We start from the raw sequence: 236,850 nt of genomic DNA, 5'->3' as shown, positions 1-236,850 counted from the left end.
TATATTATGATACGTGAAAGTTGGCAGAGCGGCGTACGTACACACATGCGGACGGAGCGCAATGAGAGAAAGAGAGAGAGAAGAAAATAGCTATGAGAAAGACAAAGAGAGAAGGCGGAGAGACCTGGTGGCAGTGGAAGAGAGATGGAGAACCAGTCTCCGCGCGAAGTGTAGACTATATCGAAGGTCGACGAGTTACCTTTTTATTAGTCGATTTTTGTAAGAATAGAGCAATGGCTTTCCACGCTAACATATGGCGCCGATGCGTCCGCAGACGTCGAAAGTCGAGAGATTCTCACTCACTTCAATTTGACGGCGTTTATGAATCGATACTCCTCCAGAGGTACGACTTATTAGAACCTTCCTATTCTCAACAACCGTTAAAACAGCTGGAAATTTTCTCTGTCAGCAAATCTCTGTAACCCAATGAAGATTCACTTTTGTAAACAATTTTTTTCTGAAACAACAAGCGATTATTTTCTTTGTCAAAAATATTCGATCAAAATTTGCTTTTTTTGCCCAAATTGATTTAGATTCTTACTTAAACATTTCAATTTTGAATAATGACCCTTTATTAAAATGCAGTAATTTATTTTATGAAAAAAAATAAATTAAGATTCGTTACATTCTTGTGTACAATTCTTTTGTATAAATTAGTTTTTTTGTCGTTCTTTTGTTAAATGTTTAAACGCTTGTGTCTCGATCTTTAATTTGTACATATATTTGTACATAGATTATTTTGATCCTATCATGTTTTAATTAAACTTGATTATTTAACAATCAACGTTTGTCGTTTCATAGAATTAAGAATTAGATTAATTATGTATACAAAACCGACTTATCTATTAGTTTTTTAGTATGGATTGCGAAAATATTTATGTTACGAGATTATTCGTAACTCCCCGTTAAGTATATACGAGAAATTACACATACGCTATTACATAATTTCTATTTATAGCGTATCATATGTTTCGTTCAACAGTTTGTTTTTGTTCGCGTTCGATCTCGTCTTACAATCGATCGGGATCGAATATCGCGCTCTTCTCCCACGTGTCAATGTCACGCGAGTATCAGAGAAAGCATTCTCCAAATTAAACATCGGCCTGTTATCTCGATTCACGACGAGCAACAACACAGAATGATATTTCTACGACAAGGGTGCAAAGTAGCCAGTGAAAGATTCCATTGGACCGATTGGGACACAACATATTTACTGCTCTCGAAATTAACACGCGGCTGCGTTTTTATCTTATCTGAAATAATATTATTCGTCTCCACGACGGAGACCAAACGAGTGAAAATCGAAATGCGTTAACGTTTGAAGTTCGTTAACGTCCGGGAGGAAAATATTCTATGCACTTTGGTACAATAAATGATTTTATAGCGATTTTTAATTTACAGCAGCTATATTACATCGTTAACGTCGTACCGATGCGCGATAATATCAACGGAATTCCAAGTAGAAAACGCGACATTAATAGCTGACAGCTAATAGGCTGCTACTCATAGTCACTCATTTAATACGTAAAATACACAAAAACGTGCGAGAGAAAGTTGGTGCAGCAATTTATTAAACGAGAAAAGACTTGTTCCAATAATTTTATTCGCTTCCTTAATTGTCAATAGGAAATTAAATATCCACGTAACTTAATTCTCTTCCCCGTTTTTGTATTAGGGAAAGATATAACGTTACCAGACAATTTTTTGCAGAGTTGTTAAAGAAAAATTTTATGCTTAAACGAGATATAACGTTCATGTATAATTAACATGTGGAATCGCAATATTCATATAATTTCATATAATTTGTGTTATACATAGCATCTCGAATTTGTCTCGCCATTTTTAGTAAAGTATGACATAGTTTCTGTAACACCCTGAGGGCATCTTTCTTATGAGCGCATACACATGACGCGCGAGTGACCGCAATTAACGCGCCTCTCGACCGCTTTAAATGTTTAGTTCATCATAGGTATCACGTTCATCACGTCCAAACTGGCAACCCTAGCAATTGGTAGAAAATGGATGGACACGCGTCCATTCCGAACGCGAGAGATCGTGCGACACATTAAAATGAGGCGAGGTTGCACCAGCGTAATTAATACGGTAAAGAAAGGAAAAATTTAATGATTATGTATGCATAATGGAATCAATTGCGTAAACATTATTAAGTCTATGCGCGGCATAATTTATAATATTATCTGTCGGGTATTTAGTAGTTTTAATACATTTCTTTAGTACGACACAAATTTATTTCCACCAACGCGATGCTACTCCGTTTTAAAATGTTTCTTTTTTTTTCAGATAACTAGCATTGCAATATATTTAAATATCTGAGGGACATTGATGGAACAATGATTTGAATAATTATATTGTACGACAATTCTATACGCGTATATCGTTTCACGGTCGACCACAGTGAATGTGGATCCCTTCGCTTTATTCGCGTGTTTCTTGCAAAAATTAATAGTGATTAGATATGCGCATAAGAAAAACGCTAATAATAATGTGTGCACTGACAAATAAGTCTTATGATAAACTAATCGCTGATCTATATTTACAGTAGCACACATGGCATTACACGCGTAATTATTCGGATTGCGATTCCGTTGCAATAAAATGTTCATAAATTATGCATTTCTTTTTTACGTTACAAACGCATGCTCAAGATAGATTTATTGTAATGTTAATTGAGAAAATTAATAGACAAATAACATTATCTCGATAATTTTGATAGGCCATTAACACAACGTAACTCCTGAGAAGTAAATATCACAGAAACTTGTTGTCATGTTTTGTAATCGTGAGAATGAGTTACATAAATGCAGAGTACAATTCCAATTCATTGCATGCGCATTTCTGTACAATCTTTTGTTTCAAATAATATAAAGGTTGCGAAGTAATACAATCAACCATTCTTCATAATATTTTTATATCCCTTTCTATTATCTATTGCAATATACAAAAATATTTTATAAAATAATATAATACAAATATACTTTTTATTTACTTTTAATTTAATTTTTACTTTTTTAATACTTCTACTAGTTTAATACTTCTTATATTTATGTTTTTATTTTTCACTCCAAATTTATATGTGTTTTAAATTCTTTATGGAAATTAAAAAAGCTTATGCAAATTATAAAACTGTTCCTATACTTTTAATCTACGTTAAAAAATAATAAGCGCTAATATGTACAAAACAGTTACATAAAAACGATGGCATAAAAAGCAATTACTTTTCTCTCTCTCTCTCTCTCTTTAATGTAAATGTATATAATAAGTTGATGCATATCATAAAGTTTCTATAGGTAAACAATCTGCATATATAACTAAACTGTTACATTATTGAAATTTATTAATAAAATAGTAATATACTTTTTTCATGTAGTCTTTATTTTTTTCAGATAGCCAATCAATCATGTCTGTTATAAAAATTATGAAAATAATTGTGTCAATATTAATAAGAATGCATTACCATACATACAAAAAATTAAAAATTTAATTAAAATTAATAACTATTATTCAGGATGAATTGAAATTAATTAAAATTAAAAATAATCTAAAAGTCTCAATTTATTTAATTAAAAAGATATTTCTTTGTAGTAAAAGAATTTCTCAAAGTATTTTATATTGTAGCACGTTTTTAAATTAAATTATACGCTTGCTCAGATTTTAATTAACCATCATGAATGGAAAGCAGAAAGCTTATTGAAAAAGAGGACATACTTAGAATTGAATGCGCATCGGCCGGTATCTCAAGACACGTGAAATCGAGATGAACGTTATGTTTAACATACGTAGTTCATTGGCTATAAGAGTTAAAGGTTGTTGACTCACGCCAGATAGGTAATCACAGGATAGGCAAGCTGTGCAGGCGCGGCTTCCTCGCCAGCTCTCGGTCTCATCTCGATCGACCGCTTTTACTGCAAATTGCTTCCTCGACGAGATGTGAGATGTACATACGTACGTATATACGTATACGTGCATCGAGCGTAACCGGCGCGCGCTCATTAAAGAAAAACGAACGGAAAAAGCGGTCGGTCGACCGTCCGGTCGATGCATGCGATGCGCACGGCAAACACGGTCAATCTGATGCACCCCGTGCACCGCGATGCAATAATTATTGTGCCACACATTCTTCCTTAAGAAAGCGGCAAATTAATTCGCTTTACGTCTATCGGCCGATCTTTGCCAACATCCGCACTGGTTCGCGCGGCTTTCCATTCTCGATCACATAAGCTCGAACGTATTTTTGACACTGCAAAACGCACAAATGCAGTGTCAACATACAAAATGCAAACCGCTGAACGGATTATTACAGGATTACTATCTCATTTGCAGGTATGAATACGTTAATTATACCCCGTCCATTTTGTTGATTGATGAAAATCTGTTTGCTGACATCAGAAATCGTTAAATCCGAGAGATAATTTTATCCGCGGAGAGAATGAAACAAAGCGAATTAACTCGTATGTTTGAAGGATAATTATGAGACACGATACTTTTATCAATGAGAGCTAGTTAATATAAATGATAAACCGCTTTAACGCCGCTATCGATAATATTTCAAGGATCTGATTGCGCGCCGATAAGCTCAATATCTTTTACCTTGTCGAATAGTTAAAAGACGCGATGAGGCAGATACGCGCGAATTCGTTGCATTGTTCGAGTATTGGACTTTAAAAGGTAATTGTCTATAAACGAGCTTTCAGCGAGGCTACCCGCGAGTAATCAAATTTAATGCGATTATTCGTACGTTTGCAAGTTATTATCTCCGACATGACACAATGTATCATAATAGAGTGCAATACCGGTGAGTTGCGTGAAAAAAAGAATCCTGGCGAGTTTCTAGAGCGTGGAAATATTAATTAGGCGACATGAAAAACCAATCTGCTAGGTGCGACAAAGAGTCATTGTCCGTCAGCGTGAGAGAAGAAATAATAACTTTATTTCTGATTACATAAGTGTTTCTATCTTTGGCTGTTTGAAAATTTAAGTATACATAAGTTCTTTGGTTTAAAGTACTTAAAAAAGTGTAAAACTTTTTTATTATTCGAATAAATTTGTAATGTGCTGAAGCGTATGTTTATACTACTTAGATTCTATTTTGTGATTAAGATTAAGTCTGATTTAAGTTGAAGTCAAATCATATTTAAAGTCAAGAGCGACGAAATTTGTTTGTAATTTTATTTTTTTTATTAAAGATACGATATATTATATTATACAAGCACGCATTAGACGGATGATATATTTGAAATCCAATTTATAAGTGATTAGATTAATATTAAAGGAAAGTTTCTAGAATTCTCTCTCACGGCGAGAGTGAGTTCAGTTACGAATAGAAATTTTTCGATACAAATTATTAGAAATCGAAAAATATACATATTCTCTTTGTGTTTTCTCTCATTTCCTTTTCTATTCGCGTGATCTCGTGATAGCTGCTACATATTTTTCTCAACCTGTTCATCAGCCACGTGTAAACAAACATTTTTGTGGCTTCGTCACGGTCACCCCGTGGCTGTTTGTTTCAAGGTGTATGTTTCTTTCATGATGTATTAGGCTGCACGGAATAATTAACGGCAATGCCTACTGAAGCTTCTTAAATATTATTAATTCGACGCGTTACCTTTCGAGAATACATCCTGCGTAGACAATACGACGTCTGTAGAAACACGGATCTTGTTGCAGAAACAGGATAAGATTATCTGCATTTATCTAAGACGTAGATGAAGAAATAAAGCAAAATTCTCATTATACATACTTTCATTAATTCTGGCAAAACGTAGGATGCGTTGTGAAACATGTCCACTTATTTATATTACATATTATTACATCACGTTCAGTTACTTGTAGTTTTCGTTAACAATTGCAAAACATGTTTTCCTCATAAAGTTAATTTGTGAAATTTCTTATAAAATGGGCAAATAATATTCGTTTTTCATTTATGTTAGAATTAAATTATAAAAGATGTTTTTAATAATTGAATAATATGAGATTTCAAGAAAAATATCGGACATTTTCCAAAACTAAATTTATCAGAGAATGCGACATATATGCTGGACTTTTTTCTTATTATTTTTTATATAAAATTTTATGTCAAAATTATACGTATAATATGTGTGTTAAATATATAATTTATAGATATACATATCTACTTTATTACATATATTATTATACATATAATATATTTCATTATACAATTTATTACATAACATAAATTAACTTCAAATTAGTTCTTCAACAGATTTCTAGATACTTGGATTATAAAATCGAGTTGATATTTATTCTAATTTTGAAATCACATGAGTCTCAATAAACTTTAGTTGGTCGCATCAAAAAGCTCAGCGTTAATCATGCGGGATCGCCAGTTACTCCAAAATGGAATGATAAATAAATGTAATGAAAAATATGCGCAGAAAAAAAGTAATATATCCAAAAAGATATGTAGTTGCGGGCTGCCAACTACAGATATACTCAATACAATAATATATGCTATTGCAATATTAACATTGTACTTGCATTAACAGCAAATATTATTGTATTGAGTATTATCTATAGTTGGCAACCTGCAACTACATATCTCATTGGCTATATTACTTTTTTTCTGTATTTTTTTTGTTTAGTTAAAGAACATGAACATCTCTTATGAAGAAACTAATTTTTATAAACACTTTATATATATATATAATCATCTTTAATTAAAGCTCTAATTTATTACAACAGAGATCACTTTTTTTTGTACGATTGCCACATATGGTGCATCAAAGCTTTCTGAGTTTCAATTCCGTGGATAACAATTGAGCTGAAATGAAACACTGCAGCTAGGAAGCTAGCAAAAAACACGGATCCGCAATATTTATAACTTAAAAAAAAAATATTACAAACGACTTAGGGTTGCGGTGACTAAATAAAGATTAATTAGTAAGCCAAAGCTTGTAATCTGAATATATGATCTCTGAATGCTAAACGCGTGAGGATTATAAGAGAGGTTTAATGAGCCGCGAGATGCGCGCTTGTTTGCCAGCATTGGCTAATTGTGATGTGGTTGGCGAGCTAACGTTTTCCTCATCGTTCATCGAGCTTCGGCTCGGCTATCGGGTGTACGGTGACGACGATGAACACCGCGTTGCGATGCGACGCGACGGCGGTGGAAGCTCTCCCGAATGATTTCGGGCCAGACAGACAGGTGCGGGGGTGACGTGGGAAGGGGACGAGGAAGACGCGACGAGAGGCGGGCAGAGGGAGGCTCAACGGCTCGGCACGGGTGGGGCGGCGACGACGACGAGCCGCGAGCTGGCCGAGGCACCGAGGCGACGAGATTCTCGCAGTGCCGAACCCCGTCGTTCGCCTCGCATTGTCAACGTCTCGCCGTCGCTCCGTCGTGCCTTCCGCATCTCGAACGTTCTTCGTGCCCGCAAATAGTAGCGGTAGTCGCGCAGCCAAGTTCACGCTCGATTTTGATATCGGTGTCGCGCGCCGCGCAGTGCCGCCGACCGTGCCTAGCTTCGCGCCGCGTAGTACAGCGTGAAGTTGCCCGCGCTCGCGTGTGTTTGTGCCCTGCTGCTGCTGCTATTGCTGCTGCTCTAGTGTGCTTTCCCGCGCGACGACGTGTCCTTCTCCATCCGAGTCTTTTGCCGATCCTTTGCCCCTTATCAGGCGAATTCGGAGGAATTGACTGGTGCTCTCGCGACTCAGTTTACGGTGCTCGCGTCTCGACCACGTGACACCCGCCGAAAATCGGGGGCCGTCTCTTCGCGCGCCAACGAATTCGGAAGGTCGCCCGCCCTCCCCTCCCGCCGTCGCGCGGCCGCGCACATCGTGATCGTCGCCGTCACCTTCTACGGATATCCCTCTCGCTTCTACGTCGCGCCCGGCAAATTCCGCCGCGTTGAAGTTGTCGTGTCTCGTGCTCCTTGCCCGAGACAGGAAGAGCAATCTGACGGCAGTGAATCGCGTTCTGGAAGCGACGGACATGGAGAACGGAGCCCGCAACGACGCGCCGCCTTCGACGAAGCCGGAAGCCGGCCAGACCGCGATCCCCGTCGTCGTGGGAGACGGAACCTCCAGAAAGCTGTCCGGCAGACCCGTTGATTTCGCCCAAGTGCCTCTGATGCAGGTAAGGTTATGTAACACTTGCAGCTCGAGCCCGTCGCGTACGTATGTACGTACGTACATATGTACACATACATGCATACACGCGAGGCGAATCGCCTTGCCTCTCGACCCATTTGTGGCGCGCCGACGAGCGGGAGGCGGCGACGAAGTCGTTCAACCCTCTCTCGAAGCTGCTGCTGCGGCGGCGGCGGAGGTCGACACCCCGCTGCATCGCCGGCCGGCCGGCCGGCGAACGATCGATCGGCGATCGATTCGCGCTCCCGACGACGACGCGAAACGCGAGATCCGAAAGCGCATCAGCAGCGCGCGAAACGTCAAGGGAGCGAGCGCGCGTCTACCTCCCTTTTTCCGCCCCCCTCGTCGCGCGCACCACGTATGCACACGCTGTTTACCTTGCCACTGTCCTTCGTATGTTTGCTCTCGCGTCCTACATCGACTTTAGCACAAATATTGTTACGCTGCTGTCGCAGACAGCGGTTGCTCCGAATTTGTAACTTGTGTCCTGATGTTTCTTTCCTATTTTTACAATCTGTAAGATTGTAATTCTAATTTTGTGATAGAGTACGTTGCGAATGATGTACCCCATAGGTTTAAATTGGGATTGCCATAACGCAAATGAATTAATGTGATCAGAAAAAGGCTAGTTTTTTTCAATCGAGTTTTTTGTAACGTTTTTTTGTTTTTTACGTATAGCTATTAATCAAAAATAAAAATATCTTGTTTATTTTGGTGTAGGCAGATTGGCATATGTAGAGTATAGCGTGATTTATAAATTTGAATTAAAAAAAGTTGTGCTAATAAAAAACATTTTCAAATTTTATGTAAAAAACAGATTTTTGGTGCAATCATAAATCGAAATATCTGTACTTTTTATTTAAATATAAGAGTACATAAAAAATTAGATTTAACAGGTAATAATAGATAATATAATCTATTTAATAAATTAATATGTATTTAATTTTTGATACATATTATTATAATAAACTGTACATAAAACCCTTTAAAATGTCATAATACACAATTAACGGTTATTTTTAACAAAAAAATATTTTATATTGGTAATAATTGTCTTAAAATATACTCAATCATAAATTTTTGAAAAACTTATCATCATAAAGATATTAAAAGAAACTTATATTCTTTCAAAGAATATTATAAAATTGTATCAAAGAAAAATCAGAGTAATAAGCAAATCAAATTTTTGTTTTATCTTATTTAATATTCTTGATTAAAATATTAAAATATTTGCATTCAGAATTTAAATAAATTTATTATTTGTAAATTTAATTAAATTTGATATACTTGTGGATATATAAACTTGCTAAAATATTTGAAATATTTACTTAATTCAAATATACTATATATTTTTTCTTTTGGTTGATTTATCATAGTTGCACAATATATATTTTATTTTGTAGTTATACAAAAGTTTATTGTAAGTAAATCTTACTTGTTTTATGCAAATAATGAATGCATTTTAAGATTGTCAAGAAATATTTGCAAAGATAACTATTATTTAAAAGAAGAGAAAAAACTAATTTTGAGTAATTGCTCTTCTTATCACAAAAATATTTTTCTGTATGATAGATTTCTTAACAAGTTTACTACTTGATTGTTTATTGTTTAAGAATGCATTTACGACTTTTAGGATCATATTTAACATTTTAATTATTGACAAATTTTAATTCTCACTTTAGTGAAACTTTAGATTAGAATACTATCAAGACATTTAATATTGAAAATTAGTATGCTAAAAAATTAATAAATGAAGTAATTCTCTGTTATTATTAAGTAGAAAGGAATCCTGTTCAAAGTCATAGAATTTGCAGATTACGGGGATGACCTTTTCTCTACATACATCCGCGTTGTCGTTTGTTGCCAGCGTGATTTATTATTCGGAATCGTTCACGCGATACGTCAATCTCTTTAAACAGATTCCCTTTCGTTACTTCCAAGATTAATGCAAGTTTTAAGGAAACACGCTTTTTCCCGCGCGTATCTCGCCGTGTTATTAAATCGGAATTTTTATTGCATGCGTAAAAGAATTCTTGCGTAAAAAAGATAATGGCGATTAGATAAGTGAAATCAGAGACTCTGCCTAGGAATCGTGTGTACTAACAATTGTTGGAAATTGTCGATCTCATTGGTTGGATTAATTCCTCGCGAGTATACGCGATCAAATTGAGTAAGGATCGTCCAGAAATAGAATAAAAGTATTCTCAAACTTTTAAACTGTACCAGAAGTTCCAATAGGAGAAAAGCTTTAGAAGGAGTGCTAAAAAGAACTTTGTTCTTTTGTTCGAGATTAAAGAGAATAAGGAGACTCAATATCACATCTATATCTTCTTCCACATATACTGGAAGTTCCAAGTGGCAATAATCATTTAGCAATCTCGCAACTTGTTGATTTTAAAGCAATGCAATCTTATGATTACAAAATTTAGGTCGATTTATTAGCGGGTTTTTCATGAAATATTCAACTCCAGAACTTGGAATGTTCTGGCGAGAATTCAGTTACTTAATCATTCGCGACGAAATACGTGCCAGACATATCGCGGAGTAATCCGTCAACAGAATTGTTTTCGCGCGATTTGAGTGCTCGCGGGCACAGATAAAAAAAACGTTCTCAATTAAACATTGTTTTTCGTTTAGATACGTGCGTTGCGTATACGCAATTGCGCTCCGATTCGACCCGCGCCGTGGCAGCAAGAAGGCAAACGAATAGAAAGGGCAGAATTTATAAGGAACGACAATTATTAAATTAGCATAACGGGTGTTTGCGGGCGGCCATAATTGATGATGGTGTTGGCCAATCAGTGCCCCGGTATGTGTTAATTTATCGGCTGCAGTTTCAATGAAAGGCGATATTGATCGCCAGGCGGTATTGTCTGCTTTGTCAATTAATGCAAGATATTTTGCATTAATTTGCATACGTTTTTATTATACATATTATACATATTTATTTTATTTTTACATTATATATATCATATTATATAAAAAAATATATAAATATGTCATATTACATATAAATATATATATATAAATATGTTAAATTTATGTTGAATGTAAAATATTTATACATACATCCGACTGGAGAAACGATTTAAATTTCGCTTAAATTTTAAGTTTCACGAGACTTGGGATCCGTATTAATGTCGTCGTGATAAATATTATTATAATAAGCAGCCGTATAAAATTTCAATAATTGAGTTGATGTGAGAAGACTTTAGCATATAAATTTTGTCATTAAATATACGTTACGAAAATTCTTTGTGCTGCTTTCTTTTTTTATGTAGGTGTGAGACGAAAATATCAATGCGTAGAGAATCTTATTTTTCAAAAATTATCTAAGCACAAAGTTGCATGATAGCGCCTTTTTATACATTCCAGTTTCCGTTACTTTCCATAGTGTAGCACAAAGATAACCCCCCAATAAAAATGTTTTCCAACATGTATTATAAACCATCAAAATACGAATGACATTGATATCATGACTTTTAAACACTCCGGAAATTTTATCGTGTGTCGTCAATGCGCATATGGCAGAAATAATTTCCACGGTCAAGAAAGGTCACACGTGATAAGATAATTATTTACTTACGTAGTAAGAAAGAGAGTAATCAATGATATCATCAACATTCTTGAAATTCGCATTGACGACTTAGACGATTCATCGAATTTTAACAATTTAAGCATACAAAGTAGTTTAATAATTATCATGCTGATTTTTGAATGGTTTAATAATTATCAACGTGTTCATCGCGCCAAGCATAAATTCAGAATATTTAAACTATTAAATATCTATCAAAAACTTTTGCAAATTATTTGTCCTGTTAATTAAATAGATAAAGAAGACTGTCACTCATACCTGGGTGACGAGGCCCCTGCGGTAATTTATTCGTCACATATGGGTGACATGACGTTGAACGTGTTAATAAATATTTGGTGAAAAGAAACTTATCACTATGCTCGTTAGATAAGAGATCGTCAAAGGCTTGGTGGGGAATGAAAGCTTGAAAAGTATTTAATTTTTAATAGTAAGAAATTTATAATAATTTTTAATAATAATTTTATAGCTAAAAGAAGATTACATTATAATATCGTATGATAATCTATTTCGTTAAAAGAGTGGACACTCTAAAAAATAATTTTTGATTAAAATTTTGCTTTAAATTGATTAAAAATTAGATTTTATTGTGTCTTGAAAAAATGGTATCAAATATGAAAGAAGAAGGATTCAATAAAGAGTTTTAATGAAGGAGAGGAAAGAAAATTAAACAATACGTATATGTATATCGATATGTGGTGAAAAGATGAGAGATTGAATTTATTGAAAACCCATTTTCAATCAAAGTTCGAATATAAAGTTACACCACAAAACTTCGTAGTCGAAGAAAGCTACGTGAGATTTTCTCCTTCCTCGCGTAAATACTATTCAAACTATTTTACCTCAACTTGTGGTCACACTGTCGCCGTGTCGTGATCTTTTTAATGCTCCCGTATCGTGCGCCCACGCATCACACTCCTTCGTTCTTCAAATGATCATTTGCGTCTGGAGTGACGTCACCTTCGCGCCTTCTGCATCTCCGAACAACGAGATTGCTCCCAGAGCAATGGCACAGTTATCGATTGAACGAACGCCAAGCCAGAGCGTGATAAGCGTAGAGTTGCTTACATAGTATTTTGATTGAAAAATATTATCGATACTGTTCTCGAGATAATCAACAATTTTGTGACCTGAAAAAGACAGCGTTGGGATGATAATGGTGGACAGAATAATGCTACATTATTGTACAGCAGTCTCTGGAAGATCTTAGAATATGTATTTCTACATGAAAATTAGTCGTGTTGCATTTCCATTAATTTATTTTTGCAAACGCTTCTCTCTTTGAGATGATGTCATCTTCGATATTGGAAGTTGTTGGTTTCTTTTTGCGATATTAAATGTGTAAATGATTAAAGCGTCAATGCTTTAATGTGTCCTTAATCGTGCTTAAACATGTCAAACATGTTTACGCGTATTATGCAATACTGAAACTCTCGTGATTCATGCAGATGCAGAATACACACGCGATAAATGAGATTCGCGGGATGCTGCCGGAGAGAAAGAGTGGACGACAACCGACTTCGCAGCGCGACAAATAAGATTATCTCGGCGTCGCCGACGTTGTTAAGACCGTGTGCTTTCGCGAACTTTCTTGAATGGCATATTTTCTTGGCGGACGAGTCAGCTAGCTCGCTATGCACGACCGAATATTTTTTGTGTTTAGATATGAAAGGCAAAGTTTATCTATACAGATGTATGTGAAACGTTATACACTAACGCAAACTAACGATCGATCGATCAGTGACATAGATCTTGAAGAAAGTTTGTACCATTGACTGACGATAAGTAATGCAAATATTGAGGGAAAAAGTATGATTAATTTTAGCACGCGTGGATCTCGTCCAGTGATTTGCACAATCTAAATATACATAATAAGCATAGTCTAAAATAATCGAGCAAGTTTATAGCGTGTCAAATTAAGGCATCGACATTTATAATTGACGTCATAGGGTAAATTAGGGTATGATGGGTATACGGGGAAGATGACCAATGACTATAATTTCTCCAATAATTAATGTGTTCTTGTAATTATTTTCAAAAATAATAGATATTTACTGTAGTTTATGTGCATATACTACTTGAAATAACAATATTTTGAATATTATATCATATTTTTACCTCTGACTGCCTGCAAAGTTTTGCACGTGTTCATTAAAAATTCAAAGATGGCCAATGTTTATGTTTTAATATTTTGGTAATATAGAATTTTTATTAAGTATTTTTTTAAATGTCGATTACATGCTTTAAGCTTCATTAAAGTAATATACTAAATGCTATTTAAAAATTGATAAAAATAAAAGTATGTTTTTTGAATTTTTAAAAACTATAACCACACAGTAAAAAAATTTGTGTTAAATTTAACAAATATCGCCTGTCTTAAACGGTCCACAGAAATTTTTCTGTTAATTTAACATATTAAGCATGTATTAAATAGCAACATAAATATTATGTTATATTTTAACATAAAAATAAATGTAAATTTTATAATTTGACATAATTTGTGTGTAACAATTTAATGAGAAAATTATGTCGAAGTAACACATGTTACTTTAACATTATAATAATGTTACATATATATACAGTTTTAATAACATATTATACATGTTATTTAACATGATCATAATATTACTTTAACACGTTATATATATTCATTTAACATATCATATATGTTAAATCATAATTATTTTAGAAATGCAAAAAAAATTTTTTTAATTGGATATATAGATTGTTCCAGGATCATCGATAAAAATTTCATGTGTGTATATTATTGGACTAATCAGTCCAATATTATAATATATGTGAATGCAATCGTACCTGGTTCTTTGTTCTTGGCGAACTCCTTTTATTTACCCAGTAGGTGAATCTTTTTCACGAGAAATGCACCATCTCGGCCAAATAGATAGTGAAGTCCTCAGAAATAAAGTGGTCTTTGTTAAAACTTGATTATAGAGTAAACTTAATTTTTTTTCTGTCAGTTTTCACAGATAAATCCTATTAATGATAATAATGAACATATTTATTGTGTAAAATTAAAAGTACGCTCACATTGTGTTATTTTTACACTTCTTTCAGTTATTTTAATAATTTATTTAACAGTTTCCGTGAATTAACACAAAAGCAATATGTTAAAGTAATAAGCAAATATGTTAAATTTTAACATAAAAATTTTAATCAGGATATTTTTTTACAAGAAAACACAAAATTTTTTTACTGTGCATCAAATTTATCTTAAATGACATCTCACATATCTTACTGTAAGTGAATTTTCAACTTTATTTTGTCTTATTTTCTTTCATAAAAATAACTTTTGAGAGTGTTCGAGAACATTCGAGTTGTTTCAAAGTTTTCAGTCAGGAAAAAAAAACAGATTTTTTAGCGAAACACAAATAAACAGATATCGAGACAATACATACAGATGGACTTTTAACATTATTAAAAAATTCACCATTAAGTCATATTTATGTGTATCTACCAACAAAACGCGAGGTATTTTTTTCTGATTTGCATTCCGGTCAGTGTATTAAACTACCCAATTACACATTACTGATGAAAAGTTTATCGGGACTACACGTGCTGATGCGTAGCCTATTTTGTGGCCTATTTCGAGGTCTCGGCTAAAGTTATAACGAAGGTTTTCGTAATGTCGGTTGAAGTCGACGTTTGTATTTTTTGCCGGTGTTATTCTCGCGTATGTGGATGTGTGTGTTACAATATTCCGTAGCGGAATATACACACGCACGGTCTTCTCTGGTGTTGCCAACGCGAGTGCGGCATCTCTCATATTTACCCGAAATACCAGAAGAAGGTCGCACGCACGCCCGTGTAACGTTATAGTGTCGCGAAAGTGAAACGAGAGTCGGCTAACGGCATCTTTCTCTTTCCTTCGGCTCTTTTCGTTCTCCTCCGAAAGGTTAACGCGTTTAAAGGATCGTACACACATACGTACATACACCGTAAATCGAAAACGCTCGTCGCGGCGGAGGCGAGATGTGCTTTTAGATCGCCTGTCATAGTAATTAATCCTGCCAGACACACGGCCGAACCGGCTTTGATATATAACGCGCGTAAAAGGTGACTCGCGGATTCGCACATTTAGATTGCAGCCATGACGATGACGTAGGCGCGGAGCGATCAATAGACCGCGAAAGGCACCCGTCAACGCGTTCGGCTACGCGCTTCTCTTATAAAAATATGTAATATTGGGCAGTATTAAATCGGTCAATAATTAATACTTATTTTTAATATTAAAAGTACTCCTGATAATACTTTTAATACTCAAAATAAGTAACGATTACTGGCCAATTTAATACTGCCCAATATTACATTTTTATAAAGATTTCATTCTGGAGCGGTGCATTGACTTTAAAAATTAGCGGGCTCTGATGCCATTCAATGTCATTCGAGTTTTAGAGATTTTTCAATAAATCAGAAGTAATTATTCTGAAGAATTTATAGCGTGATTCTTAAGAATTTATAGTGTGATTTGGAGATTATTCAGCAATTTTTTATTTTTATTTTTTGTATCTTTTTAATTACGTGTACTTCTATAAATATTGAAATATTTATGTTTGACCATATATTATGTTAGTTGGTGAGATATTAAAAATGCCATTAAGATTATACGACGAATTTGAAGATTTTATGAACATGTCTTTTAAGAAATGTAACTCTAGGGAAGTTTAGTATCTATTTCATGATACTGTCTGCATTACTGATTTGATGATTAAATATTTTAATTGCATTTTGATGTATTGAAACTTTCAATTTTGAATTTTAATATGAATGGTTTGATTCTACTATAATTAAATTAACTATAAGCGAATATAAAAGAATAAATTTTAATACTCACAGAAATAGATTCTAAATTTATAAATAATGTTATCTAGAAATAGATAGATACCGAGATAGTATGACTAAAATGGTGAGAGACTTGATATGTTGTTATGAAGACTCAGTTTTTCTTCCTCTTTATCTTTCATTTTTTACCGTTTAAAACTCATTAATAACATCTCCTTGACTTTCAGAGTCAAGTAACAAGGGTGAAGTTTGCAATCCAATACACATAAAATAAAATTACAGAGAAAGTGCATTTGATGCGAAACGATAAAAGTATATTTATGCCCCGTTTTTATTGAAGTTTCCACGTTATTGCAAAAATCAGTTAAAATCATGACGCTTTTTGGCGTGTTTACTTTTGTAGCGATTTCCTAGCGAAATGTAGTAACGGATTATCCTATATGGAAACATAACATTGCGGCGCTTGGAAATTGGAAGCTTATTAAGGTCAGTTTAATTTATCGGAAATGGCATAAGTTTAATCTTTGAATTAACAAATTCACGCGTGTTTTGATGCAGGTATAATTAGGTTTGCAATAATTTCATTGCACAGCGTTGATAACGCAATATTGCTTATCGTTTTGGGCAATTGAATACACATCACACAAGCGTATTATCTTTTCAAAGATAATTAAGCGAACTTGTTGTTTGTTTGATTGAAAGATTCACGCTCGTTTGATGAGCGTTTAAGCTTCTAAATATGCAATGCAGATTTTTTTTATCACGATACAATACGATAATTTGCTTGTATTATAAAACAGCTTATCTCAATATGAGTTATTTTTCAAGAATACTTAAGTTAATATTATACGCACCGACTCTGTTTTTCCATTTGCCGTAACAGCTGGATATATTCGCTCTTTTCAGTAGATGGTTTGCTTTCGAATTGCTTTTATCTGATAAGTTAGGACAATTCGTGGATAAGATATATATATAGAATCCTTTTGTGAGCTTTACATAATTTTATATAAATTTTTTAAATATTATCCGGATTACAAATTTCAAAAAATGAGGAAATGACGGTTATAATGAAACTTAATCCACAAGATTTATCGGGAGATAGTAAAACTGTTCAGCTTACGCAATTGATCGCCAAGATTAATGATTAAATACTAAGTTTTAGATCATATCAGAGAAATACCTTATTTATTTTTATGATCAATTATCATATCTTGTTAACTTGATTATATCGAGCAAATTAAACCATAAAAAAAAACAGTTGAAAGGTTGCATATGTTTTACATGATCTAACTTGAAGAAATTAAACCTCTCCTGAGGCTTCTCTGTACGATACGATTCTTTTCCTGAGCGGTACCTTTGCAACGTGGGCAAAGTATGTAAATGGCTCGAGTAAACCAAGGTGGCACTATCATCTCTACGTGTATCTTAAAATTTTATGTTTCGCCATAGCGAAGATAACGGGCGGAGGAATAAAAATTGTCCGTGCACAAGCACAATAAATTACGCTTATCGCGGGACTCATGCGATGTAACGACAACAATAATGTTTCCCCGATGATAATCCCACGCTTCCGATTTTATTAAAATCAGTCCAGCCTCTCTCGTGTGGTGACGTTCGATTGAAATTCTACGAGGCCTGTTGCGCGCCAGAAATGCTCTCTTTCTCTCACCCTGATATTATCGATTCGAAAGCGCGTCTCCCTCTGGAAAGGCGTCCGCGCGTCATCGGAAGTTCACCGGCACTCTCCCCTAGTGAAAGCTCATTCGCTCCACGACATTCCGACGCGGAATACCATAATCGACTGCGTGCACGCGATAATGAATGATTCTCCTCCGTATGTAACAAAGTGGACGATCTTATCGAGTTTTTTACGCGTGAAAATCCGAAGATTGTGCGCGTCTTACGTCACGAGACCATTACGAGCGATTGTCTTTCTTTTGTATACAAGTGACGAGGTGATTGTTGTCGTTGCGGTCGTTGAGGATCCTCAATTAGAACCGGGTTTCGTCGGAGATTAAAGATCAATAATATATTTTCTACGTCATTTCTCTCACACGTATTTAGTAAATAAGTTTGTTAAATGTGCTATTTCTTTGTAGTTTATATTTCTCTATCTGAAATTTTATTATTCTTATTATTTTTATTAGGTATTATTTTCACATTGGGTAATTAGCCTTTGTTTCAAGAACACTTTAAATTTATGGTATAATTTCGGTAATTAAAAGGAAATAATATAAATAACATAATTTTAAATAAATGGAAAAAATGTACAGGTTAACATTTCTGGCCAAGGCTGTACAATGACGATTGTTTTAATTAAGTAGAATACTTTTTTTACAGATGAACATAAAAGTTCAATATTGCCTTTTTAGGTCTTTGGTTAGGTCTTGGGTTACGTCCATGTTAAACTAATATTTTAATTGAAAAATATTTTTTAATTCCAAAAATATTATTGTATACGTGTGTTGTACAAGTTAATTAGACATTACCAATCGGCTCTAAGATTGAACATTTCTAGATACTCGAGACTGTTCTTTATTTTATAGAGAATAATACGTTAATTAATACGCTTGAAAAATTTATCGTACGATTTATAAAATATTAATTTTTACAACCACGATGCGATTTCTTCCTTTACTACCTTTTAATTGAACTTTCTTATTTTTATGTTATAATATAAAATTATTTTTAATGATATATACTAACTCGGGAAAGCTGCCAATTGTTAGTCGCCAATCTGAAGAGTGATACTGTTATATATAGCTTTTGACATAAGGAATCCGAAAAGGTATAATACTACTCGGAAGTCCAACAGTATCACTCTTATTCAGATCGGCGACTGACAGTTGAGGAATTTCCGAATTTATTGTTAAATTCAATTATTACTTTAAAAGTTAAGATCACAATATTATATTGGTTTACAATAAATTATTTGTAATAAAATATTAAAGTATTTGAGAAATTATTTTATTTTAACAAGAGATATTAAAAACTATATGTATGTATAATAATATATAAGGTTTAATAAAAGCTAATTTTAAAGCTGCGTATAAATTTTCAATAATTTTTAAAATATTATTTTTTAAAGACTCCTTCAGAAGTTTCGGTTTCGATTTTAGCTCAATTTGAGAAAAATTTAAATATTTGTTTGTTTTTTTAGTTTTGGTCAAAACAAAAAAAAAAAAAAGGTTTTGGTTGAACATGATCTGTATTTGATTAACAAAACTGCCAGTATCGTTCATTAATGTTTGATTGCCGATATCGGATCAACATCGGATCGTATTTCTGGTGTTGATAAACCCCTGGGGTTGGATTTTGTTTCACACTGAAAAGACTTCAATAATTTTATTCAACCGCCGCATTAAATGCCTGCGTGTAATTTATTGGCTTTCACGCATTCACGTACATACACGCACACACGTCGCGCACGTTAGCAAGACGGATGCGACTTTGCCGTCGTTTTACTTGCGTTCATCAATCAAACGCGAGCGTTCGTTTCAGGCGCGATACACGTTGGTCGCGCGGTATTTTCCGGCATTCGACGGACGTTTAACATTGACGTACACGACGCGCATGCACACGGCGCGACGTGCGAGCGTCGTCTATTAATACGGCACAGCGCGGCGGTTCATTACGCACGCGTATGGCTCCTCTAGATTCGCTTGACGAGATAATTAAGGCGGGGGTCTCGTTAGCGCGCAAACCTAGACGATTTGATTATCCGACCGCGGAGGTATAGTATTACCGCGGGAATGGCGATCCGCTCTCTAATTACAGCCATTTAAGGGAAAGGACATCGGCGCGATATGTTGAACCGCTCACCTTCCGCATCTCTCTCGCCGAAAACGCAATTATCCCTCACCCCTTTTAACCTAACGTGAAAAATAAAGAATTAAACGACGACGACGCGTCGCCTGTACGTACGTACGCCCGTAATTATAACGCGTGTTGTATCGAGCGGAAGTGCGTGGCGCAGATAGCCAGTAATGCCTGGTGAAAAGCGGGTCTGCGAGATACGAGGTCCTCGGCCTGTTACATTAAATATCCGCGATATATATATACACACACACGTTAACCAACACTACGGTAATCTCTCGCGGCCGGAGCGATAAAACGTATTATGCAGGAAGTACGGAAGGATGTGCCCAATTCGCAGGCAATTCGTAAGCCTGTCGGTGCGGTTCGGTGCCGAGATACAGTTGCAAAACAATGGCAGGGCCGTTGATAATGAAAGATTCAAATTTCGTAACAGCTGTCGTTAAAAATACCATCTTGAAGTTCCGCGCGCGCTGATTCTATTATTAGTCGTGCACTTTAAAGTATTTTATTACGTGCTATTTTAAACTGTCGTAAAACGATAACGAGAAACGACGTAAATGGTGAGGTACTTTATATACGTACGGTTTATATACGTGCGCGAAAGTGATTGTGCAGCCGAATTTTAATACGTTCCACCGTCAGATCGATAAAACGGTGCTTTCTTGATTGAATTTTGGATCGGCTTAGGTTTTGAATTTTATTGGAAGCGTCTCGATTGTTTTGGAACGCACACGTATTATACGCACAAGAAACATTCCTCGGACGTTTATTACAAAAGTTGATGGCGCAACGCGCAAGATATCGGGATGCAATCAATACGGTGGCGAGGGAAGAATATTGAGAGAAGGCGCAACGCGCGGAGATAATGGGCGGGTAGAAGGGGGGAGGGGGGGGGGAATATCGAGATGAGCCTCGATGATGACAGCCACGCGTGGATTCCGAGTTATCGGATATTGCCCGTAGATGAAACCTTATACCTTACGCGCGCGAAGACGAGATCCACGTGACCGCGCGTCTGTGTTTTAGAGAAAGTCTCCGCGGGATATAAAATCCATTTAACCGGGCGATCGTACGGCCGGCGCTTCGGTTTTTTTTTCCTCCCTCCCCCTTTTCCACGGCTCGCATTCCTCAGCCATCATGCCACGGTGCACCCGATGGAATCTTCTCGTAAATTGCCCTCTTCCGTATTGTCAAAGACGGGCTTAAGCCATGCAGGGAAAGTTTTTCCAATCTCCGTTGGCGTCGATGCTCTCGGCGGCTGCTGCCACGTACGCCGAGAGCATGTATAGGATCGCTCGATTCGATCGGCGATATATCTCTCCGCGAAGGCCGCGATAAATATCGTCTTTTCCGAGCGTGAGAGAGCGTGCGAGCGAGAAAGAGAGAGAGAGAGAGAGAGAGAGAGAGAGAGAGAGAGAGAGAGAGAGAGAGAGAGAGAGAGAGAGAGAGAGAGAGAGAGAGAGACGTAACGAAATCGGGAACTCGTAACGGAATTATTATCGTGCCCGATGAAAAAGACGATCGTCCGCAGTGTACTTTCCCTCTTGCCGGGGAATACTCATCTTCGCTCTATGAAAATATTATGATTAAAAACTTCTTAGTAATCTTATGAGATACAGTGATTTCCTCCAAGAAATAAGGTAATCTTTTTTAGGTCGTACCGAGCACGATGAAATTATGGACGAATTAAAGGCTGCAAGAGCGCAAATGTTTTCCCTCTAATAAATTTTTTTTTTAACGAGCAATCTAAAATGTATTTATTTTCATTGAAGTGGAATAAAATACTTTTGCAAATGTCGTGCTCGCGTAGCGACGATTCGGCGAATCAGGGTGGATCGCTAGCTATTTACGCACGTGTCTATTATGCAAGAAACAATAAGGGCGTTGACGTCGTTGTTTCTTGTAAACGCATCTTCGGTCGCTACTCCTGCTGATCACCGCAGGCACGGGAGCAACGACCCATTGATCCCGCGGGAGAATCTGGACCGTGCCGACTGGGGCACAAGGTAAATTCCATTCTATGCCGTGCAATTTCCAGCGAGTTATTGTCTTATTTCTAATCGAAATTTATAGCGTGCCCTTAAGACTTGATTTTAAAAAAAGTTGGAAACGAGAAATCTACTGCACAGAACTTTTCTTAATTAACTCTTAATGACATGCTATAAATTTTAATTTTTTTTTTCTTTATGTGAAATCTCTATCACTTTTTGAGAGTCTTACGTATTTAGTGTATGACGTGTAGAGATAGTGTTAAATTTCTGAAGAATAGTCCAGTTTATTTTATGCATCTTTGTTTTACAATGAAAAATAGCAAGATTGTTCTATTTGATTTTATTTTGATATAAAGATTTATGTTTTTATATAAAGATTAATGCTTTTAAGACTTATAAATGTTGTATTAATGACAGCTATGTAAAGTCGTAAATCATTAAATAAAAGTATATGAAAATTACTTCCGCTATATACAAATGGATTTTAATGTTTTTACAATATGTTCCGTATAAATTATATAAATTATATAAAGCTTGATCTAGCTTTTGATTCTTCACTGCTTGTTATTTGATATTTTTACAGCGTCTTACAATTGAATTCTGATAATAATCGAGAGAAAGCTCGTAATAATAATTACATCAACACGATTTTTAAATGAGGTCAAAGCACGCCTGCGGTTAATTGTTTTTTTATATTATACGCGAGTTAATAAATGCCATTTATTACGTGTATGTCAGCAAAAATTGACCTTCAAATATATTAAAAATAAATGCAAATAGGATTTGATTAAACAAGCTCTTGATTTGTTATCTCCACTTTTAATTTATAAATATAAATATAATTTATATATGAATTATATTTATATTATATTTATATTAAATCTAAAGGTAATATAAATATAATTTATAAATTACGTAAAGTACGTTTTTTATTCATAATTTTCATATTTATCATTTTACTAAAAAAATTAAATAAAGTCAAATAAAGTTTAGAAACATTATATATATTCTAATGAGAACTAATTTTCTTTATTTGTATATGTCAATGCGATTTAATTGAGGAAATCACACTTCGCTAAAATTCTCAATTGTTATACACAATCCGAATTTTATTTCTCACAGTTTAATCGATTTTTATCAAAAGGTTATAAGATTATGTTTATAATTTTTAAATAACTTTTTTTAAATCGAATATATTTGGCGTACATGTTTAGTTTGTAAACAATATTTTGTAGCTTCAATATTTGTTTTCAACAGTTAAACTAATGACAATTAGAACCACTTTGTGTATCATCGTTTTAGTTCCCGAAATGTAGTCGCAATAAATAACAGAAAATAAGAAATAATTTTATCATATCTTACAATTATTAAATTTTATCATATCTTACAATTATTATTAAATAAGCTATTATTAGATTATGTTGTAATAAAAATTCGTAAATATATATCGAAGCAATGATAGCTTATCGCAGATATTTCATATGATTTATTTATCTAGAAGTAGCAGAAATCTTTGAAGTGTGGAGATTATAAATTGTTTTGCAATATTTATGGGCAGTGATGATTTTTTTAGTGTTGTTTAGATTACTTTAGATCATTCGGATATATTTTATATCGTATTTTAAACTTTTAATCTAAGTATAATTTGATTGTTTGAGATTGATTGAGATTGATAACATGAATTAACTCCTTCCCGTGTAAGAATTTGTTCCGGTATACTGAATTTAGCTTGCACCAGATTAGATTCTTAGTGGAATATATTGAATTTAGTAATTATTTGGATTTTTTTGTGTCGAGTAAAACAAAAAATTGAATACTTTTTTATAAAAAATTAAGAAATTAAGTTTTATAAAAATATCAACATAGATATATACATAATGAATATATACATTCTTATATTTTATAAGAAATTATATAATTTTTTTGTTTATATTTGGCACATGGAAAAGGTCTAAATTATTACCCATTGATGTATCAAAACTCTTTCATTTAAAATAATTATAATATGCATGATTTTTTAAATTAAACTTATATAGCAAATTTAATTATTATATTATTGGTTATACCGAGTCCAGTAATTATTTGGTTTTTTGTGTGCCAAATAAAACTTATTTAATAATAATAATCAGATACAGTACATATAATTAATTTTTTTTTTTTTTTAATGCGTTACATCACTAATCACAACACATAAAGTGTCGAATCAGGATTGAACGGTTAATTCGGCATGCCTTATTCTAATGCCTCACGCCTCGGTTCTAATTTCTATCGGACGTAATTTCAACCCATGGGTTGTTTCCATATAATATGTATCGCATACGTCAAAAATGCGTTCCTTTCGATTACTCTAATCAAATGCATACTTTTTTCAAGCACGTGTTATAACGCAAAGCATACATGCAGAAATTAGGGATGACATATACGAGCTGAGATATATTGAACAACAAAATGTCGCGTTGTATTGATCATATATTTGATAACATACTTTAAGTTTACAAAACATTTTTTTATTAACCTCAGAATAAAATTAAGTGTTTCGTGAAATTTTTAGATGCTGAAAACGATCTGACCGTCAAAATATCATGCCAGAATATATTGAACGGTTCTTTATTACCATTTTTTGTTGCTTATTTCGTTATATCTGGACTCTAATACGTTAAATATTTTGTATCGGCAAATCTGGATGGTGTACAGCTTTTATCTTGATTTGCAAAGCCGCTGCACGTGTGTCGTGTTCTCATTTACTTGGCAAGATTCTACACTATACTTTCAAGTCGGTAACGGCGTGTAAAAAACCAACGTCGCTGTTGCTCATTAAAATACTATCGTGTCGAGTACCAGACGACATCAAACGGCATATTATTTCTTATGAACAATTAATTACTATCTACCCGTGCGATTAATGAACTCCCGCGATTAAATGTATTGATTACTTGTCGAAGCAAGTATTTCTTGCAACTTATTCATTACATCACGGACGTGATAGAGAATGGGGATTATAATGTTCTCGTTTTATTATGATATTGTATCGCTGGCAATAATTTTTTTATTAAATTTGAACATCTATTCCACGATGTAACAAGTGTCATATTTTGAATTATTAATCTGAATGTAATTTTATTTGTTCCTTTTTCATGGAATATGTGGGATTAATTTAAATAATGTGGAAAGTACGTGTCGCGCGTGGTACGCGCGCAACGAGATAGACATTTTTCCGAATTTTTTGGCTTGGCTCCGTCTAGAATGAGTGTCGATCGACATTTGGGTGAGGTGGTGCCTTGTAGTATAAATATCGTACCTAATACGTCAGCGCGATTGACGAATAAGGGCTTAATTCCGACTGTATTTGTTAATTAAACAGTCAATAAAATATGCGTATTATCAGTAAGCAATAGTATTTTTTCATAATTTGATGGAAATAGCGCTAGGTGCAGGAATGGCAGAAATATCTCATTCTTTGACATGCTTTTATATATCGTTTATTATTTTATTACTTAATTTGTGAGATTCGCTGCACTATATTGACTTTTACAATAAATTTAATAACAGAAAAGCTTTTTAAATGCATTATTAAAAACGAAATTGAATATTACTGTTGTTATCAAAAATATGCGCGTGAAATGTTTAATTATGTTACGAATTACAATAATTAAACGCAAAACATGCTTGAAAAAATTAAATAATCATAGCAAATTAAATATAATATGATGGTCTTACATTTGATTTAAATATATTTTTAAGTGATAGTTGAAATTTAATTACAATATGTTACTAATTTTAAATTTTCTTGCCTTTATATACAAGACATATGCATTGAATAAATGCAATTAAATTAATAAAGTAATATATTATAAGAACTTTCTCTTTCTCTCGCTCTCTTCTTCATTAAATAAAATTATAATTATTATTTTAAATATAATTTAAAAATTAGAACTTTAGATGGAGAGTTACAGATTTGTAATAAAATATAGAGGACAAATGTACTTTATTAAAACTATATAATTTTTTGTTTTATTTTAAACACTTTAAAAAAATATTTTTTGTATAAAATCTTATAAAAACCTGTACCATACGGAATTAATTTTACATGTCTCGATTTATGAGATAAAGAAACAAACATGTGTGAAACGTATTCAAGAAAACCGGATTTTCAAAGCCGACAAGAAACACGCCGCTGACGGCGGGAACGGTCTTTTACAAGTGAACAAAGACAGAGAGTCTTATTGCTCGTTTTGACGGGCACTCGTAATAAATGTATCAACCTTGTTCGGTCGATGGGACGAAATCTCGTCAGATCCGCGGGCAATCGAATTTTGACGGTTCGCGAAATGTGATTGCGTCCACGGATGCACACGTGCACACGCGTTTCTGTGCGCATGTAAAACACGTTTACACGCGTATATGCTAAATAGTTTCAATTTCGACACACACCTGTTCAACGCGCTATTCCAGTTAACTACTTTTCCTCATTCTAATTTGATCTCGAGCATATGGAACAATTATCAAATGATTTACACTGGCATTAATGTATTTTTGTAAATCGCGTTACAACATATTGATTCACTTTTTCTATTATTTTTAGATATTTTCGTATAATGCAAATTAGGGTATTTATATCTTTATTTGTGCCTGAATTAATAATTGATTTTTAAAGTTTGCGATACTTTGTATTTTATTTTCTTATTACTATTATTGAATTGGAATAACGTTAAATTGTGATTATTATAACGATTAACAATGATAGGATTAGAATTTAATACTAATACTTAGTAAGTAATTAATTAGTAGTAAATAATTAGTAATTTGTGTTTAGATGTATTATATGAATGAATGTTTTAATTCTTTTTTTTTTTATTAAAAGTTTAAGATAGTACGAAAATAGCGTATTTTGTCATTTTCTTGCAATTGATTATACGATTTCCTTCGATCGGAGTCGAAGTGATTTTCATATACTAGATTTAATAACAACGTATCTCACGTGAGATACAGCTACACGAAAATCATCAATGATCGACGCGATTTGTGAGCGAGACCATCGCATCAAATGTTATTGTTCATAAACTCACGTACAGCTTACGGTCCATTGCAATCGATAGAAATTTCTCAACAGCACTATTCATATGTCATATCTCATTATTTCTTTTCATTATTACTTACATGAGACGTCTCGTGATCCGAAGTAATAACAACTAATAAGGTGGCATCCGACATACGCAGCTGTTAAATGCGATCAACAGAAATTTCGTAATAATATCGCGGACGAAGCGTCCATATGTTGTATCTCGTTATTCCTTTTCACTACTTGCGCAAACTGTCTCGGAATTTTAAGTATAATCAGGCATAATCATGCCTGGGTGAAAAGCATAAGCGCTGATCGTATAGTTATCGTTTTTGCCGGAATTTAAGTATAATATATGTGCGCGTTAAGATAAAGACCAACTCAGCGCTGCTACGAGAAGAGAGTTACTTTCATTATGACCGTTACATCGTTCGATATGGGAACATCGCGGAATCTCAGTTACTCGGCGCATGTATCCGAGCTGCGATGGGTACACAGAGAGAGAATTTTCTCTTAAAAATTTACTATACTTCTAACAAAATTTACTAAAACTTTGCCAAATTTTATTAAAATTTTAGTAAATTTTACTAAAAGTATAGTAAAATCCTTCGAGGTTCACATTATCTCACAATTACCACGATTTTCAGGGTAATTTTTAAGAGAAAATCCTCTCCGTGTATCGCCGAGGGTATTCATGGATTGCGTATTTTAACGTGAGCGAAGTATTGCGCCGTTATCGAAAACATATATGTATTTCTCTTTACGCAAACCGAGCGACGCCGCGCGATGATGATGACTTTTGACGCCGCGGCGTTTTCGCGGCACATACGCGAATCGATTTCTCCCGCCCGCGGGCAAAGAAGTGCGATGCCGAGTTATTTTAATTGAGAACTCCTTAATTATATGCATATCGGCACGTGATCTTCGACACGGCGATCGGCGATTCGACATAAGAGTTGGCATGCGTGGAAGCAAGTCGAGAGTAATCGGACAAACACGCAACACGAACGTATACCTCTCGTCCGTTACATAATGACCAACTAATCTACCATCAAAGATAATATCCACTCAATACCCAATTCGTGATGCGTACGCACACACGGATATGTATAACACATGGCCGACGGCCGATCGGACCGTCCGTTCGTGGGTCGGCCGGTTTCTAACTTACCGGATTCATCACTCCCGGCATGCATTCGTGAAAGGTTGCACGATCAGATTGGGTAATAAGAGACGATTTTTTTTGCACGACAGGTTTTGAAATAGCCAACACGATGACGGGACAAACACAAAGAAAGCTGCTGAAAAAGATTGAACCTTCGTTACAATCCTCACATACACACACACACAATCAGATGGGAGATTTGCTTATAATGAGGTTCATCGTTATTCACCAAAATTTTTGTGTAAATCATAAGAGTAAAACAAAATAAATATAAAATCTCGCTGGTAAGAGAGGAATCAATACAAGTAAAAGTTGTAATACGTGCTTCATCAAACATTCTCAGTGGCGAAAGTACTTTAATTTTTTGCAATTGTTTTACATCATGTTTATTAAAGAAAAAAAAAGGAAAGAAAACAAAATATTAAGTATGCATATTAACGTGAGAGACAATAATTTAAATTATACTATTAAATTATTAAAATATTTTTGTTCGCAAATATTTCCACGAAAAAAAAAATCGTAGTATTTGAAATGATATTTAAAACAGTTAAGATTTACAAATAAATTTTACAGACAATATAATTCTCGATACAAGAACGAAGTCGTGGATAGGATAGGCATCCCGCGTTATCTGTTACATTGTACTTAAGTATAATTTAAGTGCAATTTATCATGATTAAATGCAAATTACGTATAGGCCGCAGTAATATGTTGTAATGTACACGTACAAACGTTACATTTAATCTATTAGCAAATTATATTTAATCTTACATTCATTATTTTCTTCGATAATAACAAATTAACGTACATTTACGCTTCTACCGCAGATACATAGGCTACGTAACAATTAATAATAATCTAGATTCATTTAGTATATTATTGATACACATTCTCTCTTTTGACGTACAATTATTGGCAGTAGACGTTAAGCTTTGCTAAATTAAATTTGAAAACATAAAAACCCGTTTTTTTTTACGTTTTTGATATCGTTAATTTATTTTAAATGTTTAATTACGTATCATTTGTCAAAAAGCTTAATTTGGTTAGGAATGACAATGATTAGATTATTTTGCCATTAGATGGAGAATAAGGAGGAGAATAAGGACGAGATTCGCATTAGCATACGAGCCATGTTCGTGATAGACAAGAACTGCAACCGCCGAGTAGTTATGACAAGCAGATTAATTACCGCGCGCAACGATAAACTTGGTATTTCCAACATACGGCTTATCGCGATTATTTTAATGCGGCTCACCTGTTGGTCTTCATAATACACCTTCACTCGACCAGCTCGCTTTATCGTTCGTTTGTGTTTATTAATACAACAACAATAAATAAAAGTTAGAAGGTATGAGGGAGAGAGGGAGTGCCTGACTATCGTTGCATGAAAGGAAACTCTCATTTTTAGCACGTCGTTCGTTAGAACTTGATCGTAAAACATGTAGTATATCGTAATACATGCAGCGTATTTAAAAGAATGATAATAAATAATATAAAATACAATGAATATTTATGCGTTACAAAGTTATTCTCTGTCGTAGATGCATTTCAATGTGCTTTCAGTTAAGTTGAAAATTTCGAATGCCGCTTAAAAAAAGATAGCGTGTAAAATGATACGAGATACTTTCACGATGAAAAACCTATCGGGTTTAACCTCGTAAAGGTACTTTCCCTTTAAATTATGCATCACCGTGAGATATGAATTGAGACGTAAAGCTACTCTCTTATCCCGATACATAGGTCATAAGTCGTAGGAAGCTTAGCCACAGCTGTTGGCGACCAATACCATTCTCTTTCTCAATCCGTATGTTATATCGTGCGTGACAGTTTCTTGCGGGGGAATATTCTATGCCTGATCCCTTTTAGTTTCACGTACAACTAAAAGGGGGACATTTTTTATTTGCATTACGAAGACGAAAAATCCGATGTAAAAATCTGTTATACCGTAACTATTAGATTTATAGCTATAAGATAATTATATTTACAATTATACGGTAGCGTGAGGGAAAGTTATGAAATAAAATCACTGAAACGTGCGCTGCGTAATTTACGCATTCAGAATAGAGTTCACGCATATGGTTGCATAAAAGCCGTAGTCTTATTAACAATAAAAGATATTATAGAAGCGTATAATTAAATCGGTTTCTCTCACATTCGATCATTGTGTGACCATTATTTTCAATATTACAGTTATAACATTTATAACATCATCTTTACGCATGTATTCATAGTAAATGTAGCATAACAAATGACCCTGATTGCAAAACGCCTACAGTCATGGAAATTATCGTTTTAGTCACGTTCGATTAAATGCTGTATACTTTGATATAATCGATCATTTTCTATACTTCGGACAAATTCTTCTAAGACCAGAAATTATTTCATTCAATGTAGAAAGAAGTGCGTGCGCCGTATACTTAATATATTTCTACTTTGTGAATTTATTAGCCTGGCGCGAAACAAGATTATCGACTCGATACTTTAATCAATTAGTGAATGTCCGCGTCTGAAAACACTGAGATTTGAAATTTAAATAGGAGACACGAGATAAATTCTATTTTAAATCTCTGCTTTAAATATACGCACCTCTAAATAAATCTTAAAGAGCGAGAGATGAAGGATGATATTTTAATTTAATTCTGCCACCAATTTCATTACGCACGCTAAGCCGTAATGAAGAATTAATTTGTCATTATTACTTTGCCATTATTTCATATAGCTAAGTTTAAATTGACTCGTTTCTCCACTCGACAGATTAACACGGGAGTGTAAGTCGCTTTATTTGACGTTGAATTTGCATCGGGAATGAGTGGGCGAATACGCAATTTCTTTGTTGCAATTTTCAAATTTTGCCCGGCGACGTGACCACGAGTCTCCGATGCCCTTTAGCTAAACGAGGAGAACGCAGCCTCGACAGTTGAATGAAACTCACCTCGGTCGTCGGCCAGTTGAGGAAATTTCGCCGATCGATCGCGAATCGTATTAGGCGTGCCGCGTGCGTTTCACGGAGACGTACTGCGGTCGGCGCTCCGCGCTGCGCTACGCTCTGCGCTGCGCTACGCTCTGCGTTGCGTGTATGCACGCGCGCTGCGCACCTGTGTACGCAACGTAGGTACGTGTACCGTAGAAAGGCAAGACCTTGATATTTCGTGTAATGAGCTTTGAGAATTATCTCCCCGGGACAGGCCTGGTTTCAACTCCCTGGTTTATCTGCTGCCTATACCCTACCCGTTTCTCCCGTACGCCTCGCTGTTCACCGCTGTGCGCTCGCCGAGAAGGCTTGTCGGACAAAAGTGCACGATAAATGCACACATGTGACAGCAACGTCACGCATACGCGTCTGTCGTGAGGTCACGTTACGCGATGCATGAAACTGGCGGCGCGAAAATGCGCGGGAAAAAAAAAACAATCAAACCCGTTCAACCGCAATTAATTATACAGTATACAGCTCGCAAATCGAACGGAGGAGGGAGTGAAATGCAAGATTTCTCGAGTGGAGCATAATTGCACTCCGCGCGCTAATCTGTGGCAATACGTTGCGAATTTTTACGGGCATAAGGCTAATAGCTAATTAATTTGTCGGCACAAGTCGATACTTGATTTCACGGTGATTAGTCGTCACCGAGAAGCACGCCGTTCGTATTCTCTTCGGCCAGGATGGCAAGAACGAGAGATTTTATGCCGCGTAATACGTACAATTAAATTCTATTTTATTGTCATGTGTGTAGCTTCTAATAAATGATGTGAACGAATATAAAGCTGCAAATGACGACGCATGTGTTTTTTGTCGTAAATACAATATGCATAAACTTTTCTCGAAAAATAAACTCTGATCATCTTTATGAAGTAGCAAGTTGAGGGAAAAAAGAAATTGTGAAGTTAATAAATTAATCATGAACTCTCTGAAATTAAAAACTTTACGAAAATGGAATTGATTAATTTGACTTCTGTCACTAGGCACGTTCTCTCGAGAAGGAAAGTCTACTTTTGAAGTAAATCACGACCCTTTTAAGCGAAATACCATACCCTATAGCTGCTGCAAACAGCGATAGCTAGTGCTGTCGAAAGAAAAGCTAATTGAAATTGATGTTTGGTGATCGGTCGCACTGTGTGTGTTGAACTAGATGTGTCGAAAGAATCACCGTTGTGTCCCGGAACGAGCGAACACGGGGGAAAACAGGAAAATAAACCGACGCGCGGAAAAAGGAATTTCCTTCCAGGACAAACGCCCAGCGGCGAGAAAAGCGCCTGTCACGATGCGCAAAGCATACAACTGTTATACCAGATATCTTTAGTGTCCATTAAATTAATAGCACGTAGACGTAGTCGTTCCGTACACGGTTCGCGGAAAATTGGTGCGATTGAGCGAAAATCATAGGTCCCTCGTCGTTTATCGAGCACCGTTTCGAGATCACTTGCACCCCGTACATGGTTGTAGCCGAGCACTGGAGGGCAGTGCCAGCGTTTACCGTCGCGACAAATTGATCATTGAACGGAATAACTTTGCTTGTCTTAGATCGCTTATGCAATGTTACCCGAGCGTACGCTCGACGAATCGATAAGTCCGAGCGTGCGTTCATAATGACGATCGTTTCTTTTTTTACCTTTTTTTTTTTTTTTCAATGATCGATAACTGGACGAGGACAGTATCGGTGATCGCCGATATTTGCGAGATCGGCGTCTCTGCGAACATTTCCGTGAATTTGTATGCAGCATCTCAATGTATTCCGATTGTTTTTTTTTTATCGTCTAGATATTTTAAATTGACCTTCTTATTATTTCTGTTTTTTCTTAATTGATTTTTTTAAATTTATTAATCTTAAGACCGCGTATCTCTCTTTCTGTCAAGACAAGAGTCACAGATTGCGTAGCGTAGAATGTCAAACGTAATAGCGTTTTATTTAAGACTCTTTGAAAACTCGAGTTAAAAGTTGCGACACCCTCGATACTCCTGCAGACGACTTATATTTAGCGCTCGTATCTGATTTCCAATAAACCAAAGTTACTTCGCTGCTATTTTTAGCCTCTTCTCGCGCACCAGAATTTTCTGTAGCTTACAATCATTAAAGTGAGATATATTGAATAGGAGATACGTATTGATACAATAAATGCCACGCGGCACAGCGTGTCTTTTATAAAAAATTTTAAAGAGATTTTTAAGAGAAAAACATCAACTTTATGGAATTGGAAAAATGAGGATAATACAAGAATACATTATATGTTGTTTTTTACTTTATTATGTTTTATTAACAAAAACACTTCATTTCTATATCATTTGACTCTTGTCATAAATCAATTAGCATAAATTAATCCCGTTACATCTTACGACTGGTTTTTAAATCGTGTTTTGGTTTCAGGTTGATAATTTTTACTAATGACGTATTCTCCTTTTATGCCTTCAAAAAGTCATATATCTTTAAGATAAAAAGTGAAAGAATTGTCGCAGGTCAGTTTCGCGATTTTCCTTGAAAGCAGAGAAACATTAATGGTAATTGCCACTTCGGCGAATATACGCGAATGACAATATGGCGAAGCGACGGTTTGAAAATACGATTGTGGATTTTTAATATCCGAGCACTTCCACAATGACAGTTCGGTCAGTCGGAGAAGTCGGAGCTCCGAGAATCTCGCCTGAGTATAGCGATGTCGCGGTCAGTTCGCTTAATCGCGTTACTTTATCAGGTCCGTTGCGCAAGGTAATCGTAAAAAAAAAAAGCAACCGCCGCTGCCGCGATAATCTTTAATTAATGCACGCATCCTCTCGCGAACGAGTATCAATCCCTGAGCGGCTTGATGGATTTTAATGACCAGGGAATTGCCGCCGCCGCCGGAGAAAAAGCAGAGGACTGATGTCTCAACGTCGTTACTCGCCTATATCGCCGTAGATAATTATCGTTTCTCTCAATTACAGACGGTCGCATCTACGGCGGTTGTCTGCGTTTTTACTTTTGGAATGGATTGCTTGCGATGCACCTGCGGATACGCGAAAGCACTTCGGAATATCGTACTCGCCGTGGTTATCGTAATTTTACGACTGTTACGCTTCATTGGTCTTCGATTTGATTATTGTCCTGCGACGATTACCGTAGCAGTTTTGCATCTAGAAATTATTGCTTGAACTTTCTTCTTGCATAAGCTGCAAAGTGCTTAAATTACGTAGAAAATGTGGAGTGGAGATGTGTGTTTTATTTTATTAGCTCACCGTACAAGTTGTAATATGTTATTTTTAGAGTGATATAAGAAATCATTTTAATTAGAAATACGCGTGTAGTATTATCATTCGTCTCCTTAGTATAACCGGATTATATATAAAAAGATAAACGTTCTACACGCAAACATGTAAACACATAAGAGATATATACTCTACACGTATAGGCTATCGTTGTTTACGGCTCAGCACTGATGTCTACTCGCTTTCCGGCTGAGTTGATTTTGATTGAACGTGCACTTTGTATCTAGTTTTAAACGCACCTTTACGCGCGGTTACGCAAAAGCAGAAGAAAGGCCCCAAACGATTAGATCATATGTCATTTAATCAAATCACGCGAACTTTAATGTATTCGGTTTCACGCGTGGTTTTTAACTTATTTGCATGTTTTAATATCATTACTAAGTTTACAGTGAAATTTGACTTTATTATTAGATTCAACGACAGCTGTTTTTTGACTAATACAAATAGTGTATCATGACTTCTGATAGAACTGGTTTGTAATGCTAAACGTGGTCTGTAACCAGATTATATTAGTCATTCACATTTGTTGTTCCTCATATGCATAATCGAGTCTTGGGATTTACTTAATTTCAAGTTGTGCTTTTAAATCTTAGGAGAAAAAAAATTTTAATCGCAAAGATCTTGGTTAATATAGAAAATTTAAAAAACAATTAAAAACACGAGGAAAGATCATTTTCGGCTTGTGTGTGTATTTTTATTTAAAAAATTATTTTCAAAATTGATTTGCTCGCGCGCGTGTAAACCGATTTAAATTCTTTCGGTTGAAAAAATCTACGAAATGAACGAAATGGAGGAGATTATTATTTTTCGCGATTGGGTAAAATGGACATGTGGAATAATAAATCATAACGTCCTTTGTCTTCAACATACACATGCTTGACAGCGAGTAATCTGCAAGGTTGTGTTAGGAAAAAAAGTTAGTATGAATGACAATGAAAGCGCAGCAACGCGGTTACCAGTGCGAAAAATCCTTCGTTTTATCATTTATATTTTGTTGATTGCATTTTTCATACTTTTCTTTCAATATTTGAAAGATTGCAAGAAGAATTTAGAAAAATAAAAGCGTTTGATGATTGGGCTGAATTTCGTAATGTAAAGGTAGAGAAACTTTCTTTATCTTATACATATATATTTTATATATTTTATATATTTTATATATTTTATATATTTTATATATATATTTTTAACATTTTTGTTTGCATTTAACATTTTGATAAATTATTTTTGTCGAGATTTATTTTAGTAGAGAAAAGTATTATCACTTGGCGTAAGACACACTGCCGTATCTTTTGATAGTAAAAAATATCAGCTTTTAGATTTATTGTCATAATTTTATCAATGCTATCTTTGCTTACTCACTATCCTTCATCAACACATCACTATCCTTACAATAGATAATTATCAGTTTGTAAAAATATAATGAAAGCGTGATTTTCTTTAACACAATATAAAACTATAAGCACACTAAAACTATTATCACGGTATTGATGACTAATAAGATTTGTGTGTTGTGTAAAACTAACGACCAACTAATTATCCATCCGTAATTATAAATGCGTAATTATAGCAATGATATCAGGTATGATTTATCTACTTATCAGTTCGTGCGTTTTTAAATAGGCTTATTTCATTTACATTTGTTTATGTTCTTTTGTGTTATCTCGTAACTTACGGCCTGTAAACATAAAAACATTACTAAAAATTAGAATTCGTCATTTTGTATATATGTACATGATAAAAAAGGATAAAAGGCAACAAGCTCGACAAAATGATTTCTACATATGGTTATCGATGTGGGTATCGGTATATTAAATCAGATAATATCACAAATTAGGTACAACCATCTGTTCCACTGTCATTTTTAATTTATAATTTTGTAATTTTATTTATAACATAACATAACATTGATAAATATTAAAACTTTTTAACAATACGATAATGATCTGTATTCACATCCGATTTCCGTATAGAAATCCTGTTACTAATAACTTATATCTTATTTATCTTTGCTAGCTCGCAGATACTTAAATGAGAAATTCGTTGATAATTTTACTTCTTTTTTGTTTTTTGTTTGTAAGTATACGATAAAAATTTATCATTTTGTTTTTTTTAATCATTTTTTGTAAAAAAATTGAATGTCAATTCCAGATATGCAGAATAAAATGTTTCAATTGCTACGCGCGATGAGATATCTGTCTGGTATATTTAAAATATTTTATTTCCGTTACATTAGTGCACACAAAGGAAGAGATTAGCTTCCTGGAAGTGGCGTGGCAACTTACAATTAGCAAGCCTCACACATGTCAGACTTGATTGGTTAGATACGAGGGAACGCGTATAGCCACAGTGGATGATAAGATTGAGACATTGAGTGTAAAGAAGAAGCTCTCTCTTGAGCCTTCGCTGCCACTTGTTGCTACAACGTTGCAATGACCTTTTGCCTTAACAACTCAGTGTTATCATATGTCGAACGTAAGTGAGGTTGGAAGGATCATTAGACAACTAAAAATAAATTCTTTTATCGCGTATCCGTGCAATTTTTTAAGCCACAATCTAAAATTATAATGCATTATATCAAATGGACTTTAATACATTTCTCATTTTAGTGGTATATAATAATTGTATCTTAAATAATCGTGTGATATTTTTTTCAATTTGCGATAATTGAAAATACGATTTTAAGATATTTTAAATTATATAAATTATATATATCCCGGAAATATCTTCGCAGTCTTCAATTATTAGGCATATTATTGAAAATAAAATTGAACAATAAATTAAAATTAACGGTTTTTCTCAATAGAATTTAGTATGTCAACGATTAAAATACAATTTTTAGCAACTTAAGTTCAAAATATGAACAAATAATGAGATTTTCTGAATTGCTTTCAGGAACATTTTAAGAGAAATTTACACTGAGAGAAAAATATCAAAGTATTAAGAATCAAATCTTTTATGACGTTTTCTTCGATATTTATTTGTTATAAAAAAATTTGTTTGCGAAAACAAAATATATATTTCTATGAAATACATCTAATTTTTCTTATTAATTGGTTTATGTTTTACAAATAAAATTTTTTGAGTAAAATAAATTTTATGTCGCATAAGAAAATTTCAAGTATTTTTCTCTAATTAATGGTTTGTTTAAATAGGCCGAATTAAATGTTTTATTTCTAGCAAATAAATTATTTATTTTTGCGCACGCTGGATGTTAAGCTCTTTAAGTAAGGTATATTACAAAGAAATATATTTTAGAAGTTATTTCACAGAATATTTCACAGAAATGTATATTTCATTTTCACAAATAAATTTTTTTATAACAAATAAATATTGAAGAAAAGGTTACAAGAAATATTTGGTTCTCAATACTTCAACATTTTTCTCTCAGTGTAATGTCAAATTTGTTAATTATAAATTTGTAATTTTTGATTCTTTGAGATTTGGAATTCTAAAAAATCCGATTACAGAAACACTTTCTTATATTATCACGCTAACTTTACGATGCATGAAGCTGATCACATTAGTATATAACAAAACTATGATAAAGCAATAAATTGAAAACATGTAATTAGTAATTAACAATTGTTAACAACTAATTAAGTTTAAAAAATAGGTTTAAAGTTTGTTATACTTAGAGAATAATTATAGCATATTTTTTCTGAGAAACTACTTTGCTTAAAGTAAAAGATTTATGCGCTTATATAAAAAAAAATATGGCACTTTTATGCGCGATAAACGAGATGATAATGTAAAAATATGAAACTTATAGGAATATTTGATTAATAATTGATGAGAGTTATCATACTCATTATTGATTAACAAGTGTATATTGTCAAATCACTGCGCCTTATATTATTATGTTGTGTGCAAATTAATTGTGATGCGTAATGTTACATTATTGTCAATAATCTGCACTAAAATACATAATACCTTGGCCGAGACGTTCGAAAGCGGAGCGCGGATTATAAATAGGCGGAATTTGTTCCATCGTTCTCGTATCGTGTCATTGGTGAAACGTCGGAGAACGTGGAAAAATGGGAAGCACGTTTTTCTCTCATGTAACAGCGTCATAACTTCCAGAAATAAAAGAAGAGGATGAATAAAAGCTGCTTACATTTCGCACGGATAAATATTAGTAAAAAATGAATTTATAAATAAATAAAGTATTTTGTACAGAACTTCTTTTGTTAACAAATAATTTGAACAATATAAAATAAAATCTCTGTAATCGGAAATCTAACACTCCTAAATATTTTATTTTCTTATATCATAATCTCGTTTTTATCGCGTATAAAAGAATACTATATTCTTTTTATACGAGCACATAAATCTTCTAATGAAAAATATTGTTTATATATATTATCTATTTTGCATTTTAAAATGAGTAATAAAATTGGGCAGCCTAATTTTATTACGCGCTAGGTGATTTTTGTCCTGTACTAATCTGGTTGATTTCATGTAAAGTATTTTATATATACACAATAATAGAAAATAATTATAGATATTATTTAATATATTAAATTTATATAAAGTATAGTTTAGTTGCATGCACAAGTGTCTATAAATAAATCATTGATCAATATATTGTGCAAATATTAACAGAGAGGGAATGGAATTACGTGGGGGATGTTACTAGGAAAACTGATACCAGAATCGAACTAATAACTTATATATGTTTACGTTATTATCATTTCGTAAGTCATCGATTACATACCTACGTTGCATTTCATAATGGATTATTGTACAATAGTAAAACAATATTTTACTCAGCTGAACATATCTAGATATGCGACTTTTGTAGTTTTGAAAAATAGCTAGGAAGGAAAAAAGGAGACGAATGAAGTCGTTAAGTTTCATTATTACGCGAATTATAGTTCAATACATATTTTTTACATGCAGAAATGTAATTTGTCAAACGTCAAAGATTATAAAAATTTTACACGTTAAATTATTAATTATTAAATTTAAGATTTTTGTATACAATTCTTTACATTTATCTAATTTAATTAACTTGAACATTTTATTACTTTATTACATAATAATAATATTTTAAGTTATATGTATATTTGAAGTAACGTTTTCATTAGGGAGTCGAACTATATTTGTCTTTGACCTCTTATCTATCACATATCGCACGTGATAGAAATAATGAAATATTTTTTAAGATCGTATATCGATATCATATCTTTCTGATATCGATAATACTACCAAGAAATTTTTAATGTACCAAATATAAGAATTTTTTTTATTTGCAGCAATTATAATTTATTTTTAATTTTTATAATTTATTTCTAATATTTTATTTTCAATACTATCTATGTGTTATCGTGTTTCTATAATACTTATAATCACCTATTTAATCTCCTCCTTCCTCTTCTATCTCTTGTTACACAAATATTTTTTACATAATAAAATACTTGTTTTTCTTTTTTCTTTTATTTTTGCAAAATGCTCGGTTATATTTTCGTTTAATTGAAAATTGCGCAAGTTCTTAATGTACGTAAGTACATCAGAGAAGTAAAGTATTGCAGTAAGTTATTATATAAAATGAAATACTACAATATGGAGAAACATACTGTAAATGTGTATACATATGTTTCCCCGTGAATGCCCGACTACGAGGCAAACAGGAACATTATTCTAACAGTGTGTTCAATGTCAATGCCATACGCCAGCATTATCATCAATTAGCTTGAGTTCTTTCAAACAAGCGAACATTTATCTATATTGCCGACAAGTGCGTTACGGAATATACGATAACGCGATATCCGGCATTACGACTTTGTTATCATATTTCTGCCTTGAATAATAGTTGTCGCAAGATTGCGCGATTCAATAAACCCTCAAGTCTATTTGTTCTATTGTATCTCATTGTACTAATATATGTATATAAAATCTCTATATTTAAATATATGGATATATATATTCTCTGTATTTGAAAAGATTAAGAAAGAGGAAACTAATTTTTCTGTCTAATTTGGAAAGGATCATTATTTTCATGTGATTGTTCTCGAAATGAAAAACCAGAGTATATCATAATATCAGTAATTAAAAGAGTTATTAACGCAAAATGATATTAACATTACTAAATTACTAACATTAAATCTCTTATTTGTATAACAATATTATTATGTGATATACATTTATTATAAATTGAGGGAGAAAGGAAAGGGTATTTAACCCTGGCAAAATTTCGTTTCTCGTCGCAGCTGTCTGGCTGAAAACGTCCGTCGACGTGTGCCGGGACTTTATCTCGATTTCGATGTATTTCGATACATTTTCATTGATGTAGCAGTTCCATTAATGCGGTCGCGTATGCAGAATGCAGCAGCCGCCGTAGTGAATGACGTCAACGTCGAGGCGTTAACCGTGCGGGACAACGCGGCAAGTCGATCGTCTGTCATTTCCATCTCCGTCACTCCCTCGCCCCCACCGTCCACCCTCGCAAAACTCATCCCGGCTATCGGCGCCAAATGATAGCGGGCGATGCCGCGTGTCGCGCCGTAACGAGACATAGTCACCACCAATCTAGTAGATATATCGTCATACATCGTCTGCATTACGCACATTTCGTGCATCTGCCGATGTCTCCCAGTATAATTTTAAACAGACAGGCAGACACAGAGAGAGAGAGAGAGAGAGAGAGGGGAGGACACGTAGGACGAAATGATGTGAACCTCATGCGAGAAATTATTGTGCACCTCGTGTTATTTTCCATTTATAACCTTTCGTTCCTCGATTCGGAGCATCGAGAGATTCTCGAACTTTATTAATTTTATCCGACGTATTATTTAAAAACGGAAGGGACGAAGCAATAAAAGCAATTCGCCCGGCGAATAATCCAGCTCCAATAAACTAATCCAATTACGAAATGCAAATCAACTTGGGATATTACGTAATAGTTGGAAATCGCTCGTGCACATTGGACGCTTGATAAAATTCATCAGACGATAGTGAACTGAACGATCTGACAGCGTGTTGCGCGGGATCGTCGAGCACCTATTTTTACGTTATGGCACCTCGGGTTCGGGGGAGCACTGATTTTTACACGCTCGTGCGCGCGGCGGGTGCGAGTGTGCGTGCCCGCACACGCACGGCGCGATAACCCAACCATCCATTCCGCCCACGCGATTTCGCGTTGCACCCACGCAAAATTCCGTGCGACGTAACAGTCTAGCGTAGCTGAGGCGAGGAGGCAATGGGCGCCGCCGGCGGCGCTCGAAACTCGACGGGGTACAGGAAGTCAAACCCGGCGCCATCGATATGTGCTCACTGTCTCTGAATTACCATGTCTGTATTTGTCGACCGATAGACAGATAGTCTGCAGGGAGAATGATTGAAAATCGGTGCGCAAACATTTGGCATATACTTCATAGTTTAAGTGGTGGCTTCCTCGCCTGTGACTTAATATCGGGAATTAGAACAGATGACGCAAGTACTCGTCAACTTTTCTGTCAGGTAAATTTACATAAGATGTGTTCTTTTTTTTTTTTATATATTTTTATAGAACATGATTAGGTAAGACATTTATCACGCTCGTATAACTATGAGAATTTTAATATGCTCGCCACAGGGGTGTCTAGGGACGCCGGCGTCCATAGCGACACAATGTACAGGTATACGCGTATCTTCTACGCGATAAAAAAAAACGACGTTGCGACCCGGCATTACGTATACTGTAGTTGGCCGGAGATAAAGCGTAGGAAGAGCTTACTGATTCGTTGCCAAGCAACCGATTGACCCAGATAGTTGGGTGTCGGTCGCGAACACGATTGTCCCCCTGCGAACAAACTTACCCTGGGCGTCTCGTTGTCGCACAGGAGGCCTTAAGGCACGAACTGCCAAAGGAAATGATAATTGGCGAATTTAAACGAAAAAGAAACGCCAAGATGCGCAACGAAAAGTCATTAAAGTCATCGATAACTCGGATAAGTTCATTCTTCCATGCTATGGATAAGATGAAACATTCTGTAATTATCGCGAAATATACATAACTTTTGTGTCTGCAAAAAACCTAAATTCGCTGAAAACGTATGTATCGATTTCACTGCTCGATTTTTTTCTTAAATATTTGAGGAAAAGAAAGAGACTAGCAGAAAAATTTAAACAATTTTTATTATTTTATTATATTCTTTAGCTATTGAATTTGATTACAATTTAAAGCCTCAGCGGAATAAAGAGTAAAATAACGAATCGAAAGTGCAATTTAAACGATTACTATCGAATCAATTTTATAGCGTGAGTTTGCAGAAGCGGTATTAGGAAATAATTCAACTTTTTTTAAAATAAATACATCGTTCCATTTATTTATCTTAATACGTTTATCTTTCCCGCGCTTCAGTTTTATTCATTATTCCACTTCTGAATGAAATTGGAGCTCGAATTAACCCTTGAACTTTAATCAGCGCAAGATATTAAGGTTTTGTTTCTTATGTCCTGCATTTGTTTAAATCGATTTCCCGGTATTGTCAAGAAACATTGCGATGAAATATTGCACGAGATAAATCTTTTTACCTCAACTTGTCTTTTCCCACAGGAAGAGAATCAATATTCTATAATAGGATCAACCAGAGTTATTAAAACCATGCTTTATTATGTTCTTCTATATATTTTAATGTTTTAATGATATAATGACGTAATTTTAATTTACTTAATAATTACGTATTAATTTAGATTCTCTAATAATTAAACTCTCATATGTGAAACGTGCAATATATAAAATAATGATTATTAAATATATTTAAATTGCGTAATAGATTATTTGAATAATTTTGTTTAATTTTTGCTCTAATTATTTATTTATTTTAAAGATGAGTTAAGTACAATTTGATATTTTATCGATTGAAGTTACGAAGAATAGATTATTAATATTTTAAACGACTATATTATGCTCCCATCAAATTTTAACTTTTCCAACAAGTTAATTAGCCACACAATCTTCTCTGTATTAGAGATTCAACGTGGATTAATATGTCAAGTCGTTGATGACGTCACCGATTTATAGTTAAATGTTGAGCGTTAATCATTAAATTTTATGATTGAGTTTTGATGTGAAATCACCATAGTTATAATACAGTATTTAACACTTTGAAATATGCTTAGTTGAGAGAAACGATACAAATACTTATAAATTATTTTAAACATAATTTATATATAAATTAGTTTTTTTATATTTATATAATTAGAGGTATAAATTATTGGAAAATTTATTATTATGTTGTGTTGATTATTACGTTAGCTGATATATAAAATAAACATAAAACAACATCGAATATAATCAAATTTTTATAAAAGGAGTAAACTATATTTAATTTACATTTTAGATCACAAAGGCTTAAAATGTTAAAGATGTGCCAAAAATAAAGCAAGCAACATTAATAGCGAAACGAATACGGGAAGCCGATTGTTTTACAATTATTGTAATAAATGTTCCCGCTTTCGCATTCTGCATTGGTCTGCACGGAACGCTGCTTTCCCGGATAATTACTTTAGCTTATTCAGCGCGGAGATAAAGTTGTTTGATAAATGTCTCGTATGCGAATTAACTTTTTTACCTTGTTTTTTTATTAATCGCCATTTGTGAGTAGCCGGTGCTTTTTTAACAACTACGACGGTCGGATTTTGTTAAATAGAGCACGAAATGTCGAACAAGTAAATGCTACGATTTCAAACGAGATGAGTTCATAAAATTTATGTTGCAGTCGTATGCAGATATGTGTAGATATTACGTAAGAACAATATACGATAACTTTCTTCGCGCAGAAGAAGTACATAATTAATCAAAATAAGAATATTTTGGTATTAATATCTATCACATTTCAAGTAAAAAAATGTTTCTTTAATAATGATTTTGAGTGCGGAAAGATGTGAACAATAGAGCTTATAAAAACTGCCGCATGTAATTACGGAGGAAACAATTTTTCAAAAATGTTCATTTATAATAGTTTATTTAGCTTTCTTTTGTAAAAATTTTGCGAAAACTTATTTACTTGATACGATTGAAAAATACATAACATCGAAACACGTCAGATGATTAATTATACGTTCCTTATACAAATCCTTCCTTAGAAAGCACTTTCCTTCGATTCTACTAAGCTTTCGCGGTGAGAGATGAGCGCAATGCTCGCTCTGTATACCCGGCATGAATCATGAAGCGAATCCTTGAAAGGAATTCTATGTTGTAATTGTTACGTTCTCGCAGATATAATCGCCACGCTCTCGCTCTCGATCGATAAAACATCAGACGACATCATTGAAATTCACGCAGTGATAGAAGTTATACGTGGTATCTTCTTTCAGAGTTCAAGAATACTGTCGCTTTCTTGCCCGATAAAATTGACTTCTACGTAACGTTTTTAAACTGCTGGGTAATTTTTATCCAATCATATTGAGGATTGGAACTTTTATGATAACTCGTCGGATTATATATATCTATATCTTCCTCTTTCAGTGAACTTCTGTAATTATTTGACTTCTCGAATCTCACTTTCTGAGAGATCTGTGTCGTGACCTGCGAAAACTCTCTTATGTCAATCTTCTTCTGTTTTCTTTTCATCTTGCGATCCCTACAAAATGATGTCAGTTATGGCTGTGCAACTTAACGTATTGCTTCCGTACATTAATGTATCTTTACGTAACACTCTATGGGATAACGCGTCTCGGTGACGACCATCGGCGCCCGCTAATGTGAAAAGCACGGCGCGTCCTCGGCTACGTCAGGAAGCCACGACAATACCGTCAGGATGTCGTTATATGCCAGAAAATGATAACGTCGTCCACTCCGAATAGAATTAGGTCGGAAATGCCGGTCACGGATGCCGCTTATGCGGCATCGTGAAAAAATGTTCGAAAGTATTTTAGCTAAAACGTGAGGTGAAACGTTCTGAGGTTTAATTATAAAATTTCTGTTGGAGTACGGAACGGAGAAAAAAATCTTATTTCATTTACATTTCAAAGCTTACGTATAAACAAGTTATAAAAGCGCGCGATTGGTTATGAAAAAAAAGATTTGTGTTTTACTATAAATATTCTAATTTCTAAGAATATGCATATTAAAATTGTTTTTTAATAGATAAAATGTTAAATATATTGTTTAGTTACATATTATTACATGTTATTAAAAAACATGAAACAAGATTTTAAGAAAATAATCTAATTGCAATATATAATCGAGCTAAATTTGACAAAGTTTATTAAACTTCATCAAATTTTATAAATAAGGCATCAATATTTACTTAAATCGGTATTCACTTTTTTTAATCGTAATAACAAGCGCGTAATATACGTAGGTTTTACGTTTGAATTGAGCAATATGCATTTCGGAAGATATTTATTTCGATCAGTTGTGCACCGCGTACGCACTCACAGGTGTTATTACAATATGTTCGTTATTGAAAATGGTACTGACGTTGATCTCCGATTTGCTCAATACTCTGTTTGTCCTACTCAATGATTTCTTAGTGCATGACGGTGGAATAATGTGATGTTTACGTCATTTTTTTCGAAATATACGCGCGCAGCTGTCGTGATATTCTTGTTAACAAAACGCTTCATTATCGTAAATTTATTGCCTACAGCCATTTGAATTTAGTAAAAAATGAGAAAATATTTATATTTTTCCAGACATTTTATTATTTTTCTTATACATTCGATTGAACCTGTAATTTATTCTTTATTTATAAAATATAATTGGAGACTAAAATTAAAAGCATTAAAAAACTTTAACAGAAGTTTTTATTACCAGCTCGAATGACTTAAAAGCATTAAATTGAGAGGAGTAAAAATTATTTAATGTTTAGAATATTTGCAGTATATTATTATCACGACGTAATTAAGAAAAAAAGTTTAGATTGAATCAGAATAATAATATATTACAATATTAAGTTGATAATCAATTTAATAATACTATGTAATGCTAACAAGCATTTACAAAATTCCTCTATCACAAAAAATTAGAAATAAACTTTTTTCTTGAAAAAAATTCCAATAGAAATTTGCATAACTTTTGATATGGAATTATAAATATTTTATGTAATGACATATAATTAGATGTAAACTTTTTTTCTGCAGATAATTTCTTTCGTTGCTTCTTTTGTAATTGAAAACCTGTATTTAAATACAGGTTTTTAATGGAAATAATAAGAGAGAAAGAGAGAGAGAGACAGAGAGAGAGAGAGAGAGAGAGAGAGAGAGAGAGATATTGCACAAAACATAATTTTGCAGTGTAAAATTAGCACTCTAATTTAATAATATTAAATTAAAGCAGAGAAGGTTAAATTAAATTTTGAATTTAAACTGTAAGCACATAATTTACTAAAAAAAGTGATATATCAAATTTATTTCGCAATTTATTTACGTACATATGTATTGCATAACGTATTGTAAAGTGAGATAATTATTGTAATTTTTAAATTTATAATATAAGCTAATAATGCTAAGAATGCTATTTTTTGGAGGTTGAAATATTTTTTAAAAATAGGATTTATAAAAGATGTGTATTAAACACTTCTGGTTGTATCAAAACTTAATATCTGTATGTTTTCTCATTTTCTTAACGTTATTACTCCATGCTTTATTCCTTCATTGTACGAGATGTAATCGTAAAAATCAATTTTGCTTATAAAAAATGCGCCAACTAAATGTCAACGTATATCGATATTCTATTGCGTGAGAGAACGGCAAGTACAACGCAGTAGTATTATGCAGCTCACTGATAGGAACAGTTCTTAAGCACTGATCATTAAAGTCGTTAAAGTATATAATTTCATTAGAAGTCGTTATACACGATCTAAACGTATTAATTATGACCAGATTTTAAAGAAATCAATAAATATGTCGATTGAATTTCTAAACAAAATAATAATATATGTAAAAATTTATATACACGTATATACAATTACATATAAATTTTTATAACATTATATATTATATAAACATCTATTTAAAAATTTATAAAAGATATAAAAAATGATAGGTATACATAGGTATATGTGTATATATATATATATATATATATATATATCTTTTTTCTAATATATTCATAAAATATCACATGTGTATCAAGTTGGACGTTAGTTTTACTATAAAAAACGTGTCGTAATCGGATTAATAGCTAGTTCCACTAATTCATTGACAATAAATATTGCAATGCGAATGAATTTAAAACTATAATACTACAAAACTATATACCGTAATACTTCGAAAACAAAGAGATAACGAAATTATATCGACGTGACGGGATGAAAAATAAAAATCGATTTCCCTGTCACTTGCGGCCTTCTAGTGTTTGAAACTGGTGAAAACCGAGCTCTTGGCTTTTGCATCCAGAAAGGGTGTGGTACAAACGCACAAGGTTGACTACATTCACGCTGGCGCCATTATCTACCCGTTCGAACGAATTGTTGAAAGAACAGGTCTTAAAATTGTCTTGCCCGTTCTTATCGAAAGTCGCGCTCTCGATATTTTGTCGTGTATCTCCCACAATTTGTATTACTACTGCTTAGAAGATTATTTTTTAAAATGACTTTTATAATCGATAAATTGATTAATATTAATTATTTTTAAGACATTAATGAAAATTATATTATATAACAATAAGTGTAGCATTTTTTAAGAAAAAAAAAAAAAATAGATTTTGAAAGAGAATTGATTTTTTTATGAAATATTTGTCAAAATGTGATTAAGATAATATATCAACAGCAATAAATCGAATTGTATAATATATAGAAATCTTTATTAATATTAAAATATAAAGAAATGGTAAAAAGTTGTTTTAGTTTAATAAATTCACTCTAAATTTTTTGTCTTATTGGAGTATAAAATTATTTTCTCTTATTTATTATGTGTAATTATTAAAATATTTATTACTTTATGCAGCGTTAAATATTATTTTAAACATTATCAATACTTTCCAAGGTGACTGTGATGTACTGTAACTTCTTGAAAGTAAAGTCTAACTGTCATATACGATCTATCGTGCTATAACTGTCGCAAAACAAAACTCAAGCGTTACTTATAGAAGTTTTGACTGCCTTCCGTTCGATTGGCTTTGTCGTAGATTGCGAAAAATAAAGTGCGTAAGTAAGCCCAATTTCGCAAAAGGTGAGTGGAAGATGCAATCGAATCAAGTAATCGGAGAAGAATGCGGAACGCGATTTTGCAATATCGCGAACCAGGACGGTGACCTTGTCTTACTAGCGTTGAATCGATGGGACTCTTAAAAAATTAAGCGCCGCATCTCGTGGGGATTTATCGTGCGCCGTCACCTGGTGTAATTGCGTTTCTTGAGTATAATAGCGGGTTGAAATAAATATCACGATCGATACCTTCTAAAGAAGCCTGGATAAATGTTTCAAGGAAAAGAAGGAAAAAGCTGTGATCGATTTTTCGTGTATTACACTCGGCGATGCTGCTCGTTAATTACAATACAACCAGAAGAGGACGTATTGCGATTTATATGCATGTACAAGTTGCATTCAGCTTCTCATGGCAAGTTTCTTCTATGAAACACGTTGTAGGCGATCTCTCATATTATGGCTCGACAATGAAAGGAATGCCTGAACCATGACAAGCTTTGTTTCACCGTATCAAGTAGTTTGACAACATAATTACGAGTTGTAATGTCTATTGTACCAAGACTCAATCGCGTTTCTTACATTAAAAATTCTTACATTAATGATCTTATCATAGCTGCATTTAAGTCCAGAATGTAGAAAAAGAAGTTTGTCTTACAATTAATTAGACCTGTCGGATTTTTGAAAAATTCTCGCGAATTACATATTGCTAAACTAACGCAAACTTCTTTTTGTCTTTCGGAAGAAAAGATAAAACGATAAAAACACCTAGTGTTTCGTCACCGTGACGATTGGGATAATTTAACTGGGCGAGCGCCATTCATCAGAATTAGTGTGCATCGGGCATAGTGACGATGAGGTTTCGCCAAATATTACGTTATATGTTAAGCATGTCCATCGGCGTTACGAAAATGCCTCGGGCACCTAATCGCCGAGTCCGCGTGAGAGCCACGCCGAGTGGAGTAGCAAATCGCTGAAGCGCGCGCGGATGATGTTGCTATAATGTCAAGAGCAACCGGTATATCACACTCAGCACACGCGCGTAGCTGCGCGACGGCCGCCTGTTGCTGCTCCTCCGCGTATTTAGGATACGCGTCCGCGACATACGAATGCGGCTTTCTATACGTGCGAGGAATTGTGCGCCTACGCCATTCGCGCGGGTCGCACGTTGCGCGCACGGGGACCCCTGGCTAATTAATCACGTATCCTCATTGACGGGACGTAGGAAAAGCGGAAGAGAAGCGCGACGAAGAAAGATGACGATTACGAACGGCTGGAAGTGGCGGGCAGCAAATTTGTTTTTGTCACGCTGTAGGCAGACGGCACGATGCGACGCGACGCGACGCGCGAGCGATTAATTAATTTGCGCTGATTAAGCGCGCTTACGGAATCGTGAAAAACTTTCGCTGTACTCTCTACGACTAATATGAGCGCTGCATAACACACGCGCTAATTAATGTATCTCAGTAAACACTTTGCCATCTGTACTTTTTTCAGTTAGCCGTTTCCTTTTCTTACGTAAACATGCTATAAAAATGTTAATTCTCTTGATTATGTATATACGGTTTCGGAAAAATTGTGAATAAATTGCGAAGTGTCAACTTCGTGTGTACTTTCGAAGATAGAAAATTATGTGTTTGGAGTTTAAATGCGAAACTTAATTAAAAACCTCATTTGATGTTATTAAAATTAGAATAGTAATTTATAACTGCAAAACTACGTTTTGTGCAATATGTTTTTTTTATATTAAGTAATCGAGCATCGACAATTAGATTTGTATAATCTCAATTCTAGAAAATTACTGTATTATACATATCTTCTAAATTCCCTCAGGAAGTTTTTCTCGCCGACTTGTTTATCGCTTCGGGAAGTCTTCCTTCCTGTCTCAATGTCTGTAATAGCGTTATCAGCACAGTGGCTTGACCGCAATGTTGTTCTGTTTCTTAATCGCACAACTCTCTGTCAGTTTATATAGAAAAAAAACCGCTACTGTATTGCAGCGCAGAAGTTGTTTATTGCCATAAAATGCGGTGGCATAATGTAATGTCTCGCGATAAAACGCGATGACTCTAGCGATAAACACTTAATATTTTTTATTTATTTTATACCGAGAATGGAACATATGAGATAATGTTCTATATGTTCAGCGAAGAAGTCTCACTAGTAAATTCTAAAAGTAAGATTGTTATTATTAATTAAAATACAAATTTAATTGCCGAACGCATCACTTATTGCATTGTACAGTTCTACGTTATGTATCGAATTTTTATATTAAATCTTGTTAATAATTTTACATTGCGATAAATTATAACAAGGGAACAACAAGACTTGCGAAAAACTTAAAGCGAGAAGTTAGAAAATCACCTTGCGTGAAGCAGGAGTCTTGCACTGAGATCATGTAGAACGTCGCAAAAAAATGCTGACCGTAAGATCGAGATACGATCGTAATTCGTAGAATCACGCGTTTCGCAAACAGATTAGGATTGTATCTACTTAGTTTGTTATTGTATGACAAACAACGGGTTGACGCCTGTTCTTGAGAAAGCAGCAACCATAATCAGCAACAGGTGTCGTATGAGAACCCGCGATGCAAGTAAATCGATTGTGGGGATCTTGAAAGCAAGAGCACGTGTAGAATTTCGAAGTATTGTTTGTTGATCTGCGACTTGGCTGCAACATTTTTTCACATTATTCGTTAGAACACGTTCACGATTACACGTCTCTCAGTAGATCGATACGGTTGATAAGCTAAGCTGGTCTTTCGGAGATTACATGAGATGTCGCATTGTCACCGGATTAAATTTCAAAACTAGCGAATCTAGTGTCAGATAAAAGACTTTGCGCGTGCATATCTTTTTTTAAAATTATTTTTAAAACTTTTATTATCTCAACTATTATTGCAAATGCTGATGCATATTCTGCATATTTTATAAAATTTTATTTCCGATAATTTTCTTTGATAGCTATTCTGTTTTATTTAAGATAATACCGGCTAATCTTTTATGATTTATTTATTTTTTTTTTGTAAAACTTATAATTTTTTCATTATTTATTTTTATCATTAAAATTGCATTTTTGTTCTTAGAAAAATTCAAGAATATAATTTTGAAGACAAAATTACTAATATAGAAAACGCGTTGTGGTAAAAATCAATTTAAGAAACGATCATGTTATTCAATTGTTGATAAGTTAATAAGCCGAATAGATTAGGAGCGAGAGATAAGCGAGAAGTTCATGTCGGTAGTAACGTATTTGCCGAGGGTTTCTGCCAATGATATCCTTGAAACACAGAGTCTCGTATTGTATTAGTGCGCTCGAGTTTACTCGAAATCTCTCTAATCTTCACGAGGATCGTTAGCGTATCACAGCGGATTTGAGAATCTCGTGCATATATGAATTGAAACTTAGGATAGAAAGCGAGATCGCGCATTTAATGTTAATGAATTTAATCATAAACTTAATCTCTAATTTGTATGAGATGTAAAAAAAATTGTTAACATACAAAATATAAAATAAAAAAAAAACTATTGCAATTACACTTTTATATATATAGAGCCCGGCAGAAAATTCTGAACGCTTTTATGATGCCTGTCTTTTGGCTAACAATGGCGGACGAATCATACGGCCATTGGTGTTTAAAAACACACATTATTTAAAAAACTGAAAAACCGTGAAAAAACAATTATATAAAACTTTATTTAATTAAATAAAGAAATTAAAGAAATGAAATTTTTTTTATCTGTTAAAGAAGCTATAGAGCGGTGGTAGTTGTCTCTGAGAGAATTTGAGAATAATACAAGACTGTGTTCAAAAACCTGTGCACAACTTATGCAGAATCATAATATCACCTCCTTTATCTTGATATGACGTTATAAATATTGTTTGATATATTTGTGCAATATAAAAATATAATATTAAAATCAATAAATACAGGCTCTGGCAAAAAAATCTGACACTTTTAAAATGGTTGCCGTTTGGTCGACGGTGATGGGCGAATTATGTTTATTGACGTTTGAAAGCATATGCGTTATTTTAAAAATTGTAGAACAAAAGCCTGATATATTAAACTTTTGTAAAGCTTAATTAAATACGTTTTTTATTAAACATGTTCAGAACTTCAAGATAACAATAAGCTACATATATAGAGCAGTGGAATACGCAACATATGCTTTTATAATCGAAACGTTTTTAAAAACTGGTAAAATTCTATTATTCAAACTCAAAAACAAATATTACTATTTCACAGCTTTTTTATGTCGGACAAATATATTTTATTTAAATAAATTTTTAATGTAACGCGCTTTTATACGCTGAAAAAAAATTGTAGTAATAATTAACAAATATTAAGTAAACTAATGCCAATTTAATAAATAATATTAAATAAATTTAATTAATATTAGTATAGTAAGTATAATACTGAAATTATCTTTTATTATTAAAAATAACAAAAAATTTTTAATAATAAAAAAGATTTCAGTATTCCTAAATTTGATTATAGTTATTAAATATTTAAAAAGGAGAAGTTATTTTTGGTTATATTAACCAAATATTTAATCGGCATTATTTCATTTAACATTTGATAGTTATTATTGCTGTTTTTTTCAATGTAGTTTTGTAGATAGTGTCGTGTGTGCACTTTTATTGAATAATGTTGGACGTCCTGTTCTCGAGAATCTGAAAATTCTTTGTCGCATATCTTAACTTTGTAAAAGTCAAACAATACATATTTAATCGATCGCGAGTCACCTTCTGAAGAAAGATTATAATTCTCGTTACTTCACAATAAATAGAATTTGTAAGAGCTTAAATAGAATTTATTGTGCATTATGAACATTTCAATTTAGAAAAAGAAATAAAATAAAGTTTTTTTTTCTCTAAATTAACTTCTAGAAAAATGTTAAATATTATATGATAAATATTAAGCAAAAAAATACTCGGAGAATTAAATAACTTTTCGCAACTATTTTATTTTAAATACGATTTAATGCATTTACCCGTTTCTACCAACGTAGATTAACTTTAATCTTGGTTTAACTTATTCTTTATCTTTTTCTAATTTTTAGCACTAGAGTAAGATAACAAGTAAATTAAACCGAGATTAATGTTAATATACATTGGTAGAAAAACGGACCCAATGTATAGATTAAATATTCTCATTTCTTAATTTATAAATGCTTGTGTCGTAAACTTATATTAAACATTATTTATTTTTTACGTAATGGAATTCACTTATAAGAAATATTGTCTCAAATTTTATAACAAATCTATAAGAAATAAACATTTACGAAATTAACTATGTGCCGTTTCTTTAAATGGCGGAATAAAATTAGGAAATAAAAATATTTGCGGTTCAGGAGGAGCCACTATTTTGCATACTAGGAGGTATTTATTGTTGATTGTATAAAAGTCTAGTTTATATTTAGTTTAATTAGTCTACACTCGTGATTAAAATTAATGATGGTTTTTAGAAAACCGGATTCACACCACTTTCTACAAAATAAACAGCTTACTGTTTATACGAACACTTATTTACTATTCTGAATTTATTTTGTAAACAGTTACCGCAAACACGAAAACACACAGTACATTTTAGTAACATTCTCGATCAGAGAAATTATTCGATGTTTTTGCGCTACGAGAAGTCGTGATTAATGCTGCTTAGACAATGTACTTGGAATGTTCATCCTTAACGAAATAGTTCGAGAATACCCCGCAATTTCGCGATGAGAAAAGCTTTTCAGGTAACAAAGTTGGAATCTCGCATCGCTGACGTAAATCCAATCAATTACTCGTTACGTGCGTACATTTATCGCCCGTATCGTTACTTATTGTAATAACGCAAGTATAAAAGTACGAATATACGTTTCACCGTTTTGCAATAGAATTTTTTAAAAATATTTCTAACGCTTGGCATTATCTATGAAAGTAGCGGCCTAGTCGCTTTAAATGTAGTTGAAATACACACTCGCTTATCATCGATTGCATTCCCGCTAACATTGCTGTTGTGCAAGACTGTCTCACCTACCGTAACGCTCGCGATTTACAGGATTATCTTACGCAAGGTAGCGCATGTTACACGTGTGAAATAGTTTTAGCGAAGGTTGCTGAATTGATTTCGGTATATACGAACATTAATTCAAAATCAAATTGCTGTGCTTAGAAGTTTATGAAGTCAAAGAAATGTACAAGAATGTATTATAATTAACAGTTATTATAAAATTTAAAAAAATTTTTTTATTTTTTTTTAAATCTAAGATATTTAATGATAAAAAAATTTCACTTATTAAAACAAACATTTCGTTATGTTTACGTTTACATAATATAATTGAAATTTAAGTAAAATTTAACGAAACGTTTTTATGGTCATAGTTGAATATCTTAAATTAAAGAGGATAAAAAACATTTTCTGTATTTAAATAGCTATTAGCAAATATAAATTAGTTCAAACATTTACAAAATATTAAATTTCTTTGAATCAAGGAAATGATACTGAAATAAATTTTTTTCAAAGTATGTATATAAGTGTGTATAAACATTGTATAAATATGTATAAATATATTTATACACATAAACATATGCATAAATAAACATCTTATTTACCACTCGTACTCACGATAGTTGAAGTTTTAATGAGTGAGCTAAGTGAGCACATCAAACTTAATGAAGATCTAACTCGGAAATTTATCAAGAGCGTTAGTTTTCCGTCGTCAAATTCTCACGAAGATGCGAACTATTCAAAGGCAGAGGCGTATACGCGATATCTGGAGCGCGTTCAGTGCAAGTTACTCCAACGACATGGCGCAGTTGCTGTAAACGATATAAATTCTGCGGACGATGAAACGTTCGATCAAGCGGCGGCCGCGGGTCATTGATTTAGCTGACGACCGCGCTCGTATACCCGCGAGAAGTAGCACCGGCTGTTATACATTATGCAAAACTTTTTCCCAACCGACTCGCAACCGTTACGTCTGTCCGTTGCCGTTACCGATTGGATAAGCGTTCCTCCGCGTTCCTGCGAAAACCACCGCGATCTCTCTCTCTCTCTCTCTCTCTCTCTCTCTCTCTCTTTCTCCACGTTCTTGGCCGGCACCGTGACAGAACCGCTAAAAATTCCACGCGTTGCCGCAAACGAACAGCTCCGGAACAATGCGGCGCTTCGCTTGCAAAAACGGTAATTACGAGCACGCGGTTGCCACGGGGTTGCCGTCCCCTTGCCTGTCCCGACGTTTATTCCCGGCACAATTCGTTGATTCCGCGCCGCGGATTCGTTTATCAGCCGATATGTATTGTGATACGGTTGAGATCCCGCTGTTATATGAGTCGGCCGCGGCCGACGTGCGTGGATTGGTAATACAATCCCGCGGAAGAGTGCTGCTGCATCGATCATTTTACGGTATACTCGTAACCGATTGACCTATACCGAATGCAAATGCTACAATCGCCCTCCCCCCATATACCTGTAAGCTTATCGAACGACAGTTGGTGTCATAGTCCAGGGTTCGTCCCACCATTCCCGTGCGGATGCGCGGCCGTGCGGACGAAATTGCGCAGTGGATTTACATTGTTATGCCGCACTACGTTATGCAGAACAAAAATAAACCAAGTCTTTAACCCTTGGGAAGGAAGTTTCACAAGTTAACTTTGCGAGACACAAATATTCACACGGTTATAGATATATATCTCGCGGCAATGTTTACCTAAATCTGACTTCCCAATGCGATTTAATATCATGTACCAGTCACAGGGTCGAATTTTGATCAGCTCATTCAAAAAAGATTACTAATTAATGCAAATTCGTGCTGGAACCTTCGTACTGGGATTTGAATTATCGCTCTCACGGGAATCTTCAATAAAGAGAGTTCGCGGGATTTCCAAGGTATCACGAGTATTAAAGTTTTTAATAAGTGATTTCGGGAATCTTTATATTACAAAAAAAAAAAAAGAAAACTACAGGTGAGGACAAGTCTGGATCGGCGACACAAATTGAGTTACAATTTTAATTTGTTTGATGAGGATTATTTTTTTTCGTGTTATTAGAGAAACCCGCACGCAGTTTTGATCGATAAACTTGATGGCCTTGATGTACACGCCAGACTTTTCTAACAAAGTAAAAGTGGGCTGCGTGCCGACGAGAATGCCGGGCAGGAGGCCGCCTTTTGTAGAGGTTTTAAGAAATTATGTGTCGCGCGTTTGTTAGGAAGCTCGCCAAGGAAGATCGCGGTGAATGTAATTTTGTCGCTGTAAGACTGTTTTAACGAGCGAAAACAAACGGCGTTTCTGCGAGCGATCAAGTTTATCTCTCCCGTACCAGAAGTTGCTGCCTTGCAGATGACGAATAATGTTTACCGGAGAAGCGTTCGCGTGTTGCGCATATTTCGATAATACAATAGCGATTGCGTAACGCGCTGTGGGCGGAGAAAGATGGATGAATGATGTAGCGAAAGGCTTAATGGAATGAGAAATGTTATTTTTTATTTAATGCTCACGATATTTTTAAACGTTATTTTTATCGCTCATTGCGAGCTAAAAGTTTAAGTAGAACTTTAATGATTTTAAGATATTTTAATTTTACATGCGACTAAACGTATTAAATTTTATGAATTATTTTAGCTTCTCTCAAATTATAAATTATATAGATGGAATCTTACACGTTATTGGTTTTCACTTGAAGTTTATTTCGAAATACTTTTAAAATTTTTTATCGTTTCCATAATTTGAAAATAATTTACAATATAATAGTGTTGATTTTTCTAATTGTGGAATGTTTTGTATCTACGTTTATGAAAAGAGTAAAAATAGATTTTATTGAATTAATTCGTAATATCCGACAGATCTAATAGATAATGGAATGCAATTCAAAGCTGCCGCAAAATCGTTCTCTTATCCCGTTCAAGTTAAGTCTCTGCGCACGTATTCAATTTGTAATTTACACGATACCGGAGCACACAAGATAGGATTACACACCTACGACGGTAACTTTGCACCACGGTTAATAAAGCTTTCAGAACCAGGTAATGTAATGTCCGAGAAAGTAGCTTCAGTTAAGCCGTAAGCTTTAATTTCTGTATACACATGGTCCTTGTTGATATCAGATGGGTCTGCAATTTTCTCTTCTCTTAAACAAAGAACACCGCTATCATTTTACTCCGTCTTACAGATAATTCAAAACCTAAAAATATATCATCAAAGTAACATTAAATATTATGCATTGTTTTTATTAAATCTTAATATGCGCATTATTACTTTTAATATCATATTATGATTAAATAATTTCTCAACACTTCAATATTATTACGAAATAATATACATATTATAAATCATTATAATATTCTAAACATTTTAAATTATCTTATAAAATTATAATTATATTGAGATTTCGTAAAAGTTTGTACTTAAGATGTCTTCTTGAATTTAACAATAAACAAGCAATTAAAATTAAACAATTTTATAATATAACATAACAATAAAAGTTCGAAAAGTTATATTTATGCGATATTTTAGGCACTGAATAATTGATGATAAATCGCTGGCGCGATTCGCGTTAACTAAAACCGATATTTCAACTGTACGACATTCTTCAAGTATGTTAATTAGCTATCTAATAGAGAAGTTCTCAGAAATGTGCTATCTTACAACTAATCAGTAATTTGATAATTTTATTAATGTCTGATGATCTCATTATACGACACGTATATAATATATTTTTGAAGTTAAATAAAAAAGATTTTTGGAGTGAAATATTAGTGTTGTGACTTGAACAGTTTCTACTTACATATATATAGCTGAAAATTTTTCTCAATTTTGACCGAAACCAAAACAAAACTTTAATTTTTTGCAGTGACTGAAATCAAAACCGAAACTTTGGTCTCTAACGAAGAGACAAATCCAATTGGACTTTTAAAAATTTTGGAGCAACTTTTTAAATTTTTCAACTATGATTTAAACTTTGCAAGGAATCATATGACAACATGACGAGATGTTGAAGTCAGGAAATTCAATTTTGTTCAATGTGTTTTAGTCGTCTTTTTTACGAAAAAATTTAAAAGGTTAAATTAGAGCAACGATCGCAAGACTAACGACGTTAATTCTACGACCCGCGACGTGCGCTGGGACACGAAACGGCAGGCCGAGGGCACGACGAGAGATCGCGTCGTCGCGCTCGGACAGCGCGAGCGAAGTGAAGGTGTTGATGACGTAATGTGCGCACGGCAGCAACCGCGTGCGTGGTGAAGTGGAGAGTTGCTCGTGACTTGCGGTGTGCACTACGAGAGACAGAGAGAGTGAGAGAGAGAGAGAGAGAGAGAGAGAGAGAGAGAGAGAGAGAGAGAGAGAGAGAGAGAGAGAGAGAGAGAGAGAGAGAGAGAGAGAGATATGACAGGGAGCGGGAGAGAGATACGAGGAGAGGAGCGGAGCGGAGTGTGGAAGTTGCGCACAAGCGCAACGACGTGCAACGCTGCGCTGCGCGCTGTCGCCGTCGCTACAGCGACCGTCAAGGACGTTTGCGCTCGGTTTGCCGCGCCGAGAGAAAGAAAATGTTGGGGGGAGACACAGAAAGATGCAGAACGGAGGTAGATCGAGAGAGAGAACGCGACGGAGAGACAAATGAAAGAAAAGGATAGAATTACGAGAGAGGAGGAGAAAGAGGAAGAGACTGGCGAGAGGGGGGAGAGGTGTAGGGAGAGGGAGGGAGGGGGGGGGCTCGGATGCACGTTTCTCGCGAGAGTTCTCTCTATCACGCGCTCGCGAGATCGACGCCTCGCGAATTCGAGCCTCTCGATCCCGGCCTCGAGCGGCCTTGAATACGTCGCTCTGGCGATTCTTGCGTTGCAGGGTGGAGAGTGAGATCGACAAGATCAATCTCCAGTTTTCCGCCGCTGCACAAGCGTCTCGCGACTATCGCCGTTGTTTGCGGTGTTTAATTATCCGTTCTATATATAGGTTAACATATGATTTAAAAGTGACATACTGTATTATTAGAAGGTAGAATTTCACTTTTTTTTAGTAATGTGTAAAAAATCCAGGTTAAAAAATGATTTGATTTATGTAGTTGCTTACAGGTTTTTTATACTGATTCTGATTTTAATCTGTAAGCAATTCCTACGTGTGACACATATTTTTTTCTTCTTTATTACATAATAAATGAAACGAAATGAAAATTTTGTTATATATGATGTACAAGATATGATCTCTATGTGACATTTTCTTTATAAAATGATCAAAAATTAATTAAATTTTTTGCATTTATTTTGAAAACATCTTGTATATCTGAAAATCATACATCGTGATTCACGTTCAAAAATATCGTGTGAGTTAGAAAAAATTAGCATCTCAGTGATCTTATAAATAAATTTATCTGTAAAAGTTTGGAAAAGATAAAATTTGTATCTGTAAAAGTTTAATGGGAATCCCCAGATATATATATATATTTTTTTTTTTATAAATCTCTCCTTCGTGCGAGAAGATGCTGAACCACCATCGGCTTGTGAACATATAAAAAATTTATCATCAGTTCCTTACATTCTTTGCCTAACGATGAATGGCAGGATTGTTACATCGGCGGTATAGCACGTCCGAGAATAGATTAACCGCCGCTTCGATTTAAAAGCACAACCAACACTATGACGTGAAAGTAACGATCTGATGTTGAGTCAATAACCTGCAATAACTGTTTGACCTAAAAATTGTCTTTGAAACTCTGGAAGAGTTTTTCTTTTCCGTAGGCTCAAAACCCGCGTCGTTTGGATTACGCGACGATTAGCTTTCGCGCTTTTAAATTATTCCATTCTGAAATATGTTAATGAGACTAGTCCACTCGCAGACAAAATTTGACGTCGTGTGTTGTGTCATGATAGACCACAATTTGTTTTTGCAGATTCGCGTCCTGATGTTCTATTCGCGCCGTCCTATAAACGCAGTTTCTTTCCTGTGTTCCTTTCCTCGATCATAAATATCCATTCGCACTTATTAGTCTCGACAACACACGGAAGGATTATCTGGCTCGGCACGAATAGCATATGAGTAAAAATGAATACAAGCTTGTGCTCGAGAAATTCAGAATTTTAAATAATGATTTAATACGCGCGATCATGTCAATATTACTTTGACATTAGAGAAAATGCGCTCAAGTATATTTAGTGCACTTATGCAAAATAAATATTTCGTTCCGTAAATTAAAAACGTATATAAAAAACGAATTAATGAAAGAAAGAAAAATGGGGTTACATTCCGTAGATTTTAATCTGCTTCAAACGATGCCTCGAGTTCCATTGTGTTTCTGCATTGAAAATTTCTACTGACGAAAGAGCGATTCTAGAATCTAGACGCGGAAGTATATACTTCCATTGTAAATATATTCCTTTATATTCGTACTGTGCGTTTAATGACGTAATTTTAATATCAAACTTTCACAAGCAGAGTTTAATACCAAACTAAATATTCGCCATTACAAGTATGTACTTTTAAGTTCAGTCTAAGCTTTATTTATATCACTCATTGCCTTACTATGTTAAACTCATTGTGGACTTTTAATAAAATATTAAAACTAGAATTTCTTATCTATTTATCATCCGAGTTTATCTGAATATATTGTTTAGATGATATCTCATGATATTCTCGATATACTAGTCTGTTATTGACAGTATTAATAAGAATAATTTTTTTAACAGAGTCACGTGTGTATAATTTGAAAAAACTATATTGAAAATATGAAATATATATAGTATTACAAAGCACGGCTTTAACTTAAAAATGATACTTTTTATTTCTTGTGTTATTCACCTATCGGTCTAATATTTACATAACTTTTATACTTTTATTGTGTGTAATATATAATATAAAATATGAAATATAATTTTGTATTGAATAGAAAATAGAAAATTGAAATTCTTTTGTATTATTAATTTTAGTATGCCCTATTAAAAAAAGTAGATAACAGTCATGTGTGCAATGTTACAAAGAAATTGTTATCACTGTACGTTGTTTTTCTGTAGCTTGTTACTTTGTCCTTGGGAGTTTTTGTCTATCTTTGAAAAACAATAAATATCTAATCTAAATCTAATGTCTAATCTTGTTTGATGACTTATGTCTGCATATCTCCTACGTCTTTATATCGCTATACAAAAATATTAACCCATTTCTCCTATCATATGAAAAGATCGAAATATTGATTACGTCAAATTGGTCGCTATTATGCGCTTAACTACTTTCTATGTTCTATGACTTCCGCTTGGGTGAAGTCGTTATGATTGAAGAAATGCTCGAATGACGATTCGCGGGGAATCCGGAAAACACGCGATAACGTAAAGTAGGACGGTAACTCTTGATGCGCGGAAGGACGTATTTAGCCTATAGGTTACGAGAAACAGATGGCTATAAGCTTTTATCTGACATCAATGTCTATAGTCTCACCGTTTCTAGAAGTTGCGAGAACCCTCGATCGCGAACCTCCGCGCGCGCGAAGAAGTCGCCGCGGTGGAATGTGGACGGTAGATCCGAGAAGAAAGGACGACGCTGTTTGAGAATTGCAACAATTTCGAAAATAAAGAGCGCAAATAAGGCCGCGTAACGACTTGAACGACTTGTCTCACCTATAGGCAGAAGTAATTGATCCGGTTATTATGTAAGACTCGGGATAGAGAAACGTCGACGACATTGTCTCTTACAGCGCATAATCCTCGTTTCGACTCTCATAATTATTGTAATGTACAGTACGTAGTATTTGATTACCACTTACGAAAGTGTGCGAGAAAAAATTTAAGCATTTCTGCAAGACTCCTCGTTTCTTGTGTATCATTGTATACATTGCAGTTTCACTGTATAATTTCAATTTTAGATCAAATTTGAGGACAATTAATAATCAGAGCTAGATATAAAAATCACTTGGAATGATTTTTACACGCCAGCAGCAAAAAATTAAAAAGCTTGTTACAACAATTTTTCTTACAGATTGAGATTTTATATTAAAAAAAATTCCTTTTTACCTTCTTTTTTTCTCTCTCCTGAGAAAATATAGAGTAAATTTATGTACATAATAATCTCAAATAAACTATAAAGTAATGAATAATACATATACAATATATATTCATGTTATAACAAAGACTTGTAAATGAAGTGTAAAATTATTCCAGGCAGGTTTACGCAGTTTACGCAATAAAAAATTAGGTAACTTTTTAGATTAGATAAAAGTTTTAAGAAATCAAAAACCATTATTTTATCGCACATGTATCTGAGACACATTGTATTGAAATAATCTATCAACGAGCCAATTAATCAAACAGAATTGGTTAATTTATTATATCTCAATGTAATTTTTCTAGTTGCACGAAAATTGTAGAGTGTATTATATGAGAGATAAATAATATTTAATATAAACATACGCGAATAATTTCTGCAGCCTCTAGCGACGCAAATTTTCACAGAAAGAATTTCGCATACGTAACATACGTAATATACGAAAGTTTAGCTGAACTCCTGTCTAATTCTCTACAAGTGCATTTCGTCGAAAACAGTTTCGCAATCTTATAATTCTTAATTGAGACTTAGGGCATAGGGATTAAGAAACTGAAAACACCCCTAAAATCGTCGGGCGTGCAAGATCGTGACAGGCCGCGAAGTTTCGGGAAAAGCTAAAGACCGAAAAATCAGCGAAAAATCAACGCGTCGGTTAATCGCGCGTTAACCTGCTCCCTTTTAGAGGGGAGGAGGCATCATCCCCCGAATAGAGGGAAGCGCCTGCTCGTGCGAAACAGGGGCAAAATCCGACCTTTACACAAATCACGTTGCGAACACGTGCTGCGCACTGCGCGCGCTGCGTGATGCGTTTGGGTGAGGAAAATTGAGGGTTGAGGGAGGAAAATCATAGCAAGCACGCGGTAGTTAGACGCCGACTCGCACGCGTGCCGCGAGGATCCCTAATTTCCACGCGTTCTCCGCTTCTTCGCGCGATTTTATTTATTATTATTATTTTTTTTAAATAATTCACAATTATGTATATTGCTTATTATGTTACTTTAGTTATTATTTTCATTTATGCTTTAACAAAACTGACCGTCACATTCGAGCTCGCGACGCCCGCGCCGCGCAGCGTCGTCGAAATCAGCAGCGCGAGCGCGAGCTGTTGTCAGCGATCGACGTCCTGAGGCGTCGATTGCAACAAGAGCGTCTATAAGCTCGTATTTATAGTGAGATTTTATTTCAAGATCGTTCTTTAAGTAGCGTCTTAACATGTTACGGCTCTCTGTGATCGATCGATGTAACGTCGCGACTTAAGACTATAAAATCTGAACCATAAACCGGCGTCTCTGACGTTCTAGAATTTTCACTTACTCCTTCTCTCCTTCATTCGGGAGTCGCAAAGAAACGGCAACTCCCGAACGAGGATCTCCCGCGAGTAGATAAAGGGGTAGAAGTGTAGAACGCGCGAAGAGCGGGAGAACGCCGCGCCGGCAAGGTGGGAGATCCCCCCGCGGTGGGAGGCGACGCGCGAAGTTGTGCGTTGTGCGCCGCGTACAGTCGGTTCAGTGTCGGTCGATTCACCGCGGCGACTGGTGGTGTTGTGACTTACGTGCTAAAGAAAAAAAAAAAAAAGAAAATCTCTCTCGTTCCTGTGCTCCCTCGCGCGCATCCTGCCCACGGCCGTACGTACGTTTTCGCGGTTGCTCCGGCGAGCGCGCGCGAGAACGGAGCGGCGGTTCGACCGGATAAACCGACGACGACGACGACGACAACGACAGTGACAATAACGACTACGACGATCGAAACGTAAATCTAGCGGAAGTCAGCGAGAAATCTCTCTGCGGTTTTCGCGGAGCGGACGACCAGCCCGTCGACGGGCGGCGAGGGGGATACACGGTTGGATCTCTCGCGTACGGACGCAAAGACGCGCACAGGTTCGTTCGTTGCGTCTCTCGTGCGATTTCTCTCGGAGGTGCCAGATTCGAGACTCCCGAGAGTAACAGATCGAGCTCGATCGAGTTTGGTTGGTTCGTTCGTTCGCAAGCTCGCTACTCTACTTGTACTCGGCCCGAGTCCCCGAGTTGTAAGTAGCAGACGTTAAGGTACGAAATCAAGTGGGGGAGGAGGCCTCCGGTTACGCGCAGTTAGGAGGATCAAGAGAGAGAGAGACGGAGTTCTCTTTTTCTCTCGACACCGCTTCACGACAACGTACTCCGAGAGAGACTACCCAGTGAAACCAGTGCCGCGATCTGACGTCCCGACGACAACAAAGCGGGAGAAGGCCTGTACGCGTCGTAAGTACCGTCGGCTCTCATTAATTCCACTCGCCATATGTTAGCCCTTCGCGCTTGGTTCCCGCGCGGAACTCTGCGACCGAGCGAGAAGATTCGGCGAACGGAGCGCCGATTATCGCCGCCGTCTCGATCGAGCGGCTCGAGAACGGCTCGCGGTTCCTCGACGTTTCGTTGTTTCTTTTTTTTTTTCTTCTTTTTCTTTCTCCTCCGCGGCTCGAGTGTGTCCCGCGAGTGGTGTCCTCCACCGCGAAGCCGTCTGCGCTTAATCCCCGTGAAAACTCCCGAGCCACGCGTGGCTCCGCTCCACCGCGAGTCCCCGGTCCTCGCCGTCCCTCGTTGTATCCGCGTGGAAAAGCGAACTCGCGCCGCGTATATTACGTTATACGTGAGTACGCGTCCATTCCATTCGCGTCCGCGCGCGCGATCGCGCTCTTTCTAGAACGTCGCCGATGCGCGCGTCGCGACCTTTCGCGTGCGCGGATCGCTCCTCCTCTCCTCTCCCGCGCCGCCTCCTCGCTCCCTCGCTCGCGCTCTTTCTCTCGCCGAGAGTTCAACTTTTTGCGCGCCGGGAACTCGCTCCGCGTGCACCCGACGTGCAGCGAGAGGGCACCGAAATACGCGCCCGGTATACGCGAGATCGCCCGAGAAACTCCTTCTCCCCGCGATACGCGGCACTCGGGGTGAAGTAGTGTCTCGCGTTTTGCTTTTCAAAAGTTTTCTCGCCTGCGATTGGCCCGCGCTTTTGAATCGAATGCATCCGCGACGGACGGAGCGAGATATCGAAAGCGATCAGCTCCAATAGGAGCGACTCGACGGCCGGGCGCACGCACTAATCACGCGAGCGTTACGTTGCGGGGACTCCCCCCCCCCCCCTTTTTTTTTTCTTTTCTTCGCGGTAGATTGTATTTACTCGATCTAATCTGAGGCGGACGGTGAAGCGGATTCAATGGCCGTCCGTCGCTGATGGCTATCGATCATCCGCCGGTGCGTCTACTCGAGACATTGTGTGCGAAAACAACCCGCTCTTCCTCGTTCTTTCGGTGTAATTATAGGATAGGATAGTTCATTTTGCGCAGTTCACTTTCACTGTGCAATTTAAATTACTTTACGGCCGGTCTACGTTTCTCAAACGCGGAACGGATTAATTTCTTAAGGACGAGGAGTAGGATAATGCGCGTTCCAACGTGTCGAGTTTCCGTGCGCCGAATTCTGACCTAAGAGCGCAATATAAATATAAAAAATTAATTATACGCTTAATTATAAGTACGAATATGCATTATCGATCTGACGTAAATGTGAAATTTATTTTTTTAGTTTTGGAACGTGTCTCGATGAGATCCGAAATCAATTACGGAAGAGCGTGGCATGTTAATTTTTGTATTTTAATACCTGACCGAGAGCTTTCCGGGGAATACATTTGAGGAGCAACAGTTTGTTAACGTCGAGTCTCGGCAGGAATACGGCGCGGTTAATGATTAATGAACCAATTGGAGTGGATGCTGAGACTCCGGTGCGCCGAGTGATACGCTTGTAATTCGCGGCTCGATTCGTTTCGACGCTACAATGTAGGGTGAGGAAATTGAATTACAAGTGCCGCGCAATTATGTCATTGTGATACACGTGATACTCCGAGGAATCGACTGTTTTGCGGGAATAGATTAGCAGTCAAGGTCGGGAGATATCTTATACTTGTAACAAATCGAGATGTGTACACGCACACACGCATATGTTCACGTGCATGCCGTATACGTATACGCACGCGAAATGTACATCGCCGGCGCAAATGCCTCTCTCAATGTACGTATACGTTAATTCATCCGTTACGTGCAATCGCGCGCTGTACATTAAAAGCCGCCGTCGCCGTCGACTTGTTTATCGTGTTTCTAACGAGCGCTCTCGGCAATATGGTGAAATAATTATTACGTCGCGGCGCGAAAAGAGAGGGAGGGAAGGTGTCGGAATTACGCAAAGCGGATCGGAGGCGTCTAGTCGAATTGTCCGGGGGATGATTTTTCCGGCGGGAAGTGAAGACGATACGTTGACACGTGTAAAAAAAAAAAGAGAAATATACGTATGTTTATGCGTTTCTTCCGCGACACAACTTCCGTTATAATAACGTCGTATTGCGGCGGCGGCGATTTTATCGAAACCATCGCGACGTTCGAGTCGGCGGGCACGATAACGCGCGGGGGAGAAAAAAATATTCCTTGAGAAATTTATAAACGCTGCATGTACGTATATACACACATATCCATCGCGAATCGTATTTTCACGTGTACGGAAAGTTCTATGAACGGTTAATCATTTGAATAAGATGACTAATGACGAGCTGGCAAACAAGCTCCGCCTCGCGGATGTTAGCATTAGCATGGATTAAATTACACTGTGCTGCATTTCCGCTTAGCAGTGCTAAGTCTCCTCAAGACGGAGAAGAAGATAGAAAGAGGAGTGGGAGGGAGGGGAGGGACAGCAGACGTTTCGCTGACGCAAAAGACGATTTTTTTGCGGAGTCGACAATCGTGTCTCATTTCACTTTCGGATCGCGGCGGATGTACGATTATAGACAAACGACGGTCGACGAAAGCGACCGAATGAGAAGGCATTCTCGTACAAAATTGATTTATTCGATATGTCGCGTGCTACGCGAGACAGTCGAGTCCCCAAATACCCGAAATACTACCTGAATACCAAAGCGGTGACATCAGCGATCGCGCTATACGGAGAGACGTCGAGCTAAAGATAGCGACCCGCTCGCGGGGCAGGTCAAGGTGTTTTCCTCTTTTTCTTTTTTTTCCTTCCTTTTTTTCGCCCTCGCGTTTTCTTTGTTTTCGCTTCGAGTTTCGTTTTTGCCGTGTGGAAAAATTTCACGAGTGGAATAATTTCGCTCGGGGGAAATAATCACGCCAGACAACGATTCGCTCGACGTCGAACGGACGGACGGACGGAAGGACGTCGCTCTCGCCCGCGATCCCTCTTTAATCGTTTTAACATTGTTCGCACGAAGATAGATAATTCCCTTCCAGATTTATGTCAGCCGTTTGAGGGAGGTGTCAACGGAATCCTAAGCAGATTTGCCAAGACGATCCAACACGCGACGCGTGTCGCAAATAACGGCGCGCGCGCGCCGTCGTTGATTACGTAGCCAACGGGTTGTTTCTTGCTCGCGCAAGAACAAAAGCTCGTTTAATTCGAGTGACGTTCCCGTTTGTTCGCCGACGAGCACACGACACCTGAAAGAGCCCCGTGCAGCTGCGCTTCGTCTCGAACGGAAAGCGCGCAGCGTCGCGAAAACTTATTTGTCTTAATTACCCATTTGCATGCTACGATCGCAATTAATATTGAAATTAATATTGGAAAAATTTTTTATAGAAATTTAATAGGAAAATATAGTTTTAAAAGAAATTAGAATTTAACGCACAGAGAGAATTTTTTTTTTTTAATTTAATAAACAGTTTTGTTCGACTATTCCGAAGCATATATTAATTTTTTTAAAATAAATTTTATTAAAATTAAAGAAATCTGTATAAAATTTATTGAAACCAAATAAATGAAATCTAAAAAAATGTTTCTCTTTGTGCATATAAATATAACTTTAATGATCATTAATCTAAATTGTATTTTTTCGATATTAAAATGAAATTATCCGGCGATTTTATTTTTCGTGAAATAAATTGTATCGATAATATTAATTCAGCCAACACGCTAACGCGCAAATAAATTCTCTCAATTCTGAGCAAATATATTGAAATGTCTTCATTTAAATGTATGTATTCTATCTCGAATCAACTGTAAACAGAGTACGTTTATCCGCTAAATATTGAAATGTTGAGAGCACGCAAATTTGCAGCCGTGTATCGTTATTATATTATCGTATTCATTGTATTTGTTGCGATATTTGGACGAGCAAACGCGTCCACGGAACCGGCTTTATTCTCTCGCGCCGTATTATGATTCCTATTAAAGAGCCGTGTGTTACGTACGCGTAGCGAAAAGAGAGAAAAATTGCCAGAAAGAGAGAAAGAGAGAGAGAGAGAAAGACGCGACGTGCACGTGCGTCGAGAGATCGTGTTATAATCTCTCCGTTGAATTTTTCGATCCCGCATCCTTTCACTCACCCGGCGGCCACTTCCTCCTTTCTTCGCGAATCTCCTCGCGGGATCGCGGCGCGATGATGCAGCCCCCGACGTTTTCCTGACCCTGCCTCTCACCCGAATTTCCGGTGTACGGAGATATCGACGGCGTCCTCCGCGGTTCATCGCGCACGACACGCGCTGTCCGCTCCTCGTCTCGTGATGCCTCTCGCTCGATCGAATTACACCTCCCAATTTTTTGCCCTTCGCAGCTTCCTCCCGCCGCCGATGCGACGGTAACGACACCCTCGTGCATCGCGCGATCGTAACGCTCGTCGCAATGTCGCGGGCGTTTTTTTTTTTTCTCTCTCGTCGACACAATGGGGAGCGTCGTCGTCTATTTGGAACGTGACGCGAGTTCGCCAGTCGAGCCGGGCATAGTAATCTTCATAGTAATCACTTAAACGACCCAATCCCGCCTTTCACTCCCGCGAGTACTTCCTCCTTTCTTTCGGATTTTTTCACACTCCGCCATTCTCCACCGCGAAAAGTTCTTTTTTTTTTTTTTTTTAGTTTCCGGTGCACGCTGACCGATTAAATTACGGCGCCGCCCATAAATATAAATCGCCGTAAATACAAAAGTTTGCTAAGCTCTTCTGGGTTGGAGTGGTGTTCCAACACGGAAGATTGCTACAGCAGATGGCTTTTAGTCGTAAATATTTCTCGTGCCTATACTTTCTTACGAGATATTGCGTATTTTTTTCCCCTTTCTCGCTAAAATTGATAAATTTATATCCACTCGATTTTAATTTACTCACGCTCGTAACGCAACATTGAAGCAACTTGCCGCACTCACTTTCCCGCATTATACCGATTAACGCCATAAGTTTTAGCGCGACGCGCTCTTTTCGCCGTTATTTTTTTTTTTCCTGAAACGGCAAATTGCGCGTTTCTCGGTATTTGAGCGCTCCTTTTACGGAACCTCATGAATTCCCCCCCGCGTATCGGTTAACGTAAAGTGATCCTAAACACGCCGATATGACAGTAACTAGGAGTTTATTGCGATATTAAACTTTACGTCCCACTTCTTTCTCCTCTCCCTCTCGCCGCCTCGCGCGCTATAATCTCGCGTCTTTATCGCGAGCGAAAGAGGAATGTCGCACGCGACTCGCGTTTCACCGAGACGGAAGGCGGAAGACAGCCGTAAAAATTTCCCTCCCCCGCCCGGGAGGGGAATTCAACGACGCTCTTCTTCTCCGTCTTCCGAAGTTTCGCCCCCCCCTCCCCCCGAAATCACGCGAGACCTGGTATCGCCGGCAATCGTTTCGTTTCGGTGCGCGCAAAAGTCAAGAGGTCCGCCGATATTTTCACAGACCGACAACTTTACGATCGGCGTATCACCGACGGCGCGGCGACGACGACGGTGTGCAGTATTTATTCTCCAAGCTTGTGCCGTAAATTCGCGTAATTCGACGTTACGTTCAGCGGCATGTCGTTTTTATCGGCCCGTCAATTCTCCGCCGTCCGTCTCGCTCACTCGCGCGCGCGTATGTTTAAACGAGCGGAAACTCACTTTTTTATATACGGCGATTTAATCTCGCGAGTTAGCAGCACGCGCCGCAGTGTCACTCGCAGCTTAATCGCTAATCGAACTTCGAACTTTCGAAACGGACTTCGCACTTGAATTATCGCGGCGTTTTTGTAATTAGACGATGTGTGACGATGATGATGCGTAACGGCAACTTCACAGCGCTGACGGTACAAGTTTCTCGTGTAATTTCCGTATCTTTCAATCGTCCGTCTTGCCTTTCTTTTCCTCCTAAATTAATTAATTAATTACGAGCATCGACATTTCATTCATATCGAATGTAAAATCGAATGTTCGAGTCTCGTTCGGAGAAAGAGGGGCGAAAGGGCAGGGAATCTGGGACGCCTTCTTAACGTATCGTCTTTTACATATGTCATTCCGCACGTCTCGGCGCGGCCGAGATTCAGTAGCAACAATATCTCCGTCGCGATTCTCTTATTCATAATTCCAACGTCCGTTATTCATCATTATTAATAGATCAGCCATGCGCCGGCGCGCGTAACCTTTCTCCTGCATATTAAGCTTAATAAATCCGACTCGGCAGGCGACAATGCTCACGGCGAGTGTTCCAGTACGGCCGATTATATTACGCCAAACAATGGTGCGAGACGTCCGTTTGATCAAGCGGGTCATTTGTTCGCGCCGCGCCGCGCGCGGCCGCGTATATTGACGTAGGCGTGATAAGTTATGTTTCTCTCGAAAATATCAGCCGCGATCTGCGGCGATTGTGCAACGGCTCTATTTGCAACACGTGCCGCGCCGCCGATTCCCCGTGACTGGATGTCATCGCTTTTATTATCTCCCGCGAATACCTCTGTCCCATATCCGAGAGTCCGGAGAATCCGCGCGGCTAATACGCACGCTACTGTGACTTGAAAATAAACAAGTACTCCCCCAGCGATCTCCTTCACGGGGACCGTTCCGACAGATCAGAGGGACGTGCGCGAATTGTAACACGTAAAGAGAGAAAAGGGAAAACGTTCGGCAGAGTTGCGCTGCCGATGTATCGAGATGTGTACTGGCTCTAATAAAATGCTATTGTGTTGCGTGTTGGGGGAATTATTAATTGGACAAGTTCCGGGAATTTGCAGTCATTCCAGTCGCGAGTATTAATCTTGATTCGCAATCTGTTGTCTTTGATCGTTCCTCCCGGAGTCTTCCTTATTATGTTTACGCTTATTCCAATAATTCGCTTCGAAGCTATACGTGTACACATGGACGTCGCTCGTCGTTTACTTGTCGAAGGTCAAGTTTCGGAATTCATACGATGTCGAGCGGTTATAGCAGATGTGTGTAGCCGGATGAAAGTTATGGGCAGCCTCTCTGGTTGTATTTGAATTTTGCAAATTTAGTCGGCTATATATGTATATATAGATACACGCCGCGCCGTAAAACCGAATCGGGCACTTCGTGGCCTTAAATTCCAAACGTTAACTCCGGCGGTGTCGAAGCGCGATATTAAAATTGCCGAATGAAATGTAAACTAACCGGAAAGTCTATCGAAAAACACGTAATATCTTCGAAAACGAGAACTCGATTCGCCAGGAATAGAGGTTGCCGTGTTTTAATAATATGCATTAGCGGAAAGTGTTACTCCGTTGCGTTAATTATTACGAAATTTATATGCCGGACATCATAAACGTATTAACGGCGGCGCTGAACCTGCATGAGAGATCGCCGAACCCCTCTCCCGGCTTCGATTAAAGTGGGATGCGGATGATGCCGTGGTTATGAAGAGTTAATTCTTTCTAGGTCGTTCCGGCGTGCGATACGAGTAAGACGTAGTCGCTACTGTGTATTTACCGCGGTAAGCCCACGCTCGCATTGTTGCAAAACGGGCGCGCGTGCGCACGTCTTCCTTGACATTAAAATGTGCACTTACATGCGTTCCATCGTGAAAGCGTAATATCCTCCCGCCCACCGTTCTCTTTCTTCTTCCCCTCGATCATCTTCCCTCGCTGCCTTCTGTCTTTCTCCTTCCTCTTTATCGTTCGTAATCGCCATACAATGTGGGCGAGACGAGCCAAGAGTGCGCCCTTCGGCTTTATGAAAAATTACTCCGTTATTCGCCGTCATTGTCAAATTGCGTGGCAGATAAACGCAATAAGCACAGCAGTTTAAAGCACGCATTTTTATATTTAGTACGCGCAGACATATATTGCCAAGAAAGACGTTTACTCAATTCACTTTGTTCTAGTAAGTAATGATTCTGTTTATTGAAAAAAGTTTTTTTTTATAATTGTCCTAAACCGTACTCGTTGCAAATTTTTGACAAACTTATTTCTCATATATTTGAAAAAAGAATTTATACCTTTTCGAAGAATATAAAATCGGACAAAAATCAGAATGTAAATAAGCAAATGGAATTTTTATTTTGACTTGAAATTTCTTTGAAATATCAAGTTACCAGGATTCAGAATATATTTTGAATAAATTTGATGCTTACGATAAACTTACGACAGATTTGTGGATATATGAAGTTATGAAATATTCGAAATAATAAGTAATATTTACTTAATTTAAGTATCTGTGTGTACACAGGAGTTTATTTTAAGTAAACATTACATTCAAGTGAATGATGAATATTTTAAAACCATTATCAAGAAGATTCTTTGCATAGAAAATCATAAAGAAGAAAATTAAAAATTGAGTAATCGTTTTTTTTTTTTTAGCATGAGAATGAGATTTTTCTGTGTGTATGAATAAGAGAAGAAAATTATAAGCATTGTAAAAATGTAATGTATATGTAACAAATATATGTACAACGGAAAAAAATATGTTGATACAATAAGAAGATAATATTAAAAAATAATTATATTGTCGATATTCGTTTCGGACGCAATCCAACACCGTATGCATTTGCGAATCAAACGCGTCGGCTAATTTTGCATTCTCCTTTCGCCATTCTCGTGGCTCCGAGCGTGCGCTCTTATGTTTCTTTTCCTATGATTTCGCATGACTCCGTATAAACTGGTTCGCGTCTTCTCATTCTCACATACGAGCAGAGCGTTTTATTGGCGCGAGTGCACCGCGCTCAAGTTACGTTGACCGCGTGCGTTTTTCCAACTCTTTTTGCCCCTTCAGGACAACCTAATGTTGATTTATTATTGATTCCCCTTTGAAGTCCTTCGTTCTCACAAAATTTTTAATCTAAACCTTAATTACCGAGGCAATTTACGCTGTAGAGAAATAGTGAAGATGCCAGTTCTTGTTATGGAGGATTATCGATTCGATGTCTCGATGGAAGATCGATTTCTGACGATTGTCCCAGGGCAACCCGCGCATATTTATCATAGCACTTATCGACGTCCATTTTGACGCATTGCTCGCCAATATACGATGTTGTGCATTGCAGCGTTTTCTTTATCTCGCCCGCGATCAAATGTTATTAATGGTACGAAGTGTACACCTTACACGCTTATTGTTTTACGATCACATCGTTTTTCTTTCATTCCCCGCGATGTTGCACGTTTAATGCGTCACATCGACGATCTCCCTTTTATTTTTCATGGTCGAATATCACGCGTTCGCTGTTCCATTAGGTCAAGTGCGGCTACGAGTATCACACGACTTACGCATATGTTTTCGTCAGTATTTATTTTCTTTTGTTATTCGCAAAGTGTGGTATCACCGCACCTTATTTGCTGTCGTTGATTTTCTTTCGTTGGTAAACCACTATTTGATCAACCGTACCTTCTTGTTTTATGTCCGTTTTATATCCGTTGCTCTGCCCGCCGTTCCTTGTTATTTTTTATCACGAAAAACTTTATTTTCTGATCTCTCTCTCCTTACTGCGTCAACGGGGTTGATTGCCTCCACGCGTTACTCGAATAAAACATGGCGTCGTAACCAGTTCGATCGAACGAAATACTTTCATAAATTGTGCTCTAAAACCTTGAATTAATAAAATATGTGGAGATTAATAAAATAATTACAGCGACGCCATGTTATTATTCCTTGCCTTTATCATGTTTGATTGGTGAACTAATTAAATAAATTGATCCAATTAAGTCTCCATCTATGGAAGTCCATTATATCATATTATATAGACATATATAAACACGTACGTCTTATCAGGAAAGATTATAGTTTTTATTCATTTTCAGAACCATTATCCGAGGGACTAACGTCAGATCGTTTGTTACATAATATTAACGCGATATTAAGTGTCTCCTCGCGTAGTTATAAAATTATGATGGATATTACTGTCGACATATATCGAATATATTTTTTGCTGATGAATATTCGCGCGCGCACGTGCGAGTTGTATGAGATTTTTATTGAGAGTTTATAACGAACGATGTTTAACCAATCATTTAATTTTATAATAGAGCTTATTTATCTATTATCATTATTATTTTAACACTTGACATACACTGTAAAAAATTGGTGTAAAATTACACCTATTATTGTGAATAATTTTGAGATCCATTATAATATGTGTTTATAATTTTGTATATAAATTTTGCAATAATTTCTTAATTAATTTTTTACACTTGTGTATACGTGTATCGTAAGCAAATTTATTACAAATAAAATTATTTTTACTTGTGTACTACAAAATTATAAATACGCGAAAATTATACCTACTATATAATAGGTGTAATTTTACACAAATTTTTTACAGTATAGTCTTGGTGTAAGCATTAGATGCTTCTCTATATAAATCTATATTTTACTTAATATTTATAGCTTAAGTTCCTTATCGTCCATACGTCGCATGCGATCCAACTCTACTCAAGACGTAGAAACACGCAAATTGCTTCTCTTCATAATTAATATTTACGCCATGGGATTAATTAATCTTGCAATACGCGATCCTTAGGATTAACATATCGCAATCTTCAACATACATCTTTCAACATATCTTTCAAAAGATGTCTCTTTTACAAGTCTCTTCCGATAAGTTTGATTTGAATCGGTTCTGACGCTTGGCTTTAAATCTTGTCTATTCATTTTACTTAATTAATCTGCTAAGTCAAGATTTTCCGATTTCCTTACCAAGAAGCAATTAATCTTATCGAAAGGGAATTTTTTTAAACGTAATTAGCTTCGCCTTTTAATATAATTCTACTTGTTCGATCAATACGTATATAATTGTAATATATGCTATCGATTATTAGTATCTTTCACGAATTGTTCACATTAATAAAGCTTGAGAGAAAATTAGCTACAGCAATTGTAGTCATGAATCGAGATACATGGCTTTCGCGATCAGTTCCGGCAAGCATTTTCACTTCGGCTGTAGCAAACGTCTCGCGAGATCAATCTTTAGAAATGGTAGAAAGCTAGGACTTTTCGAACAATTGTCTTTAGACATTTCACCTCGTTACACTTGTATGCGCTGAGTGTACAAGATGACTCTACATTACCGTATAATTTTGGCACGATATATTCTTGGGATGATTCCAAAATGTCGAGGTTAAATAATAATTGAAAGTGAAAGGTATTCGAAACTGGTAAATCAAATTAACAAAGATTGTTCGTAGAACATTTTAATATCTCGTATATTACAGATTATATATGACAGTGTGAAAATTTATGAGGACAATTGTGATTCGTTGCCAAAATAAATTTGATTTGAAAAAATAGGACGTTCGCCTAATATATGCGTTAATAAATTCCAGTTCTCTCTTTCTCTTTCTCTTTCAGCTTAATAGAAATTTACGTTATCACTTAAAATTGCAATCGGTGAGTAAGTATTTAGTCTCTTTGTTACTAAATCGGTAAATCTCCAATGCGACGTCCTGTGATCTAGGTTAGTCGGTATATTTGGGGCGCTTGCACCGAAGTAAGACATAAGTCGTGCATGTGCACGGGCGTTCAAAACAGGTGGCAGCCGTCTAAGGTAAAAGTGCATAATTAATGTTCGTCTAAATACGGAGGCCGAATCGTAAGACTTTACCTCGGGCACTCTGACTTCGTCATGCGGCCAATTAGAGGCCGGCGAATGTTGGGCGTGGTGAAAAACGGCCCCGAAAGTGGTCAGGTTGAATTGCGTTACCGCAAATATCTTTTTTCTCCTTTTTTTCCTGTTTTGTCCCTTCTCTCTTTCTCTCTCTCTCTCTCTCTCTCTCTCTCTTCACTCCGCTCCTGTCACATCTCGCCTTCCTGCCTCATATCTTCTTTCTCGATCGACTCTTTATCCGGCCTTGATGCCCGGCACTTATTTTTCTTTACCGTCACGATTTCGCCATTGACCACGATCACGTGTCTTACGCGTGTAAAACATGTCTTCTCTTCTCATTTATGTGTTTCTTCTTTTCTCTCTTTCTCTTTTCTGCCAGAATGCAGAATTGGAGCGTGCAGTGTCGCACGGCCGGTTTCAGAATTATATGGAAAACAGAAGTATGCATTCTTTATGAAACTGAAATCGACTTTGCCTTGGCGTAAACTTAAAACACATGTCAAGTTCTCGAACAATAAGAGTCGTAGGTGGTTATCAAAGTTACATTGTTTAAAATATTGTGTTTCGTCAAGCCAACGAAATTATAAAGGAGCCTTATTGCTGGCGCATAAGTGCCTCACTGACTTTTCTACTAAGTTGACTTCAAAGTTGACTACTCAGTTATACACATTCGGATGTGTAATATTAAATTTATTAATGTGAACACACAATATGCCACTACTCGTAGGATATTATTACAGTATTTGCGTAGAGCGAAATGTTGACGTGCGTTAACAGATGTAATACACAATGTATAATGTATAAACCCCACGAAATCATATGCGTTATAAAACGATGTTGCGTAAGGTATAACACGAAGGCAGAATCTACAGTTACTTGAGATTCACCAATCGATTTACCACGACTTCTAAGGATAACGGCGATTTAAAGTGCAAACGCTAAGTTGAAGACGCAAGACCTTACTACGATTTCCAGGTATATCCGCGTTCAAATGGACCGAGCAATTGAAAAATTGAGAAAGAAATTGGGAGATTGATGAAAATAAATCCATTAAAGAACTTGGTTGTTGAACGTCCGTAGAAATCGCGTCCGTTTAACAGCCTTCTTTTGTACGGCGGTTCGTAGCTTCGCTGTAGGATTCGCAGAGAACTGGAGCGTTGCGAGCTGATCGATAAAACGAATAGGAGATACGCGCGACGACGCCGCCGACCGACCGACCGACGTTTCGCCGATCAGTCCGCTTCGTTCTCGGCTCTACGTCACCGCGGTTTTTAATGCCGAGAAACGCTCTGGTTTAGCCCTGTAGAAGGAATGCGGCTGGTTTTCAAGGTTTGCCGGCACGTATCAGGACGTGGTATGCACGTGGAAACGAGCAGTGAGCAATAACCGATCACGTTATGATTGGCAAATCGGGTGCGTGAGCGTTGCCGCTGCTGCTTCGCACGCCGCGTTTTCTCCTCGGTCGCGCGCGGTTTTTTCTCTTCCTCTTCCCGCTCTGTGCCCACATTATTTTTCTTACATCGTCGTCGTCGCCGTCGTCGTGCAACGTGACTGAAGTTTTATCTATTATTCTCTCGGCTTTAAAAGTCTGAAGATCCATAAAGCGTAAGTGACAGAGATTTCTTGTTGTTACTTTTTTTTCTCCAGTCATCATTATTTGCGTCATCTTTAAATCCTCTTTGTGTTAAACATCTTTTTCACGAAATAAAGTGTAGAGAGACAGTGTAAAACTTGATTTTATAGTACTTTTTATGGGCTCGGCACGTTTCAAAGCATTGAATAATTCCCCTTTAAATTCCCCAGGGAAACGTATTAACATCATGTCGTAGGTCAGTATTCGTGGTCCGTTGTTAAGACCGGTTTCCCTCAAAATCGTCTTAAGACGCGGCTCCGCGATTGGTTTACGGCATCTTAGGATTATACTTACATCCATAAGGCGCTATTAAATATAAATTTAAATTAAACTATGAATACACAGCCCGGGCAAGGAGAGCGGGCGCTCTTTGTACACGCCGAGATGCACAGGAATTCCTCGGCGGATCAGCCGGCGCGCGCGCTCTCACCTGCCTGCTCGGCACGTCGTTAAAGTGTTACTGTCCCTTTCTGCATCTATTTTACGATTATTTCGCAAGCGTCGCGGGTTGCGTCACGGAGTGTGCGCCGCGCACGATTGCGGCGCGTTCCCCTCGCTGTTGAAATCCGCGCGCGAGACCGCTCGAGCGTCTGGGAAATTTCGTTTCGATCGCGCGATCTCACTCTTAACCGCTCGCGGGAGAAGCGGTCTCTCTCTCTCTCTCTCTCTCTCTCTCTCTCTCTCTCTCTCTCTCTTTCTCTCTCTAGCGTCTCTCTGTCAAGGCCCACCGGAGTGTTCTTATCTATCAAGGTGTCCTACATCGGTGGATCCGCGAGGTCGTACGATCCGCGGATGGCGCGGCGCCGACCTATGATCAACGGAACTTTCTGAAAGGAATGCGAGTGTTTCATTAAACAAAGAGACCTATCCCTGAGATGGATGAGTTACTCCGAGAATCCGCCGAGATTGTTAGTCGACTTTCGCGAAGTGGAATCTTGGGAACACGCGTAAAACTTCCGCGCGGCGAGGAGCATAGCTCGGAACGTCTGTATAAAAGTTCGATAGAGCTTTCTTAACTCCTTTATTTTCCACTTTCGTCCGATGTAATTCATGTATTATACATATTGATATCGCATATCGCAAGTTCGTTTATCATAGTTATATTCAGTTTATCAAGTTTGACGTCAGCGGTAACGTAAAACAATGATGTCGTTCTTATCGGTGCTATTTTTACGGCATGCAGATCGGCACACACGACCAATCCTTTTATTGTACGTGTGTAGCGGAGCTCCATTTGTCAGTGTCCCGTTTATCGGCGTGACGTCGAGTCGAGTGCTGAACTTCCTCAACGACGATGTCAGGCACTTGATACCTGTCTCGGTCATCTGTTTCGTATAGATCAAAGGTCGATAACCGCGCACGCGGTCGTTTAAACCTACAGTGATTTAATCTGCGTAGAGTATTGATCGTTATACGATAAATTTATCATTTTTCTTATCTTTACTCACGTTTTTTTTTTATCTGCTAATCCCGCTTACGTTTTTTTTTGCAAGCAGAAAGCTTAAAAATTAACGGACTGATAAAAAAGCAAAGATACAAATCTTTGAATGCATCGTGAAGAAAATTTCAACTGGAAAAAATTGCAGGGGTATTACAAAATTATTCTGTAACACTGACTGGTACCAATGTAATTAAGATTCATTATTCACATTACAGATTAATTAAAGGTTCCGTTAGTTAATCTTTAATCAGTTATTCGCGTCTTGCTAATCGCAGCGGAGCTAAAAGAAGCAAACACTGTAGTACCTTACTTCTATCAAATCTGCAAACATTACGAGCGCTACAACATTTAGAAAGAATCGCTCGTTGTGACAATGTTCCACTTGAGAAGCTTGTGAGAAGGAGAGATCTCGTGCTCTATTTCACATTTTCACCTTGCATTTAGTACCCCGTGTACAGCAAGAATATATATCGTTTTGGAAAAATTTCAAGAACTATACTGGCTCCTTCCTCTACTTACGGATTCAATTCTATTGTACGGATTTCGTGTTTATTCGCTTGTTACGAACGTAGCGATTGAATTCGTATCGCTAAGCGGTGAGAGCGCAATGATTCGTGCGTTCTCAACCGACTCGGACGCTCGGAGAACGTCGAATTACCGAGATACATTTTCACTCTCGCTCGCGTTGCTTAAGCGTGATCAAGCGAGAACTCTAGGAGCAAAGGATATCGACTCTCATCTCGGGTAATCAATTTTTTTTTTTTTTTTTTTTTTTTTTTTTTTTTGAAATGTCGGCATGTCTTTTGTCGCTATCTCCTAAAGTAGATTCTCTGTCTCCAAATGAAGCGCTGCAAATAGAAACAGATCAAGTCCACTTTCGAAGAAGCATGGACCAAGTACACATTTTGTATCTTTAACTACTTGTGTATAATTTTAATTCTCATTTACCGGAAACTACTAAATTGATATGACTTGGTTTACTTGTATCTTCAGTGGTTCAAATAAGATACGTGACAGCGTAAAAAACCGACGAAGATTTTTACAATTTCTTGCAGTAAAATTATCGCCATATTAATTGTCAAATCTGATTTAAGAGCGCATTTTTTTCTCTGCGCAATAATTTATTTGTAAGTACTGGTAGAATGATCGAACGCAAAATAGAATGATCCCGTGTCATATCGGATGACATGGAAGTATGTTTCGACGTCGCAGGTCGAAATAAAATACAAGGAGTATATAAGAACTCAAAGAGTATACAAAGAAATACTTAATACCCCGGATTATTGATCGTCTTTTGATGTGGGTCGAATTCCTTGTATCACATTCCTCACTCTCGTCCCTATATCTCATTGTACACGGAGAGAATTTTCTCTTAAAATTTACCCTCAAAATCTGCTGATTGTGGGACGATGCGTGACCTCGAGGAATTTTACTATACTTTTAGTAAATTTTATTAAAAAGTATAGTAAAATTTCTCGAGGTCACACATTCTCCCACAATTACCAAATTTTGAGGGTAAATTTTAAGAGGACATTCTCTCCGTGTACCTTATACATGAGGAAGTATCGTAGGGCTATATTTAACTGCTCAAATCCTCGTTGGTGCTATAAGCGCCACGTAATCTCGACTCGCGGTGATAATAAATTAATGATAACGGAGATAGAGAGGCATGCGAAAAGAAATGGACCAGAGGACGTGATAAAACTTGCTCTCCGCTCTTTCTCTCTCTATCTGTCTCTGCCGGTATCGTTTTCGAGCGGATTCGTAGGCGGAGCGCGCTCACGCGTGCGTCCGCAAATAAACCGGCGCACTACCTATTATAGATACGCGATTACGTCCATTATGCTGCGAGCCCGTCGCGAAAAGTTCTGCTTCTCGGCGAGTTATATAACGCGTTTATTCGTTTATGCCGATGCTGGTGAATTGACGCTGTAAATGCTGCGTTAACATTGTCTTCGTGTATTATTGAAAGACCTCTGTATCTCGTAGACCGTGGCGATGGGTTAGATTTCGATAACAGCGATCGCGATTAATCGCGACCGCGATAATTCAGTGTTGGCGCGACATCGCGTTGCATAAAATGTTGCGGATCCGCTGATCTGTCCGCGGTAACTTTATCGTGATACTGTTTTTTTTTTCTGTTTTTTTCCCTCCCCCTTTTCATTTCCCGTACCAGAGAGAAGACTACAAGCTTGACGACAAATTCGCGACGACATGAGAAAACACCGTTTCGACAAGACGGATGACATTGTTCTGCACTTCACACTCTCGTTTGCAGGTGAAATGAAGCTACTCATTGAGTGTTGACTCTGCGTGTACGCCACTCATTAACTACTCTTACGAGTCAACGAGTTCCGAGAAGCTATTAACCTCTCGCGGAGATGCAACTTAAATGTCAAATCTCTCGAAAATGATTACGTGACGGTCGTGATAAATATAACGAGTGATCCGATTTGTTTCATTGCTCGATGCCAATTAATTTTTTCCTAGAAAGAATATATCGCACATTTTATTACAATTGAATTTGACAAATTAAATTAGATAAACGCAATACATTAAATTAGACGTATAAATTTTATGAACAATACGTGGACGGAATAATTTCATTCCGGAACAATAATATTGAATTTTCATCGACATGAAATTTACCCCGTGTTTTTGGTCTAAAGTTATGTAACACTTGATTAAAGTGTGCATTTCCAGGAAACGCCGAGACAACCTGGAATTTTCAGTGAATTTCTTTATCCTCGAATATAATGGATTTTTAGAGGATTTTAAAAGGAAATGGAGTTTTACTTCTAAATTTTAATTCTATCTCTTTCTGACGAAATTATTCCTTTTATCGTTTCTTCTCATTTTTGACAATATCAAATGTCGGCAATTAATTAACAATAAATTTGGCATACATATGTGCTTTCACGTACATGTATATATATATTCACGTACATTCTCGTGTGACTCGTGAGTTTTATTAAATAATCGGTGACAATAAAAAACGGTGTAATGTTCTGAATTGGTATTGTGTTTAATCACTTCTCGTATATTCTATACTTTTGGTACGAGCTATATTGCGAATAAATTGTTATATGTCATTTTGTTCGTATTATTCCGTTTTAGTATTTTTTGAAATTTAAATTAAAAATTTGAATAACTTTTCTTTGTATGTGATTATAAGGAACATTATAGATAAAATAAATTTATTTCAAAGGTGCATTAAAAAATCATCTAATCTTATGAAAATTTGAATAAAATTCCTGGTAAAAGTGTGAGATGTCAGGGAATTCTTGTACAAAATTTGAGTACACAACATGATGATGTATATGTATATGTGATGTCTATGTGTGTTGATAAAATGTTGGAATGCTTGCATGCTTAAACAAAACAGCAGTAAGTATTTACGAAATCCTACTCTACGCTGACATTACAACACGTGCGGTACATCCTGTGTTAAACATTTTTGAAAACGTAAAAAAAGGGTATCGTGATATTATTTAACGCTTTCACGCTTGCAACGTATCATTGGTGACAAAAACGATCGTTGTGCAAACGTTAAACGGCAGTGAAAGTATTAAGTAAGTTTGCTGACGTTTCTTAATTTCATTTAATCATAAATAATTGTCGTTTCTCGCTTTTTCAACATCTGCAATTTTACAACCGCGGTTTACGAAACGATTTTATAAAACCAGTCGGGAGGGATCGATTTTATTATATCGGATTATATGGAAATAGTAAACTCGGATCTCGTATGCGAACGTTAGTTTTATGTCCCGTTTGTATCCTTTTCACCGACAGAGCTGGAGATATTTCACGCAGGCACGATCTGCGATTGACCCCACAGAAACATTCACTCGCATTGGATTATTTTTGATGGCAATCAAACATCTCGTAGCATAAAAACAAGTAAAATTAACAAAAATATCGAATCTTTATGAGGGAATGTTATGATAGGGCATGTATTATGGAATTTTTCGAAAAATCACAATAGAAATCTAGAAAATAATTGAATGGCTCCAATCGGAAGCCAATCGGAATTATTCAATTATTTCCTAGATTCCTATTGTGATTTTTTTTATTTTACAGAAAACGCTATAATTTCGATCGGAATCTATTCTGAACAATTTCATAATAACATGTATTAGTCTATGGAGTAGATATAAACTTAAGAGATTATGAGCGCGTTTATTACGTAATTACTCCCCCAAAAAAACTTTCGAAATACCGTTTGCGTGCGGTAAGCATGCGGTAAGTAGTATGAATTATTGAAATTCATATAGTCGATTATAAGCATGCTTTTTTTGCGCCGATAAAATAAACTTGAAATAGAGGACTTGGCCTTCGGGCTGCTGTGCGATCAAAATTAATTATCTACATACATAATTATTAAGTTATTTATTGTCATTTTCATATTACATAGATTTTTATTATTCAAATAATAAATATCTCTCGATAATTTATTAAAGTATTAATTTAAATTACATTTACGATTTTAAAAAGGAGGTCAAGTATGATATATGACATTAAAGAGCGTTGTAAAAAAAAAAAAACAGTTTGAAAAACTTCTCGTCTACGTGTATTCATTATTAATCTTTTGAATTTAATTTTTTGCTTTAATTTTTTAATTTTTAATCTTGCTATTTTTTATTCTACATATTATGTTCACTGTTCCTCTTTCCATGCTTCAATGTGTCGTACAAGATGTCAAAGAATCATACCTTTTTGTAATGACGTATTTTAAATAGCTATGGAAAGAATTGCTTTTTTAAAAGTGTGGAATACGAAAGAGGCAGTCAGTCACAATGTTCCATTGTCGAACGTTCTAGAATGTGACGTTATTCTCTCGTCACAGTTGCATATTCGCAATATTGCCTTTTATTCAAAAACTATCGAATTCACAACATTTTCTCAAAAATCATGTCAACCGTGACAAAGTCATTTATTCTTTTTAATCTTTAAAGAGAAAAATTTTTTTAGAAACGTTCGAGAACTTTTGTCTTCTGTTTCAACATGTATCGATATCGAATCCTAGTAGAGATAAATGATCTATCGCTTACGTTATATAGGTAAATGAATATGAAATGTAATTAAATTCTTTCAAACTAAACTTTCAAACTACGAAGTGATAGTTTCTATTATATAGACTTTGATCTTTGAGATATCGTTAAGAATAAAAAAATCACATCGATTCACAATAATTGCATAATGAGAAATCCTGTCGAGATTAAGGATTAGCACTCGCATCGTATCCCCATGTCCCATAAAATTACAAAAGTCTCTTTCTCTCTTAATATCGAAAGCGAAGCGAGAGGCGGCGTGACGCGAGGCGAAGGGGAGATCCACTTCCTGGTTTGCTATAACGTTCGCTTTCTTTGTTTCGTTTGAGAGCGAGATCTCTGGCGAGGCGGGAAAAAGACCGGCTCGCGCGCGTTCAAGCGCTCATCGCGCGTGAAAGTACGAGCCTAGTTTATCTGACCGACAAATGTTGGAGTATTACGGCTGCGCCAAGCGCCAGAACCCGATGTTTACCGCGAACGTGACCTTTTTCTGGTATTTAGAATAGCCGAGGCATTTGCAGAAGACGCGCGAACCGGCGCGCTCTCTTGCCGCGCGAATCAATCTTCCATGGCATTCTTTTCCAAGACGGCATTAATGACAGCGATGACAGAAGGAGCGACGTGCCGTCGCGCTCGTCCTCTTGAAATTTCCTTACCGCTTGACGCTGTCGAGGGTTCTCTCTCTCTCTCTCTCCTCGATTGCGCTTTTGGCGCACGCTTTGCCTCGTCCGCGAACAAAATCGGGCGTCATTCATCCTGCCGCGAACACCTAACGATTTCAAACGCGGGGAATTAAACTAATATGCACAGTTTACACTGTCCGCTATTAATTTCCAACGTTTGCTCGGCACCTCGCGGAATCGATATTGCAATGAATGGGCGAGTAATCGGGCACGTAACAAAGTCAATATATTACAGTGCAAATAGTGTAAGAGTTTTGTTTGAGATAATTGAATGGCAATTATATTCATATCGGTCTGTACGAGCTATTATCAAGATTCGCGGTCGGTTGCATAAGCGCTCGTAACATTACCGGTGGTTTGTCATGGCTGTCGCGATTTATACCCGATAGTACATTGTCATTCATACAAGCCGCTTGTCATTCATACAAGCCGCATAAAAACTTCGTTCTTTTTGCTGCTTGCTTCCTCGCCTCTCCCTCCCTCTCTTTCAAGGAATTGTACAAATGTGTCGGTAAAACATAGTGCAATGAAAGAATTCTAACTAAGAAAACTATCACTTTTTAAATTAATGTGACACACATTTTGAAGCAAATATATTTTTTTTTACAAAAATATAATACCTAATAAATATATAAAATTGGTAAATTATGAATTTCTTTATTATATAAATGTACTTTTAAAATATTGCGCGCCACACTCCGACAATTTCGCAAATTGCGATTTGCTTTATTTTAAATTTCTGTAACGGGCTGTTTTGATACAATTTAACATTGTAAATAACTAGAAGCAAGGGTTATTACAGAGATAGAGAAAAATATCTCTCTTATATATCGAGCAGGGAGAAGTTTGCGTATTTTGACTGTACAGCAAACAGTGTCGCGAAAGGCTGTATAGAACCTAGGACGTACGACGTAATCATCGATCGAGATAAAAAAAAAAATCACAGCAGAAAAACAATGGCGCGTGCGCGTCGCCGCTCGATTTCGAGTGCCGCACGATCGATCGACAAATTGATAACGACATGAAGCTATGCTAATGGACGAATCGCTGTCGTTCGTGGGATTCCGATGACATCTCGCGCAACTCGTGTGTCGCCGATAAACCGCAGCGAGCTCGCGTGCCGCGCCGAGGACGTGCATTCACGTAAGTCTTTCGATTCGCTTTTGTGCAACGTTATTGCGCCGTAATGATCGCCGGAGCTAATTAGGTTGAGCTCCCGGAGTGTTTTAATTCCGATCGGCATTAGTCGGTTCCATTTTTGGCGATATTACTGTCGTTTGTTCAGCCATTTGGGACTAATGGAGCAGCATGTGCACGGCCCGCGAGTGAGTTACGATCGAACACCGTGAGTTTTTTTTCTTCGCCTTTCTTACGACTCCGATGAGAGAACAACATGTATTTATGATAAATTATTACGGAGCGTTTTGCACGATTAAATCGATTACGTCAATCTTCTATAAGTGTGTATCCATCAATGAAGATCGTGCACATTTATAGGTGCTTTCTAGCGAGACGCTTTCTCGATGGATTCAGTGCACGGTACACTGCAAAACACATCCGCTCTAAATTCCGCGAAACTATAATGGAAAAAAATGACTTTTTTTCCACTTTAGATAAGTGTGAAATTAAAACGGAATTATATATGCAGGACATTGTCTTTAATGTCCTTAATAAATAGAACGGACTAATGTCCGCCCTAACGGCTGCCCTCCTCTCAGTTGCAATAAACATCTCTATTGCTAACCGTTGGTGCCAACACGGGCACTGATCGACGAGGCAACCACCGCGGCAAATGCACGGCATGCGATCGCGACGAATTTGAGTTGTCTCCCGCGGATGACAACGCAAACGTGTGCTTCTTTTCTCACACGCTCATGTAAAGGCGAATAATGCCCGCAAGAGGAGCACACACCCGCGTCACCATCCTCGGGAAGCAACCCAAATTCGCAATCACATGCCGCATACCCACCGCGACGGCCACCGCGCCGATCGACACCCACAACTAGCACCAACAATTAGCAACAAAAACACTCATCACAACTGCGAAGAGAACGGCCGTCAAAGCAGACAAGCTAACAGACTGTTGTAACAGTGAACGACAAAGCTATCGCTACCGCTCGCGCCATATTGCGTTGCCAGAATAGTTTTGTTTATTTCGTCCGCTTTAATATACATGACGGACCACATCCTTTATAATGTTCGGACCACATCCTTTATAATGTCCGGTTTAACGTCTATTCTATAATAATTATTTTCAGTCCTATTTATATAAAAGACATTGTCATACATAGATAAAATGTCACATTAAGAATTGCGCCAGTCACGCTTAAGTAAAATGGACACGTAAGAAATCCGTTCTAATATTGTATATTCCGTTATAAAATATACATGTCCTTTATATATAAAGAGGATATGCTTTGCAGTGTATAAGTGTTTCTAAAATAATATCTACTTCGGAATGTGATATAATCAATTGAAAGAATTTCGAAACTTGTATTTATAAATATTAGTTTCCCGATCGCGCAGTTATTGCTTTCGAAATTACTAAAAAATTTTGCAAATTGTAGCCAATAACTTTTACTCTGCTAACTTCAGTTTTGCCAGTAACGTTTCTATCCGTATAATTATTTCTTATCAGAAATGACAAAAAAAGTCGACTGAAAGCGATATGCTTCGTTAAATGTTTTATGTATAGTTGAAATCCAATGCGTATAAATACAAAATTTTATTGAATATGTTTCATTCAGGTTTGATTTTTTCTACAGTTTTCTTTTGTAAATATATTTTTTTAGAAACGATCATTTAATTTTATGTAAAATTTTGTGTTACACTTTTCATTAATTTTTAAACAACATGAAACATGATTTGTAAAATAATGATACGTATTCTCAAAAATAGCTATTAGTACACATTTATGATCTCAATTACATCAAGAGGATAATATTTTGATTCGAGTATCAATTTGTTACTAAAAATTAACTTGTGAAGCGTTCGACATAATGGAATCGCGTAATCTTTTATTGCACGCATTGTGCTACTTGTTGAAGATCGAGGCTGTTGCACCAGAGGTCGTACACATCGAAATCGTCTCGTCACGTACGATGACAAGCAAAATGAAACTCGAGGAGTCGCCTTTCACGAAGTGTTTACGGTAGTGGAACAAGACGTCGTCTTACTTTGACACGTTGTTTACGGGGCAGGCAATCTGATTCTGTTACAGCTACGCTTCGTAATAGTTTGAATGAAACTTAATCGATTGCTGTACTTTACGTTTTAAGATATATTTCCAATTAGTATATAACGCGTAATATACAATTTATAACTCGATGCAACAACATTAAGAAACGATGAGATAATAATTTAATTTGGATATAGATTACGAATTTTAAGAAATATAACTAAAAATTTGTTCAAAATGCAAAATGAAAATAAAGTGTGTACTTATCTACTTAATAACCAATTATAGATTATGTGCGTTATTGACATGTGATAACAATATTAATTTTGTATATTATTTTATAATATAATATACATTATATTATAAAAAGGATATATAACGTACATAATGTTACATATATTTTTCGCATTTTTTATTTTATAATTTTATTATTATAGTAATGATTTAATTGCCAAGGGGTTGGTCATGAAAAAGTCACTGCTTTTTTGTAGAAAGATTTGACTCGCATTTGCACGTCGTCCGCATAATCAAGATCACATTACGCAACAAAAACAAACGCGATAAACGCGAGCGACGTTCGAAATTTGTGGAGTATGCTGGCGCACAATTCGGGCACAAAGAAAACCAGCAGTTACGACATTAGCCGTATCATATCCTGTATTATTCCTTGTAGTTACGCGCATTTAATATTTCGACATTAACGGGCTAAATTGCGCGGAGTTCACGGGATTCACAAATATGTCATAATTTCGCGCAAGGCCGGAAACCGATGATTTTTGCGCGCGTTTTACGAGACAGTTATGGTGAAGGTTGCACCGTGAAAAATGGTGCTATTCTTCGATTGTTCGTCGGTGTTGTAAAGTCTGTTAATGGCAGACAGTTAACCATCACGGCACCACATACTGTAAGCGAATAGAACGAGAGAGAGAAAGAAAGAGAGGAGAGGGGGGGGGGGGGAAGGCGGAAGCAGCTTGTTTCTGGACCAGCTTTCCTGTCGCGTTTAGAGATTCCCGCGTGTACGCGTGTACCGGGTGCCATTGTTTCACTTCGGGTTGCTTCCCGTTGCCAGAAACACACGGCCTCTGTCTCTCGCCTGGTGCTACAGCGTCACTTTATTGCGACGTTACGTTTCCACCATTAGTCACTACGATCTCCCCACCAGTAAAATTGGGCTATTACCAATTCGCGCATATGTGTGCCTCACGTTTGTTTAAAAGGAAGCAACTGAGGATGTATGTGCGTGATTCTTTCCTTGCACAAATTTGCATCGCGGGCAATTTATTATTCCTGTTATTTCTCGAAGGTTGTAATAACGATATAGTGTAATTGAAATGAGTGGACAACACGTATTTCTGTAAAATAATACATTGTTATTAGAATCGTTTTATCAAGACATGTTATTATTAAAACGGAGATAGCTATTTAACTTTCTTCTTCTCGTCATCGTCATCGAAAATGTACGCGAAGTACTGTAAATGCCTTTGGCAGTCCTGAAGATGGATATTGGAAAGACTTCCAGTGAAAATTACTATGATTAATGCTGCTTGGAGTCGAAGAAACTGAAATGATATTACGTAACTTTGAGGAAAAATATTAGACATCGCCTGGTGGAAAAAAACACCGAGGTACTATATTCAAATGATGAATTTAAATGTAAATTTTATCTTGGAAAAGACCTCAGAGGTAAACAATAATCAGTCCACTTTACAAAGAGATAATTTTCTGCAGAAATTATACGGACAAGAATTCAAATTTCTCTTTCTTTTTATCATTTTGTAGTTGGAAATTATGCTTAATACAATTGTACATACATTGTTTCTTAATGGCATAAATCCTGCTACATTTTATTTTGCGCCACGCTTATTTTGTGCTAACGTCGAAACTTATTGCCCACGACTAGCCGTCGATTTTTTTTTCTCTCTGGATACCGATTGCCAGCTCGCTTGGACGGAAGTCTGATAATCGCATATGCGTCAACAACATTCATGCTTGTGTGCGGCGCTGTTACGCAAGCTGAAGTTTTCAACCGTAAAGACTGGACCCCCGGATAACTACGAGGCTTCGGGCTAAATCGATAATCAAATATACATACTTGCAGCCGTTCTTACATCGCTGATCGGATAAATAGTGACGCACAACGCGAATATTTTCATTGCATATTCTCTCTCCATTGATGCTTTCTCTCTCGTCGAGCCATTTAAAAGTTATTTTTAGAAAAATCCGCACGCGTTACTGCAATCTTATTTGTCAAAAGTATACACTTCATAAAAATTATTATGACATAGCAAAATGACATATAATAATGTAGTAGTAACGAGTTTTATGCGATTAACGACTCGCAACGCGATATTTGCGTTTTTTCCCCGAGATATTTATAACCGCGATTGAGTATCAAGTTGAAGCAAATAATATGGTTAATAAAAGTCTACTGAAATTTTTGCTGCATAAAATATTTCATGATTATGCGGAAATTTCGAATTCATGGAATTAGGTGATAAACTAAGGTGTCATAAACTGTATTATCTCTGTATCGATATTCCTCATATCTCGGCGATATTCTTTTTTCTCAGCGGGACAAACATTTTTGCGAGTTCTGATTATTTAATATGGATTCCTTTGGTGCTTACTCACAGTCTCCTACTCCGGTACTCTTTCTGGTAGCTTTAAGGATCGGAGACACGCTCTAACGCAGACGCGACACCAAGTGACGTAGGAGATTAATGCGAGTCGGAGTGTTCCGACGCGCGACGATGTTCGCCCACTGCGCTTACGATTGGCTCGTGGAACAGATGGAGGACGCGCTACGATAATTTTAGACATTAGCGGCATTTCCGTGTGTCAGTGACCCACTGACACACCTTATCTCGCGAGAACGCATTTTCTCGCGATGTTACACGCGGAACGCGATCTCCGATCTCTGAAAACGCAGGAGGCGTCGACTGTGAAGAAGTACCAGGCTGTGAAAAGAATATCAGACCGTGTTGGCGTATACGGTGAGCGAAAAAGCGGCCGATGTTCCGCAAATCTTTTCACTGCCGCTGCGCCACGAGAAATTCCGTCCGACGCGATAACAAAGTAGAATCAAAGCATCCTCTCGTCTTTTCGAGATTTATGCCAGCTGTCGTTTAGAGTGTACTTAATTCATGAAGTAACACTTCCGAAGAGAAACTTGTTGAAATTTTATTCTTTACTTAATCCTACTACTATATGTACTACTATATTTCGATATTTTACACGTATATCCGTTCAGCAGAATGAGAGAATTTCTAATTTCTCAAAGAAATTTCTTAAAGAAAGAGACAGAAAAGTAGAAGTGCTTAATGTAGTGTTAACCTTTAGGAAGAGAGAGAGCGAAAGAGAGAGAGAGAGAGACAGAGAGAAAGAAAGAAAGACAACAGTACTTAAAAGATCATAGATATCAGTCAAGATAGAATTAATCTACCAATCATAGTCCGGCCTAACTTTATGATTTCGCACTATCGTTAATCACGTAATACGCTACAGTGTAATGAAGTTTTATCTCTCATACGCGATATCGCCACTGTTATCACAGAGACTTATCGTCGAGTTAAAAGCCTTACTCAATACTATTGATTAATTGGTATTTCCATTGGATTCAAAGGTATATCTCACGTTTTAAATAACATTCGATTTTTAAATCTCAGATCAGTACATATCCGATTTTCGATCTGAAATTATTCTAATGATCAGGACAGTTTGAATAATAATTAAAAAAAAAAAAAAAGACTTATCTGTCCATATCGATCGGGCGAGCGGATATTATTCTACAACGCTCGGACTTGATCGTGAAATTAATTTGCGTGTAATGAGCTCGACCGCAAAAAAATTGTGACTTGTTTTATAGTTTGTTTGTCAGACGTCAGTCGTTAGCCAGGCGCTTCGTGAATGTAAATTTATCTGGTTGGGTAATATACGCGCGACTGTTTCTCGCAGAAACGAGAAACGCCACTTGATCCTTCGAATACGGATACCGCTCCTTCTCTCTCGCCGTTTCCTGTCCTTGGCCGTATCTCTCTCTTCGCGCGAGAGTTCGATCATGGGCTTCCCTTTCTTCTGAAAGGTCGCCGATCAACCTCGGTCAAATGCATATATTCCGTCTCGTAAAAGGGATGCTGACGATGAGATTGTACAAGGCTGCCCTGTTATAAACTGGATTCTGTCTCTTTCTCTCTCTCTCTCTCTCTCTCTCTCTTTCTCTCTCTCTCTCTTTGATTTATCCAACATCTTTAATACGGGGAACTCATTAATTGACTGCCGAGTAATTTTCTTACGCTTGGTTAATAGTTCCGAGACGAATCATAAAATCTATAAATCTATATTTTGTTGAGCTAATTTTATTCTTGATTCAAGAAAGATTTTTACACTGAATATTTTTTTCTTAATGTTTTTTTATAATACTCGATTTTCTGCGCTTCTTATTATTTTTTTTTATTTAACTGTGATCTACTTAGAAATACGTAAATATTTTTCTGATTATATATAAAAATGAATTGAGTAATCTTTTGTTTTAAATATATTATAATTGAAATTAATCATAAATTTCGAATAATAATTGTAAGTTTAAAATCTGTAATTTAGCTTTATAATGTATGTTATGTTGTTTTTTATTTTTTTAACCTTTTCCAAAATTTTGTATATATATCACTTGGTTCTTTGAATATTTTTACGCAAATATATTTTTCCTACATATAACCATTATATTAATACTGTTTTGTAAATTAAACAAAAATTAAAAAAGTTTAATCATATAAACGTATTAATCTAAAAATAATAAAAGATGTAGTTGCTCATAAAAACATTTTTAAAGATACTGTATCGTAACGAATATGATTAGACTCAATGAATTTATAAAAAAAAACAAGCAGTAAAAGCCGAGATAATTGCAACGTGTGATAATCATAGTCTGCGCCGATATCATTGCACGCTCGAGTTGCACTCGTCTGATTATGCACAGCGACTATTTTTGAAGAAACGTAATCGCTAAAAAAAGTATATGAGAGATTTAAAGCGAAATATTTATTTTGTTAGCTTTTGACCCTTGGATTGTGTTCACAGGACGCGATTGGAACTTTTCCGTAACTATGTTTAGAAAAAGCTTCACAATGTAGACATTGGTAGATAATGATACGACGTAAACAATTTGTCAATATATACTGATATATATTATCGAGAATATTAAACGCATAAAACATATCATATAAATTAAAAACCTTTTAAATTTTTGAGAATCTTATGCGTGAATCATTATTTTTACTTACAATTTTTTTTGCGTATTTACTGAAGTCCGAAATATTTTAAATACTTTATGTAAAAAAATTTTTTTTGATAGCGCGGCGACAATTTCTGTCAAATTTTTATAAAAAAACTAATTTTATTATGTTAATGTGAGTACACAAATAACATGAGCAATGCATGTAATTTGCTCTTACTATTTATAGAAGTTCAAGAAATTACATGATAAAATATTGAATAACTCAGTATCTTATCATTTCAATTCAACATTTGAATAGTTTTATGAATGCATCAATTATTTTAACATGATCATAATTAGACAATAAGTTATTGTAACTGCATAATAATTTTAATAATGCAATTACTATAATTGCATGTGATGCATAATCGTCTATAAGACCACAAATAGCCTGTATCCACATACGCGACAACCAAAAAGGATCGTGTTCGTAAATATCGTCAATCTTTTAAAATTAATGAATGCTAAAATGTTCGTTAATTACATTGTTGCATCGTATTTGACCTGATATATCGAGAGGTTATACATTTTTGATAAAGAGCAAACAGCTCAAGGTTGTTAATGATATCATAATGTTATTTGTTAACATGAAACAACAACGATAAAGATGTAGATTATCCTTTCTGCGATTACTCTAGCTACTTTCTGAAATATGTGCTATAACAAATACAGCCGTAATTGCACGTATAACTAATGTTTCATGAAACTCGATGTCATTAATATCAACTATATGGATAGTTAAAATACGAAATTAGCACAATCACAAAATTGTTGTATGCTATTTGAAATTGATTATCATTCTGAACGAGGACGATTTTTTGACGTAGACGCTTCCTGCAATCATAAGTCTATTTATATTCCGAATCGTATTTTATAAGGTATCAGGATTGACGTTAGGTAGTAACTGGCTTAGCAAAGGCAAAATATCATGGGTCGCGGTGATGTCATACGTATTTGAAGTAAATTTTACATATGTATTGAACAAATTATGTGATAATATGTAGGTATTACATGATGTAATGAAGAACGACGTGATGACAGATATGAAAATACTTGACAATTAATCTTATATATAATACATATTTTTTTATTATACGTGCAATTTTATTTTAACGAAAAGTTAATTCAAGATATGAATAGCTTATTCGAATAAACGTAAATATTATTTATAATTATTTAGAGATGCGTACAATAGCGAAATAATTTTTTGTTTTCTTACAGATATCTAAAACTATAATGCAGTTATCACCGACAACTATAAATAATATTAATTACTTTTATAGATAAATCAATGCAGAGATTGTGAGATAGATATAACTTTTGAAAAAAATTTGAACTGAAATTCTCTTGCCGCAGAAATATTAGAATTGAACTCCACGTTTAAGTTTTGTTTTTTCTTTAAATTCGATTATTGGCATTGAAAATTGTATTTAATTTCGAAAAGTTGTTTCAAGTTTATATACATATTTATTAATATTATTAATATTATATATTTCATATACATATATACAAAACTAGCTAGTGGACGGCGCTAACTTCTCGTCATATGCCATTCTTTCGCATAGCTTCACGTGCATTCCTACTCACGTGACGGGTTATACGTGCAGACATAGGGAAGAAGAAGACTTGTGAAGGAACGAGAGGTCGAAAGAGCGATCCCGGCAAAGCTCCTTAGTATTACGTATTATTGAACTCGGCTCTCTTAAAGCTGAAGTCTTAGGACGCGCAGCGTCGCTTTTAGCATTTAATGTTCAGCGATTGTAACGCTCGACAAAACAACCCTCCGAGCGGGAAATATGCCATGGAGATGTTTACGGTAAAAGCACATTTGGCGCGTTACATTGCGCGAAGTGTCGATGTTCGCGTGATTTATTCGCACGCGGCGCTTGGTTTAACAAAGAACGTTCAAGTTAAACGTAGCGCTTGTAAATATCATTTTGCTCGGTGATCGAATAATTCGGACAATTTGAATCTGCAGATCTAAAGATATGTCTGACCTGCTTGAATTTACTTCAGATCCTATAAAGTTCGAATTTAAATTTTTTGACGTATTGCCGTATTATAGAAAGAAAGGCTCGTGAAAAACTTCTTTTTCGTTTCTAATGCGTACTGCGTTTCCACACAGAAAAAAATTATTCTCAAATGAAAACTTATGTATTCAAATTAACGCGATCATTGTTTCATATATAAGCAACAATATATAATCTTCTCAGAGGAATTTGAAAATCTTGAATTTCAAAATATTATAGTCTTATTTCAATACTATAAGTGTTATTTCAAGAATATAATATAATTGTTCTGATAATTTTATTCTAAGAAAATTATAATCTTCGATTTGAACATGTAGTATTTTCTATCCAACATTCTTACCTTTCCATTCGAGAAAATTATTCTTAAATAACAAGAATATCATTTTCTTAGTTAAACTATATAAAATTTTAACGTTTATTTAAAAACTTAATTTTAAATTAAAACTATATAAATCTTTATTCAAATAAATTTTTTTTATTTAACGCAATATAATTCAAGATTTTCGTTTTGAAGCTAAAGATATTGTCAAAACAAAATAATATTCTTTTTTCCGTGCAATTTTCTTTGCTGTTCGAACTGCTCGAAATATTTAAACTGGATACTCTCTGAACAAATCGAACATACAATATGTTCGAATCTTTTGTCCGAGTCCTAGTTAAACGCACGTTGCATTGTTATGAAAATAGAATTACTTAATGCCGCGAAAATGGGAGAATTAATAGCGCGACGCGTCATCGTGCTCTCACGCGGTATACGCGGATAAAGCACAGATTTATCCGCGAATTACGCTGCTCGCTCGTCGATGACACGTACAAACGTACTTATCCGCGACACTTTCTCGTAGCGCGAGGCTAACGGGCTCTCGAGATGTCTCGATACTTCATGCTTCGAGCGATCCAATCGTTTCCAATCGTTACGCAATCGCGAAATAAATTATCATTCCACTGTGCGATGTATTTTATATAGTATATCCTATGTTTATCCCGTGCGTGTATGCATGCTGGTCGTTTTATACATTTATATGGTGTCGCAATTATTTGGAGATCGAAACATCATAAAGTACAAATTGTTGTATACAAGATTTATATTTATTCGAAACTGAAAGATTATTGCCTGTTATGTTCAAAAAGTCATTAAAGCTGCAAGTGTGTATTATTTCTGCATTATGCGATTACAATTAATTATTTAACGCACGCAATTTCGCAAAATTGTCCAAAATGTAGGATAATCAGTATCAGCAATAGGATAATCAGAATCAGAAATATTTGCTCTCTCAATAAATGTAATTTAATTGAATGAATTGCGTACATATGTATCTCTAAACCATACTGCAAATTTAATCGTTATAAAGAGATATTTCACATCAGTTAAAAGTTTGCTATAAACGAATGCAGAATTATTTACTTCGTTATATGTGATGTCGTCCATCAACTTGTTGATAAACAGAAATCTACTCAAATTAATTTCAAAGCGGTATGCTCAGCTCACTTTCGAGAGCCTGATAAGAGTTTCTTCACCGTTTCAACGAAACAATAAGGAACGGAAAATTTTTATCATCGTTTAAAAGGATAATGTCCCGCCGTATGATGATCGAAAGAATGCTTCAGTAGTTGAAGTCGTTATGAACTTCGCCAATGAAACCATCAAGGGTTTGCTTAACCTCGGCAAGGTCGCAACGTTTTTTCGAAATCCCTTCGTTTTCCCTCTCTCTCTTTTAATCAAGGCTCCTTTTTCTTGTCCCCCACGCTTTCGTCCATTTTCATGTCCATTTTCGTTTTCTTTCTCCGTGTCACGTTGTTCGTCTGTCCCTCACCAAACTAATCGATATTTCTCCGTCTTTCCTCTTTCCACGTATTCTTCTCTCCCTATCATCGGGTGTGAGTTATACATTTTGCAAAAATAACAGGGTCGACCTCGGTCCAACGTGACGTCAATGATTCGGCAGTTAATTTAACGGCCGTTGGATCCCAACGGGCATGCTTTCTTACGCACATAGGCGCGAATTTGATAGTCTCCCTCTTTCTCTGCTTTCACTTCAAACGTTATATCTTCATTTAGGACCCTACGCACAAAATTTCTTGAAATTCGTGACGACGACAGAAATTTCTTATTTTTTGCTTGAGAAAACATTCATTACATTCTCAAAAGCACTGTAATAAGGTACAGCACGTTTTGTTTACAAATTAACTTGATACTTGTAACAGAAAGGTGATGTAGCACGAAGCAATTAACACTTTAAGTATAACGTTAAAAGATTGATATCGCAATCTATTTTTTTTTTAATTGCAATTGAAATAATGTTGACTATATGTATTTTTTACAGATTTTATTTATTATTAAAAATTTAGTATTAAAAATATTTTTGAAGACACTTTCTTGAAGACTCAAAAAATAATATTTGACATAAAAAATACTGCAAATAAGTAAAGAGAGGATATTATTTTGTCAATGTACTTAAAGAATTGTACTTTTGTACATGTATTATTGTGTTAATTTAACAGAATGACAAAAAGTAAAATTTCGTACGTTATTTATTATTGCAAATTATTAAAGAAAATTCTTTACATATATGTATCTTCAGTCTTGACTGCATATGCACGGTAAAATACTTCGGCATATGTACGGGTTAAAAGTTGTATGCTAATTTATGATAATCGTTATATTTAATGCTATAACCGTTGACGGTTACATTGCGAATCACGTTGCGTCACGAAGGTCTAATAAAGTGAAGTTCAAGGACTTGGATGAATGTCGCAATGTGCAGTGCCTCGCGACTGCGCGACTATCGCGTAATTATGAAACGAGTTTTGCATAAAATTTGCTAAAATAAGGTGTGCGCTCGATGAGCGCACATATGCATAAAACGAAGGCGAAATAAACACAAAAACGATTATATAACATTAGCAGATTCCGTGTTGATTTCTCTCCCTTAAAAATTTCACACGCGGGAGAGCCGCTCGCGTAATTCGCGTGAAATTTTTACGTCGTTTTTTAGCGATTATTCTATTAAAGGAAAAGTAGGCAATGGAGTTGTGTGTATTCACGAGTCCGAGATAGTGAAACGGATGCGCGAGTTTAACTTTTAAAACAACTCCTCGACGAATCAAGACCTGTTTACGACCAGGGAATTATCCGCCGCGGAGAGATAGTTATACGTGGAAAAATTACGGCAAGTTACGCGATAAATTGCCCGCAGGAGCCGGGAGGGGGTTAAAAAAAAAAGGGTACGACACGTGACGCCGGAGTGGGACGTATCAGCGCGGACGCTAGTCAACGCACCGAAGATCAATGACCAATGACGTCACGGTTGGTTCGCATTGCTCGTGTACGTAACCGCTCGCGTTACTGCACGCGCGCGCACTAAGATCATCCACACGCAACCCGCACGTATCACGGTAGTAAAATAGCATACGAGAAGTTCCTCGCGTTTCATCTCTCGATCTCGAGTGCCCTTTTTTCCCTCAAATCCCTCGCGTCAGACGCTGTCATTTCGTTACCGGTAAACTTTTGTTATTTTTTACTCTTTCTGGCTCAACCTCCTCTCTCGCTCGCTGTCTTTTTCTCTCTAATCATCTTTTATTGCGCATAATTTCTTACATCATGTACGAGAAAACAATTTTTATACGAACTATGAAGATACACGATCACGTTCTAGAAGAATCCAGCTTCTAATTGCGAGAAACTTTTGGCCGTCTTTTTACCCACTCAATTTTCGTTTAAATACTTAATTTTTTCACACACGGTGAGGTTGCTTCGTGTTACTTAACACATCTTAAAATGTATTCTACTATTAATTATTACATTTTCCCTTATTTTTAAACTTTTTTGTTCCTTACTCTCTCTCTCTCTCTCTTTCTCTTTAAATTACATAACATACTTGTGAATATAACGCATTTAACAGGTGCTCAGGTATTCTTTTACCTAAGCAATTGTAAAGCATGAAAATTAGCGGTTTGCACTCATTTTCTAGAAACATTCTTCCGTTCCCTCTCCCTTCCCTCTTTCTCTTTCTCTCGCAGTTTACATTTTATATGAGAAAGAACTATGTTGATGATATTCTCATCGTGCGGACGATATTCCCACGCAGAGAAACCATATGAACCATATAGTCTACAGCAATGTTCGTCGTTTACATGTGTAATCTACGCGTAGATTATCTGAACTATTATTTCATACCAGCCTCGGGCATCTCCATGCACAAACAATAAAAGCGTGCGTGGGATATCCAAGGAGAGCTTCAGGCTTGTGTATGAGAGATGTCGCGGAATACTTTTTTTTTTTCACTCGCTTCGAAATTAGTGACGTGACGCCTCGTTATTCCGGTTATCTCGGACTTATCGCGTTTCTCTTTGGTAGATAAAAGTCGCTGCATGCAGTGTACTTTAGTCATCTCGCATAACATTTTCCTGTCGCAACTTCGATGACATATCGGCATGACAATTCTTGTCCGCGTCCCGGGTTATCGATAAGTGAGATACTCGTGAAGTACTCAACAGCATAATCTCGACAGATGCCGTATCGAGAGAAAAGATATCGAGAGAAAGGAGTTCGAAGCTGAAAGATGTTAGAATGGGTCAAGCAGATTGAGCACCACAGTTGGTTTTATTCTGAATGTAGTACTTTGAAAAGATCCTAAGTATCTTTGTAGACATTGTGCCAACTTAAAAAGGATTATTATTATAGTGACGCGATATTGCATCGTGATCATAACAATAGATATATAGATATAACAACAAATGTCTGTGAATAGCGACGAGATAGCGCTTGGACTGACATTTATTTTGTTTTTTTTTTCCTTCGGACGAGTGAACGTTTCAATTACAGACATTTAGATGTGTAAAATTGTATGTTAGAAAATTAAATTGTACTTAAATATCAAAATTATATGAAATCAATTATATTAAATTATACATTAGAAATTTAAATTAAATACAGAAAATTAAATTATACATCCGATGCTTAATTCTGGTAGATATCTGATATATAATTTAATTTTCTGCAAATTCGCGAATTGCGTGCCAGCGCGAGGGAAATTTCGTATCGCATTGTCTTTCTATCATTCAATCTGACGCACTTTACTTAACGTTTTCGACATAATTGCAGTGTTTCGCGCGTTTTCCATTACAACACACGATTACATGAAACATGCCGTGGCGCGATAATAAAAGAATAAAACGTAAAATAAAACAAAAGATAAATCTACACAGTATCTTAGCGCAATACAGTGTTTGCTTTTCTTCAAGTTGGGAGATTTAAATATTTAGAAAACATTTTTTAAGATAAGATAATGTTTTAATGAAGGATTTCATTAGTACACGGAAAAAAATCTGTAAAAAGGGACTTGTTTCAATTACACGGTGTAGTTGCGGGCTGCCAACTACACAAATGATTCATGCAATTTATTTGTTATTGATTGCAATATTTTTATGCATATTAAATGAATTATGTATATAATTAAATCAATGACATATAATATTGTAGTGAATACATATCAGAGTGTAACAAATTTTTAAAGTTGAGAATTAAATACTTTATAATTATGTAATAATCCTAAATATAAAATTACAATTGCATTTCAATATTAATCATGTACAACTTATATTTGATTTGATTAAATATACAGATGAATGTATAAGTTATATATTTGCATAATTTATACATATAATTGAATTAAGCGTTGATTTTTGTTTTAAAAATAAAAAAGTGATTATTTTAAAAACATTTTTACACACATTTAAAAACAGAATTTGCTTTAATTAAAGAATAATATTGCATTAGTTTAATATTAAAGGTACTTGTATTAAATTAATTTTTTCTTTTAATAAGTTTTTGTCTACTTTATCCAAAATAAATTTAATTTAATTTAAACATATTTTATTTTTCTCAAATAAAAGTTTTCACAATTCTGTTCTTCTGAATCTTTTTTATAGACTGACATATTTCAGTCTAGTATTATATGTCGATGGCGAAACTTGCTTCCTTTTGCGAGCTTTTTTTATTCATAAGAAGTGCATTTTGTATATTTTATTCTTCAAGCTACCGTATGTTTCTTTTTGTTACGCGTTTCATTTTCATTTTTCGACGTTGTCCATACGTCGAATGGTGAAAACAATGACGAGTCGCGCGCGGGGATTCCCGGATGCGCGCGCGATCGCGAAATCGAAACCCTCCTTCACTCCTCTCCCCTTCCCCCTTCCTCTATCCCGTTCCTCAGCCGACGTACATAACTGCCGGTGCACCCGATGCGGCACCGACCGACGATAGTCGGGTACAACGACCCCTGCGACACGAAACTGGGACATCCTCGACTCTTCTGCGACGTTGTCTCTACTCGTATATACACGGTGACCTCATTTTCCAGTTACGGCGACGACGATCCTACAACCGTGGCGTGCGTTGCCTTCGTCCAAATGAAGGCCGAATATTCATTTCGATTTTCATTCTCCCCGTCCGCCTCGTGCCGGCGCTCGTAAACGGAAGTCGCGGGGTTCCCCGAGCGATTTGAAGCGTCGCGCGTCGTCGCTCCGTTTCCGTCGGCATATTAACGCGTGCGACAAAGCCAATGTGAATGACGAAAAAGTTTTTCTTATAGAATTACGCTCGATAGTAATGCAATCAATAATGATTAAAACTTCAACTTATTAATAATTAACGCGCATAAGCATTGTGTTTTTATTTCTCAATGTACTTCTCATTTGTCGATTGATCTCGGTATCACATTGAATTAATTATTTCAATGTGTAAAATAAGGCCAATATTTTTTTTTACAATTTTGATATTGCCAACAGCTTCGAAGACATAAAAAATAATCAAGATTTTTTTAAGCGCGCGAGCTACATATTATTCTCTCATGTTTTTATTCTTAAAGCTCCTGATCCGTCAGTCATACTGAATTTGTGACGTCATAGACGAGAAATGATACGTTTAACAACTACATTTTTGTGTCCGTGCTGTATCATCATAATTCTTGGGCTGTAACTTGTGCTTATAAAATTCTCACAGTTATATATTGATCATCAAGGAGAAAGGATAGCATCTGCTATATTTTAAAAGTGTATTAAAATAACTTTATGTACTACTTTATCCAAATTTATTTTTATTTGCATGCAAAAATTGGATTATCAAATATGTTCTTTCTCGTCTTTGACGTGACAAATTCCAATGGCTGCGGCGAGGGGCCAGGAGCCTTAAATATTATTCTCTTACATTTTTATAAATTTAACATTTGTTGTTTGCTCCGTTTGCCCGGCTTTCCTTAAGGCCAATGTGTTTGACATTAAACATCTGGAAGATGTAAGAAAGATGAAATAATCAATTACGTCTTTCCTACGAAGGGTCTCAAATTGTCTAAGTGCATGACAAGTGGCCATTCAGCCGAGAGAAAGTGGGCGAATTACCGCGAGGTACTTGTGTAGGTCGACTCATACTTTCGACGCGGCACGACGGGTCAAGCCAACACAGCTGTCGACGCGACTGTCGGGACGTCCTTCCTTTTCTTGTCGGTTACCACCTGCACACGTCCTTCAATCGCCATCCAGGCTACAAACGCCACGGTGTATCCGGCGTCCACCCTCGCGCTAGCATTTTCGCATTATTATCTGCTGTTTTGCTATATCAAGCTGGCCTTAAAGCGGGACTAAAACGGCAAATGACTCGAATACTAATAGATCGGGGATTCCCTCGGCTTATTAATTTATCCAAAGTTGATTAATAGCGCTCATCAATGCCGTTTCACATTACACGATGGCTAATGGTTTTTTCTGTTATACGAAAAAAACTCGTCGGTGAAGGGTGCGTCAAGCGCACACTTTTTTTTTCTCTTAATTGTAGGTTTCTCGGCGAATTGTAATAAAAAATGAAGCTATGAATATGACACTTCTTGAGAATAAATTTGAATTATCTGTTCATGCTATATTTAAAGTCACTGAAAGATGAGGAAGTTTTATTAAAAACGAGCGCAGTAGTCCCGATTACGTACGTCCTACAGTGTAGAATTTCCGGATCAGATTTTCCAATTAGTACATCAATTGCTTTAGTAGATTTGATACTACCTGGTGAAACGGCGAGAAACGTACGAATATTTCGAGTTGGATTTGATTCACGCGAATGTGTGCAGAAATAGAAAAATCGCTTTCTTTTTAATTACTAGAATTCATTATGGCGATGAATCCAGCTAATCATATTAGAAGTCGAACTATCGTAAACGAAACGTTTACGACAAGCATGAATGAGCGTGTCCTTTTTCCTTTCGTGTACCTATACAAGAGATAGAACGATGTGAATTTGCGGTCGTTCGTACTTACGATGTCAACGCTCAAAGTGAATAGTCCATTGGTTCGCATTCGTTCATTTGATCGCAGAATTCGATCGCAGAGCACGTGCACGGTAGGACTCGGGAAGAACGGATACGCGAGCAACTGGTAGCACGCCGTTTTCGTTTGCACGCGAAAAGGTGCACCTACCATTCTATCGATAGGGCGTTACCGAGATTGGGCGGTTCGAATCGCGTGTCTGGCGAACGTGCGATCCGTCGCCTACGTGCGGTCGTTAAACACACAACGGTAACTGCGCTTCGCGTGTCACCGTAAATCCGTCGAATCCTGTCTCATTAAAAAGAATGATAAACGAAGCAGACGGAAGACGGATGTAGACCGAGAAAAGGGGAGGGGGGGAAGGAGTTGTCCGCTTATTTATCGTCGGTCTCTCTAACTTTGACTTCTTGACTTTTCCCTCAAGCGGCTATATTTCATTGCGGGGTACGTTTACTTCTTATCCCACACAATATCGTGGCGCGGCGACCGGCCTGACGTTACAAATGGGAAAGTTCCGTAAACTACGCCGTCGTTAGTGATACATGAATCACGCACGCTTGTAGTAACATACGCTATAGCACATCATTTAGCTCGTGTACGTCTATAGTAACTATATCTCACAATCTTTGCAATCCTGCTCGCATCTTCCTCTCTCGACCCCCTCGCTTGCATGCTGTTAAGTTTCACGGCGTGCGTGATCCAATTTGTTTTAATCTTTTTTTTTTTTTAGATACAAATTTTTGTTGCGATTATTTTTCGCGTTAATAAAAATTAACATTCGCGTGTTGTGGAAAATTATGCAATTTTTTTAAACGGTCATTACAGAAGCTTATATTGTATAATGTCGCTTGCAGGTTACGTTTTGTAATATTGGTGACTAAAAAAAGTGCTATATTAATATTTTTCACTGCAATAATAACATTTTTATTCAGTTTGTATAAAAATAATGACATTCAGAATTTCTTTTTCACGTAATAAAGTTTGTTTTACATTAAAATATTTGAATGATGACAATTATTCTTTTGTAAAACATGGAATATGACATTTGCAAATAGAATATAATTTTTCTTTTATCGTACATTCTACAGAATGAAAACTTTATTGTAAATTTTTACTACATTTTCTTCGTACATTTTTCTTACATTAAATACATGAACGTTCGTCAGATGATTTAGATGAAGAGTGAAGAAGGGAACTTTTAATAAATGACAAAGGGCGAACTTGTGAAAGAATTTCTGAGCGTATACATGGAGAAATTTTAAGTATTATAAAGTCTCGTAGCTTCGAGGTATTTCATCTCCGAAATATAATCGAATGAAATCAAGAAAAAAGTATATATAAGCAACAAAATAACGCAGCTATTTATATTATCAAATGGACATAAAACGGATAAAAATACAATCAATTTAAAAGCTACCACAAACATTCGACTTGTTAAAATTAAATCGACATTAAAATGAGTATTTTCATTACATATTTAAATACGGCGGCTTGATTTGCATTTTATACAATTAATGCAGTCTCTGCAAATTAATTTGAATATTTATCGATTGTTTTTTATAGGAATACGATGTTTAGTTGTGCAACATAAATGAATGTAAATATTTAATACATCGATCGAGTAACTTTCTTTTTTTAAAAAGCGGTCTCTTTAATTCAGTTCTCCTGAACCTTAATTCAGAAAGTTTTCCTGAAATGTCGCATGCACCTGACTACGCATTCCACTCTTATAATTGTTTCACACAGCAGGCTAAATAAGTCGGAGTAGGGGTTTAATTAATAATACATTTTCATTTAGCGTAACGTAACGATCTTGACATAAGGTAATGAGGCCATCGATCGATAGCACTCTCTGCTTAGACAATAAACTCGTAACTCGTAAATCTTAAAACAATCAAATCATGAAGTTTCGTTTAACGACGAGATCGAGTAGTTACAGTGCTGACATTAAAAATGCTAACAGGCTGTACTTGTCAAAAATAAAATAGCAGATATGTGTGCGGAGAAACAGGTGTAAAAAACAACTATACGTTTTAAATGCGCTTTATATGACTTTCGATTTCTTCATATGTTTAATTCAATTTTATGATTTTTTTTCTATACTGAAAGTTGATATATTTTTTAATAACTTTCTGTAGTTTCAACTTGATGTCGAGTATCGATTCTACTCATTAGAATAATATTTTAGAAGTATGATAAATCTACAATAAAATAAATTTGTACGATAATACATTATCATACATTTATTATTACTTTATTACATTCTATTTGCAAATGCTAAAATAGTATAGTTGTTGTACTCCGTAACAATAAAATCATCACAAGTTTGATTTCAAGTAGGTGTCAATTTCGAAACATCCTGTATAGCTTGTGAATGCAATAATGTAGTAGATGCGCAGTGCTGATTCATGCTTCTCCGGAATATAGTATATTTACTGCTTTCAATGTATCTCGGATATGTCAGAGATATTTTATTAGTAATCGTGATTCCGTTGTGCATGGTAAATTCATAAAGCCATAAAATCGGGGACATTTGAGGATCGAAACGCATTATTTCTAGCGAGTCGTTCGTATGTGTATTATGATCGCGATCGCAATTACGAGTATTACGTGGCGTGTCTGACTCGTCGTGTCGTCGCCACAAAATAACCAATCCTCTCTCCTCCCTGCAATATTCTCTCGCACGTTCCATCGTAACAGCCAGCACTCGCGATGAATACCGCAGCCGTGTTCAGATTAAAATTCTATTAAAATATGCAATTCACTTTGAATAGAATGAGATTAAATAAATTGCGTGCATTAGCTGCTTGTCATTCTGAAGTTCAATTCCTTAAAACTTACAACATTCTTGATCTTTCATAATTGCAGTGTCGTTTTAATATTTTCGTTAGAGATGAATTATTCCAGTAATTTCTCTTACATATTTTTAAAAATTCATCAGGTATATGTATTTATTATATTATATATATTTTACATCATATATGTGTATATGTTTTTACATTATATATATATGTAAAAATTTTTCAGATTTCATATAAACAGATTTCTTGATGTCACAACCAAAATGTATCTCTAATTTTTATTATCTGCTTCAATTTTGGGTGTCGTATATAGAATTTGTACATTCTGCCTGTCAGTTACAATAGATAGATTAAGTGCAATACATATACATATTACAGTATTTGCTAATAATTTATCTACCTCAGCTAATTATTACACGCACATAATTTTTGTTCAAGTTGCAAGATCATTTGTTAAAAGTGTTATTATTATATCGTATTTTGCACAAGAATATTCTTGCGTGTGTACGCGTGCGTATGTTCTTGACTTCTAACTTATGTATTCATACACCGCACAAACTTTCTTTCTGTCTTTCTCTTTCTGTCATTATGTTCCGTCGTGACTCGACTCGCTATGCGACAATGTATATCGACGCGCAGGCAACGACGCGCGAGTACGTACATCACTCGTCTTACCATCGCCGCGATGTATGCGCAACGGTGTTACTTGTTGACAAGGGCGCGATGGCAGTCAGAGGAGAGATACGCTTGTCCGAGAGAGACCCGACATATATCTCCGCTTCGGAGAGACGTCAGAGCGCATCGTTTCCGCGTGATTCAGATTCTGGCAGGCCGTGCCAGGCACTCGTGCATGCACTGTGCTGCGAAGGTTTCCCGGTGTAATAAGACTCGAGACATATTACCACGATGACGAACGGAGGGAGGAGGGGCGGGGGGGAGTATTCGCGGGGCAATTCTCCATCCGAATCTTCCTGCGCGTCGTTACGTCACCGAGCGAGTCACTCCTAATGGAGTTCAATTATGATGGTAAGGACACAAACCGATATAAGAGATACGTTTATAATAAACCGAGGTTATCGACTGTAAAGTTCAATTGATGTTTATATTATACGTTAGCGTTATTTAATATCTCCATACAGGTCACCCGCGTGCGAGCCAATTCTGCTAAACAATCGCGTTTACCAGATATAAATAATTCGAAGAAATCACGCGTTTTCTCTGACCTACGGGTCACGTCGGTCAATCATTATGTCAATCAACGCTTCCCGCATCTTCGAAATTATTGATGGGAAATATCATTATACCATGCACAAGTTTTCCCTCGCTTCGTGTTAAGCTCGACCCTGACCTTTGGGTCGCTCGTGAGATTTTCGCGCGGGAGAGTGGCGCGTTCGTGGTCAGCCAGAGGCAGAGAGAGAGAGAGAGAAAGAGAGAATAAATAGTTTCGGGATAGATCAACGATCGCGCGAGAGCCAACGGCAAGGAGCCAACGGGCTCGCCGGACGGTTCCATCGGCGAGGAGCTTATAGTATTCGCCGCTATCGAATCGCCACCGGCAGATCTATAGACTCGCGCGACGCGGCGAGGCGCTGATAAATAATTGATCGCGCATCGACATGTTAAAGAATTTAAGAGGAGTATTTATCGCGGATATGTGCGCTACGCTGTCAATCCGTTTCGCACGAAACGTCATTCGCTGGCCTACATCGTCCGGGTACGCAAACGCCGCCGCGGCTTGGAAAAATTGCCAGTACGAGTCATCATCCGACACGTGCCCGGGCACACGAGGTCTCTCTTTCTCTCTCTCTCTCTCTCTTCCTCTCTCTCACATGCATGCAGTAAATGCGCGCGTTCACGACGGGTAAGAGAGACGATTTAATGTCGAGTGTGCATCGCGATGTGCTCGCCCACAATCGATCTACGTCCATGTACCTATGTAACAGGAAGAGAAGTTGAACTTTAGTGCGCTGTATTAGGGAGAGAACAAATCGACCAAAACAAAGTTTGAACTTCCTCCTCGACACGGAGGAGACAAACGATTTTGTCGATTGGATTATAAATAGCTGATCAAAGTCAGAATTTTTAGCAAAAAGCTCGAATTATATCTCTAATTTTGGCATCATGGAATTTCGAAGATTTCATTATATCTAAACACGCGCGTATTGTTGGTTTATGAGATTTGCCTCTCGTTAATGAGAAGGAAAAAATATCGAGATACATACGTACAGAATTTCATTCTCTTTAATAAATTGAATTTTCCGCAGGACGTATACGATTGAATATAATTACAGAAAAGAAGAGAACTATTAGAGAAAAATGAACAGCAGCGTGTAAGAAGATGTATGTCGGAAGACGGATTTGCTAATCATGATGTAATTATAGAAAGTCGTAAATACTATAAACATCATCATCCGTGTTCCAGTTTTACGTCGTCGCGATGGAAAATAAACCTTTCATGTAATTCCGCCGATACTTTCTCCGCGCGGTGGATTAGGATTTCAAATTCCCGTTTGACGTTTCGCTGCAACAAAAAAAGAAGAAGCAGCGGATTCCAAAGACACCCGGAGATGTAATCTGTAATCCCGTGTAACGGCCGGCTTGTACAAAGGTGCGATTGCCACGGGAGATATCTCGGCGCGCTAATTCGTTGACCCCGTCGGAACTCGTCGGCATTTCAGCGAATGAATTACGAGCGCGCGTCGTCGCGCAGGCACGCGTTTCCGGATGCGCGCGCGCGCATTTCTTTCCGCGTTTTCACGTTGCGTCGCGATTACTCGGCTCCGCGAGCTAGGACTCCGCGCTGGCGACGAGGAATTGCGAGGAATGCCGACGACGACGACGTTTGCAGCGGGACGGACGCAATTTGCGAACGACTATTTGGATTCCGAGCCGCCATCGCGCCAGTCGATGCTGTCCGCGATTGGCCGCAGTAATCTTCGCATCCGTCACTTTCCAATCGCCTCACGTGGGTAATTTGTCAACGGCTGACCTTTGTAACGTGATTAAACGTGAATTTGTGAAGTTTCACAGCGCCGTGCCGCAGCGCGACGCGCCGCGAACTGCCGTTTCACCGCGTCGCCGTTTTTTTTTTCCCCCTCGCCTCTTTCGTATCGCACAACGCGTAGACCCGGATTAATACCGGGATTAATACGGTATATATACGTAACACGTAATATTGCCGCGATTCTGAAATTTGCAAACCATCGATCAAAATGTTTTTCACGAGTCAAGTAATTCCGCAACTGTTGCCGCGCTCTCTTAGTAAGCAAATTTAATCATTTCAGTCTAAACTGTAATTTTTGCTTTATTTGCGTTTTATTATCGTTAAATAAGCAATTCATCATACGCGGTGAGATGCCCGTTTCCGCTACGAAAAGTTGCAACTGTTCTTGGAAGGTGTACAATATACGGCCGGGCCGGTTACATTGAAAATTTCGCGATCCAAGCTTGTCTATAGTTTATGTAAGGATAGCAAAAAGATGCATGTTGCAATTCCTGCTGTGTTCGTTAAAAAAAAAAACGGGTCGGTTTCAGCATTGTCGGATCTTGGTGCCTCACGGGTGGACGGTAAATGATAACGCGCGAATTCCACGCCGACGGCGCACCGCGGTCTCGGCGAGGTGATGGCGATTCCGCACCGGTGCTGTTATTCCACGATACCGAGGAAAAACGGGAAAGCCGAAAGGAAAAGAAAGCGAGAGAGAATTCCGTCGTAGCGCGACGCAGATTCGTAATGTCACCGAGTCTGCGCACGAGGATACGGCGTTTCAAACGCCGGCACCTGGGACCCGGCGCGGCGGAAAATAACAGCCGGCGAATTTTTCTCTATCTCTCTCCCTCTCTCGTAATAAAATCGAGCGGGGAGGATTAGGGATGTGAGAGGGTCAGGAAAAGAGTACTCTCTCTCTATTTTTCTCTCTCTCTCTCTCTCTCTCCCCCTCTCTCTCTCTCTCTCGTTTTCGTTGTATGTACGAATGAAATAGCGTAATGTAAACGCGACCAGTTTTGACGTGGGTTGACGACTGCGGGGTGTCGGGCAAAATCGATAGTACTTGGCGAGTCGCCGCCTCGTTGGTCCAGGCCATCTCCCCGACGCAAAGCGCGTGGGCGTCCAGAAATATATATCTATCTCCGTGACGTGTGTCTCTGGCCCCTCCTGGCGGCGTTCGTGCGTCGCTTCATGGCGTACACCGGGTGTTCCCGAGTTCACCGCTTGCCCGTGCGGCAACTTGGTGACCGAGGGAATCCCGCTGAGTTCTCTTTCCGAGTCACCGACCAATTCAATCCACTCGTGTACTTTCTATTTATCGTCTGTCGAATGAACAATTGCGTCTTATTTCTAGCCTGTTCTATCCCATAATATCTCGTAAGGGGGGGATTCAATTGTTTCGCGAAGAGTCATCTCGCGAATCTAATAATAACAACGAGGGACGTTAGAAGGAGACAATTTTTTTTTAATTTCGGATATTTTTCCATCGCGCATAAAACTCGTTGCGAAAAGGTCTGTAACTCTCGTGAGAGGGAAATGTTTCTCCGATATTTCGCAAAGAAAGATGAGTTTACTTTTTAATTTAGACAAGTGGCGCGTTTTCTACGAAAGATGTTCTAATATAGTCGGTGGAATTTCAGTTCGAATTAATATCACATATTGCTTCGCATTCCTCCATATACAGTACTTTTCACGTGAAAAAGACAAGTGGCAATTCAATTCTGCATAAAGCACTTTTCGGTATTCCAATTTATGTTTATTGCGACAAGACGTAAGTCGCTTTCTTTTTTTTTTTTCAACATCCAACGAAGTACAACCGAGGATTTACGCGTTTTTGCGAAACGAAATTGATTCGAATTGAGCCGTGAGATAGATATTCGTTAGTCGGCCGAGATTTCGTTATTATGCTTCACCGCTTAAGACAGATAACCGAACTCGACTGATCCTCGATTTCCCACGATTTCCCAGTCATTAATCCCAAATTATCGACACCCTCGATACCTTTGGGACACCCCGTATCCAAGGGCGGAAAGGAAGAGAGAGAGAGAGAGAGAGAGAAAGAGAGAGAACTGAATCGAATCTACCCTTACGAACTACGAGCTTCATTCAGAGCCGCCCCCGCATTCCAAGTGACGTCACGGAGCACTCAGTACCCCCGCGCGCGCGCACGAGATAGATAAAGCTTAAAAGAGTGAGAAAGACGGAGACGAAGCGATTGAGGATGCGCGCACACGATCTACGTCTAAGGTCCAGAATTACGTCTGCTAATGGTAGCAGGTAATGGTGGTGGTAAGAGGGCTTCGTACTGCCTTGCTCTCCTACAGCCCTCGCAAGTAGTATTGCTTCTGCTGCTACGGCCGCGCTGTTGTACCGCTGCTGCCACCACCAGTCCTTAGTCGTTCCTCCGCCTTTCACTCGTGCGGGTCTCAGTTCGCTGGTGTCCCTCATCAGCTGCGGGTCTCTTCGAACAACGCAATCAGCCCGACGTTGCAGTACCTGTTCAGTTTGACGTGTATATTTTTTTTTGTTCCTTTTAGACACACATACCCCGCATCTTTCGTGATTCTCTCGTGATTCTCGGCGCGCCGATTCACGTTTACGCGGTACCCGTTTGTTTTCCGTGCACCTGTGCAGCCATGAGTGCAACCAGTTACTTCGTTGCTATTGCGTCTTACGGAGCCCAGTGAGGAGCGTCGATCTAAACGGAACGCGCATCGCTCGAACTCGCTTCGAGTACGTTTCTCGAAGTTAAAGTACTGGATTTCAAGTGATTTATCACAATTCTCTGATTTACGAAAGAGATTTCTTTTACGAAGTTATCTCCTTTTTACGTTATCGCGCGTCAACGTTAGGAGTCAACGATACTGTTGAGCTACTGGTGACAGCGTGTCTAAATGGTGTGCGTTCCAAATCGCTACGATTTGTGCTTTTTCTTTGTTATCGTTTTAATATTTTAAAAGAAGGTGCTGGGATTGAAGATTCGCTCGTCTCTTCTTTTTTTTTCACTTGTGTGGACTAATCCTGCTGTTTATGATGCACGTCTGACGAGCGTGCGAAGTCGTCTCGTTGAAATTATCTAACAGGTGAGTTAGGACCGCTAAACCATCATTAGCGTAATGAGCTCACTGTTTTTAAAGTAGTACAATACATAAGCAAGAAGGAACTGAGCAAGAAAACCTGATCTATGGATTATTATATTTCAACATTTATTTTTCTAGATTGAAATTGAACATTTTTAGGGAATGTTGATTCTAAAACCGAGGTGAACGACACGGTTTTATGGAAAAAAATAACAAAACAAAACATAATGTACGCTTCGTCGAGAATAGACGAAAATGTCATGGAAACAGATATGTTTGAAAAAATTTGAAAAAGCCCTATTCTTTCGTGTTACAGCTCTCGTTAACAGCTCTCAATAAGCAGTAAAAGCGGGTTACATCCATGATGCATATATTATATCCATGATCTTGATTGTGCGTTAACATTTGACAGAGCAATGGCTCGCTTTGTTTCGAAGCACTATCAATAGCGGGGGCTTAAACAGGGAGCTGAATAAAACTGTAGCTGGGGTAAATTGGCGTTTTCGGATACGTAAAATGGCGGTACAATGACGCACGTTCATTGTACAGCTGTCGGCAAAGAACGGAAGTGTAGTGCGCCGGATATGCATCGTCGCTACTTTATCTAATCAATTCTCTTGAGTTTGTAACACTCGATCAGAACTAATTTCAGCAGTTTAATACAAAACTAAAATTCAGTATGGAGTTCTTAGTTCGCGAGACACGACCTTCGCTAAATCGACGTCAGCTTTCTCAGTATATACAGCGTTTTAGAACTCTCGCGGCGTCTTCTTTTGTTTTCATTGACTCCTTTCGCGATCTTCGATCGGCCGCGAATTTGAATTGTCACTTCTAATAAAGTTTTGACTCTTTTTTTTCACGACGTATTAATATGCAATATTTAATATTTGGGAGATTAAATAATAGCGTATCTAAACTTTATGTTGCGTTTCTAAGAGCTGCTTGAGATTAAAAACTAAAAACACTACATTTCTTTTGTGACGTCTTACTACAAATCTGGTTCGTGACATAATTGCTTTCAAAGAAAAAGAGAGAGAAGTGTACCTATTATCTAGAAACACGTATGATACACACACAATGAGGTCTGATAATAACCGATAGGCTGATTTCTGGCGACAAGTTGGCGCCGTATAAAGCTCTGCGCAGCAATCCGAATTCGAACGCGGGATACGAATTAGAATTTGTTACATTAGAATAGAATTCGTCATTGCGGTAGATACTAATTTTCATTTTTTGTCGAAAGGGAAGATTGGTTTTGATCATTAAAAGATCTCAATTCCTAGATTATGTTCTGATAAATTGCCGGTTAAATTGTTACGTATATTTGCGCTGCGTTTTATAATTTAGAAAAATGCAAAATGTTTGTGAGATTTAAATTCCAGCAACCAAGGGAATATCGCGTTATGCCGGAATACCGCGCTTCGACTTGTTGCGCTTTTCTGAATGGCACCCGCGTACAAAAGCCAATAGCCGAGGGCTTTGAATATACTGCCGCTGACTAGCTCGCTTACGTCGCGTACCCGGACGTAACCCCGTGGCATTTCTCACTGTACACTTTGAACACCATGACATAGAAACTTGTCGAAGGGCGCACTCGATGATGTATTTGTCGGAAATTCGCGCAGTACATACGAGAGAGAGGGGGAGAGACAGACATTTCAAAATGAACTTTTTTCTCACCTTTACTGACCTTTAATTCCGCACGTTCGCACTTGGTAGATCCAAATGTGACATTCTAGTGATATCACGCGAGTTTTGAAAATATCAAAGTTCGCGGTTATCAGAAAATTACATTTTTAATGCTAAATTGAGAAAAAAGTAGTTAATTTGGTTAATTTTTTTTAAAGTTGATTAAATTTTTTTTAGTTCAAATATTCATGTATTTTAGTTAAATATGTAAATACCTTGAATTAAAGTTCAAATATTTTATGTTTGTATTTAAGTTAAATACATAGAGATACTTCAACTGAAGAAATTTAATTAAATTTGAGAAATTAATTACTTTTTCCTCAGTTTACTTATTTATAAATTTATATAAGCATTTTTGTCATACGCACATTTTTGTCATACGCAGATGAATACAATAGTTTAGAAAAAATTTTAGATTTATTACTGTCATTAAAAGACACGATACAATTAATGTGGTAATAAATCCTTTAAGAGGTAGTATCAAAAACTTTACAGAAAAAATAATCAGTTTATAAAAAAAAAAACAGGAAAATTTTAGAATTATTTATTTTTGAAAATTATATCCGCAAGAAAATGCTTTTTGTTTTTTTTTACAAATCTCACGTAAATAAAAAGAATTATGAAATAAAAAGTCTTGGCTACATATTTTCTTATCAAAAGATCTATAATTAATCTAATATACCGATAACATTTATAACTTTTGTTTACGTAATTTAATATTATTTGCAATCTAAAAATATAAAAGTGTAAAGGTCTCGTCTTTTGTGATTGTTGCAGTGTGGCTCCTTGGAGATTGGCGAGGAACGCCAGCGTCGGGTCGCTATGATGGAGTCGCTCTGCCAGGTGAATGGCAGTAAAACCAACGGCGACAATGAAGACAGCAAGAATGAGACCAACAATAATAACACAAACAATAATAACAATACTCACAACAACAACAACAACAATAACAACAACAACAGCAGCAGCAATACCACCGATTGTTCGGATTCTCAACAGAGATTGGCGGTGCTGAGTTTTGAGCAAGTACGTCGATTGAACGATGTGATGAATGAAGTCGTTAGCATTCACGGCCGAGGGAACTTCCCCACCTTGGAGGTCCGACTGAGGGATCTCGTGACGGTAGTGCGCAGCAAGTTAGAGACCGATCCGAGCAACGGGGGCGCCGGCATGAGGGTACGCGACATCCGGTTGAATGGCGGTGCCGCCTCCCACGTGTTGGCCACCGAGTCCCAGCCCTATAACGACCTGGACCTTATCTTCGCGGTTGAACTGTCCAGCGGCCGTAACTACGACAAGGTCAAGGCCGCGGTGCTCGGTTCTCTATTTGATTTGCTGCCGGAGGGCGTGAGTCGCAAGCGTATCACCACCTGCAGTCTGAAAGAGGCCTACGTAAGCAAAATGGTGAAGGTGAACAACGACGGTGACCGATGGTCTCTGATCTCTCTCGGCAATTCTCGAGGTCATCGAAACGTCGAGTTGAAGTTTGTCGATTCGATGAGACGACAATTCGAGTTTTCCGTTGACTCTTTCCAAATCGTTCTTGATTCCCTGTTACTGTTCTACGAGTGCAGCAAGCTGCCGATCGCTGAGAATTTCTACCCGACCGTGGTGGGCGAGTCCGTCTACGGTGATTTCCAAGAAGCGCTTTATCATCTGCATAAAAAACTCATCTCGACGAGGCATCCCGAAGAAATACGCGGCGGCGGCCTGCTCAAATATTGCAACTTGTTAGTGAAGATGTACAAACCGTCTCAACCGGATTACATCAAGACCCTTGAGCGATATATGTGTTCGAGATTCTTCATCGATTTCCCGGACATAGGCCAACAGCGCTCCAAACTTGAGAACTATCTTTGGAATCACTTTGTCGGGCCCGAGGAAGAGGCCCTCAAATATCAGTACCTGATGCTGCTGCATAGCGTCGTTGAAGAGTCTACCGTGTGTCTGATGGGTCACGAGCGACGGCAGACTCTCGCGCTGATTCAAAGCCTTGCCTACCAGGTGCTCTGCCAGGAGCAGCAACAGCGACTGACGAGCCATCAGCAGGCGCCGCAAGGTCCGCCTACCACCTACGTCTACGCCAATGGCTATTACTATGCGCCCGTGATACCCACGGCGGCATGCTACACGTGCACTTGCAACTGGATGGCGTGCTCCTCGTGATGTGACGATATCGGCGATAACGTCGTGTTTGTAGACGTCGCCACCCCCACCACCAACGATACCACCACGGCCACTGATTGTTGCTGCTTTAACCGACTCGATTACATCGATTCTTGCAGCCATTGGTGTCAGAAATACGAGTGCGAATACTTCTGTTACCTTTGTTCTTGCGGCCTTTACTGTCCACTCGAAGATCACGGAGACTTTTGTTGTGCTGTTTGTGGTCCTTGCGAAATATCCAAAAATGTGGAGGCAAACATCAATAACTCCGTGTCCAACGTCAAAAAGTCCAAGTTCCTTAATTGACATTTATCGGGGTGATGCGAGTTTGGGTGCAGGAGTGGTATACGAAAGAAATAATTTTTTTCGGCGTATTCTTCGAAGACAATCATCGGCAAACGCGGTAACAAAATAGAATCGTGAAGGCAGCGTACACGGACGGCAAATGTATGATATCGTTGATAATGTGAGAAGCGATAGGAAAGTATAGGGCGTAGAGCACTTTTTATCGCGAGTTTCCGGCGTTCTGGTTTCTCTGGCGAAGACGATCGCGTGCCGAACAGGGAGAGGGAGACATAGAGACGGAAGAAATGGAAAGGGGTATTTTCGGTGAGGGCTACGGAAAGATATATTTCTATATATCTCTTTTCGTGTTACATATTTCGATATAATAATAATATAAAAAAAAAAAATATATATATATATAAATTTACACACATTTATCTGACATATTTAAATATATGTTATTCAGATATGTAAATTTATTCAGATATATGTATAAATAATTAATGTGTGGCTGTGAACACATTTCATTTAGATTGTGTAGTTAGACTGTGTATAACGTGATAAAATTTAATTCGATAAGATGATGTTGGCGGGGCGACACGGCCGGCGCGCGAATCGAAAGGGAAACATTTCCGAGCCGCATTTCTTTCTTTCATTTCTACGAGAACGTAGCGAGCATAAACATGATATACAAATATACATACACATACATACACACTAAAAAAAAAAAAAAAAACACGCACGCACGTATACACATAAATGTGGTGCATTCATATATCCATATACACCGGATGTATCTGACAGATCATATTTTTCTTGGATAATAAATGCTATATGAGTGTCGAAGCTGTACACGGCGCTAAAAAAGAAATTGTAGCTGCATTCGCTTTTTAATAGGAGATGATTACATCTCTTTCTTCGAGATATGAACTCTGTGAAAAAAAAAAAAACTTTATAGGGATTCAAGTCACGACAGGAGGATATGTCGATGATGAACGAGGAATATTTAAAAGTTGTTTTTTGAAAACGTTGCAGAAGTAATTCGAGAAAAAAAAAACAATATCAAGTAGAATACGTTTCAAATCGTGTTTCAAGATATGCACTATTGGCATTGAATTTACATTACTCTTTTATCATAAATTTTCAATACTGTTAATATATTTCTTTCTTTCTATCTTTAGTATATGCTGTCATGCACTACTGTTATTATCCCGACATTCGCATGTCGTGCTGTAACTCAGCCGAAATTCGCGCCACATTCCCGCGCGCACACCAAGAAAACGAACTTTGATTCACTTTTATTTCAAAACCGCCGCATCTATTGTTTTTTTGTTTATTTACGAATTATTTATTATCGAATATAAAAAACTATAATTATCGGCATGCGGAAAATCTCAAATATTTGTTTTGAAGATGATACGTTTCTAAAATTTCCCGCAAAGGAAATTGAATCGCACAATTAGGATTAGTGAATTGGTGAACTAGAATTTATTACACTGCGGATATTTAACTTTTCGACTGTATACATTTTTTTTCGGTAACTTCCTAATATATACATACATTTGCAGTGAATTTATTATGTCCGACGCTATTTTTTCTTGCTTAAAATATTCAAAAAATGTTGAAAAAATTTATAAAACATCTGTTATTATTGTAGTTGAATATTTTATAATTGCTTTCATAAATACTGTTTACAAAAATATTTTTCATTTTTAGTATACTTTGAGTAACGAACTTTGTGCGGTGTCCAGTAATCTATTTATTGGCAATATAATAACTAAATAAGGAAGTAACAGTTTATCAAAATCTCTTTCAGAGAAAGATTGTTGTTTTGTTATAAGTAATTAACAAAATTATTATTTGTACACGAAGCAAATTTTATAGTAAAAATTACTATGTATTATGGTAGTCACGAATCATAAGAAGAAATTTTAGAAAATTATACCATAAGTATTGTAAATACTATAGTAATTTGTTGAAAAACATAATAAAAATTTTTAGAATCACTTCCTTAATCCTCACTTACTATTTACCATAGTAATTTTTGCTCTAAAATTTTCTCCGTATAGAAAACATACATGGATCTGACGCATCCATACGATACTTAACGTGCTTGGTATTTAATAATATATTGGTCTTTTATAATGATTCTGAAATCTCGAGTCTCTTCTAATTTCCACCTACTTTTTTCTAAAGAGGAACGCCTTAGATCTATGTATACAGTTGGAGAATTAAGCAACACATTATTACAGAATACACGATTACATGTTAAAGGCACTATATACAATTACGATCCATTTTTTATTCCATGGATCGTATTTCTTTTTCGATTTTTGGCACTCATTCGATATACAATACGAACCTTAAGGGGATCCGGGAGTGACAGAGTTACCGACATTTTTTGGGGAACTTGGATTTTCGAATTGGAGTAACAGAATGCAAAATCCTTTTACAGGATTAAAGTACGCACAAAAATGAAGGGGGCGATGTACAATTTGTTCTGATAAATAAAAAAAAATTGTTATTTATTAGTCACTTAACGACAATATTTGCTTCATACAAAAAATCTATAGTTTATATGTATAAAATAATCACGTCGCCCCCTAGAAAAAACTCTCAGGAATAATATCGTGCAATTAGAAATAAGATTAGAATCCTAGAAAAAAAGATTCGCATTCCGCAAATTGGAAAATGAAAAAACGAAAATTTGGGTTATGTACACGTAAAAAGTCGATAAGTAGAGCAATATAAGAAACAATTTTTTTGTTTTCAATATAAAATCCAATTTATAGATTAATATTAATATGTGTACTTTAATTCTGGAAAAGGATTTCTAAATCTATACAAGAATTACATATGAAATCTCATAATGATGTGCACGAATGACTACATTATCGACCTCGATCAAATTTCAAAGGCACTCCTGGATCCCCTTAACATATATTTGTGTCCAATCGATTTCTATTCATGGTCTCGTTTCTTGAAATTTCAAAGGTAATTAAATTAAAATGTAAAAGTGGTCCCAAAAACTAAATACCCATAATGATACCAAGAAAGTATCTTTTTTCACATGATTAAGATTAATGCTAGCAATTGATGAATCAAATTTAATATTGGGACGTTATATTATCATCCCAACGAGACACTGGCCAATACGCATATCAAATGAATGTCAAAAGTCGAAAGAAGAAGAAGCAGCCTGAAACTCGTAGCATGCGAGAAATGAAAAAAAAAAAGGATATTAATTTATAGAGATAGGGATATAAGCAGAGACCGGGCAAAAAAGAAAATGAGATAAAAGTGAGGGTGAAGATGGGGAAGCGTGAAACCAACTCTGCCTTCGTGTACGTTGAACGGAATGCGAACTCGTGTCGAACAAAAGGAATAATATCGCGAATCACGACTGATTTGCGCAACTTAACAAACCCGGTCTCTCTCTCTCTCTCTCTCTCTCTCTCTCTCTCTCTCTCTCTCTCTTTCTCTCTCTCTCTCTCTCTCTCTCTCTCTCTCTCTCTCTTTCTCTTTCTCTTTCTTTTTCGTAGCGGCGACTAACCCGCATTTTCTTTATTAGCACCGTAAACATTCAGTACCGCGTGCGTTCACGTATGTATACTAGGGTTGTGCGTATACATTACATACGCGTATTATACATACGCGGAACGGCGGACGTGGCGTTTGGGGTCTCATACGCATGTAGAGAGGGTGTGTGGTGTGTGTGCGTGTGTGTGTGTGTGTACGCACGCGCGCATATATGCGTACTTTTACGCTTCCCTAAATTTTCCTATAGGTACGACAGATATATAAATATATAAATATATATATATATACAGGGTGAGTTTTAATGGCTGTCTCAACTTTTCACCATAAGAAATGGAATTACCAACTGCAATCTTAGTACATACATGTACGGCATTTGCACATGCATATGTCGTACATGTGTGTACTAAGATTGCAGTTCGGCAATTCCATCTCCCATGATAAAAAGTTGGGACAGCCATTAAAACTCACCCTGTATATATATATATATATATTTATGTGTGTGTACGTGCACATAGACGCGCATTTTGACATGTGCTTTACTATCTTTTCCTCTTTTCCTCTTCTCTTTCTTCGTGTACATCCGCGCGCATCTGCGTGTGTTTGTGCGTGCGTGTATGTATGCGCGTCCATGCGTATCCGTATCGACTGGTGACCCCGTTAGTTAGCTCGCTCGCTAACAGGCCTCGTTTGCTTCGCTCGCTCGTTCACTCTTACTTTCAGTTCGCGAGCGAAAGTAAAGATCTAATAAAAAGCCCGCAAACTGGTTTTTCAGGTATATCGCGTGTTAATGCTAAGGAGATCCAGCCGCTGGCGCGGCTGGAGTGCCTCTATTGCTGGCCTATTGCCTATCGCTCTACTACCATCGCCGTCCCTTCTCCTTCCCAGATACGTCTTTCGCGTATCTCGAATCGCAATAATCTATTCCTTCGCCTCGTTGCACGAATTTCCGCGCGCACGAACTTCTAAGGGCAGCATCCCTCTGTGTAACCGTTGAAAAAAGAAACTATTTATTATCATTATCCTAAGGAAATATCCGCGAAAGAAGCGTCGATCAGCATCATAACGTTCGAAGAATTGAGCAACGTAGATGTGCACGCACGTATCGATAAAGACACACATCTACGTCGGGCCGTCTACGCGTGCCGATGAATTGATGAGACGCGAGACAAGTCTCAAGGAATCGAATTCCTGAGATTCTGATCGACGATTTCAAATATCCTCTCATAATACCTGCTTTTCATCTTTAATCGTTGCAGTACAATGTGAAAAAACGGCACCTTATCGGTACAAAGGTGATTAAGTTATATCACATTTTATTTTTTCAAAATAAAATACATACTAAACCCAACCACTTTTCATACACCTGTTTAAAGTGGTTGAAGATGAACATATTTTGAAGTCCGAGATAACTGATTTTTCAATACATAAATATGTAATATGACATATAAAGAATACTGTTTACTTTTAATAAGACCTACTATGCGTGAACGAGCGAAAAAGATAGAAAAGGGGAAAACGGTTGCAAAATGTCGAGGGAAGCGACATATATCACGTACAGAAATACAGATATATATATATATATATATATATATTTGCATACTATAAAAATAAAGATATATATGTATATTATTTGACCGTTTTCGTTATTTGTTCTGAAACGATCACGTAAAATCTATACATTGTTAAACTCGGTACGTTTGAAAATCTTTCGGTCGAGATCGTCGAATCCTTTCGCCCGATTGAATGTCAATCAATAGCGGAACCTGTCACGAAGAGCAGAAGGAATGATTAAATGAATGAAAGCTCTTTCGCCTTGCATACGGGAAGAGAATCGATATGTCGATCGCGACGAATTAGTTCAAATGTACGGGATAATGAGCGGCTATGAAAATTTGGCTACAACGATATTTCACAATTATCCGCGGCGCGCTAGAAAGAGATCTCGTCCCTTCGACCATCCATTACAATTAAGTTATTACACTGATTAATGGCTATTACTTTCTAGTAGCGGCAAAATTAGTGACCGCGTTATGATCGTGTACATGTGTATGTATGTACAAGTCTCTATATGTGTCTATATTGTATGTGTACGTGTATATTGTATGTATATGTGTATACGTGTAAGCCCGCATTTGTTGCAATATGTAGTGACATAGACAATATCAATATCATAATGGAACGCGCAGAGAGATATAGAGAGAGAAAGAGAAAGAGAGAGAGAGAGGGGGGGGGAGAAAGAAAGAAAGAAAATGTTATATATACATGGTACTGTAACGAGAAAATATCGTTGTAGCCCTTCACCGCCATTCTTCTTTCGACAGCTCGTAAGGAGTGCACACACGGCTCACGTGTGTCACGCCTTCCTTTCAATGCACGATCTTTTCGCCGTTTACGGGTTAAAATACACAAAATGCATAGCACAAGACCGCTGGAGCAATGAGCATCTTGTGGCGAATGTGAGGACTTTATGCTGGATGCTTATTGATTTAGCTTTTATGCTTATGCTATGCATTTTATGTGTTTAGACCCTAATGGCCCTCGTACATTGAACGCGATAACCGACAAGCGATGATATCCAATGAGAGTTCTGCATTTTCGTACATTACATCATATTGGAAGAAGCAGAATTCTCATTGAATATCACTCGTTGGATATCACTCGTTGCTCATCGCACTCATTGTGCGAGGGTCATAAAAGGGCTGTCATACACAAAATGATATAAGCTGCATAACTGCATAAGCATAGCATAAGATCGTTGAACCGATAAGCTCCCAGCATAAAGTCGCCATATTGATTAACATAAGATGTTCATTGGCGTAGCGCTCTTATACTATGCATATGCAGTTTATGCCATTTTGCGTGCGACAGCCTCTAGGGCCATCCAACTTTATGCTGAGAGCTCATTGCTTCAACGATCTTATGCTATGCTTATAGAGCTTATGTCATGTTGTGTGCGATAGCCTTAATCCTTTCGTGCCTGATGGGACATATATGTCTTGATTTTTCAAAAATTAATTTCTTCTGAAATTTGTTGTATTTATATATAAATATACAATGGTTTTCGAGGTCGCTGATAATGAATGTGCAGGTAAAAATCTCAAAATTAAAAACGATGAATCGAATATAGCGGATCAAAATGCTAAATTTTGTGGGATTTGGATTCGCCATATTGGATCCGCCGTTTTAAATGTTGAAATTTTTACATATTTATAAATTATGAATCGTAATCAACGATTCAAAAATCTTTAGTAAAACACGAATTAAATACTAATTATTCCTAAAATAAAGTTCGACACGAAAGGCACACTAATCCGGAAGATCGTTCCTGTGCGGATTCGGATTGGTGCGGATCGAAGATCACTCTCGCGTGATTTCAAGATCGATAATGCCGGAAGTTCCGCTGGTCGCTCTCTTGAATCAAGATTGGGTCGCATCGACTTCCGGCGACCAATTAGAGTGATTGAAGCGAAGCCGCCGTGTCAGAAGAATCGCGCTTTCCTATTCCTTTCTTCCCTTTCCCCCCTTCTTAACTTCGCGCTTTCCTTTTTCCTATCTAGCAGTGTCCTCTTTACTCAAATGTTCCTCTTCGTTTCTCGTTTCAGTCGTTTGACAGTTCTCGCGTCATCTTCCTCTCTTCGGATTGTCCTCGCGATGAGCAGGTCGAAGCTTGATCCTACAATATAAACATTTAATAAGTTTATATACCTATATATATGTATACACATATACACATACACACATACACACATACACATACACATATACATACATACGTACATAATACATGCGTACTTGCGATAGACATGATCGAACGTGTATACAGATAAACGCGTACAATACAATATAAATCGATATTCTCTATACATGTACACGCGAAAAAAAAAACCTAAAAACAACGACGCACGCATGCCGCGCGTACGGAATTTACGATAATTACTGTTAACACGTTCCGTGCCCAACCAATTTTGTTTTGTATTTATTATATTTGTTAAGCAAAATGTATATTTCATAAATTAAGAACCTACAAACATTATTATTATATAAAAAAAGAAGGGACTAATGTACTAATATTACATTATACATCATAATTATGTAGTCACGATATCAGAAATTATTATATTATTACGTTTCTTTTTATAGTCAAATTTATTACGGCCTGAATGGAACGTGCAGCATGAATCCCGAGGGAACGTGGCACGGAATGTCTTGATGATTTATTGATAATAATAATTGTAATATTAAACTTAACATTATCCGTTTTAAGAGGGAGAAGATATATATGTAAAATATGGATGGATGAATGGATGGATGGATGGAGTTAGTGAAATTAAGATAGAGAGGAGGAGAGAGAGAATGCGAACGAAAACAAGTGAAAGAGAGAGAAAGAGAAAAAAAGAGCTATCTACTTCGTGCGATTTCCGAGCGTATAGGTGGGCGCCGATTTGGTAAATTTCTTTTTTTTATTTCTCTGACTTGTCCATTATATATATATATCCCTATATATAATAAAAATGTCAAAATGTTACCTATAAAAAAAAAAATGAAAATAAATGTAAACAGAGAATCGAAGTGATCTGTCGTCATTTGTACCCTTTCTTTTTCCCTACTTTTTGTAGATATCTTTTTTGCACTTTTTTTATCGAGTACGTGTTACCTATTTCTCTTATTTGTGTTTAATTTGTGTTTAATTTATAATAGATTTATTTACGTTGTTTAACATTCTTAAAAATTTTAGCGCTTGAAACATGACAAACGTTCGAGCGTAAAAAAAAAAAAAAATGAGGAGTGCAGAAATACAAGCAATAAGAGAACAGATCTATTAATATTTCATATAAAGAATTCCGCTTATAATAACGGTCTTATAGTTGCGTTAAATTACTACTAGAATGCTACTTTTCTTATCAAAATCACCGAGGAAGCAGAAACTGATTACTACACGCACTTCCATAAAAAAAATCTGCCGATATCACTGCCGATCTCCGATTCTCCAAGTTTTAAAACTTCAGTAAATATAAAATCTCTACGTTCCTCTTGATATTTCTGCTTGATTGATCACGGTCACTTACGATAATATTCGGCATGCGCGTAACGTTTTATACTTTTTAGTCGCGAGCCCGCTGGGCTTTCGCGTATATCGCGTTGCAGTTGCGTGGGGCTAGTGCAGCTCTATGAGGTAAGTCGACTACTAAACCGGTATTCGAAAACGAAATTCCGTTTTATCATAACCCGTTACGGTAGCGTGTAATTAAACTCGTTTCCCATGCGGCGGTGGCAATTATGAATTCAGATCGATCGAAAGTACAATCGTGCCGTGACATTCACTCGCGACAGTTTCGTAATAGCGGCGTTTCGCGGCAATTAATTACAATATGAATTGTCACATCCGCCCGGCAAACGCCTCCTGCGGCCATGCGCGCATACGCGTATACGAGTGTTGTCATGCGTGAGTACACGCTTGTCCTAGAGGCCATCCGATAGAATGAAATCCCCCCAGCGGTCGTGCGCCGTGACGCAACGTCGTCGAATAAATTTCTCCTTTTGCACCCACGATTTCCCGAATGCCGCTGCACCGTGCTGCGCCGCGCTCGTGCCCGGTGGTTGTATTGCGTAAGCGCGCCGCGCAAAATTTCGAATGCAATCGTGTCGAAACGAACGAGACGCTAAGATCGCTTTGCTTGTTTACTTTCGTTTTCTCTTAGAAACGTAAATTCCTCGAAAAACCGCCGCTATTCCAAATCCTTCGGGTGTCCTCGTCGTTGATTACGCACCGCTTTTTATTCGTCCACGGGGAGTCGTTAGGAACGTCTTTTGCTTTCCACACATAACGCTCGCGATTTTTTTTTTTTATTTTTAACCACCAAATCACATTCCGTGCAGCTTTCTTTAATGAATAAATATAGCAATCGTTATGTGTACAATTTTGCGTAATAGATATATAAATATATATAAATATTTGCATATATAAAAATAGAAATCAATATTTCAATCGCAAACTAATTTTTAGGAAGAAATGTATTTTTATGCGTTACAGTCGCAACAATGTTGAATCGTTATCGCTCGTGGAATTTTGCACTCGAACGATCAACGATAGTCTTCGTGAGATTAGAGAATCGGTGGACCAAATAATCGATTAACCGCTCCGACGGATTCATTTACATTGTATTATGCATCTCAGCATTTGAGTTGTATTTTTTAACGTCTATATTACGTCGCATTCTCGGTTTAACCGGATCGTCGGGGAATGCTAATTAATAGCCGGATACATGGACTTTATAAGATGATCACGATCAGGCATGCTAATAGGCCCAGAAATATTTTCAAATTGCGATTAATGTTTATCTCGGTTTAAAGATGTGGATATAAATTTCGCGAATTGGCAGCGTTTAATAGATCGGTAAAGATCTATCGGTGCACGTAGTTCGAAACGCGATCGGCATTCCGCGATGTAAAAACGTTTGACAAGCACTCGTAATTACTGAAATTCTTGTAATTTATGTTCGCGCGTTTCACGAGCTCCTATCCCCAATTTGGTTAATTACTCCGAATTTCTCGTTGCAGATTAACAATCTCGGCAAAAATTTCGCGCATATTTTAATACGCAAATCGATATGCGGTATTTTAAAAGATCTCTCTCGATATATTTCGAAAACAATGTGAAAATATCTGGGGACACGTGTTACAGCAATTTTATAAAGTATTATTGTGTACGTGCAAATATATACACTGAACAAATCCTCCATGGTTAACACAAAACAGTATAAATAAAAAGCGTAGATAAATATTAACGCTGTCGTTCTTCCATCAATCAACTTTGTTTAATTAAATAGAATTGGAAAAATAAAGTTTAAAAAAAAAAGTCAACAAATTTCTAGATAACAGCAGGACGTCGAAACCTGTGATGGTCATTTTGCTTTGATTTAGCTGAAATTCATACGTTTACAATTTTAATTGGCAAATCTTTTGCATCAACAGTCAAATCAGATGATAGAAGACTTGATTTTATTTTCTCTCCAAATTTGCGCGCAGCACATTTTTACGTCGATCCGTTCGATTATCCGCTCGATCGCCGATTTGGTTGCGAGGGGGAACGTACGACCGCGATTACGCAAGGTCGACGAAAAGTTTCAGCTGGCGTTGCGAGATAGACTGAATTCTTCTCGATCGTCGCGGTCAGTTGACCCGCGGAATGCGTCCGCGCGCGATCGCGTGTTCCGCGATCGGGACTCGCGAGATACGTTTTTCACCCGCGTCTATGAATACATTCGCGCAGAACGAAAAACGAGCGACGTCGCCACAGGTGAGTCGCTGGTGCTTGTGGATTTTGCATGATCATCAAGAGGCTATGCGGTGACCGTATTATTCAGAGAGCCTGATAAAAGCGCTATCGATAAAGGCGTCCATTAAAGCAATCCGTTTTTAAAAGTTGTACCTCTTTTACATCTACTGTATTATTATATACAATTTTGTTATATTGTATTTTATTGTGCGTTATATTATATTTAACCTTATTTATATTTAGAAGAAAATCGTCAAGACTTAGGATAGACTAAAGCTAACTGAAAGGACGAAATCGGATCAAAGTAAGATTTGAGATCATATTCGTTATATATTTTGATCAAAACTTGTTATTCTGGAGCATGAATTACTTTGTCTCTCTCTCCCTTCATTTAAAATTATAAACTTAAAACCGTACTAATAAATCAATCCGAAAATTTGATCCGATTCACTCTGTGATTCAATTTGCCTTGACTTATCCCATATAGGTATAGGTTTTCTTAAACAAAAACTAAAAAAAGATATTTTTTTAATTTGTTTACAAATTGAATTAAAAATACATATATATAATTTTTTAAAATATTACAACAAAGAAATAACGTGAAAACATACGATAAAATTATTAATTATCAATTATTTACAAAAAAGATTTACACAATATTATTATATATATAAAGACGCGAAGTATTTTATCTCTTGTATGAGTTTTTTGTAAAGAATAGATATGCGTATTGATCACATAATAAAATTCCATTTAGATCTATTGTTAATAAAGAGATCTGGGAAAACCCGCTTCTGAGTAGATCATGGTTATCATATTCTGATATTAAAAGAATAATACAAAGGATCTCTTAACAAAAGATTAAGAGAGATAATTAATTATCCGAGAAAACGACGTCAATCCAAACTGATTTAATCGTAGCAGACATATTAACATCTTTCATGCCATATTAATGATTGATTAATCAGTGTTAACTTTTGTCAAATTAAAACTCTCGACGTCCGATACGCGCGCGTTTGTTCATTTCTATCCGGATTACGTTCGGTGTCGTATCGATCAGCGCATTTAATTTTTTTCCCCTACAAGATAAGCAGTCTCATCGCACAATTTTTATCTAAAGTCCTTATCCAATCTCCCTATGATTTATGAATCTGAAGGATTTCTTAGACGCTAATGCGCTTGTGCATAAAAACATCTAGAAATTTAATTTAGTGAATATTTTTTGTTTGTGTGAATTAAGGATCGGCGATTTTTTTTTCTGTCTTTATTTCTAAATATATTTTTGTACGATGGATTCAAAGTGATCGAATTAGCTAGGAAGCTCTCACGGAATAATCCAGATTCAAACTTTGACTGAAGTGTTACTTTTTGCAATAAATTATTTATCGTTTTTTCTCGTATTTAAGTAAAGAATACTTCTTATAGATGCTTATCAGCATTAAAAGATATAAAAAAATTGCTTAATTATATATTACATATTACATGTTACAAATTAATTATGGAAAGAATTATGTTTTAAGACTGACGAATTTATTGGAGCGTAGTTTATGCTGGTGATTATAAACTTAAATAATTATTTATACACGCAAACATGTATTGATGACTTGTAGAGACATTATCTACATAAATAAAAATGTAAATGTTTATTCCTCATCTAAGATCTCTGTAAATTGTTCACCAATTGCTTTGAAATTTTGACACAACGTTGCATTCGAAAACGGGAGTGTTCTTATGGGGTTTGATTTTGGATATACCGGTGTTTCAAAAATGATGGCCATAGTTTAAATGTAAAAAATAGTTTTTCATTAATATTATTGAAATTTTGACACATTGAGACGGGGAGAGACCGGGAGAGACGGGAAGAGACCGGGGAGAGACCGGGAGAGATGGGGAGAGACCGGGAGAGACGGGGAGAGAACAGGAGAGACGGAGAGAGACGGGGAGAGACCGAGAGAGACGGGGAGAGACGGGAGAGGCGAAGAATGTTTTTATTGTGTTTAAATTAAGGTAATAAGAAAAATAAAGATGGCTTTTATTTTATTGAAAAAAAGGAACTTATTTAAAACAGTCTTTTGAATGGATTTCTAAATCCCTGGCAGCTTTTAGAAAAAAAAGTTAGAAGTACGTGAATAAATGAATATTAGATTTATTAAAGATAGATAAATGCTTATTCAAAAATAAAATAAAAAGAGCAACAGTAAAGCAAGGCTCTTGAAAGTTAAACAACGAAAGCAAAGAAAATTTGAAAAAAACGTAGCATAAGAATAGAGAGCCACAGCAACGCGTGGCAAGGCATAGCTAGTTAAATATAAATATTTCTGATTTAAAATCATTCGAGACGGTAATAAAAATGTTTGTTAGGTATTTAAGGATTTTCTTTAGATTCTGCTTCGCCTTATAGACGAGCAAAACTACTTTCTGCTATATACATATTTCGTTGCTACTATGCGTTAAGATATTATTACAGTAATTAATTTTGATATCATTTCGTACAACGGAGTACTCATCACAAAAGAGATCGCTTGCATTCTTGCGTTCTTGAATTTGTGCCGAGATAAAAGCGGCTTATGTATATATAGCAAAATCTCCTGTCTCCCATTCCCATCCCGAGAAAATCCTACATACAACCGTGCAATACGCGCTTTAAATAATGCACAAGTGCACGCAATTGATGCTTCGAGAAGGCATTGCTTTTACCGATTACTTTTACTAATTATATCTTTACGCGCTTATAAAAGTAATTATAATAATTACAAAGTAAAACAAAGCAGCTTTTATATATATATATATATATATATATATATATATATATATATATAAAATACCTTCTTAATAAAAATCAATTAAATAAAGAATTAGAATAGGGAGCGTTTTTTAATTAGATAATCAAATCTTATTCTTTTTGAGATTTGTCACCAATACAGACCTAGGTTTTCTAAAGCGATACTTATTTTTACTTTTATTTTTTAGAAACTAAACATTGATTTCATTGATAAAAATATAATTTGCTTAGATAATGTCGCCCATTCGATACTTTCTTCCCGTGATTCTCGATAGTCTTCAAGAACTTCGAAACCGGCCTGCGTCCCTACGCTTCGCGTCCGGTCTCACTCCCGCAATCAAGCGTTTAGGGCCATCACACACACTTTCCGTAAGACGTAACAGCAAGGTTTCGACGCATTGGATTGGGCAACCGTAATCGTAACCGACTGAATACAGTACGTGATTGGTCGAAATCTTATTGTTACGTCTTACGGAAAGTGTGTATGATGGCCTTTATAACGGCCTGAAAGCTCGACATCGGAGCCTCTTGTTGCATGAGTAGCAGCAACTCCGCGAGTCTATCGACAATGTTTCTTCGGCCCTCTTTCATGTTATTCACCTCTAAGATAGTGTTCGAACTTGGAACAGGAATGACAATAGATTCTGATGGACCAGGTAAATAAGTTGAGAAAATTAGTCGGAATCAACAAAATGATATATACAACTTTAAATCTTTGATGTGTATCTTCTCCACGGATGTATCATTTAAATTAGCGAGCACATTAGAGGTTTTACGATGGAATTAAAAAAGAAAAAATTATTCAAATATATATAAAAACCCATAAATATATATATATATATATATATATATTTATGAGTTTTTTCTATAGAAAATTTAAAAACAAATTTTTTGATAGTGAGAATAAAATTGATAATTTTTATTAGTAAGCTGCAAAATTTAAACAATGATGTACAACAAAATATATTAAAGATAAATGATATTAGTTTATTTTGCATAGCGTCTTAAAATTATTTTATTTGTATTTTTCTTATTTTTTTTATATGGTTTAAAACATAAAATAATGATTAAATGGCGCACTGATCAATAAGACAAAGATTGTAAAATTATGTAGGAGCAAACGACACACACACACATACACACAAGGAGACTAATTTGCTTAATAAGTAGGCCCATTCTCATTTTTATAAATTGTTGCATTACATGTTATGGAAATGATATCTTGCGGCATATAAGATATTTGTATAAATTGAAAAGGAAGGTTTCACATTGAAGTAAACGGCTTTTTCTTTTAAAAGATGTAATACTGGGCAGCATTACATTGGCTAGTAATTAATACTAATTTAAATATTAAAAGCACTGATGTTAATACTTTTAATACTCAAATAAATAAATAATAATTACTGGTTAATTTAATACTGTTTAATATTATATTTATGTAAGAGTTAAAAATCTTCATATACTCTAATTTGTAAGTATTTTGTTAAAAAAGATGTTAAGAAAGATGTCAAGAAAGGAAAAGGAAAATGTAGCATTATTATGACTATGTCAATTTTAGGATTTATTTAATTAAATATATTTTTACTTCTTTTACAAAATTATTATTGCAAAATTTGAAACGACATTATAAAAACTATTATATCTTAGAAGACGCTTTCTAATTCATATTTAATATAAAGTTTATATTTCTAAAGTTTATTTTTATCTTTTATTTAAGAAATATAATCTAAATGCAAAGTGGTATACTGGTACTGACGATTTTTCTTTATAATAAGTTTGCAAGACATTTAAACACAAGAAAGCAAATTAATCATGAATTATTTTGCAAACAAAAAAAATTAAATGTATATATTTTCTTACATGCAATCACAGAAAAAAAGAATAACCTTTTTTATATGCCAGATGTAAGAGAATATGTTATTTTATATCTTTTTATAATCTATCCTAAAATTTGTTTTCACATCGCTTTACTTTTTATACTCTATCTTTATAATTTATTTTTACGTTTCTTTTATATATTGTCTATTTTTGATAATTTATTTTTACATTTTTTGTAATCCCTCTATATTTAATTCATTTTTATTCTAAAATTACCTGATCATTTAACGTTTATTTTACATTTAATCTTTTGTCATTAATCTTTGTCATTAATCTTTAGAAAATAAAAGAATAACATATGCTCCCATTTGCAATTTCCATCCTTCTGTGATTACGTTGCCTGCTTACTCTACCCTCTCTCTCTTTTTCTCTCGCTCTTTTTCTTCATGCCATTATTTTTGCACTTCCATAACTCGTCCGGATAATCTCTAGCAGCATTTTCTCTTCTCTTGTAAAGGTCTTGCGTCCGCGGTACATGCACACACCAGCACAAACATATACATTTTGTCGGCGTATCACATCAATAAATCAAGCGGAGAAAATCTCTGATTTTTTTCTGACTAGATTTACAAATCCGATCCTCAAGCAAGAGTGGCTCGCAATTTTCTGGCTTGTGAGTAAAACAGCCAGCCTCATCCTCGTTAACGTAGAGCGCATTATCTGCTGTTTAGATGGATTTGCGTTCTCCTTGGATAACTTTTCTTCTTGTGTGATTTTATTACAAGCTTCGTGGTCAGATGCGTTCGAGGATTTCGAGCGATAAGTATACCCGAGTCTTTACTCTCGTCCCTTTTTTTCTTTTGGCATTCGCATCATTATTCCATGCCGATTCGGCAGTTGTAAGTGCTATCGATCTGATAACTATGGTCTAAACGCTGCTTTCGTATGATTTTTCAACAAGCGATCGAGTTGAATTAGACAATAGACACGAGTAAAGGTGGTCGGTTCACACTATATCGGACCGTCACTCATTATGTATAAAATCTCATGGATTTTAACAGTTTCAATTAATTTTTCTTGATAAATGCGTCTCTGCGTCTGTTTTCTACCTGTACAAATTCATTGACAGACCAGCACCGATACGTATCGCCATGGACCGTCGAAACATTCTTTGAGATAATAATGGTCGGCGTCGATACGTCCCGTTGATGGAACGTCGGTCAGTGTCGGTTAGTGTGAACAGTCGCAATTAAAACACATGTTTCAATATTTTGTCATGTCGGTGCGTACCGTTACCGATACGTGACGGTCAGTGCCATATAGTGTGAACCGATCTTAAGCCGTGTACTTCGCTGTGGTAAGTTTTTTAACTAGTGTTATATAAATGTATCAATGCATAGCGGAAGTCGTAAACTTGCGATGTAGGTAATTGTTTTTACAAAGAAAAAAAATTATCTTTGTTTGTTACTTATTTTAAACTATTAACTATAACTTTTTTACAATTTATTGTAATTGACATAGAATATATGCTTTGCGTGAAGTATTAGTTTGATTGTCATGCAAATTATGAATCTTTCGATATGATTTATAAATAAATTGAGAAGTTAACGAACGGAAAATAGTGCAGAGAATTAAATTTATTGAGCACATAATGGAGATAAATTAGAAGTCCATAGACAAGAGAAGAGAGAAGGGTAAGAGAGAGAGAAGAAGAAGAGAGCGAGAGAGAGAGAGAGAGAGAGAGACAAGGAAAAAGAGAGATATTAATAATAAACTTATTATTAATACCAGTAAATTAAAAACGCACATATTTAAAAATACTTTAATTACGACTCGAATATTAAATTGTGTTTTACAATAACTTGTGAATAATTCAGCTACAATGCGAATAATCGGATGAAGCAGTTTATTAATAGTACATTATGTATCAAGACCGTTACGCCCTTTTTGCTATAATATTTTTTATTACCCGTGCTTCAATGTGCGGTCCCTTGAGTGTCCTGGGTTTTTACAAATTGACAAATTAGTCAAGGTTAGAAACGTGCTGAAATGCGAAATGCTGAAAAAGACGAAAGTTTTTTGTCGATTTACGCCATCTATTAAAGAACAAACTGTGCAATAATGTTAAAGTGCTAAAATCCACGACTATATCTACAAAAAAGGGACACGAAAGAAACCACTTTCGACGCACATATAACAAATATCTATTCCAATTATTTATCAGTTAATTCATTTATTTTTGTTATTTTTGGTTGGAGATTACTATGTAAAATGCGAATTCTTTTTATACTACAGCAATAATTATAATTATCTATACCTGAATAAATTGTATATTTTTACTTTCGAATTCTTCTTTATTTTCGGACCTATTCGACCATGATTGATGCCGAGAGTTCAATAAATTTATGCGGATCGAAGTATCCTGTCGCGTAAACGTTTCTATGCGTTCGCTTCGAGTCGGTCGCCCCGACAATCAATCCGCTGAGGCATAAAAATGCGGATACCCAAGGCGGATGCGAGAGACAATGCGCGTTATAAGTGAGCGCAAGGACGTAGAGTCCAACGTTACGACAGCCATAAGTGTATCGATTATTCAAACGGAGCTCAACTAGCTCTGGGCGGAACGCTGCGAAATTGCACTGGGAAAATCCATCTCGAATCTCGATCCGCGCGAATCTATTAATATTTATACAGGCATCGACTTGATTTTACACTGACGCGGAATTATTCTTATGACCGTCCTTGCCGTACGCGTGCGCGAGAGCGGGGGTTGCATAAAACGCTCGGGTAACTGCACGAGAAAAACTATAATGCCCAGCACGACAGGCGTCTTCAACGAAAATAAAATCTCAATTACATCATAATTAATATATACATTCCTCTTTGCTTTACTTATCCTTGATCGATTGCTTCGTCAAATCGACTACATCACACATATGATATATATGTTTTCTTCTCGAGTTTCCAAATGAAGAATTAATGCTAAGAAACTTTTCTGTATTTGTTGACATTTATATTATTCTTTATTTAAATATTTTTTACATGTTTAAATAATAATATTATCTAAATATTACTACATCTAAATAGTACAAATATATCCTGCAGTTTTAAATAATTTTATAAATATATATGACTTTATCTGGTTCAATCGCCAAGTTATTTGCACTGACCGTGGAAACTCAAATCAAAGCAATAGAAATAAAAATTTTATTCTGTGTATCGATACAATGTGTGTGTGTATGTGTGTACATATAGTACATACAATTATAAGCCATAAAAAATGATATTTTTAAAAATTAGAGTTTCCTTCCAGAAATTGTAAGAATTTTCACGATATACTTTTTGACGTTATCAATTTGAAATAAGTAAAAAGAATTTTTTATTTAATTAATATCTATATTTAAGGATATTTAATAATGCAAATAAGCACTTTTTAGTTATGTTGATATCAATTGTCCACACGTCGAATATCTATCTGTCGAGGACAACTGTATATGTATATGCTGTGATACGTTTTTCAAGATATAACGATAGATTTAAAGTGTATCGCTAAGATTTAAAATGTATCAAATGAAGTTCGATTTGATATAATTTGTTTAACCGACGCGCGTTTTGTAGAAGCGACCGCGAATGTAGTTTCGAACTTCGCGCAAAAGTGAAAGTGCAGTCTCGTCGTAACGCGTGCGCGCCGCGTCCTTGATTAAAAAAATTTAGATTAAAGATTTCTCTAGCCAGAGCTATGTCACATCACTCAAGATTATGTTTAATGGGGCGCCATTAAATTAAGATAACTTGGGGACATATGATAACTTGCATCCGGCATCTTGTATAATTTTACAGTTTCTCCGCGAGAGCAGTGGCACACGTGCAAACCAATCAAATCAAACGCTCTCGTGAATTGGCTCATTTATTATTAAATTATTTTTATATTTACTTTGTCATTAATATATTAAGTATTGTAAGTTCATTATTAATCACGAATTTATTTTGTCACGTTAATTAAATTTGGCAAAATTGAAAGACAAATAATCACGAAGCGTATAACGTTTTATTTCCAAGTGTGCGGATACTTTTGTATTTTTATTTATAATCAACTAAATCATGCAAGATACCTTCTCTCTCCCCCAAAAATGACATTCCACTTTGCTATTATAGAGCAAAGATTGATAAAAAGACGTCATTAAATTATTTTTTTACTGTACTAGAACATTACAGGCGCGCGCTGCACGCGCGCTATTTGACTTTTCACTTTAAAAATAATAATAATTGCAATTTGATTTTCTCTATCTTTTGTTTACATTAATGAAACGTCTTCTGCAATTTTGAATAAAAAAATGTAAAGTTTAATTATATATACATACATACATACATACATACCTACATACATACATACCAACATACATACCTACTTGCATACTTACTGCTACCTAGCTACCTAGCTACCTAGCATATATTTATCCAGTTACGCACGCTCGTTGCTCCTTCCCTCCCTCCCTTTTTCACTCACTCACTCGCTCACTCACTCGCTCACTCACTCGCTCACTCACTCGCTCACTTCTCGCTCACTCCTCGCTCACTCCTCGCTTACTCTTTGCTCACTCCTCGCTCGCTCACTCGCTCACTCCTCGCTCACTCCCGGCTCACTCCTCGCTCACTCCTCGCTCACTCACTCGCTCACTCCTCGCTCACTCCTCGCTCACTCCTCGCTCACTCACTCGCTCACTCCTCGCTCACTCACTCGCTCACTTCTCACTCACTTTTTGCTCACTTCTCGCTCACTCCTCGCTCACTCCCGGCTCACTCCCGGCTCACTCCTCGCTCACTCACTCGCTCACTCCTCGCTCACTCCTCGCTCACTCACTCGCTCACTCCTCGCTCACTCTTCGCTCACTCACTCGCTCACTTCTCACTCACTTTTTGCTCACTTCTCGCTCACTCCTCGCTCACTCCTCGCTCACTCACTTGCTCACTCCTCGCTCACTTCTCGCTCACTCCTCGCTCACTCCTCGCTCACTCACTCGCTCACTCCTCGCTCACTCCTTGCTCACTCCTCGCTCACTCTCATTTACTCTCACTCACTCACTCACTCACGCACGCACGCACCCCATCCAAGTCGCTAACCTATGTACACATTGCAAACAAAGTAAAGTTCACATGTGTTTGCAGGTTTCCAATACAATGTATGGTAACGGTATTAACACTTACTCATTTTACAAGTGCATCCATAAAAAATGTAAACAAAGACATTGCTTCGCTGTGGTTACACACAAACACACACACACACATTTAAATTTTTGTCTACAAATTATGGATTTCCTACTTACCGACATTAAAGAAAAAATTTTTCGAGTTGCCAAAAATCCTTCTTGCATGTTTTTTTTAGCTACCTAGCTACCTAGCTACATATTTATCTAGTTACGTTCGCTCGTTTGCTCCCTTCCTTGCACCCTTTTTCACTCACTCACTCACACACTCAGTCACTCACTGGCTCACTCCTCGCTCACTCCTCGCTCACTCGCTCACTCCTCGCTCACTCTTCGCTCACTCGCCAGCTCGCTCACGCGCTCACTCCTCGCTCACTCCTCGCTCACTCCTCGCTCACTCGCTCACTCCTCGCTCACTCCTCGCTCACTCCCGGCTTACTCCCGGTCACTCCTGGCTCACTCCTCGCTCACTCCCGGCTCACTCCCGGCTCACTCCCGGCTTACTCCCGGTTCACTCCCGGCTCACTCCCGGCTCACTCCCGACTCACTCCCGGCTCACTCCCGGCTTACTCCCGGCTTACTCCCGGTTCACTCCCGGCTCACTCCTCGCTTGCTCCTCGCTCACTCACTCGCTCACTCCTGGTTCACTCCTGGCTCACTCCCGGCCCACTCCCGGCTCACTCCCGGCTCACTCCCGGCTCACTCCTCGCTCACTCCCGGCTCACTCCTCGCTCACTCCCGGCTCACTCTTCGCTCACTCACTCGCTCACTCCCGGCTCACTCCCGGCTCACTCCTTGCTCACTCCCGGCTCACTCCTCGCTCACTCCCGACTCACTCCCAGCTCACTTCCGGCTCACTCTTCGCTCACTTCTGGTTTACTCCTGGCTCACTCCTGGCTCACTCCCGGCTTACTCCCGGTTCACTCCCGACTCACTCCCGGCTCACTCCCGGCTCACTCCCGGCTTACTCCCGGTTCACTCTCGGCTCACTCCTCGCTCACTCCTGGTTCACTCCTGGCTCACTCCTCGCTCACTCCCGGCTTACTCCCGGCTTACTCCCGGCTCACTCCCGGCTCACTCCCGACTCACTCCCGGCTCACTCCCGGCTTACTCCCGGTTCACTCTCGGCTCACTCCTCGCTCACTCCTGGTTCACTCCTGGCTCACTCCTCGCTCACTCCCGGCTTACTCCCGGCTCACTCCCGGCTCACTCCCGACTCACTCCCGGCTCACTCCCGGCTTACTCCCGGTTCACTCTCGGCTCACTCCTCGCTCACTCCCGGCTTACTCCCGGTTCACTCCCGACTCACTCCCGGCTCACTCCCGGCTCACTCCCGGCTTACTCCCGGTTCACTCCCGGCTCACTCCTCGCTCACTTTTCGCTCACTCACTCGCTCACTCCCGGCTCACTCCTCGGTCACTCCCGGCTCACTCCTCGCTCACTCCCGGCTCACTCTTCGCTCACTCACTCGCTCACTCCTGGTTCACTCTTCGCTCACTCCCGGCTCACTCCTCGCTCACTCCCGGCTCACTCCTCGATCACTCCCGGCTCACTCCTCACTCACTCCCGGCTCACTCCTCGCTCACTCCTCGCTCACTCACTCGCTCACTCCCGGCTCACTCCTCGCTCACTCCTCGCTCACTTTTCGCTCACTCACTCACTCACTTCTGGCTCACTCTTGGCTCACTCCCGGCTCACTCCCGGCTCACTCCTCGCTCACTCCCGGCTTACTCTTGGCTCACTCCTGGCTCACTCCTCGCTCACTCCTCGCTCACTTCCGGCTCACTCCCGGCTTACTCCTGGCTCACTCCCGGCTCACTCCCGGCTCACTCCCGGCTCACTCCTCGCTCACTCCCGGCTTACTCCCGGCTCACTCACTTATTTACTCACTCACGCACGCACCCCATCCAAGTCGCTAACCCATGTGCACACTGCAAACGAAGTAAAGTTCACATGTGTTTGCAGGTTTTCAATACAATGTCTGGTAACGGAATTAACACTTACTTATTTTACAAGTACACTTATAAAAAAAGTAAACAAAGACATTGCTTCGCTGTGGTCACACACAAACACACACACACACACACACACACACACATTTAAATTTTTGTCTACAAATTATAGATTTCCTTACCGACATTTAAAAAAATTTTTTTTGAGTCGCCAAAAATCCTTGCATATGTTTTTTTTCACTAAATGAAATTTCCAAAATTTGAACTAAATTGGAGATTGGTCCGTTTCGGAAGCTAAATTATTTGTACATATTTTTATGTCTGAGTTTGTCAGGTATTAAAAAAATTATGATGAACATTTATGAAAATATTTAAAATAAATATTTATACCATTATTATCAAAAAATATAAAAAATATTTCAAGTTTATATACCACTAGACACCACAGACGCGCGCTTCGCGCGCGCTACTTAACTTTTTATGTTTTACTTTTTAAAAATAAATTACAACAATAAATGTATAGATAATATTTATACAAATTTGATAGCTGTCAAAATTGTAATGACAGCTACTCTTGCAACACGAAGTATGCGCAGCGAGAGAACCAATCGGCATCGCGGAAAAGCGACAACAATAAACTTCGAGAAATGCGAGCAATCAACTTTACATGCTTTTTTTTAGATAGGAGAGGAGATAGGAGATAATTATATTTGATTGTTTAATTTTTAAATTTTAGTATAAAATGTCTATTTTGTTATCAATAAAGCTTCCTTGGAAATTTTCTGTGAAACAAAATTGATTGTAAATATATAAGAGTAATGATAATATTTATTTTTGTATAGAGGATACTAAAGCGTCCCCCCCCCCGTCAAACTTGATCGGGTCAATACTGTAGAATCACTCGTTCACATAATTAACAAGATTTCGTATGTATTTCTTTTATAGATTTAGAAATCCTTTTCCAGAATTTATCAGTCTGTGAATTAGACTTTATACCGAGAATAAAAAACTTTTTTTTAGACTGCTCTTTTTATCATTCTGTATCTGGATTTGCAATTATAAAATGTGTTAAAATAGCTAATCTTTTTTCTTTTTAACCTTAATTTGAATTGTACGGTATTGTTTGTATATGTTATTCCCAGAGAAATACGGTTTTATTTTGTAAATATACATCGTAGATTTTGTATATTAAGCAAATATCGTCATCAAGTGGCAGTTCTAGGTACAAAAAAAATTTTTTTTGTTTTTCATATGAACCTACACAGCACATTTTATCTTGGGAAACTCTCAAATTGCCCCAGATAGACAAAGGCAATTCCACGGATATCACAATAAGTAACTTAATCGTTTTCATTTAGATTTATGTACGTACTTTAATTTTATAAAAGACAGTTTTAATTCTATAAATAAGCCAATTTAAAAAATTAATTTATTTAAGAATGTCGGTAACTCATCACTATCAAATTAAATTCGAGGCTCTGAGGGCAAAATGGTAATTGAAGAGCGGTGACATTATCAACTATAAATAGAAATTTAATGATATTTTATTATTATAAATATTTAAATAAAACGTACAAAGTATAAATTCATAATTTTTTATTATGTAAATGATTTATAAACACGTATGCATACTTATAAGACTATAATATCATAAATATTATTGCAAACTTATAATCCTTCTCTATAATAGTTATTATCTCTGTGGATAATCAAACTTGGATGATAACATTCAAATTACAGTTTTAAATAAAAATCGAATATGATTGAATTTTAGATGTATACATAGATATAAAACATAGGGCTAGTAAAATTAATATTATATTATCTCTCTGCAATGTCTTATTCATAATCACTTAAATTTTAATAGAGACACAAACTCTTGTAAGAATATCGGTCTTTAATATTAGTATCACGTTAGTAATAAATATATTATATTAATGTTAAATAATAAATATATCGTATTGTTACATGCACATATCTTGCACTTGACTCGCGCTTCTCTTTTGTTAAATCATTTTTTGCTAAATATTAAATTCCTTTGCATTTTAAATTCCCAAAATGTGTTATAGTAATTAATATAACAACATATTTTAATAACAAATATATTTCTTTATTTTTTCATTTCGCAATATCAAATATAAATATATTTTGAACGTTTAATACTGTATATTCTTGAAACATTTGTATTACGTCTAAGGATATTTAGATAAAATATGAACTAAAATTAGACATTCATTGTGTGTTGTCTGGATATAAATTTGCTTATATCGTTATTCGATACACGTTTATAATCAAATATTGGCTGCGTTAAGCAGAAGTATTGAACTTGCAATTGTTATAAAATTCATGAGAGTAGAAAAAAAAGGAGAGAAAGAAATTGATTTTTAAAAATATACTTTTTCTTTAAAATTTATTCGCAAGCATGTTACGCATATTTCAAGTTGGGAGTAATATAAATATAATAAGTGTGTTTCTCTTTCTCGCCTTTTTGCATAATAAAAGTAACCATTTATTGTAACGCGGAAAATGCGCTTTGCCGGTTGTATAGTAGATCTCCAATCGAAAGATTACGAAATGAGAGAAGCACCAAGTTGTTAAATCAATCACAGGATAATGATAGGTGTAATATTTCAGTGCTCGATATGAATTGTAATTATTGCTCGGCGCTGGAACGATCTTGGGAAAAAGTATCGCATGATCCATAAGAGCATAGTAAAGGAAAAAAAAAGAAGAATTCTCCTTTGAGAAGAACCATCATAAAATCATGGAGTAAAGCATATGGAGTCAAAATCCAATGCTGCGAGCGAGTGAGTGTGCGCACACTTTCTCCGCGTGTTGAACTTCCGTCATTATCAGTTATTATTTGAGAATATTAAAAATTATTTCGCATTATACGCGCGCGACGAGCGTTGTAATACGTTTGTAAGAGTCGATTGTTCCAACTTCTTGGCAAATTTACCTATCAGATAAATATATGTTTGTCTTTATTTATTTAAAAAAAGAAATAAAGATAGACACATGCTTACCTCGTAGGTAAATTTATCAAGAAGTTGGAACAACCGGCCCTAAGCGGACATAATGAGGTATATAATTCCATCTGTGTGCGTGCACGCTCTGGCACGCTGTAATTATAAAAAAACGCATGTGCGTATTCGTATCTGGCCTTTTATCAATCTAATAAAACCGCGTTCGTCGAAGCTATTTGCAACAAATATAGATAATTATTCAACGGTATTAATCATAGTATTTGTAAGTCTGTAATAATCGGTTATTTGTGATTACGATAAACGCGCACCGTTTGGAAAAAGAAACATATGCATATTCCAATTTTTCTTACCGCCATTTAACTTCCCTCTTCAAATGCAATCGTTCATTGCATATGTATAAAGTTGCAACATTTCAATCAGCGAGATATTGATGTAAATAGAAATCGTTAGAAGTTTCTTATTGCCAACAATGGAAAACCGACTTTGTCAATTTGTCACGCTAACTTAAACAACTCTTTGAACATTTCTCGAATATTTTCGAGAGAAATATCAATCTTTCTTACTTGAATATAAAAAAAAATTTATTCTGATAAATTGACCTTTGGCCTTTAGAAGTACTTAAACCGTTCGATCGAACATGTTATTATCGAAATTAGTTTTGCCACAGCAAAGAAATTTTATCCACATTTTGAAAAAAATTTGCAAACGCAAATATTGCATGTTATTCAAATAAATGTAATATAAAAATCTTTATGCGGATACAATAGCATAATTAAATAAATGCTTGCCGTCCAGCACATAAAGACTTTCTATTTCGAACACATATCAATTGCTTCGTTTCTTTTATCATCAAGGCATTCGTAAATAAGGCAAATTTATTATAAAGCTGTAGTTTTAACGAATTAATATTATACACAATTGTAACTGGAGAATGTTATTAGCCCTTTCGGTTTCTCAAAACTTCTTCTGGCTAACGGGCGAAAAAAAGCCTTTTTAACATAAAAAAGTCGAAAGTGAAGGTAATGAAAGCGAAGTTCCACGTGCGCGGTAACGCGAGGAAACAGGTCGGACATCGCATCCGCGCAAAAAGAAGAAAGCCCACGAGGTCAGACACGGGAGGGTTTTCAGAGATCCGGGATTCTTGAAAATCACAAGTCCTCGTCTCGATCCCTGAGATTGATCGTAATCCAACTTGAGCCGCCAGATTGTGACGCGTAGACTGGTTTAACAAGATCCACTACCGAAAAAAAAAACGTGTCGCGAGTGTTTATGTGTGAATTGAAACTTTTTCTCCTTCGACTCTGGAATCTTAGATGACTCTTTTTCCCTTAATAAATAAAGATAAACTCGTAGATAGTTACATTCAGACAAAGAACAAGGTCGTTGACGCTCACTCATTTGACTACCATTGAATATTAAAAGATTTTAATTTGATATTTATAGAAAGTAAATATTATAAAAATTACATAAAGATTTATTTATTTTTTCTTAATTTGTGAAGCATATTTAACATATTGTAGATTTAATAGATTTAATATTTGATAACATTTAAAAGAATTTAACAAACACATGCTGTGACTTGTTAAAGTAAAATATCAATCTTCATAAAAATGTATAAAATTTAACGAACCACTTTAATGATTTTGTATCAGAAAATTAAATTAAGTTATAAATATTGTAGATAATGACTTCGCCCTTTCTCCGCCTACACATACCTTCCACGCAACGCAAGGTCCTCCCCGTAATTCCTTTGGGTCCGATGGGTAGTGCGAAACCAGGTCTATAATTGTTGTTTCTTAGATACAAGAACCATAATATCACAAAAATATCATTTGTAAAATTCAATGACATAATCCTTTCTAAAAAACGGCATGGCATCGATACTCGCGTTAGCATCTCAAAGTTTAGCATCTCATAAAAATACTGCAGAATTACTTGCTTCCAGCATAGTTCTACACTTCTTGATAAGTTTCAACAATAGTTCCGTTGAATTACGTATTTTAAATAAATTTTAATAAATGAGATGCTAACTTCCAAAATCACATAATAGCATCTCATCGTATTTCGAATATACGACCACAATATGTTTAAAAAATGTTTTAATTAATTATATCACCTGAACTCTATAGAAATATATTGTACGCGTCCGGAACAATATGAGAATTACGTTAAAATAAATAGATCTGTCGATATTCGATTAGCACTTTACGTCTAGCGTTCAAAATTCAAGTTTTCCGGGCAAATAATTATTTAAAAAATGTTTTAATTAATTATATCACCTGAACATTATTGAAACATATTGTACGCGTCCCGAACTATATGAGAATTACGTTCAAATAAGTAGATCTGTCGATATTCGATTAGCACTTTACGTCCAGCCTTAAAAATTCAAGTTTTTCGAACAAAATAATAGTTTAAAAAATGTTTTAATTAATTATATCACCTGAACTCTACTGAAACATATTGTACGAGTCCAAAGCTAAATGAGAATTACGTTAAAATAAATAAATCTGTCGATATTCGATTAGCACTTTACGTCTAGCGTTCAAAATTCAAGTTTTCCGGGCAAATAATTATTTAAAAAATGTTTTAATTAATTATATCACCTGAACATTATTGAAACATATTGTACGCGTCCCGAACTATATGAGAATTACGTTCAAATAAGTAGATCTGTCGATATTCGATTAGCACTTTACGTCCAGCCTTAAAAATTCAAGTTTTTCGAACAAAATAATAGTTTAAAAAATGTTTTAATTAATTATATCACCTGAACTCTACTGAAACATATTGTACGAGTCCAAAGCTAAATGAGAATTACGTTAAAATAAATAAATCTGTCGATATTCGATTAGCACTTGACGTGTAGCCTTAAAAATTCAAGTTTTTCGGGGAAAATAATTGTTTAAAAAATGTTTTAGTTAATTATATCATCTGAACTTTATAGAAACATATTGTACGCGTCCCGAACTATATGAAAATTACGTTAAAATAGACAGATCTGTCGATATTCGAATAGCACTTGATGTGTAGCCTTAAAAATTCAAATTTTTCGAACAAAATAATTGTTTAAAAAATGTTTTAATTAATTATATCACCTGATCTCTATAGAAACATATTGTACGCGTCCCGAACTATATGTGTATTACGTTAAAATAAATAGATCTGTCGATATTCGATTAGCACTTGACGTGTAGCCTTAAAAATTCAAGTTTTTTGGGCAAAATAATTGTTTAAAAAATGTTTTAATTAATTATATCACCTGAACTCTACTGAAACATATTGTACGAGTCCGAAGCTAAATGAGAATTACGTTCAAATAAATAAATCTGTCGATATTCGATTAGCACTTGACGTGTAGCCTTAAAAATTCAAGTTTTTTGGGCAAAATAATTGTTTAAAAAACGTTTTAATTAATTATATCACCTAAACTCTATAGAAACATATTGTACACGTCCCAAACTATATGAGAATTACGTTAAAATAAATAAATCTGTCGATATTCGATTAGCACCTGACGTCTAGCCCTAAAATTCAAATTTTTCGGGAAAAATAATTGTTTAAAAAATGTTTTAGTTAATTATATCACCTAAACTCTATAGAAACATATTGTACGCGTCCCAAACTATATGAGAATTACGTTAAAATAAATAGATCTGTCGATATTCGATTAGCACTTGATATGTAGCCTTAAAAATTCAAGTTTTTTGGGCAAAATAATTGTTTAAAAAATGTTTTAATTAATTATATCACCTAAATTCTATAGAAACATATTGTACGCGTCCCAAGCTATATGAGATTTACGTTAAAATGAATAGATCTGTCGATATTCGATTAGCACCTGTTGTCTAGCCCTAAAATTCAAGTTTTTCGGGCAAAATAATTGTTTAAAAAATGTTTTAGTTAATTATATCACCTGAACTTTATAGAAACATATTGTACGTGTCCCGAACTATATGAGAATTACGTTAAAATAAATAAATCTGTCGATATTCGATTAGCACCTAACGTCTAGCCCTAAAATTCAAATTTTTCGGGAAAAATAATTGTTTAAAAAATGTTTTAGTTAATTATATCACCTGAACTTTATAGAAACATATTGTACGCGTCCCGAACTATATGAGAATTACGTTCAAATAAGTAGATCTGTCGATATTCGATTAGCACTTTACGTCCAGCCTTAAAAATTCAAGTTTTTCGAACAAAATAATAGTTTAAAAAATGTTTTAATTAATTATATCACCTGAACTCTACTGAAACATATTGTACGAGTCCAAAGCTAAATGAGAATTACGTTAAAATAAATAAATCTGTCGATATTCGATTAGCACTTTACGTCTAGCGTTCAAAATTCAAGTTTTCCGGGCAAATAATTATTTAAAAAATGTTTTAATTAATTATATCACCTGAACATTATTGAAACATATTGTACGCGTCCCGAACTATATGAGAATTACGTTCAAATAAGTAGATCTGTCGATATTCGATTAGCACTTTACGTCCAGCCTTAAAAATTCAAGTTTTTCGAACAAAATAATAGTTTAAAAAATGTTTTAATTAATTATATCACCTGAACTCTACTGAAACATATTGTACGAGTCCAAAGCTAAATGAGAATTACGTTAAAATAAATAAATCTGTCGATATTCGATTAGCACTTGACGTGTAGCCTTAAAAATTCAAGTTTTTCGGGGAAAATAATTGTTTAAAAAATGTTTTAGTTAATTATATCACCTGAACTTTATAGAAACATATTGTACGCGTCCCGAACTATATGAAAATTACGTTAAAATAGACAGATCTGTCGATATTCGAATAGCACTTGATGTGTAGCCTTAAAAATTCAAATTTTTCGAACAAAATAATAGTTTAAAAAATGTTTTAATTAATTATATCACCTGAACTCTACTGAAACATATTGTACGAGTCCCGAACTATATGAGAATTACGTTAAAATAAATAAATCTGTCGATATTCGATTAGCACCTGACGTCTAGCCTTAAAAATTCAAGTTTTTTGAGCAAAATAATTGTTTAAAAAATGTTTTATTTAATTATATTACCAGAACTCTATAGAAACATATTGTACGCGTCTCAAACTATATGAAAATTACGTTAAAATAAATAGATCTGTCGATATTCGATTAGCACTTGACGTGTAGCCTTAAAAATTCAAGTTTTTTGGGCAAAATAATTGTTTAAAAAATGTTTTAATTAATTATATCACCTGAACTCTACTGAAACATATTGTACGAGTCCGAAGCTAAATGAGAATTACGTTAAAATAAATAAATCTGTCGATATTCGATTAGCACTTGACATGTAGCCTTAAAAATTCAAGTTTTTCGGGCAAAATAATTGTTTAAAAAATGTTTTAGTTAATTATATCACCTGAACTTTATAGAAAAATATTGTACGCGTCCCGAACTATATGAAAATTACGTTAAAATAGACAGATCTGTCGATATTCGAATAGCACTTGATGTGTAGCCGTAAAAATTCAAATTTTTCGAACAAAATAATTGTTTAAAAAATGTTTTAATTAATTATATCATCTGATCTCTATAGAAACATATTGTACGCGTCCCGAACTATATGTGTATTACGTTAAAATAAATAGATCTGTCGATATTCGATTAGCACTTGACGTGTAGCCTTAAAAATTCAAGTTTTTTGGGCAAAATAATTGTTTAAAAAATGTTTTAATTAATTATATCACCTGAACGCTACTGAAACATATTGTACGAGTCCGAAGCTAAATGAGAATTACGTTCAAATAAATTAATCTGTCGATATTCGATTAGCACTTGACGTGTAGCCTTAAAAATTCAAGTTTTTTGGGCAAAATAATTGTTTAAAAAACGTTTTAATTAATTATATCACCTAAACTCTATAGAAACATATTGTACACGTCCCAAACTATATGAGAATTACGTTAAAATAAATAAATCTGTCGATATTCGATTAGCACCTGACGTCTAGCCCTAAAATTCAAATTTTTCGGGAAAAATAATTGTTTAAAAAATGTTTTAGTTAATTATATCACCTAAACTCTATAGAAACATATTGTACGCGTCCCAAACTATATGAGAATTACGTTAAAATAAATAGATCTGTCGATATTCAATTAGCACTTGATGTGTAGCCTTAAAAATTCAAGTTTTTTGGACAAAATAATTGTTTAAAAAATGTTTTAATTAATTATATCACCTAAACTCTATAGAAACATATTCTACGCGTCCCAAACTATATGAGAATTACGTTAAAATAAATAGATCTGTCGATATTCGATTAGCACTTTACGTCTAGCGTTCAAAATTCAAGTTTTCCAGGCAAATAATTATTTAAAAAATGTTTTAATTAATTATATCACCTGAACTTTATTGAAACATATTGTACGCGTCCCGAACTATATGAGAATTACGTTCAAATAAGTAGATCTGTCGATATTCGATTAGCACTTTACGTCCAGCCTTAAAAATTCAAGTTTTTCGGGCAAAATAATTGTTTAAAAAACGTTTTAATTAATTATATCACCTAAACTCTATAGAAACATATTGTACACGTCCCAAACTATATGAGAATTACGTTAAAATAAATAAATTTGTCGATATTTGATTAGCACTTGACGTGTAGCCTTAAAAATTTAAGTTTTTCGGGCAAAATAATTGTTTAAAAAAGGTTTTAGTTAATTATATCACCTGAACTTTATAGAAACTCATTGTACGCGTCCCGAACTATATGAGAATTACGTTAAAATAAATAGATCTGTCGATATTCGATTAGCACTTGATGTGTAGCCTTAAAAATTTAAGTTTTTCGGGCAAAATAATTGTTTAAAAAAGGTTTTAGTTAATTATATCACCTGAACTTTATAGAAACTCATTGTACGCGTCCCGAACTATATGAGAATTACGTTAAAATAAATAGATCTGTCGATATTCGATTAGCACTTGATGTGTAGCCTTAAAAATTCAAGTTTTTTGAACAAAATAATTGTTTAAAAAATGTTTTAATTAATTATATCACCTGAACTTTATAGAAACATATTGTACGCGTCCGTATCTATATGGGAACTGCGTTAAAAGAAATAGAACTGTCGATATTCGACCAGCATCTCATGTCTAGACTTATAAATATAAGTTTTCCATCAAGATAGTTGTTGAAAAATACTTTCTAAATTTTTTAAATTAATTAATTTTATCTATTTAAGATGCCAGTTACACCAAATCTACGTGCGCAGACGTACACGCATATATACGTATGTTTTGTAGCAAAAAATTTTTTTTTCATTAATTAAATCATCTGAACTATTGATAGGACGTCTCTAAACGATAGAACTCTATAGATTTAGTCTTCTCTGGGGTCGTATATTCGAAATACGGTGAAATGCTATTATGTGATTTTGGAAGTTAGCATCTCATTTATAAAAATTTAATCAAAATAGGTAATTCGACGGAACTATTGTTGAAACCTATCAAGAACCGTAGAACTATGCTGGATGCAAGTAATTCTGCAGTATTTTTATAAGATGCTACACTTTAAGATGCTAACTTCACACACGTGCCGATTGGTTCTCTCGTTGCGCTTACTTCGTGTTGCGAGAGTAATTATTGCGATTGAATTTTGACAGCTGTCAAATTTGTATAAAAGGTTATCTATATCGGAAGAGACCGGGAGAGACTGAGAGAGAGAGAGTGAGTGAGGGGGGGGGGAGGGGAAGAAGTGCGTACACTGTGAAGTATTTTACTCAAACAAAAGATTTTCGAAAGTTTTCTGTATTGATTTTTGCAAAAGATGTTGATCTCATTTTATATGAAAAGATACACATATAATGTCAAAGTATTTAATAATTTATTAACAATTGTTATTTTGTTTTTCAAACTATATCGTCAATCTCTAATACTAATTAAGGAAAAAAAAACAAAAAGAAGAAGAAGAGTCAGAGCTGACAACATTTCGTTACATTTCAGTGTCAATATCATATTACTTTAAAGAAGATTTATGTATGTTGTGTATATTGTATTTCTTTTCTCCTTTTTTTATGTGTATAATATTTTTAAAGAAGAAAGAAAATTAGATAATAAATTAATGTATGTAAGTATGCTTTCTCTCTCTCTCTCTCTCTCTCTCTTTATTTCTTTTTCCTTTCTTTTTGTATAAAATTATTTATTTATATAATTATTATTGCAATTGTTATTTTTAAAAAGTAAAAAATTAAATAGCGCGCGCGTAACGCGCGCCTGTGTTGTTCTAGTAATATTGTAAAGATAACTGCCCTTATCGGATCTGCTTTGACGGTCTTCTATTATTCTATTAGTTTCTTATAACCGAGGCTATGTTCAAGCATTTAAGAATCAGCATTTAAATCTTAATTAAAACATCGATTTTATCGACTACGAAGTTTTAAATTTTTATGATATTAGGGACGTGACATGATGACTATCATAAGAGTTAAATATGTTGGTATGAAATCAAAATTATCTTCGTTAAATCAAAATTCGTGAGTTTTAAAAAACTATATGTAATTATAATTACAGAGTATTTGTCAAATGGTGATAGTGTCGAATATTCAGAAGCCATGTCTGTAGACAAAGAGATACTGGTGAACATAAATTGTCCGATTAGAATGGTACTTCATTATATAAGAAAAATTGCACATATGAATGGTACATATAAAAGTCATGTCAAATAAAAACGTTTAAATGTGTTAATTATAAAAATATTTTAAAAAACCATATCAAAGTTGTTTGTACATTTCAAGACTACGTCAACATGAATTATTTACATATTGTTTACACGAATCTGTGGTAAGTATGCAGTATAACGCTTTTCCAATATTTTAACTTACTTTATAAATTTGTGTCTTCATGCGTCTAAAATCTTTCCCGAGAATGAAAATTGTCACTCAAATCCCCATTTTTTAATTTAATTAAAATTTTTTTTATGTCAGTAAGTAAGAATATAATAATTTTTAATTTTGTAAAATTTATGAAAAATGTTATAACACAGAATTGAGTTTGTAAAAATTTACACTTTACTAATTCATATTAATAAATATTCTCTTAGATAATTTTAATTATAGCAAAAAATATTAGTTTTGTGATTGAAGATTTAAACCCTATTAATTTATATATTCTCTACTTCAATGTAAAATAAAAATTATTTCTTATGTAATTTTAATCATAGCAAAGAATAATTTGTGATTGATAGTAATATAAAAATAAGTATGTGTACATATATATGTATATATAAATTTAAGCCCCACAATTTAACGTTATCAACAATATTTTGAACAAGAAACCAAGAATGGCTAAATTGCTTGACTAAATAATTCATTTTACACTTAATTTATAAATTGCTATATTAAAAAATATGCACAGAAAATAAAACATTATGAAATATTTAATTCAACATTATTAAAAACAACATTAAAGAGGATATCTTTATAATTTTATAGTATTTTAATAATCATATATATAACAGTATCTTTATACAATAAATTATCATATTTTTATTTACCAATATTAAAAAAAATTTTTTAATTAAAAAAAGAATTTTAGCGACAATTTTGCTTCTCGAGAAAAAGTCTACGCATGAAAATACACAAATTTACAAACTTACAAAAAAAAGGGGAGATTGTTATATTGCATATTTTATTATGCAGATAATACAAGCAATGTAAAGTATTATTAGTTAAATAACACAATACAAAAAATGAGTATAAGATTACATTAATATATAACTTCAATATAAATAAAATAAAAATATATACTATTACCAAAAAATGGAATATAACTTTCATTATTTCTGATAAAATTTAAATCTTTCATAATCCATAAATTATTGTTCACAATAGTTTACGTGGATGACACGTAAAACATAGTTTATATAGTTTACATTGTATATATCTACTAATGTAGATTAATTTTACACGTATAACTATTATATATATATGTATATAAATCTCTGCTGATTACAGGATTTTAATTTTGAAATTACGTCGCAATCTTTTATAAATAAAAATCGTTATAAAATTAATATCTCATAGAAAATATTGTTTCCCAGGTGAGTTTGATTTGTGCGATGAAGTAAATTGCCAATTGAAGAGTGTATCTACTTATGAACCTTGTACACGTGCATCAGATATTCTTCAATCAAATTTAACATATTTTATCGTCACCTTCGAACGTAAATAATAATATAACGACTATTTTACTTGTTAGAATAATAAGTGATACTTTTTAGGGGACGAAAATGGACAGATAATAAATCTTACACCGCTTCTAACTGGAAAAACAGCCAAAAAATATTGCGATGTTCTGTCAAAGATCCAAAAATTATCGCGAAAAACTGCTATTAAATCTGTACTTAAAAAGAATAATAACACAAAATAAATCTATTAATGTTACCTTACAATTACATCTTGTATTTGATATTCACATAATACTTGTACATAATGTATATTGTTGTGTTCAACGAAGAGGAGATATATAAGAGTGTTAATCTATAGAAAAAAATAAATATGGATCTGGTATATAAATATATTTCTAATATATACAAGTTTATCCGACTTATTTAGAAAGCTACAAAAACTTTGGTACATCATTATATATATACGTACATTATATGTATGTACATGTCAAAAGTTCTTATAATAAATTTTCATCTAGTTCTCGAATGTTGTCATCTTTTGTTGTAATATTATGAAACTTCCCATGCCTTCCAATTCCGTGATAGATGAATTTCTTGGCGCCTGGAACACCTTCTTCTAATATCAAATGCGAAGAATTATCTTTTTCAAATTGTAAGGACTCTTCTATTTGTTTTGGCGAAAATGTGGCAAAATATGCCGACGTGCGATCTGCCAGTAAACTTTTTTGTGGAAATTTTACCAGAGAACTTGCTAAGTTCATTGCTGTACCCAGAGCTGGAAAAAGAGTAGAAGATTGAATTTTAAAGTAAACACTTAGATTATCAATAATTTTATACAATCAAATGGTATGAGAACAAAAGTAAAAGTGAGAGTAAAAGAGGGAAAGTGAGTAAATAAGAGAGAGAGAGAGAGAGAGAGAGAGAGAGAGAGAGAGAGAGAGAGAGAGAGAGAGAGAAGGGGGAGAGGAGAGAGAAACAGACAGGGACAGACACTAATGTATATATAAATATACAAAAAAAAACACTGAATAAATTTTATTTTCTCACTTAAATTATTGTATAAAAGGATTCCATGCATCATATTTTTCTTCAAAAGCTTTAAAACAAATAATCTAAAAATTATCATACCTGCACCACAACATGTATATCTATGTGCAATTCCCCAATTGAATGCTTCCTGTGCAGTAACTTTTCTTCCTGTCAGTATAAGATCCATAGCTCTAGAATATCCAATTATGGCAGGCAAACGAACGGTACCTCCACATGAAATTGGAATACCAAACCGTCGGTTTAAAAAACCTACTGTTGCTGTATCCTCTATGACTCTTAAGTCACATATTAGAGCAAGCTCAAATCCTATTCCAACTGCATATCCACTCAAAGCTGCAACCAATGGCTTCTTGATTAATTCAGTTCTATTTGCCTACCAAAGAACCAAAAAGACTTTAGTATCCTGAACAACAGTGTCATTCCATAATTTTAGATATAATATAAATGTACCAGTGGTCCAAAATGTGGTATGCTCTCCTCATTTTTGCCATCATAGTCCGCAATTTCTTTAAGATCATAACCAGCACAAAAATTGCCTCCTACACCATATAATACTGCCACTAACGATTCATCATTATTTTCAAACTCATCTAGCGTTTCTGATAAGAGACGGGCGGTTGCAACATCCAGGCAATTTCTTTTTTCTGGACGGTTTATACCAATTGCAGTCACCTTACCCATCTGTTTTACTAATATCGTTTTTTCTGAAATAAAACATACTTCACTAAATCTTGTGTTGGCTTACAATGTTTTTTAAATGATATTCAAATACATACCTTTGTTGATATTTGCATTTGCAGCAGGTTGGGAGGTTATGTTTCGTCGTGCATTATTTCTCAGGGTACGACTAAATAAAGCCGATAATTTTCTTAGAGAATGCATTTTATTCTGCGTATCTCACAAGTTTATATTTTCAAGATTATGTAACTTTGATAAATTTTCGTTAAATTCAAGATATAGAATTTTATCAAATTCAGTTACATTACACAGCCTCGTGGAAAGGTAATAGTTCGAAAAATAATATAGCATATTATCTTTTTTTCTTTGTCTGTCTTTTCGTTTTCTTCGATAAGACGCAACACCAATTTGAAGTTTAAGTACACATTCAACAATGTACCATTGAACTTGATTGAACTATTATTGAATAATAATTTATCGACTTTTACAACTACACTATTTAATTGCACTGCTACACTGGTGCAATAAATGTACGTACGCGCGCAAGCGCGCGTGTTTGATTCAATATCACGACAAAACAACGATAAAATATTATAAATATTTGTCCTTATTTTTTCTTATTTAATTAAACTGAACTTTTTCAATTTCTTCTTATTTTTTTTTCTTATAAACAAAAATTATACAAGAGAAATATGTATAGGAAAATGTATACATATATATATTTTATAATTCTATAATTCTAGATATTATATTAATTTATATACATATGATATTGTATTGTACGCATTTCTTTCTGACACGAGTCATACAAATAAATTTCTTTATTATGTATTTCAGGACACACTTCAATCCAATCTTTCATGATCGATTGTTTTTGACAAGAGCAATTGACAAAACCCGATAACGGGATCAACTAAAACGACTAAAGGGGTTTAAACCAACAACAGCCCAGGAGAAATGAAGACGAGCCAAGTTAAAGCCAGGAAATGTGGGATCAGCTACCTGAGCTGATATTGACACAAATATTTGGCCATCTCGATCGTACTGATCGCGCCAGTGTCAGCCAGGTCTGTCGATCATGGAATCACGCGTTGTCCTCACCTGTGCTTTGGCGATCCGTCACAGTCCTCATCGATCGAGATTTGCGCGGCAATTTCCCTCTAGCAGAAGAACTAGCCGTAAGGAAATTTTCTGTTATTCGATGAGATTCTTTCCGGCAAATTTAACTACTACATTTATTTAATTAGATATATTTAATTAATAGATTTTGATTTCACTCGGTTTCAACTTCTAATAGATTAATTCAAAATCGAGTGAAATTTAATATAGTTCGAGATGAGATGAGCTGATCAACATTGAAAAATAAGCCAAAAAAAAAGATGAGAATAAATATTTCAGTAATAATAAATAATAATAAATAAATTTATTATTATTGTAATACTTTTGTGAATTTAAACCCTCTCAAGTTTTATCAAAGAATTTTCGATCTTAATTCGATCTTTAATCATTTTAAAGCGGTCTCGATAATTAAACCTCTGTGTTGTATAGTATTGCCATATTAGCGGATCACGTTATTATAAACGTTGACGATGTAATTTAGCATCAATTTATCGTATTGGCATAGGCAAAATATGGGCAACATATGCGCAGCTTGGAACTTGCCTTTTCACGGCCGTACATCTCGCCGAGGCAGATCAGGATCAGGCGCAATACTCAGGCTGAAGCGGGTGCTGATTTTCTTGCGATTGTGCGCGCCAAAAATGTACAGCTACGGCGACTAATATTGACCAATTGGGTGTTCGGCTACAAATGGGGCAATCGGGGAACACTGCTCTGTGCCCTAGCAAACTTTCTGCGGTGATCAAATCCGTTTTTCCGATTTTAATGGATAGAATTTAAGAACTGAAGATCCCCTTTCCTACTTTTGCAGCGGTCAACGCAGCTTGGAGATTCTGAGTTTATTAAACGCCGACTTTAGCGTGACTGATGTCTTGCGACTGCTAGGAACAGTTGTAAAAGGATCTGGCGAACATCTAGTCTCCCTGGATCTTCGTGGTGCTTTCAGAGAGTGGCAAGCTCCTCACGATAATCCGAGGTATGTAAACGATATACACTTGAAACATATACACACTTTATATACACTTAAACATATAATACAAATGAGAATTAAAAAAACTGCGAAAATTAAACAAAAATCTTAAGTGCTTTCGCAACTTTACGATTTATTCGTAACAGTTTTCTATGAACCGTGATTAATAGAATGGATTTTAATCATTTTCTAGATACTTGCGTCTATTAGGTCGTTTCCACGCGCTAACTCTATTAAAATTGGATTATCCGGCTTTATCAAATCATGCTCTTGACGCTCTTGCGAGCGGAGCGAAAACGCTTAAGTATCTGTACATATCCGTGAGGGATTCGGATTCTAGGCAGCATATAGTAGTGGATGCTGCCTGGCGCAACTTGGTATTAGCTTGCCCCGATTTGACAGTGTCGTATACTATAGGTATAATAGAATATTGCTGTACACATATGTTAAGATTATATTTACTCGATTAGTTCGATTAAATACAATTAAATAAATACTTTTAAAATCTATTTTCATGTTTTATTTATTTTTTTTTATCATGACACGTTCTATATGTGGAAAAATTTAATTTAATAAGAATAGGTTTCATTTTCATCCATATATAATTTACGCTAGACCTATTAAGAATTATTGCACCATTCAGCCTTTCAAGTTTGATTTTCAGTGAACATCTCGCATTACGAAGATATGTATTACTTACTATTACCTAGTGTCCCCCTAGCTAAGTTCCACATGTTCAGCGGGCACGTATGGGATCAGAGCAGATCTCGGAATTTCAGAAACACGATCAGTCTGATAATTGCTCAATACACGAATACGTTAGGTATTTTACAAGTTGTACTTACTAATCAAAGTTTAAGACTTAACAAAATAAAGTAAAACATTTGTTGGTACTGTGTCAAATTGATTATATACATATTATATATACATTTATTTTGGTAAATGACTTTTGTACTTTCGTTATAAATTATCGGAACAGGATAAGAAAAAACATCTTCTCTTACAGTTGAAGTTATGCTGCAGCTTAGAAACAATCGTGAATCACTCGATGATTTGTTGGTATCCATGCTGGTACGCTGCAAACGCTTGACGAGATTGCAGTATGATGGAGTTATAAGGAGCCTCGAAACTTTACGTGACATATGTCAGCTTCAAGCCGAACGTAAAACCCGTAAGTTAGAATATCTCTTACGGCAGTAAAATTGACTAAACAAATGTAATCGCAGATTTCAGGACAATACATGTGAAACCTCGAAATGTCAATATCCAAAATCGTGCTATATTAAACGATATTAATTATCGATATGATCGCAAAATGCACGAACAAGGAGTCGACTTTCGGATTGAAGATCCCAACTCGATTTTATTCTTTTATTGATGATTTATTTTGCTACTGTTAATAATTTTGAATCCTTATAATTTAATCAAAAAACGCTATACCTATTTTTTATATCAATATTTTATGATGTTATAATATATGCCTCGCTTTTTATTAAATATAATATAATATAATGACGATTAAAAGGACAAAATAACAATTTTTAAATAGTCTAAAAATGAAGAAAAAATGTATAAAATTTTTTGTAGATATAATGTATAAAAATATATAAATATTAAAATTGATTAATAATTAATCTAATTTTGATTTTAGTTTTGATTGATATATATGTATGGGTATAATAATACATATATGAGTATTATAAATTTTATTTATTCAATATATAATTATATATATAGTAATGTATTTTTTATAAATTTATATAAAATCATTAAATTGTATTTTTTCTGCATTTTCTTAGATTATCCACAAAAATACGAATAAATATAACAGTAGTGGCAGTATTTATATAAAAAATATATACATCAAAATGATACTAATTATAATATTAATTATGACAATCTGATTGTGTACTTTATAGAACAGAATGCTATCATGTTTGCATTAAAGGATAATATTATATATCACAATCAAAACTATTTTTTTAATATATGTAAAATATCCTAACATATACAAAAAATATTATCTTTTCTTTATTGTCACGGACGATTTCTTTATCTTGTAATTAAAATTACAAAACATATATTTATCTATTATTTTAAGGTAAAGAAAAATTTAATCCTTATTTATATCTTCAGAAATTTAGTTGTGTAAAAAAGAGTAATCCAAACATTCACCTGCTTGAGCGCCTTCGAAATCAAACTTAAATTTAAAGTTAAATATTAGTATGATGAGACATTGAATCTATAAAAGTTTCATGTTGATCCGACTTTTCATCCCTGAGATATAAGAGGTTAAACTTGCTAATTAGTATTTACTGTAAATAGACTACTTTTTATCTTAATATTCAAGAAACGTTCAACTTTATTGCTGCATCAGTGTGAGTTATCTTTTCTAAGGAACTTTTTGATGCCGTGGTACAATACAGTGCTATTCACAGGATGCGGAACAAGTGCGGGAGATCCTATGGTTAAGCACAGACCAGAGTAAAATATGATTTATGAGGTGTTCCAGATCCTGTGAATAATACTGTGTACATCTCATCCAGGTTAAAAACTAACTTAAAATTAAAAATTAAAAGCAGTTAAAAGTTTATCGAATATTGAAATAAATAACAGTTTATCTACTCTTACGGAAAAACACTCTAATTTTGAGAGTTTACACTCAAAATTGAGTATTAATACTTGATTTTGGGAGTTTATTCCCAAATTTAGGTGTATACGCTCAAATCTTGAATATTTACACTAAAGATTGAGTGTATATACTCGAACATTGAGTGTGTACATCCAATGATTGAGTGTTCATACTAAAGTTTGAGTTTAAGTACTGAATATTTAAAAATATACTCTCAACACTTAGGTAACTATAACATTCAATAAATAAGTGTATATTTCAAGTGTACACTTTCAAACATTGGATTAGGAAATATTAAATAAAAACAAAAGCAAAAAAAGCAAGTTCAACCGAGATTAAAGTTAATCTGCATTGGTAGAAATGGACATAAAACAAATATCTAAAATATACATTCAATTAGAGTGTTTAGCTGGTTTTGAGTATTAATTTGAGTATAACTTTCAACTTGGATGTTTGCCATCTAATTGAGTGTTAATTTCAGTGTTATTGTTAAATTTAGGATTAATACTGAAATTAACACTCAATTAGATGGCAAACATCCAAGTTAAGAGTAACACTCTAATTAAAAGTAAATTAAAGAGCAAACACTCAAGTTGAGTGTTTATACTGAATTGGGTATTTACCGCTTGTCCCAAATTATACTCAACTTGAGTATTTTTTCAAGTGTTATTTAGTGTTTTTTCCGTACGAGTAGAATCAGCACGAATTAATTCCTCTCATATCTCAGCGATTAGAAGTTGGATCAATCTAAAACTTTCAGGGAATTCATGTCTTGTCATGAACACAAACTTTTACCATCAAATTGAAATCTAATTTTGGGGGCGCCCATACAGGCGAATTTCGGACTAATTTTTGGGTCACTCTTTATTCAAGATTCATGTTGTCAAAACAAATAACGCAAAGAATTATTTTAGAGATTATAACAATATCAATGTTTCCAAATGTCGAATGTAAAATATTTTAAACTCAAATATTTGTATTGCACTTCTTCGCATTGATTCGATAAATGTCGTGAAAACAAGTTCACCTCATTGACAAGACTTCATATGAGTATTAAGGATAGTTCGTGTGACAAAGCCTTTACCACATCGAGAACAAACATACGGTCGTTCACCTGTGTGGTAACGCTTGTGAACAACTAGGGTAGATCTCTGCGTAAAAGCTTTGCCGCATTGATCGCACGAGTATTTTCGTTCTCCGGTGTGAGTGACATTATGAGTTCTCAGCAGGGTCTCACATGCGAAACACTTGCCGCACACCTCGCAGGTATATGGCTTCTCGCCAGTGTGCGACCTGTTGTGGATTTCGAGGCCCTTCGCGGTCTTTAGCTCCTTGCCGCATAGTGCGCAAAGGTATCTGCATCTCTCGTAGTTCAACGGATTACCGTGAGCCCTGACTTTGTGCTGTTTTAGCATCGACCTGTACTTGTAGACCTTGCCGCAAATGTCGCATTTGTGTTCAGACCCGTTTTCGTTAGATTCCTCAAACTTCTCGTCTGATGTTGAATCGTAGTGATACAAACGATTGTGTTCCTTTAAGCTACACGCAACACGAAAATATTTTGCAATTTACATCAATGTAAACCAATCAGTTAATAATAAAGTTAGTTGAGTTAAAATATTGCAATACTATTCTATTTTGCTGTTCTGTTCAGATATATTTAACTCAAAACGTTAATTTTTTTATTTCATTTAGAAAATTTTCTCATTAGCATTTGATAATTTTGTCTGATAATATATACGATTTCTTTTCTATAGAACTTTTAAATTTTTTTAAAGCTTCTTAATCGTATTGATTCATGACAAATGATATGATAGTATAGAAAATATAGTACAGAAAATTCGAACAAAACAGCAGAATTAATATTAATCTTTATTTCGTTAAAATTTCTCCACTAAAAATAACAAAATCTTCTTTGTTAATTTGATTTGTTTATTGCACGTTAATAAAAGCATATACTCTGTTTACTTTAGAAAATAAATTCTAAAATTTCCTCATTCTCTCTTTAATTATAAATTTTTAAGTTTTATAGTATAATACTTTATATTCATTTTGGAACATTCTGATTAATGATTTCATTAAAATTTTATTAACTTCAATAAAATTAAAAAAATTTGTTGCATATTTATTAAAATTTCAACAAATTTGATGAAACGTCAAGTTTAACAAAAATTTTATTAAAATTATTATATCAGAAATTATCTATAATATGTATTTATATATAATATGTATAATTATATATAATATGTATATTTATTTTTAATATAAGATGCGTTCAAAAATCTTGTGGAATCAAAATTAAACTTTCTTCGAATACATAGACAAAATTTTTTTTTTAATCTAAATGCACATGGATAATCTAAAAAAAGTCATAAATAAATCCAATAATAACAGTTGATTCAATGATCAAGAAAATGTACCTGTATACGTCTTTGAAGATGCTGCCGCACGCATTGCACCGCTGATACTGTATGAATTCGTGGAGTGCCGTGTGCACGATCAGCGCATCCTTGTCGACGAAGTCTTCGCGGCAAATCTCGCACGTGAATTTCGGAGTCCGATGACGTTGTCGTCTATGCCTTTCCACGTCGGTCACGCTAACGCCCATAAAGCTACACTGAGTGCACGGCACGGTTTTCGGCGTGTGCGATTTCTTTATATGTGCGTTAAGCATAAACTGCTGAGGATAATTCTTGCCGCAGGTGAGGCACTTGAAGGGTCGATGAATGCCATGCGCTATTCTCAAGTGTGCAACTAGCCTGGTAACAAAGTGGAATTTCGCCTGGCATATCTCGCAGATCTTCTCGCCATCTTCGAATCTGCAACCGTTCGAAACAGCAAGCGTTTGAACGGTTCTCTTCTTTTTACAGACAGAACCTGGAGATTGATAACTTACTTATTGTTAATCTAAAATAGATTCTGTATTTTTTCTAACACAAATTGTGCCATTACGTACAATACACATATAATTGATGAGTCAATAAGTTAATAAATAAATAAATAAATATCTCAAATATCGTAAATAGATATTTGATTCTATAAAGATCTCAGATGTCAGAATTTTTGAAAATTAACAAAAATTTTAAAAATAAAAACTAAAAATCTACTTTCCCCTTACAAATGTTTAAATTTAAGTTTAAAATAAATTGAAAATAATTTTAATCACTTAGCTATATTTTCAAAGAAGTATTGAGGAAAATCGAGTTAATACCAAATTTTATCAAAAAATAAATCTATTTGTATTATTATAATTTCTTGCGATTTTTTCAAGCAATTATAAATCGAGTTTCTCCAAACAGATCACATTTGAATACAAAAACTTAAATTTCTGGAATATTTGTAAATTAATTATCTTCTATAAGTATATATAAAATGATATGCAACTCACTTTTGTTCAAGATCACGCACATCCCCGTTTGCCATCTTTAAATCGTGATTATTCGTCCTTTGGCTGCAATAATCGATTACACATTTATATAAAGCATTATAAAAACGTATAATTGTAATTCTATAAACACTCATTACCTATGATAAAGTCGATGCTTTTGTAAAGTGCGCTTCCGCAGCTGAAGAGAACTCACAGATAGCATCTTGCGCGCGCGTAAAGAGTCGCAGGTGACGAATGAAATTCAAATTCAAGCGAATTTCAAAGATACAATTAAAATCATTTCTCATTTCAAATCGTTTACATTGCATTTATTACAAAATATTACAATCGCAGCCAACAAGTCAATGCTAACTAGTCAGAGATCGAAGTGAATCGGATTCTCGTGGATTTTCTCGGAAGTTCTTCATCTTACAGCTTCGGCTGCGTGATCTTCTCGTGCACTTTGCGATGCCGCTTGAGCAAAGTGTTGGATACGAATCCCTTACCACAGTCCGAACATTGGTAAGGTCTCTGTCCTGAATGGTACCGCAGATGCAACACCAGGGACGTCCTCTGCGTGAAACCGCGACCACATTGCGGGCAGACATACGGTTTGTCGTCCGTGTGCGTCCGCTTGTGAATGCTCAGGTTCTCCTTGCTGGTGAACATCTTGTCGCATGTGTCACACTCGAAGATCCTCTCGTTCGCGTGATTGCGTTTGTGCACCGTCAGTCGTCTCATCGACGACAATTTCGCGCCGCACAGGTCGCACAGGTGCTTCACCGGCGCGTCCGCGAAACCGTGCTGATTCTTCATGTGCCTTTCCAACAGTCTCTTGTACACAAATCTCTCCGGGCAGAACTTGCACGCGTGCCTCGTTTTCGCGTTCCTCGCAGTTGCAGCGATTTGTTTGCCGGCGTGATGCGTCGCCAGATGCATCAACAAGTTCTTCTTATATGAGAAATGCTTGCAGCAATGCTCGCAGCGGTACAGATTCTTGTTCGTGTGTACGTTCTCGTGTTCCAAGTATTCAGTTCTGTGGAAAAAGCCCTTGCCGCACGTTTCGCACTTGAAGCTATAGTCCTTAGCATGCCGGCGACGATGGCACTCCAGATTAGACTTCTGGTTGGTACTGTACTCGCACAGATCGCAGGTAAACACCTTCAGTCCCGTGTGGATCAGTTTGTGGCGAGCTATGTTCATCGGACTGCGAAACGTCTTGTTGCACTCGTCGCAGCTGAACGCTCGGTCGATGTTGTGCAGGTTCTTCAGATGCTCCACGAGTTTTCGCGTATGACGAAAGTAGTCTCCGCACTTTACACATTGATGCACGGCACGCGACCTACCTCGTCGTTGCCTGAAAAAAAGGAAAGATAATAAAATATGCATCTCACGACAGAATTTTGCAAAAACAAAAAAATTAACTAAAATAATTTCTTTAAAAAAATTAACGCTATGTTTTTATAATGTACTTGTAGTGGAAATCTTGAATGATTTATTTGTACTTATTCAGTTTGCTACCTACCATTTTTATCAGTTGTCTTCAACAAATAGGTGCGAGAATATAAGGAATCTTAACAATCTATTAATATGATAATTTTAAAAAGTTTACTCGCTTTTGTAAAATTAAAATAAAATTAAAATAAAAATTGTAAAGATGAATCATATTTATGCTTCGTCATAAAATTAGATATTTTTACGTAACTTACTTGATTTTTAAAATAAATTTAAGGATATTTTATTTTCGGATAAATTTTAAATATAAATTTTTACAAAAATTATTTTTCATCGTGTTAACTACAATATATTAAATGTGCAATTTTGTAAAATGGGTATAAGTATGTATTATGAAAACAACAATAGATTATTAATTTCATAAATACATGCCCGAAAAAAATAGATAACACCTTAAAATATTTTAGATTATACGTAAAAAATTACTACAAATAACTATATAACAAATTAGTATGTACATTGTATTTAAACATTTTGGTAATTAAAAAAAATCTTTTCAAAAATTAGAAAAATATCAGGTTTATTAGGCAATATTTTCTTTTTATTTAGTTCAAAAGAAGTAAATACATCACTATTTATATACATTGCAACTTGAACAGAAAAACTGCAATTTATTATATGTATTTTATTTCAAAACTTGAACGCGATAAAATTTTGCGTGTATCAAAATTTTTAAATTTTCATTTTTTAATATTGCTTCCCCCAAAAATTATATAACAAAATTATATAATTTATATAACAAATAATTATAGGATAATTCTTTCTAATGGAACAATAATTGATTTGGCAAATCTCAAGTCTGATTCTCATATATATTATATGTATACAGCAGGATTTATAAATTGAAAAGTTTAAAGATGTGAGTAAATTAGTATGACGTGAACTATAATCTGAGAATAAATTGTAACGTAACAAGTAATTATAATTTATAAAACTTTTCATTAAACACAGGTGTGGCGAGATAAGGTTAATCATATACGTACAGACAGACGTTGTATAATTTGTAAAATTTATAACTCAGAAAATATAATTAAATTGTTACGGATCAATATTTTATTACTTCACAATTTTTATTATTTAGAAATCCTGAGATTGTTCCTTTAATCTTCGATATTAAAGTAAACAAATTTTTAATTGATTTCAATAACGCATATTTTCGCGTATATAGGATCCTAGGATCCTTAGATGAATATAAACAAATTTAATTAATCTCGTCATCGATACGTATCAGAGCAATTTCTCAATCAAATAAATATTTAGCTATCTACTTTATTTTGTTGCGTAGCAGAGACCAATTCCTGCGTAAAGTCCATAATTATTTTCTTAATGGATACCACAGGTAACGGCGGTAGTGGTCCGGGATGCCGCTTTCTATGACAGATGAGTCCAGGTTTCTGCGCGAAGGTGTGTCCGCATATATCACAAATGTATGGCTTTTTACCGGTATGAATTAATATATGCTGTTCTTGCGCGGTCTTCCTGGGGAAAGTTTTACCACAAACTGGACAGGAAAACGGTCGAATACCCTGATGGATCCTCAAGTGAAGATCCAAGTCTCTCTTCTGGCCGAAGGTCTTACCGCAAGTGGGACAGACAACCTTTTCCTTCCGTTCGTGCCAGATCAAGTGTTGGTCGAGATTCTCCTGAGTGGTCAAACCACGCTTGCATATCTTGCACTCGTAAGCCGGCTTGTAGTGTCGATATTTCATATGCGCCTTAATAGCGGGCACGTTCTTGCAAGCGTGTCCGCAGATACTGCAGATGATGGGCGGCTCGCCGCTGTGCACCTGATTCATGTGTTGCTTCAGATCATTCTTGATCTTGAATTGTTTCTTACAGATTGCACAGGAATGTTGAAAACCGCTGGTGTGTTTTCGTATAAAGTGGTCCTTCAGAGTGCACTTGTTATTGCTTTTGTATTCGCAGATGCTGCAGGGATATAGAAGAGGTCCGTGAACGTTCATGATGTGACGTTTCAATTCTCGCTTCAGACTGAAGGTCTGGCAGCAAGTTTTACACTGATATTTGTGCAGGTTCATGTGTTTTATCATAGTAGCTTTTTCACTAAAACGTTTGCCGCACGTGGCACACTCCAAGGAAAGCTGAGGTTTCTTCTTATCATCTTTGTTCTGATTCGAGTTCGGCTTTTTCGTGTCTTCTCTCGTTTTTCTTTTCCTAACGACGTGCCGTTTAATTTTATTTGATAATAAGTTGTATTCAGGTACGCATTCTATGCTTTCGGGCGAATGTTCTGCATTATTGGCATCCACGACGTTCAGAGGATCCATGGCTGAATCACTAAAACATACATTACAAAAGAATTAAATTTTATTACACACGATACAGGATTTTTATCGCTGGATATTAAACTTACTTACTTGAGATATTAAGAGTGTTGAATGATTTCCAGTTTTTTTACACGAAAATATTTTTAATCTACAAAGAGAATGTAAAAGGTATGAAGATAATCATTACATTAAGTCCCAAATGTAAACCGAAATTAATGCAATATAAAATATTTTTAACCCTAGACTCTCTCACCGGATCATCATGACTCGGACTGATTTATTAGTAAGATATCTTTCGGGACGCTTGGAAATGTAAATTTGTGGTGTCAAAATTAAGAAAGTTATAATTTTTTAAGAAAAATGTAATTTAAAAAAATTTGTTTTTAACATTTTTTTTCTTTCAAATAAAAATAATTAAAACATTATTTTTTTATAATTGGAATATATTTTTCTATGTTTAAAACTTATTTCAGAATTTTTAGACACTTAATTTTTAAACTGCAACTCAAATTACGTTGGGTTACGATAAACTAGTGTAACAATCTCGTTCGAAAAAAAGATATGACAGCCTAGGGTTAAATAAAGTGTTCTAACACTAATAAAAATAATTAGTTGTACAAAAATAATTTTTAATTTAAATAAAATTACTTAATAAAAACTTTATAAGTTTTTGATATTAATAAGTAATAAAAGTTATCTATATTTATCTAAGTACTTATTACTGTCAAAAATACTTTTAGATAAAAGAAAATAATACATTTGGGTGATTAATATTACGATTTAAATGAAAACTAGTTATGTAGTTGTTAAATTAATGTAATTGTAAAAAAATGTAATATCAATATATATATGTATATATATATAAAGTATCTTAAATAAATAGAATATTTTATTCTTAATTCTTTCATGTCGTTCATTGTCGCACATAGAAAATTAATAAATGTATACAATATTTATAAAAATCATTTTTATTGCAAACTACATACAAAATACAAAATTGCAAAAAATAATCAAACTTCAAAATTAGACATAAAAAAAATACGCACATACTGTATAATATATTTATTTGTAATTTTTATTTAAAAAGTTTATATCGAAACCATTAAAAATAGCAATTTTTATAAGAATATTTATATAAAATCTATACAAATATCACATTTATATCTACAAACATATAAAAGAAATGTGTTTCTTTTATATAGATAAAAAATATTATTTAATAAAAGCAACTTCAAAAATTTTTATTTCGCCACTTTTCATGTCAAATTTTTAATTATTCTTGACGTAATCATAAAACATTTGATATTCACAGTTAATTTCGTCAAATGTACCCATTAACTATATATTTGTCTTGTATATCTTATTCAATCTTTATAACTGCGTTTTTCGTAGCGTACTCTTTTGTAAATTCCGTAACGATGTTCTTGATAGAAACTACAGGTAACGGAGGCAATGGACCAGGATGTCTCTTCCTGTGACAGATCAGGCCGGGTTTTTGGGCAAACGCTTGACCACAAATATCGCAAATGTAAGGTCTCTTTCCGGTATGAATCAACACATGCTGCTCTTGAGCAGTTTGCCGTCGGAAGGTCTTTCCGCAGACAGGACAGGGAAATGGCTTTACTCCGGTGTGCACTCTCATATGCGAGTCCAGGTCGCGCCCTCGGAATCGCTTGCCGCAAGTCGGACAGAGTACCTTCTCCCTGGTTTCATGCCACATGAGGTGCTGCTCTAAGTTCTCCTGTGTGGTCATACCCCGTTGGCATATCCGACAGACAAATTCCGGCTTATAATGCCGATACTTCATGTGAGCTTTAAGGGCATGGAGATTCTTACTAAAGTGACCACAAACGTCACACACGATCGGCGGAGTTTCGCTATGGTTCTGTTTCACGTGATGATTCAGAGCTTTCTTTATCTTAAACTGCTTGCCACACGTATCGCACGCGTAGTCATAGTTGCTCGTATGTAATCGGATGTAGTGATTCTTTAGAGTGCCTTTGTTGTTGCTCTTGTATTTGCACACGCTGCACTCGTACATTTGTTGCCGATGATTCTTCTCGACGTGAGAGATCAGATAACGCCGAAGGCTGAAGGTCTTAGGGCAGTCAGCGCATTTGTGTCTGTGCTGCTTGAGGTGCTCGGCGAGGTTACTCTTCTTCAAGAACTTGCGATGACAGTGATCACACTCTACACACGTCGTCTTCCCTTTAGTCAATCGATTCTCTTCGGTTACAATTCGCGGACTAAGGGCTTCTCTCGTTAAGCTCGCGTTTATCTTTTCTGATAATCGTTCTTCATGTTCTGTTAACGATTTTTTTCTTTTCGTCCGTTCATATTCGAAAAGTTTCTGGACATTAGATTCAACGTTCAATGGATCCACTCTAAAACATAAAGAGGTAAAATTTGCATTATTATCAGTTATAAATCGAAGAAACGATTGCTTATACGTATATGAAGTAAAATCATCGAGAGCTTGATAAGAGGAAAAGAAGTGAGGCTAGGAACGGTTTATAATAATCATTGGAGGCGGTTTAATAAACATTCGGATGCTTTATTGTCGTCATTCTTCGAGTTACCTTCCTAAGTGATTAGAAGTCTGCGGAGATTTGCAAAAATTAAAATCTCGGCTTTTGATAATGTAACACAAAGACTCTCAGATCACCTAAAAAAAGAGTGTATCAGTAATTATGTAATATAATTAATTAATAGCAAATAATAACTTACCTGACGATAGACAAGTAAATTCTAAAGATCAGTATATAATTGTCGAGGTATAGATTAATCGAAAACAGTTTAGAAAAGCGATTTAGATTAATCGTTTTATATATTTCAAGTAAATTCGCTGTACATATACGAAGTAATTATATATAAGTCAAACTACTTTTATTATAAAATATAGCATTGTAAACATAATTAACAGAAATTAACTTGCAATGTACCCGAGAAAAAAATAACAAACGTCTTATCCTATGATTGCAATCATTGAAGACATTTATAGAAAGATCACGCACTTGTTGGAAATTTATCTTTAAAAAAATTATATCTCTATAAAGAAAGAATATAACGTTTAAATGAATGATTCAGTTAGTATTTTCTAAATTTAACCGTCCGACTTTCAATTAAGTGTTTGGTAGATTTTTCGTTTTGCTAATGTAATTTTTAACAAACTCGCTCACGATGCCTATCACGGGTATAACCGGCAATTTCCCGAGCGGTCCAGGATGCATTTTTCTGTGCCATATTAGAGCAGCCCTTCGTGAGTACCTCAGCCCGCATATGTCGCATGCGTAAACGTTACTCATATGCGTCAAAATATGTTGCACCTGATTTGCCCGTTTCTCGAAGGCTTTCTGGCATACCGGACATACATAGGGATTGATCTCGCCGTGGATGGTCACGTGTTTGTTTAGTTTATTTTTAGTAAGAAAAGTCTCGCCGCACGTTGTACAGATGTAACTATCCATATTTCGCGTGCCTTCGTGCCGTCGTAGGTGCGCCTCCAGAGAATCCGCGGAGAGGAGACGTCGCTTACAAATCTCGCACTGGTAACCAGTCTTCAGATGAATGAGCTTAGTGTGTGCCTTCAGCGCATGATAACTGTTGTAGACGCGTCTGCAGATGGTGCACGCCACCGAGAGCTTCGTGTGCTGACTATACATATGCCTCTCTATAGCGTATTTTGATTGGAATACCTTATTGCAAGCGGTGCACGTATTGCAGAAAGGATCTAAATGACTCACGAGAAAATGCTTTTTCATGTCTGACTTGTTCCATATAACAGAGTAGCACAGTTTGCAGGTGTACTTGGGCTCGCCGTGTTGCACGACCATGTGAAGTTCTAACTTCTCCGATGAGACGAATAACTCGTTGCAGATTTTACACGTGTTCTTGTGAAGCTGCATGTGTTTTCTTAAATTCCCCTTTGTCCGGCATGGAAACGAGCAAACGTCACAGGCATAATGTAAGCGTCTCACTACACTCCTGTTCTCTTTACTGCTATCTGTGCTGATTATCTCGGCGATACTCGAAGACGTCTCAATAAAGAATGCGTGGGAATCCCGCATGCCTTCGTTCTTGATTCCTTCCATTTCTAGCAAATCAAACCTACGACATAAAAAAGATTTTTTTGTCAAGAATCGTCAAAAAATATGAGAAAACTGCCTCTCTCGCTCATGTTACCTTCATTTAACCGTTTTACTCAAGAACTTGAATTATAATTTTAAGAAAAAAATACAAGCTTAACGTTCTGTGACAAGTGTCGAAGTTCCAAAGTAAAGAAATTATACAAAAAGTTTGCAGTGTTCTCTTAATAATTACTTCATAAATTTATCATTTTAGCTTAAGTTCAACATGTATTGTTTTATTATAAATATTATAATACAAAACGGTAAAAAATAGCGTTCTCCTTTAATGATTATGATTGAAGATAAATATTTGGGAACTGTAGATGTAGTAAAATGGAAAAATATTCAAAATATTATTACCATTTTATTAACATTTGCCACTTTAACAATTTTAATAGTCACTTTTTATAAAGTACAAGATATACAAACATAGACATATTAAGATAGACTGCTTATGAGGACTGAAACCATAGATGAGTGTCCTCCATAAAAAAAGAGGATACGAGTTAGTAGGGCATTTTTCTCTCTGATTCGTTCCTTCTTTGTGGAGAATACCCTTCCCTACCTCATAAGCAGTCTATCTTCATGTCTATGTATACAAATACTATGTCCATAACAAAGATGCAGCACACATTTTTTAGCTAAAATATGAACAATTAACAATCTTCAATTTCCAATCTGTAAATCATAGATACAAATTTTCGTTAAAAGAAATAACGCTCAATAAAAATATTTCGTTAATATTATTAAATCGAAAATATTTGCATGGGACATCCTTGTTTAAAAATGTGAAATTTATGTTTACTTATCAAAAGATGGAATTTTTATTTTTATTTTTTAATACAGTTACACAGTCTTAAAAGAATGTATAAGACAATAAACACTCACAACGCAAATATATTCGTAAGTATTAGAGATTTCGTTTTGTATGTTAATCTGACTTTTAAAAAAATTAAAATAATAGCTTTTATTTTTTTAAGAGATTATAAAATATATATTTATTAAATATATTAATTTTAAAATATACAAACTCTTTTTTAATATACAATAACATCAACCTTCTTCTTGCAAATTGTTGCGACGCTATCATATAAATCTTTTAAAACTAAGGATAAGTCGACATGTTGCACGTCTTGACTTTGTTTCTCATCTTCTCGCCATCTCCGTTTTTAGCAGATCCTTGATAAGAACTATCGACATGATTGACAATCAAAATAAAGATCCAAGATAATTCTTCCTATGCTGTGATCAACCTCTACGTTGATTTTAGACATATGATCTGATATTGCTTATGTATATTCTGGTGATGAACCTGGCAGCCATACTATATGACGCCTTATGTGCATTCTCAGAAAGCTTTTAAAGATCTTAATGCACATGCTCTGCTGACTATTATGCAACTTGCTATATTGCTTCGACTATTTCAGTTACTCCTTCGTCATGAACTTCCTCCCGCAAACATGGCAAAAGAACCGATTGCTATATGATACGATCTACATAATGTTTCTTGAGAAGAGATTTCAGCGAGTTTTGCTCAGATTAGCAATTATGTAACTATTTCTTGAGGGCGAAAACGCCCTTAGAAAGTAGTGTTTCACTATTTCATTATTTTTTTAAGTTAATGGAAAAATTTTTCGCCTTTTATGTTTCCATCTTAAGAAAAAAGATATATAATCGCACACCGATTGGTAACTGCTATTGTTATAAATATATGCAAATCTTTCTACGTCTTTTCAGAGCACCTGTTGCAGGCATTGCAGGTAATTCTGATTCTCCATACGTTTTTTCATAATGCAGCATTTAAATATGTCGCGCAGACACATGTTGTAAGGATAAAACATTTTGGAAGCATACGTCTCTTTAATGTGTTATCGCAGTTTGTCCTTTAATTCCAAAGATTTTTCACGATATTCATAGAAATGAAAACAATTCCTTCTATGACTTTTCGATTACGAAGTAATAATGAAATTAATGGAGCACACGCGTTGCAGGCCCAAATCTTTTTGCTAAATTTCTCTTTCTTTGAAATATATCTCTTAAACATTTTTTCATCATAAACTTGCACTCTACACTTAAAAAGTCGAAGCAATAAATGACTTCCTCGACATGCTTTCTGTATATAAATTTACTTCTTTAATTTTTCTACACAATATCTCTCATTATAACTGCAACCAGTCGATTTTTAAAGGTACCTGTAATAATGATATTCCTAATCACTTGAAAATAAAGATTATTATTATTATAACATTGATTAACACAAAGTATACTTATCGTATTGCAACTTTACAAATGTAAACTTGAATTGTCTTCGAAAGCATAGACACAAGTTTCGTCAAGCATCGGCCTTTATAACAGGATTTCTGACGAAACACATGACTAATTAAAATTATTATTATTATCTAAAGATAATTAAAACACAATATAATAGGACCAAAAACAAGCAATAAAAAAGATGTTTCTATAATTTTATATTTATTACGGAAAAAATATAATGTCCAATAAAATATGTAATTGCGAACTATCAACTACAGATATACACAATACAATAATATATGCTATTGCAATATCAACATGATAATTCAATCGAAACCATTGTACTTGCATTAACAGCAAATATTATTGTATTGAGTATTATCTGTAGTTGGCAGCAACTGCATATCTTATTGACTATATTACTATTTTTTGTGTACGTAATAGCAAAACATTAGTTTCAACTTAACAGTCTCTGTCTGTTTTTCTCTCTCTCTCTCTCTCTCTCTCTCTCTCTCTCTCTTTCTCAAACGTGTTAACACAATAAAAAAAATACAATAAAAAATAATAATAATAAATAATATAATCTAGTTTTCTCACCAATTTAAATTATAACATAAATTAACTAAAGTGACCCAAAACATGTTACAATATAAACTGTTATAATCACTGATTATTAAATACTATGTTAAAAAGTGTTTTATAAAAATTAAATTTTGTGTACGTAATAGCAAAACATTAGTTTCAACTTAACAGTCTCTGTCTCTGTTTTTCTTAACATCATATGATGTATGTCCTTCGGTAATCAACAATCAAATCATAATAGTCATTTTGTAAGAAATTATATCCGAAATTTACCGTTTCAGTGACAAAATGAATTCTTCAATCATTTTAATTAACATTTGGTATAATGTTTGACTCTGGTACTAAAAATTTAATTTCCAAGAAATACCTTCTTACTTTAGTATTTAATAATCAGCTATTATAACAGCTCATATTGTAACATGTTCTAAACATATTAGTTAATTTTATGACCTAAATAGATTTATATCAATTAAAAATTATTGTATGTTGATTATTATCTTTTCAATTAATGTAATGTGTTAATACTATAGAAAATAAGAACATTAAGTTAAAATTAGTTTTACTATTGATAAAATAAATATAAAATTCTAAAAACATCTATTGTATCGCTCGTCTTTCTTTCCTATTGTATTATTTTTCTTATACTTCAATAACGAGCGTATAAACTTAATTATTTAATATTTAAATAGTTAATTAAATATCTAAAGATAATTTATACACAACTCAAGTATTGTCAAAAATATTTATTTGAAACGAAAATCTATATACTCTGGTGCATATATCTTACTAGTCTAGTTTATTCTGAATAGTTATCTTAGAAAAAATAATTTTACCATACATCTTTCACATGAAATCATTCAATGTGCTATCATTAACAAAATTAATATTAATGTATTCTGCAAAGAACATTTATTGTGCATAGAGAAATCGACAATATAATTAATGTAATTTTTATAATAAAAAATAGTATTTAATGTAAATAGACTATTGATTTTTACATTTAAAACAATTATTTCACATTTCTGTAGAAATATGAGAAAATATATTATTTTTCCACACATGATACCAGTGATTCTAGTAACAAAAAATTGTTTACTGTACAATTCTTTACTGTACTGCTACAATAGATACAAAAATTTACTATAAAGATTACACTAATTTTCATTAAACTATAATTAATGCTGATATTGAGAGAGAAAATGAAAAAAACTTTAAGAATATTAACACACATACAAAACTTATTCTGATCATTTGGTGAAAAGATATAATTAAAAAAAATTGTTTTAATTTTTTAAATAAAATATTAAAAATGCCAAATTCAATATTCATTTTATTATACATATAATTTTTACATTATATTCTTTATTTTAATATTAAAATATTAAAAATATATAAAAAGATTCAAATAATCAGAGCGGATAAAGCTTTTTAAAAATACTAATGTTTATTTTAATGTAATAGAACAAAAAAACATTTAAAATTTGTTAGTAAATTATTTTCTACGGAAATTATTTTCTACGGAAATTATTTTCTACGGAGATTATTTTAAAATTATAAAATCAATAATTCTTTTTCTTGTTTTTAAGTTATTTCATTTTTTAACTCTATTATTTTATAACAAAAAAAAAAGAGAGAATTAGCTCATATATTTTTCTCTATTTGCAAAATTATCGTGCGTAGATTACGAGTTCAAATTTATATAAATAAAATATTACAATTATACATTAAATATACGAATATAGATATATAATAGAATGTATATTATAATTACATTTTTAAAATTAATCTTTTGTCAAATAATGTCAAATTAATTATAAAATTTACATAATTTACCAATTACATTATTCTATAATTAATTTGTATTATTATATGTAATCCTAACACATTACAATTCTTTTTCTACTCACAAAATCAGCATTTGTATTATTAAAAATATCATTGAGCCATAACTCATTCTTCTTCTATCATTAAAATAACATTTAAAGAGATATTAAAAATTATCGAATAAAAATTGTCATATAATAATTTACAATCCATTTTCTTCATTAATTTTAATAGATTGTTTGACTTATTAGCAATGCACCTACAAAAATAAACGTTTATATTATCATTTTATATATTGTAATGTATTTTATTGGCTCAAATAAATGTACAGTTTTAATTTTGTTATTTAACGGGAAATATATCGAAACCGATCGCTAACCGAAGTTGTAAAATCAATATTTCTGTATTCTTAGAAATACGTAATTTTTACAACTGCTAGATACATGTTATACACATTTTGTCTATTTATTACAAGTATATTTAGTTACCTTCTAATTCATTTAAACTTTGGATATAAAGAAATCATTATGGATCACAAACTCCCAAACCAAATCACATTCTTATCATCAAGACTATTTCTATCATACATATGTTCGTATTTCTTGGTATGCTATTGAGAGGAGTGGTTTTACTTCATAATTAAATGTAATCATTTTTTGATATGCTTATATACTCTTACAACATAAATTATATTTAGATTAATTAGCGATAATTGCAGAAAAATTTCACAATAAAACTATATTTTTAAAGAAAAAAACTAATCTCGTTAGAAAATTTATATAAACGACAATTTACTTATTTTATTTGTATTGTACACTTCCTTTTTTCTTTGTTTCGAATTTCCAGAATCGCGATACCGCAATTTTACTGATTTACAATTTTTCATTATTTCATGATGGCTATTTTATTTTTTGCTTCCAGTTTTCCACTATTTTACATTTGTTAAAAACAAAGGTGTGTGTGTATGTGTGTGTGTGTGTGTGTGAGAGAGAGATACGCGTAAGAAAACAAATAATAAATAATAAAACATGGATCTGGAAGACTAATATAAAGATTAGAGTATTGTATTATTGAAGCCAAGGAAATTATACATAATCATAAATAATACATGATATTGAGCACAAACATAAATAACAGATAAAAAAGAATTTCGTTTGCAATTATCATCTAAGGTGCTTTTAATATTCTGTTCCTACATAAAATTTCTCAATGTTGCTTTGATATTCCATAACAATTGTGTACTTTTGCTTCTTGGAAACTGGTAAAAAAAATTTGACATGTATCCACGCGAGCTAAACATTTACACTTCTTCGTTGATCATCTCTTCGTTCTCTTCTCGCGCATTAATTTCTTGCGTGTATCCGTCGGTGAATTCTTTAACGATGTCCGCGATTGGCATCACGGGCAATGGCGGATGCGAGCCGGGATGAGTTTTTCTATGGCAAATCAAACCTGGCTTTTGCGTGAAAGCTTTGCCACATATGTCACATACAAATGGCCGCTTGCCAGTGTGAATGAGCAAATGCTGGCGCAACTGCGACCGCCGCGCGAAGGGTTTGTTACAGATCATGCAGGAATGCGGTTTGCATCCCGTGTGTACTACCATGTGTCTCTTGAATGAGTCTTTTTTCGAAAAAGTCTTACCGCATTCCGCGCAGACTATTTTGTCACGTTTCTCGTGCTGTGTCAGCAAATGCTGATCTAGATTTTCTTGTGTTACCATACGTCTTTTGCAAATGTGACACTCGTACTTGGGCTTGTAATGCGCCCACTTCTGATGCACGTAGAGCGAGCCGCTGTTAAGGCATAGTTTGCCACATACGTCACACTTGATTGGCTTTTCTTTATGATGAAACCGTATATGATTCGTTAGATCTCCTTTAACCTTGAACTTTTTTGAGCAAAAATTGCACTGATGCTCGTAATTGTCCGTATGTTTCCTCGTGAAGTGAGACTGCAAGGAATGCTTTGATCTACAAACAAAACCGCAAGCATCACAAGGGAATTTCGTGTTACTAGATCGTTTCCTAGACCAAGTATCATGCTTCCTGTCCAGATGAGAGGCAAATGAGCTCTTCTTCAAAGTTCTAAAGCCGCACACAGCGCATATAAAAGCGCCATCCTCTTTTATACACATCTTCTTCTTATGAGTCCACGCTACGTGTTTCCTAAAGGATAAAACAGTGTCAAATGTCTCCGAGCACAATTTACATTTCAAAGCCTCACTGGAGCTCTTTACAGACGTTTTCATAGGAGATGTGTTATTGCTAGACAATACGCTAGGTACGTCAGCCATTTCTTCTTCAAGATATTCTATTTCTCCCTCATCATCATTTATGTCTTCTGCCTGGTCTTCGTTGGCTTTCGCGTTTGTCTCCGTATTGGACGTAAGTTTCTCGATGGTCACCATACTGCCCTCTACTCTCACCTGGTATAAATCCCCAGTTGTTTTATCATCCATAGCCTCGCCGTTTAATGTGATGGGCTTTACCTCCAGTCCTTCCTCTGTTTCCACACCATTTCCATTAAAGACGGTTTCAACATTATATAATTTCTCCTCCATAGAATCGTATTCTTCAGTCTCGAAGTCACACTCCTCTTTCATATTAGTTATATCAAAATTTTCTATCTCATTTTCTATTTCTTCTACTTCCTCCTCTACTTCCGCTTCTAATTGTTCTGGTATATCCTCATCCAATAAAGGCGTATCACCTTCGGGTACAAAAGCGTAATATGGCTTGCCATCAAATTCCAAAATTTGCCACTTCTTCATTACCAACGATTCATTATCAAAGATGAAAATTCCACGAGGATTGTACGCGCCTCCGTGCCTGAAACATTACGGAATAAAATAATTATTAAAACGAACAAACACACATACATAATTTTATTTATATCGTAGTAGTTAGTAGATTATACGCTAGTAGTTACTGTTTCATATATGTAATTAGAGATCACAGATCAACAAAGGTACTCACAAACGAGAAGTTAAAACTACCTTTCTTGTTGATCAGCATTGTAGTCCGTTGTAACCTACATACATTAGTTACAAAATTGCAATGGGGAAAATTCGATATAAACAAAATATTTTTATAAAATAAAATATTATTGCACATACGTATACATTCAATATTATAAATACAATTTATTTCAATAACTTTAGAAATATATATCCATTTGAAACTAACTTATTTATAAATAATATATTATACTGTTAAAGAACTTAATAACAAATAGAAAATCTGAATATTTAGACGTTAATAACAAAATATAGATTTCTTATAATATTACTTATAATTGTGTAACTAGCTTAAAATTTGCGAAATTATAATGCTTAAACGTAAATCAGAAATCACATAAATGTCCTAACATAACTTTTTTTTTAGTTTTTGCGTATGTTTCTTTATTTGAATATTTTGATTTTGATTTTGTAAATCTTGTAAATTTTGAAAAAAATTTTACAGAATTGTAAATTTTTTTTGTAATTTTTCTTACTGATATTATAACAAATATTGTTATAATATTTAAGAATCTTTAAAATAATATGTAAGAACAAATATATTATACAAAGTAATAATATATTAAATTTATATAACATTAACGTAAAAATATTAATAAATCAAAATAAAAAATTTATCTTATACGCAAAACATTAAAAAATAATTCATAATAACTTTTGCATTAGAGGAAGATCACAAATACTGATATATCACTTTGATTTTTAATAGCATTTCTTAAACAAAAATTAAAAATAAAACTTTGAAAATATAAATGTAAACTAGAAAGTATCTCCTATTAAACGGTTTAGTTGGTAAACCGTGGTATAAATTTTTATATTATTTTTCATATTTTGTTATAATTAGTATTTTCACAACATAATAAAAAATAAACATCTAAAAAATTAGGTCCCAAAACTGACACACAGTAGGCTACATTTTCCTTTTCTTTTAATATAAATTATTTGTACAAAATATTTACAAATATACGAGTAATACATAAAAAGATCCTTCAAAGCTGTCCATTTCGTAAATAAAATATTTTTTATCGATTATACAAATATTTTATCTGTCCCGCAAGATACAACATACTGCATGGTTAAAGATTAAATTAGATTCGTTTTTAATAAATTTTATAAAAAAGTCAAATGTATAAACTATGGATTATCAATTTTTTAATTATCTAAGCAGATTATGTTTTTATCAGTATAAATACAGTGTAATGTTTCCAAAATATAAAAGAGTGCTACACTTTAGAAGATCTATATCATATTGGTGACCTTCCTCTATTATTATTATTATTATTATTATTATTATTATTATTATTATTATTATTTTGTTACAAACTTTGTGGTTTTTATTCGTTTCGTTGTTTTAATGAGTCTTTTTAGAACTCTCTCTAAAAGTAACATATAAAAAAATTAAATTAAATTAAAAATGTATTAATTCTATTCATTTCAATTTTTCATATCTGTGACATCAATCATTACAAGTATTTTGTATCTTTCGTGCTATTCTTTATATTTCAATCAGAAATATGCTTGATTGCACGTACACATTTATTATTTATTTATCACGTGGAAAAAAGAAATAAAAGACAAAGATCGCGAAACATTAACAAGTCAAGTCGCGTAACTTCATTTCTTCATAAACTCCTTTAGTATGTGATCAATATGTATTACGGGCAAAGGCGGCAACACGCCTGAATGAATCTTCCTGTGGCAGATAAGACCAGCTTTCTGAGCAAATGATTTACCACAAACATCACATGTATAGATACGTTCGCCAGTGTGCAAAAGAAGATGCTGGCTCAGACTACTGTGCCTAGCAAACATTCTGCCACAAATCGTGCAGCCGTATGGCTTATCACCTGTATGGATTCTCATATGCTTCTTCAGATCGTAATTCTCGAAGAATGTCTTGCCGCACTCTTCGCATACTGATTTCTCTTTCCTTTCGTGCTGCGTCAGCATGTGTTGATCTAGATTTTCCTGCGTGACGAGCCGCCGATGACACATCGGACACTCGTACTTCGCCTTGTAATGCGCGTGCTTCTGATGGGTATACAAGCTGTGGCTGTTTCGACAGGTCTTGCCACAAACGTCGCATATCACCGGCGGCTCCCGATGATTCAATCGGGTGTGCGTAGTAAGATCACCTTTGATTTTGAATTCCTTGCCACAGTGCTCGCAGGAGTAGCTGAAATGATGAGTGTGCTTGCGGACGAAGTGCGACCTGAGAGTCTCCTTGCGAGCGCACACCAAGCCGCACACAATGCAGGTGAACTTGTTGCTAATGAGTTTGCTGTTGTCCACGGTTCCCTCGTGCTTCTCAGCGAGATGCGCGATCATTGTGGATCTCTTGTTACAGCGGAAGTCACACGTTACGCATGAGAGAGCTTCCTGATTTCGCAGCACTACGTCGATTAATGCCGACTTCTCTTTTTCCACTTCCATTTTGCATCCGCGCACGATCTCTGCTTTGTGCGTGAGCATATGCTGTTTCAGTAAGTACTGACTCTGGAAACGTTTAGGACAGACATCGCAGCCAAATAAATTGCGTTTTTCTTCGCAATCTTTCACCTGCGATTTCTTCTCTTTTTTATGTTTGGAGATCAATATTTTCGCTCCAGATTTGTTCGACGCCGCTTGGCCAACAAGGATATCTGTTATCGGCTTCCTAAAACATCACAAAAGTATATCTTTATTACGGTTCTACAATTTAAAAATATACAGATCTTGGACTACTTACACATTGGTATGAGCATAATCAAAATTACTCTCATCCCCTCTGCTCGGGGTTTACAATTCGAAATTTTAATACAAGACGCTCAGGATATATATATATATATATATATATATATATATATAACATAGAATAATCATGTATATTTATTTGTATAAGATTAAATATAATAAAATATGCTATATAGACGATACAAGGAACTTAAATTAGCATAACTTTTCTACAATAAATTATTAAATATACAGCTCACTAATATTTTTACAATGTATAATATTGATATTCGAAAATAGATTAAAACTTACTATCGCAGAATTGTAAACTAAAACACAATTACATAATTTGATAAATTTATAGTAATTCTTTATTTTTCGTTTTATAGGTAACCTTTGATCCCGACAAAGATGTTGCTTATTATAGAAATTCTTGGAATTAATCATAAAAGATTTAGAAGAGAGAAGTTAAATTATTATTAAAAAAGTCATAATTGCAATTTTTTCCATAAATTTTATGAAAATATTTGTCTACTCTTCTGTGTATAAAATTAAAAACATGTTACAGCTTTAAAAAGCTGTTATTTTATATTTGATTATTATATAATCTAAAAATTTTTTTAATTATCTATCGAAATTAATAAGCATTTAAAAAAATTAAATGTCATTCTAATAAAACCTTACAATTATATTTTTCTTCATAAAAAGTTATTCTAAAAACGCATAATTCCTGAAATAAAAATTTTAATAGAAGAATTCTATAGAAATAGATTAATTAATTAATCCTAATGTTATTTATGCAAATCTTAAGAACTAAATAAGTAAAACTTCTTTTAAGACTTCTTTGTTAATATTTTATGAAAACAAGACACAAAAACAGGAACGTCTGCCTCCAATTTCTGTAAACACATTTGAAACTCTTAATATAATAAAATATAAATCTGTTATTACAGAAAGCTTATGAATTCTAATTAAGTATATAAAATTTATTATACTTACACATTGCATCATTGTTTATCATTCTGTCATATATAAAACAAATTTATAAAAGTATTTTATTAAAATTTTATCTCTCACAATAAAGATTATAAAAAAATTTACAATAAAGGTTTTAAAGATTCAATTAATTTGCAAATAAGTTATCTGCATCAGTGAAACATTATTTTTATTAAAACACATTCTGCCGTTTGTATCACATTCTTGTAATCCTATATCTCAACACATTATTTTACGCACAATTATATTGATTAAAAGAACAAATTTACATTTGAAAATATACATATATGTGTTACAATTTTTTTAATGGTATTAAAAATAATCATTCTTTTTACGCGTGCGCGTGTGTATGTGTGTGTATATATGTGGGTGCGTGTAAAAATAATTTTTTTTTAATCAGAAATAAAAATAAAACTGAATATTAATTCCTAAACTAAATCTTAAACTTTTAATATGCATAGTAATTTTTGAATTTTTTTTAATGCATTACATAATTACTTTTTCTTCATAAAATCATTGAGAATGTGATCAATGTGCACTACTGGCAAAGGAGGATGCACTCCAGGATGAGACTTTCGATGACAAATTAAGCCAGGTTTTTGCGTAAAAGCTTTCCCACAAATATCACAAACATACGGCCGTTTTCCCGTATGAATTAACAGATGTTGCCTGAAAGCAGTCCTACGTGCAAAAGCTTTACCACAGATGTGACAGTCATGTGGTCGATCGCCGGTGTGGGTCATCATGTGCTGCTTTAATCGATGATTCTCTGTAAATGACTTGCCGCACTCTTCGCATACAAAGCTCTCTCTGCGTTCATGCTGCAGCAAGATATGCTGATCCAGATTCTCCTGCGTGACCATACGCCTCTTACAAATTTCGCACTCATACTTGGGCTTAAAATGCGCCCATTTTTGGTGTACATACAGCGAATTGCTGTTGGAGCAAGTTTTGCCGCAAACATCGCATATTATCGGACTCTCCTTGTGTTTAAAGCGCACATGCAATCTCATGTCGCTCTTCACCTTGAATTTCTTATCACAATATTCGCAATCATAATTATATTCAGATCCATGTTTGCGAGCGAGATGCTCTTTTAGCCGACGTCGACTTGGACATTTAAATCCGCATACATCGCAAGAATATTCTTGTGGCTTAATAATTTTTTTAAGTCTGTTTCTCCGTTTGATCACGCGTTTCGTGGAATGTTTTCTGTTGATATGCGAATTTAAAGTCGATTTGTTGATGCACTCGTAGCTACAGAAGTTACATCTATATGTAACAATCTCTACATCTTTTTCATCCTGTTCATGCATCTTTTCTCGATGACACTTTAACATCTGCATTACGGGGAAACAAATGTTACATTCGTCACAAGCATAAACTTTGTCATCCTCATTGTAAGGTTTATCTTCGTCCGTAATTGCTAACTCATCCATCGAAAATGTGTTCTCGTCTTCTACCTTTACTGTGTAAATATTATCCAACGTATCCGTATACATCACACTGTTACTTTCAATTTCAAAAGCATTTTCCGCATCATCATCGTTAATTTCCGATATTTCATCTTGTTTCCCATCACATTGATTCTCTTCTATTATTTTTGTTTGATTTGCTGGAAGGAAGGCATAATAGAGACATCCTTCCAAATCAACTACTTTCCATGGCAGCATTGGAATAGATTCTTTGCCATACAGAAAATGTCCATTTCCATTTACGACCCTGAAAATCATATAATATGTTAGTTAGGAATTTTATTATCAAATGGGAACAATTTTATAAAATCTTTTTTTCATAATTTTATCCTTTTTATATTTCTAAACAATATTAATACTTCAAGACAAAATAAAGAATTTTTATATATAAATGGATAAGGTGCACATTCTAAATAAAACAAATTGTATATTTTATTAATTATTTATATATCATTTATATATTCCAATAATTTTTTCTGATCTCTCAAGAATTACAATCAACGGCGAGAATGATATCTTATTCCTAGCAGTAAATGGAAATCTGCTTTATAGTAACTTATATATACTACAACATGTATTCGCTGAACAGTTAAATCACATTCAACATGCAGATTCATCTATTCATATATATATATATATATATATTAAAGTATGTTAAATCTAAGGTATAAATACAATGCTATAAGAAAATATAATTACAATTTTTTTAAACTATAATTAAAATATCATTTCATGAAGATTTAAACACTTTTTCACAAATTAACTGTACTTGATAATTCTGAATAATTATAAAACTAGTTTTATGCATACATTATACATTTAAAATGTGAATGTTTTCAAAGAAGATAACAAATAACAGAAACAAAAAAAGATTCTAACAATTAATTGTTTTATGAATATTATAAAATATAATTCATTATTTTAATAAATTTCAGATTTTAATAATTCTTTATTTAATATAACGCCAAACTAAATAAAATAAGGCAATGTAATGCATAACAATGTGAAATAAATTAGCAAAACCTTAGAAAGTAATTTCCTTTAAAAAATTTGTACTTCACGTACATATCGATACTAAATATTGGTACTAATAAAAGATATTTGTTACATATGTATATATATATATATATATACATATGACAATAATTTTTTGTGAATATGAGTTGTCTTATAATATAGATTCCTATCGAATTACATCTATATCACTGAATAAAAAACTCGTGCTAGGAAATTTTATTCTCAATTATAAAAGGATGTTTATCTTTTATACATCGTCATCTCGCCGGACAGTACATTCAAATATTCAAAATCGTTCAAACTTTACACCAGTCAATCAGCATGTCAACCTTTCATAACATCGTTCAAAATATGGTCGATGAGAACGCGCGGTAAAGGTGGATGAGAACCCGGATGCGACTTCCTGTGACTAATTAAACCTGGCTTTTGAGTGAAGGCTTTGCCGCAAATATCGCACACATACGGCCTAATGCCAGTGTGAATAAGTAGATGTTGCTTGAGAGCTGTTCTACGAGCGAAGGACTTGTTACAAATATTACAATTATATGGTTTGTCTCCAGTATGAATTCTCATGTGCACCTTCAATCTGCTGTTCCGCGAAAAAGTCTTGCCGCATTCCTCGCACACCACGTTTTCCCTGCGCTCGTGCTGTCTGAGCATATGCTCGTTAAGATTCTCCTGACTAACCATTCGTCTCTTGCATATCTGACACTCGTACTTGGCCTTATAGTGCGCGAATTTCTGATGTACGTACAGAGAGTTACTATTGAGACAAGTCTTGCCGCACACGTCGCAGATCACTGGCTGCTCCCGATGATTAAAACGTATGTGATTCGTGAGATCGCCCTTGACCTTAAACTTCTTACCGCAGGTCTCGCACGAGAACTTGAAGTCGTCCGTGTGCTTTCGCGCAACATGTATCTTCAACTCATACTTGTTCTTGTTCTTGTAGTCGCACTGGTTGCAACAGAACAATTCCGGCTGTGCGTCGCAAATCCGTGGCTCTTTGTGCTTCCGCTTGATGTGAGAGTACAGCGATGATTTCTTGACGGTCTTGAAGCCGCACTCGTTGCACGCGTAAACCTCGTTGGCATCTTCTATCTTGTGTCGGCGTTTATGCGAGTACAGCGTACTTTTCTTCGCGCATGTAAAATCGCAGAGATTGCAGTGTTCCTCGACTGGCAGCGATCTCTTTTGATTAGGTTTTTTCAAGACGGCGGATGATGTCTTGCTGCAATCCTCTTCACAAATTTCCTTTTTAACTACTACGAGATTAGAATCTTCGTGCAAGATTAACTCAGTTTCTTTAGACGTTTCATGGCTAAGGGAATCAACCGATTGACTAGTCTTCTTAGGAAACGTGTAGTTACACTTCATTATTCTATGTTTTTTTTTCATACAACTCGCATCCAAATTTTTCTTAGACCTTTTATGACTTCGTGCTAGGTGAGATGTCAGAGTAGTGCTTCTTTTGCATTCAAAATTACATATGTTGCAAGCAAAACTCGTCATATTTTTATTCCTGTGCTTGAGCGTATGTCTATTTAGGTTGGCTTCACTCGAACATTCGTAACTGCAGATAATACAAATAAATTTCTTCAGATTCGCCTTGGCCGCGTTTTCACCATGCCTCCTCTTTACATGTGTGTTCAAATTCATCAATCTGTTGCACTCAAAATCGCAAAATGGGCATACGTACTTTGCTCCCCGTAAACATTTCTGCGCCTTCGATCGTCTTCGAGCATTTGTCGTTAAATATTGCACGGACTTTTCTTTCAGACGTCCTTCACGAAACCATAAACGCATCTTGTGCGTCACTTTGTGGCGACTCAACATAGATCGCATCGGAAATTTTATATTGCATTTATCGCAAGTGTAACTATCTACCACTAACTTGCGCAAATCCATGTAACTACCGACACTGCATCCGCTAATTTTTTGACTGCTCTGCTGATCCTCGATCTCTTCAACTTTAATAGAGGTCAACGGTACCACATCGAATATCTTTACGTCTCTCTTAGTTTTATCGGTGTCGCTTGATATTGGTACTAATGAATAACGCAGTTTACCATCGACATCAGCGTGCTGCCATAGTCTCATCGGTATTGAATTTTTTCCAACAATAAAACAACCGGAAGCGTCCGTCTGCAATATCTTCTTGCTGCAGTTTTGCTCTCTAAAACATATTAAAACATTATGGTTAGTTTCTATGATGGTGTTTAGATTTAACATCTCAATCACTACTTACTCCAGGTCTAAAAGATGTTTCTACAAATAAATTTGTTTGAAAAATACGATTGAATTAATCGGAACTATTGTATAATTTGCAAGTCGCGAATTCATTCAAAACTGTTCATTACAAATATCTTTTTCCTTTGGGATTAAAGAAAGTCTTTATTAAAGTTGATTCTAATAATTCAAAACTTATACTATAAAAAAATGTGTAAATTAGAAGTTGTAAAAAATTATATAACAAATTTCAGGTAACTTAATACAATACATTATTTAATCAATATAACTGGTTCATGACAAGTATTTATAATTAGTTTAACTTCTATTTTACTTATCTCGTTATAATTCTTATTTCTTCTCATATAATATCTCGAGATAATGATAAAAATGTATTAATCATTTACAAAACCAAATATATTATTGTAAAAGTAAAATAATTTTACATCGTTAAAATTAAAATATATATTTGTTACACGTGTTAGGTCATCGCGTAGTAGAGATTACATTACATTTTAAGAGTTCAAAATTATATAACTCTTAACACACAGATCTTTTGTATCACATTTATAATTAGTTTAAGCTCTATTTTAACTTATAAGTTCATGTCTTCTTGGATAATCGAGGCATCATTAAAACATGTGTTATGTGTTTAAATTATCATATAATAGATATCACATTACAAATCTTAAATTATAATTCTGAATACACAGATCTTTTGTATTACACTTCTACAAAGATCTTATAATTGCAATGTGCAACAAGTATAACATCAATCTGCATCTAACAATTATTTCAATATCTCATAATAAAATGTGTTTTCTTGAAACATTTCAATTTAGATTCATATATGATCTACTGTTTTCTTTTTGAGAGGTATAAATAATGACACATGTGTGACACATCTGAATGTTTCTTACAATGTACAGAGCAATATCTTTTGTTAAAAATTTGTTATAATATTCGGTATTTTGAAATTTTTTTTAGATATGGCGCAGTTTGACGTCTGTATAAGACGGGCTCTTTTCAAAACAAATGTTTTGCCACACTCTTGAAAACTATAATCACTGTTATCGTGCCGTTGATTCTTCTGCTTTACAAATTTTTTGTTATATACGCCGTAATGAAACTTTTACTCGTTTAAGTAAGCTACTTTTTTGTATTTGTACAATCATGATTGCTCGTGTAGAATCTCTCGCAAATATCAAGAATCATTTTGCTTGATGCACAGACGAGATGGAATTCCCATTCCATTTTGCCACCATATTAACAGACAAATTGTATTCCTTAGTATGCTATCTGGTACACTTTTAAATTGCTCTTTCACTCGAACGTTATGTGGTAAATATCGTATACTCTAAGTTTCTAATAAAATATATCTTCCATTGTGTAGGTCTTGTCAATATAAGAAAATTTGTTATAGACGATGACTTTACTGAACTATTTACTTTTACTTTCCTTTTTTTTATTACTCTTCATAATTTTACTGAATCAAATAATTTACAGTTACTTCTTATATCTAATATTTCCCAACTTTAATCTATTGATTAATCAATGATTTTTCCAGAATAATTTAAATAAAATTTTACTTTTATCTGTGAACAAAAAGAGTTCCTAAAATACGAATTATATTAAATATAATAAAAATTATTAAACATGATTATCCATGTATCATTATAAATGAATATGCATATACGTTTTCATATATAAACAAATTGTATTTATAAAATGAAAAAAATACAATTTTGCTATTTATTACAAAAGATTTAAAATATTTAAAATAATTAAAAAATTATTTACATTATGTTAGATATAAGTGCATATGTGCACATCTACATATACATAATAACATGTACAAATATATATAATCAACATATACATGATATGAAAATATTAATTTTATTTGATATTTTCTTTGATTAAGTAACTCTTTAGTAAGTAATAAAATATTCTGTTACTTTCACTACTATATTGTTTGTCAAATTAAACAGTAAAAATATATACGTTTAGATAATATTATAATTTATAATACTAAAATATTATATTTCATTTCAAAAATGTATCAAAGTGCATAGCAGCTTACATCTTTGAGTGAACAAAACAAAAACATCTATTAAAATATATGAATTAATTTTCAATTCGTACATTAATATTCTTTAACAAAAAACATGTATTAAAACTACACGTTTTATAAAAAATATATATATAATGCACATATAAATGTTCATAAAAATAGTATATATTTATGAACATACATAAATCACAGTATGTACAAAAATGTAAATATTTAAATATAAAATTATTTCTAATGTACATTGCATGTAGTACAAATATCAATTAATTGCATATACATAAATATGTATATATAGAAATACTTTTAAAATTATTTCTAATAATCTAATATATGTGTATAATTCGTATATTAACAAATATTAATTATTTAATATAACGTTTAATTCGTTTTTGGTAATTTTTTTATTAAATAAAAATATAATTAATATTTTAATTTAATCATATTTAAATATATAATTTAAAAAAATATATATATATATATGAAAAAAAATATAAAGAATATATTTTCAAAATAATATAATAAACTCTTTTCAAGTAAATAATGCAACAAAGATTCTTATAATTAAAAAAACATCGTTAAAAAAAATTATTAATCTTTACCTTAATATCTTTAAAATTAATTTGATTCATATTTTATTCTGGTGGAGCTAAAGTCCTTGGATGTCTATTGGCAAAAATTAAATTCTTGAAAAAATCAAATAGTTTTGAGAAATCTTAGACAAATTGATCAACACTGTAAAATTATGAAATTGTTTTGCAGAATTTCCACTGCACTACTTAACAAGTTGGCACATTTAAGCTACATAATTAATATTTATTCTTATGTTTATATTTATGATTGAGAAAAAAAACTTTATATTTAAACACTGTATCGCATTCGTTGCACTTAAAATTTCGCAAATACCGTTTTGTATGTTTGTTGAGTAAGTTTATCATTCTAAAACTTCGTCTATATTAGAAACACTTGAAAAGCTTTTTGTTCTTTAATGAACTCGAGTCACGATCATCGTCTAATTCGTTGAGACTCCATCATCTTGTAAATCAAGTTTTTCAGACTCATTTATTGTATGCTTTTCATTAATTTGTTGAAACTACCATTACTATATTTTTGTAAATTAAGTTTTCCAGATTTACATATCTTTATTATCATATATTATCATATATTATCATATTTTTCGTCATTTAACTCATTAAGATTTCCATTACTGTGTTCTTATAAGTCAAATTATTCAGACTCACGTATCTTTATCGTCGTAGATTTTTCGTTATTCAACTGTATTAAATTCCCATTATTGTATTCTTGTAAATCAAGTTTTTTGGGCTTAAATATCTTTCTTGCCGTATGCTTTTTATAACTTCTTATAAATAGAATTTTTGTCGTTCTGATGTTTACACTTGTGTTGGTAATCATCTTGACACATCTGACCACACACATCACAAATTATACCAGTATGGAATTCCATATTTCAGAATTACTGCGTTATTTATAATAATACAAAACAGAATTGACGTGTAGACGCAAATGTTAGGATGCTGTTTTATTTGATGGGATTTAAAACTCAAAACTTTTGTTGATTTCAAATCGCAATCTACAATAAAATGTTTGCCTCAATTTTTCATATAAATTTTTGATGTTATAAATTCAATACATTTTTTTTTCTTTATATATTTCCTGAGACTTCTTCACAAGTTCGTCAGTAAACTCCACTTGTACTTTCGATGTGATGTTTCTATCATCTTACTTTTATCTTCATTTTTTATAAATTTATAAGAATCAGCATAAGATGTAAGTGGCGATTTTTTTCAACCACAAGGAAATTTTGTTCAAGAGAATCACGTGGTACCTAAAAGTAAAAAAAATAAGTTAGTTTGACACAAAACATGTATTTGTATACACAGGTACATGTTGCATAATTGTAAAAAAATATATACATTTCATTAAATATTATTTATCTTTAAAGGTTTAACTTCATATTGTTATTAAAGAATATGTTCTCTTTATACTATGAGTATCTTCAAAATTTTCATTGTATTATATTTAAGTAATCGTTGTTACGTAAACGTATATAAAATAGAAAAATAGAAATACATTATATCACATCAGCCATTATTCCACATTGTTTTTCTTTACTGGTTAAACGTGCTATAAGTTTTGTGCTAATATCTGAATATGATGTTTATATATATTCTCCTAAAATCTTAAACTGATTGTTGTATATAATACTTTCATGAAGTATATTAAGCCCGTTATACCTATCTTGTAATTATTTTAAAAAAAGATTCTCTTATATTAGAATAATATAATATAATAATTATAATAGCTAATTCAATATATAAAATATTGTTTATAACAATTGTTTTTTTTTTTTAATTTCTTTATACACTTTTAAAAGCATCTTTTAAAACGCAAAAAATTACGCATTTCCAAAATATTGTTAAAAAGATATTAAATCCAATTTTTGGCAAAAAACCATAATTTTACTTTTGCAATCTCACTTTTATCTTCATTTTTGGCAATTCATAAAGCTGTTGCATCAAAAAGATGATAGTTGCTTTGAACTACAAGGAAATTCTGTTCAAGAAGATCACGTAGCACAGACCTAAAAGTAAAAAAAAAAGTTAATTTGGCGCAAAACATATATGTATATATACATACACATATACATGTTGTTCATAACTGTAAAAAATATCTTTATATGTTATTAAATATTATATATTCATTAAATAATATTATAAAACATAATACACAATATTTATTATATTTATAGATTTAACTGCAAATTGTTATTTTAAAGAATATGTACTTTTTATGATTATTGTTTCAATTCATATAATTATCCTTATAATTTTTATATTGCATACTTAATCCTTATTATTTAAATTCTTATTATAAAATAGAAAATGTACATTGTATTCACATTATTTCACAGTTTTACTGTAAAAAATGTGTATCACAATATTTGTCTCTTGTACTAATATATCTATATATCTATCTATCTATCTATCTATCTATATATATATATATATATATATATATAATATGTTCTTTTAAAGTCTTACACTAATATACTATTATTATAAATAAAATATTCACGAAGGATATTAACTCCATAGTAAAATGTGCATTTATAGTCTTTTTCTTAGAAAAAGATTTCCATATTAGCATAATTCAATCTATTGAATTATGCTAATATGGAATTATGCTAATATTACATCTATGTAACTTGTTTAGAAAGAATAGAATATTTTTATAGCAATTGTTTTCAAATATTTTTAAAAAGCATTCTTCAAAAAAATTGTTTTCTATTTTTTTGTTGAAAATGAGACTTTTAATTGATTAATATGATATTGTATTTTATTGTACTGTTACTTTATATTTTTCATGTTATATTTAAAATGCTTTTTTAAGAGAAGAATTTGTCAATGCTTTGTAATCGTAAAAAATGTGATTTTATTTATTATTAAAACATAATAAATACAATTATGTATTTATTTAGTATCTTACATAAATTTTATACTGTACATTGCATTGTCCCATTCGATAACAGAAAATTACTATCTCAAAATACTAGTAAGAATTATTTTCAAAATACTTTAAATAAATTTCTTCAAAACAATATTCTATTTAAAAAAAACTGAATAAAAGAAAATATTCCCAATAAAAATTTGAATCACATGACAATTATTCATTAAATAAGATATATATTATCTTTCGTGTAATGGACAAAAATCAAAATTGTTATTGCATAAAATATCGGTAACAAAAACATTATATCCTTATCTGAAATTTCAAACTCAAAGTTTACAAGATATTACAATAAATGCTGCCATACTTCATAAAATAATAAATTTGACATTACAAAAATAATGATATATTTTTCATAAAATTCTAATATACAAGTAAGATTGGAAGACTTCAATATAAAAATAAAATGTATTATACAGTAAACGGATTCAAGATAAAGCAAAGCATTGCTAATAAATATATCTAATGTTAGATTAATATAAATATCACTTCTTGAACACTATTTACATTGCCATAGATTATTGTAAATCATAATACCGGTATTTAAAATTTCAAAAAACTAAAATAGCAATAATTTTATAACTTCATAAAATAATGACAATCTCAAATATTTAAATATTTATATTAAAAAAGGTAAATAAATAATTGCAGAATTTTAATATTCAATTGTAAATAATCAATTATAATATAGCATTAATTCATAATTTGATCTCGAATAAATATTCTAATGAATTTGAATGTAAAATCGACATACCGACATAGGACCATATACATTTGAGAAAAGAATCCTCCAATTTTAAAATCTACACATCACAATATAATAATATATGTTGTTCCAGTATCGCTTTTGATGTAGTCGAGATTGCCCAAGTTGCGTTACATGACAAATGTACCACCACTGAGATAATATTCAAAAATCACATTTGCACATAAAGCGCTTTTAGATTATTTATATTAGAAAGATACAAAAGCTATCCCAATCATGTTCATTCTCTTCATTTTTACACGTTTATTTGTTGTATATGTAGTACTTGTGAGTCACTTGGCACTTTTATTCACAACAATTTTGTCTTGCACGCCGTGCAGAAGATTCGTAATTTTAATGGGTGGTGGCGGTGGATGTACGCCAGGATGCTTCTTCCGGTGCAACATCATTGGTGATCGTTGGGTAAAGCTCTGGCCGCAGATGTCACAGATATAAGGTCGCTCGCCAACATGAGTCAACAGATGGATCTTTTGCGAACTGAGGCAACCGAAAGTCTTACCACATATTGCGCAGAGGTACGACTTTTCACCTGAATGCGTCCTAAGGTGCTTCGTGAGACCATATTTGAATTTGAACTCCATACCACACTGCTCACAGACGTATTTCATTTTGTGCAGTTCAGCGTGACTGTCGAGATTCTTTTGAGTCTTGAAGCGTTTTCTGCAAATCTGGCATTCAAACTCCTTAACTTTCGTCTTATGCTTATAATGCTTATGAAAGTACAAGGAGCTCTTGCTGGGATAAGATGTGCCGCATATATCGCAAACGCAGGACTCCGTGTCGTGGTCCTTCATGTGTGTCGTGTAATCAGACTGCACCTTGAACATTTTTCCACACTGCTCGCAACTATAATTATAATCTTCCGTGTGCTTGCGAATATAATGTATTTTCAGATACGGCTTTGTACGCGCCTTGAAGTCGCATAGAGTGCACGCGTGAAGCTGTGCTGGCTCATCGTGGATTTCCATATGCCTAGAAAGATATGCACCAGTCTTGAAGCCCTTGGAACAAATCGTGCACTTGTGCGGCCGTGAGTTGCTATGTTTGAACATGTGACTAGTGAGCTTGCTTTTGCGATCGAACGTGATGTAACAAATTTCACAGATATGCGACTTCTTCTTTGGACTAGCTACAAACTTGCCGGATCGTGTTTTCGAAAGTTCATCTTTGCGCCGTTTCCTGAAATCCAAAGGAGTGTCATCCAAATCGTCCAAATCATCTAAATTGTCGATAACGGTTTTATTTTTCTTCCTGGTCTCAATGCGACATTGATTCTTCTCAACACGATTATTCTTCTGTTTTTTTATTTCTTCATCTTTCGATTCAGCGTTGGAACTATTTTCCTCGGTGGGTGGTGGTTCTTTCATCATAAACACGCTCAATGACTTTGGGATGCGAAAATAATCGTCTTCCAGTTTTACTATCAGAAAAGTTGGCGAGAGTGGATCTAGCTGATTGCACCTAAAAAAATTATAAAAATTGTCAGTCGATTTTTATTTGTTAATAAAAATATGGTCGTGCTGATTGCACGCAAGCATGCATTAAGTGCAACTTCAGCTAAAAGTTTTGATAAAGAAGAAACATGGTTGAATTTCACAAAAATAATATTTCTCCACTGTTTATAAATATTTTTTTAGGCAAATATTATTCATTCTAATGATTTTAACATCTATTTGTAATAATGAACTGATCTTAGATTAACAAACCAAGTTATTGTATTGTAAGTTACAAAACACGTAAATGTTTGAATTTAATATATTAATACATAAATAACTATAAAAAATATAATATATATTTACTTTATATTTTTTATTTATTTAAAGTTTATTACATACAAAACGCAATTTCTAAAAAAATGTTTTCTGTACAATTAAAACTAAGTATATATTATTGATTTTATTTTGCAATTAAAAAATTATTGAACTATGTACGACAGCCTTAATATTAAATAAATAAAAATCATTGAAAATTTTTCAAAATTAATCTCACTATAAGTATTACTTAATTAACTTTTTTGATATCTTTAAAAATATTATTAAGATTAAATAAAATCAGAAACACAACAGCTTGCATCTTTGTATTCCTACATCAATAATTTAAAAAATTAAGCTAAAAAATTGTAAAACATTCTGAACTGTTTTTAAAATTGATGATAATGCAGTAAAAATCCAGGATTGATCCTTTTAATGCCTCGTAAAATATAAAGCTTATTGTTTTTCCACACCCCAAAATTTTTTTCACGGTGTTTTTTCTTTTTTTTCCCTTTCATTTTTAAAAAGAAAAAAGAGCCGTGCAAGAAATTCAGTTCTAAAATAGAAAAAAACAAAATTACAAATCGTGTAAAATTCACATCACAAATATCACAATGCGAGGATAGATAAAGTCATTTTGCATATTCTATATCTATGTTATAATTCGTTTACAACGATTTACCAAATCTTTACATTTTTAATATTTATTTAATACTTTCAATCCTGGCGACTAGCAGATAATCGTCCAATTCGGTCTTCATTACAAGCTTCTAACAATAAATACATTTTGTATTTTTGTATATCCTCTCGGAAAATTTCAAAAGTATTTTGAAGAATAGAGACGATAAATCTACTAATCAATTGCATGCATAAGAGAAAATGTCAGATTTCAAATTTCTTTATTACAATCGTGAATTTTGCTTCACTAAACTACGCAAGTAAATTTTATTAATCATAAGCTCAAATATTCCTAAAATCTATCCATCAAATACATACACATACATATCTATTTGATGTGTCGATTTTCATGCATAAACTTCTAGTTTAATTCTTGCTTTTCCACAAATTCTTTAAAAGGACTTCCAAGTCCGATTTGATTTGTGATGAATTTTGTAACACGTTAAACGCGAATTTGTGTATATACACACGCACACGCACATACACATACACACACCGCGCGCGCGCGCTTTTAAAACTTTAAACCTTCTCATTTTGGACTCGTTTTGTAAAATAATGCATAAATTCTTGGTATATAAAATTGTTTCACACAATAACCCGTTCAGCCCTGCAATATGGATGAATTTCAAGTAAACGAAAATAGAATTTAATATATCGCTGTATTTAAAAAATCTCAATTATTATAATAATTACTTAAATATAAATTAGTATGTATAAAATATATAGAGAAACTTTCATATAAAAAAGTATTTTATGATTATAGCTTTTTTAAATTATAAAAAAATTATTTTCAAGATTTATCTAAAAATATAATACTTGCAGTAAATGTAACATACAAGTAAGGTTTGCTTACATAACAAAAAATCTATGGAAATTTAAACAGAAAATATAAATTATATACAAATCGCAAATATTTTTATATGACACTTATAAAATGTTCACATTAAACTCATTACAACATAGTTCAAATTATTAGTATTTATTAAACAGATTATATAGAAATACTCATATTTTTTGTAAAAAAATAATGCTACATATGTAATTAATACAATTAACTCTATGATTTATTTTACAGTAATAATTTATTTAAATAAAAATTATAATTTACATCAGAAATATCGTTTTCAATAATTAAATATCACCTTTTAATATATAATTCATCTCCTTATTAAATTATTGTATATACTTTTTCACTAAGTATAATAATTTGATAATACATTAAATATAAAAATAGAAATTCTTTCACTAAATATTTCTAATGTTTTCTATTTCGCAAAACTTTTATTTTGCACAATACATAAAAATAAATATATAATAATTATAGTAATTCCCTTTCTGATGTAGTAATACTTTACTTAATGTACATGAAAAAGCATATACCAAACAAAAAATATTTTCCGAAAAAGAACGCCACACACACACACACACACACACACACACACACACACACACACACACACACACACGCACGCACGCACGCACGCACGCACGCGCGCGCGCACACACACACACACACACACACACACACACACACACACACACACACACAATATAAACATATATATACATAATATATAAGTTATATATATATATATATATATATATATATATATATATATATAAAACTTTTTTATAAATCAATCGTCTTTTTAGAAAGAAAAAAATAAAGCATAATTGACATGTAAATAAATCTTTCTACATACAAAGTACAATTAAAAACTTATATGTATGTAAATTGTATATTTTAATAATTTTTTTGTTTTATAAATTTCTTAATAACTATTAACTAATATTAAAATACCATTGTATAGTCCTTTGTTGAATTACACATCCAATGAGCAATTATTACCGATGTATTCATTTTGAATCTTTTCAAGGTAATTCCTGGCGAGCTCAGCTATTTGTGGATGCGACGATAATAACGGCGGTAGTGGTCCAGGATGATGATTTCTATGCCTTAGCAGGCTGGAGCGTTGAGTGAAGTCCTTCTCGCAGACGTCACATTTATATGGCCGTATGCTGGCATGGGTAAGTACATGTTGATAAAAATTGCTAATTGATAGAAACGATTTCTGGCATAGAATACAAGTAGAAATGTTTGTGTGACCGTGTTTGAAACGTTTATGGCTCGTGAGTTCACGAGTGCCACTGTACTCCTTGCCACAATCCTCGCACTTGAAACCTTTCTTATGCAACATCAAATGGTTGTCCAGTCTACTTCTGTGACAAAACTTTTTACGACACAAGTGACACGGATACTCATACTTGATATCGCGATTTCGTTTCTGATGCCGCCACTCGTGACCTTTGACATCCCTGACCTTCTTGCCGCAGAAACGGCAGATTTGCATGTCCAACACGTGAGTTCTTTTCATATGATGCGTCAAGTCGATCTTCAACTTATAACTACGACCGCAATGCTCACAAATATATCTCGGCTCGCGATCACTATGGATGCGAATGTTGTGTCTCTTCAGTCCATCTTCACTTTTGTACTTCACATGGCAGATTTCGCATTCGAAGAAATAGTCCGGCCGGTGTATTCTTTTGTGCTCCTCCAGCGCTGCCAATGTGTAACAAGTTCTTTTACACTTGTCGCATTGATACGGTTTACGATGCACGTATCTGACATGACGCTCAACTTTTCTCGCATTGTCAAAATGTTTCTCGCAAAATGGACATGTATTTCTTATCTTTTCCATGACTTCATCTACTTCAGTGGTTTCTTTGTGTAAACTAGGCAAATCGGAAACTTGCGAAGTTTTCGCGAACAAAGGTTGAACCTTCTGAATTGAAACATTAGCAGTTTTTACGAAATTTTGTGAATTTGATGTCAAATCGACTTTAATTGGTCTACGCACACTGCGACACTGTATTCTAACGGGTTTAAATTTTCCACTTGTAAAATTAGATTCATTTTGAGCAGATTTCCACGAGCCCAACAAAATGGAGACATAACGAGGAGATCCTTTTCGGTATTGTCCTCCTTTCTGCCTGATGATGATAGGCTTTTCCCTGAAACAGGGATAAATGGTGTCAGCGTATAAAGTATTAACACTGTATTTTAAACATATGTTCAAATAACGGTAACTAAGTAATTGTACCACAAAAAGATGCTTCATTAGCCACCGTGCAAAGAGATAAATCTCACTGTTGTTATGTTCCAGCTGTCACCATCAATTTCTCATCAATTATTAAAACTTTTTGGTACAAATAATATTAGAAATATAATGCATATTTTAGCAATAATATTTTTATAATATTATTGCAATATAATAAAATTTGTACAGGCACTTATGTTTCGTTGTACAGCTAAATAGATGATCTGAAATAAATGCTCGTATATTACTTCAGTAATACGTAACTTGATCGCAGTCAAATGTTAGAATAATGTAAGTTACTTCGAAAAGTATAAAAAATATATTAAATAATTTTTAACACAAAAATTAATAAAACCAATTATTACACAATAAGAATCATACATAAAATTTATACATTTAAATTGTGCGATACACATATGAAAAAATGTAATACATTAGTCTTTCAATACGTGTCATATCTCAATAAAAAATATTCATTACCGTTGTCATTAAATTAACAAAATTATTTCCAATTAGATCTAATGCTGTTAATAGAATGTTTTCTTTTCGTTTATAATATTAATATGTTCGTAATAATATTAATTTACTTAATACTTATATTTAAAATTTTACAAAAATAAGATTTGTTTTATTTAACAGCAATTGTTTAATTACAAGCAATGGATTATATATGGAATTATGTCTGCTTATATACACTTTATTATTAATAAAGTATTATTATCACTAGGGCTCGGATGTTCATGTATGATCCTATGTCGCACACGAAAAATCGCAATACGAGTAAGTCGGGCTCACTGAACTGAGGTAGAAACATTTCTTATGATATATCATATATTAATAATTACTTATTAGATTATTAAGCCATTGTTTCATTATATGTATATATTATCAATGTTTTATTAACATCTAATTCGCACACTGCGACACGGAATCGTACACAAACAACCGAACCCCTGTGATAATAATACTTAATTATCACATGATACTTCTGCCATTCTAGGTAAATATTTGGTCATACTAATACTTAATACTTATAAAACTTCGTAAAAAAACAAGATCCTTACATACAAAATATACATGTCCGAGATAATTTAACTAATCAAAAATAATAACTTCACAATCTATTGCAAGAAATCAGTCTTTTTATAAGTACCATCGTAAAAATTTGCTAAATTGTATATCGCAATTTATAATAAATTTACGGTAAATTTTGTACACATTCCTTATTAGATTTCAAGTAGACTTTTTTTACATGTAATAATAGGACACTCTTTAGAATAAAATACTTTTTATCCTCAAAAACTAAAATAAAATTAAAAAGAAAAACGGTTGTTATACAAAAAATCATAAGCAAAAAAACTTTTGTGTACGCGCGCGCGTATAAGTATGTACACATACAGGCATAAAAATACATTATTGCAAGAATATAAAAATGTATCAGAATAAAACAAATTAATATCTTTATAGCATTTCAGCAATGTATTTTTTGCAAAATTTGACCAAGAACATCTTTTGTATAGATAACGTATTATTATATCTTCTAAATAAAGCAGTTATTCTAGTTTCAAGAGTTTTTGTAAAACATTTTTGGCTAAACCGGCGATGGGAATTTGCGATGTATAGGGCGGAAGAGGACCGGGATGATTTCTACGATGTCGAAAAAGACTGGATCGTTGAGTAAAATCTTCACCGCAGATATCACAATTATATGGCCTGATACCGGCATGCGTAAGAACATGTTGATAGAACTTGTTACCCCTCGACACAAACACTTTCTTGCAAATCGGACAAATTGTGCCCGGTTTGTGTACCCGATTCTTGTGGTACTCTAGTTGTCTTGCTGAAGTAACAACAACATTACACTCAATGCATTTGTAACCTTGTTTATGTAATAACAAATGATTGTCCAGACGAGTTTGATTCTGAAATTTCTTGATGCATAAATGACATGAAAATTTTAAACTGGCCATTTCGGCTCGTTTTTTATGCTTCCATTCGTGGCTGTGAAGATCTGTCACGGATTTTCCACAGTATCGGCATATATGAATGTCAGTATTGTGCTTCCTTTTGATGTGTACAAGAAGATCAACTTTCACCTTGAATGACTGGCCACAGGAATCGCAAATAAACTGAGCAGCGGTATCACTATGCGCTCGCAAGTGATGTTGTTTTAAAGTTATCTTACGTTTGTACTTCAAGTGACATATGTCGCACTCAAAGAAATAATCATCACTATGACTCTCACGATGCTTTTCCAAATTTTGCTTGGTATGACAGGACGCGCGGCACTTGTCACATTTATAAGCTCTTTTTTGATGACTCGCTACGATATGCCTTTTCAGCAGCTTCTCATTATCGAAGTGTTTTAAACAAAATGGACACGCGGTCCGTACTTCGTTCAATACTTGATCTACATCTTTTTTTTCTTCGTTTCGCAAAGTATCTTCGAGTGGCAACATTTTTACAGATTCATTTTTTTGTATAATCAATAATTCTTGGTCTGCTTCTTTATCTATATTTTCTTTTTTTTCCTTTGTTGGTTGTTGCATTTTTTCCTTGTCTTGTTTTGATAAATTAAGATGTTTTCTCGCGCTTTTTTCCTCACTTATGTCAGACGTAATCTCTACCGTATCATAACGCACGATCACTTTCTGACATAAATCACCATCCCACACTGTGGTCCACTGTGGTTCCCTGAAACACCCATTAAATGTAATCAGTACAATTACGTACAAATACGAAACGTGCAGCGTCTACCATAATTACATAGAAATCAAGTCTTCAATAGTCCTTCAATAATATTCTTCAAAAATATTCAGAATATTAATAAGATCATTTAATTAATATGTTCAATATTATTGCACAATTCTATCATTTTTCCAAAGAATAAGCAACTATTTAAGTGTATTAGGATAAAAACAAAATTATAAAAGTTTTGTGTTTAACTTACAACATTTCTTATAAATATTTACATATCTTTTTTAATACCGATTACAATATCTACACATATTGTAGACACACAAATAAATCTACACAAATAAATAATTATTTTAACAATCAATCATTCTAATTCGTAAATCTATCGTACCCAGCTACTAGTTCGATTTTCGGAACAATTCAATTGACTAAGCAAGAATGGTGGTGGCACCAGATGATTACCGACATTGGGAAATAGATTATTGATCTGTTCTTTATAGCTGTACTACTGAGGTGCACTACTGAACTGGTGCAATAAGTTAAAAAATATTTTTTTAATTCTAACTTATTACACTAATTTGGTAGTGTAGTTCAGTGCACTTATAAAGAACATATGATGATGTCTCATTATGTACGTTAAGTAAAAGTTTGCTCAAATATCGCATTCGTATGATTTCTCACCCATGTAAAGAATCTTGTGTCCTGAGAGCAATAGAAACCTTTCGAGCATAACTTGCACTGGTAGAACAGACCGTTTGCCGTTGTGCATATGTTCATATCACCTCAGTGTATAATCAATGCAAACTTTTTGCTGCATTGAGAGCATAAAAAACGTCTGCGAGTATAAATTCACGTGATTACAAAGATTAATTTTTATGACAAATGTCTCTTTGCAACAATTACATCGGTGTTACTTCGACGCACTCTTACCTTGTGCATCAGACACTTGTGTGCGAATAGAAATGATCTCTGGGAGTAAGTATTGCCGCAATAATCGCAAATAAAGATTTTGGTACTTAAGACTTGTCTTGTGATCTTTAAGTTCATAATTTGACACGAATCTTCCGCTGCACTGTTAACAACGGTATCAAAAGTCTTATGTACCCACCGAATGTGAGCCTTCACTGACATTTTGTTCCTCATCAAGATCATACCGCATAAATAACAAATATATGTACGCCACTATAAATCTGCATATAAATGTTCATTTCCGATTTGCGTTTGAAAGTTTTTTCGCAAACTATGCATTTGAACAGATGTGCATCACTGTGCTTCACCATGTGCTTTTTGCAACTTGCGTGCGGATAGAAACATGGTATATAGGACATTCATGTCTCATTTTTTTTTTCTTTTAAACATTAATCCAAATATTTTTGTCATTCTTGTCACGTGTTGCCTCAAAAGGCTTCTTCTTTCTTCTTTGATTATCAATTCTTCAAGTATTAAATTCTCTTTGGTTGACTCTCGAATTCTTCTTCCCTGTATTCGACCTTCATACCTTGCCCTATGAACTCGACGATTCTGCAAGCAACAACAATAATTTTTCAATATATTGAACAATCACATTGCCAGCGCATTCATCGATACTTCTTCCTCTTGATCATCCGAGGTTTTTTATGAAGATATGCAATTTCAAGATTAACGTGACAATTTTTAAGGCTGTTGAGAAAAGTAAAACCTATTGCACAATGCCAGAAAACAGACAATAGGAATAAGAAACAAAAATTATAAATGAGAAATTATCGCTTTCAATGTGCCTTTGTACAAAAATGTGATAACCAACGGTTGACTCTTGTCGCTATATCATTGTACATGAAAAGCTCATTGGGGGCGATAATTTATTATTCATGTTCTATCTTCTGTTCCTATTATACGATAGGCTGCTTTAAGATCAAATAATAAATTTAATAGACAAAAATTTAATAGACAAAGATAGTTTTGTAGTCACAAACACTTTTTCATGTACGAGTTATTTTATTAAACGTATAATAACGAATATCATTAATAATGATTAACATAAATTTATCGATGCATTTGTCCTTATTCGCATGAGCAAGCCTGAAGTCTCGCTTGGAGAAAGAAGCTCTAGAAAAGAGAAAAAAAGAAAAGAAAACGAATTCAACAACATTGGCATGGTTCAGCTTACGAGTTATTCTTATCTACACTGAAAAAATAGAACAACAATATAACGGAACTCCTTGAGCACGATAGATCGAACATATAATTATAATTCATAAAGAATCAAACGGACAAATATCGCGCGTAATCTTGTCTTTTGAGCGCCGCACAATTTACATAAACGTTACAACTAGAGTACAAAAGATATCGTAGAGATTTATTAAGAAGTATCGGAATCAACATCGTGACTACGACGCTCTGTCGACATTATCCAACATCAACGTAGTGATAGATATACAATATATCTATAATTATTCAAAAGACTTCTCAGTTTTTCTCCGTTCCGCTGTTACAATACATAGGTAACAACGCGTAAGCACGTATATATCGCACCGTTCATTAAAAGTGATCATCATAATGTCGTGTCAACAGGAATCTCAACATCATTGAGAAGTCTTAAATTATTCACAGAACAACTTTATCTCATCAAAGTTTTTAAACACACGTAGACTTCTGATGGGCCGTTAAATTGCCCTGGCAAGAAAATCCACGGTGGCATATCTGGCAGACGTAAGGTCGTTCCCCGGTGTGTCCACGTTTGTGAATAGTCAACGTCGACCTCTGCGAGAACGCTTTCAAGCACTGGTCACACTTGTATGGCTTCTCCCCCGTGTGCACTCTTCTGTGCATTCTTAGATTTTCGGAATCAGTGAAACCCTTTCCGCAAATATCACAAACATAGGGTTTTTCCCCGGTGTGGATCCGCCTATGCTTCTTCAAATGCTCAGCACTACTAAGACTCTTGCCGCAATAATCGCAGAGATATAGCTTCGTTGGATTGTGACTCTCCTTATGTCGAAAGAGCGACCTTTTCGTTGCAAGTACGCGGCCGCAAATGTCGCAGGCGGTGCTAGTCACCTTGTTGGCTTTTAGCTCAGGATGATTGCGTCTGCAGTGCGCGGAAAGCTGTCGTCTCAAATAAAAGGCGTTATTGCAAAGCTGACAAACAAACGGTTTTTCGCCAGAATGAATGTTGTAGTGCTCCTGAAGATCGAGCTTCTTCCGAAAACGCTTGTCGCATTCGTTGCATTTGAACGGCAAATCCGCTTTGTCCATGTGTCGTGTCATGTGAATGCTCAGAGCCGCCAGAACAGTGGTCTCGTAATCACACTCCTTGCACATATAACTCGGTAAGAAATGCGTTTTCTCGTGCCTCGTTAAGTCGCGAAACAATCGAAATTTCTTGGGACAATGCTTGCAGGTAAGGTCACCTACTGTGTGGCGCAACAAGTGCTTCTGGTAGTTACTCTTGTGTCGAAAAATCTTATTGCAAGTCTTGCAGAGAAACTCTTCGGGTTTCTCTTTCTTCACCTTCTTCAATGATGCGGTACGGCCGGCCACTCCTGAAGAGTTGTTTTTGCGACCGCTTTTACGTACCGAATGTACCTTCATGTGTTTGCGGAGGCTGATACTGGTTCTGAAGATCCGACCGCATTGGGCACATGTGTTCTTCCGCTTACCTTTATGCTCGATCTCATGAGTGTCCAACAAGGATTGCGAAGCAAAGAAGACACCGCACAGTTTACAATGATACGCCAAAGGAAGATCCTCATCATCATCCTCGTCGTTTACTTCCTGCTTTACAATGTCTTGTTCGGGATTCGTTGAAACTGTTGTCTCGGCAGTCACGTCCACCGGTTCCGGGCATTTCGATGGAGACTTCGCAGGTTCCCCGTTTTTCTTCACCAGATCAAGTTTAGAGAACATCGGGAAATAGTCTTCAGAAAACGGTAGTTGGTTGTATCTGAAATGGAAAAATTCAGGGGGATATCAGTATCGAATATCCTTGTTACATCACAACAATCTTTCTTTCATTATCTGGTCTCGTTGTCTAGAAAATTATTTCTACTCCTGTAAGTAAAATTATCAAATTTGCGCATTCGTTTGTTCATTAATTATGCCATAAAGTAACTAATTTGGTTATAAAAAATAATCAAAATTGTCTTGTCATATTTTACACAATAAACATTTGAAATGTGAGCGGTGACGACAAAACAACTTTCGATAATCATATAATTCTGAATAACATTTTTATTCATAATTTAATAATACACATAATGTATAAATATATTTTACTGTGTTTACTTGTTCCATGTACAAAATAAGTAATGTTACAAAATGTATGTTTCTTGATATTTCTATTTGTTATTCTAATGGCATTTGCTGTACAACTTTGTTTATTATTTTTACATAAATATTGATTTCTTACATAAATATTGATTGATTTGTATTTTATTTTATAATATGTCTGTCGAAGATAAGCAAAAATTTTATTTTATTAGAAGAAACTTCAGTTCATTAAACTTATTGTAATTTCATATAAAAAAACTTAAGTTATTTATTTAGTACATTATAGAGTATTTCAATTTAAAAAAAATAAAATTAAAAAATAAAAATTTAATATTTTTTTAACTTTTAAAAATTAAATTATGAATATAACAAAAAATATATCAGCCAGCGATAAAATTCTCACAAAAATATTAAAATCAAAATATTACATTGTACGGCAGAGAATACAGATGAGCATCGGCAAATAAAAATATAAAATAGCATTCAGACTATTAATACTGTTTCATCTTGTTTCATTGAGGAATTATCATAAGTCTGACAAGGTCATTACACAATAATACTTTGAACGAGAAATGCGATCTTTTTATATTATGTATAACACAATATAATAAAAATAAACATTCCAAATCATGTTTAATTATACGGGCTGTATTTCTATTGCGTTAACTATATGTATTTTGTTATGTGCGTTAAGCAGTCCTTTAGATACAAATGACTTGTTGCAATAACTACACTGATATGGTCTCTGGCCGGTGTGGTATCGTTTATGTATTACGAGAGTCGAGTGTTGCGTGAAAGACTTTCCGCAGGTATCGCACGAGTACGGTTTCTCGCCGGTGTGAGTTCTCTTATGCACGACCAATGTTGTTCTCTTGTGAAAAGCCTTGCCACAAACGTCGCAAATCAAGGATTTTTCCCCGCCGTGAAGACGCAAATGATCCTGAAGGGATCCCTTAGACGAAACGGATTTATTGCACAGGTGACAATCATATTTATTCTCACCAGTGTGTGACTTCACGTGGACCACCAATGAGTTCTTGTAGGCAAATGTTTTGCCGCAAAATTCGCATTGGTGCTTAACTGGCTTGAAATTTGGATCGTGGATTTTCAAGTGGCGCACCAAGGTGTGATTATTAGGAAATGATTTGTTGCAAACGGAACACACATGTTCCTTAGCGCCATGCTTCACATTCATATGCCCATGAAGCTCGGCATTTGTAAAAAAGCCCTTGTTACAGATCTCACAGTGCCTCGTGTATTTCTCGAAATGACGTCTATGGTGAGTAGCCAACTGAGAAGCTTGCACAAATGCGCGACCGCACACATCACAAACGAAGTTCTTCTCGTGAGTATGAATTCGTTTATGTACTGCTAAGGTATTGGTTCTCTTAAAAGATTTGCCGCAGACGTCGCATTGATAGGGTCGAGCGTCGCTATGCGCCACTAAATGACCCTCAAATAAGTTCTTTGATCTAAAAAGCTTGGCGCATATACTACATTTATAAAACGTTTGAATGGTAGATTGTTTTTTCGTGTTTGAATAATTCTGATGAGTAACTTTTCCGTTTGTAACTTCTTCAGACTCTTTTTGCGTCAATAAGTTTTCAGAAGATTTATGTCTTAAACTTACAGCTTGATATTGCACATTGCAGTCTTCTTGATTTATATTTTTTTCTTCTTTAACGAAAATTGAAACCAACGTAGAATCCATACATTCATCTACAGACAGTTCATTTTTTACACACGTCTCTGCTGGTTTTTCATTTCTGAAAAGAAAATGAAATAATGACTATATATGTAATAATATTAACTAATTTAATTGAATTGTTATACAAAAAATTCAGTAATTTTTATTTATAATTTTTCTTTATTCTTTTTTGTATATTATGTGTCAATATAATTTTTAGACAATATATAAAAAGGTAATTAATCTTTCTTCTCCTTAAAACAAATTTTTATTTTATTTTATATTATATATGTATACAAAAATCATAAAAACAAATTGTAAATATTAAAAAGCGCCTTGCATTTATTTGTGTGTGAAATAAAATAAAAATATAAAATAAGGTATTTAGTATCTCACAGTACATGATTATTACATTTCAATTACATAATTATGTACATTTTAAAATTTTTTAGAACAAAGAATATATCGTACGAACAAATGGCTAATACATCTAATTTTTTAAAGATGTTATATATATATATATATATATATATATATATATATATATACACAGGCTTATATATTTTATTATATATCTTTTATTATAAATATATAAATATACAATTTAATTTTTTTAATTTTTCACATAAAATATTATCCATTCTTTCATATAACATATTCTCCGTTTTAAAGAATCTGTAAATAAAATGCATTAACTATGTAGTGTAAAGTAATAAATATTATTAAACATTAGTCCCTATTTTAAAATACAGAATTATGCGTACCTTCAAGAATCTTCTATTTAATATTTATTACAATATTCGTAATGCAGAAATTTTATTATTGACTGTTGTTATATTATCCGTTTTCCGAATAATACACATTTACTGATATAGAAAGTAATTAATGTATGATAAAGTATTTAATGTATGATAAAAAATTGTAATAAACTGTGGGATAACAAAAAACCCCGCAGCTATCAAAGTACTATACATATTTATAATACATTTTTTATTTCTGATATCTAATAAAAGTTACAACAAAGTATATACAATAAAAATTGTATATGTAATATATATATATATATATATACATATATATATATATATATATATATATATATATATACACACACACAATATTATAGACTTGATTATAGACTGATAACTTAATAATACTTATTAAACTAATTCTAGTCTGTAACTATGACTTCGTTAAGTCAACCTTTTTATTTTAAATAAATTAAAAGTAAAGAAAGTCTACTGGTAAAGTTGTTTTAATAAATTTCATCTTACATTAAATTATTGTTCATAATTCTGTTAGATTATAGAATTGATAAATTTTTACGCATTATATTTTCATATTTAATTCGACCTTCAATCAAATAAAACATTGAATTTAAAAAATTCTAGTCTGTAACTATGACTTCGTTAAGTCAACCTTTTTATTTTAAATAAATTAAAAGTAAAGAAAGTCTACTGGTAAAGTTGTTTTAATAAATTTCATCTTACATTAAATTATTGTTCATAATTCTGTTAGATTATAGAATTGATAAATTTTTACGCATTATATTTTCATATTTAATTCGACCTTCAATCAAATAAAACATTGAATTTAAAAAATTTTAAAAACTTAAAAAATGTTATTATGTACATAATGCATATCTACTTAATGATACATATATGTCAATATTAATTCAGAGCACATTTTGCAAAATAAAAATGTTAGTAATTTGTAGAATAAATCTTCCTTTTTAAGCATTAAATTTTTTATGGGTTTTTTTAATTTTTTGTTATTACTATCAGTCTCATGTCTCTAATAAGAAAGTAAGGTTTTCGGCCCGTCACTGTTGGCCATATTTCATTTATAACATGCTTATAAAATTATCAAAATATAACGAATGCTAACTATAGTAACTAATATTACACATATAAAGAAAATATTTTTACGATAGACAAAAATCGCTTCGTATCACATTTATTTTACAATTATATATATTGATTATAAAGAAAAAGAAATAGCATTCGCCATATTAAAAGTGTATTAAAGTGAGCTTATGTTTATTATTTTATTCATATTTTTGTAAGTGTAAATAACACGGCGCAAAATTTACGTCATTTCTTACCTACATCACAAATTCAATATGGCTGCAGTAAGAGTCGAGAAGCCTTAAGATTTATTTTTCACATACATTTTCTTCTGTTTCGTTCATTCTATATTTCCAAACACAGATTTAATTTTTTATTTAATACTTACGAGACTCAATTTAATAACTATAAGGCGATATATAATTTATTTGTATAATTCAATTACTAAATCTGACGCATGTTTGTTTTATAATTACACTCAAATATAAGTTTAATATAATCGTCGTATTATTTACATTAATATTTCTCAGTACATTGATCGTATGTAAGATCGTGTATAAATAATACAAGTCAAAATAAAAATCGGAGAACCACATTTAACACTCAACGCAACATCAAATAACAGTGAACAGTATAAGCCTTAAAAAATGTCTTGTTCACTTACTCTCATTATGAGATTTCATATGCGAGTTTAATGAGCCTTGTTGCGTAAATCTCTTTTGGCATATCTTACATTCATAAGGTCTCTCACCGGTATGTGTTCTTAGATGAACGATCAAATATTTCCGTACGCTAAACGCTTTGCCGCATACTTCACAAACGTGTGGTTTCTCGCCCGAATGTATACGCATATGTATTTGCAGATATGTCTTGCTGCTCACAGACTTCCCACACACCTCGCAAGTAATTTGATTCTCGCCAGTATGTATCTTAAGATGTACCTTTAGCGCAGCCTTCCAATAGCTCTCAAAATCGCAGATATTGCACTTATGCTTCTCTCTCTCACCGTGAGATCTCATATGCATGTTGAGATACGCCGCGCTCGCATATGCAGTGTTACATACTTTACACACAAACGGCTTCTCACCAGTATGTGTAAGCAAGTGTCGTTCCAGCGTCTGATTCGTGTAGAAGCCCTTGTTGCAGATCTGACAATGAATCACATATTCTTGATTGTGCTTTTTCTTATGCAAACGCAGATCGTATCCGGAAACCTTTGACACGCCACATATGTCACAAGTGAAACGTTTGTTATGTTGTTTCAGATGGGTCTTTAAGAACTCCTCGGTCTTGAAACATTTGCCGCATAAAACGCACTGAAAAGGCTTTTCCTTTTGGTGTGACTTTATCATATGCTTTCGCAATTTCTCCTGATTGTCAAAAACTTTGCCGCACTCCTCGCAGTGACTTGCGACTTTCGAATTCCTCTCGTGATCTCGTTTATGTTTCGAAAACTGCAACTTCTTCAGCATTCGCTTTCCACAAATTTCACATTCGTAAACAGTTGTATGCTTGCGACTCGAATCGTGTTCGGAAACCTGTTTTATGATACATATCTCCGATGTAGATTCTAATTTATCGCTCAAATCTTCAACCTTATATTCAATCGTTTCCATAACTATTTCTTGATGATCAACGTGATGATACTCTTCTACTGTAGGTACTTCATCTTGATATTGTACTAATTCTATACCTTGTAATTCGTCAATCGAATCCAGCTTTACGTCTTCTATGTCAAGCTCGTTGCACCTGTAATAAATAATATCTGTCAACAGCGCGAGAAAGTAACGGAAAATTATGTTAGAACAAATATATAGAGTATTCTTGTTAATTGATTTACTTGAGCTAAACTTTCTCACATTCTTGATAAGTTTTTCACAGGAGACACTTTCATACTGTACTTATTAAGTTAATTATGACATGTAAATCAATTTGTCATTATTCGATTTTTATTCAAAATTAGATAATAACAATCTGGAAAATTATTTCATGAAAAGTTTAAATTTTTAACCATGTATATTATTTTTTAAATACTATGAAATTTTTTGCTTTATAAAGTTCATATAAACTTTTTCTTCGTATTTTTTATAAATTGTTTTGTTTCCTAAAAATATAATCTACACTCTAAAAATATAATTTACATTATGTTTTACAAACAAAAATTTTACAATCTAAATCCAGCTCGTTATTGTAATGATAAATTAAATCAAATTAAGTGATTAAAGAAAATATAAAACATTATAATAAATATATAATAATATATTATTAAATAATATATATAATACATTATAATACCAGAACAAAGAATTTTATTGCACACTTTTTACCTAGATAATTTCATGTGTTCATTTATATATATTTGGATTGGCATTTATCGTTACAATAAATCAAATTACAAATTTTACTGTTCTTTAAAATTTGCTCATAAACCTATTATATTTTTTCATTTCTTTTTTAAATTTATTTCAACAATCTTTGTTATTATTCGAATTAAATGTGATTGAAAGCGAGGTAGGAATTATAAACTAGAGAACATAAATTAGAGAAAAGCATTAAGATTTATTGCATTATAGATGTAATGTACACAGTACAATACCCAGTATTTAAAAAAATTTATTTAACTTTATTTGGTCAATATTTTAATTGATAAAACTGTAACAATGTAACTTAAAATATAATAAATATCACATTAATCATATGCATATTACATCATTCATTTATTACGACATAACTCAAAAAATAAAGTTTTTTTATTTTGCATATTTTAAGTCATTAAAACAAATTTGTAATATTTTTAAATGTAATTTAATGTAACAATTTTATTTACTAATTGTACATTGAGAAATACAAGATCCTCAGCTTTTGACATTGCCAATGAATAGAGAATTCTCACTACCTAGATTTTTTTTGCAAAAAATTAAAAAAAAAACAATTTTTGAATTGTGTCGTTATAGTAGTAAATTAACCATATCATAAAAAGTACAGTAAAGTAAATGACTCAAAAATACACCAGTTGGTAGTTGCAGTGTTCAAGACACTCACAAAAATTTATTTTCTATGGTTATATTTTTTACTAATATATTATATCGTTTAATTTACATTAATTTTTTTTATAAAATAAAAAAAATATATAAAAATAATTCAAACTTTAAAACTTTTATTAAACACTTTTTATTTTCCTTTTCCAAAAAAGTTCAAGGTTTAAAAAACTATGAAAATGAAATACTGTAGCCGTTCCACCTACCCACGTAAAAATTAAATAAACATTAAAATATAATAATGGTTCTACTCAGTAAATTAGAGTAGTGTATATGATCAATGCTGAATAACGGCCATTCTACAAAAACGTCAATGTGCTACTGCGCTTTGATTTAGTTGTCGAATCCAATGTTTGCGACCTGTAATCCACACGTGGTCTTGCATCTTATATAGAATGATCTTAATACATATATTCAATATGTATAGTCAATACAAAAAAGTTTTATAACAATTTAGAAAAAAAATAAAAGAAAGAACAAAAAAACATTTTTACTTTAAATTCTCGTGTCTCCGAAGATGCACACTAAGAGTACCCCGTTGGGTAAAACGTTTCTCGCAAATTTTGCATTTATAAGGTTTTTCACCAGTATGAGTTCGTCGATGTTTAATTAGATACGGTCTGGCACTAAACGCCTTGCCACAAAACTCACAAACCTCTGGTTTCTCGCCAGTATGCATCCTAATATGAATCTTCATGTACTGTCGTCTAACTAGTTTGCCACATACTTCACATGCCACTTGGCCTTCGCCTGTATGAGTCCACATATGCTCCTTGTGACAATAGCTATAAAATGTTTCGAAGTTGCATATCTCGCACTTGAACTTCTTCCTCATCTCAGGTTGACTGTGAATCTTCATGTGAACTCGGAGATAAATTCGATTGCGGAAGGTCTTGTGGCAAATTTCGCAGATGTAGGCCTTCTCGTCATTATGCATATTCATATGATTCCTCAGAGTCGCCTTCAAGTAGAAACCTTTGTTACAAATCTCACAATACTCCGTAAACTGTTTGTTATGTCGCATAACGTGAATCCTTAGATAATAATCCGATGTCATCTTTGCGCCACATATTTGACAAATGTGCGCATTCGCGCCGTGTAATGTTTTGTGTACGTTCAAATACCTTTCTTTCTTAAATACTTTGTTACACTGATCACACTTAACGGGACCCAATGACAACTTCTTGCTCTCCTCTTGACTTTTTTTGATTTTCTTAATTGTCTCTTTCCATTCCTTCTTCTGTGCGTCCAGCAATTTAAGAGTCTTACCGAGACTTACCGACGATTTTTTTATTCTTTCTCGATTTTCTGTGTTTTTAATATTTGTATCTTCTTTTTCCTGCTTCGTCTGTGCATCCAGACGATATCTACATTGTACCTGATGTTTGATCAATTGCAAATTTGTCATGTACTGTCCGCATATATCACACTTACAGTTTTTTTCTGCTTGACGCAATGCTCTTCGGGTTCTAAGTATCGATTGCTCCGTTCTATGCACTATCAAACTGGCTTCTGTATCGAAATCTTCATCGCACGAATCACAACGATAGGCAGTTACTTTTTGAACAAGAATAGTTTTGTCACCAATTTTTTGAAGAACAACAAAGGCTGCATCTTGACTTTCCTTTTTCATGGAAGATTCTTTCTGATATATTTTGAAACTCCGGTTTTTAGTTCTGAAAAAATAAAAAATAAAAAAGATTATATTTGTAATTAAAAAATAAAGATATTCAACTTTTATTTTAGTCATTTCATATTATGTTAGACAATAATCTAAAAAATATGGGATCGTACAGATACAAGAAAAATTATGTAAAGTAAAACATCAATTAAGTTGATTTAAGCAAAGATATCTTCTACATTCATTAAAATTTTCACAAGTCAGTAAAAAGTTTAATAAACAAAATTGTCAATATAAAATATTAAAATCTTATTACTTACTGTACAATTTTAGAGCTGCAATCTCATTGACACATCGACAGATAGTTTACAGAAATTATTGCAAATCAAAATTTTTACAAAAAAACGTATGTGTCTCTCTCTACAGAAAAAGATGAAGAAAGAGGAGAGGGGAGAGAGAACAAGAAGAAAGGGAGAGAGAAATAAATATAAAATAAATTTTAAATTTTTATGTTGATTTTCAAAGATTTCAAATTATATTTATGTAAAATATAAAGTAATAAGAAAAATCACACATTTTATTAAAATAATCGTTTATATAAAAATAATACTCAAATAAAGTTATGAGTAAAAAATAAATTCTTCCCTAAAAATATCACAAAAATATCAAATTTTATAAACGTATCTAATGTACCTAAAGTCAAATTTAAAAATAAAAAAAATTTCCTGTAAATTTCTTATAAAAACTTGAATTCTCTCAGTATCTGAAATTAAATGTGTGATAAATAACAAACAATATAAAACTAATCTCAATAATGGGGTGTCCCAACGCACGTGGACCATTACTCGTAAAAAGGTAAAAGGGATCGAGATGAACATAAAAGTCCAATATTGTCTCGGGTTAGGTCCACCAATAATCAAGGTATTAATTTTTCAAATTATGCGAATGAGAGCGCACCGAGAAAAGAGCTCGATCCGCTTAAGCCATAACACGGAAAAAAATCTATTATGAATGTTTGATAAGCTTTTATTATTTACTGTTCACAATTACGATAGAAATTAATTAGATTATTTGAGAATTCCATACGTTAATATCTCGATTATTTGCAGACCTAACCCAAGACAATATTGGACTTTTATGTTCATCTCGATCCCTTTTACTTTTTTATGAGCAATGGTCCACGTGCGTTGGGACATCCTGTAATATCTTACAAATAAAATACTGTTAATCACACGCAGAATGTAAAAATTTATAATAGTATTTAACTTAATTATTATTTCAACTTTTCTTACAAAAAGTTAATATAATGAAATAAATTATGTAGTAAAATCTTTAATTTTATTTTTTTTTTGTAAAAAAATTAAAATAATTATGTTGCATATTTACAAGTAAATATAATTTTACTAAAAAAAAAGAAAATAAAATATATATTTCTACATGTTATGCAAAAATTAGAGATTTTATTTAGGTACTATCACATACATAATAATCATTTATAATAAAATTATTTCTATAATCTTATACAATTGTATGTAACTTTCCTTCATTTAAACAATAATATACAATAAAGGCACTGAAAAATTTATTTTTGTTACGTGTAACAAAAATGGTCCCTTTTGTGTCATTTTTTTAAATAAAGTCGCCGATTTCAGCCTTAACATTATTGCACAATGTTTCTAATAGATGGCGTGAATCATGGCGAAAAACATTTCGGCACGAGTTTTCCAGTATGTTAATTATTTTAGTATTTGCATAACGCTTCGTTACTTTCGCGAATTTAACTTTAACCAACCTGTTAATTCCCGAAAACCCAAGACACTAAAGGGACCACACATTGACGTATAGATAACAAAAAGTACGTTATGCAACATAGAAGTGACTTTTTGCACTCGTGCACAAAAAGCAGACTTTATATCGTCGTTACATAATGTACTGTTCCATTAGATGTATTTAATAAACAATTTGTATAAATTAGGCAAGTATCACACTCGTTTGAAGAGTGTACATTTACACTAAAATATATCATTAAAAGAATTTTTATATATTAAGATAAAGATCCGAACAAAATATCAAATAAATAATTACCTGCTAAACTACCTAAATCATATCGGCATTATAAGTAAAATAAACACAAAAAAATCTTGTCACAATGTAATTGAAAATAAATTACAAGTAACATCATTAGTAATTTTTTTATAATAACGATTTTGATGATAAATGAAAAAAGTTAAAATTGTCATATAGTAATAGTAAGGTCAAGAAAATAGTCACTTGTAATAAATAATTCGTTATAATTACACATTACTCTTATTATTTAAAAAAATAACTCGTAACCTTAACTAGTAACAAGTACGTAACGAATCAACTAACAAATTACTTTTTTCAGTGAGTATAACAAAAAATTACTAATAATTATTCCGGCCTTACTATTACTATTATTTAAAAAATCAACATCAAATAGTATCGTTATAAAAAAATAAAAGTAACGGTAACTCATTATTTACCATATAACGCATTATCTTCATTTTTATTTAAAAATTATAGACGGCTTACTACAGTTTGCAAAGTGTCATATACTCTTCTTATTAAAAATTTTGAACATAGTAAACAAACGTCAAATACTATGGACAAACTACGAGAATTATTTAATTGCTCCGTTTTTTCTTCAAGTTATATTTATTAATTTGTTTATAAAAATAACCAATATTTCATTAATATAATCAAATTTCACAATTTGATCGAATCTCATAAAATAATATTACATATTTTTAATAAAGATTTTGCAATGTACAATTTAATTTACAAGATATTTTTTATTCATGTAAATGATTCTTTTTTCTATTACTTACCAACTTTTTTAATGATTTCTTTTTGATCTACAGCTAAAAGTTATCAAAATTTAAAAAATGTAGGCTTCTTAAGTTTATTCTTTTTTTCTAATTAACAACAAAAAATTTGTGAATAGTGATTTTAGTCCTAAAATTAGATATAAAGAAATAATGAAAGAATAGTGAAAAATTTGGTTTACAATAATTCATATAACAAAAATAATTCTATTTTGTTGTAAGTAAACCTTTAAACGAGTAAGTAAATTTTAAAATAAACTTTCACATAAATATTTATCAGAGTTTTGATAATATATAAAAAATTCAATTTAAACCATAATGCTACTTCGATAAATTATGCTCAAATTTTACGTAGCTATCTAAATGTATAGTGATAGAACAACCATAAAGTTTTTAAATTTTAAATAATTTGAAATGCGACATATATCTTTTAATCAAATATTACGTATAAATGTCAGTTTTCAGGGTATCGATTATGTAACTTTTTTCTTAGGGCGTGAAAGTGAAAAGTGAAGTTTCAAGTTACTGTCTCTTTCTGTTCAACATTAATAGAAAGAGATATTTACATAAAACTTTTCACTTTTCACATTTCTGCCATAAGGAAAAAGTTACATGCTTGCTGCCCGGATATGTAAATGCGAGGTATCTATTTCTCTTAAATTAAATCAATGAGAATGTCTTCCCTGACCAAAACTAAGTAATGAAGTTTTATTTAAAATCAATGTATTTTATTTATTTTTGATACAGATATTCTTTCACTTTGTCTTATAGCCAATATCTATAAATAAAGGTTCATTATAAAATTGATAGTTTATGTACATATGTACACACACACACACACACACACACACACACACACACACACACACACACACACACACACACACACACACACACACACGCACGCACGCACACGCACGCACGCACGCACGCACGCACACACACACACACTATCAATGCGGTTCACAAAACCTTAAATTTTTATTTTTTCAGAGAGACTATATTTAAAATTTATATAAATAGTATTCGAATTTAAAATCTTGTTTCAAATATTAATTTTTTTACTCTCACTTGATTTCTGTTATTTTTAATAGTTCTAATCTAGTCAATTTAATATCACAAAACAATCTAATTTCATTAAGATTTCATCAAAACTCAGTGCAAGTTAAGAACTATTGCTACACTCTCAATGCATTGATTCCATTTAAGAGAAAAACTCTGTCTCTATAAAATACACATTCACATCAATGTATATTACAAGCATATTTTTCACTTAAATTAAAATGGCGCAAAAAATATCACTACAAAAGCAAGTTTATATCTTACATAATATATTTCTACCAGTCATCCTGTAAAGATATACTTCTCTTATTGATCCATATAGATTGCAAAATACCTAGCAGTCATATTTAAAATTTTTCCACTAAATCATCTATATTAATAATACGTCAAAAAAAGCAAATTTAATTATATAAAAAAGTATAGATTCTATCTTAGCAATCATTGTCCTAATAACTACATTATTATGACAGTTTCGAACGCCAGTGAAGCTTGTTGCTGCTGCTGCGAACTCTGCTGTTGCTGTCCCTCCTGTTGTTCCTGTACTTGCTGCTGCTGCTGCTGCTGCTCCCGTTGCTGCCGAGCGTTTTGTTTTGCGTGCGTTTTCAAGTGCGAGTTCAGCATCGTTTTCGAAGCGAACGATTTGTGACAGTATGTACACGGATAAGGTCGATCGCCGGTGTGACCCCGTAGATGCACCACTAACGTAGTCCGTTGGGTAAATCTTTTGTTGCAATGAGTGCACTGATGTGGTTTTTCGCCCGTATGCGTTCGACGATGTACGCTTAGATAGTTCTGCGAGATGAAACCTTTGCCGCAAATGTCGCAAACGTGAGGTTTTTCGCCGGTGTGTTTGCGTAGGTGAACCGCGAGATAAGTCTTACTTGACACGGATTTGCCACACATCGTGCACACGTATTCGTTTTGCGGTTCTACATTCCCGTGTGTCTTCATATGCACTAATAACACCTGCCTCCGAGAAAAACGTTTGTTGCATAGCTCACAGTGATGTTTTCTCTGCGGCTGCACGTAGTCTGGTTGATGCAGCTTCGTGTGCAGCCGTAGACCTTGACGGTAGCGAAACGTGGCGTTACACACGTCGCACTGAAACGGTTTTTCATTTTGCGAATGTGACAAGAGATGTACCTGACAGTTGCTGTTGTTTTGAAATTGTTCGCCGCATACCTCGCACTGGTACTTATAATCGGACATATGACACCGCTCATGGACGATCAGACTCTCCTTGTGCGAGGTCACGTAATCGCAGCTGTCGCAACTGAAACATTCCTCGGAAACGTGTTCTTTCTGATGCTCATACAGCTCCATCGTTGTTGTAAAGCTGCAACCGCAATTCTCACAGACCAATTGCTCATCCTGCTGCGACTGTACTTGTTCCTCTGAATGTGACTCTAGATGCATATTAAGAGCCTGCTCGCAGAGGAAACCGTCACCGCAGAATTCACACTGCAAGACGTTCTCATGAGAGAGCACATTTTCCACCTTCGGATGTACGTGCAACGGGTCCTCTGTCAGTAACTGCGTGCGCTTCTGGGTAAACACGTGCTTGATTTCATCTGGCCCACACTGTTGCCGATCCGGAGACAGCGTCCTGAGTTTTGACACAAAATATCTGGAAAGAAGAGAGACACAAACGGGAGTCAATCAGTGCTCGTTTCTTCCCCATCTCTTTTGTTCTTTAGCGTTGCCTTAACCAGGACCTTACGTGGTAAACGAGATATGTACAGGGATGATCAGCTGAACACTCGTGCTCGATTGTATGGAAGTTGGGTAGTTAATAAAGCGCCTTGTGATTTCCAGTATTCTCTTTATTACGTAGCCATCTGTATTCTCTACCTTCTCTCACTGTTTTATTAATAAACAATAATTATTCGTGAATAAATATCGTTATCCTGTACCATTTGTTGTACTTACAGCTTCTTTACATAACCTTGTAATACACAATCTGCGACTATAAAATACTGTTATATACTATATTCTAAACTTTAATACTAATAGGTATTGTGTTGATATATTGCGTTTGTTAATAAAATACGTCCGTCTTAACAATACTAATTATGTTAACAATTATACCATATTTTCCATTATTATACCACCTTTCTTTTAAGTGCACAATCTCATCATTTTTTGCTTACAATATATACAGAATATCGTTATTATATGAGCTATAAGTTTAGCTTAGATTCTGTGACAAATTTTGAGTTTACTTTCTTCTTCTAGCAAGTTTAATAAAAAATAAAATTTGCTAAAATATCTAATATTTTAAATGTTAAATACTCAAATTTTTTTAATTAAAAATATCAATTAAAATAATGTAAAAAATATTATATATTTATGTTGTTCGATATATCCATTTGTTTCAAAATTTAATCGATAAAAATTTTGATTTACTTATACCCGAGCTAAATAAATCACATTTCTTAGCTGAATCCAGGATTAAAGGATTATGCTATAATATAAACATCCTGTACAACTTTCTCGTATTTATTCGTGAATAAATCTTCATCATTTCTTTTTATTATTGCTATAATTTTTATTAATATAAATTGCTATAATTTTTATCAATAAAAAATATATTGCATAAATATAATAAACTGAAATTTTTAAATATATTTTTTTCTTAGTTAAATACATGCAAAACATGTTCAATAATGTCTGGAAAAATATCTTATATGTAAAATTATACAAATCTTTCTTTATGTGCATATACAATAAATTAAATATTTATTGTGTTGCAAAGCAACCATGACAGCTCTGAACCGTTCGTAATATACATATACTGAATTCTCGCACATTACAAAAAATTATTTCCGCTAATTATATTTAGATATTAATATATGTTCTAGCCTATATTTTTAAAATCCAAATTTTAATATTAAGTATTAAGCGATTAATCACTAAAAAGACAGTGTATCAAATGATATCGATCTGATACAATCTTCTGACTGTATTTATGTGTATTAATATGTAACTTTAATAAGAAAAAATGACAAAATTTGATATTTAAAGGAACAAATAATTCAAAAGTTAAAAAAGTTAATCTAGAAATAGTCAAAAATTAATCTAGAAATGTAAGTTTTTTAATTTTAGTTTAGTAAATGTACATTTCTTAAACACAACTTATTTGTTGAAACATTCAAATAAAAATTTCTTAAATTTTTTTTAATTATTAAAAATCTTGTAAATAAAAGAAATTAAAATATAATCAAAAGAAAACACTATCTTTTTGCATATATATAAATAAACAGTTTAATATGATTAATTAGCTTTATATATGTATATACACATATTTGTATGTATTCAAAACAAAAATTTAAAAATAGAATTAAAATTTCATTTTTATATATTGTTTTGTAAGAAAATGCACTTCTGTTAAAAAACCGTTAAGAATAATCATAAATAAGGTTATTTATCAGAATATTCTAGCAATGTAATCTTTGTAAAATATTGTCAATTTTAGCTAATTAAATTTACAGCTATGTATAATACACATGTATAATATATGTTTGCAAAAGATGTAATTTAGAATTTTATTAATAGAAAAAATGTATTTATAAAGCGGTAGTCAATAATCTCTAGGAAAAGTTATTAAATATCAATAGCTGCGTTCAGCAAAAAGAGCTAGAGCTTTGTAACTATTATAAAATTCTTCAATATTTAATTGATTTTTTGCTCAATTCTTGTTGGATCTAAATGTATAAATCAATCATACAAACGAATTTTACAACAGTTGTAAAATTTTGCTTTTTCTGTTAAACGCAATCCTTTATTTTATCTGTAAATCTACTTTCAAATTGCATGTAACTTCTAGAACTAAATCTAAATATTTAAGCGTCTTCATATTTACATGTCACATTTAAATAATCAATGTTACATGTTCTACCCTGTCTTTCGTCTTATGTTAATTAAAGGCACCTGAATTCAGTTATACGTTGAAATTAATTGCTGCATTATATAGATTAATAATCAGTCAACAATTTAATTAGCATAATTAAAAATTTAGTATCAATGCGAAGTATAAAAATAATTATACATTTGCAATATTTAATTTTACAGGCGCATTAGATTATCTCATAATAAAATAATTTTAAAAAATGACTTTTTAGGCACTTTCTTCATATTATTGCGCAGGTACTAATTTCTTTTATTATGAAAACTAAATATATCAGCTTTATTTAGAAAGATAAAAAAAATGTTTTGCATTGCAAAAAGTTTCTCTAGTAATATTAATATTATTCTAAATGTTTAACATACAAACAATATCACAGTGATGACAACATTTATAGCACATAATTGTTCGCTTTATCGTGATTTTGATTTGATTGCTCATTAAGTATATTTTATTCAAAACTACGAAATTACATACTATCACGTAGTGTTCATAAAAAAATTAATTTACACGTTTTAATTCGGTTGTCATATTAAGTCAACTTATTTATTATACTGCGATAGTAACTTGAGTAATTTTAGGCACTTAGATATCAACACTATACAATTCCAATAAAGAATTTCTTTAATTAAAAATTATTTTCATTTTCGTAGCCATTTTTATTAAACAAAATATCTAAAAATTGTAAACAGTTGTCGAAAAATCATAAACATGACTATTAAAACCCAGTTTTAATAGGCACTTTAAAAACATCAATTGTAATTTCACTTTTAATAGATTTTTTATCTTTTTTATTAAGTTAGCGTCACAATACCAGTCGCTGAATGAATAATGCGTAAATGATTATTCAAGAAAAATATTAAAATACGATTTCACACAAAATAATAAATTACAAATATATTCAAAATTTTTTTTCAGGTTTAAGGAAAAATATTTTCTATTAAAAAAATGTATCGAGTTTTTATGTGTTCATTAACTGATTCAATTCTTATTTATTCATTAATGCAATAATGCAATGACTCTATATAATAGCTTCCAATTAAATTAGAAATTTAACATAAATTAAAAAAAAAAATTTTTTTCTCTAGAGTGTTGATGAAATATTAGATTCTGAGATCAAATAATAATGCTTTTTTCGCCCTAAAATGTCTCAATGCTTCTTCATGTGATTAAGCATAATCGTTCGCGTGACAAATCCCTTTCCGCAGAGCGTGCAGGTGTATGGACGCTCTCCCGTATGGTAACGGCGGTGCACGGTGAGCGTCGACGCCTGCGTGAACGATTTGCCACACATGGCACAAAGATACGGCCTCTCGCCGGTGTGGATGCGTTGGTGTACCACGTAATACTTGCGATGCGTGAAACCCTTACCGCATACGTCACAGACCAGCGGTCGTGATCTGTGCACCGCCTTATGCGTATTCAACGACTCTGCTGTAGTAAATTGTTTGGAACAAGAGTCGCAGGGATAAGAAGGCACGGATTTAGCAGGGATTATAGGACCACCACTACTTCCACCGCTGCCGCCACCACCGACTACACCAAGATTGCCGACCATCACCGGATCGACCGGTGACGATACCGCATTGCTACCAGCAATTATTCGATTCTCATTACTTGCCGGTAACGGTCTATGGGTTTTAGCGTGATGATTGTACAAGTTGCGCGTCTCAAAGCGCATCAAACATCTCGGGCAGGAGTAGGGTTTCTCCTGACCGATCTCCTGGTGCATCCTCCGATGACGTTCCAGCAGCGTGCGATATCGAAAGCTGGCTTGACAGAGATCGCAGGCGAACGTTTTCTCCATGTTGCCACCGGACGACGTGGCGAGACTGGCGGAGGTCGACGCGCACGTGGGCACAGGCGCGGAATGCGTGACCTCGTGCATCCTCAGATGGTTCAAGGCAATGAAGGTCCGCGAACAGACGGCGCACGAATACCGTGACTGATTCTCGATACCGTGCTCGAATTCCGAACGCGCGACATGACTCGTTCGTATGTGATAGTTAAGCTTAAGGGCGCTTCGGAACTCGAGCCCGCACGTAGGGCACGGATAAGACTCTGTAAATATTTGCACTTGATCGAGCAGAGACTGATCCGGGCACACGGATTGAAAATGTGGGGGAAGCAAAGTCGACGATAGCATCGACGATTGATTCAAGAATATCGAGTTGGTAGTCTGTAGGAGATTACAATTGATGGACATACCGGCCTCCCCGATCTCGGGTGAGGGCGAGAGAATTTGACGCAGCATCCCCGACAATCCGCCGAAAGTCTCACCTCCTTCCCTGAAATTGACAAACCCAAGAACATTGCAACGGAGAACGACCCGTGGGCACACACACTTTGTCTTTTGATTCTGTATTTTTTGTGATCATTACAAATATATCTTGCATACAGGCGGTGATGAGAAAAAGAGAAAAAAGAGAGAGAGAGAAAGATAGAAAGATAGACTTTATGCTTATGTGAGTGCTGCAGGTGGCCGGTGCAAAGTGCTTGGGCATTGCTGGCGTCTCTCACGAAGCGCAGCAATAATAAATGTTGCAAGAACGCACGTGCGAATCGAGAAAGTCGTTGCGATTGTCATCAAGTCAACGGCATTCAAAATTTCATCATCCGCTAAGTGATAATCATAAAGCTTTCCGAATTCACAAAGCTTACATGATATTTAAACACGCTATTGGATAAATATTACATAATAAAAGTGACTTATTAATTATGATACAAAATGATTTTATAGACCTAGTCCCTTATCACGTTCATTACTATCGTTTAAATTATAATCATTATTATGCACATGAAAGTATGTATATAAATATATTTTACATATTCCCTAACAATACAGCAGAAGGGAAAAGTAAAGATCAAACCATAAAACTTGGCAAAAGAGTTTGAGAAAAGCAAATTTTTTACTCACTAATAACTTAGGATAAAACATGTTCAAACGCAAATTTAATCAGATATAGAAAAATCTCACCTTTATAAATAATCCATTATGATAAGGCATCTTCTTCTCATTTGCACGAAGCATGATTTTTCACGCACGTGTGTAATGTATATTTAACACGTTTTTTTATGTCGTTTTAATCACATCAGAGACGTATCACGCAGAACAAGATAAAAACGTATTCAAAAACAATAACAAGCAAACAAGAAAAAAATTAAATGTATTATTCAGCACTTTAGAGTAAAATATGAAAATTTATGAAAGTTTGACGCAGTAAGAGCACAAAAAGTGCTATGTATCAATCTTTCATATACTAGACATTCATTGTACTTAGAACTGAATAGTACAAATTTTCTTCATTCACAAAAGCATTTTAAAAATCTCACAAAATGGCATATTCCCAAGAATTTGCCCAAACAATTCCCTATCTCACAATACGTATCAAATATTGCAGCCAATTTAAGGCGCAATAAGTAGTTTAAATTCCTGTGCATTTTATTACGAATCCGAAACCGGCGCAATAACTATAATGCAAGCCTGGTTTCTCATTCGTAAAAAGAAACTGTCTATCGCGATATATTTATTTGCTTCCAATTATGGAAGTGCGCGAAAAAATACGCGCAATCAAAAAGGTATAAACAATAAAACATAACTCATAATAACATTGCGTCGAAATATTTATACAAGAATTTGTTCAAAACTGCCCAAAAATTTTGAGCATCGCTTAAATTTATCGCAGATAGCGATGCAAATTCACATACCGACATTATTCATACAAATTCATAATACTTTTGCATATAGCAAAAAAATCAATAAATAAAATAGAATATGTAAAGAAATGATACTCGCCTTTGTATATACAATGCGAAAAATCCTCTTGACTCAGCAGTCTCTTAATGGATGAATCTTTCTCTTTTGTTTTGCAGAAGTCTTCAAATCGGAAGAAATGCGATCCTTCATCTTCTTCGACATTGGGACTCTTAACAATTTCTTAACCGATTTGTCTTCTCAGTTATACACTATTGCGCAATCATTTTATTGTCCGGAGAATCGTACCGAGACACGCAAAATTTATTAGCGACTTTGTTGAAACACGTAATCTTTTTACGACGATTAAAAGATAATCTCTTAAAATTAATCGCAACATAATATAGTAATGTCCTGGCAATATCGTAAAGCGCAGGCGTCGGAAAGCACGAAGATCATAAATCAGAAATAGTAAATATATGTTGCATCAATTGAAATATCTATCGTCTGTGATTTTTGGATCGGCCGAATATCGGTCATGTGCGGCATTTAGTGCCATCACGTAAGCGTGGAATATTAATATCGACAACATGTAAACATTTGATTTCTGAGTGGACAGAGAGATCAGGCTGGTTTCCCTCACACATCGTTACTACTAATATAGGAAATTTAACTTCTCTCATATTATTTACATGGGTAATCCAGAGAAATCCCTTTATCCATTTTTTTACACATATATGAATAATATCTAACATAAAGTTCATTTCGATTAAAGTATAAAATTAGTCTCAAGTGCCTATAAGATATAGAAACATTGTTAAAAAATTAATATAAAAATCGTGTTTCGAAATGCACTTTATGTACATGCTATCACAAGTAAAAGTAATAAGATGCTTAGCAATTTGTGTTCTGAATTCAATAATCGTGTAATACACTTTCTGAATAATAAAAATATTACCAAAAGTAATACAAATGTGTGATGTAATATATAGAAAATATTTGTATAAATTGCTAAACACCTAGGGCCAAAGATGGTTGTGGAGTGTGTTGAAACTTACCTTGTGTTTATCTGCATTTTATATTTATAAGCATCAAAGTTCAGATGGAGTTATCTTACATTTTCATTTCTATCTTACAAGTTAAAAATTCTTCTAAGATTTATTATTAAAATTTATTATATATGAAAAAACATGAATTAAAAACACTTTAAAATAATATTTTCAGATATGCATATTAGATATTAATTTTCCTAAAAATAAATGTATTACAATGTTGCAGCTTCTTGTTTGAATTATTAAAAAATCACTTTTAATAATTTATTATCATTAAATTTATTCCACTTATATACATCGCTAATTTTATTATTTTATATTACAGGCATAAAAAAACTTAACAGTCTTACTTATCTTGAAATTTGATTACGATTAATAAAAATAACAAATATATAAAAATGTTTAGGTGTAATTGTCTATGTTTGCCACAACAAATGGCACCTTTGGCCCTCAAACAATAAAGTAAGAACAGAAAACTCACCCAGTTTTTGGATCCACATCTGCTGTTTGTGGCATTACCATCTCGGGCATGTCGGTAATTTTCTGTTGTTGAAGTCCGGATGGGCCTGCCTCGTCGCACGCCAACGAAACGTTAACAAATGTGGTAGGCTCTATAGTTCTACTATTATTAGGATCTTCTTCACTTTCTTCCTTTATAGGTAGGCCTTCAACAGAATTTAAAAAACAATTTTTTTTTCCAAAACTTCTAAGCAATTTACTTAGTATTGATTAAATAAATTGCAAGATGTGTAACACATGGATAAATATATACCTTCATCTCCATCGCACTCATCGTCCGAATTTTCCTCTTCTTCGCTACTCTCTTCTTCCTCTTCTTGTTGCGTAGGCGTGTCTGTTTGATTCTGTGTGATTTGGTCATGTGACGTTTGTGTGCTTGATCCAGCTACTGGTTGGACATTTTGTACAGAGCTACCACTGTTGTCCATAGGAACTGAGGTTATTTGTTGTTGGGCATTACTCGACATCATCATGGGCATACTCAGACCCATGTTGTCCATCATACCCATATTCATATTGTTCTGATGTTCGCTCACTTGTTGCATCACAGTACCATCTAACCTGTTCTCGTTGCTCTGGTCTGGTTTCATTCCATTCTAAAATTTCAAAAACAAGCAAACAATATAAATTCCCAAAAATTGAAAGTTTCAATAATAAATTAAACATAAAAATAATTATTAATACTTTATTTCTTAATTAAAATCCAAATCTTTTGTTTCAACTATTATACCTAATTAAAACCTAGTTAAAACATGTTACACGATTCACAATTTTATATGAAATTTATCACACACAACTACATAATATTTATGAAAGATTGCAATATAAAAAAAAATAAAAAGTAATAAAAAGAACTTACAAATATACAATAAGCAAGATATTATAATCACTAACCATCATCATTGCTAAGGTAAACACAGACAAAAGAACAAAACAAATGATAATCTACAGATTTACATAATTCATAAAGGCTAGTTTTCAAGACTGTGCAGTATAGAGTGTATATACTAACTTCTTTTTATCAAGTTTGTTAAAAAAAATAATTACGCAACAAGTAAATTATGTCATAATAATAATTACCGGATTGAGAACATTGTAACCCTGTTTGTCTTCCATGTTTACATCGCCTAGCCATTGCAGCAACTGTTTCTCAGCATTCGCTGTCGTATGCCAAAATTGATAACATAACTCTACTTTATACACACAATCATCGCATATTTTTTTAGGTAATTTGTCTTCCCTGTTCACCTGTAACAAAGAAAATAGACGAGATTAATTCAGATATCTCAAAAGTAAATTCATGTGGCCTTTCTGCATTATGACTCATATACATGTGCTACAATATATTATTTGTACCAAGATTTTATTTCAATATATTAAAATTGCAGTTATTTCAAATTAAAACAATTCATTCATAAAATATGTATTAACATGTAATATATATTAACACATATTCCGTAAAATCTCTATATAGAAATTGTCTTTCCGGAGCATCAAACAAGGGACGGACGCCATTAAACCGTACGCGATCAACGAGAAGCTAATGGCCAATGCACGCGTAGCATTTACGGCTTCGATCCCTCCGCGGGAAAGATCCGTATCTCGGCCGAAATCGTGGCTCAGCAAATCGCGCGAGAGTTCTCGCAACGAAAGACAAAAATTGTCGAACAAAATGGGAGGGATATCGATCCACAAGGAGGCGATATTACGCGTTTCGCGAGCGTGGACAACGTCGGCGGCAAGATGTCGAAAACATCGACGGCCGAGATCGACGAATTTTGCGACGCGCATGATGAAGGACGCCGCTTCCCATCGGTTGTATTTCTCGCGATAAGCGAAAAATTGACATCGTCCGCGTCGTTGGCCCGCGATCGCAACAGAGCGTATTTTTATCGAGCGATGTCCACGCGAGAGGGGAAAAAAGCGCGGCAAAAGTCCAGTGACTAATTAGCGGCGTCACAAAGGCGGTAGGCGACGAGAGCGGAGTTGCACGCCGTGCGACGTGTGCGTAGCATCGCGAGCATATCGTGGTCACCTCGACGCTGCCTCGGAGCAGAATCCCCATCGCCCACAATGCGATTCAGTGTACGCCGGAGGAGCGACGAGACGGGGAGATCCTCGCCGGGAGAGATCGGGGTCCGCGAGCCCGCTCGAGAAGGCTCGGCAAAATGGCGGATCGTCATAGCTGGTGAGCCGAATGGCGTAGTTGGCTTCTTACCTTGACCGGCAAACAGGCGGTGATCTTGAGGAAGATCTGCCGCACGTCCCCTTCGCCCTCGAAGATCGGCACCGAGACGCGGTCCTTCACGAGACACAACCGGCACACCTCCAGGTAGTCGAGGGAGGACATTTTACCACGTAAAACGCCAGCTTCAAGACGCAAAGCCGCGCCCGTTGAGAACGCGTACGCCGTGTCGCCGTTCGCTGCGAGTCCACCGCAGAGGGGTCCTCGCGTCGTTCACTACGCGTCGCTTCCTAACCGCGCCTCGGCCGTGTTCGGCGCGCCTCGGCTCACGTCGGCGCGCCTCGGCCGCCGTCGGCGCGTTTCGGCAACCCCCGGTTGCTGTCTGACGGCCGCCTTCGCGTATCGATCGGCTTTGACCGAAGCCAACCGCTTTTACACACGACAGTCCTGACGCTAAGGTTTTCTCCTTGAAATATATCGCGAATCGATGCGGGACGTCGGTCCCAATTTTTTTCTCAAAATTTCACTTTCAATCCCGAAAATCGAGATTGTTTTCCCTTTTTTCTTTCTTCTCCCTTTCCTTCGGTGAAAATCGAGAGAGAAATTCGAGCCATCCCAATCTGCGATTCGAACGATACGATGCAAACTAGCAAAATTATTTTTTCATAATTGACTCGAATATATGCACGATTCCATAGAGGATACAGGACTTTACGTAAGAGAAACGCTCGCCTTCGTAAATTCAGTTTTGAGTTCGCCGATTGATTGATCGGGCAGATGACTGAGAAAGGTCGTCCGAGTACATGCCATGAAGTTTTCATGCTCAATTACTCCCACTTTAGTTAGATGTTCAACGACGCATGATCAAACCGTGTAACGCATCTATCAGCAAACAACAAAGAGACCGGTAGAAAAAATGTTGATGTGTATTCATTCATTTGATACAATCGCTCTTTGTCTCCTTTGCACGACGCACAAATTACGTCTATCTATTAATATATTAGGTAAATAGCATTTGTTAAGTAATTTTTTTACCTGAATAATTCTCTCTCTCTCTCTCACACACACACACGCGCGCGCGCGCGCACGCACACACACATTTAATGTTAAATTATAAAGATTGAAAAATAAGCCGAAATAAATTTAGAACAATCGTGTATTAACAACAAACATAGTTGATTTATTTGTGTAAAAGATCAAGAAATATGCACAACCATTGTAATCTAAATATTAAAAACCATATTTTACTTTTAACATTTTTTTGTTAAAAGAAGCTTTTCACCCAATATTCCATTTTCTTTTTAAGAATTAAAAAAATTTGTGATATAGCACTAAATGTAATCCCTTATAAAAAAATATATAATATTATTAGATAAGTACTAACAGATAGTACTTTTATTACTTAAAATAGGTAATTAATACTTATTTTAAGCATTAAAAGTACTGTTGTTAGTACTTTTAACACTCAAGTAATAATTACTGACCAATTTAATACTGCCCAGTATTATATTTTTATAAGGGATAAAAATAGAAAAGATGACAAAGGAGAAGATATACATAATGTCACGTCTCCTATATCATTTTGTGATTCAGGATACTTTCACACAAAATGAACAACGATCATCAATATTAGAATAAAATTGTAGTCGACTTTTTTTTAACATGAATGATTTATAAGTAGCACTAAAATTAATTATTTAAAAAAATTTATTCGTCGATAAATGTCTAGTATCCGATTGTGATATATCCGATACTAAATGGTTGTCGATGATTAGATTTTTCGCTTGATTTTGATCTGAATAATCTGATGTAAAAATAGCTTTACTCTTACATCGCAAAAGATATCAATGACCTCTCGTGCTTTTCTCTACGCTGCATTAGCTGTGTTTTATAATATTTTACAATTTTTACATCAATGATGCTTGAAGAAAAATTAATAATTATGTTCTGTTTAGTAAATAAGTAGATAAAAAATTTATTATACATATATATATTATTTATTTATTTGTTACACACACAAATATTGTGAGATGCTTTGAGTCATAAATTATAAAGATTAATTTAAAAATGTTAACTGTTTTTAATTTTGATAACCATAGAAAGTTAATAATTATGGAATTATAATAAAATTTATCTCATTAAGTTTTACATTTTGTCACTTTTTTCAGAATTTTTTAAAGAAATTAAATATTTGTTAAAAAATAACTTTTAAAATAATTAAAAAATAATTTTTTATTACCTTTTATTTATAATTGTTTGAAGATTATTTTTGAAATAAAAAATATGAATAATTTATTAATAATAGATACATTTGATCCCTGCAGGGTTTATTCATATTTATGATTTCAAATTCTCAATAGATCAAAGAAAAATAAATGTTCTTTAATCAAAACATTTACTATCTAATACGACTAAAAACCTGTCCACTTTATGTAGATTCGATCATTGCTGTATACTACTATGAAATGATATATTCTTTAGTTTTATTATTTTTTGTTTTTTATTTTTATTATTCAAATTTAAAGCAATATCTAAGAAATAATTTTATAATTTTTATGTAGCGAAGACATTTACAATCTCTGCTATTTTTACAACAAAACTATTAATTACATCTAGCATATTTTATTTCCATTGTCATGATAATAAAACAAGTGACCAAATGTGAAGGACGTAAGTGTTATGAGAGATATAAAGAATTCTTAGAATTGAGAGAGTCTCATACATTATATAATTCATCATTATATATCATAAGAAAATTTGTGATGGTACGATTTAAAGAAACTTAATTTTAATTTGATATAAGATATACTAAATATCTTAATCGTACACATTTTAGAAACGTGTATGATCAAGATACTTAGTATATTTTAAAAACACTTATTAAATGATAAAAATATTTCCAGTTGTCTTTAATTTATATGTAAATAAAAACCGCCAAATGTCCTTTAACAGATATTTTATTTTTCCTGTTTCTTACGTGTGTTTAAATATAATAGCTGATTATAATAGAGTCTAATTAAATTTACTTACTTCCACATCCTTTTAAATTGTCAAATTACAGATATTTATATAATAAGAAAATTAAATATAATAAGAAATAATATATAAAGTTAGATTTAAAATGATAAGATAAAGTAGAATAAGTTAAATATAAATTGTCCCGTAAAAAAGTACTATACATATACATAATTAAATATGAAATATATAAAATATGTCCATGTATATGTTTTCTTTCTTTTGTATAACCTTTTTGTTCAAATGTATAAAAAATAATAAGTATAATTGAAAAATAATTAGAAAAACGGTTTACATTCTTTGTATGCATTATTTTCCTTCACAAAAAGTGAAATTGTAATTACACTATCAAATATTCCATATTACATATATTATTTTATAAATATTGCTATGTATGATTATATATAAGTAAATTTTTCTTTAAATTTCAAAAAACTATGAAAATGATATCCTATTAATTTTATAATGTTCTTTCTTATTTTTCAATATCTCAATGTATATTGTAGACTCTTACTATAAAATTAATAAAAAATTATTGTTGATGTCTGTGATAAATAAATTTGTTGTTTATAGTACATATGGGAGAAGAAAATACTGCGGCAAAGTAGATAAAAAAAACTGCTTTATTGTGGCAGAGCACATGTATCATTATATAGCATATAATAGGAAGTCCATAATAATTTACAAATTACGATCCACTTAAATGTTGTTACACGTGGCGGTGTGTGCAGGCAGGGGATTTGAGAACCAATTCCGATCACTCCCTCTTGAATCATTTTCGCCTACTTACTTTGTTCATACTCTCCTTGAAACTTTCAAACGTCAATTGTTAATCTCGATCATGAGGAGGTTACCGAAGACCCTTGAAGGGTACGCTATGTATAATACATGAAAACAAGAGATATGTAATCATTTTTCCTACAGTTTTTTCATCGAAATCGTTAGTCATAGTTAGTCGAGGAACATTGTGCAAATCTTGTTCTGCGTCTTATAATATTGCTATTAATATCGCGAACAATAATTTTCATATGTATATCGAAGACACTGAAAGTCAGCTGCTTTCTGTCAAAAAAGATTCAGTCAACACACTTTTCCCTGTCTCTTTCTGGCGAAATTGTATATTTTATCTCTCTCGAGAGTATTTCTTATTTCTTGAAAGAAATATCCGATTGATCGTTCTTGTTGAATAAGCCGTTAATTCATTAGACGCAATCTTTGATATATACGATGAAATCGCTTCAAATTCCGTTGTTGTCGGAAAATGTAGCCAAGTTATAAATAGAATAATGGAAGCGTGAATTTTTACGAATTTTGAAGATACAATATTCAAATACAACACATCCGTGCATTTATCATAAACTTCTTACTCCTTTTTTCCCGCGACTTGAAAATCGCACAATCAGTAAATCGATCAAGCCCACGACGAAATTGCATTATTTCGATGCTTGTAGTTGATTAATTAATCGATTAATTAATTTGTCAAATTCGTAACTATGTACTTACACTTTACGCTATAACAATAATAGCAAAAATTGCATAAATTTTTAAATCTTTTTTTTTTTTTTTGTTTTAAATTCCGTATTCTCGTCGGTTACTTTGTAATGTAAATTTACAGCTATTACAAGTATTATTGTTTATATTTGTGTAAGGTAACATTAATAGCAGACTCTTCCTCATGCCCGTCACCTACTTAAATACAAAGTTAAAAATACACGAGGTTTAAATCTTTCTTCAGATCCGCGATGCGTTCTGCTGAATGTCCCGCGCGTGTTGTACATTTGCATGCACATGTGCGCAGAACACGATGGATTTGCGTACTTGCCTGTACTGTTGTTCCTCTCTGAATTTTTTCCGGAGACCCGGAATTAAAAGAACGCGTCGAAGGCTTGAATCGCGTTGATTCGATATATACTTATCGGAACTATACATCGTCAGTAAAATCCACGTGTCACGATAGACGGGTAATAATAAATTATTTCGAATTCTAGATCAATAAAATGATTATTCGGCATCGGAAAAGCTTTAATATTCCTTTTTTTTTTTTTTATTAGCGCTTTGCATGAGGCGTTCTTTTAACTTCAGATGTCCTAGAATTTTGGAAGGCCGCTGATGTATCGTTTCGAAAAAATTTTGTCAAACCAATTTCTAAACTAAAGACCGTAGTCTACCTAATAGAATCGCTCGAATAAGCATTATGTCCAAATCAAAACGTTCTTGCATTTATCGAGGACGAAGGAGCCTCCTTTGTGTGTTTTCCCGTATGCAACTAGCTTGCGACTATTGCAAGCAATGATACGGTGATGCTGCCGTATCCTCGAAATTAAAAATATTGGTCATGCGAAAGACGCGCAATTATATGCAAGAAGTTGTCAGACATTGTCTTATTATGTTCTAATTAATTAGACTATAGCCTGAAAAATGATCTCATGTATAATCAACCCGTCGGGATTAACTAAGCTAGCGTTGGTCGTAGAATCGTTGATAATTTTAGCATATCTAGGTACACACTCCGCGTTGATACGCCGTATCGATGGGACTCGTTTAAGTAGCTGAACGATAAAACATCAAGTGGGAAAGACTTAGAATTCAACGTAATCCTACAGCGATTTTAGTGAAGCGTATGTCTCACTCTATATCATAGTTTCCTCTCGTAAGAACTGTCACGTATGCTTCGATCTACTTCGACAACGTTCCACGCTCTGCCATTCGATTCCTCTTGACACTCTTCTTTTCGAATTTTTGGGACGTTAATGATAAAATGTAGTTTTTATTTCTAAGAATTGTAGTATAGATGGAAACGTAAATAGGCAATCTTAACTAAATGCTCGATAATTATAAATTCCAAGAATCATGATTATCGCAAAATGGTGTGCTGAAAATTGTCAAATTAGATGCGAAGCAAAACGTCCCAAGATGTAGACAGAAATGCTTTATATATTACAATATTAAATATATATATATGTATGTATATATATACAATTAATAAAAATTCTTTAGTGACGAAACAACGTCACGCTTTCACAATTTACAATTGTTATTAATAGAAACTTCATATTCAGTTTTATGGCCATTTATATTATAATAATGCATGAAATTATATTCTGGCTTTATTCTTACAGTACGACGTGTTAATCAAGACTAATCTTTTCACAAAAATAGGGAAGTTGCATTATTCTAGAAGTTCATAAACTATTCGCCATGTCGTTCTGCATTATCATTAATTGTTCGTCGGCGTTTAAGAGAGATATACAACAAATGTCTTTTACTCAGAACAAAATTGTTTAAATATATTTTATTATCATTTTTATATTTTTTATATCAAAATAATACAAGTAATGGCAATTTAAACGTCAGGAAATTATGGCACTGCGGTATAATTACAGTGACTTTATTTGGATTTCTGTACTTTTTTTTCCCTTTCGAACGTTGCATTCACGTTAAACAATACATCATTTCATTCTGCATTTTAGCTAAATCGGCGTGAACACATTCCATTCAACGTTCGCTGTTCCACGAAACGCTTAGATGGATAGCCGTCGTATAGAAAATATTCTTAACAGCAAAATTATTCTTTTAGACGTCAAAATTTTCGACAAACACATCTCGAGAGAAATAACATTTCGTCGATTATTAAGATTATACTAGATTAATCATATTATTATGGAATATTACAAATGAAATCACATGTTTTCTTCTCTTAATTTTATGCTCTTAGATTAAATTATATTCTGCATTCTAACATTATATTGGTTACTTAATGATTCAAGATAATTTGAGATTGAAAGCAAACGAGAAATCGTGATTTTCCCAGCTAAATTCTATAGCCTCGATAGTGTAAGCTTCATTACTTCTCTTTATAAAATATTGCAATAAATACAAAATATTATATGAAAAAGTATATAATTTTTATCTTTTTTAAAATGCTATCGTATCACCTGGGAATTAAAAAAAATTGTATATTTGATCTTTCAAAATTTTATTTGCGTTACGTGAAGACTCTAGCAAAGGCAAAGTTCAATAATGAACTATGAAGTTTAAGAACAAATAAATAACTGTCGATTATTTCAAACGGCAAAATGCCTACGTGTTATATCGAAAAGGTAATTGTTACTGTTATTTAGCTCAAATGAGGTGAAATGATGCGTTAAATAGAATACGAATAAAATAAACATTACATCGATTATCGATTAATACAAGATGCATGGCTAATTATGCATTCATTTAGTTTATCTTCGTTAAGTTTGTCTTCTTTATCTATCCTTCTTATCTCATAAAAATCTTATACGATCTACGCGATCGCATTACTTTTTTTGTTACTACCTATAATATATTACAGAATTCGCCATATTAATTAAAGGTAATGAACGGGAGTAAGTTTTCATATTCTTCTTTTCTGTAGAATATGGTTTATAAGTGAAATGGCATAACTGATAAACGTTCGACAAGTACGGCTGTTTCGACAATCACGCTTGCTCTCACAAAGAAAAACTTTTTTTAAATGTTTTTTTTTTTACGTTAAGAGTTGCGATCAAATAAGCATCTAATGCGTATATGTGTATTACTTAGAAATAGTGAAACTACGGACAAGATCGCGCGTCGTAGTCTTTTATTAATCTGAAATGGTCATATGTATAGTATTATAAATTACATTTGGTCACGATATATATCAGTATCTTCGAATTGTGATTAAACA

At 34.3% G+C, this 236,850-nt stretch overlaps 11 protein-coding genes across 16 annotated transcripts in view; 3 read left to right on the top strand and 8 right to left on the bottom strand.

Annotated features, from left to right (window-relative positions):
• Positions 1-7,950: 7,950 nt before the first annotated feature.
• LOC105836685 (terminal nucleotidyltransferase 5C) lies at positions 7,951-118,341 on the top strand. Of its 3 annotated transcripts, none has more exons than XM_012680883.3 (2): positions 7,951-8,116; positions 115,608-118,341. In XM_012680883.3, exons 1-2 carry the CDS (start codon positions 7,973-7,975, stop codon positions 116,994-116,996), a joined length of 1,533 nt encoding a protein of 510 aa, XP_012536337.1. In that variant the 5' UTR covers positions 7,951-7,972; the 3' UTR covers positions 116,997-118,341. The 3 variants fall into 3 exon arrangements, with proteins under 3 accessions (XP_012536337.1, XP_036138710.1, XP_012536340.1); XM_036282817.1 differs by lacking the exon at positions 7,951-8,116 and adding an exon at positions 63,843-65,104; XM_012680886.3 differs by lacking the exon at positions 7,951-8,116 and adding an exon at positions 111,588-113,144.
• Positions 118,342-120,076: 1,735 nt separating this feature from the next.
• Positions 120,077-158,289, top strand: LOC105835567 (F-box only protein 39). Its single transcript, XM_012678998.3, has 8 exons — positions 120,077-128,118; positions 155,560-155,900; positions 156,347-156,579; positions 156,653-156,817; positions 157,005-157,228; positions 157,476-157,634; positions 157,818-157,982; positions 158,038-158,289. Exons 2-8 carry the CDS (start codon positions 155,709-155,711, stop codon positions 158,187-158,189), a joined length of 1,290 nt encoding a protein of 429 aa, XP_012534452.1. The 5' UTR covers positions 120,077-128,118; positions 155,560-155,708; the 3' UTR covers positions 158,190-158,289.
• LOC118644375 (uncharacterized protein CXorf65 homolog) lies at positions 151,032-153,258 on the top strand. The gene is made up of 4 exons (XM_036282818.1): positions 151,032-151,305; positions 151,380-151,508; positions 152,908-153,030; positions 153,088-153,258. Exons 1-4 carry the CDS (start codon positions 151,275-151,277, stop codon positions 153,234-153,236), a joined length of 432 nt encoding a protein of 143 aa, XP_036138711.1. The 5' UTR covers positions 151,032-151,274; the 3' UTR covers positions 153,237-153,258.
• LOC105835568 (carnitinyl-CoA dehydratase) lies at positions 153,364-155,234 on the bottom strand. Of its 2 annotated transcripts, none has more exons than XM_028194229.2 (4): positions 154,821-155,234; positions 154,495-154,768; positions 154,123-154,417; positions 153,364-153,769 (listed from the first exon to the last, which is right to left on the bottom strand). In XM_028194229.2, exons 2-4 carry the CDS (start codon positions 154,723-154,725, stop codon positions 153,492-153,494), a joined length of 804 nt encoding a protein of 267 aa, XP_028050030.2. In that variant the 5' UTR covers positions 154,726-154,768; positions 154,821-155,234; the 3' UTR covers positions 153,364-153,491. The 2 variants fall into 2 exon arrangements, with proteins under 2 accessions (XP_028050030.2, XP_012534456.2); XM_012679002.3 differs by having other exon boundaries at positions 154,495-154,748; positions 154,821-155,233.
• Positions 158,290-160,126: 1,837 nt separating the features above from the next.
• Positions 160,127-163,244, bottom strand: LOC105835565 (zinc finger protein 239). Of its 2 annotated transcripts, none has more exons than XM_012678996.3 (4): positions 162,969-163,244; positions 162,832-162,894; positions 161,864-162,320; positions 160,127-160,982 (listed from the first exon to the last, which is right to left on the bottom strand). In XM_012678996.3, the coding sequence occupies exons 2-4, from the start codon at positions 162,851-162,853 to the stop codon at positions 160,472-160,474; spliced, it is 990 nt and encodes a 329-aa protein (XP_012534450.1). In that variant the 5' UTR covers positions 162,854-162,894; positions 162,969-163,244; the 3' UTR covers positions 160,127-160,471. The 2 variants fall into 2 exon arrangements, with proteins under 2 accessions (XP_012534450.1, XP_012534449.1); XM_012678995.3 differs by having other exon boundaries at positions 161,864-162,262.
• LOC105835560 (zinc finger protein 239) lies at positions 163,240-164,338 on the bottom strand. The gene is made up of 2 exons (XM_012678979.2): positions 164,316-164,338; positions 163,240-164,167 (listed from the first exon to the last, which is right to left on the bottom strand). The coding sequence occupies exons 1-2, from the start codon at positions 164,336-164,338 to the stop codon at positions 163,240-163,242; spliced, it is 951 nt and encodes a 316-aa protein (XP_012534433.1).
• Positions 164,339-165,008: 670 nt separating this feature from the next.
• LOC105835566 (zinc finger protein 525) lies at positions 165,009-167,614 on the bottom strand. Its single transcript, XM_012678997.3, has 2 exons — positions 166,704-167,614; positions 165,009-166,623 (listed from the first exon to the last, which is right to left on the bottom strand). The coding sequence occupies exon 2, from the start codon at positions 166,611-166,613 to the stop codon at positions 165,582-165,584; it is 1,032 nt and encodes a 343-aa protein (XP_012534451.1). The 5' UTR covers positions 166,614-166,623; positions 166,704-167,614; the 3' UTR covers positions 165,009-165,581.
• Positions 167,615-167,857: 243 nt separating this feature from the next.
• On the bottom strand, positions 167,858-170,704 carry LOC105835561 (zinc finger protein draculin). Its single transcript, XM_036283043.1, has 4 exons — positions 169,785-170,704; positions 169,341-169,361; positions 169,193-169,243; positions 167,858-168,997 (listed from the first exon to the last, which is right to left on the bottom strand). Exons 1-4 carry the CDS (start codon positions 170,702-170,704, stop codon positions 167,974-167,976), a joined length of 2,016 nt encoding a protein of 671 aa, XP_036138936.1. The 3' UTR covers positions 167,858-167,973.
• Positions 170,705-175,685: 4,981 nt separating this feature from the next.
• On the bottom strand, positions 175,686-230,170 carry LOC105835563. The gene is made up of 7 exons (XM_036283042.1): positions 229,176-230,170; positions 228,038-228,205; positions 227,211-227,553; positions 226,920-227,103; positions 182,625-183,848; positions 180,034-181,074; positions 175,686-178,230 (listed from the first exon to the last, which is right to left on the bottom strand). Exons 1-7 carry the CDS (start codon positions 229,305-229,307, stop codon positions 176,700-176,702), a joined length of 4,623 nt encoding a protein of 1,540 aa, XP_036138935.1. The 5' UTR covers positions 229,308-230,170; the 3' UTR covers positions 175,686-176,699.
• LOC105829182 (zinc finger protein 614) lies at positions 192,348-197,574 on the bottom strand. Of its 2 annotated transcripts, none has more exons than XM_036283386.1 (2): positions 197,443-197,574; positions 192,348-194,673 (listed from the first exon to the last, which is right to left on the bottom strand). In XM_036283386.1, the coding sequence occupies exon 2, from the start codon at positions 194,580-194,582 to the stop codon at positions 193,485-193,487; it is 1,098 nt and encodes a 365-aa protein (XP_036139279.1). In that variant the 5' UTR covers positions 194,583-194,673; positions 197,443-197,574; the 3' UTR covers positions 192,348-193,484. The 2 variants fall into 2 exon arrangements, with proteins under 2 accessions (XP_036139279.1, XP_036139280.1); XM_036283387.1 differs by having other exon boundaries at positions 197,491-197,572.
• Positions 230,171-232,762: 2,592 nt separating the features above from the next.
• Positions 232,763-236,850, bottom strand: part of LOC105835564 (two pore potassium channel protein sup-9) — a 92,840-nt gene continuing 88,752 nt past the window's right edge. Inside the window, exon 7 of the mRNA XM_036283327.1 lies at positions 232,763-236,850. This exon is cut by the window's right edge and continues 2,742 nt beyond it. The gene's annotated coding sequence lies outside the window, so the exon portion shown is untranslated.

Source organism: Monomorium pharaonis, chromosome 2, assembly GCF_013373865.1.
Source record: "Monomorium pharaonis isolate MP-MQ-018 chromosome 2, ASM1337386v2, whole genome shotgun sequence".
NCBI lineage: Eukaryota > Metazoa > Arthropoda > Insecta > Hymenoptera > Formicidae > Monomorium > Monomorium pharaonis.
This window is presented reverse-complemented; position numbering and strand designations above follow the sequence as displayed.

Excerpts from the sequence above, each read along its gene's own strand:
- LOC105836685 (XM_012680883.3), top strand. The coding sequence starts at position 7,973 with ATGGAGAACGGAGCCCGCAACGACGCGCCGCCTTCGACGAAGCCGGAA. Across the intron at positions 8,117-115,607 it reads CCCAAGTGCCTCTGATGCAG|TGTGGCTCCTTGGAGATTGG; the intron begins GTAAGGTTATGT and ends TGATTGTTGCAG.
- LOC118644375 (XM_036282818.1), top strand. The coding sequence starts at position 151,275 with ATGATGACTATCATAAGAGTTAAATATGTTG. Across the intron at positions 151,306-151,379 it reads CATAAGAGTTAAATATGTTG|AGTATTTGTCAAATGGTGAT; the intron begins GTATGAAATCAA and ends TTATAATTACAG. Across the intron at positions 151,509-152,907 it reads AAAAATTGCACATATGAATG|GTGAGTTTGATTTGTGCGAT; the intron begins GTACATATAAAA and ends ATTGTTTCCCAG.
- LOC105835568 (XM_012679002.3), bottom strand. The coding sequence starts at position 154,926 with ATGCATTCTCTAAGAAAATTATCGGCTTTATTTAGTCGTACCCTGAGA. Across the intron at positions 154,749-154,820 it reads AAATGCAAATATCAACAAAG|AAAAAACGATATTAGTAAAA; the intron begins GTATGTATTTGA and ends GTTTTATTTCAG. Across the intron at positions 154,418-154,494 it reads TACCACATTTTGGACCACTG|GCAAATAGAACTGAATTAAT; the intron begins GTACATTTATAT and ends GTTCTTTGGTAG.
- LOC105835567 (XM_012678998.3), top strand. The coding sequence starts at position 155,709 with ATGTGGGATCAGCTACCTGAGCTGATATTGACACAAATATTTGGCCAT. Across the intron at positions 155,901-156,346 it reads CTCTAGCAGAAGAACTAGCC|GCAAAATATGGGCAACATAT; the intron begins GTAAGGAAATTT and ends GTATTGGCATAG. Across the intron at positions 156,818-157,004 it reads GCTCCTCACGATAATCCGAG|ATACTTGCGTCTATTAGGTC; the intron begins GTATGTAAACGA and ends ATCATTTTCTAG.
- LOC105835565 (XM_012678995.3), bottom strand. The coding sequence starts at position 163,033 with ATGCTATCTGTGAGTTCTCTTCAGCTGCGGAAGCGCACTTTACAAAAG. Across the intron at positions 162,895-162,968 it reads AAGCATCGACTTTATCATAG|CCAAAGGACGAATAATCACG; the intron begins GTAATGAGTGTT and ends CGATTATTGCAG. Across the intron at positions 160,983-161,863 it reads ATCTTCAAAGACGTATACAG|CTTAAAGGAACACAATCGTT; the intron begins GTACATTTTCTT and ends TGTTGCGTGTAG.
- LOC105835560 (XM_012678979.2), bottom strand. The coding sequence starts at position 164,338 with ATGGTAGGTAGCAAACTGAATAA. Across the intron at positions 164,168-164,315 it reads GTAGGTAGCAAACTGAATAA|GCAACGACGAGGTAGGTCGC; the intron begins GTACAAATAAAT and ends CCTTTTTTTCAG.
- LOC105835566 (XM_012678997.3), bottom strand. The coding sequence starts at position 166,613 with ATGGATCCTCTGAACGTCGTGGATGCCAATAATGCAGAACATTCGCCC.
- LOC105835561 (XM_036283043.1), bottom strand. The coding sequence starts at position 170,704 with ATGGAAGGAATCAAGAACGAAGGCATGCGGGATTCCCACGCATTCTTT. Across the intron at positions 169,362-169,784 it reads GTGATAGGCATCGTGAGCGA|AATTTACTTGTCTATCGTCA; the intron begins GTTTGTTAAAAA and ends ACTGATCTTTAG. Across the intron at positions 169,244-169,340 it reads ATTTACTTGTCTATCGTCAG|CCGAGATTTTAATTTTTGCA; the intron begins GTAAGTTATTAT and ends CATTATCAAAAG.
- LOC105829182 (XM_036283386.1), bottom strand. The coding sequence starts at position 194,582 with ATGATGAAAGAACCACCACCCACCGAGGAAAATAGTTCCAACGCTGAA.
- LOC105835563 (XM_036283042.1), bottom strand. The coding sequence starts at position 229,307 with ATGTCCTCCCTCGACTACCTGGAGGTGTGCCGGTTGTGTCTCGTGAAG. Across the intron at positions 227,554-228,037 it reads GTTACAATGTTCTCAATCCG|AATGGAATGAAACCAGACCA; the intron begins GTAATTATTATT and ends TTGAAATTTTAG. Across the intron at positions 183,849-226,919 it reads GATGTGGATCCAAAAACTGG|GGTCGTAAATGGAAATGGAC; the intron begins GTGAGTTTTCTG and ends TATGATTTTCAG.